At 50.9% G+C, this 243,949-nt stretch overlaps 81 protein-coding genes across 81 annotated transcripts; 41 read left to right on the forward strand and 40 right to left on the reverse strand.

Moving 5' to 3' along the window:
• Positions 1-852: 852 nt before the first annotated feature.
• Positions 853-1,574, reverse strand: TRIVIDRAFT_52434 (uncharacterized protein; the record flags this gene model as incomplete). Its single annotated transcript, XM_014105241.1, has 2 exons — positions 853-1,315; positions 1,369-1,574. 2 exons carry the CDS (start codon positions 1,572-1,574, stop codon positions 853-855), a joined length of 669 nt encoding a protein of 222 aa, XP_013960716.1.
• A 960-nt stretch (positions 1,575-2,534) lies between these two features.
• On the reverse strand, positions 2,535-7,495 carry TRIVIDRAFT_20223 (uncharacterized protein; the record flags this gene model as incomplete). Its single annotated transcript, XM_014104652.1, has 12 exons — positions 2,535-3,823; positions 3,884-3,948; positions 4,003-4,053; positions 4,104-4,175; positions 4,234-4,357; positions 4,421-4,693; positions 4,833-4,995; positions 5,045-5,784; positions 5,833-6,066; positions 6,127-6,412; positions 6,486-7,235; positions 7,307-7,495. Coding segments are annotated over 12 exons (4,236 nt in total), but the record flags the coding sequence as incomplete, so codon positions are not given.
• A 1,244-nt stretch (positions 7,496-8,739) lies between these two features.
• Positions 8,740-9,330, forward strand: TRIVIDRAFT_52424 (uncharacterized protein; the record flags this gene model as incomplete). Its single annotated transcript, XM_014105242.1, has 1 exon — positions 8,740-9,330. The coding sequence occupies one exon, from the start codon at positions 8,740-8,742 to the stop codon at positions 9,328-9,330; it is 591 nt and encodes a 196-aa protein (XP_013960717.1).
• A 363-nt stretch (positions 9,331-9,693) lies between these two features.
• On the forward strand, positions 9,694-10,098 carry TRIVIDRAFT_218668 (uncharacterized protein; the record flags this gene model as incomplete). Its single annotated transcript, XM_014105243.1, has 1 exon — positions 9,694-10,098. The coding sequence occupies one exon, from the start codon at positions 9,694-9,696 to the stop codon at positions 10,096-10,098; it is 405 nt and encodes a 134-aa protein (XP_013960718.1).
• Positions 10,099-11,512: 1,414 nt separating this feature from the next.
• On the reverse strand, positions 11,513-13,312 carry TRIVIDRAFT_218669 (uncharacterized protein; the record flags this gene model as incomplete). Its single annotated transcript, XM_014105244.1, has 5 exons — positions 11,513-11,882; positions 11,952-12,062; positions 12,131-12,149; positions 12,210-12,503; positions 12,568-13,312. 5 exons carry the CDS (start codon positions 13,310-13,312, stop codon positions 11,513-11,515), a joined length of 1,539 nt encoding a protein of 512 aa, XP_013960719.1.
• A 1,555-nt stretch (positions 13,313-14,867) lies between these two features.
• On the reverse strand, positions 14,868-18,239 carry TRIVIDRAFT_218670 (uncharacterized protein; the record flags this gene model as incomplete). The annotated part of the gene is made up of 5 exons (XM_014105245.1): positions 14,868-16,209; positions 16,271-16,540; positions 16,602-17,011; positions 17,061-17,688; positions 17,749-18,239. 5 exons carry the CDS (start codon positions 18,237-18,239, stop codon positions 14,868-14,870), a joined length of 3,141 nt encoding a protein of 1,046 aa, XP_013960720.1.
• A 1,502-nt stretch (positions 18,240-19,741) lies between these two features.
• Positions 19,742-20,491, forward strand: TRIVIDRAFT_111969 (uncharacterized protein; the record flags this gene model as incomplete). Its single annotated transcript, XM_014105246.1, has 2 exons — positions 19,742-19,906; positions 19,965-20,491. The coding sequence occupies one exon, from the start codon at positions 20,002-20,004 to the stop codon at positions 20,386-20,388; it is 387 nt and encodes a 128-aa protein (XP_013960721.1).
• A 135-nt stretch (positions 20,492-20,626) lies between these two features.
• On the reverse strand, positions 20,627-21,753 carry TRIVIDRAFT_59758 (uncharacterized protein; the record flags this gene model as incomplete). Its single annotated transcript, XM_014105247.1, has 2 exons — positions 20,627-21,466; positions 21,568-21,753. The coding sequence occupies 2 exons, from the start codon at positions 21,751-21,753 to the stop codon at positions 20,627-20,629; spliced, it is 1,026 nt and encodes a 341-aa protein (XP_013960722.1).
• A 296-nt stretch (positions 21,754-22,049) lies between these two features.
• TRIVIDRAFT_211749 (uncharacterized protein) lies at positions 22,050-24,284 on the reverse strand (the record flags this gene model as incomplete). Its single annotated transcript, XM_014105248.1, has 4 exons — positions 22,050-22,998; positions 23,066-23,215; positions 23,286-23,915; positions 24,225-24,284. The coding sequence occupies 4 exons, from the start codon at positions 24,282-24,284 to the stop codon at positions 22,267-22,269; spliced, it is 1,572 nt and encodes a 523-aa protein (XP_013960723.1).
• Positions 24,285-25,285: 1,001 nt separating this feature from the next.
• TRIVIDRAFT_59760 (uncharacterized protein) lies at positions 25,286-26,011 on the forward strand (the record flags this gene model as incomplete). The annotated part of the gene is made up of 1 exon (XM_014105249.1): positions 25,286-26,011. The coding sequence occupies one exon, from the start codon at positions 25,286-25,288 to the stop codon at positions 26,009-26,011; it is 726 nt and encodes a 241-aa protein (XP_013960724.1).
• Positions 26,012-26,795: 784 nt separating this feature from the next.
• TRIVIDRAFT_112672 (Hypothetical protein) lies at positions 26,796-30,562 on the reverse strand (the record flags this gene model as incomplete). The annotated part of the gene is made up of 2 exons (XM_014105250.2): positions 26,796-27,906; positions 27,972-30,562. Coding segments are annotated over 2 exons (3,702 nt in total), but the record flags the coding sequence as incomplete, so codon positions are not given.
• Positions 30,563-35,717: 5,155 nt separating this feature from the next.
• Positions 35,718-38,289, forward strand: TRIVIDRAFT_52484 (uncharacterized protein; the record flags this gene model as incomplete). Its single annotated transcript, XM_014105251.1, has 5 exons — positions 35,718-36,701; positions 36,758-36,893; positions 36,967-37,166; positions 37,233-37,373; positions 37,438-38,289. The coding sequence occupies 5 exons, from the start codon at positions 35,718-35,720 to the stop codon at positions 38,287-38,289; spliced, it is 2,313 nt and encodes a 770-aa protein (XP_013960726.1).
• Positions 38,290-39,033: 744 nt separating this feature from the next.
• On the forward strand, positions 39,034-41,238 carry TRIVIDRAFT_91213 (uncharacterized protein; the record flags this gene model as incomplete). Its single annotated transcript, XM_014105252.1, has 3 exons — positions 39,034-39,279; positions 39,347-39,454; positions 39,521-41,238. 3 exons carry the CDS (start codon positions 39,151-39,153, stop codon positions 41,012-41,014), a joined length of 1,731 nt encoding a protein of 576 aa, XP_013960727.1.
• A 338-nt stretch (positions 41,239-41,576) lies between these two features.
• TRIVIDRAFT_185676 (uncharacterized protein) lies at positions 41,577-41,879 on the reverse strand (the record flags this gene model as incomplete). Its single annotated transcript, XM_014105253.1, has 1 exon — positions 41,577-41,879. One exon carries the CDS (start codon positions 41,847-41,849, stop codon positions 41,610-41,612), a length of 240 nt encoding a protein of 79 aa, XP_013960728.1.
• Positions 41,880-43,939: 2,060 nt separating this feature from the next.
• On the forward strand, positions 43,940-45,211 carry TRIVIDRAFT_142610 (uncharacterized protein; the record flags this gene model as incomplete). Its single annotated transcript, XM_014105254.1, has 3 exons — positions 43,940-44,086; positions 44,165-44,614; positions 44,684-45,211. The coding sequence occupies 3 exons, from the start codon at positions 43,940-43,942 to the stop codon at positions 45,209-45,211; spliced, it is 1,125 nt and encodes a 374-aa protein (XP_013960729.1).
• A 692-nt stretch (positions 45,212-45,903) lies between these two features.
• TRIVIDRAFT_142407 (uncharacterized protein) lies at positions 45,904-47,103 on the reverse strand (the record flags this gene model as incomplete). Its single annotated transcript, XM_014105255.1, has 4 exons — positions 45,904-45,961; positions 46,028-46,787; positions 46,860-46,908; positions 46,972-47,103. The coding sequence occupies 4 exons, from the start codon at positions 47,101-47,103 to the stop codon at positions 45,904-45,906; spliced, it is 999 nt and encodes a 332-aa protein (XP_013960730.1).
• Positions 47,104-48,229: 1,126 nt separating this feature from the next.
• On the forward strand, positions 48,230-50,948 carry TRIVIDRAFT_142957 (uncharacterized protein; the record flags this gene model as incomplete). The annotated part of the gene is made up of 4 exons (XM_014105256.1): positions 48,230-49,045; positions 49,103-49,392; positions 49,462-50,059; positions 50,139-50,948. The coding sequence occupies 4 exons, from the start codon at positions 48,230-48,232 to the stop codon at positions 50,946-50,948; spliced, it is 2,514 nt and encodes an 837-aa protein (XP_013960731.1).
• A 638-nt stretch (positions 50,949-51,586) lies between these two features.
• On the reverse strand, positions 51,587-52,219 carry TRIVIDRAFT_142106 (uncharacterized protein; the record flags this gene model as incomplete). The annotated part of the gene is made up of 1 exon (XM_014105257.1): positions 51,587-52,219. The coding sequence occupies one exon, from the start codon at positions 52,217-52,219 to the stop codon at positions 51,587-51,589; it is 633 nt and encodes a 210-aa protein (XP_013960732.1).
• Positions 52,220-52,498: 279 nt separating this feature from the next.
• TRIVIDRAFT_215304 (uncharacterized protein) lies at positions 52,499-53,661 on the forward strand (the record flags this gene model as incomplete). The annotated part of the gene is made up of 2 exons (XM_014105258.1): positions 52,499-52,535; positions 52,605-53,661. The coding sequence occupies 2 exons, from the start codon at positions 52,533-52,535 to the stop codon at positions 53,382-53,384; spliced, it is 783 nt and encodes a 260-aa protein (XP_013960733.1).
• A 423-nt stretch (positions 53,662-54,084) lies between these two features.
• Positions 54,085-56,162, forward strand: TRIVIDRAFT_185678 (uncharacterized protein; the record flags this gene model as incomplete). Its single annotated transcript, XM_014105259.1, has 6 exons — positions 54,085-54,366; positions 54,500-54,513; positions 54,596-54,615; positions 54,787-54,896; positions 55,050-55,381; positions 55,450-56,162. The coding sequence occupies 6 exons, from the start codon at positions 54,284-54,286 to the stop codon at positions 55,926-55,928; spliced, it is 1,038 nt and encodes a 345-aa protein (XP_013960734.1).
• A 496-nt stretch (positions 56,163-56,658) lies between these two features.
• TRIVIDRAFT_143217 (uncharacterized protein) lies at positions 56,659-58,334 on the reverse strand (the record flags this gene model as incomplete). Its single annotated transcript, XM_014105260.1, has 2 exons — positions 56,659-57,519; positions 57,573-58,334. The coding sequence occupies 2 exons, from the start codon at positions 58,332-58,334 to the stop codon at positions 56,659-56,661; spliced, it is 1,623 nt and encodes a 540-aa protein (XP_013960735.1).
• A 1,604-nt stretch (positions 58,335-59,938) lies between these two features.
• Positions 59,939-61,696, forward strand: TRIVIDRAFT_176886 (uncharacterized protein; the record flags this gene model as incomplete). The annotated part of the gene is made up of 1 exon (XM_014105261.1): positions 59,939-61,696. The coding sequence occupies one exon, from the start codon at positions 59,939-59,941 to the stop codon at positions 61,694-61,696; it is 1,758 nt and encodes a 585-aa protein (XP_013960736.1).
• A 168-nt stretch (positions 61,697-61,864) lies between these two features.
• On the reverse strand, positions 61,865-62,495 carry TRIVIDRAFT_215306 (uncharacterized protein; the record flags this gene model as incomplete). The annotated part of the gene is made up of 1 exon (XM_014105262.1): positions 61,865-62,495. A coding segment is annotated over one exon (537 nt), but the record flags the coding sequence as incomplete, so codon positions are not given.
• A 644-nt stretch (positions 62,496-63,139) lies between these two features.
• On the forward strand, positions 63,140-64,428 carry TRIVIDRAFT_229410 (uncharacterized protein; the record flags this gene model as incomplete). The annotated part of the gene is made up of 1 exon (XM_014105263.1): positions 63,140-64,428. One exon carries the CDS (start codon positions 63,140-63,142, stop codon positions 64,280-64,282), a length of 1,143 nt encoding a protein of 380 aa, XP_013960738.1.
• Positions 64,429-64,716: 288 nt separating this feature from the next.
• TRIVIDRAFT_59774 (uncharacterized protein) lies at positions 64,717-65,524 on the reverse strand (the record flags this gene model as incomplete). The annotated part of the gene is made up of 2 exons (XM_014105264.1): positions 64,717-65,345; positions 65,458-65,524. The coding sequence occupies 2 exons, from the start codon at positions 65,522-65,524 to the stop codon at positions 64,717-64,719; spliced, it is 696 nt and encodes a 231-aa protein (XP_013960739.1).
• A 442-nt stretch (positions 65,525-65,966) lies between these two features.
• On the reverse strand, positions 65,967-66,772 carry TRIVIDRAFT_130473 (uncharacterized protein; the record flags this gene model as incomplete). Its single annotated transcript, XM_014105265.1, has 2 exons — positions 65,967-66,323; positions 66,401-66,772. Coding segments are annotated over 2 exons (729 nt in total), but the record flags the coding sequence as incomplete, so codon positions are not given.
• Positions 66,773-68,743: 1,971 nt separating this feature from the next.
• TRIVIDRAFT_59776 (carbohydrate-binding module family 48 protein) lies at positions 68,744-71,609 on the forward strand (the record flags this gene model as incomplete). The annotated part of the gene is made up of 4 exons (XM_014105266.1): positions 68,744-68,766; positions 68,963-69,098; positions 70,107-71,138; positions 71,280-71,609. The coding sequence occupies 4 exons, from the start codon at positions 68,744-68,746 to the stop codon at positions 71,607-71,609; spliced, it is 1,521 nt and encodes a 506-aa protein (XP_013960741.1).
• A 1,071-nt stretch (positions 71,610-72,680) lies between these two features.
• On the forward strand, positions 72,681-75,068 carry TRIVIDRAFT_78575 (uncharacterized protein; the record flags this gene model as incomplete). Its single annotated transcript, XM_014105267.1, has 1 exon — positions 72,681-75,068. The coding sequence occupies one exon, from the start codon at positions 72,881-72,883 to the stop codon at positions 74,849-74,851; it is 1,971 nt and encodes a 656-aa protein (XP_013960742.1).
• A 500-nt stretch (positions 75,069-75,568) lies between these two features.
• On the forward strand, positions 75,569-78,028 carry TRIVIDRAFT_176900 (uncharacterized protein; the record flags this gene model as incomplete). The annotated part of the gene is made up of 1 exon (XM_014105268.1): positions 75,569-78,028. One exon carries the CDS (start codon positions 75,569-75,571, stop codon positions 77,747-77,749), a length of 2,181 nt encoding a protein of 726 aa, XP_013960743.1.
• Positions 78,029-78,432: 404 nt separating this feature from the next.
• Positions 78,433-79,989, reverse strand: TRIVIDRAFT_116149 (uncharacterized protein; the record flags this gene model as incomplete). Its single annotated transcript, XM_014105269.1, has 4 exons — positions 78,433-78,705; positions 78,802-79,150; positions 79,231-79,484; positions 79,552-79,989. Coding segments are annotated over 4 exons (1,314 nt in total), but the record flags the coding sequence as incomplete, so codon positions are not given.
• Positions 79,990-81,056: 1,067 nt separating this feature from the next.
• TRIVIDRAFT_111973 (uncharacterized protein) lies at positions 81,057-81,937 on the forward strand (the record flags this gene model as incomplete). The annotated part of the gene is made up of 3 exons (XM_014105270.1): positions 81,057-81,178; positions 81,250-81,566; positions 81,678-81,937. 3 exons carry the CDS (start codon positions 81,161-81,163, stop codon positions 81,766-81,768), a joined length of 426 nt encoding a protein of 141 aa, XP_013960745.1.
• A 4,213-nt stretch (positions 81,938-86,150) lies between these two features.
• TRIVIDRAFT_52473 (uncharacterized protein) lies at positions 86,151-88,421 on the forward strand (the record flags this gene model as incomplete). The annotated part of the gene is made up of 2 exons (XM_014105271.1): positions 86,151-86,531; positions 86,655-88,421. 2 exons carry the CDS (start codon positions 86,151-86,153, stop codon positions 88,419-88,421), a joined length of 2,148 nt encoding a protein of 715 aa, XP_013960746.1.
• Positions 88,422-93,298: 4,877 nt separating this feature from the next.
• TRIVIDRAFT_142199 (uncharacterized protein) lies at positions 93,299-96,440 on the forward strand (the record flags this gene model as incomplete). Its single annotated transcript, XM_014105272.1, has 6 exons — positions 93,299-93,484; positions 93,548-93,614; positions 93,775-94,069; positions 94,129-94,296; positions 94,380-94,558; positions 94,627-96,440. The coding sequence occupies 6 exons, from the start codon at positions 93,299-93,301 to the stop codon at positions 96,438-96,440; spliced, it is 2,709 nt and encodes a 902-aa protein (XP_013960747.1).
• A 556-nt stretch (positions 96,441-96,996) lies between these two features.
• TRIVIDRAFT_52486 (uncharacterized protein) lies at positions 96,997-98,968 on the reverse strand (the record flags this gene model as incomplete). The annotated part of the gene is made up of 4 exons (XM_014105273.1): positions 96,997-97,917; positions 97,980-98,144; positions 98,214-98,632; positions 98,725-98,968. The coding sequence occupies 4 exons, from the start codon at positions 98,966-98,968 to the stop codon at positions 96,997-96,999; spliced, it is 1,749 nt and encodes a 582-aa protein (XP_013960748.1).
• A 2,289-nt stretch (positions 98,969-101,257) lies between these two features.
• TRIVIDRAFT_70526 (uncharacterized protein) lies at positions 101,258-101,973 on the reverse strand (the record flags this gene model as incomplete). Its single annotated transcript, XM_014105274.1, has 2 exons — positions 101,258-101,322; positions 101,634-101,973. 2 exons carry the CDS (start codon positions 101,971-101,973, stop codon positions 101,258-101,260), a joined length of 405 nt encoding a protein of 134 aa, XP_013960749.1.
• A 771-nt stretch (positions 101,974-102,744) lies between these two features.
• Positions 102,745-104,817, reverse strand: TRIVIDRAFT_70527 (uncharacterized protein; the record flags this gene model as incomplete). Its single annotated transcript, XM_014105275.1, has 7 exons — positions 102,745-102,876; positions 102,919-103,160; positions 103,505-103,655; positions 103,756-103,918; positions 104,043-104,402; positions 104,467-104,535; positions 104,612-104,817. The coding sequence occupies 7 exons, from the start codon at positions 104,815-104,817 to the stop codon at positions 102,745-102,747; spliced, it is 1,323 nt and encodes a 440-aa protein (XP_013960750.1).
• A 2,042-nt stretch (positions 104,818-106,859) lies between these two features.
• On the forward strand, positions 106,860-109,878 carry TRIVIDRAFT_142807 (uncharacterized protein; the record flags this gene model as incomplete). Its single annotated transcript, XM_014105444.1, has 4 exons — positions 106,860-107,171; positions 107,224-108,052; positions 108,125-109,049; positions 109,092-109,878. The coding sequence occupies 4 exons, from the start codon at positions 106,860-106,862 to the stop codon at positions 109,876-109,878; spliced, it is 2,853 nt and encodes a 950-aa protein (XP_013960919.1).
• Positions 109,879-110,292: 414 nt separating this feature from the next.
• Positions 110,293-111,354, reverse strand: TRIVIDRAFT_25017 (uncharacterized protein; the record flags this gene model as incomplete). Its single annotated transcript, XM_014104654.2, has 1 exon — positions 110,293-111,354. A coding segment is annotated over one exon (1,062 nt), but the record flags the coding sequence as incomplete, so codon positions are not given.
• Positions 111,355-112,726: 1,372 nt separating this feature from the next.
• Positions 112,727-114,678, reverse strand: TRIVIDRAFT_59784 (uncharacterized protein; the record flags this gene model as incomplete). The annotated part of the gene is made up of 4 exons (XM_014105276.1): positions 112,727-113,202; positions 113,260-114,137; positions 114,203-114,364; positions 114,497-114,678. 4 exons carry the CDS (start codon positions 114,676-114,678, stop codon positions 112,727-112,729), a joined length of 1,698 nt encoding a protein of 565 aa, XP_013960751.1.
• A 4,839-nt stretch (positions 114,679-119,517) lies between these two features.
• On the reverse strand, positions 119,518-120,221 carry TRIVIDRAFT_70531 (uncharacterized protein; the record flags this gene model as incomplete). The annotated part of the gene is made up of 2 exons (XM_014105277.1): positions 119,518-119,670; positions 119,811-120,221. 2 exons carry the CDS (start codon positions 120,219-120,221, stop codon positions 119,518-119,520), a joined length of 564 nt encoding a protein of 187 aa, XP_013960752.1.
• A 1,424-nt stretch (positions 120,222-121,645) lies between these two features.
• Positions 121,646-122,649, reverse strand: TRIVIDRAFT_128558 (uncharacterized protein; the record flags this gene model as incomplete). Its single annotated transcript, XM_014105278.1, has 4 exons — positions 121,646-121,801; positions 121,859-122,011; positions 122,094-122,219; positions 122,260-122,649. Coding segments are annotated over 4 exons (825 nt in total), but the record flags the coding sequence as incomplete, so codon positions are not given.
• A 749-nt stretch (positions 122,650-123,398) lies between these two features.
• Positions 123,399-125,337, forward strand: TRIVIDRAFT_52507 (uncharacterized protein; the record flags this gene model as incomplete). Its single annotated transcript, XM_014105279.1, has 5 exons — positions 123,399-123,491; positions 123,554-123,580; positions 123,637-124,002; positions 124,083-124,974; positions 125,066-125,337. 5 exons carry the CDS (start codon positions 123,399-123,401, stop codon positions 125,335-125,337), a joined length of 1,650 nt encoding a protein of 549 aa, XP_013960754.1.
• A 905-nt stretch (positions 125,338-126,242) lies between these two features.
• Positions 126,243-127,044, reverse strand: TRIVIDRAFT_197930 (uncharacterized protein; the record flags this gene model as incomplete). The annotated part of the gene is made up of 4 exons (XM_014105280.1): positions 126,243-126,268; positions 126,520-126,815; positions 126,863-126,967; positions 127,010-127,044. The coding sequence occupies 4 exons, from the start codon at positions 127,042-127,044 to the stop codon at positions 126,243-126,245; spliced, it is 462 nt and encodes a 153-aa protein (XP_013960755.1).
• A 999-nt stretch (positions 127,045-128,043) lies between these two features.
• TRIVIDRAFT_4199 (uncharacterized protein) lies at positions 128,044-129,391 on the reverse strand (the record flags this gene model as incomplete). Its single annotated transcript, XM_014104633.1, has 3 exons — positions 128,044-128,068; positions 128,131-129,087; positions 129,153-129,391. Coding segments are annotated over 3 exons (1,221 nt in total), but the record flags the coding sequence as incomplete, so codon positions are not given.
• Positions 129,392-130,455: 1,064 nt separating this feature from the next.
• On the forward strand, positions 130,456-132,458 carry TRIVIDRAFT_70535 (uncharacterized protein; the record flags this gene model as incomplete). The annotated part of the gene is made up of 2 exons (XM_014105281.1): positions 130,456-132,209; positions 132,356-132,458. The coding sequence occupies 2 exons, from the start codon at positions 130,456-130,458 to the stop codon at positions 132,456-132,458; spliced, it is 1,857 nt and encodes a 618-aa protein (XP_013960756.1).
• A 965-nt stretch (positions 132,459-133,423) lies between these two features.
• TRIVIDRAFT_218705 (uncharacterized protein) lies at positions 133,424-134,450 on the reverse strand (the record flags this gene model as incomplete). Its single annotated transcript, XM_014105282.1, has 3 exons — positions 133,424-133,555; positions 133,975-134,220; positions 134,352-134,450. The coding sequence occupies 3 exons, from the start codon at positions 134,448-134,450 to the stop codon at positions 133,424-133,426; spliced, it is 477 nt and encodes a 158-aa protein (XP_013960757.1).
• Positions 134,451-134,915: 465 nt separating this feature from the next.
• Positions 134,916-136,062, forward strand: TRIVIDRAFT_52462 (uncharacterized protein; the record flags this gene model as incomplete). The annotated part of the gene is made up of 2 exons (XM_014105283.1): positions 134,916-135,394; positions 135,447-136,062. The coding sequence occupies 2 exons, from the start codon at positions 134,916-134,918 to the stop codon at positions 136,060-136,062; spliced, it is 1,095 nt and encodes a 364-aa protein (XP_013960758.1).
• A 618-nt stretch (positions 136,063-136,680) lies between these two features.
• TRIVIDRAFT_141683 (uncharacterized protein) lies at positions 136,681-137,948 on the reverse strand (the record flags this gene model as incomplete). The annotated part of the gene is made up of 3 exons (XM_014105284.1): positions 136,681-136,944; positions 137,011-137,671; positions 137,737-137,948. The coding sequence occupies 3 exons, from the start codon at positions 137,946-137,948 to the stop codon at positions 136,681-136,683; spliced, it is 1,137 nt and encodes a 378-aa protein (XP_013960759.1).
• Positions 137,949-139,628: 1,680 nt separating this feature from the next.
• Positions 139,629-140,021, forward strand: TRIVIDRAFT_19490 (uncharacterized protein; the record flags this gene model as incomplete). The annotated part of the gene is made up of 1 exon (XM_014104649.1): positions 139,629-140,021. A coding segment is annotated over one exon (393 nt), but the record flags the coding sequence as incomplete, so codon positions are not given.
• Positions 140,022-140,887: 866 nt separating this feature from the next.
• On the reverse strand, positions 140,888-142,582 carry TRIVIDRAFT_52525 (uncharacterized protein; the record flags this gene model as incomplete). Its single annotated transcript, XM_014105285.1, has 1 exon — positions 140,888-142,582. The coding sequence occupies one exon, from the start codon at positions 142,580-142,582 to the stop codon at positions 140,888-140,890; it is 1,695 nt and encodes a 564-aa protein (XP_013960760.1).
• A 5,026-nt stretch (positions 142,583-147,608) lies between these two features.
• On the reverse strand, positions 147,609-148,776 carry TRIVIDRAFT_70539 (uncharacterized protein; the record flags this gene model as incomplete). The annotated part of the gene is made up of 3 exons (XM_014105286.1): positions 147,609-148,028; positions 148,089-148,263; positions 148,318-148,776. Coding segments are annotated over 3 exons (1,054 nt in total), but the record flags the coding sequence as incomplete, so codon positions are not given.
• A 2,431-nt stretch (positions 148,777-151,207) lies between these two features.
• On the forward strand, positions 151,208-152,869 carry TRIVIDRAFT_52511 (uncharacterized protein; the record flags this gene model as incomplete). The annotated part of the gene is made up of 1 exon (XM_014105287.1): positions 151,208-152,869. One exon carries the CDS (start codon positions 151,208-151,210, stop codon positions 152,867-152,869), a length of 1,662 nt encoding a protein of 553 aa, XP_013960762.1.
• A 420-nt stretch (positions 152,870-153,289) lies between these two features.
• On the forward strand, positions 153,290-154,377 carry TRIVIDRAFT_59787 (uncharacterized protein; the record flags this gene model as incomplete). The annotated part of the gene is made up of 2 exons (XM_014105288.1): positions 153,290-153,470; positions 153,545-154,377. The coding sequence occupies 2 exons, from the start codon at positions 153,290-153,292 to the stop codon at positions 154,375-154,377; spliced, it is 1,014 nt and encodes a 337-aa protein (XP_013960763.1).
• Positions 154,378-154,479: 102 nt separating this feature from the next.
• Positions 154,480-156,070, reverse strand: TRIVIDRAFT_215310 (uncharacterized protein; the record flags this gene model as incomplete). The annotated part of the gene is made up of 3 exons (XM_014105289.1): positions 154,480-155,055; positions 155,132-155,278; positions 156,000-156,070. A coding segment is annotated over one exon (405 nt), but the record flags the coding sequence as incomplete, so codon positions are not given.
• TRIVIDRAFT_93183 (uncharacterized protein) lies at positions 154,484-156,069 on the reverse strand (the record flags this gene model as incomplete). Its single annotated transcript, XM_014105290.1, has 3 exons — positions 154,484-155,055; positions 155,132-155,278; positions 156,000-156,069. The coding sequence occupies 2 exons, from the start codon at positions 155,247-155,249 to the stop codon at positions 154,982-154,984; spliced, it is 192 nt and encodes a 63-aa protein (XP_013960765.1).
• Positions 156,071-160,272: 4,202 nt separating the features above from the next.
• TRIVIDRAFT_70542 (uncharacterized protein) lies at positions 160,273-161,848 on the forward strand (the record flags this gene model as incomplete). The annotated part of the gene is made up of 2 exons (XM_014105291.1): positions 160,273-160,515; positions 160,958-161,848. 2 exons carry the CDS (start codon positions 160,273-160,275, stop codon positions 161,846-161,848), a joined length of 1,134 nt encoding a protein of 377 aa, XP_013960766.1.
• Positions 161,849-162,078: 230 nt separating this feature from the next.
• On the reverse strand, positions 162,079-162,597 carry TRIVIDRAFT_137532 (uncharacterized protein; the record flags this gene model as incomplete). The annotated part of the gene is made up of 1 exon (XM_014105292.1): positions 162,079-162,597. A coding segment is annotated over one exon (519 nt), but the record flags the coding sequence as incomplete, so codon positions are not given.
• A 1,681-nt stretch (positions 162,598-164,278) lies between these two features.
• On the forward strand, positions 164,279-167,974 carry TRIVIDRAFT_211762 (uncharacterized protein; the record flags this gene model as incomplete). The annotated part of the gene is made up of 2 exons (XM_014105293.1): positions 164,279-164,531; positions 164,577-167,974. 2 exons carry the CDS (start codon positions 164,279-164,281, stop codon positions 167,972-167,974), a joined length of 3,651 nt encoding a protein of 1,216 aa, XP_013960768.1.
• A 1,540-nt stretch (positions 167,975-169,514) lies between these two features.
• On the reverse strand, positions 169,515-172,584 carry TRIVIDRAFT_188839 (uncharacterized protein; the record flags this gene model as incomplete). Its single annotated transcript, XM_014105294.1, has 4 exons — positions 169,515-169,536; positions 169,722-172,233; positions 172,298-172,441; positions 172,521-172,584. 4 exons carry the CDS (start codon positions 172,582-172,584, stop codon positions 169,515-169,517), a joined length of 2,742 nt encoding a protein of 913 aa, XP_013960769.1.
• Positions 172,585-175,782: 3,198 nt separating this feature from the next.
• On the forward strand, positions 175,783-177,563 carry TRIVIDRAFT_70546 (uncharacterized protein; the record flags this gene model as incomplete). Its single annotated transcript, XM_014105295.1, has 3 exons — positions 175,783-176,042; positions 176,226-177,160; positions 177,237-177,563. Coding segments are annotated over 3 exons (1,522 nt in total), but the record flags the coding sequence as incomplete, so codon positions are not given.
• Positions 177,564-177,889: 326 nt separating this feature from the next.
• TRIVIDRAFT_218718 (uncharacterized protein) lies at positions 177,890-179,647 on the forward strand (the record flags this gene model as incomplete). Its single annotated transcript, XM_014105296.1, has 1 exon — positions 177,890-179,647. One exon carries the CDS (start codon positions 177,890-177,892, stop codon positions 179,645-179,647), a length of 1,758 nt encoding a protein of 585 aa, XP_013960771.1.
• A 907-nt stretch (positions 179,648-180,554) lies between these two features.
• Positions 180,555-182,552, forward strand: TRIVIDRAFT_69492 (uncharacterized protein; the record flags this gene model as incomplete). The annotated part of the gene is made up of 4 exons (XM_014105297.1): positions 180,555-180,557; positions 180,739-181,241; positions 181,292-181,516; positions 181,577-182,552. The coding sequence occupies 4 exons, from the start codon at positions 180,555-180,557 to the stop codon at positions 182,550-182,552; spliced, it is 1,707 nt and encodes a 568-aa protein (XP_013960772.1).
• Positions 182,553-182,682: 130 nt separating this feature from the next.
• On the reverse strand, positions 182,683-183,638 carry TRIVIDRAFT_50315 (uncharacterized protein; the record flags this gene model as incomplete). The annotated part of the gene is made up of 2 exons (XM_014105298.1): positions 182,683-183,483; positions 183,588-183,638. The coding sequence occupies 2 exons, from the start codon at positions 183,636-183,638 to the stop codon at positions 182,683-182,685; spliced, it is 852 nt and encodes a 283-aa protein (XP_013960773.1).
• A 361-nt stretch (positions 183,639-183,999) lies between these two features.
• Positions 184,000-185,374, forward strand: TRIVIDRAFT_77851 (uncharacterized protein; the record flags this gene model as incomplete). The annotated part of the gene is made up of 3 exons (XM_014105299.1): positions 184,000-184,081; positions 184,246-184,283; positions 184,372-185,374. 3 exons carry the CDS (start codon positions 184,079-184,081, stop codon positions 185,234-185,236), a joined length of 906 nt encoding a protein of 301 aa, XP_013960774.1.
• A 2,744-nt stretch (positions 185,375-188,118) lies between these two features.
• Positions 188,119-192,459, forward strand: TRIVIDRAFT_229421 (uncharacterized protein; the record flags this gene model as incomplete). Its single annotated transcript, XM_014105300.1, has 3 exons — positions 188,119-188,146; positions 188,310-190,437; positions 190,515-192,459. The coding sequence occupies 3 exons, from the start codon at positions 188,119-188,121 to the stop codon at positions 191,905-191,907; spliced, it is 3,549 nt and encodes a 1,182-aa protein (XP_013960775.1).
• A 1,429-nt stretch (positions 192,460-193,888) lies between these two features.
• Positions 193,889-194,840, forward strand: TRIVIDRAFT_215313 (uncharacterized protein; the record flags this gene model as incomplete). Its single annotated transcript, XM_014105301.1, has 1 exon — positions 193,889-194,840. The coding sequence occupies one exon, from the start codon at positions 194,506-194,508 to the stop codon at positions 194,776-194,778; it is 273 nt and encodes a 90-aa protein (XP_013960776.1).
• TRIVIDRAFT_77855 (uncharacterized protein) lies at positions 194,806-198,747 on the reverse strand (the record flags this gene model as incomplete). The annotated part of the gene is made up of 6 exons (XM_014105302.1): positions 194,806-195,256; positions 195,321-196,072; positions 196,137-197,730; positions 197,926-198,324; positions 198,493-198,537; positions 198,598-198,747. The coding sequence occupies 6 exons, from the start codon at positions 198,745-198,747 to the stop codon at positions 195,023-195,025; spliced, it is 3,174 nt and encodes a 1,057-aa protein (XP_013960777.1).
• A 2,845-nt stretch (positions 198,748-201,592) lies between these two features.
• TRIVIDRAFT_23720 (uncharacterized protein) lies at positions 201,593-203,027 on the forward strand (the record flags this gene model as incomplete). Its single annotated transcript, XM_014104653.1, has 4 exons — positions 201,593-202,077; positions 202,140-202,490; positions 202,548-202,887; positions 202,959-203,027. Coding segments are annotated over 4 exons (1,245 nt in total), but the record flags the coding sequence as incomplete, so codon positions are not given.
• Positions 203,028-206,168: 3,141 nt separating this feature from the next.
• TRIVIDRAFT_218725 (uncharacterized protein) lies at positions 206,169-206,668 on the reverse strand (the record flags this gene model as incomplete). Its single annotated transcript, XM_014105303.1, has 2 exons — positions 206,169-206,406; positions 206,535-206,668. The coding sequence occupies 2 exons, from the start codon at positions 206,666-206,668 to the stop codon at positions 206,169-206,171; spliced, it is 372 nt and encodes a 123-aa protein (XP_013960778.1).
• A 2,302-nt stretch (positions 206,669-208,970) lies between these two features.
• On the forward strand, positions 208,971-212,509 carry TRIVIDRAFT_59084 (uncharacterized protein; the record flags this gene model as incomplete). Its single annotated transcript, XM_014105304.1, has 4 exons — positions 208,971-209,408; positions 209,601-209,695; positions 209,761-210,883; positions 211,427-212,509. 4 exons carry the CDS (start codon positions 208,971-208,973, stop codon positions 212,507-212,509), a joined length of 2,739 nt encoding a protein of 912 aa, XP_013960779.1.
• Positions 212,510-213,425: 916 nt separating this feature from the next.
• Positions 213,426-216,559, reverse strand: TRIVIDRAFT_77860 (uncharacterized protein; the record flags this gene model as incomplete). The annotated part of the gene is made up of 5 exons (XM_014105305.1): positions 213,426-214,433; positions 214,470-214,663; positions 214,715-214,755; positions 215,972-216,262; positions 216,325-216,559. The coding sequence occupies 5 exons, from the start codon at positions 216,366-216,368 to the stop codon at positions 213,426-213,428; spliced, it is 1,578 nt and encodes a 525-aa protein (XP_013960780.1).
• A 723-nt stretch (positions 216,560-217,282) lies between these two features.
• On the forward strand, positions 217,283-219,633 carry TRIVIDRAFT_77864 (uncharacterized protein; the record flags this gene model as incomplete). Its single annotated transcript, XM_014105306.1, has 7 exons — positions 217,283-217,444; positions 217,515-217,536; positions 217,637-217,646; positions 217,718-217,858; positions 217,920-218,380; positions 218,436-219,307; positions 219,374-219,633. The coding sequence occupies 7 exons, from the start codon at positions 217,403-217,405 to the stop codon at positions 219,629-219,631; spliced, it is 1,806 nt and encodes a 601-aa protein (XP_013960781.1).
• A 316-nt stretch (positions 219,634-219,949) lies between these two features.
• TRIVIDRAFT_69501 (uncharacterized protein) lies at positions 219,950-221,876 on the forward strand (the record flags this gene model as incomplete). Its single annotated transcript, XM_014105307.1, has 2 exons — positions 219,950-221,035; positions 221,091-221,876. The coding sequence occupies 2 exons, from the start codon at positions 219,950-219,952 to the stop codon at positions 221,874-221,876; spliced, it is 1,872 nt and encodes a 623-aa protein (XP_013960782.1).
• A 2,436-nt stretch (positions 221,877-224,312) lies between these two features.
• Positions 224,313-226,293, forward strand: TRIVIDRAFT_50035 (uncharacterized protein; the record flags this gene model as incomplete). Its single annotated transcript, XM_014105308.1, has 4 exons — positions 224,313-224,384; positions 224,548-224,923; positions 225,080-225,288; positions 225,379-226,293. 4 exons carry the CDS (start codon positions 224,313-224,315, stop codon positions 226,291-226,293), a joined length of 1,572 nt encoding a protein of 523 aa, XP_013960783.1.
• Positions 226,294-227,268: 975 nt separating this feature from the next.
• On the reverse strand, positions 227,269-228,501 carry TRIVIDRAFT_50331 (uncharacterized protein; the record flags this gene model as incomplete). Its single annotated transcript, XM_014105309.1, has 4 exons — positions 227,269-227,489; positions 227,565-227,717; positions 227,806-228,210; positions 228,279-228,501. 4 exons carry the CDS (start codon positions 228,499-228,501, stop codon positions 227,269-227,271), a joined length of 1,002 nt encoding a protein of 333 aa, XP_013960784.1.
• Positions 228,502-228,583: 82 nt separating this feature from the next.
• TRIVIDRAFT_218732 (uncharacterized protein) lies at positions 228,584-229,303 on the reverse strand (the record flags this gene model as incomplete). Its single annotated transcript, XM_014105310.1, has 1 exon — positions 228,584-229,303. One exon carries the CDS (start codon positions 229,301-229,303, stop codon positions 228,584-228,586), a length of 720 nt encoding a protein of 239 aa, XP_013960785.1.
• Positions 229,304-230,651: 1,348 nt separating this feature from the next.
• Positions 230,652-231,760, reverse strand: TRIVIDRAFT_118387 (uncharacterized protein; the record flags this gene model as incomplete). The annotated part of the gene is made up of 2 exons (XM_014105311.1): positions 230,652-231,066; positions 231,129-231,760. Coding segments are annotated over 2 exons (1,047 nt in total), but the record flags the coding sequence as incomplete, so codon positions are not given.
• A 659-nt stretch (positions 231,761-232,419) lies between these two features.
• On the forward strand, positions 232,420-232,554 carry TRIVIDRAFT_50011 (uncharacterized protein; the record flags this gene model as incomplete). Its single annotated transcript, XM_014105445.1, has 1 exon — positions 232,420-232,554. The coding sequence occupies one exon, from the start codon at positions 232,420-232,422 to the stop codon at positions 232,552-232,554; it is 135 nt and encodes a 44-aa protein (XP_013960920.1).
• Positions 232,555-234,205: 1,651 nt separating this feature from the next.
• Positions 234,206-236,008, forward strand: TRIVIDRAFT_188853 (uncharacterized protein; the record flags this gene model as incomplete). The annotated part of the gene is made up of 6 exons (XM_014105312.1): positions 234,206-234,436; positions 234,493-234,522; positions 235,334-235,498; positions 235,558-235,631; positions 235,689-235,956; positions 236,006-236,008. 6 exons carry the CDS (start codon positions 234,206-234,208, stop codon positions 236,006-236,008), a joined length of 771 nt encoding a protein of 256 aa, XP_013960787.1.
• Positions 236,009-236,861: 853 nt separating this feature from the next.
• Positions 236,862-237,640, reverse strand: TRIVIDRAFT_120772 (uncharacterized protein; the record flags this gene model as incomplete). Its single annotated transcript, XM_014105313.1, has 2 exons — positions 236,862-237,010; positions 237,241-237,640. Coding segments are annotated over 2 exons (549 nt in total), but the record flags the coding sequence as incomplete, so codon positions are not given.
• Positions 237,641-238,840: 1,200 nt separating this feature from the next.
• Positions 238,841-240,306, forward strand: TRIVIDRAFT_90528 (uncharacterized protein; the record flags this gene model as incomplete). The annotated part of the gene is made up of 2 exons (XM_014105314.1): positions 238,841-239,010; positions 239,085-240,306. The coding sequence occupies 2 exons, from the start codon at positions 238,963-238,965 to the stop codon at positions 239,724-239,726; spliced, it is 690 nt and encodes a 229-aa protein (XP_013960789.1).
• Positions 240,307-243,949: the final 3,643 nt, after the last annotated feature.

Here is a 243,949-nt window from a genome sequence, read left to right on the forward strand (position 1 = left end):
CTTTATATGGTTGATACATTGAGCCCATCGAACACTTGACTATTCTCGGACTGGCTTGCGGATGTCTTGGCGGTATTTTATCGCTATTGAAAACATAGGATTGATGAACGCGATCTGATATGCTCGGATTCTGGAGAACATGGAAGATTCAAACATCTGCCGCCAGGTGTTAGCATGTTAGAGTCACGTGGGTCGGCCCTGCTCTTGAAACCTATTGCGGCATGCCTCGATATTGCTGTTTGGGTAAATACATTGCCTGGGCAACGTACATGTACCTAATATGGAAAGTACCGTTATGAAAGCTAGCTAGCGAGGCAGGAACTGTTGAGAGAATGTCGAATCACTGCTGTGGCTTATGAGTCGAAGTTATATTGTGGCCAAAGCAATGCTCATTAGAACTGCCAACCTACCCGCAGGCCAACTGTGTACAAAGGCGAAAGTATCGTAGAAATTCCTCCCGGTGCTGCAAAAGACGATGATTATCTTTATGTTTTACCCTGTACTGCCGATGCATCCCCTTTAATCCTTAGGTTTATGCCACCATGTTCGGAGCTCAGTTCATAGAAGAGTGAAAGGATGTAATCTGGATATCTAGCTAAGAAATGGTGACGAACAACCTCAGTGAGCGAGCATGTACAGTATGGCTGATGTATTACAGAGGATATTGCCGTTAGGCTAGGTTCTAATATCGCACAATCACGTACTGTGGAAGAGAGCGAGATATACTATAAAGTGCATAAGTACATGTAGGTAATGACCGAAGTGAGTTGAAGAAATAAGGTTGGAGATGTACTAATTCAGAAAAGTGACAAAACTTCTGCTTTCCACTCGTTCCGATCATATATCAGCAGATTATTGGCCTTGGCCTACTTCCCCAGCAGAATTTTTCTGCAAATCTTTCCGATCAAATGTTGGACACCCTTCAAATTCACCGGTCATGTGAGATCCTTTGCTCTGAAGCGAACCTTGTTGGCCAGTGAACTCGTCCAATGTTTGAGGAGGCAAGACCTTTGTTCCGTGATGCATAGGTGTAGCATGATGCGTTTCGTGGACAGGCACAGTTGTGTGAATAACTTCTGGGGCGATAGTTTCCTTCTGGATGATAGGCTGGACGTGCTCGTGAACGTGATGGTGGACTCGCTCACCCGCCACAATAGGCGCTTCAGTTGTGGTTTCGTGCGTGGCCTTTTGACGAACAGATGTATCTTTATATTTAGCGGCATCACGGTCAAGAACTGATTGCACATTCTTATCGCCACCGTGCTCGTAAGATCTGTGTTCAGTTGGTAACACCTTATGAGAATGCTTTTCAGGGCTAGATGTCCGCGTTAGATCGAAGATATCCATTTCGGACAAGAGGTAACAAACAGGGTTTCTCTGGTATTGACCGGCTGAACAGTTGTATGGTGGTGGTCTTGATGTATATCTTTATCCACTGCTGTGGTCACATTTTCGTGCTCCTGTGGGCGAACATGTTCGCTAGTAACAGGTTGCCGGACTTCCTCATCCACAGTAGTGGTATGCCTATCGTCCCGAGAAACGAGATTTCCAACGGCTTTCTTAACCTTTTCCATATTGGTTGCAGTATGTACCTAAAAAATTGATAAAGAATGTGCTAAGTGGTGCGAAGTTGAGTGCACATATGTAAATCCAGAAGGGTATATTCTCCTGTAAATTATATCATTTCGCATAAATACCTATCTGTATGGTACGTGTACGTCATTCCTTTGTCTCTATCCTCTGGCAAATGCCTCCTAGTACGAAAAGATGACTTTGATCCTAGCGTTACAACATTTTAGCTTTTATTAGAGGCAATTTTCTATGTGGGTGGGAGAGGCAAAGTGCACTCAGAGAGCATTCTTCAATCATGCTTATGCCTGATTAGCTACGACATGGCTTGTACATATGAGAATGGGCAAGGAAAATGCTCCGGAATTTAACTTTGAAGAGCGGTAGATACCGCCTTCTATGACACGAAGACTATTGGGCAGTAGTGTATCATGATATCAAACGCCTATTATTATAGAAGGGTCCAAAGTTGGATGATTCAAGGTTGGGCCTAAAATGTGAAGTTCGATTAGACTTAAAGTACAATAGAGTAGATCGCCCCAGCTACCTAGTAGAGCACGTCATACAACCCCGCCGTCGCCAAACATTCAGGTTTTACAGCACATGGCTGCTCAGCTAATGCTCGATATTGAAGCTCCTCGACCAATTACGCAGGTGTAATTGAGAATCTCGTAGTGCGGCCGTCATTTTAGATCAGGAGGCTTATAGCTTATAGCCGATTTGTGTTACTGCCGGGACATTTTCACCGCATCTCCACTCTCTTACCTATTCACTTCATCAATTTATCCCAACACTTCAATCCCTCTCAGGAGACACTTGGGCATAGGCACGAATGCTGTTGCGCAACACCGGGAGCTATGTAGACAGCGAAGCTTATTCATAATCACCGTCTCTCTTCCTCTATCTCACACACAAGTGTGCTATTTGCATCACAAATTTCTGCCGTTCTGAAATCTTTTCAGCTGCCCATTCTCAGCAATCAGCTGTCCTGGTAAACCCATCTCGATGATTTTTCCTTCATCAAGGACAACCAGTGTATCAAACTTCCGAACTGTATTCAGCCGATGGACGATGGAGACTATGGTGTGCTCAGTGAATTCGGCCTCAAGAGCTCGGATCATGAGTTCTTCTGTGTGGTGATCCACCGCGCTCATAGCCTCATCCAAGATAACGATTTTGCTTGTTTCTTTACGAACTATGGCCCGTGCCAAACAGAGAAGCTGTTTTTGGCCATAAGACAGAGCCAAGTCGCTCACATCGGTATCGAGAGAGCCGCTCTGGCAAACGGCGTCCCATACTTTTAATCTATTAAGTAAAGCGATAATGTCGTCATCCAAAAGAGTTTGTCCCTGTTGATCAGAATTATAGAGGAGATTTGAGCGCAATGATCCTGGAAACAGGACAGGATGCTGGGGCACCACGATTAAGCCAGACCGTAGAGCTTGTTTAGAGATATGAGAAATGTCTAGCCCATCAATCGTGATGGTTCCGGAATAATCCAACAGCCCAAACAATGTTGAAAGTAGGGATGACTTTCCACTTCCACTTCTCCCGCAGATTGCAACTTTCTGTCCTGGCTGTATTTGGAGCGAGATATTGTGAAGGACAGGATCCCCACCTCTCTCTTTTTTCGCATAATAAGCCTCGATATTTTGCCAGTCTATTTGACCTCTCGAAGGCCACGTAATTGAGGGCTGCAATAGTGTGTTCTGTGGTGGCTCAACTTCTTTTGGAGTGATTTGCATAAACTCTTTAAGGCGGGCAATAGCTCCAAGTGATGTTTCGAGCGATGTCCAAGAAGAGATGAAGTTAGCGAGTGATCCGCTAAATCCAAGGGCACTGTACATGGCAATGGCCATGTTTCCTGGAGTGGAAGTCGTAGTAGTGACTCCAAAAAGAACAAGAAGCACCGCTGCGACAGTTACCAGGAGATCAAGGACCAAATTTAACCAGCGTTGAATGGAGAGGAGCAGATAATGTGGGCGCTGAGAACGATCCAGCAAGCTGAGCGATGATTTGGTCATCGCAGATTGCCAATGGAATGCGCGTATGGTTGATAGCCCCTCAATGGTCTCTAAAAGCTGGGTATTCAATGGTGATTTGGCCTGAAGGTCAAGGACACGTAGTTGGCGTGATGTTCGGAGGTAGAATTTTTGCAAGGCATAGAGGACCAAGATTGCTACTGGCAATGTTGCCGCAAGGTACTTCGCACCAAGGATGATCAGAATGGCATCTCCAATGCATGATAAAAGGCCTGAAAAAAAAATGATGTCAGTATAACTCTTGTATTTGAAGACTCTCATGGTGGATATACCAAAAGTGGTCGTATAAACCGCTGTAGGCAGTTCTCGATCTACAAGGGACATGTCTTGACTGAATCTGGAAATTCATTTTAGCACACTCTATTTATTTCAAGAGATCTGGGTTACTAACCTGTTAATTAAGTCGCCAGTATCAACAGAATTGAAAAAAGCCATCGGTGCCCTGGCCCATGTTAGAGCGCTGCTATGCGGGGTGGTTTGTATTTTACTCACCTCATTGTGGCTTCCAACAGCTGCCAGTGAAGCCATTCCGCTGATCGTGGAATTAAAACGACAAACATGAACCTTTACCAAATAAAAGATGAGCTGAGATCAGATAAGTACATACAGGGTGAAGACGTACCAGCAGTCGACGCCGATGGCTGCAATTCCAAGGCAAAGGAACATGACATATACGCCATAATACATGCCTGTGCTGGCATCAGAGTGGCTCTCATTTGCCTCTGTCCACCATTTGAGCCATATTTCTATACTTCACATTAGTCAAGTATTCACTTGTCAATAGAATGCCACATAGAAAGTTCACTCACGAGCAAACTGTGCGAAAAACTGCTCGGTTGTAGAAAAGAACAAGGCACCCAGAGCCAATTTCCAGCCTATTGATTTGAAGTAATAAGCATAAAGAGATGTATCTCCCATTCGCTGAGTCAGGTTTTCAGTCTCTTCAGCCTCGGTTTCTTGTCTTCGCAAACTTGGCAACTTTTGCTCAATTTCGTCGGACAAATTCTCAGATGTTGAATCGTCATCTCTTCTTTGCTGACTCTTAAGTATTGCTACTGAGTCGCAAAGCTCGTTAAAAGTACCTTGGTGCGCAATCCGTCCATTCTCGAGAATGATAATATGATCAGCATCTTGAATGAATTCCACTGGTGGATTAAGAGCGGCGTCAGTCGGTAGTCAACCATTTTGATGTTCCCCGCCACCTAAGCAATATTCACTTACGCGTATGAGTCGCAAGTATCACGGTCGCTTTTTGGCGACGTAGTATTCCCAGTGGACCAAATACTTGGGTCCAAATGTGACGCCTGCTTTCGGGGTCCAGACCCGAAAAGATATCATCGGCAATAAGCACTTGCTTCCTTGAGTAGAGCGCTCGCGCAAGGGCCTGAACATATTTGTTAGGCATATCACAAAAATAACTGTGATGTACTTACAACGCGCTGCTTCTGACCACCACTGAGTGTAAGACCTTTACTTCCAACAATAGACTCATCACCGTCTCGAAGTTGTTGAAGATCCCTCTCTAATGCACACGCCCGTACCACGGTTTCGTACCATTCAGAGTCGAGTTCTTGGTCCTCCGGTCCGGTGATATTCCTCTTGATAGTGGTATTGACTAACCAAGTTGCTTGGGAACAGAACGCAATCCCGGATGAGGGAAGCTTCAAATTACCACTCTCATGAAGTTCTCCCATGAGGCCAAGCAGAAGCATTGACTTTCCTGATCCAATCTTCCCAGTCACTAACGTCAAAGTTGATGGCTGAATGCTAATATTCAGGCCTTGCAAGACGCAAGTTTCTCCACGCTTCACACTGAATGAGACATCATTAGCCACTATGATAGAAGATTCTCGCTTGCGGAGATGAGTTAGTTCAATATTAAAAGCCGAGTCGGTTTCAGTTTGGACTGATGTATCACAGTGGATGCTGTTTCCCCGCGACGGCGCATTTTGGCTCTCATCAACAAATGCCTCGATTCTTTCAAAGCTGCCAATGCAGCTCACAAAGGATGGGACAGATGAGAGAAGTTTCGCCAGCGGGTTTGTGATTAATGCGATGATTGATAGTGAGGTGAAGGCCGTTGAGATAGAGAGCTGATTTTGCACGCCATTGCGACTAACAGCAATGGCAATGCCAAACGTGAGAATCGGTGCCAGAGCCCAAGGCGTATTTCCTGGAATTCTGTCAGTGGTAGCGCATAATAATAAACAACATTACCCACCCAAGATGTTCATATACGTGATAAATTTACGGAATTTTTTCGAACGTTGAAGTTCCGCCACTCTAAGCAGCTGAATGCTATCTGTCCATGAGCTGGTTTTGCCTAGCATTTTGACTTCCTTTATCGAGCCAATTACACTGGATGTTGTCGTAATGCGTTGCTGAATTGCTTCGTTCCAGGCTTTCATAGCCGGCCCCATAAAATTGGAGAGTCTTGTCATAGCTACCGTGCAAACTAAGTTTCGCTGTTAATATATCTCAGGTCTTCATTTGCGGAGGGAAAAAGTCTACTCACCAATAACAGCAACAGCGGGCCCGATGCATCCCAGCCCGAGCTCCCTTGCCAAAAGCCATATGGCCAGGGCAATTTCTATGGGGTTTGCCCATATTTCATGAAAACTCTCAAAAGCTCTCGTAATGGACGCAACATCAGGGCCAGATAATGTGATAGCTGCGGAAGTGGAAACATCGGAAGACATGGCGCTCACTTCAAGAGTGCGGATGTAAACTAAGGAGGTCAAAGCACCCCGGATCATTGTGAGAGAGCGGAAGAGCTTGTGCTGATAGAATCCGTTGGAGATCTATACATCAAATATGAGCAATGTTACAGTAGGAGGTGGAGTTGGGGATACGTGCAGCAGAACCCAGGTAGACCAATCCAGTCGCTCCAACAAGCGCATACCCAATGTCTTTTCTCGCCCCATCGCTATCTCCTTTTTCCTGAATGTATGTAATAACTCGATTTATGAGAAAAGGCTGTGCAAACTTGAAGCCGATTAAACATAGACGGGGTAGTATTGCGACAGCAAGTGGTCTCCGAAGGGAATCGCACGTAGCGAGCAACAGACGATATCGATGGGGCGCCCGCGACTTAGACCATATCTGACGCGCATCTTGTAATTTATGGAAGAGTTTTTCTGACTTCATACTGTCGTCAATCTCGTAAAGTGTATCAGTAGACAAAGGTGTACGAAATCCGCGAAGCAAAAGGTCGTTGAGCCACCAGAAGAAGCTTCTATTTATGATACTGCTTGTCGTCTCTGGTGCCAGATTATTCCAAGGATGTAGAAGTATGTGGCGCTTCTCTCCAAGTTCAAGAAGAAAGACTAGGAGTTTGCATGCAAGTGTAGCTGTAGAAACTGAGGCCAAGACATTTGTTTTTAGAAGCCAGAGTGTTCGACACTGGACTGCATCAAAAGCGATAGAAAACACAAGATAGACCAGGATGATGGTTGAAGGGCGAATCGACCGGCGATGCTCCAAGTAGCTCAGAATACCCAGTGCCATTCCGTCGGCGAGGCCAAGCGTCGCAGCTGCCAGAGAGGCACGAGTGAGAGCCTCATGATGGGTAGACCAAATAATTAGTAGTGATAACTGCAGAGAAATGAGAGCGGCGTAAGCGACCTAAACGTTTTTGCATCAACGATTAATATAGCCTCAGGTAGCAGTGGGGGCCAGAGTTGAAGTGAATTCACCAATTTAGGTATACCTATTCGATTATGCAGAACCTTGGGCTTGCTACGAAAAAGATAGAGAGTTCGCGGTAGCGAAAAGATCAGAAGTAGCGCACACGGCGCAATATTCAAGATGGATTGTTCAAAGAGGAGAGTAAAGTCGAACCGAGGCGTCTCACAGCCGCTGACAGTTGGGCCGAAGGAATCGTCACAACTAGGGCTTGCGTCTGTGGTCCAATTGTTGGCAAGATCCATCATAACGGCATGTGCCGCTCTCTCAGCAGCGGCATTGAAGATCAAAAAATGAAAAACAGGACGAAGTTAGCTTTTATTAGCTCTGGGGGATGGAGATTTTAGTTACGAATGTTGCGAGTAGGTGAACCGCCAACCGCCCTTTCAAAAGTTCCCACCTACCGGATACAGCCGCCGCGATGTTCGGTGTGACTGATATTAGCAGATAGGAGGAATCAGCTTGGATCACTAAAAGCCCCGATTGGGGATAGAATGGCACATTGCGGGTATTTGGAGGTGATCTAAGCCAATGGGACGGTAGTTGTTGAAGCTATCTCAGTAATATGCAAATGCTAAATCCGGGGTGGACATGATAAGCATAATTGATGATTCTATTGTGACATTAATTCACCATACGACTCGAAAGGTTATCGTAATTGAAGACCAAATATGGATGTAAACCAGAAGGTAAGGTCGCTACTTAGATCTCAAAAGTATTCTGAGTTGGGCACATGCAGATTGGCTGAGTTGTGTCGCTTTCAAGAGGCTACACACTGTATGATTTCTAGTCAATACTACGGATTTCATGGATTCCACCTACGATCGCGTAACGCGATGCTAATGAAGCCGGCGGATCGAAGGATTATATGTGGCTGTTTCGGTGGGGGTTTGCGGGGTATGAAGAGAGGGAGCATGACAAAAATTAAACATATCCGACTGGGCAAACGACAGTACGAATTTCTCAAGGAAATTGGAACATCATAGACAGGTAGAGAATGATGAGATTCTGTTAAATTTCGTTGAATTTGAGTAATTTTTGGTAAGGAGCAGAACCCACGGCGAATGACTTGACAGGATCAGCAGAGCCAACAAGGGCAGTGACAAATGAAATGAATGGATACATTCAAAGTCTGGGAATCAACTCTAAACACCATTGATAGAGCATCTAATAAATCCCATCGATGGGAATATTTTATTTGGTACTAATAGCAGAGCATTGGACCTCATACCGATTTTGATACCCAGTAATATGCCATACCCAATTCATAGCGCCGGGTATAGCCTCGGTTTTGGGACAGAACAGCCACAACTGTGAGTCATCTATCCAAACGTCAAGTAATTCATCGAGAAATGTCATCTTGGTAGGCAATTATAAATAAGAGCTACCCCTCTATGCATTGCGCCGATGATGTATACAATCTCTATTACCATTGTTACACACGATGAAAACTGTGGGGCTGCCACCAGAAGAAGCTGTTGACGGTGAAATCCAGCTTCGCCGGTGGCGCAGCGACGATGTCGCTACATTACACGCCCTAGTCAACCGATCACTACCTGAGCTCTCGCCGTGGATGCCATGGGCAGCAAATGGCTATTCAAAGGAAGACGCAGTGGAGGCCATACGCTTGGGGAGCGAAGGCTGGGACGCTGGCGAGGAGTTTGAGTACGCAATCGTTGTCGACGGTCAGGTTCGCGGGTCCTGTAGAATTGTCAAGAGAGGCGGCCCAGGAGTTTTTGAGCTCGGATACTGGCTGGGGAGCGGCGAGACGGGTCGCGGATTGGCCACTCGGGCTTCAGCTCTCTTGGTTGGCATCGCTTTCGACCAGGGAGCAGATTGCGTAGAGGTCCGGAACGATGAAAGCAATGCTAGGAGTGGTTTAATTCCTCTTCGACTCGGATTCAATTGTTTGGGGCCCCGAGAAATACCTGCGTGGGAAAAACAGCTCTGGGATCAGCAAGCAGAATCGGCGAGCAGATCCGACATAATATGGCGGCTGAGTCAAAGTGATTATCGACAAAGAAAAGCACACTGATTCACAAAGTCTTATTAGCTTGTTGGGACAGCTGGCAAGAGTATATGAAGGGTTTTGAATGCAACTTGAATATTCCTATATATATGCAAGGCATTCCTCCTGGCATTAATAAGGCGCTTATGGGGTAAACTTGATCACAAAATGTCCTCTCTATTAACCTCTCTAGAGTCTCAGGTTGCCTTTCGCCTGAAGCCATGGAACACTTATGAGCATTTATCTATTGAACAATACCGATTCGCGACAAAGGACCGTCTATAGAGTTTATATAGCCTTATATAAAATACTATCGCGTTGACATAATAGCACACCGGCGCGCCGAAACGATGGGATGATACGACGCTGGTAGGCTGACACGCTGATACGATGTCGCCCAATATCCACAGCCCCTCATCATCACGACCCGATATAAATAGCCAATGGGAGTTCGGCAGCTCGGCAGGAAGCCTGTTCTCACGAAAGCTGCTTCAACAAGATGTCGCATACCTGTCTATTATTCCGTCAGAAACTCCTGCCTTGTCACCGCTAATCCAACCAACTATGTGTCGTATCCTTATAACCACTACGACCTATGCCGGATGCCCAGACACCTGCAATACGCACAGCGGTCCCGTCATCACCGAAAACTGCCAGAAATATACCGAAACTGGTGTTGAGTGCGCCGAAGCTGATTGCACGGTGGAATATGCTGGTCAATCAAAGAGCAAGGGCCAGTGTGAAAAACACAGAGATAAAGCTACCATGACAACAACGCTTGTTGAAGGAGCCTAAGGGCTGGGGGGTCAATTTTAGGTTGCTGCGATTGTGGCGGTGAAGGAACATGATCCTGTAAACTCCAACATGCTCTGCAGGACAATGGCTGTAATTGTTAAAATAAACATCACGTCTGTGATACCGGCAGTCTAAATTCACTCTTCTCGCATCGAAGCATAAACGCCAAAGCAATTAAACATCAACATGCTCAACTAAAGTCCCACCAGCATCAAATGCAAACCACTTCGATGCTCCCACTAGCTCCTATCATGTAAGAGCTCTCGAAAAAAAAAGGGGGGGGGAGAAAAGAAAAGAAAAATTGTTGAGCTTTCGAAGGTCCCTTTCTATCATCCATGAACGATATTTCACAAGCCAGCCCAGAGACATCAGGATCCAGAGAGCTAGATTTAATTATTATGACTGCTTTAATGAATCCGATGACTGTGTCGAAGATGTCTTCTAGATTCGGCATTTGCTGCAGTCGATATCCCACATTCTCTACCTGCTCTTGGTTTGCATCGTGAGAGGGTTTCCATGTGATAGCTTTGATAATAATTAGTTGCAAAGACTTCACCACTTTCTTAATTCCCCACGAATAGCTGTTCGAAGGAGTTCAAGACCTGCCACTAGCAAGCCAACAGCTTCTTTATACCTTCCACCCGTGATGCAGTTCTGATGCTCTTCCCACCTCTCAGCTATTAACTTTTCGCAGCTTCGTAAGCCGTACCCATAGGGCCGCTAGTCAACCTGATTCTTGCACCATTTTCCAGGAGCTTGGTAACTAAATTTTTGCTCCCGTAAGCTGCTGCTGTACGAAGAGCCGGTCCGTGATTTCCATGCTGATCGTTTATGTCCACTTTCTCGCGAATAAATTTACTGAATATTTTAACTTTGGAGAATTTTGGTGAGCACAGATGCACCAAACGAAGTCGTAACTAGGTTGCTTGCTTCCTCGCTCCTGGATTTTTGGAAATATCTATAAGTGGATACACAATAAAACTAAAACACAGCAACATCTTCGTCGAATTCGATCAAGTGTTTGCACAAGGAGACAACTTTCCCCGGATCTTCATTTAGTTTTGGGTGTAGCGCTAGATTTCCATTCTCGATATTCAGTGTGGCAACCATAAGTAAAATCTCTTTCTAAACAGACCCTGATATGTGTGTCAAAAGCGTCAAAGTTCTTTGAATTACCTCTATGCTCTCTTTTTCATGGCCGTTAACTCGAATTGATTGACGCACTTTTCATAACATTTATTCATGTCATCAGATAGTTGAGATTGTTAACTATAAGTAGCATCTTTTTCTATTTTCGCATTGATAAGTGCCTCTTTTGATAATACACCCATAGGAAGCTGTGTAATTGAAGCTACGCCTTAGTGATATGGCGAAAGGCCACATGGTGGAGGGGTATACTTGTTTTCCAATTCCATTAGCTATTAGCTTCTTTATAAACATTTCTCCAGGTTTGGGTCGGCTTTGAATAAAGGTGAACGATGTCCTTCAAGCATTTCAGCATATCTGGGGCTTTGTTATCGGGTTCAACTCGAAGATCAGAGAAGTTGTCAAAAATTTTCCAAATAATGTGGGAGCTGAGGTTCCGTGAGCTGATAGCTACGGCGAGGCGGCAAGGGTTACTCTCGCTCTTCAGTCTTTTGATAAGCTCGCAGAGACGGCTAATCAACCTATTACTGTGCTTAGGAAGAAGTTGATCCAGTGCACCAATAGAGATGTATATGTCGCGCTGTTCTCCAACTAAATGATCGATCAGGGCATCCAGGATGTCCTGATCCGTATTTTCGCTGTCTATATTAGTCAGTTGATGGTCCGACAAGGCTTGCCTCCAGAGAGTTAATCTTAAAGTTTTGTACCGGTTTTTCGTAGCAGCATCATCTCCATAGCCGACATAAAAATATAGGACATAGAAAGATTTGGGATCTCTCCCCACGTTCTTCTCATAAATATCTTCAATGACGCGGGACCTATATATAAACGAATTAGCTAATGTTGGCAGTGAGGACTACGAAAGGTAAAATGTACTTGCATTAACGTTGTCTTGCGACGTCCAGCTATTCTTTGGTCAGCACTCAAATTAAACAGCGTTCTCTGACTAAAATCCAATGACTCACAGTAGCCGCTTATCCAAAGAATAGAGTGTCGGCTTTTGTTGTTGAGCCAATCTTTGAATTCTTTCGTTTCCATTAACAATTCGCATGGTTTGAGCTCTTTCCAAGCCCATGCTGTGTCCTTGTGATTTTTCTTCGCCATCTCTGCAGGAGATCGTTGAATTGTGTCATAGGCGTGAATTGCAATATCTTGATAAGCAATGCCGTCAAAATTCTTTAGGTTTGTGTGATTGATACCTACATGCATGATGATTATTTTGGATATTTTGGGCGATTTGGGCGATTTGGGTGCTTCGGCTTGGGACGTTATTAATAATGCTGTTGTTGAATTCGCCTGCAACCTCACTGACTTCGTATCTACCATTGTTAACACCCATAGCGTTGCCAGTGATGTATAATTGTGTAGCATAATTGGCTCCGCCACGAGTCTTCGGTGCTCCATCCACCACATTCTCCAGTGATGGGTCACAGTTCTTGGCGATAACTTTCAGATCCACTAGATTAGGCTTGCTGATCCCTTCGCATTCGTCGTTGCTAAGTTCTAGAAGCTTCTGCTTATCATCTTCAGGAATAAGGCTCTCTAGTGCATCCGTAAGATAGGACATGTCCGCGATAAATCTGTTGAAGTGTTCCTTCTTGTAAAAGGCCCATTTTGGGCTGTTGACCACGTTTGTAGTTTGTGAAGTCCGGCTGCTGAGGAAGTCTTTAAAGCGATTATGCATTTCTCTATTATCAACGGGAATGCTTGTATCGACGTCTAGGGGCTGGCCTGCAGCAGTGTTGGTCTTCTTCTTCCTAGCATCTCGCTGAGCCTTGATAACGGTGGCCCGGATGTCAAGGAGGACTGCAAGGGTAGGATCCCTTGTTGGGTTCTCGGGGTCCTCAAACCCATCGGTAGGCGTTGGCTGACCCTCCCTTGCGATGGTGCCATTGCTGTTATTGTTGAGCCTAGAGACCTCACACCATCGCGAAAGGCGAAGCTGAATAATATCAAGTTTTAGTTGATCTATTTCGAACTCGCTTTCAAACTCCCGCCCCAGTTGGATTTGACTGAAGCAATTGAGCACAAATTGCAGAATAAAGATCGCGTTGCTAGTAGTGTCCATGGTTACCGCAGGAATACAGTTCGTTTGCTTCTCTTGATGGGGAACACGATGGCGTTGAGACAGGAGACAACGCTAAATAAGAGAAAAGGGGCGTAGATAAGAAAGCCGGAGACAGCGGGCATAATATAATGGAGCCGCCAATGACAGCACTGCCACTACTGCAGAGTATATTATACTTCAGGGCGCCATATGAATGCAAGAAAAATCGGTCTCATTTTGCCGCATCACTGGCGACGGTTTCAAACATTCATTGGACAACTCGCAGGATAACGCGTCCATTCTGAAGCGGCTGTCGGCCAATACCTGCTCTCACGAGGCCACCAAGATTGTCTACCGGCCAATCATATGCACATGTATGCGGCAGATTATCGAGGCTGTTTACAAAGCAGGCGGTGCCCAATGCAATAACGTATGTCTGCCTAAACATTCATGCGGATTATCTGACGTCCAAATGGTGAGGATGCAACGACGCTCACCGAAAGCTTGGGCGCAGCGATTTTGATTCTCATTATCACGCAACATGATTTGTAGATGTTAGCCATGGATTTTATTGGTGGCGTACCTAAACTCTAAAGCCATAGAATAGATGCCATTACTTTACCGGAAAGACTGGAAAGACTGGATTTGGTACATGTATGGGCAGCCTTGAACACAAGATGCTTGAATAAAGGTGATTTAATCGGTACGGGATCTCAAAGGCAGCATTTCCACTTCCCAAAGTCCTAACTTAAAAAAAAATCGCGAGTAGCCGCTTCTCAGCTGTATAAGCCAGCAATATAGTGCAAGAGAATCAGTTTGCTCAAGACTGAAGTTGAGTTAAGAAATATATGGTCAATTTGCCGCAATGGAAATACGGCGCTAAACGCGGGCCATCACACGCTAGAGTTCACGCCTCTACGTAACAGGCATTGATGTGCAGGAAATGTCATCATCATCTGACGCTTGGGGATAAAGAGCTATGTCTAAATGTACTTAAAGCCTGCATGGAATAGTAGGGAAAAATGAAAAACAGAACTAGAACTTGGTGGAGAAATTGTATGCTTAGGTCATTGCACAAGATCATCGCATGGATGTAAATATGTAATCTGCGGATAGGTACCTTGTATGGATGTGTATAATGACGATAGCTTCACAATGCAGTATAGGTATGTATCACTCGATAGACTTGTCTGAACCTACGCCAAATTGACACTTCGCATCTCAAACAAACATTATACACGTGTACGCAAATCTCAGCAACAAAAAAAAACTCTCCTCTTCCCACGTTCCCCAGCAAAACCAGAAGCAATATCGTCTTTCATGCGACTTTTCAACAAGCTTTCAGCGTCGTGGAGACATGGCCACCATTTTGACTACATATTGTTGCAAGATGCAGCAGGGTTTCTTATCAAAAGTTGCTTCAAATGATTGCTAGCTAATTGTTCAAGTAAATACCGAGATAATGTGTGAATAAAAATTATGGCGGAGCATCAAAAACATGATAGTTGAAATCACTCGGAAAGATGCGAGGACAATGCTGCCCTCTAATACCACTTCCTTTTACGGGATAGCCCACTCACTTCTCAGGCCTCGGAAGTCCTCGAAAGAACATGGTGGCTGACCTGGACCTGACGACTTCCACGCCTAGCCCAGTTCTCAGCTTCAACAAGGTCCGTATTTCCAAATTGTCGAACCCAATGCCTCCGAGATGAGCCATACTCATAAACGACATCCACTCTGTACCAAACGCAAACTCGAGCCCCGCTAGGCCAAACTTTGCCACTTGCTTGCTCGCGTGGTATCGTCTGTTTCCCCACTGCCTGCGAGCCCGTTCGAGGAGACGCTCAGCCTTGGTCACGACCAAAGTGATAGAATCAGCATCCTCTACCATGTTAGACTTGAAATCAACCTTGGCCCTAGCCATTTCATCTAAAAGATGCTGAACCCTGACCTTGTCTGCTTTAAATCGGCCACGTCTTAGCAATTTGTTATGTAAAAAGACATTTAGTCCTTTGCAATCCGGACACGAGCAATAGACTCCAGGCCGCGAAAGGCTTGGGCGCTCTGGGTAGCGTCCCACCCATGTGTTGACATATGCCTTAAGAATCGCTGATAAGAATTTTGAAATTAGCTGTGCTTTGTAATCTCCCAGTACTAGTTGGAGGCGCTTCATGAGTGGTATGAATTCCTTCACAAGGGGCATCCATAAAGCATCGAATTGAGTACGTCGTATATGTGGAGCAGCGTCAACGACTTTCGAGACAAGTAATTCGAGAACACCGTCAGATGGGTCCTCTGGATCGAGAATTTGGCACTCTGGATCGATGATCTGGTCGATGAAACAGAAAACACTCCTAAAGTGAACTCCTTTTCCTTTCATTCCGCGCTGGGAAGATGTCGAAGATTTGACGTTGCCATACTGCTTTTTATATCCCCTCTCACCAAGTTTGCGTAGGGAACCATCATCATCGTCATGATAGAGATAGGTACGGTAATCATCCACATAAACAAAATCTTCATCGTCGTACGCGTCGCACACGTCGTACAAGTCGCGTCCATCATATTCTTCCTCGATGTACTCTTCGTATTGATCCCCCTCATCTTGATCCTCCTCGTTGTGTTCCTCGTAATCATCGAGATCAAGGTCATCGTCATTATGAAGATCGTCACCCCCATGGTAGTTGCCGTTGTGCAGATTGCCGTTAGGTACAGCACTCCCGGGACTAACAAAATAACGACCATCGGGTATGCCACGCCATTGTACGAAGTCTGCCGAGGAAAGTAGAGATTTGGCTACCTCCCGACTAAACTTCAAACAATCCCCCTTGGGCAAATATCCAGATATGCCATAGTAGTCTATTTTATGGATAAGCCCGAGTATTGCCGCCAATTGGCGCTCCAGACCAATCTTATCGATGCTACTCGGTTCTCAGTCTCAATTTCCCACATAGATAGAGAAGGGACAACAAGACGACTTACGTCAGTGATAGAAACTCAAATGGATCGTCAAAATAAAGGGCAAATTCGGCTAATGCTTGCCCATCTTGCGCTTGCAGGCGTTTGTTTTTACAAGCCTCAATGCATGAATTCAGAACTCGGCGAGCAAAATGGAGGATACGTCCTGGGATTGCATTGAGTCTTCGCCTCGGTGTTCCGTCCTGCGTTCTTTCTTGCCGATAATGAATAGCTCCTTTGAGTGATTTAAGTTGTTTCACGGGCCCAGGATATGTGAGAATCACATACAAAAATCTGCGAGTCAATTGTCAGCACGCTGGATCTCTAGTAACGACACCAATTTTGAAATACATACGACTTCTCAATAGCTTCCAATCTTTCCTTATTGCCGTCATCTGTGATGGCAAACCAATTACGGAGCCGGGAAAGGAAATATCTGGGCAACTCCAAAGCGTTTTGAATATATTGGCTGAACCAAGAATAGAACTTGAGTACGAGCATGGCCTCTAGAACATCAATAAAATCCATGTCTATCGGTCTTGGCCTAGCCCAAAACTGCTCCGTCTGTTTAGGCATAGGAGCCATCATGAAGCTACAAATTTGTTTGAAAACGATTGCTGAGCTTGGGCGAGCGTCCTTCTTCAAACAGTCCCTAGCATAGGTAGCGAATAATGGCCAAGCGGCATCGCCGGAATGGGGGCGACCGTATTGATCGCAGCCGTAGAAGAAAGGTATGATTTTATCACGAGGTATGATAATAACACCCTATGCACGGTTAGTATGGAAGTAAGACAAAGATATAAAAAAGACCCACGGCACGAGCAGATCTAGTATCCAATGAGTCCAATGAGTTGAGAACTCCCTTGGTGATGACGCCGTCATTAGTGACTTCATTGCCTGCCAGGCTGAATATCTGTGCATTATACTTCTTAGATTGATCGAGAGATTCAGCATGACCATTCGGCCTCCTCCTAATAAATGCGAGAAAGACCTCAAATGGAAACTCGCCGGAGAGCCTCTTAAGATGCCGAACCAAAATATGATCTTGTGGCTTGAGGTGGTCCGAAATACGATATCGATGGTATTCGTCTTGGAATAGATAATAAGACGCGTCTGGGCTGCGCGACCCGCAATCTTTGTCAATCCATCGCCTCAACGCACGCCGGAGAGGCTGCAGCTCGCGTCTTGGCAACTCAAATTTCGTCGTGTCAAGTTTTTGCCAGTTGGTACTGGTACTGATGGAGAAAATTAGAACCAAGAGGTAGCCTGATTTGATTGGACGTGAGTTGATCTTGTAGTGCCAAGTTGTAAATGATTGCGCCGCTTGGCTTGGTGCAAAAACAACTTTTTTCGTCTTTCTATGATTGAACACTATCTCGCCGCCTTCATGTCTAGACGGCAGAAAAATGGCAAGACTACCTATGGCTTGGATCTCTGCAGTCCTGCATTGCTGGTGTCAGATAAGACAATGGTCTTGATGTTCCAGGAAGATTTTGACTGACAGAAAAGTTTCGCTATAATCGAATCCGCGCTTCATCAAGAGCATCCTAACGGGCTTCGCCCGGAGCGGTGTGGTCACACCGAGATTGCGGGAAGCCTGCTCCAAGAAGCCTTGAATCACATTCGACCATATGGCATCATCCAAGGTATATTCTTCCGGGTCAAGCTCTGTGAGATTATCGCTGTCATACTGGTCTTCTTCCTCACGAGCGTGGGCACTGATTTGCTGAGCTTGTGCCTCTTCAAGTGGCAGGGCAATATTTCCGACCCCTTTAACAGATACACCACCAAGAGAGTCAGGTAGCGTATGACAAGAAAGAAGGCGGCCCGTCTTCCCAAAGTGCCCCATGGCATCCCAAAGGTCGGCCTCGAGGTCTTCAGCGCGTTCATCCTTTCTCAGATCGCTCAACACGTTTTCTGCGTCATCTACATCCATGTCATCGTGCTGTGGGTCCAAGGCCGGAGCCACGGGTTCTGGAGGTTGGCCATCCATTGAATATAACAATCTGGTGAGTGTTGGGAGATGGGAGAAGGTGTCAGCAAGTGTAGAGCACTTGGCGGGGGAAGCTAGCTCTGGCCGATATGAAGCTACTGATTGGCTACCTGCACGCAACAATTCCATGGCTATGCAGTATATTCAGGGGGTTGGCGAACAAGACTTCAGCCGTAGCTCCACCTTGGTTAGCTGACGAGATAGCGACAGGGAGTTGTTCAGAAGAGGCAAAGTATTTGTTTAACTTCTATCACACGTATATAGACGTGGGCACTGTTAAATATGTTGCTTACGTACGGAGTACTCCATTCTTCGACTCCATAGCTACAGGCAATTGACCAAGATGAGCGCTTCAAAAAACAACCTTAATAGCCCACGATACGGAGCGCACGTCAAGGTAAATTACAGGCATTGGTTTCAATGCTTCCACACAAACTGAGGATTGCAGCCAACAAAATCCCACAAAATAAGTAACCAAGAATCACAGTCAGCCAATTCAATCAGCAAAACCTCTAAAAAAGGAACCTCGACTGGCCCTTCTGTGCTGCCAACTCCAAGGGAGATTGGCATCAGCGTCTAATCTCGCTCCGGGTTTGAATGGAGCGCCATCTTGTGCGCATGCTGATGGTTGCCGTTACATAGTTGGTAGATGGCTCGATAATCATCCGGGTACCGAGCGACTTCAGCACACGTATTCCTGCCAACTACGGTATGTTGGCTAATGAATTATGCTACCGGAGGTTTAGTTGAAGTTTTCACTCTTCTGCTACGACTGCCATGATCGCTCCGACCCCAGTTTAGTGCATGTAAGTCAGTGGTCGAAGCAATGCTAATTTTATTGATGAATGTATTGATGTATTTGAAAGTAGAAAGAAATAGAAATGTAACATATTATTTTCTTAACGCTTCAAATATAATATAGATGCTTCCGCGACGGCTGTCTTTGCCCCCCCGAAGTTCTATCACGCCGCTGCATGCGCATGCATTCGCTTACACCAGTCACTCTATACTTCGCCCTTCCCCATAGTAGAACATCGCATACCCTTGGGCAATCATCCATTACCTTTCACCTAATTATGTATTATACCTTATCTAATCTCCTTTTCTATCCTCCATCCCCCCCAAAACCTACATACTCTCGCCACGCGTCAGACGCCGCCCAAAACCGGCAACTGATCAGCAATGACGCCCTCAGCGTGTCATGAATGGTGGGGAACCCTTGGACAACTTGACCTTCTAAAGCCACTATTTCCAGGTTTTTTTAGGTACCAGCTCAGCCTCCGTGACTTTGCCTGCACGCCATTGATCCTGTCACAAGTAGTCAAGGACATGCCATCCATGTCGGCGAATCCTGAGTGGGAGGTCTGCTAATTTACATAATGCCAGAGCACATGCGAATAGTACCTCTAGCATGTACTTTAGTAGATGGCGGCTGAGATCAGTTAACAATGAGAGCATTACACGTCATTGTTCGGCGCCAGGCTCGTGACGTCATGAATGGCCTCTTACATGCACAGAGTTGATCATCATCGAGATGTCAATGAATGGGATATTATTTCGTGATGGCTTCTTTTTTCTCTCTCTCTCTCTCTTTTATCTACTTCTTCTGTCTGTGACTGACTGCTGCTAACCAACTGCTCTGGTAACATCCATCTCCATCAACCAAAGTGAGTCTCGTAGAACGCCTGCTCACAACACCACTAACACAACATCACCACCATCCAGCCGCCCACTCCCATAAGCACAAAAAAATTCCACCACAATGCCTGCAATGAACGACTGGCTTCGCGAGGACCTCCTCGGCAAAGAACACGACCTCTGCACCGCAATCACCTCGGCCAATCCCGCTCCCGCCGTGCTCAAGATGTGCGCTCCCGACGCAGCCCTCATGTTCCCCAAGATGGAAATCATCTCACCCGAGGACGAGGACGCCTTCATGGACGCCATGCAGCCGCCCTTCCACCGCTTCGACCACTTCGAGACTGAGGACATGCGCGCCCATTTCATCGGCCTCATGGGCGGTGTCGTCACGTACAAGATCCGCGCGACCAGGGGAAAGGAGAAGTATCGTGCCACGGCTTCGTCGACTTGGAACCAGGGCGCCGATGGGGAGTGGCTGCTGGTTGCGCATTCTGAGACTTTAATTTGAGGAAGGATAGTGAGATCAAATGTATCAGCCGGTTGTTCGGTGGCGCAATTGCTGTGCGTTATAAATTAATTTGGAACGAAATAATCTGATTACGACTTTTAACATACCTCGTCTGCTTCTTCAATTACATACATGCTCTCAGCGAGTCAAATACGAGAGTAGCTTAGTTTTTTCACATGTGGAAATATACACCTTTTATCAACTAAACCAAGATGAGTCTCTCTATTTGTGATTCTTTCTAATACAGAGCCTCCATCCGCATATTCACATACTCCATAGAGTTCACTGGCTCGTACTTCTTCGGTCTCCCAGGTCCCCAACAGACGGGCACACAATCCACCGTCTTCTCCACATCCGCGCACATAAAATACACAATCGAATACCTCGCCTTCGTCATCCTATCCTTTGGGATATCTCCCCCATCCCTCACCAACGGCGGAGCCTTGACCCGATGCATCGTCGACTTCAGCTCATCATTACTCCAGCGCATCAAAAAGTCCCCAATATTCACCACCGCTGTGCCGGGTATGTACGGCACAGGATTAAACCTCCCCTTCTCACTGACATCCTCTACCTCAAGCCCCCCAACATCATCCTGGAACAGCATCGACATCGTGCCGAAATCCGTATGCGCAGCTATCCTCTCCGCTTTGCCCTGCCGCAGAAGATGCTCTTCGATGGTCGGATAATGCAGCAGCCGAATCTGGTTATCCTTGTTCATATGATACTCCACGAAATACTCTTTATCAAGCCCCATCCCCAGCGCAACGAGCCTCAGCATCTCCACTTCAGCAGCATAGCAAACCTCATAGAATCTCTCGAGGAATTCCTGAAATCCAGGAAGGATTTCTCGTGGCGGCCATACATTCGCCATAGGCGCACCGTCGTCCCCACGCCCCATGTCAAATGATTCCTTCACATCGGGTACATTTCGTGCCGCCGCGAGCGACGCCTCGTCAAAGACCATCTGTGACAACTTTTCACGACCCACACTTGAGTAGCCGCGTTGGTGCCATGCCTCTTGTGGGTGAGGAGCTAGATCTTTGTCGCTCTGCGGGAGGCTGAAGAATTTGCGACTCTAGGTGACAACGATTAGTTGAGCTTCGATGTTATCTTGAACAGTCCTTGTGAGGTATAGGCACATTGTATTATGAGAATGAAGGAGATGACTTGACATACCCAATTAAATGCTTCATCGACAACATCCTGGGGCACACCATGGTTCTTCACATACGCAAAGCCAACATTTTTGAACGCCTCGTATAGTTCTTTGGCCACATTTTGGACATCCTTATCTGAACCAGAATGAGCTGGTGCGAGATCAATAATGGGGATACTCGAATGCTGGTCAATGTTATTTGACATTTTATCTTCTCGGGTGCTCTCTCAAATGTTAACAATCGGCTAAAGAGGCAATCTGGTCAACAAACTTGATAGATTAAGCCTTGATATTCTCGGAGATGACAGTTTGCATCATCGTCTCACGTCTCACGCTGCATTTGCCGGTATAACGCCGTGACGTAGATGTGCATACCGAAATGTGCACATCGATGAGGGGACGCCACGTGCCGATTTGACAGCCAAACATCATCCAACAGTCCTTATCATGGCCGAATAATATATTCCTCAGGCTGCACTCAAAAGATTCATAATATGCATGTGCCAACAGAAATCAGTTCTATTAATACAATATTCGAATATTTGCATTCTTGGTATCTAAGAGAAGTGGAAAGAGAAGAGCGGGAAACCAGGAATCCAACATACATGACCAATCCATGCCAAGTCATCGTTCCAGCGACAACAATATTGTGTCTACATGTCTCAAGCTCTTTCTTCCGCCACAAAAAAAAAAATCGCTAATGAAAGCAAGATTGTACATCATACTCCTAGAGACACTTCTCCTAGAGGCACTTTTGCCTCCTGCGGTATAGTCAACCCTTCTGGATATGTGTTCAATGCCTGTCGCACTCCCAATTCCCGACCAATGTAGAAGAGCAGGCCCTCTGCAGCGAGTCGCTGCTCCGCTCGGCAGATGGTCATCACATACACACAAATAAGCGGCCATATAACTCGCAAGGCATCAAAGACCATCTTTGGAGATTTTTCCTGTCCGCTGGAAAGGGGCCCGATTACACGGGGCACGCCCTCCAAAATCCCTTGCGCTGCGGTCTGAGCCGCATCGATGCTAAACTTTCGATCTTCATGAAGCTGCTCCAGAGGAATCGGGCAAGGAGGGTAATGTGTGAGAAAATTGATGAGAAGCTGCATAACATGGTATCCCTTGACGATAGCAGACTGGTACAGACTTATCGCGTAAATCTCCAAAACGTGATTTCCAATAGGGTTTGATTCGACCCAGTCTTCGAACTCCTGTTCCGCAGCTTTCATTTGAGCAAAGAGTTCAGGATATTCTTTAGACGCGGCGGGAAAGTCACGGCGTCGGAGGAGGTTGAATATCCGTGCCTGAACGGTGCATACTTTCATGATGAAATAAGAGATGGCTACTCCCAAGCCCTCTCCCGGATGTAGCGGCAGTGACCGTTCTATTGCTGCGAGCCATTCGTTGGATTCTGCAGGACACTCTGTATTACTAACAAGGGCCTGGATTTGCTGTGCACGAGTCGGGTCAGCACATGTGACAAGTGACAAGTCTTGTTATGGGATGAATGATACATACCACCATGCTATAGGCAGGCCAAAAAGCTGTGCGACCTTTACTTGTATATAGAGGGCCGGTACCCCTTGCCTTGAGGATGCTGTATAGCCCTCTGGCGTGTAGATGCCATGGACTGAGGACTTCGGTACGGGTCAGGGAGCCAACGAGCAACTATTGAATAGTGAGCTTTTGACATGGGGCATTGCTCCATTTGAATGCATGGTATCAGAGTCTTACATACCTCGTAATTAGTAAGAATCCATACCGTGGCGAGGATGTCGTCTCTTTGAGCACCCTCAGGCGTTTTGAGTGCCTCGCTCACTAAATTCAGCGTCTTGCCTAGGTAACCACCCAACTCGCGTTGAGTGTCAGCATAGGCATCCCTACTCAAGGCCGTTGAGTACTGCAGGTTGGTCACGTAGGTGCGCGAAAAGAGATGGGCGGCCCAGACGAGGGGTCCGTCATCTGTGTAGTCGCGATACATATTTTTGATGAAATCAAGATTTGAGTAGACATCGAGGAGGATGGGAATGGAATGAGACGTCCAGTGTTCAAACACCGGGCGAGTGAGTGGAAGCAGCGCATTGCAGTTGACGCCGTTGGCCAAGACGAGGTCCGTTGAAGAGGTGAAGACGAAATCTCCGTTTGGAGTAAGATTGGGTGCTGAAAACGTTCCCCCATCGGAGGATGAAGATGAAGACGATGAAGACTCGCTGCTGCTAGGGGACTGCGGCAGGGGCACGCGCTTCTTGCGCTTCTTGACAACCGTGGGGTCGGCATTGCGGAAGACCAGCTCCTGTTGATCCCGATAGCCTGGACACTGAGCGCCGTACTTGGTGCATCTCTGACAGGCGGGACGGGCAAGGTCGCACTACATGAGATGAAGGTGTAAGTAGGTAAAGTAGGCAAAGTAGGCAAAGTGAGTAATGTAATACGGCACGGCAGCTGATGGGACAAACCCCGAGCCGAGCCAAAGCAGGCCAAGCAAGCAAGCAAGCAAGCAAGCAGATTCAACCGCCAAGAGCCAGTCATGAGCCAACTGAGTGACACACATCGACAGCCTTGCAGAAAGGCCTCAAACTGCCGCAGACCCACTCGATCGATCCATCTACATATATCCCGGCTTCTCTCCCCTTGGTTCACGACGGATGCATCGTCCATACACGTATATAACACTGACCTTGACTCGCCGCTGGCGGCACAGGTGACAATCCCGGCTAGGTCTGCCTGTGTTGGGCATGGCGGCACAGCGTTGCTCGCTCTCTTCAGTCGCAGTCAAATCGCAGGAGAGGCCAGCGCGGTTTTAGGCATGTCGCCTGGGAGGCCTCGTCTGGAATTCTGGAATGTCTGCGATGCGCTGAGACAAAGAGGAAATGCCATTCGAGGTGGGGGGGCGTCGCATCTTGGCGCCGCTCTGCCGCAGCACGACGTGACGGGCCAATCAGCGGCGTCGGCGGACATGAGAAAGGCCGGCTCCGCTTGACGGAAGCACGTGAGAGGCTGTTCTGGGGGCTCAGCCTCTGGAGTTGACGTTTGTCACAACGTTGGAGAGGGTACGCTATCCTGCCTGGGGCTTAAGCTGGTTGCTGTGCTGTGTCATAGCGAGAGTGGCTCGTTACATGGCGCTGGGAAGAGGTTCTTGAAACACCAATACCATCGCTATACAAGGTGTTTACCCGCTGCATCTCGTTTTCGATGCTACCCATGTTTTGATATAACTCTATAACTGCTTCCTCTCAACCACGTACAACTGCCCATCATAACAGAACCCCCAGCCTCGGCAAACTCGCTCCCTCGGTAGAATAAACTTAGTGCTATTTGTTATTGTAATCATCGTCTACCAAACTTGGAGACTTAAAAATCTCCAACTTCTCACAAGTCCAAAAGTCTCGACGCTTCCCCATTCAGCCACACCCTAAAAGTCGTCACCCCCAAGCTTTTCTCCCCGCAACGGCAGTCGAAATATAACAGCCCCAGACCCTCCGCCATCAGAAAAGCCCCGATTCAGGCAGGCAACGACTCGTTCCTTGAATTGTCCTGATCCGCTATCAATTTCCTGATTCGGCCGTCCCCTCGCATCTGAATGGCTGCGAGCTACCCCACCTTGTTTACAAACCTCGGGTAGACAGACTCGTTCCCCCTCTTGTTCATTTTGCCTCTCTCCTACAGCACTTACACCTTTTCACGCCCACAATCCCATACATTGCAGTATTTCTCATCTTAAATCAAATCATCATCACCATGCCGCACTACGCAGACCGAAAGGACCTCTTCCCCATGCAAGGCGGCTGTCCCTGCGGCCACATCCGCTACCAAGTTAACCTCCCTCCCCTCATCGTCCAAACTTGCCACTGCACGCTCTGCCAGCGCCAGGTGGGCAGCGCCTTTGCCATCAACGCCATCATCGAATCCTCCGCCATCACCCTCCTCCCACCGGCGCCTCTCACCACTCCGCTCTGCAAAGCCGACGCGCAAGCATCGTCTCCGTCTTCCCCAGCCTCGGTCAAAGTATGCGGCGTCCTCCCCGCCTTTGCAGACTTCACCAACGCAGCAACCACAGCAACTGTATCCCAAACCGCTACTTCTACTTCCGCTACACCAAACAACCCCATCCTAGTGACAATCCCAACCCAATCAAAAGTCGGCCAAACCGTCGCCCAATGCCCCCAATGCCGCGGCAGCTTGTGGAACTACTACGCTGACGGCGGCCTCTTCATGACCTACCTCATCGCCAGTACCCTCGACCTCCCCTGGGAGCTCGAGCCCGACGTGCACATCTTCACCCGCAGTCGCAGGGATTTCGTCACCATCAACGACGGCAAGCCCCAGTTCGAGGGCCAGTACCCCGACAGGTCCGTCTTCTTCAGGCCTGACTCAAAGGCCAGGGTCGATGCCCTCTTGGAAAAGCAAGCCGCGTGGAGGAAGCAGCTCAAGGCCGCTTACAAAGCCCAATTTGCCAAGATTTAGACACATAGGATTGTCAGATATATGAAAGAAGCATTGCATGTACACGCAGAGAACCTTGCAGCTCATATTTGCTTATGATTTTATTATTTGAATTTAATCTTCATGCCCGCCACAACCTCAGTTTCAAATCAGGGGTATTTATCCATCATCCTCCACATTTCCGTGCTTCCCTTCTTTCTCGGCTCCTACATCGGTAGGGACCGCAAGCGAAATGAACATAAAATAATCCCAAACAAAGAAATACGCAAACATGAATAACAGGCCTCAAGCAACATAGTAAGGTGTCAAGTAGCTATGGCACCAGCGCCATTTCTCCCAGTAAGGGTATACCGGTAGTATCTTTGCTTTATCCAAATCGAACCTCTTTTTTGAATGATAATTATGATTGTTCCTGCTGTGGAGCAGATACGTGTAAAGCGTGCCAAAGTAACTTCTGCTATCTTTCTTTTTTCATATACCGTCTTGAAATTCGACCAAATAAACCAGTGCATAAATATTCCCGTATCCAAAAATCATGTTAATTACCGAAGAAGAAGAAAAAAACGCTTTATCGAAATGTCGGAACCTCGCCAACGCCAGTTGAGTTTAGGTCATATAGAAGGTAAATAGCACGCCATATATGCCGCTCGTGAAATCCAGATATGAAGAAGAGATGGGTGAAGAGAGTGAGAGAGAGTGTGAGAGAGAGATAAGATCGAAGGAAATTCTAGAGTTGCCTTACTCTAGCGTAATGATGGTTGAATTATGATTCTTTTTTTTTTCCCGGTTCGTAGATGTCGCTGGGCTAGCCACCCATCTTGCGGAATCCCTCGACGCCGAGCAACGGCACTTCAACTTCATGCAGCGTATCAACGCCCTCATCGCGGCGGCGCTCAACAAAGTTGTTGCACTCCGCTACCACAAGGCTCCACTCGGACAACGCACGTCCCGAATAAACCAAGTTCTTGACAAACGCTCCAGCGGGCTTTACAGCCTCTGCATTGGCCTCCCCTTGGCGTTCTTCGCTCAGTGTCAGCTGGACGATGGGAGACGGAAGAAGCCTGGATTCGCTGGGGGTAGATGCGCCACTATTTGTCTCGGAACCGCTTGTAATAGACGAAGACTCTTCTGGTATTACCCCGCCGCTTAGAGATAATTTTCGACGAGGCTCTGTGACTGGTGAACTAAGTGGGCTTGCATTCCTTGCTGCTTGCACCAAACCACCCTGTGAACTGCCAGAAAACTTTCTCGTGGGTATCAAGAGTGGGGGAAGGGTCGGGCCACCCCCACGTTTTGCCTGGAAGCCAAGTCTTGCTTGGGCTGGTGTAGGAAGTCTCGGGCACGCGAGAATGCGGTCTAGCGAGGGCACCTGTTGCTGAGGTTGCGGCCAGCCCAGAACAAACTTGAAAGTAAACTTGGGCTCTTCGAAGACTGGGTTCGAGCCATCAGAGTCCACGCTCTTGTCGGATTTGGCCGTCCTGGGTGGGCTGGATGGAGTGTTCTGCCGTGCCCGAGAGTTTGCAACCTCGCGCCGTGCATTCTGAAGTCCATCCTCTGAAGGTGATGAATCTGTCGCCGTTCGGGTGCTGGGGGAGGCGGCCGAGTTGAATGTTAGTAACTTGAGAATAGACCACTTTTTCTTGGGGTCATTCTTGGCTAGAAGGCTTGCATCAGCGCTGCTGTCGCTGGAGGGCGACACTATACTTGACGCCTTGGTGAACGAATCAAACGTCACAAATAGGCCCGGCTGAGGTACACTGATTTCCTGCCGAATGATGATGAACCGCTTTCCCAGAGTAGGCGACATTGGTGCTGTCGCGGGGCCGGGCTGGCCAGCTTCCTCGGCAGTCTGCTTAAGATATAGATAATGCGACCAAACGCTCTTGAGCCTCTTTGAAGCCAGTGCAAAAATTTCCCTACAAATACTGATTAGACCTTGTTCCGTTTCAGAGCGTTATGAGCAGGAATCTTTTTGACTTACATGTCTGTTTCATTCTGGCTACCCTTGTCGCGACAGATTCTCCAGCAAAGCAGACGCATGTAGTATGCTCGCACCATTGGGCACCAGTTGTTGAAAAATGAATTAAAGGTCTCTTCCGTCAACAGCCAGTCACGGCATATCATCATCTTATGCTCAGGATCCTTGGCAATAGCATCCCATACCGTGAAAATGAAAGAGATCATTCGAATTTCTGATAGAGTGTTCAACGAGGTCAAGGCCAGTTTGCAAACGTCAACCCAAAAAGGCCAGTCAATATAGCATGTTGGGTTTTCAGTCGTCTCAGCCCGATGGTAGATGAGGATAACCTCCTCCAATAGGTCACACAGTGTTGAGCATGCGGTACTGTTGTATCTCGGAGTCCTGCTCGCGGCAGCTTTCAACAGTGCAGAGAAAGCTTCGGCAAAGGTATGTCTTGCTCCCGAATTGAAAGAAGTGTCATCGGATAGAACATCTTTCAACAGCACCACCAGTCTATTCTCTGCCATGCTCTTCATCATGTTGTTCGACGGCATAGGCATCTGTAAAGCTGCTGCTTCAGCTCCCCGAGCCGAGGTAGCCAAAAGCGAGGCTTGAGGCTCAAAGGCAGCCTGGCGATGGATGGTGCCATCGAGGATCGACAAGAGCTGTGCATGAACAAGAATAAATGCAGGCGACTGTGCTTTCTCAGTCAAGGAGAGACCTTGCGGCATAAACTGGTTGGATAAAAGGTGAAAATATCGGCAAAAGATGAAGAGAAGGTCGGTATCACGACCCTTCCAACGCATAACCCAGGGTCCCGTCCACGGCACCCTCGCTACAAGCAGAGGCATCTTGGGGATACGTTTTAGAGTAGCCCACATGCCTCGAGGCGACGACCAGGCCAAGGGACTCAGCCTCGGCGGAAATGAGGCTGCAATTTCCCCATCGACTGGCACATTGCTATTGCTTCGGCCCAGGCCCATGCTTTCAGAGGCGCGGCGAATCAAGTCGGGAGTCAGACCCCAAAGCCTCACCAAGATATCAGACACACCAGGCGCGAAGAAGAAGGCGTATGCACACGTCTTGCCGGCGAACTCGATCAAGCTTGGGGGCACGTGGCGGAGGGACATCTTTTCAACAACAAAAGCCATCTGCCTCACCAAGTTGGACACAAACATGGTCCTGATGTTGTGTTCAGCCGACTCTGCCAGCATGGCGGATTGGTTTGAGCTCTGCGATGAGGTGGATGAGTTGGTGGATGACCTCGCCCGCATCCGGTCTTGAGGGGACCGCTCCGACAAGGGCATAAAGTAAGAGGTTGTCTGGCGCCACTCAAGTCGCATCATGATAGTAGTAGCCGTCTCGAAAAGTAGCTGTCGATCAAGACCCGGGACCGGCTGTTGGTGCTGTACCTCGAGCATGTCGAGGACGCCACCCCACCACTTGTTGAGGATCGAAGCCCGGCAGTCGACATCTTCGGGCCGCAGACCGCCAAGTGACTGCTGGCTGGTGCTGCTCTTCAGAAAAGGCAAAAACAGGGACTCGATCAGGGCGCATTGCTGGGCAACAGCCTTGGAGGCGAAACCGCGAAACTCGAGGTCTAAATTCTTGAACTGCGACCACAGAGGATCGGGCATGCGCGCTGGCATTTCGCTCGACGACTCATCTGTGGTGAGCGCCGTGGAGTTGGTCTCGGCAGAAGAGGTGGATTGCGAGACATGCGTGTCGATGCTACTAGAGCCCGGCTGAGCCAAGCTGGTGGCAGACGAGGCGCAGCTAAAATCGGAGCCAATGCTGTCACTTGTTTTAGACAACGTGGACGCGGGTTTTTGCTTGATCCTGGAGAAGTAGCTGGTGGCACGAGCGAATCCCTTCGTCGCGGGCTTAGCACCTGAGTCGACTAAGCGGGTTTGGCCCGTCTGATTGGCTGTAATTTCCTGGATGCTGGCCGTCACAGCCCGTTTCAGCTGGTAGCGGTTCGATTTCGCTTCTTGCTTCACGCTCGTCGCAGCTGGAGCGTCTGATTGGATTTTGGGCAGCGAGCGCGACGACGGGATCCACGACCTCTTGGTGAAGCTGGCAAAGCTTGCAGTTGTGGATTGAGAGCGGTCCCGGGCTGCTCGGCGGGCTGCCTCATCGCTGTCCATGGGGGCTTCGTTTGCTGTAGCTGGCCGCCGTGGTTCGTCCAGCGGAGGAGTTGCGGCCTCGTCGTCCTCGTACTGAGTATCTCGAATGGTCGTCAAGCTGCGCAGCCATGAGCGAGGCCCATCGTTGGACGAAGCTGCAGATTTTGTGCGTAGATGTTGCAAGGTTGTTGGTGGAGAAGGGGGTCTGGGGTCGGCATATTCAGAGGTAGTAGAAGGGGGCGCCTTGATCTCTAAATCAAGAGGAAGAGAGATGTCGAGATTGAAGTCTAAATCGGTATTGAAGGAGGGTATTTCAAACGCCGCGATCTCGGCCAAGTCCTTGATATCCAAGGCGGGCTGTTCGGTCGAGACGGGCTGGCCAAGCGAGGGCGACTTGGCTCGCGATGGCAGCGACGGAAGATCGGGAGAAGAATGGGATCGTCGAGAGAAGGAGAGGGAGGAGATTTCCACGGCCGGGGCCATGATTGCCGTTCCGCTCATTGCATGACCAGCACCTTGGCGGTTTCTGATTCGGGTGGTGATTCGGGTGGTGGTTCTTGTTGTGATGCTTGTCGCAAGATCCGACGAGTTCCGCAAGACGCTGTCGCCGTCCAAGGCGCCTGTATCAACCGTGAAGCTGTCCGAGTTAATTCAACATTCCTTTCAGCGAGTGTCTAGTCGGCAGCAGCGATTTGGGGCGCAGAATGGGAGCGAGTGCCAGACTCAAGGCCGCATGAGAAGCGAGGGGGGGCCTGCAGGGTTGTGATGCAACGAGATTGAAAGCCGGTACTAAAAAGAAGGAGGCGAAAAAAAATTCAATCACGATAACGATAGACAGACAAGGCTTCCGGGAACGGTCTGCGGCCGCATCGAGAGAATTGCCACGGCAGCCTGGCCGATGGGATAAAAGCCGTCGAGTCGATATACAAGGCCGAGCACAAAGGAGCTGCACAAATGGCCTGCCGATTGCGCCCAGGAGAGCGGAATGACGGAGATGGGCAGATTGGATGCGGCTGCCGGTGGCGTCGGCTAGTGAGCAATCCCTACAGCACCAATTGGGGGAGTTTTTTTGCTTTTGGCGAGATGCCCGGAGGTGGAATTGGATTAATTAATTTACAGCAGGTGTGCGAGCTCCATTCAGGGGATCGGGCCTTGCACTAGAGCCCATTCTGTCTCTTTCAGCGCCAGCACCAGCGCTAGGCTTCACGACTCTTGAATCAATAGATCGTGCCTGGCATCGGTCTTGAAATAACAGCCTAAGCGTTAGGCAGAGAAGCCATCGAGTTGCCTCGGGCGCTTACAGATCCAGACATGGAGCATTACGTAGGTGCTTAACCAAGCGCGCCACAAGCGAATCGATGCGTTCAAAGTGCAAAGTGCGCAGTGCTCAGTCTTGGCCGTTCGCGCCAATTCCGTGCTGCATTGACGACGAATCCGGGTGGACGAGCCGAGAGGCCAGGATTGATTCCTCTTGCTCCTGTCCCGCCCGTTCTTGATCAGCACGACAAGCGAAAAAAAAAGGAAAAAAGAAAAAAGGAAAAGAAGAAGAAGAAAGGGGGATTTCGGATTTCTACATCCATCCTCACGGCGTTCCAACCGCTGGCTTCGTCCATTAGCGTGGCTAGCTGCCGTCCGCCAAGTCTATCCAAGCCTTCAAATTTTAAGTCGCATCGCGAGTCACCGGCCGTTGCCCACCTTGGTAAGTATCGAGTACTAAGACACCGGGCGAGCCGTGGCGCCATGGACTGAGCTGGACAGTTGTCAAGATCCTATGTAAACAAAGCACAGGTACAGTACAGTCTCTAGTCTACAAACATACTAGGTAATCTCATGAGAGAAAAGAGAGGAAAAGAAAAGAGGCGATCCCGATGCGCCCTTGCATCGTCACAACTGCAGAAACCAGAGGATGGACAGCATCCACACCATGTCTGCTCTCGTCCGTGTCCTGAGACATCGACGGTGAACAACAACATCCAATATGCTCGTAGCATACTTCCCCGCAAAAAAAGTGGCGCGACGGCTACGAATCACCAGTTCTGTCCGCGATGCAAAGGCATCATACGGTTGTCCGACTCCGACGACTCACATCAAACGCCCTACTGTTGCATCCTGCTGTAGGTGTGCCGTCATCCAAGCATTAGCAATGCAGATCCCAACTCCGTGTCTCTCCGCAACTTCACGCGCCACTGCCCCTAAAGAAAGGCGCAGATCAATCCTGTCACCTTGAGTCGCCTAATTGGCGGTTGGTTGCCTCTACAAATCAATACTACTGCGTGCTACAACAGTACGCCGCAACTGCCGGGCATACAGCCAGGATGAAGAACAAGATACCTTCTCTCCAGGGAATAGGCTACCAGGAGGTGCCGAGTACATAGGTACTCGTAGTACTTGATACATGTACATGGACGTGACTCGCACAGGCATCAGTTTCGGCAGAAAGAAAGAAAAGATGGCAAAAGGTTCCACAGCTATCGTGCCATAATTAGGGATGATTGAGTGTAATTAAATGCCCCATTAAAGGTACATGCAGTGAGATGCGTGTATGCGCCGCCCTGCAGTCGTCATTATGCTGGATGAACTGTTTACAGGTCATAGAGCCCACGTGCATGTACCCATGGAACTAATTGAAGTGAACCATTTGATTTGATTTGCACATGCTCGTATGAGCGAGATTCAAAAGTCAACATCGGAGGTGCCCCTTTGCATAAACATGGAGCAGTTCTCTCGCACTCACACCACAGCATCACAGCTCTCTGAGCGGTGTGTGCGCCGTGCAACGCTTACTGGTATCAATCAAAATCAAGCCGCATGCAAGCCCGTTTCAGATCTCTACCGTCTCACAGCTCACCTCTCCTCTGAGTAGTTACTTATCGGCCATTGCTCCGAGGCACGCGAAGACAAAGAAAGATCATCAGGGCAGACACGGCTCATGCTGGACAACCTTACCGTACTTGACACTTCATGCTTGATACTACGGGTTAAAATAGTGTCTGGACAAACCAGCTGAACCGCACGAGGGGCCCGACTTGGAACCTGTGCGTCCGAGACTCCAGTCCGCGGAGCCCAAGCCCTTTTGCGATGGGGCTTGGTCACAGTAGCTGAGAGTAGCAGCTCTTGGCAAGCACGGGCGCCCTCTCTAAGGTCACTACCTAGGTACTAATGGTTGTTTCAATCCATAATGTACGAGTAGTATAAGGCCTCGTACGAGTACCCGTAGTAGCGATGGAGTGTGGCAAAGTGCAGACGCCGTGCCGCTTTGCGGTTGTTTTCAGCTTGGTGAAGACTTTGCAGGTCAAGCTGCAGTTGTACGGCTTTTCAAGAATATCGGCCTTGTTATCAGACATGCATCAGGTAGCACCCGAGAAAAACAGGCGTCTCAACATCATCAGAGTGTACAAAATATGCACCGAGTGACTCCATGGCGTCCATCAATCAATTATACTTGAGAAAACAAGTACGACAGACACGCTTGAAGGGAGAGCGGCGATCTCTATCCTTGGCAGTGGTTCTGCGGCCCTCGCACAATGCAACCAGCCGAAAGGGAAACCAACCCACAATGCAACCACTACGCCACAGCAAAGACAAAGACAAAAAAAAAAAAGGATAAAAAAGGATAAAAAGTTGTCTCCCTAACGTCATGCACCATGCCCTTGGGTTATCAAGACATCGGTGTTTGGTAATAGCAGGGAGAGAATTGATCTTGGCACGTTGAAAACTTCCTTCAGCAATTCGAGCACCTGAAAAGCTCGCTGCTGTACACACATATGCCGTCGTATTGTATCACAGATTTCATCTTGGACCTACCGTTGCTCCGCCAGGGCCATTTCAGTGCAGATTTGCATTGGGATTGGAAATCTTCATCCCTGAACAAGGTGTACAAGGCCCAGGCGGTAGACATCCATAACAAGGGTGTATCCATGGTAATAATGTGAGCCCCCTGATGAGGGGATTGCCAATTGCTGCGGGCGTAATCCGCTTTTGCTTTTCGCTTCCTCGAGACTCGAATGCATGTCGAGCTGAAAACAAAATGAGGTTTGGGCCAGCAAGAAAAAATTTCTTCTCGGGAGTTTATGGAGGGGCATCGTGATTACATAATGCACGGAGACCCGGCAATAGCGCGTGCGCGAGTACTGGATGCGGATGTGACAGGAAATATTCCCTATGTAGGTAAGACGAAGTGGCATTGATTTGTTATACAGGCACAGGTACGGAGTACAGTAATAAGCCTGCAGAGGTACGGTCGAAGGAGGATTTGTCTTGTTGCTCTGTTTTCCTCTTCTTTCATTTTTCCTTTGGCACACCATTAAAGCCTTGAAGTCTTATAGAGAAGCCTGTGTGCTGATCGGCACTACATATTTCCGGCGGCGTGGGCAGATCAGCTTCTGCAGACTCGATTTGCTCGATCTACAAACCATGGCGCCCCACCGCAATCTCACTGAAGCTCGACTTCATCGTCGACGTTTATCATGTGCTCGCATCGCCCGTCTCCGAGATTTCAATTGAATTGAATACGAATTGATCCGTTCAAATCGCCTTCAGGCCCCGAGTCTTGGCACCTGGTTTTTATTCAATAAGCCAATCAGCCAATCAGCTCGCCGTGCTATGGCGCGTTTCCTGTGCCCGCGCTACCCCTGATCACCAGATGCCGCAGTTGTTTCCTCGGGATGTGTGCGTGACTTGTGTGCGTGAGAAGCTGAGGTCACTCTGGCAACCCCGAAAGGAAGGGGGGCAAACCAGGCGCAGTTATTGCTTGGCAGGATCATGTCATCTCTGACGCTCCCTGAACTAATAGTACCTATGCCTACCTACCGTAGGTAGTAGATATCCATTACTATATTAGCAGGAAGGGGAGTGCAACACTACCTACAATAATAGATCATCTGGACAAAGAAAAGGCAAAGAGACGGGCGAAACGTGCTGTAGAAACAGCTTTTCATTGAGGCCCGTCGCGCAGCTAAAAGCATCAGCTACTGTAACACTTCAAGTCATCAGGCCACGATGGCCGCTGCATGTCTTCATGTACGGCATCCATGATCCCTCCACCCGCGAGGAATCTTCAAAAAGAAACAACCCGCCTGTCGTCATTGGCGACGCCGGTCCACACTAGCTGCCCCCCTTAGTCCCCTTTCCGGCCTGTTTACGCCTGTTTACGCCTGTGCAAACTGCTGAGATCCCTGCTCCCAGCCCAGTAAAGTTGCCAGATCCCCGTTCTAGCACTCGCTGTAGCGTCAACGTAGCTCCCCAAGCTCCCGCAGCTCCACTGGCCGAGCAACCTACTGTGCAGTCGCCGTTCGTGACCAAAGTTTTCCTTTGTTGCTGAAGCTCGACTCCCCAGAGCACAGGGCGCCGCTTTGAATTTGCATCCGTCAAGGACAATTCGGGAATCGCCGTTTGGAGCTGTTTCTGCGCGTCTAATCCGTCAAGGTGCGCGACCAGAGATTGACTGCCGGTAATACCTTCAAAAACGGGCGTCTTCGGTAAGCTGCAGGAATCGCAGAGGCCGCCAACTGGGGGACTTGGAGTCGCAATCCAAACAGCAATTTACCGCTGCCGACGAGCCTGGATTGCATTGTATTGCATTTCTCATCTGTTTGTTATCCATTCATCGCATATACCAGCACAATAGCACACCGGCACAAGCATGGCATCGCAGTACGACAACGAGCTGGGTGACATCGACGCTCAAAACCCATACGCGTCCAGCAGCAAATGGCGACATCAAGAGTCGACCAAATACGCCCGCCACGAGGCGCAACAACTCCAGGCGCGCGACGCTACCACAACTGGCACGACCGATGATCTAGCCGAGTATCTCAATTCCACTCGGATTGAGCCCCAGGGAGACGGGCATTCGTCGAGAAACCACCAGCCCATCCATCTGGCTGCCCACAATGGCGAAGAAACGGCCGTCGGCCAACACGATGAGGAGTCAGATGGTAAGGAAATCGTGTGCGGCCCTCTTCTCAACTATCGTCGAATGGAACATGGCTACTGGTTCGGTAGCGTCCTCATTGTAACCAAAGGCGGTGGCAAGGACGTACTCTACCAACCATCTCTGGTCTTGCGACGTGCTGGCGGACAAGGAGAGGCGTTCCAATCCCAGGGCGAGCGTCTGTATTCTGACAAACGAAACACCTTCTGGGCATTTGGCATTAGCGTACCGCTCGAGCCCAATGAGACAAAGTACGAATATGAAGTGCCAGGGCTGCGATTCTCCAGCAGCCACAAGCCACGAATCAACAGCTTCTTCATCCCCGCCATAAACGAGTCGATGCGCATAATGTTCTATTCTTGCAATGGCTTCAGTGTCGGCACCGACGAGGAGGCCTGGAGCGGTCCGGCCCTGTGGAACGATGTTATGCGGAAGCATGCAGCTACGCCTATCCATGTCATGGTTGGCGGCGGTGATCAGATCTACAACGACGGCATCCGAGTCCACGGTCCTTTGCGCACCTGGACGGACATTAGCAACCCCAAGAAGCGCCAAGAGTACCCCTTCCCGGAGAAGCTCCGTGCCGAATGCGATGATTATTATCTTCAAAACTACCTCCGATGGTACAATACGCCGCCCTTTTCCACGGCCAACGGCCAGATCGCCCAGATCAACATCTGGGATGACCATGATGTTTGTGCAGCCCCCAGTGCTCCAGTCTAGAGCCCCAAGGCTAATACTTTGTACAGATCATCGACGGCTTCGGCTCATACGTTGATAAGTTCATGCAATGCGACGTGTTTCGCGGCATTGGTGGCACTGCCCACAAGTACTACATGCTGTTCCAGCACCATCTCCCTCCTCCGCCATCCACATACACATCCGGTAAGCTTTGCTGCATGAACTAGAGATATGAGGGGGCGTATAAACTGGTGCTAATCAAACAATGCATGGACAGACTTTGCCGATAACGATACCGATGGCACTCAGGGCATTGATCCCAATCAGTTGATTGACACGTATGTCGCACCTGGAAAGACCGAACCGCAATACATTGTCGGAAACAAGCCTGGTCCCTATGTTGCGGAACATTCGTATAACATCTACACCCGATTGGGTGCACGTATTGCTCTGCTTGGCATCGATGCCCGAACTGAGGTAAACACTTACTTTTCGTACGGATTCTGCATTGTGTTGTGTGCAGATAGTTAACAATGCCTGCAGCGTACTCGACACCAAGTCAACTATCCTGAAACTTATGACCTGATTTTCCAAAGGGCACGGGATGAGCTGAGCGCCGCTGCCAGATCTGGCCAGCCTATCAGGCATTTGATTCTACTTCTCGGCATTCCCATTGCTTATCCAGTATGTCCACTCTGGCGTTATCCTTTGTGATGGGGGACAGGATTGCTAATAAAGTACGTCACAGCGCTTGACCTGGTTAGAGAACATTCTTCGAAGCCCTCTTATCGGCCCCGTCAAGCTCCTCAACCGACGATTTGGTGTCGGCGGTGGCTTCTTTAATCACTTTGACGGAAGCGTAGATTTACTCGATGACCTTGATGACCACTACACAGCCAAGACGCACAAGGTTGAGCGAGCCCAGCTGATTGTGGAACTTCAGAAGCTTTCGGCCGAGTTCTCGGTGCGAACTACTATTCTGGGAGGCGACGTTCATCTGGCTGCCTTGGGTCGCTTCTACTCCAATCCTAAGCTCAAGGTGCCTGTTGAAGAAGACAGCAGATACATGGTCAACGTTGTCTCGTCGGCCATTGTCAACAAGCCCCCGCCTCAAGCCGTGGCCAATCTCCTGGCGCGACGAAACAAGATTCATCACCTAAACTCCAAGACAGACGAGACTCTGCTGGATCTGTTTGACAAAGATCCTGGCAATTTCACAAAGACTGCCAGTCACAACAACTGCACGATGCCCAGCCGCAACTTTGCTATACTGACAGAAAACTCTCCTACAAACCAAACCAACGGTGTTGTGCCTGAGGTGAATGGCGAGTCGCAATCATTTGAGGGGGTTGACGGCCATTCGCAATTGCACAAGGGAGAGGTTGGTGCTGGTACGCAACACAAGGCAGCTTCTGATGACAGACACGGCCGAGGCCACGATGGCAGCCTGGACATTCGCATCAGCGTCGAGATTGACCAGCACAACCCCGAGGGCCTAACAGAAGGCTACGGCTTGACTGTGCCACTACTGACGTATCGCCCCAGGACCCAAGCGTCCTCGAGGGCAGTGTCTACTGCAACGAGCACTCCAAGCCAGTAGAGAGGACGGCCATAAGAGTTCGTTTTCTCGCCTTGGACATATGGCACGGATTTGCCATCACAACATGATACGATACCCCGGGGCTTTTTTGGTTGAAGGCAAGGGTCATGAGTTGGGACGTTATGATTGGCAGTCAAGAGTTGGGCATGACGGAGTGATGGAAGATACCATGTCTAGTTTCAAGGGAATGTATTCTTGCCTTCTTTTTCGATGTTGAGGGCCTGTATAGATACCTAATACCGTTCGTTGCAAGTGTACGCTAGTCATTCGCTAGGGATGAAGGACTTGAGCATGGTGTAAGTTAAGTTAGTATTAGTACGCAATTGCTTGATATTCTTTGAACCACGACTAAGCGTGCCTTGGTCTTTCATGTGAAGCTGCCAAATTCCACCTTAGTAGTCATTCACAGCTGCGTATGAGTCGTGCAACTCTTCCATCGTCCAATTCAAGAAAATCAACCCCCACATCCAGTCTAGCTCCGCAAAAATAGTTAAGCATGCCTCGTTTCTTTTTTCCTTCTTTTTCTTCGCAACGGCTCTCGACGGGATCCATTGGCCGACTTCGGTGCCCCAATTGTCCAATCCCCAGAACGCTCTATCGCGCCTCCTGGGGAATTCTGCGAGCCGCCTGCTCACGTCACAGTCGCCGCCCCCACTGCCCCTCATCTCCAATCGCCCTTTAACCCGCGATAAGCCGAGCTCCAAAGACGCGATAGCCAAAGATAAAAAGAAGTTGGGGAAGAGACGTCTCTTGATTTCCTTGTTTGCGGGGGAAACTCGACTTGAATCTTTCTTTATTTCTTCGTCTTGCTTTGGAATTATTTCTGCCTTGTCTAGGTTTTGCGAAAAGAAGAAGTCGTTCATGATGCAGTCTGCCGTGCTGAGACGAGCGGGCGCAAAGGGCCTGCGCAACTGCGGATGCAGAGTCCCAAGAGCTTCATTGGCGACGCTGGCGACATTTCGACCTCCCACAATCAAGAATGAGCCCAACGTGAGTAAACGGAAATGATAAAGGAATTGGGATAGATTCATTGATGCTAATGTAAATCGCCTGATAGCAACACTATGCCAAGGGCAGCCAGCAGCGAGAGGGGTTGACGGCGGCGGTAGAGAAGCTGCAGAGCAAGCTGCCTCTCGAAGTGCCAGTCGTTGTAGGAGGCCAGCAGGTGTGTCACATCCCTTTGGAAACAAAATATTTGGCATCAGCAAGCTAACTGAGTGAATCTCTTCAGATCAAAACCTCGTCCCTCTCCAGACAGCTCAATCCCTCGGACCACTCCAAGACGGTCGCCTCATACCATACCGCCACGCCCGCCGACGTCTCCAAGGCCATTGACGCCGCGTTGGCCGCAAAGCCGGCATGGGAGTCGCTCCCCTTTGCGGACCGCGCCGCCGTCTTCCTCAAGGCGGCCGACCTGGTGTCCGGCAAGTACCGCTACGACATCATGGCCGCCACGATGCTCGGCCAGGGCAAAAACGCCTGGCAGGCCGAGATCGACGCCGCCGCCGAGCTGGCAGACTTCTTCCGCTTCAACGTGCAGTACGCCCAGGAGCTGTACAGCCAGCAGCCCGAGCACCACTCGCCCGGCGTCTGGAACCGGCTCGAGTACCGCCCGCTCGAGGGCTTCGTCTATGCCGTCAGCCCCTTCAACTTCACGGCCATTGCCGGCAACCTGCCCGGTGCTCCGGCGCTCATGGGCAACGTGGTTGTCTGGAAGCCCAGTGACTTTGCCATTGCGTCCAACTGGCTCGTCTACAACATCCTCCTCGAGGCCGGCCTGCCCAAGGACGTGATCCAGTTTGTGCCCGGCAACCCCGTGGAGATTACCAAGACAGTCCTGGAGCACAAGGAGTTTGCGGCTCTGCACTACACTGGCAGCACCGCCGTGTTCCGGAAGCTCTACGGCGCCATTGGCGAGGGCGTTGCCGAGGGCAGATACAGGTCGTACCCCAGGATCGTGGGCGAGACCGGTGGCAAGAACTTCCACCTGATTCACCCATCTGCCGACATTGAAAATGCTGCGATCCAGACAGTCCGCGGTGCCTTTGAGTACCAGGGACAAAAGTGCAGCGCTACGTCTCGCATCTACGTTGCCAAGTCTGTCTGGCCTGAGTTCAAGGAGCGACTAGTCGCCGAGACCAAGAAGCTCACTCAGGGCGTGCCCTGGGACCACTCCAACTTCATGGGCCCCGTGATCCACGAGGCCTCTTTCAAGAAGCTCTCGGGCGCCATCGACGAGGCCAAGAGCGACAAGGATCTCGAGCTCGTCTTTGGCGGCACCTACGACTCGTCCAAGGGCTACTTTGTCCAGCCCACCATCTACCAGGCCATCAGCCCCTCTCACAAGTTCCTCTCCACCGAGTTCTTCGGCCCTATCCTCACTGCGCACGTCTACGACGATGCCGCGCCCGATGCCTTTGCCAAGGTCTGCGAGCTGGTCGATGGCACCTCCGAGTACGGCCTCACCGGATCCGTCTTTGCCAACGACCGCGAGGCCGTGCGGTTCGCGGAAGAGAAGCTGCGCAACGCGGCAGGCAACTTTTACATCAACTGCAAGAGCACCGGTGCCGTGGTCGGACAGCAGCCGTTTGGCGGTGCCAGGGCCAGTGGCACAGACGACAAAGCCGGCAGCCCGAACCTGCTGACGAGATTTGTCAACATTCGCTCAATCAAGGAGGAGTTTGCGGCCACGACACAGGTGTCGTATCCTAGCAACGAGGTTTAAGCCTGTCTGTCAACATTTGTATGATGGATTGGGGCACCGTATAAGAGGGATGTGAGCTTGATGTATGGCGTTGATATTTCTCTTTTTTTTCCCCTTCTATAATTCCTTTGCATCTAGGGTAGGATGCTGGCGTTGAGCGGCGAGAATCGTCGACATGCATAATCTCCTATGTAGGGAGAACCCCATCAAAACTACGTTGATAACATGAATTGAAACCAATTGAGAAATGATATGACGAAATGCATGCGTGCGTGCTGTATTACCTTCTCGGGTTATACCATGTAACTTACCTAGTCTTTGGCATGAATGTTGTTTACGCGCGACCCTGCCGTTGCATTACGACATAAAGACTAGCCACGGCAAATGGGATGAAGAGCCGCAAGCCAAAGGCAGCCGTTCAAAAAAAGACTCGATGCTAGTTGATGCAATGCGAAAGTTTATACACTCAGATCCTTGGCTGAAACCTTGGCATTGAATCAGCAACAAGACCCAGACAAATCAAGGTGGTGCCCATCCCCTTCGTATACACGAGGCAAGCTCCGAGCAGAGGACAACGCTATTACAAGGGGGTTCAGACAAAGGGCTGCACAAGTCTTTAGCCATCGGCTCTCATCTTGTTCTCGAATAGGCTTAAATGCACGCCCCGTGGGAACAAGGCAAGATCAACGGGCAGAGCGGGAATTGAGCGTTTGGGGGGCGCAGCTGCGTGGGAGTCGAACTGTGAGTGGACGCTCTCCTCTCCCACAATGCTTCCGGGGATCTTGAGCTTGCCGGATTGCCGTGTGGAGAGCGTTACGGTTGATATGCCGGTACCTGGACAGTAAGTAGATAACATGTGGTTAATCGGGTAGTTTATTTCCTGTTCTTTTCCTTTTTGCCTGATCAAGAGCCGTGCATCTGTACGGAGCACCAACACTCAGCTTTGTTGGGACGAGGGCGACGAGACACTTGCGTCTCATATTCAAGCGAGCATTTTTGGAGCAGCGAATTGCTGACCGGCAGCAGCTCCCGCGACTCCAATGGATAGCTCTTCAATTGCGAATCTTGCCCTTCTAGAAATGCCTATTTTCCCTCTCATCTCCTCGCTAGCGCTGCGCTGGTCTTGCGTGGCGCAACCCACTTTGCAGCCAGGCGATGAAGCGAGTAAGTGGTTTTTTCTTGGACATTGCCACAGGACACGCGAGCTTGTCCAACGTGGTTATCGAAAGTGAAAAACCCCCCGAGCCTGGAGGGGGTCCGTGCAGATGTCATCCGCAAAAAGAGGGCTTCGTATCGGAAAAGGGACCAGAGGCCCGTGTGCTTATGTGTGTACAAGTACAGTATTGCCTGGGCGAGAGGATCTTGTTTGTTTGGAGAGCGGAAGAAGGGAATGAATGTCGGAGCGCAATCTCAGTTGAATCCCACAGCTACATAACTAATAGATAACCAATGGATAAAGCCACATGATCATTATGAATAAACAACTCAATGAAGAGAGAAGAGTACAAAAAGAATAAAAAAAACATCGCAAACGGGCTTCCGGAGCTGTACTGTACCTCGCCTCGACCAAAGGTCCGCCTCGCTCTCACCAACTCCGTCCTCCCGCCCCCTGGTCCTCTGGCCTCTTCCGGCGTTTGGCGACTTGGCTCAGCGAGCACGAGAGCACGAGACTCGCCGGCGAGGTCTGAGAGGATGAGACGGACCGTGTCGACGGCAAGTGGAGGAGCAAAAGCTGGAGAGGCCAGAGAGCTTGCAGGCGTTCAAGGGTCGAGGCTCGCCACATGGGCTGGTCCGGGCTGCTGATTCGTCCACACGCCGGCGACACCATGGGGAGCACGCGACACTTTTCTCGATGATGCTTGGTCAATTGGCAGAGGCACGTTTTCGGCCTTCTTTTGCTGCCTTCAGTCGAAGTTCCTTTTGTCGCAAGCTGGGGGAGGAGAGAGGGGGCCGACCTTTTTTTCATGTGTGATTTTCCTGTCCAGCTTATCAGGAGACCCCAGGTACTTGTGCTGTACATAGTGAAATAGCTGAGGCCCTGCCATGGCACCGTCCTTCTCTCAAGCGCCTCACTCTCGACCTCTCCCCTTTTTTCCGATTTCTGTTTTTCCTTTTTCTACTTAATTCCTCAGAGAATCGCTCGCCCCCTCCGTCTTCCCAGGGTGCATAAGTGGTCTCGTGCCGCCCATTGCCTCTGCGATTCTGCCGTGATACCTGCCGCCTCTCACCGGCTCTGCAAACGGAGTTCTTCGCCATCCTCTCTCCCTTCCCCAACAGACGGCATCTGGGTTTAAACTTGTTATCTTGTTTTTTATCTTTCATTTATTCATCCCTCGTCAGACTCGAGATTTCAAAGGCCCTGCGTCCACAGCATAATCGATCGGAAAGCGGACTCCGTCTCAGCAGAAAAAGACACACACCAGCCGAGCCGCTGCAACACCAACAGAAGGTGGCCCAAAGCCATCTCCGAGCTTATCTCGGCCAACCACGAGTGGGAATCCCCAGCCACAAAACCCTTGCATCAGAACACCAAACGCTCGGTTAAAGCAGCATTTCCGTGGCCCGCAAAATTCATTCAGTCCACCTTTTTTTTTTCTCTGAATCGCGGCCGCAGAACAGTTCCCATCGCGGAGGGTAGTGCCGCTGTCGTCACCAATCTCTTGTTGCAACTTGCAAAAAGAACCCCTGCTGGCAAATAGGTTCGACTGCGCCCCACGACTTGCCGCGTACTCCCTGGACAAAGAAGGCAGTTTTTTATGCTAAGACGGCCCTGTTGGTGTGTTGCGTTGTGTTGCGAATAATCAACCTGCGGCTCGCGGATCGCGGAGCGTGGCCGAGACCTTAGACGCAGATCTGGTGCAGAGAGAGACACACCCCCCGTTTGCTTACAGAAAAGACTCGTCATCTATCTGGGGAAAAAAAAAGTTGCTCTAGTCCAAAGCGGCCATGCCTCGTCCTGCGCTGCCGCCGACTCCCGGGTCCTCGTCTGATATCAGGGGCAAGGATGGCATGCAGCAGCTTTCGTCTCTGCAACTCGCCTTTGAGCTGCCTCCGCCAGCCATCCACGATGCCGATGCGTCGCGCATTTCTCCAGTCGACTCTAAGCTCTCCCCCCTCTCCACAAGCTGTCCGCCGCCGTCGCTAGGCCTGGACATTGCCACGTCGCCAAAGACGGTCTATCCTATGCAGGCGGCCGAGACAGTCAAGTCCCGTAGACGATCGTCCGCCGCCACCAAGGAGCCCAAGGAAAACACCTTTGCCCTGCCGCCGCCGCCCACGCGCTCCAGGAAGATCATCCAGATGAAGCCACGAACACAGGACACAGCCGCAGCCTCGGCTTCCACCAAGGAGTCTGCGCGGGCCGCCGGAAAGGCTGCCGCCGCCAAGACCGCCGCTCCGGGGCCCGACGCCGGGGCCGGGGCCGGAGGTGCTTCGGCCAAGGGCGAGTCAAAGAAGAAGCAGCCCAGCGCAACTAGCGCTGCCGGCAGGAAAATCGCTCGCAAGACTGCCCACAGCTTGATTGAACGGCGGAGACGGAGCAAGATGAACGAGGAGTTTGCCCTGCTCAAGAGCATGATCCCGGCGTGCACGGGCGAGATGCACAAGCTGGCCATTCTACAGGTTTGTCCCACCTCCTTAACCCGCCACGCAAAATCCAGCCCTCATTAACACAAACTCTCCTTGGTCTAGGCTTCCATTGAATATGTCCGCTACCTGGAGGACTGCGTCGCCAAGCTCAAGGCCCAGCAAGAGCAATCTCAGAGCAGACCCGAGGCCTCACACAGCCCCCTGCCGCCCATCCGCGAATTCCACCCAACCTTCCGTGAAGACCCGGCAGACGTCGAAATGACGGATTCCGAGGCCGCATCCCCCGTCTTCGCGCCCCAGCGGCCGTCCGTCTCGCCCGCGCTGCACGCCGAGGACTCGCGCCATCGCCAGCACTCGTACTCGTCCGTCTCGACGGACCAGCGGCACTACAGCTATAGCGCCTCCACCACGACCTCGCCGGCCTTTGGGCCGCAGCTGTTTGCAAATAACGCCCCCTACACGCACAGCAGCACTTCGGCGTCTGGCTCGACATTGACGAGTCCTGCGCTGCTTCCACAGACGGATCTTGATCATGAGGCTACGGCGGCGCTGCTGATGCTCAACAGCGACAGGAGGGGCACGGCGAACAACCGCGGCGCCCTGTCTGTTCGTGATTTGCTGAGCTCATGATGGCGTTCCTCTACCTCCCTCATATACCCAAAGCTGCGATGATGCGACGATTTTTCAATTTCCAAAGTTTCTGTTTCAGTTTCTCTCTATTCCTCTTTGACATAAGGCTCTGTGTGGGCCCTGGGCAAAATACACGATGCTTTTTTATGCTCCATTTTTTTTTTCTCTTTTCTCGCGTCTTGAAACAATGATAATCCGAATTCAGAGGCAAAACCACCCGTGGACAGGAGAAAACACATGAAAAAATGGAGTCTGTAATGGGATTTGAGGAGTTCCGAGAGGTCATGGGTTCTGGCGACCAAAGGGGATCCCAGAAAAATATACATTTATCAAAATACCATTTTTTTCTCTTTTTCTCTTTTCTTTTCTTTTTCTTTTTTTAGTTTCAACTTGGCTGGGCAACAACTATCAACAATTGTGCGGACGGGAACAGGACCGCACTGGGATTGGCACTGGGGGGAAATACCATGGCAAAAGACGGCCTTGAGATGCGTGGCTACTGATTATAATACCACGAGGAGGAGTCGCCATCTCTGGAATATATTCTTCTTTCTATTTTTCATCTCAACGCTAGTAGTAGAATCAAATCAATGATAATTCTTCACATCCAACGCCGCTAAAGTGTTTTTATGTATACTCGTATGCATTATTTCGAATCCCCACATCTTTCTTGCTATGTTCGCTTTATTCCATTAGGCTTTTAATCTCTCGCTTCCAGCAATATCGTCATTTGCATCTTTGACCAGGAAGCTATTGAATTTCGTCAGTAAAGATCACAATTGCAACGAATCTCCTGCCATGCCTGCAGAAACTTACTTATACCACAGAACGGTCGGTCCAATTGTCATCAGGTGCCATAGGCTGTGGGCATCGATGCAGCCCAGCCAAGGCGGGAAGTCAAACAACTCCATGCTCATAGCAAACATGACCCAGGCCACAGCCAGACCAGGCCACATAGCCCAGACACGACGTGACTTGCGGTAGCGGTCGAAACTGAACCAACTCCACATGGCGTTCTGGATGACGCCGAGCACCACGTTGGCGGCCATGTTGTACGTATAGTCCCAGCTGACGCCCTTGAGATATCCGACGTGGCAGGCGTACAGCACAAAACAGAACAGCGTCCATGCCCGCAGGACTGAGCGTCTCCGTGGTGTCGGGCGGTCGAGACGGAAGATGCGAACATTGGTATAGTACATTCCGTACAGCACGCTGGCGCCAGCGGCGAAGTAGTCGAGCTGCTCGGTAACAGCGAAGTCGCGGGTGTGGAAGATGGAGCTAAACACCCACGAGGCGAGCCCAAAGTAGGAGAAGAACTCATAATAGGGCCGCAGTGAGTAATCGGCCGGGATGAGGGCGCGGACTTTCTTCAGGCCCTGCCAGTGCGCCCAGAAGTTGCCGATCGAGAAGAGCACGGAAAAGGGCTCCTGCATGCCCAAGAAGCGGTAAAAGGGCCATTTGCCGTGGAATTGCTCAACAGAGAGGTCGGAGGCGACGCGCTGGGTGGTGATGATGTGCTGGCAGGTGTAGTCGCATTCGGAGGCGCAGTTCCAGAGGAGGAGGCGGCGGGACAAAGCTGGCGATTCTCGTTAGTAGCTGATTTGCTCGATCATATTTGTTCTGTCTTCGAAGGGCGAGAGTGAGTTACGGATGGGAGTGGCAGTCTTGCCCGGAGCGCAGTTTTCGGCTTGGCAGATCTGCAACAAGGACATCTGTCAGTAACAATTGCGCTTAGCATTGGATCGCGAGAGAAGACGTACGTCAAGGCATTGTCGAAATTCGGGCAGCTGGTCGCCGGTAGAAGCAAGGCTGACACTTGCAAAGAATGCCACCGCCAGCAAGATCAGGGAGATGGCGCGAAAGCCTGGCTGCCCGCCATATGAAGCAGTCATGACGCCAGCATCGACGGAGGGGAAACTAATAGCCCAAGCTATTAACAAGAAGGAGGAGGAGAAAGGCTGAGAATTAAATATCAGAAATATCAAAGAGCTGCGCCGGGAAAGAGGGGACGTGGATCAAAAGGCCACGGTATAATTAATTACTAAGTGGTGGTTGAACCTGGATATGAGTGCGGATATGGATCTGCTGGGTCTCGGAGGTTTGGGGAATAAGATTGAGTGGCAGCCAAAGGTGCGGATTATGGGGCAGCAGCAGGCCGTTTGGGCGGGTAATTCGGGGCCATTCGGAGAGGCAATTGGGCATCAGGGTACAGGTACAAATTACGGAGTAAGAGCACTGCACTACACACAGGTACGAGTATAATATGAAGTCTTCCTGCTGCTTGTGGTGAGTATTTCTCTCCCAAAACAAATACTATTGTGGCTTTACATAAACTGAGACCTAGATGTGAGATTTTGTTTAATTGCAAACCTGCTATGGACGGCGCTTGTTTTGGCAACAAGGGAGACACACCTCTGTTAGTGTCTCTTGGTAACGATGAATGCGGTATTTCACAGAGACGTGCTTGTACCGGTACCTCCAAGGTCCACGTCACATGCAGTCCACCCAAGTCGTCGATGCTGTTCGCTACCCAGACTTACGAATCCGTCTCTCTGCATCATCACCACCGCCTGTTCAGCGCATTGATGCACTGCTAGCCTTTGCCGGGCAATTGCTTCTCTCCCGGCCTGTCCATGTCTTGCTGTGAACCAGCGCCATTTCAGTCTGTCGCACCCATTTCACTTGCTACCCTGCATAACATCAACTGGACCGCTAGCGCCGGTTCCAGCGCCGTGCCTGGATCGGTCGTTGCCCACGGCAACCGGAAGGGCGCTGATTGGCCGCTGTGTTAGCAAACACCACAGGGCAAAAATAATCCTGGGTCTAGCTCTCTCCGCTCTTCGTCCTCGATCATGCACCCCTTCGCGACGGAGCTCCCAGTTTCTTAATCGCCTGCTGCCCTCCGGATCACGGGGAGGCTGCACACGTAACATATTTTATTGATCTGACGACAACCAGCTGCCAATCGCTCGCCAGCCACGATCCGTTTTGCTTGACCGCCAACCCGCAATCACAAACATGGCGACGGCTGCTTCGCCGACCCCAATGGGAGCCGGTCCTACCCGTAGGGTTTCGCAGCGACAGCAAGCCTTGCGCCGGCCGCCCTCACGACCGGCCATGACCAGAAGCGAGAGCCAGCAGACTGCTGCGTTCCAAGCCCGAAACAACCCGAAACAATTCAACGACGACAGCTCCGAGGATGAGATCCCCGTGCCTATGAAGCTGAGCGCCCTCACCAAGGCGCTTCTCAACGACGGCGAGCCCGAGGCCTCTCAGCCAGCAGAACGACAGGCCTCACCACCGCGGACGCGAAGACGAATCAGCCAATTGAACGCATCGACATCGTCCGTTTCTGAGCGGGAGAGGCATCTGAGATCCAACAGCGGGCAGCCCGAGGGCAAAACGTCAAGGACCTCGAGTCCCGCCAGGGATCGTGGTGCAAGCCCCGTGACAAGGAAGAGGGTAGTGAGGCTCAGTAACACGCCGCAGAGCCTGAGCCAGATCCAGCCATCCAAGAGGCGCTCAAGCTCCTTCTCTCGATCAACACAGCGCCATCAACAGAACAGCCGGCCGTCCAGCAGAGAAAAGTCGGCCGATGAGAAGCAAGAACCACAGGCCGACATCAACACACCCGCTCACGGCAACCGCGTCGTAAGAATTTCCACAAACTCTTCTGGTAATCGCAGTAGAATGGGGTCGACGGGCATGTCGTCGGGGCGATCATTTGATCGCTCTGCTGTTGACAAGTCTGCCATTGACATGGATGACTATGAGCCAGAAGAGATTCCCCAAACTGTTGCACGAGATACAGCGCCAGCCGCCAGCTACGGCAGTGTCTCGCGATATAGCTCAGCAGCCAGAGGCCGACTGGAGGACAATGCCAATCCGCAGAGCTCGATGCGTATCAAGCGTGTTGGTAAGATCCCTGGAACGTTTCTTAGCGGACCGGCACGGCGTGGTAGGCGGAGACAAAGCGAAGAGGATGCTGAAGAAGAAGGAGAAATGGATCAGTACAACCCTCATCAAGAACAAGACAACAACATGGTGGACGATATGCCAGAAGTTGCGTATTATCCCGATGGAATTCGAGACTTCAATTCTGGAAGTCCTGTTAGTGGGAGTGCTTCGGCTAGGGCCCTTCATCATAGGAGACACCTCTCTAGCATGGACTCCCGGTCTGGGTCCGGACGTCCCTCACCGCGGGGGATTGAGCTTGAATCGGAACCCCAGCGATATCCGCCATTAGAGAGAGAGAATGACGATGCAGAAGAAGAGGAAATACCATATAGAAAATCGGTGCTGCGGGCCGAGATGCCTTCAGCTCATGACCAGGAAAACGATGCTCATCCCAGCTATAAGCGCTCAAAGTCTTCATATGATGATCGGATGGACAAGGCTCCGCCACGACCCATGAGCGTCGATCTTGCTCCCGCCAGGCCTACTTCACCAGAGCGAAAACCACTGGCGCCCGTTGCCAACAACACACCTCAACGGGCTGCTCCCCCGCCTCCTCCCAAGATGTCTGTCATGGAGGCTGCTACATCAACGACTGGTGCTGCAGCTGCAGCCACCTCAACTAAGCAGCGGAGGAACGTGTTGCGTGTTAATGGAAAGACTTATACGAGGCTTGATTGCCTTGGCCGCGGTGGTAGTGCCAAGGTGTATCGCGTAACTGCTGAGAATGGACAAATGTTTGCTCTGAAGCGCGTGGCTTTGGAAAACGCCGATGAACTCACCATCAAAGGGTACAAAGGCGAGATAGACCTCCTGGGGAGACTCGAAGGAGTTGATCGGGTTATTAACCTGTACGCCTACGAGATGAACACGGAGAAGCAGGTGCTCAGTTTGGTAAGTAGCGTCGCCATTGCTTTATGACAAGTTGGGTGCGAGTTGAATGTGGCTTGCTAACCGGTTGACAATGGTGTAGGTTATGGAAATGGGAGAACGAGATTTGAATGCTCTCCTTGCTAGTCGCCAGAGCCCTGAGGCTGCCAGGTTCGACCCCGTATTTGTTCGTTTCTACTGGAAGGAGATGCTCGAATGCCTGGCCGCCGTTCACCACCATGACATTGTTCACTCGGATCTGAAGCCCGCCAACTTTGTCCTCGTCAAGGGCAGACTCAAGCTGATTGATTTCGGCATTGCCAACGCCATCCAGACTGACGAGACTGTAAATGTCCATCGCGAAACCCAGGTCGGAACGCCCAACTACATGTCTCCCGAGTCCCTGCTAGACTCCAACAACCCGCGGGGTGGTCGTCTTCCGGGTCGCCCTAAGCTGATGAAGCTCGGTAAATCAAGCGATGTTTGGTCGCTGGGTTGTATCCTCTACCAGATGGTCTACGGTATGCCGCCCTTTGGCCACATTGCGAACCAGATGGCGAGATGCCAGGCTATCATAAACTGGGATCACCACATTGAGTTCCCCTCTCGTGGCATGGGCGGTGCTCCTGTTCCGCCTTCGCTTATTAGGACCCTGAGGCGATGCCTCAACCGAGACCACCACATGCGACCAACGTGCGAGGAACTCCTTCATGATAGCGATCCGTTCCTATACCCCGCAGAAATTAATAGCGACAAGGCTCTTCCTATTGACGAAGAACTCCTGGGGAGAATCATCCAGAGCGTTGTCTCAAGGTGCCGAGAGCGCATGCCAACAGAATCAGAGGGCGCAACCGTCTGGCCGCAGGCATACTGGAACAGCATAAGAAAATCAATGGCAAACAGACAGCAATAATATTAATGTCAAATAGACGAAATACGTCTATACGAGAACATGGGCAGGATAAAACAGGGCCAACAAAGTCATCAAGGAGCAGGCGTTTTTATTTTCGTTTTTGGCGATTTTTGTCTTTTTCACTCAAAGAAAGACTAGGGAAAAGGGAGAGGATAACCGGGAAAGACGGTTTTCATTACGACATTTCACGAAGGCCGCACCAGCTTGGTGTTGAGGAGTTTTATTATCTTTTTCTTCTTCTTGTCTTTCTCTTGCGTACATACATGCTGTCTTGTATTAGAGCGAATTATCTTTTTATGAATTGGGTGGGAAGGATGATAGGATAGAATAGTTGTTTTGGAGACATGGCCTTGCGATATGGCGGAAATGAATGGCACATATCATGACGGTTTTTGCATGATTCTCTTTTGGTCAAATATTGGATTCTAATTGGTGTGATCCGTGCCGTTGACTTTATTGTTTTTTATATCCTTTTCTCTTGGTATTGTACAGCCAGCTATATACGTATATGCTGGGCGCTAGATGATACACATTTTGCCTTGGACCGTCGTGACATTGTTCATCAAAACTTTCGCTTTGGCTTTTTCTCCTTTGCCTTGTTTCATTTTCATTCCCCAAAACCGTTACCCAACGAGACTTTATGAGGATGCCTCAATCTCATCCAGATTCTTAATGTTCAACTCAGAGATGCGCAAGATGGTATATCGGTGCTTGCTCTTTGCCTGACGCTTCCTCCTCTGCCTCCTCTTCGTCTTGACCTTGATCCGCAGCGGCTCCGATTCAGTCCCTAGGACAGTCGCACGGCACTCAAACACCCTCTCGTCAACGTTGGGAGCGCCCTTCATGGTGTAATCTCTGCTACCGATGACGCTGGCGCGGTTCAGGCGAAGCACGTCGCCGGGAAGGACACCAGGCATCTTGAACGGCAGACGAATCTGGTCGCCCTCCTGGACAAGATACGGGAAGCCGTGGATATGAATGGTGATGTAGTGGCCGGGCTGGGCGGCAAGGAGGGGCAGAAGGTTCTTGACGGAGTCGGCAATTGGCGTGGGAGGCTCGACGGGGTGGCTCTTTTTGAATGCCAGAGGCCGGACCTGATCGTCGGTGGGATTCGGGGCGTTGTTGACGTGAGGCTGCGCCACAGGCTCGACGATTGGCGCCGTGGTGTTGAAGCCTCGAGGCTGGATGTGACGAAATGGTGCGAATAGAGGGGCGATTCGCGAGCTGGGAGCCCTTAGCTCCAGCACGGAGCGAAGGAGTGCTCTGCTCATGCTGGGTAGATGTGAGGTATCAACCGCAATGCCTGGGTTTTGAGCGGTTGGCACTGTTTTCTCGCCGTGTAGGCTGATGGCATACAAAAACCGAGCGCCCGATATGGTGTTTTCAATGGCTCGATGAAGCTTTGCGATTTGCGGGCCGGATTAGTGTGGCGCCGGGGTCCGACGAAATCTTGGCGGGCCAAGTTGACGGGCCAATGTATTTTTTTTTTTTTTTTTTCAAGGCTGGGAATTTTGCACCGAAGCAGGTTCAGTCTCCACTGGGTTTTTATACATACAAGCAAAGTCCAGGAACAACACCGCCAACATGGTATGTTTTATTCTGTAGTCGAAATGACTTTGATTTGGAGGTGAAGATGGCTGTTCTAACTCCCTGCAGCCTCAGAACGAGTATATGGAACGGTGGCGCAAGCTGCACGGCCGCCGTCTCGATCATGAAGAACGAACCCGCAAACGCATTGCCCGTGAAGGCCACAAGGCCTCGCAAGACGCCCAGAACCTGCGCGGCCTGAGAGCCAAGCTGTACCAGAAGAAGCGTCACAATGAGAAGATCCAGATGAAGAAGGCCATCAAGGCCCACGAGGAGCGCAACGTCAAGACGGCCGACGAGAAGGAGCCCTCGCAGCCTCTGCCCTCGTACCTGCTCGACCGATCCAACCCCTCCACGGCCAAGGCCCTTAGCAGCGCCATCAAGAACAAGCGTGCGGAGAAGGCGGCCAAGTTCAGCGTGCCCCTGCCCAAGGTGCGAGGCATCAGCGAGGAGGAGATGTTCAAGGTGGTCAAGACGGGCAAGAAGACGCACAAGCGGGCGTGGAAGCGTGTCATTACGAAGCCGACGTTTGTGGGACCCGACTTTACGCGACGAAACCCCAAGTACGAGCGTTTCATCCGCCCCATGGGTCTGCGTTACAAGAAGGCCAACGTGACGCACCCCGAACTGGGCGTTACCGTGCAGCTTCCCATCATCAGCGTCAAGAAGAACCCCCAGAACCCGCTGTACACGCAGCTGGGTGTTTTGACCAAGGGTACGATTCTCGAGGTCAACGTCAGCGAACTGGGTCTGGTCACGGCCGGAGGAAAGGTTGTTTGGGGCCGATATGCGCAGGTCACCAACGAGCCGGAGAACGAGGGATGTGTGAACAGTGTGCTGCTGGTCTAAGGGTCGGAGACGAACAAGAGAGGTTTTTGGAATGGGGGATTATTTTTTTGACAATGGACCGTGGCTGTCAAGGTGCATGTATTGGCGTTTTGGGCGTTTGGTACATACGAGTGCTTGATGCGAGAAAAGGAGACACCAGTTAGAAGGGCAGATTAGGAAGCGTATAGAGTCTTCCGAGGATATCAGTGTACTCGTCCTCTGCGAGAAAAAGGTTAAAAACTTTGAGAGGATCCGCACATAGAAGCAAGCCAATAATACGAAGACGATTCTCAATGTTATATTTCTTTCTTTCTTTTTTTTTTTTTTCTTAATCGTGATAGTATTCCCATTGGCAGAATCCTGTATGTAAAGATTGACAGACAGCATTAACCTGTAATGTCCAGTTAACTCTGCCTGGCCTTCTTTTTACTACCCATTCTTTTGTCTAATTGGTAGCTACAATACCCGGTTATGAGAAATGCCAATATCCATCAGATTCACCCGAGATATGATATGGATCGTTATCAATCCATATCGTCTAGTTCCAACAGGCTCTGATTTTTCAGTGGCTCTTCCCGCCACCGACTAGCAAACGCAAAACTTCGTCCGCCAAAAGTGGATAGCGGGGACCCTGCCAAGGCGGTGACAGCGATAAATTAATTTTCTGCCCGACCGAAAGCCTGCGTTTCGCCGCTCCGACTCGAGTCCCTTCCCGCCAGCCAAAAAAAAAAACATCAACCAGAACAAACAAGGCACCTTCGTCCTTTTTTTTTCTTTCTTTTTTACTTCTTCCGTCTACTCGGATTAATTTTGTTTCTCTTGTCTCTGTTGTGCCACTCGAAAAGAAAGAGTAATAGACCTCGTGGTGAAATAGACGGGCCTTGTTTCGGTTTTCAATTTTTTCTTCTACTCCTCCCAAAATGAGCGGCGACAAGATGGAAGTTGAGTTGGCGGAGCAGAAGCTCAAGACGATGGAGCACAGCGAGCAGCACTACTTTAAGAGGTACGTTGATGAGCCTTGGGAGGAAAAGAGGACAACTACAATTTTCTTCTTCTTCTTCTTCTTCTTCTTCGTCTTAGTTGGGCGAGTTTGACAAGTCTGGAGAATCCTTGGCTGACTTATACCTTGCGTCCAGTTACGATCATCACGGTACGAATAAACGAAAATGAAAACAATATTGGTTTAATAGGAGAATGCATTGTCTAACATTTATTTCTTTCGACGTGCGCAGGAATCCACGAGGAGATGCTGGTGAGCACTTCTTCCCCTCCCCCTCCCCCTCCTTCTTCGCGGTTGCTGCTGCCCCTCTTCAGCTGAGAAATGGATGCGCCAGCACATGGCATTGCCATTTCCACAGGCGCGGGCCAGGCACAAAAACGCACATAAAAAAGTATGCCAACTGACATTTGATGGTGAAAATAGAAAGATGAAGTGCGCACGAGGTCGTACATGAACGCCATTGTTCAGAACAAGCATATTTTCAAGGACAAGGTTGTTCTCGATGTTGGATGTGGCACTGGTATCCTTTCCATGTATGTCCGTCCGCAAATACCCCCCATTCTCCCACGATTACGCTGCGTCACTCGGGCCTTTTTTGCGGCAATCCGTCGAAACAGCCTGACGCAAAGAGCCCAAAAATCCACAAGAAGAGAAAGAGGATGATGCTGATGTAGTTTCTGATTTAGGTTCGCTGCTAAGTCCGGCGCCAAGCATGTCATCGGTGTGGACATGTCCACCATCATCTTCAAGGCCCGAGAAATCGTCAAGGTCAACGGCCTGTCAGACAAAATCACCCTGATCCAGGGCAAGATGGAGGAGATCGAGCTGCCCTTCCCTCAGGTTGACATCATCATCTCCGAGTGGATGGGCTACTTCCTCCTCTACGAAAGCATGCTGGACACCGTCCTGTATGCGCGAGACAAGTACCTCGTCAAGGACGGCCTGATCTTCCCTGACAAGGCCACCATCTTCTTCGCCGGTATCGAGGATGGCGACTACAAGGAGGAGAAGATTGGATGTGAGTTATTCCTCAAAACGTTTCTCTTTCCTGCCATCCCTGGTCTGACCAAAGTCTGCAACAAATAGTCTGGGACAACGTGTACGGCTTTGACTACACTCCCCTCAAGGCCACTGCTCTGTCAGAGCCTCTGGTCGACACTGTTGACCTTAAGGCGGTTGTCACCGACCCCGTCCCCGTGCTCACCCTCGACCTCTACACCTGCACCACCGCCGACCTCGCCTTCAACACCCCCTTCACTCTCACCGCTAAGCGCGATGACTTTATCCACGCCCTCGTCTCCTGGTTCGACATCGACTTCACCGCTTGCCACAAGCCCATCCGCTTCTCCACCGGCCCTCACACCAAGTACACTCACTGGAAACAGACCGTCTTCTACATCGAGGACGTCCTCACCGTACAGAACGGAGAGGAGGTCCAGTGCAAGCTTGACGTCAAGCCCAACGACAAGAACCGCCGCGATCTGGACATTGAGATCGACTACGCCTTCCAGATCAACGACGAAACCAGAAACGCTTCCGGCCACAGCTCATACAAGATGTGCTAAGTGTATATTTCCACTCTGTTTTTGACTAGCAGCGCTTGGCGAAGGAGCAACAGATGAAGAAAGGGAAAGATGTAGCGGGATTTCCAAAGAGCTAGAATGTTATGGTGAAGAAAGATGACAAGGAGCTCTTGGCGGCGTATATATGTGACTTTTTTTTCGTGTGCAGGCTGAGGGATTAAAAAAGTAGATAGACCAACAGGGGCGAGTAATACGACTCGAATGAAAGAATCAATGAAAAGGATACCAGTATCTATTCAAACCAAAAAGTTTACATATCGGCCAACCTGCTTTAACTGTATGAAGGAGATTTTTACACGTCGACAAAGCCAAAAGTGAACTTGTTTTAGGCATGCTTTTTTTTATCATCAGCTGCTACTAAACTTTGGTATATATTTCTTCCCCTCGACACTGAGAACTAAATGGGCATCTATGTTGTTGAGTTGCGAATTTCTATATATCGCTTTTCATTTTGTAAAATTTGGACTTGTGATATTCCAGCATTTGCCGTCCCAGAGTTTTCATAACCATCATTCAAATTCGTCAACTCTTTTTTTTCTGCTTTTTATTTTTTTCCAATGTCGTCGCCAGTCATCAAATAAACTCAAGAACTGCGTGACTCGGGGGTCTCTCTCTCCTTCATTCTCTCTGTTCCCCTCTCTCACTAATTTTTTTTTCTTTTTCCGTCTTCATTTTTACTGTTTTTCATAGTCGAGGAAATAAATTCCTGCGATTAGACCGAGCCGTATTGCTTGATGATGCTGGCCACCTTGGTAGCCAGCTCATCAGCCTCGTGTCTTGTAGCAGCCTCAGCATACACACGGCAGGCATTCTCAGTACCGCTAGCACGGGCAAAGGAGCGAGCCGTCGTGTATTTCCTAACGCACTGATCGATCTCGTCCTGAGCGCCGGGAGGGTGGCTGAGGCGGCGCTCGGCATCGGTGGTCTCAAAGATGTCCTTGTTGCCCACTTCGACGCGGACGAGGCGGTTGGGCAGGTCGGTATAAGTAGTGGCCCAATCCTTAAGAGACCACCCCTTGTGAGCCAGAATCACCTCCACCATGAGCATGTCCGAGATGGCATCGCCGACGGTCTGGTTGATGAGGTCGCCAACGGCAGCCAGCGTCTCCAGAGCGTCCTTCTGGGCCGGAGACTGGGGCTTCTTTTCCCGGAAGACGCGCAGGGCCTCCTGGGAGAAGACGACGGTGCCGTGGCCGTTGGCCTCAAAGTAGACGCCAACGTCGAACTGACAGGCGGCGTGGTGCAGGTGCTTGACGCCGGTAGGAGTGAAGACGACGGGAAGCTGCAGGTTCTTCTCAATATAAGTGGTGCTGGCGCCGTTGGCGTAGGCGGTCTGGACGACTCCGATTCGAAGCTCATCCTCCAGGCCAGCAGAACGGACAAGGTCGCTGATGAAGGAGGCGTTGAGCGAGGAGATGCGGTCTCCGTCCAGCATGAAGAAGCCAGAGTCGGGATCGGCCCAGTAGTAGATCAGACGGTCGGCATCACCATCGAGCGAGCAGCATCGGGCTTCGGGGGTGGGCTTGAAGTTGGGAGGGGCTCGCTGCTTGGTCTTGACGAAGTCGGCACCGCACTGAAGACGCTGTGTTAGCTTGAATCCGGTAGACGGAACAAATTTCTACTTACATCAAGGTTGAGGACCTCGGGGCGCAGCACGTCGTCGTTGACAACCTTGACGTTGAATTCAGTCACATCCTTGGGGATGACCTTGAGAAGCTCGGTGAGCTTGGGGCCTCCAACACCGTTGGCGCAGTCGACAATCAGCTGGCCCTGGACCTTTCTGCCTCGCAGCGCGCGCACAAAGGCCTCGGAAAGCTTGTTGTAGTAGCCAGCCTCGCTGACCTCGCCGTACGCCTTAGGGGTGCCCTCGGTGTTGACGCAGCGAGTCAGGTAGTGCAGCTGGGGGGTGGTGAGGATCTTGTAGTCGGTGTGCTCGATGCCGGTGGCGTCCAGAGCATCAGCCAGGGCAGTAACCAGGCTGTGACCAGAGGGACGGGTATCGCGGCCGTAGACAACGCGGCCAGGGGTGTTGAGGTCGATCCTGAGCTGCGAGGCAAGCTTCTTGTACGTCTCGAGGAGCTCCTCGTGCGTGGGGGCGTTGACCAGGAGGGTTGCGTGGGCCTCCCAGTCCTGCTCGAGCATCTCGCCCATGGGGTCGACAATCTTGACGCCGTTGTCGGGAGCAGGGTTGTGGCTGGCGGTGATCATAACACCAATTGCCTGGCTGTTGAGCTTGCGGCTTCGCAGGCCAGCAATCAGACCAACGCGGAACGAGACGCCGGGCAGAAGGTCGGCCTTCATGCGGAAGCCGGCGGTGCCATACTTGTAGACATGGCCCTCGACGATGGGGTGTTTGGCGGACGCCTCGAGGAACTTGGAATCATCCATTCTGACGGTGAGGATGCGCCGAGGCGGGTTGTCTTTCCGTAGAGCTGCGTAGGGAGAAGAGCTGGGAGGGGGGGCAAGGCGGGCAGAAGAGTTTGAGACGAGAAGAGGAAGAGGGAGAAGGAAAGGGTCAAGGGCCCAGGAGAGAGAAGAAAAAAGAAAAGAAAAGAAAAAAAGGAGAAGAGCAGCACAGGATTGCACAGGCGCAGGTCTGGCAGGTCAGAGAAGGCGGTGCGAGGGCTTAGAGAGAGGCCTTTATTTAGACCTCGCGGGTGGAGTCAATTGTGGCAGACCCCGTGGCGGTTCCACGCCTTTGATTGCCTCGATGGCCTGTGGCTTGTTTTCTGTGACAGGCGTGATGGATGAATCGATGGAGAGAGCCGTCAGCCTTGATTCAGATTCAGGATGCGGTCAAGTCAATCCGGCCAATTCCTCCAGCCTCACCCAAGCCGCCTATATATACCTAATATAGTAGTGTTCCTCCAAGTAACAATGCAATGCAATTCATTCACCACTTTTGCATGTATAATCCCTCAGAAAAGCCCGCCTTGTCTCGTGTCATCGTCATCATTCTCAGCCGTCACAATCAATTCCAGGTCACGTTGCCCATCCTATGAGCTGTCACCCTCGCCCGTACCAATCAATCACATCAAATGCTGCTGCTGCTACTCTATCGCTCACCTCCTCTCCAGCTGCTTCTCAATAGTAGGGGGCCAGACGCAAGACCCCGCGTTGCTGCAACAGTCGCATAGATCCATGTCCCAAAACCCCACCCTCGCAGTGTGTATAGGGTGATTTCTGGATTGAGGCCGCCAGCAGTCAATTCGATTCTGGCATGTTGGTATTTCTCTCATATAGCTGGAGGCCTACTAGGTATTTGCCCTTCACCGTCTTTCCCACAATGGAGCTCGTGGCTGGGCGGCAGCAGAACACTTACAGATATTAAATGCCGTTCGAGATGGATGTGCAGGTACCTGCCCAGTAGTACATCTCGTACCGTCTAGGTGGTATAGGTATAGGTACAGGTACAGGTACAGGTACAGGTACAGGATCAAAGGGGCCAAAGTCCCGAGTCTGCAGCACTGCTAGCACCAACACGCTCCAACATGCAGGAGATCGGCCTCGCTAAGAGGCATTAATACCATTGGAAGTCTTCATCGCCTACTACTAGGTATACTAATCGCCTTGGGCATGAAGCACGGTACAAAAGTACTACTGTTGAGTACCTTAGGTTACTGGACATGCAAATACGAAGCCGTCTGTACCCCCATCGCAGGTACCCCTGTCCCTGTCATCGCTCCTGCACGTCTGCTGCACAATGATGCAAGCCCTTCACGTGACCTCGCGCCTGGAACGGGCTTCTGCTTTCTTTGCCTGACGCGTGAATGAAATCCGTTTGCTTGGACCAGCCTGTATTATCGTAGCAGAGCAACGAAACTCCCATTTTCTTCTTCCTTTTTCCCATCTTTCTGTTTTCTCTTTTAAACGCTTCTTCTCTGTTTATGACTTTTCGCTACGATGATTCTCTGATAAAACTCTGGGTTTGGCCGCGAAGAATGTCTCTTCTCACATAAATCTTCCTTATTATTCCCCTGCGATTGATCGGCATGGAGGACTCTGAATCTGCAAACCCCCAGTTTCTGGCATGGGTCAAGGAGTGGCTTGATGTTGCTAGAGAACGGAATTCCAAAGGCTTCACGGCGTATCGGAATGCTTATGAATCTCTCAAAGCGTGTCCCATTGCGTTTGAGCATCCCGCATCGCTTCAGCAGCTTAAAGGGTTTGGTCCCAAGCTCTGCGAACGCCTCGAGGATAAACTGAAGCATCACTGCCAACAAAATGGGCTACCCATGCCAGAGCATCCCCAAGTGAAAAAAGCCAATGAAAGAGCGCTCAATGAACAAGCAGGAAATGATGATGATGCAGGGACAAGGCCCAAGAAGAGAACAAGGCAGCCCAAGGCATATGTCCCTGCATTTCGATCGGGAGCCTACGCCCTGATACTAGGCCTTTCCAACCTTCCAGAGGATGTATCCTCTAGCTTGACCAAGGCAGAACTTATAGAAGCTTCCCAGCCGCACTGTGACGCTTCCTTCACTGCGCCGAGTGACCCGACAAAGTTTTACACTGCTTGGAGCTCAATGAAGACTTTGATTCAGAAGGAGCTTGTTTATGAGAGAGGGCGGCCTCTGCGTCGGTATGCATTGACAGATGAAGGGTGGGCCGTGGTGAAGAGAATCAAGGAGACGGCCCAGTGGCAGGAAGAAAATGGTGCCAACGAACAGCAAAACTCAACACGTCCACCACAACCGTCAGTCGCAGCAGCAGATCATGCCTTGACCCTGGATACAAGGGGCACCCAACCGACAGTTGACGAGCATTCATTCTATCAAAATGTTGTTTCAGATGGCCCTGTCGTTCTGGAGGATGACGATCTACCTAGCTTCACCCCGATTAGGATTCCACCAGGGTCCTTCACTGTTCACTTGGTGTTGGATGTCCGCGAGGTCCGGGCGAAAACAGATCGCGACTATATGCAGGAGGAATTGGTCAAACAAGGCGTAAAACCAATAATGAGAAGCCTAGAAATTGGCGATGTCCAGTGGATTGCCAAGTGCCACGACTCGACGCTGCTATCGAGACATGGCGCAGAAGGAGATGAGATTGTCCTAGACTGGATCGTTGAGAGAAAACGTCTAGATGACTTGATTGGAAGTATAAAAGACGGCCGGTTTCACGAGCAGAAATTCCGGCTGAACAGGGCTGGCGTGAGAAAAGTCGTCTATCTCATTGAAGAAATCTCGATGGATTCTGCCGCATACCAGCGTTATGAAGAAGCGGTGCAATCAGCCATTGCGTCGACGCAAGTAGTTAATGGCTATTTTGTGAAACGAACACAAAAGATGGACGACACCATCAAGTACCTGGCCAGGCTGACCACAATGCTCAAGCGCACTTATGAGAAAAATCACTTGAATGTTATCCCGACAAAGGTGATTACTGCGCAAAATTACTCGCGTCTAGTCCAACACCTCCGCGAGAAAGAACCCACGGTGGCATATCACGTTACATACCCGGCTTTTGCGTCCCTGGCTTCCAAATCAGAGACGATGACTCTCAGAGACGTCTTTCTCAAGATGCTCATGACCACCAAAGGACTCACAGGAGAGCGTGCACTTGAGATTCAACGCAAATGGAAGACGCCGTATGACTTTGTGAAAGCATTTGACGCCTGCGGCACAGATGAACAAGGCAAGAAGCGCAAGAGAGATCTCGTGGCCAACGAATTGAGCCACTTAGTTGGACGCAAAAAAATGTCCAAACCTCTGAGTCACAGAATCGCCGAGGTATGGGGCGGCGCCTAGAGTTGATTACACAAAGTTTGAATTCGCTCCAATAATGCTTAACCTGTCTATGGATAACCCTTTCTCGTATTGTCGCTGCATTATGGCTTTGTTCCCAGGCTTCTAGCGACTACACGCTCAACGATCTTCTCAAGGAGAGGAATGGAAGCAGCGGCTCCGTCGCCGCCAAGGATGCCGGCCAGAGACTTTTCAGCGTACTTGGCCATCATGTCCACCTCGATGTTGACGGTATCTCCCTTGACCTTCTTGGCCATGATTACCTTTTCCTGAGAATACGTAATCAGCATGATCTCCCACCAGCCTTCAGCGTCGTTGACCTGAGTAACGGTCAAGCTGGTTCCGTCAATGGCGATGAATCCCTTGTGCACAATGTAGCGCAGAAACTCGCGCTTCTTGGGCTGGAAGCGGAAAGTGAGAGCGTTGCCATCTGGCGTCACGGAGAGGATTTCGGCGGTTGTGTCGACGTGGCCCTGGACAAAGTGGCCGCCCATACGAGTCTCGGCACGGACAGCACGTTCCAAGTTGACTGTGCTCGACTCCACCAGGGTGCCGAGGTTGGTGACGCGCAGCGTCTCAGGTGCGACGCCAATCGTGAAGGCATCGTTGGTAAAAGAAGTCACAGTGAGGCAGCAGCCGTTGACAGCGATGGAGTCGCCCTCGTGGCAGTCTGTGAGGAGGTTGGATCCAGAGGGGATGGTGATTGTCATGACCGAGCTGTTGGTGGCGGCATCGTTCACGAGCCGGGAGATGACTCGTCAATGTTAGTTGCCATGTGCTGTAGGCTCACCAGCGTTATAGACTCACCTCCGACCTCTTCGACAATTCCAGTGAACATGATGGCTTGTTGTGACGGTAACTCCGAGTTCTGTTCTGTTAGAGATGTGATGAAGTGTTAAAGTGGACTAACTCACCGAAGCTGCTAGATAATGTCCGTGAATAAGCCGAGGATTCAATATGTGAGTGTAGTTGTGGATTAGGCGCTCTCTTATTCTTTCCACGGCAAGAATCGCGAGAAGAAAGGTGGACGGGGTTTTTTTTTTTGTTAGGGATGAAGTTGTGAAAAGGACAGAGAAGCGATTTATTCACTTTGCTTCACCAAAACTGCACAGCAATGAGTCCAGTCTTACCAATCCCTGGCTTGAGAAGTCGGGTTGATGCCAAAGCAGAGCCCCGCATCCATGGTGGGCGTTGATGCGCTTATCGATAACGGGCCCGCCGAAATTTCAAGTTTTCAGTTGAATCGGGATGCGGTGCGACTGAGCGGCCACAAGTTCAGCCAACGCTGCTGAGGTGAATCTCTCTATAGAATTCATTGACTCTGCGAGATCTCTCTTTTTTTCTTTCCATTTTTTAAAAAAATTCTAAGACTCCATAATCAGCATCCCTATTACTACTACTTCTACTCATCAACCTCACAAACTATTACACTCCAAAAATCTCAGAATGGCGCCTCGTGCTGGCGACAAGAAGGATGCACCAAATCTCACCAAGCTGCTTGCCGATGCAGAGACGCAGTATGAAGTGGGCAATCTAGACGAGGCCATTGCCCTCGCTTCAAAAGCTCTGGAACAGACGGGAGAGGGCGGCGATTTCGAACTCAAGGCCTTGAACTTGCTAGGAGTCTTGAATGTCGAGGATGGCGAAGTCGAGGAGGCGCGGGACTACTTCTTGCGAGCCATCAAGCTGGATGAAGAGGGTATCCTGGATGAGAAGATTGGTGGCGGGCCCGAAAAGTTCTTGTTTCTGGCTCAGTTGAGTGAGGAGGGCGGCCAGGACAGTGTTCAGTGGTTTGAGCGTGGTGCTTCTGCGCTGCGAAAACAGATTCAGAAATTGAACGACGTCGCTAATAGAACGCCGGAGCAGCAGGCTGCTCTTGAAGAAATGCAGAGCAAGCTTGGTGGCGTCTTGTGTGCCGTCGCCGAGGTGTACATGACGGATCTGTCTTGGGAGACGGACGCCGAGCAGCGATGCGAGGCTCTCGTCACCGAAGCCATGCTCATCGCGCCCAACTACCCCGAGACCTGGCAGACAGTGGCCAATGTGCGCATCTCACAGGAGAGGCTGGACGAGGCTCGCACCGCACTGAAGCGAAGCCTGGAGCTCTGGCAGGATTTGCCCCCGGAGCATCCCTCGGTGCCAGAATTCCCGACCAGAGTTAGCTTGGCGCGACTGCTCATGGAGACGGAGATGGAAGAGCAGGCCCTGAGCGTTCTGGAGCGCCTGGTCACGGACGACGACTCCAGCGTCGAGGTCTGGTATCTGGGAGGATGGTGCCTGTACGTTGCGGGTGAGAAGCTGCGCGAGGCGAAGCCCCAGCAGAACGGCACCGATGGTGGCAGCGAGGAATGGAAAGCGACGTGGGGATACGCGAGGAAGTGGCTCACTCAGTCTTTGAAGCTGTACGAGCTGCAAGAGTACGAGGACGACAGACTGGGTGAGCACGCGGTGGAGCTTTTGCAGAGCATCAACAAGGAGCTTGGCGAGCCTCCGGAAGGAGAGGACGAGGAGGAGTGGTCTGGCATTAGCGATGACGAAGATGAGGATGATGACGAGGAGATGCACGATCACGATCACGATCACGAATAAAAGTGGACAAAAATGGTTTGGTGACATTGAATGAATGGACGGCGTTGGATGGATGCAAATAAAAAGAAGACTTGGTTTTTCATTGTTGAGTTGTGGGTAATGGAAAGTAGTGCGTGAAAGCCTTTAGGGAATATACTAGATGTGACAATTTCGAGTCTGATGTCGATACTCATTATTTCGCTATGCCAATCTCAATATTTTACATCGTACAGACACTTCTATTCTCATCAGTCTGGCCCTGTCTCTTGTGAGATTCAATGGTTGGTTTGCAATGCGTTTTATTCCGCTTTTCGTCCCTCTTTTTGAAACCAATAAAAATGATACAAGATTCCCAAGATGTAGACATTCATAACTCCCACCGAAAAATAGCAAACAAAAAAAAAACTCCTATAGATGTTGTATCCCAAAAGATATATACGCTCGCTCGCCCCCGTCTAAACAGCCTCCACCTTGAGCTGCTCAACACCATCCGCCAACCCCTCTTCTTCCTCCTCTTCGTCACCCTTGCCAGCCAAGCCCTTCTCCCAGAGCTGTCTCCCCGTCATCTTGACAGGCTCCTTGACCTTTGCCTTCTTCAGCTCGGCCAGCCGCTCCTCCTCCTCACGCACGCGCTGCTCCTCCATCTCGCGCAGGAAGCCCTCGCGCCACTTGAGGAACGTCTCTGGCGTGACGGGCGTGCCGTGGAACTTCTTGTTCTCCTCGCGCTCGGCCGCAAGCTTCTCCTCCTCAATCACCTTTTCAGCCGCAGCCTTGCGGTCCTGGACGAGCTGCTCGGCGGCTTCCTTGAGCGTCGAGTACAGCGTGAAGACCATGGCCATGCCGAGGTTCTCCTGGATGGTGTCGGCGAGATCGGCGAGCAGCTGGTCGCGATCATCGCCTACGCTGAAGTGCAGGTGGGACGGGCAGTTGGGTGAGGCCAGGATATCGAGGTGAGGCGCCTCGTCGGGGTAGTCATCGGGGTAGCGGACGGAGAGGAGGAAGCTGGGAGGTTCTTCGTCTTCGGGGGTTTCTTCGTCGGGGATGTCAAGGACGACTTTTATCCGAAATTCCGTCTCGGAGATGTCTAGAATGAACGAACATGTTAACAGAAGCCTTTTTTTTTCTTCTTCTTCTTTTCTCTTCTTTGCGATCTTGGATCTCTCGAGATGCCGTAAGAGGAGCAGAAGCCAGCATACCTGTGATTTCTTCAGGGAAAATGGATTCGAGCACTTCGCGCTCTTCGACCTGCTCTTCGCGACCCATTGCGGCGACTGATGTGGTGGTTTTTGCTGTATGGAAAGCTGCGTTGATGTCGATGATGGAGCTTTTTTGGTCTGGTGGTTTACTTTCTTTAGGTGGGGTTGGAAGGAATTGAAGGCTGTAATATGGCGGGGTTCAATCGTGGGGACGTACGACCTCTTTTGGGACTGCGGATATTATGACACTGATTGAGGCGCAGATAATGATACAGATGAAACTAGGACATGGAAATCTTTTGGTCTATTTATTTATCTATTTTTTAAATACAATTTAATGGAGCTTATATATGAGGTTGGAGACTGGAGAGGCATCTTTCTATAGCAGGGCAGTATGTGCAAATATATACATATCAGTACGTGCATAACATAAAATGGCCGTCATGTAAATGCATCAACCCTTATGAACTCAATGCAGTGTCGTACCGCTTCCCATCGCAGTACTGCACAAACCCGTCCAGGTTCATCTTCTTCAGCACCGTACTGAAATTGCCAGACCCGGCCCCAATGCCTCGATGCGAGCAAAGATCGGCAGCCCGCGCAGCATCAACAGCAGGGGCGCCATTGGGATACTCGATGTGGAAGACGGGCTTACCAGCCGCGATAAAGGGGGCAAACGTCTCGCATTCCGAGAACTCGGCGCACTGCTCGTTGACGGAAAAGTTGATAAAGTCGAGCACCTTTGGGATGATGCCGCCGGCGTTTTTCAGACCAATGGCCATGTGGTACGAGCTGGCCTCTTGATGCAGGAACTGGAGGAAGTTGATTGAGTCTTGGGCCGTAAGATTGAGCCCATTGTCGTTTTGCTACCCATGGCGTGAATTAGCACAGCTTCCATGCTTAAGGTTCAAGGTTCTGTCACGTTGGGAAAAAGGAGGCTTACATAACCGTCGACGTTATCGGGGTCAATGGCATCGCAGCCCTTGGACGAGGCGAGCTTGATGCGGTCCCTCATGATGGCCCGAACATTGTCGCTGTTTAGGTCCAGCCAGCGCTCGTCAGGCCATCCGTCGAGGGGCTTGCCCAGATCCGACTCATTGAATCTGCCCTTATCCGGCCGGAAGTTCTCATACGAGCCGGCGCTGAAGTAGCAAATGACCTTCTTCCCGTTGCTCTGCAGGGCACGGAAAGTCGCTGCGTCGTTGGTGAAGAGGTCCAGGTCCCAGATGGCGACATCCGGGCTGGCGGATCCGTTGGTGAGTTTGATGGCGCTCTGGAGCACGATTTGCCACGTCGCGTTGACGCTGGGCTGCCATGTGCTTGTGCGATTGCGATTGTCTGAGTCGGGGTCTGAGTCTGAGTTGGCATTGTCTTGGTTGGAGGAGTCGTCGTGACCGCCTCTCTGCGTCAATCCGACGCCCAGGCCGACGCCGAGCCCGATGGCCACGACAAGAAGCGCGCCTAGGATGGCAAGTATTTTCCAGCGAGGCCGTGGTTGATTGGATTTACCGGCATGGTGCTGCTCTGGGCTGGAGTCGGAAGGCTTCATGTCCTCTCCAGCTTCAACTCAAGTGTACAGGTATGGCATTCAAACGTATGGAAAGATTCAGGTTGGTTACACATGTTTGTCCCCAATTACTGCTTGACAATTAAAAGCTAAGCATCGAAACAATCATGGCGCAGTCTCGGGCTTCTCCCGCGCAGCATCTTGGCTACCTACACAGGTATTCTGGTACTCGCACTCCGTACTCTCAGCGTCTTCGTGATACCATATGATACCATCAACCCACCAAAGGATCAATGCGGCGCAGCAAAGGGGCCAGAAGGGTCCCCAGTGTGGCTCAAAGGGAGGACCACCCAATTAGCTGAGCGCCACAGCGAGCTAGCACCCAATCCATTTGATTCCATCGCGTGCTAACAATAACAACGCCTTGAGCTTGAAATTTTGACAGCCCAGTACGGGCACTGTCTACATCCGCAGGTACTCCGTGAGGTACCCGTAAGCAACCCACGACCTAAAATAGAGAGAGATTGGCGGCACTTTTTGTGCGAGAACCGGGTCTCTGTAATTACGGGGGACGGCTCCGTAATATCGCAATGAGATTTCGACTCTGCGTCTATATACCTAGGTAGGTACGCACTGGTATGACGAGTACACACGAGTACCTGTACTTGTGCTCTGCCGTGGTCAGGATAAGGTACCTACTGGGTGTCCATATCCCATAAAGACGGCGATAACAAAGACGGCCAATTGTCGCATGCGCATGTGAAGCAAGCCCTCAACCGCATTTCCATGTGATTTGCTTACTGTACATACTCCGTACCTGCAAAGTACATGTATGTACCTACCCCTGCTGGGCTGCATCTGATATCTCAACAAATTGGCTGCGAAAATCCGGTGTGAGCCCCCTGTCGTTTGCCTCGGCAGGCACCGGACCAGCCTGCTTATGTATCTTCAGAAACGAATGGAATCCCAGCAAGGAAAAAAAGGCGAGTAAGGGAAAAAGAAAGAAAAAATTCAAGGCCTGGCCGGGCCAATCTGCTCGTGCCTTGATTATGCAAGGCCGCATGCGAGATAGTGCCATGCAATGCGACGCTGATGCAACGGTGCAGCGAGCAGGGGCCGTTAGTGGCCCTTCAGGGCTCGCAGCAGCTGCTTAGCGGCCTCTGTGGTGGTCCGACAGTCCACTGTGGGCACTGCGAGCAGCACGATAGGCTGCGGCGACCCGTATACCCAGCGTCCCAGGCATGCAGCTGCTATGGGTCCGATTGAAGCTGTGCAGCCTCGCGACATGGCACGATTGAGCTCGTCGATGGCTTCCAGCGCGTGTTGGAGCGTCTGCTTCCGGTCGGCGGGCTTTGCACTACTCGTATGTACTGCGTTGTACCGCGACTTTAGCACTGCTAGCAAAGCTAACAATTCGTCAATGTACTCTTTAAGTACAGCTCCCGGTACTGCCTGTGCTAAGCTGCCTGCCTGTGTGCTTATCTGCTTGCAGAGCAGCACAGCGCCCCCACCGCCTCGCCGGCCACATTTAATTTCGCACGATTTCAACACTAGCAACTCTTCGCACCTCAATACTCATACTGTCCTCGACGCCGCTGGTTCTTCCATCCCGGGCTGTGGCGACCCTCGAAGCTTCTTTCGTCGTCATCGTCGTCTTTCATCTCTTGATCCTCGTCTTTGTTTCAATACTCGCCATCTCCCTATTTTACTCTCCCCCTCCTCCCCTCCCTCGAGCTACGCCCACGACCTCATCAGCATCTCTAATTCCTAATCGCGACCATGGGCAGCTACACTTTCAAGTGGTGAGTTTTGCGCTTTCCCATGGCGAAGCTTTGCGCCCCAACCCCCCGTCCAAAAAGTCCGGCACTCGCGCCGCTACGAGTTTGCGAGACCACGAGGGCACAAAGGAGCCTCCACCCGCTTGGCGCAAAAAAATTCAATCCCAGCTGGAATCATATTAGCCTACGGAAGCTGACATTTGGGGGTTTTCCTCTCTAGGGAGCATCCCGCCGAAGAAGTGTTCGTCACGGGCACCTTTGACAACTGGACGAAGAGCGAGCAGTTGGCCAAGGAGGGTGACGTCTTCCAGAAGACGGTGGCCCTGAAAGATGCATCCCAGAAAATATACTTCAAGGTAGGTCGGGATCTTGCTATCGTGCTGCGGCTGTCTACCATCTGCCGCCTCTGTCGTTGGGTTTTGATGCTTTGCCATGCTCTCCTTTTCCCATCTCTCCCTTTGCATACGCCATTGGCCATGGCCCTGTTGGATACCGGCTTCAATGCGCCATTCAACCCATCTCTCGATATGATCTACCGGGGGGTTAGTGCCTCTTCCCATGTCATGTTCACCATGCAGCGAGCAGTAAAGGCCCGCCCAATCAAGCTGCACCATCTTGTCCACTCCTCACAATTCCGCGAGATGCAATTCCATCCTTAGCACGAACCATTTGAGGCGGATCGGCGAGGCAGAGCTCGGCTGAGTCAGATTGCGTCCTTCCATGGCCATCGATGGGAATCTCATTGCACGACTGGCTCAGCGTTGGCTTTGCACGGGTCGCTGAAACCCCCCACGGCGCTTCTGCTATCGTCCGCGCCGGGGGCTGTGACGCAAGCAACCCAACGCGACGCAATGCCCGCGGGGTTGGAATGTTGGTGCTGATAGCAGCGCTGGTCATCCGACTCACCATCCTTTTTCCCCCGCGAGTCCTCTAGCGCACCTCGAGTGTGGTGTAGCGGTGAGAACGAGAGAGCTTGCGCCACAGCCGCAAGAGATTGGTGATCTATCCAAGTTTGGTTTTCCGTCCCTGTTGGCGCTGCCATAATCCGCTGCTGTCAAGGGGCCTTAATCTACCTAATTCGACCTACCTAATTCATCTCAACCATGATTCCCGCTAGGCGACCACTTAATTGGGGGATACGGCCATACCCCCTTGTCGGCGTGCCAAAGCGGCCCCCGCACTGGCCTGGCCAACCCCCTTCCAAGGCTGTTGTCGTGCATATATCACGTCACACGCACCTGGATAGTGGATTCAGCCTGTTTCCCACTGCATCATAGTACATATATTTCGATCCTCCAGCGAGGGGTCTTCTTACTTTCTTGACAAGCCGTTGCTGACCTTTTTTTTTTCTTTGCCTCATATAGTACGTCGTCGACGGAAACTGGACGGTAAACGAGTCTGCCCCTAAGGAGGCCGATCACGAAGGCAACGTCAACAACTTCATTACTCCTGAGGACATTCTCAAGTCCGACCCCGCAGCTGCCTTTATCAGTACCGTTACTCCTCAGTCCACTACCGCTAAAATGGCGAGTGAGCAGCCCGTTGAGAAGTCCGAGGGTATTGCTACCCCCTCTGACGTTCCCGGCGGCTTCCCAGCGACCCCCAACACCGAGTTGGACAAGACGGTCACCATCAATCCTCTGCCCGCTGCTGCTGGTGCCATCAATCCCATCCAGCTCGCGCCTGGCGAGAAGGTTCCTGACGTTGGCATTGAGAGCACCAATGAGCACGTCAAGCTGGATCAGGAGTCTTATGAGAAGAGCGACGCCCTTCCCGGCGTCGTCGCCGCCGACCTGCCTCCTATCACCAGCAATCTGATTCCCGAGTCCAGCCTTCCCGTGACTGCCGCCACCGAGGACGTCCACATCAACACTGTTGGTACTGACGCCACCACCGTCGGCCTGGCTGCTCAAGTCCCACTGGAGGCCAAGGTTCCCGAGGTCGTCAAGGAGAGCCAAGAAAAGGCCAATGTCGAGCCTGAAGCCGCGGCCGTCCCCGAAGAAGTCGAGGCCAAGGCCAAGGTTGAGGAGGAGCTCAAGGAGAAGGTCACCGAAGCTCCAGTCACCTCTGAGGACAAGTCTGCCGTCGAAACTGGTGCCATTGCTACTGATGCCGCCACCACCGACATTGTCCAGCCGGAGCCCGTGGAGGAGACTGCCGCCAAGGAAGAGACCCCAGAGGTTTCTCCCGAAGTCCCCGCCGAGGTCAAGGAGTCCATCGTCGAGGCCGGCAAGAGCCCCGAGGCTGCCGCCAACACTGCTGCTGTCGAGGAGAAGAAGGAAGTCGAGGCCGAGCTACTGAAAGAGGTCAAGCCGGTCGAGGCTGTTGACGAGCCCAAGGCTGAGGAAACCAAGGCCCCAGTTGAGGTGCCCGTTACCTCTGCTACCATTACCGATGTGGCAGCAATTGATCACCCAGTGACTGAGGTCAGCAACGTCCAGGTAACCAAGACCGAGGTTCCCCTCGAGGAGGTCAAGGAGGCTGCCCCAGCAACCGAGGAGGTCAAGGAGGCTGCCCCAGCAACCGAGGAGCCCAAGGCCGTTGAGGAGTCCAAGACCACTGAGGAGCCCAAGGTCGAAGAGCCCCAGACTGAGGTGGCCAAGACCGAGGCCCCTGCCCCCGAAGTTGCCCCCATTGACACTACGGTTGCCTCAGAAGCTCCCAAGGCCGACGCCGTCGACACCCCTGTCACCGAGACTGACAAGACAGAGGTGCCTCCTGTTGACGCGCCTACTGAGGAGCCCGCCAAGGCCGATGCTGCCAACGGCACCAACGGCACTCACGACGATAAGGCTTCTGAGAAGAAAAAGAATCGTTTCAGCTCCTTCTTCAGCCGATTCAGGCACAGGTTCTCGGACAAGAACTAGGAGTCATGGTAGTGACAGGACAGAGCGTCATCATGTTGAGATGCCTGGTTTACGTTTTACAGTGTCGGTTTTTCTTGGGCTGCTGGAGTGGCTTTGTTTATATGTCTATGATTCCCCACTTTGGCAGAGAAGTGTGACTTGGGTCGAATAACGTCGGATACCTGGATCACCATTTCATATACCTAAATTCATTCCGTTTTTATTTTCTTTGCAGCTTTCTTTGCTTTCTTTGCTTTCTCTTCCCCCCAGTCTTGTCATGTGCCACTGCTTTCCTGATTTGATGCCTTGTCTTAGTTGGGTATGCCGCGAGTGCAATTGTTAGTCCCTGCGTGCGTGTGTGTTCTGAGAGAGAGGGGGGCCTGGCAAGTCTCCTAATTGTTTATCATGCGGCATGGAATGGCCCCCCCTCCCATGTAAATACATTTCGCCTAATTAATGTCTATCACTATACTTTATTACTCTTGCTGTCAGATCTGTGCGGTAGAAATCAGCAATCCGATGGAGAAAGGAAGACAGCCAGCTAGTCCAGACCTTGCCGATTCCTTTTGCGGGGATGGCTGGGTGCTTACGAGTTGTACACTGTGACTCATTTGCCGGGGATGATCTGCTCATTTCTGTGCAGGATTATTACAGGGAGTGTCTCTCTGTCTGATGCCAATGCAAATATGAAGCCATGGGTGTCTGTTGTCTGCATTCGGCGCAGAGCAAAAAGTCTCAATTATGTGCAACATGAATATCTTAGCTATCTACAGTAGTACCTAGAAATACATGTGAGACATTGATAAGGATAGAGGCAGCGTCAAACCGTCACATGCCGGATCACGTGGTGCCGGTATGGCCGTTGCAGCTCTCCGATCAACAGCCTCCATGATTCCCGTGCCATTTGCCCCGCCGCTGACTCGCCCATTTTACGTGCTGCCAGCATCCGGACCTAGACTCTGCTACTTTGCCTGCTCTATCCTCCACTGCCGGGGCCAACCGGGTCCCTTTTGGAGCTCCATCAGTCATCCTTTTCTTCCTCTCGTTGCATCATTCATTTCCTTTGTTCCTTTGTCTCTCCTCATTGTCCAGCATCTCCATCTCTTCCAAACCCTGGCCTGCCGTCCCACGATAGTCTAAGTCTTGACGGCAACACACGGGCTGCGACTGACGTGCAGTTCGTGGGCATGCTGGACTTGGCGCCACCCGCTTCCGACGACGTGGGCGGCTGAGCAGCCAATCTGCAACCCGTCGGCCCTGGCTGCTTCCATCATCCTCTCGGCCGTCGCATCATGAACCCTTCGAACCCGAGCGCGGGCAAGTCCCTTCAGATCCAGTCAAGCTACCCTGTGCCTGTCCAGCCGGCACCAGCGCTCCCGAGCTTCGAAACCTCTCGCCGCGCGAATCCAGCAGTCGGCGCCTCGTTGCCGCAGCCCACGCCTCGAAAGGGACAGAGCTCTCGGAAACAGCACCGGACGCAGCGCCGGCCCAGCATGGGACACCGGCCCGTTGACGAGTACGACGCCATGGCCGAGCTCAGAGCGCTCAGAAACCCGACGAGTCGGCGTGGACAGACTTCCATCACGCATCTGCTGAATTACTCAGCGCCGCTGTACCACCAAGACCATGGTCACCATCATCACTACACGAACCCCAGGTCATACCGGCGGAATCCAACCTGGGGCCCGGGTTCGGGATACCACGCGGTTGATAAATCCAGATATGTCCATGCCAACTATCGCTTCGTCGTCTCTCCCGAGGGAGACTACTCTAAGCATGCCGCAGATGCCGACCTCTTCTTAGACTGGTCCAATGTCATGCAGGTCATTGCTTCATCAGAATCACAGGCATCGTCGTGTCCCATCTGCTTGTCGGAGCCTGTTGCCCCCCGAATGGCAAAGTGCGGACACATTTTTTGCCTTACATGCTTGCTTCGCTTCATGAACTCGATACTGAGCGAGGACGAGGCGAAAGCAGGCAAGGCTGCCAAATGGAGGAAGTGCCCCATCTGCGAAGACAGCATCTATCTTCCCGAGGTGCGGCCAGTGCGGTTCTACGCCGGTCAGGAGAGCCCACTCCCCCGAGTTGGGGATGATGTTGTCCTGAGACTCATGGCGAGGAACGCAGACTCAACTCTTGCGCTGCCCCGGGCAAGCGGGGCGGAAGTTCTCAGCTCGGGGGATGGCATTCCGTGGCACTTTGCCGCCAACGTTTTGGATTACGCTCGTGTCATGAAAGGCACGGGAGAGTACATGGCCGCCCAGTTTGATGAAGAAATTGCGACCATGCTGCAACAGGCCATGGAAGATGAGGCCTTGTTTGGGCAAGATGGCGAATGGACTCAAAAGGCTGTCAAAGCTGTCAACGCCGCCAAAGAGAAGGTTGTTACCCTTGGCGGTGCTGATGAAGCAAGTACAAGCTCTCTACCTGGCTCAGCGAAGAAATCGTCCGAGTCCGACTTTTACTTTTATAGCGCCTTGCCTCACTTGTATCTTTCGCCTTTAGACATTCGGATTTTGAAAACCAAATACGGCTCCTTCTCGGAATTCCCATCTACGTTGCTACCAAGGGTTGAGCACATCTCCACGGGCCATGTCGTCGATGACGCATTACGGAAACGGGCAAAGTATCTAGGCCATCTTCCTTATGGTTGTGTCATTAGCTTTCTGGAGTGTGACTGGACAGACATCGTCCCTGCTGAGACGCTCGAGTCATTTGCTTCAGATATCGAGCGGAGACGGAAACGCAATCGCGAAAAGGCTGCGCAGGAAGAGCGGGAGCGCCTTCAGTCCGAGAGACTGGAGGCTGCTGCTCTCCGGGATCTCACCGGATCTCGACGGCCTCACTCCCCACCCGTTGAGGATGATTCCCCTCCATTCATGGATATGTCGGAGTTTCAGCCCCTGGCGGCGCCGTCCGGTACAACACCTCCCGATCCAAGACTGGGATTCTCCACGCTGGCTTCCATGTCCACAAGTCCCTCTGCTCAAAGGACCGTATGGGGCACTCCCGCCATTTCAACAACTCCCGGGATGGAAGACGTCCCAGTGCCCACCAATGTCGATGATGGGTGGCTCAAGGATGAGGATCTCTTCCTCAGCCCCAGTGAGCTCGCCAGGCAAATGGAGGCACTGAACGCCATTGATAAGGAAGAGAATGGACAGAGCAGCAGTGCCCGTGGCGGAGGGGGCGGGGGCGGTGGCAAGAAGAAGAAGAAGCAGAAGATTACCCTCATGAGCACTGGTGGGCGGCGTGGCATCTGACGAAGAGATTCGAAAGAGTCGCAAATGCCAACATAGACGATTGTGTGTCTTTTCACGGAGTTTCTATCTATATGCTTAATCCAGGATGGAGTCTTTTTTTGGGTTATGGAGGGAGTGATGTAATCATCTCAGCCATATAAATATATATAACAACTAAGCGACCTTGCAATGGAGGCGGCGGGGATGCTTTCCTATGGAGTCGTCGGTGTAAGAGAATTGCAAGTCCTTCTCTATACTGCTTAGATTACGTAGCATGACGCAAGCGCTGTTTTCAATGATATCTAACCACGTAAAAAGCTGCCATTGGTGTAGTATTCGCCTTGTAAGTCCAATTCGTGAGGCCATTCATTCAGGATGAAATTGAATCCTTATCGCGATAAGACGTGCTCAATTAGCAGCAGAATTACAGCGACTCAGCCACTTCTGCACAAGTATAGCGCAGCGCTGGCGGGGCCAGTCTTTGGCTGTGGGGTGATTACCTTAGTAGTTGGCTTTTATCGGACTGCAATCGATAGCCTAAAATTTTTTCCACTGCCAGCCGCGTTATCGCTCTAGCTTCTACTATCCAGAGCAACCAAAGAAAAAAAACCATTCTTGGGAGAAAATATCCCTTCATTTGCGGAAAAGAGCATGGCCGCCAACACATCGCCATCTCTGACAAACTCGTCACACACAATGACGGCCCTACCGCTCGTCGCGGTGCCACCAATTTCCTCCATGAGCATCAATGGCGAGAACAACAAGGTGCTGCTGGCTTTGCTAGAGAGCCTGCGGCCGGACAAGAGGCACGTCTTTTTGCAGCCGAACGATTCCCTGCCGACGGGATCTCTCAATGTGGTCAAGGAGACGCTGGAAGGATTTGCGGGCGAGGTTGGCGAGGAGCAGGAAGTCAGGCTGAAGGAGAGCCGGAAGAGGAAGAGGGAAGGGCGAGAGGAGATTGATGTGCTGAAGCTGAGGAGAGTGTATGTGGATGGCTTCGAGACGGAGCAGGTGTGGCAGCAGGCGAGGAGGATAATTGGCAGCGTGTTGAAGTTTTCTGGGGGGTTATTGGATGAATTGGAAGAAGAGGGTGAGGTGGTGGCCGGTGGGCAAATTGACGGCCCCGAGGATGAAGATGACGAAGAGGAAGATGACGAAGACGATGAAGAACTTAAGGGAGAAGAAGAAGAAGAAGACGATGAGGAAGAGCTCGATGTGGACCTAGATGAGGACCAGCTGGAGGATGGTCTGGAAGGCGAGGATGATGAGGATCTTGATGATCTGGAAAACGGCCTCGAAGATGAACTAAATGAGGATGAAGACGAGGAAGACGAAGATGAGCAAGATGGCGAAGAATATGTCGAAGATCCTGATGGCCTCAACGACGGCTTCTTTAACCTCGAAGAGTTCAACCGACAATCGCAATACTTTGAAGAACAAGACGCAAGGGGTGACCCCAACACCGACCGAGCCAGCGATGACGAAGACATAGATTGGGACGCGGATCCAATGGCAGAGCCCAAGGCTGGCTCCAAAAAGTCATCCAACCGCAAGTCACAAGATGATGACGAAGACCCTCTACAGGATGATGATGAGGAAGAGGACGACGACGAAGAGGATGGCCCAACATTCGGCGACATGGCTCTTGACGCACCAGAAGGCGAGAGCGACGATGAAGCCTTCAACGATGAGGCCGGGGATGACGAAGGCATGGATTTCAACGCAAACGACATTTACTACAAGGAATTCTTTGCACCGCCGCCCCGGAAGAGCAAAGGCGGCAAGCCAAAGAAGAGTGTCCGCTTCCAACCAGAGGAGCCTACTAAGGAGGATGTCGACAGAGCCATGGCCGATGTGCGCCGAGATCTCTTTGACGACGAGTCGGACAACGATGACTCTGAAGATGCCTTATCCGATGTCTCAGCTGGCGACCCCAAGTCACGCCGATCAGCTCACGAGCGAAGACAAGCCAAGCTGGCCGAGGAGATTCGCAAGCTGGAGGCCGCCTCCGTTGCCAAGCGCGAGTGGACTCTCTCTGGAGAAGCCGCTGCTGTCGATCGACCCGTCAACTCTCTTCTAGAGGAAGACCTTGACTTTGAGCACGTTGGCAAGCCCGTCCCCGTCATCACCCCGGAGGTGACAGAAGGCATCGAGGACATGATCAAGCGGCGAATCCTAGCCCAGCAGTTCGACGAGGTCCTGCGCCGGAGACCAGACGCCGAGGCCGTACCCAGCGGAACGCGCCGCGGCATGGTCGAGGTCGACGACAGCAAGTCTAGCAAGGGCCTTGCCGAGGTGTACGAAGAGGAGCACATCAAGAACGCCAACCCGGACACGTACGTCAGCCAATCGGACGAGAAGCTGCAGCGCGAGGAGAAGGAGATTGAGGCCATGTGGAAAGACGTGTCGGCCCGGCTCGACGCCCTCAGCAGCTGGAATTACAGACCCAAGCCCAGCGCGCCAACTGTCTCTGTTGTGGCCGACGTCGCCGCCGTCGCCATGGAAGACGCCCAGCCCACGACGGCTTCCGCCATCACCGGCGAGAGCAGCCGCCTGGCGCCCCAGGAGGTGTACAAGGCCGGCGCCGACAACGCCGCCCAGGGCGAGATCGTCACCAGCGGCGGCATGCCCCTCGCACGACAGGAGCTGTCGCGCGAAGACAAGGTGCGCCGCCGCCGCCGTGAAAAGGAGCGCGTGCGCAAGGCGGGCGCTGCGGACGCTGCGGGCGCGGCGACGGCGGGCGCTGGCGGTGCGAAGAAGACGCTCTCGGCAAAGGCCAAGATGCAGCGCGAGACGATTGCCGAGCTGAAGAAGGGAGGCGTCAAGGTGATTAACCGCAAGGGCGAGATTACCGACGTCGAGGGCAAGAAGACCAAGGTGGCGGCCAAGATTGTGTCGGGAGGAAGCTACAAGCTGTAAAGCCGCGGGCTATGGGGGCTATAGACAAAAGCTGAAGATGAGAGTTATTGTGAGTGTGTGTGTATATAGGTGTTGAGAAAAGAGAGGGTGGTTGGTTTCATTCGGCTTTTGGTTTTTGTGTGGGCGGGCTGTAATGAATGGGTTTGATTGACGTTGTATAAAAAGTCTTTCAAGACAAGCAGAGTATAGGGGGGGGAAACTAGAAAAGGGGATTGCATTTATATAGGGCGCGAGAGTTTTTTTTTCTTTTCTTTCTTCAAAATCATGCACGTTCTTCTCATATCTGCCCTTTTCTTTGAAAGACCAATAAAGGGGGTGCATCAACTGGCTCATTGATATTCCAAACCCATACAGATTAATTTCGTCATGTAACAAAAGCACAGGCACCGCACCCATCCATCCATCCGTGCCTTATCCAGCCTCCTCATAAGCTTCCTCCCACGCAAGAACCACACAGGGTGTGGTATGGTTTCAATATCAAGCTTGATTCATCCTCTCTCCCCTTTCCCATCCCTCCTAAGACGCCCCAAAACACCCAGTCCAGAGCAAATTAAAACAAAATGCAGCGTGCAGCGTCACTCCAAGAATCTCCTCTCATCGAAAACTCAAACCAGGTGGAATCAAGTAAAATTTAGGGGGGCCGATAGCAGGTTTTATTTATCAGCTTCGGCAGTCTGCTCCTCCTCCACCTTGGTCCTCTTCGTTTCGAGCTCAGAAGTTTCCTCATCGGCCTTGCGCTTGGCGTTGCCGTTGCCGTCGGCGGCATCTTCGCCCTTGGCCTTCTTCTTGCGAACAAGACTTGTCAGGTCGACAGCATTCTTAGAAGCCTCTTCGACGCGCGCCTGTACTTCAGCGGCGGATTGGCCAAAGGCAGCGCCGAGGATGCCGCCTAGAGGGTTGGCTCCATCGCCCAGCAGGTCAGCCGTGCTAAGAGGATCCTTTTGCAGGTCGACGAGCTGTGACTTGTCAGCAAAATGGGAGAAGAAGGGAAGAAAACGTGGTGTAAGCTAGTGGGGTGGAATAGAAAGGCTTCAGAATTAGAACCAACATACCCTTTGCTCCAACTCAGCAATAACCTCCTTCATCTCTTCGACAGCCTTGCGAGACAACTCATTGTCTTCTGGCGACGCTGAGCTGGCAATCTCGACCTCGATGGCCTGCATCTTGAGCTTAAAGCTCTTGATGGCAAGCTCCATCTCGGCAACAGCCTCGTCGCGCAGGCCCTGATCAATCTCCTCGCGCTTGGTGTTCTTGCCCTCTTCATCGGCAACCGTGAGAGAAGCAAACTCGAGCGCGAGCGAAAGCTTGTAGTGTGCCTCGGCAATTATTTCGGATTCTTCAGGGTAGAGCTCTACCTTGTAGTTGAGAGATGTGCGGCCGTCCTCGATCGCATTAGGATACCTGCGCACATACAAAGTCAATCGAGCTGCGTCTTGCTTCATCTCGGGGATGAAAGAAAAAGCAGTAAGCTTCAGGCGTACCGTTCGTTCTCGAGAGAGATTTCAGCAAGACAGTCGTGGGTCTCTGCAAGACGCTCTTTGATGTGTCTGACGGCCGAGGAGTCTTCCTTGGCGACCTCTTTGCCCTTGCCTTTGCTCTCGCCTTCGCTCTGCGCTTCCTCCTCATTCAGCTGATCCAGCTGCTTCTGGTAGCAAACGCGCGCGAGTTCGAGAATCTCAAAGGCAGTGGCAAGGTCGTCGTCTTCTTCCTCGTCTTGGTCTCCTTCTTCCTGGCCCTATTTGTTTTGTACGATGGGTAATTAGACAGCGAACTCAATCCGGTCAAGCTGGCATATTACCCACCTCATCTTCGTCAGACTCGTCAAAGTTCTCATCGCCCGTAAATTGGAAGAAGAGCTTCTTTCCTTCTGGAACATCACCCTTTTCCTCGCTCTTCTTGTCCTTTCCTTGTTCAGCCCCGCCCTCCTGAGCTGCCTCTTCGTCGTCCGTTTTGGCTGCCTTCTTGGAGGCCGCACCACCGTTTGCCTTTGTCTTCTTCTCCGCGGGAGCAGAGCCGCCTAGGACATCACTCTTGCTCTGGCCAACCTTGAACAAGCTGCGGCCGTAGTGGAACAGGATCTCGGCGTTCTCCGGTGCCAGCTCGCCATTGATTTCTGCTTGGAGGATGCTTGCTCTCGAGAAGATGTCGGCGGCTGCTTCGTACTTCTTGTGGGCATAGAGCGCGGTGCCCTTGGCGCTCAGATCGGCGAGGGTGACCTTTTTCGATTTGATGTCATCGTCAACCTCGGACCCTAGGTCGTGTTCAATCACTAATGCGGCATCTGTCTCTGCATCCGCCTCTGCCTCTGCCTTTGCTTCTGCCTTTGCTTCTGCCTCTGCCTCTTCAGCAACAGGGTTTTCGATGGTCTCGTCGGCGACCGTCTCCTCGACAGGCGCAGCCTCCTCGACTGGTCGCGTTTCGGCAATGGGTTCTGTCATTGTCAAGAGCTACAGACACACGCGACAGATGATGAGTGCCTGCCTGCTGGTGAGCGGTCGAATGGGGTACAAACAGAGGATAATCGGGCTGTTTTCGTCCAATTGCAGTTGGAGAAGCTCACCAGAGATGAATTGATGATGCCAGACTCGTCGGATTGAATAAAATGCAGAGGCAAAAGGGAGCTGCTGTGAAGCGAGCACAAACAGCTGATCTCTAGGACCTATTGGAAGGTTTGCTGCAGTCGTGACGTGCGTCTTGGTCTGGCGCGTCTGATTGGCGGAAGGGGAGCTTTTGTGGGGCGGTACTTGACACGGTGTGGCTGGGTGGGGTGGCTGAGTGGGGCTGGAGAAGAGAGAGCTGCCTTATGTAATATCTCCAAGACTCCAATTGATCAACAGCTTACCCTACGACTAATCATCCATTTGCCATTTTACACTTTGGCCATTGGATTGACATGCCTATGACGGAAAGCCTCGTTTTTCGCATCCTTCTTTGTTCCGCGGAATCAACTGGCGTCTGAGCGAGACCTCGGAAATGCTGCGTCCAGGCTCACTCTGTCCAACATGACCTAGTGCAAGCTAGCTGCACGCCGCTGATGAGGTCCAGCTAACGAGCTGAATCGGCTATGACAGTTCACGATACCCGTTATACCCGTTTGCATGGGCGATTCAGCTTCACGGTCACCGTGAAAAATCCCGACTCTGTGCCGTAGTTTTGCGCCACTTGGGCGTTCATTGGAAGAGGGGCGCTCATCATTGCCAGGCTCGTCACCAACTTGCCCATCACCCTCAAAACAGGAATTCGATTGCCGCCGATATAAATATGCGTGAGCCCATAAGGCCGCTTCCGTAAATCTCAACTTGTCCCACCACTACCTAGTAGATACTCGTACTAGGAAGTCTTGGCTCTGTATTCTGTAAACCTGTCTGATAACTTATCGCTGTCGCTGTCTACTACTGTTGCTTCCCAGCCATGTCGGCCTTTACCGAGGTAACCATGGACTATATTGCATCCGGCTATTATGTTAATCAAGGTCGTGAAACTCACCCATTCTACAATAGGAATGTTACGGCCAGATGTGCTGGCTCACTATCCCCGTCATAAACATTGACAGGGCCAAGGCCTTTTATGCCGAAGTCTTCTCCTGGGAGACCAACCCCCAAAGCGTTCCTCACGGGCGGCCCGGCGTCAAAGAGCTATTCTTTTTCAATCGTGGCAAAGCACTGAATGGCGCTTTCTACGTGATGGAGGATGGCTTTCACGTCATCAACCACGCGATAGGCGCTAGAGATTGCCTTTCTGTTCATCCGAGCTTCAACGTCGAGAACTGTAAGAAAACGCTTGAGCTGGTTGAGAAGCTCGGTGGCAAGACGCAACTGTAAGTTGGCCCCCTTTTGTGTCCATCTTCTTGGTGAAATATACGAGTAGAAAAGGAGACAGAAGAAAGCAGCAAGGGCGGAGAGAATATTCCAAGCTGACAGTCATCCAGGCATAAGACTGAGATTCCCGGGGACATGGGGTACTATGCTCGGTTCATCGACACTGAGGACAACTTGATCGGGATCTGGTCCAAAATCTGACACTCGGCTGGAATGACAGCCACTCCCTTAGTTTTTTGTTCATGAACTAGTCCACGAATAGTGGGCTGTTTCTGTTTCTCTTACTCTTGTATTACGCCGAGCAAAGCCATCACTATTCCTCGTTGATGGAAAAATAGTAGAAAAAGTACATATATATACCAACTATCCTAGCTTTTGTTTCCCAGCCTTGTTCGAATTATGCCCGTAATAGTCAATACTGTCCTCCACTCTTTGTCATTTCCCGTGGCGTAATTTATACCTGGTAATCAGCTATACTATGCTGTCTCCATCACGCCGGGTCCGGAGATCACGCCCCGTTGAAGCAGGGGCGGAGAAGATGACTAGAGGCGAACTCCATCTGCAGTTTGACAGCGGCCGCTACCATGGCACCAATTTCTCCAGCACTGAGATTCATCCCACGTTGCATCAAGGAGGAAAAATCATCCTGCGGGATGTCGAGCTTCATTGTAGCTGAGTCGTGTCTCGGGAGTCACTTGCCGCTAGGTCGTAGTTGGGTAGGTAGGTTGTCATTGATTCCAATGCTCGCCTCTGGTAAGCTATTATAAACCTATCCAAGCATATGCCCGATAAAGGTAGTTGTACTATACTATACTCTGACTTGCTCACGTTTGCATATGCTTAAAAGTCGCGGCTCTTGGCCAATCTTGAAGTCACACCCTTGCACATGTAGGCTGACAAAGCGGCTTCTATCGTGGTTTTAATGTCGACATCGGAGGCTCGTGCTTATTGGACATTGGTATTCCCACGCTCGGAAATATTTGTGCAATCAGGCGCAAGCGTTTTTCTTCAATACGGTGGTTGCCTATTCGTGGAATTTTATTCCATCCCATATCGCTGAGCTTGTGACGACTACAATGATAACGAAGCAAGTCCATGGGCTCGCGTGTTATCAAGCAACACCTCACCAGATCGCTTGGCTGCTTCAATACATGCACTGCAGAATGAGGAATTGAAACAGCGCATCTCTTACTGCATTTAGACAGCACATATTAGCAGGTGGCCGCGGGATATTGCCTTGATATTACCTATCTAGGTAGTACCTTGCCTTCTCAAGAGGCCCTCCCCCATGCATAATTGTTCCACGACATTGGGTCCTTTTCTCGGCGGTACAATGCATCCCGCGGGGGTCATGAGCGATGACCCACGATGCTAAATGGGTTTGCAGCCCCGGCTGGATGACCTAAGAAAGCGAACGTCTCACTCTATCCTTACTACCGCTCGGGCGAGCAGCACCCGTATGCTCCGTTTTCATGCTGCCTGTGGGCGTAAGGTTTCCCCCACAAGATCGGGAGTCGTTTCGGTCTTACTCTTCTTAGTCGGCTGCGGGGGCAAGTGATTTGTTCTCAATGCCTTGGCGGTGTTCGTCCTGAGTCGAAAACAGAGTCGTCTCCGCGCTCGAAGGATCAACTAGGTAGGTACATACATACCGTCTTACTGCTAGTCCAGATACCAGCAGACCAGAACCGCCTTGTTCCCGAGCTCCTCGAGGTACGTGTCATGGATGTAGCAATACGAAGAGTAGACAGACTCATGCCGCGCGGGCTGACACACCCCGGTGACCTTGATGACATTTATTGACCTCTTTCTACTCCGTACGGAGCATCCAAGGAGATTGTCATGGATACATGTATCCGCTGTCGGCCTCTGCTCCGGGTTTTGGCAGTTCCCAAAGATATCAGCTAGATACTACATAGATACATGCCCATCGGCTAGGCAAGGTACCATCGCGGGCATGAACTCGGCGTATCCAGGATTAGATCTTGTCCCTTTGGTTACAGACCGTTGGGCTACGAGTACTGGCCCTGCGAGTGACAAATTAAAACAGAGTATGAAGCGTCAATGCGCGCTAGTTTTGGAAAACTGAGGTGCCCAGAAAAAAAGAAAAGCACAAACCCCCGGCGTCTCTTTTTCCGCTGAACATGATAGGAAGGATTACTATTCTCCTGATGGAGCGCGAGCTTTTGCCGGTTCAGTGTTAAGGGGAGAGCCAGAGGCAAAGATTCTCCGCAAAAATGGTACTTGACATGTACTCGCCGGGAGACTCCGTGCGTCGCCATCGCTAGCAATTCCTCCGTCTTTGCAAAGGCCAAATTAGATGTACCTCGATTCCGGGAACGCACTCGGGTGGCAAGAACTGGTGCTTCTTTCTTTCTTTTTTCCGTTGGCTATTGCAGAAGCAGAAACAATAACAAACCAAAAACAAAACCAGCTTCTTGAACTGCTGGTGAACGCGAGAAAATGCGACACACACTCGGACTCGTACGAGCTCTCTTGTGCAAGTGCCCCATCAATAGCTCCAGAAGGAAGCACTTACCCCGTACTATTGTGCCTTAGCCTGAAGCCCAAGTACCGCCATCAAAGTACATGTACTCGTGCATGTACAGATACAGACAGCCAGAGTACTCCGGAAATACCAAACAGGGCAATTTCGGGTACATGTACGGAGTACTGCACGAATTCTCTGTAGGCATGGAGATTAAATCCAAGTCCATGCCGTCTGGTTCAAAGGATTCACAGGTCTCATTGGGGGGTTAATCTCTCGGTAGCAATGCGGGGCATGGCCCTGTGATTGGCGGAGAATTGTAGCCCCCAGCATCGCCGGCAAATAGGGAGAATTTGCGCACTGCACAGGCCTGCTTGCAGTGGGCCTAGCTAATCGCAACAGCAAGGCTGACTGGCTCTGCTCGCTAACTGAGCAATTACAGGTCCGACTCCGTAGCGCTAGCAGCTGTTCCAGCGAGCTCCAGCGGCTCCCGCGCCGGGGATTGCAGGGAGCACCAGCGCCTCCCCACCAAGCTGGCGCCGCTGCAGTGGAAAGCACTGAACCCCACGCTAGCAGGTCCTGGTACTTCTGTCATCGCCTATCCATGCCTGGATGCTACTAACCCGACAGGTCCTTTTTTTCAACATCAACAAATCATCCTCCCGATACTTGCGCTGCACACACAGCTGTCGTGCATTGGCTGCCAGCCTCTCTCGCGATTTCCTAAGCTACTCTACGGCCTGATATTGCCCCAGGGACTGCGCATCCCCTCAAGACCACCGCCAAGCAGCGCCAAGGCTCCTCAACACAGCTAGCCACCTCCATATCTCTTCGTATCGCATCCTCTCTCCATCACCAAAAAGACACCAGCCTCCAACCGAGCTTTGTTTTGTTTTGATTTCTCCGCCCTGCCTCTTCCGCCTCGTTTTCTCATCCGTCCACTCGGTGCTGCGCGCGGAAGGGATTTGGCGACTTTGACTGAGGTCCTGACTTGCGGCAATCCAATTTGAGACCGGAGCGAGATCCGCGGCAAAATAAAAAGAAGACGGAGAGGGAGAAAAACCGAAAACCGCCACAAGGTCTGGGAAGAATATGGTTTGGCCCTGATTCTGCTCTCACTCTTGCCTCGAGCCACCCACCGCTGAGCCAAGATTCTGGATTCCCTGGACCGACGACTAGAATCACACCCATCTGATACGCCCGCGGCTACCACGCATCTGCCTCTGCCGGCAAATTCCTCCAACGAACAACAGGCGTTTCTGACCTATAGGATTCGTATTAAATAATCGCCTCCGCTTCGTGTAAGTCTCTGGTGCCGGGGACCTAAGCTGCTTTTCAGGCAAAAAAAAAAAAAAAGAAGTGGAAAAGGGGATCTATTACCTGGCATCTATCCGCATACAAAACCATTTCTACTGGCCCTGTTGCGCAAACGGGAGAGCATCACCTGGCAGATCAACTCCGCTAGCTTTGGCCGCGGCGACTTTTGCGGTAACTTGGACGATTTTTCTCTCCCTCGACAATATATTTGTCTCTTGTATCACCGTCTTCGGAAGCTATCCGACTCAGCTGCCACTAACCGGCTTACGGGGGAAAGAGGAGCGAGAGTGTGCATAGGCCGCCGTCTCTCGATAATTGTGACCACCTTGTTGCATTGCGCTCCCTCCTCTCATTGCGACCTGCCCTAATTAGGTCTTCCCCAGGGGGTATCCGGGCACTTGTTTGTAGCTTGGAAGATACCTCTTGCGCCAGATCGCCTGCGACCTTACCCAAGCTTCGGGGTATTCGGCCACGCGAACTTGAGCTCACCGTACCCGATCACAGCTGGTGGGAGGTGCATTCGGCATCGTCAAGGCTGATCAGAATCCTTTCGCCAATCGTCGGCGCGACTTGGTTGAAGTGTTGGGCCCATCTATTTTCCGATTCCCACTTGGCATGCAGCGCCGAGTTGGTGGAGGTCCTACAAAGACACAGAGCCAACTTCCTGTATCCGGGCAGCGTCGCTTTTTGCCGACGCGGCTGCCTAAACGCTCAATCCTTCGGCCTCGACCTTCCAGTAGAGTGTGCTGTCTGAAACAAACTAACCTAGAACAATAATACGATGGCTGCTGTCCAGCAGTTGCTGGCAAGCCCGTCGCCGGCCCCAGCGCCAGTATCATCACACCACATCAACACCTCAGCCTCTGCCGACATGGAGCTTGACAGCGCCAGCAATGATCCGGTCATGATTGATAGCGGGCTGATGAAGGGCGCGCCACAAACGGGAGATTCTCGAATAGCTGTCATCGTGTATGGACAGGGACAGGAGCATGTTGTGTCCACATTCGCAGAGGTACTGGGCAAACCGGTTAAATTGAAGCGACAGTTCAAAGACGTCGACCACGAGGATGAGGGCTTTGTCATTGGCCTTGCTCTGCAGGAGGCCAAGAATGATGTGGAGGAGAGAGACCAGCAATTGCTCGTAGCTATCAATGCTCACTGCGTCAACCTAGGAATGCCTCCGGACCTGCATCTGTCGATCCACTGCGACTATGAGTTTCTCTACACCGAAACCCCCTTCTTCAGACGCGACCTTGCTCGATTTATCTCATTCACACTCGGCCAGATCAGCCCGCACAGCCAATTGATGGCCAAACCGAGGACGTTTTTCATTTCCACCACTTTTCCCGATGTCCATGCGGCTCTTCCTAACCTGGATATTCTTACTGTTGGAGCTGATGCGGTCGAGATTCGCGTGGACCTTCTGCGCGAGCCTAGGGGAGACGGGACCTTTTCTGACATCCCAAGCCTGAGTTACGTCGGACAGCAGGTCATGCTGCTGCGCCAGAGAACTGAGCTTCCCATCATCTTCACCACTAGATGCACAAAGGAGAATGGAAAATTTCCCATGGACAATCCCGATCTATACTATGAATATCTCTACCGAGCGGTCCAGTGGGGTGTAGAGTACATCGATGTCGAGCTGTGGCTGCCGGAGCACATTCGAAAGAAGCTGTACGAAAAGAGAGGCAATTCTCGCATCATGTCTGCATTCCACGACTTCTCGGGCACGTTCAAATGGCCGTCTCAATACGCACAAGATGTCTTTGTAAGGTCCAAGCAGTACGCCGATATCGTCAAGATGATTGCAATAATCAACGATCACAACGAAAATTTCGAGCTCGAGTACTTTCGTTCCAAGATACGAGCACAGTATCCAGATGCACCGCCGCTCTCAGCTGTCAATATGGGCGAGATTGGTCAGTTCTCACGAACGCTCAACACAGTCTTCTCGCCCATCACCCACCCTCTTTTGCCCATTATTGCTGCCCCTGGCCAGATGAGCACGGCCGAGATCAACGGCGCGTTGGCACTGCTGGGCCAGCTTCCAAAGAAATACTTTTACGGCATCAGCAGCGCTGCCGCTCGAAGCATCGCGCCGCGGGCTCCCTTTTACGAAAAGTGCTTCAACGAGCTAGGACTACCGCATCAGTTTGCCGTGGTAGAGCGCCAGCATAACAACCCATCAGGCATCCAATCGTGGTGCAACCAGAGGGATTTCGGAGGCGCATATCTTGACCCGGGGCTGTCGTACCAGACCATCATGAAGCATAACCCGTGGTTCTCGACTCTGCGCAACGGCCAAGGCCCGACACTGTCCGAGGCCGCTCAGGGGATCGGCATCATCGACACCATCGTTGTAAAGCCTGCAGGGTCATCGGGATCAGGATCAGAATCGACTTCGACGCCACCATCTCAGTATAGTGGCTCTATGCAACCCGGAGGACAGCCGGCCCTCGCCCCAAACACGTCACTGATCTTCGACAATGCTAGCTGGAGAGGCATCCTGTCAACACTGACTCGTGATCTAGCCCCCTCTGCCTATTTCGGCCGAACCGCGGTGGTGCTGGCTTTGACGGCCGACGACGCTGCGCCTGTCTTCTTCGCATTGAAGGCTCTCAAGATGTCAAAGATATACACAGTCGGCTTCAGGACGCCATCTGGGCTGGCCCGTAATGCCCCACCCATCGAACAGTTTATCAGCATGGAGAGTCTTCAACGGGCCCGATCTGTGACGGATAACAGAGCGCCTTTTGTCATCATTTCAGCACTCGGCCGAGGCAAGAGCAACATTGTCGGCATGATGCTGCGAGTCTTTGGAGCCGCTGGGCCCACGGGGTCATCGAACACGAAAAAGGTCTTCTTGAACCTTGCCGAAGCGGCGTCGCAGCAGAAGAACGACCCCATAGCAGTCGCGGAACAAAGCGGATTCACCGCATACGACGCTGCAGACGTTGCGGCTTTTACGACAGTCGAGAGCCTACGGCTGCTTGTCGGGCAAAATGTACCGTACAGCTTCGTACGGCTGGCAAGCGGACGAAATTTATTCTGAGAAGCTAATCTATTTTTACTTTGAAAGGATCCGGCTGATATAATAATACCCACTGCGAGCCTAGACCAATTCTCCTTTCCCGCTGGATCGATGCTGGCAAGGAGGGAGATTTCTTTTGGTCTATTGAGCTGCCTTTTTGCTTTTCGGCGCACCGATTTTGGAATACGGCCCCGGAATCCTGTTTCGTTTGTTTGCATCTGTGGCGTTGGAAGCGAGGCCAACACAGAGGGCATGCTTATTTTTACCCACGGCGCACTGTCTTGGTGACTTTTTCTTTTTCCCTTGTGTCTTGGTTTTCTATATATACATGTATATATAGGTATGTATATGAGGGGTTTATACACGCTGTATATAGTTATTGTCATTGGATGGGGGGGCGGTTAGGCTGTGGTTTGATTTGATTGGAAATATCACCCTCGGGCACGGAAACCAGAGGAGAGAATACGGAGATGTACGGCCAGATGAAAATAACACCACCATCACTGTTATCATTGCTGCAATGACGAAGTGCGTCGGACAATCGGCGACCTAGGTACTAGGTAGTTGTCGGCAATTACTTTCCCCCCCTTGCACTGTCCTAAGTGGTAAGCGAAACCGAGTCAGCTTACCTCTACATCACTGTACAGCCGGGCGGCAAGATTGGCTGGAAGTCGGGATCTGATGAGTGAGGGGTCTGCATTATGTACAGAGTACGAAGCGCAATACAATCAAAGGAATTGCTGACGAAGGAATCGCGTTGACGGATAGGAATTGCCTATTGAGGCTATTCTTTGCGCCCCTGCGATTGCATCTCTCGTATGTGAGCTCCATGCGCGATGCGAAGCAAACCCCCGAGTCATGACAGTGGTTGAGCAAACTATGCTCCTTGCTCCTTGCTCCTTGCTCGTACGAGTATAGCATCAGCGCATGCAAAATAGCAGCGTGGACTCGTATTAGGAGTGTTCAGTAATCGTATACTCGTACTCAATGATCAGCTGGACTAAGCTATTATCAATGAAGCTCTGTTTCCTTTGGTCGGCGTTATCCACATCTGTCTTGTTCATTAACCTTTTATGCTGCCCCCGGACTCGCTACTCTGGCTTACATGGGAGGTGCATGCCCTTTGCAGACGAGAATTTTCTAGCTGACAGGGGGGGAGCCCAATCTAGGGGCTCTCAACTCAGGTGCTACGTTTATCTAAAGGCAGCTGGTGCTAGCTTTTGTGGAATAGGGATAGGGCTTCTGGTGCGTCGCAAGGAGGCAAGGGAGAGAAAAGAAGCTCTCGAGATTGTTTGCCTCAAGCAATCGCCACGACTAACTAATCCAGAGTACTCGTACGAGATATGGCACTCGCACGCCGTACATGTAGATGTTGTTTAAAGCCCCTCCGCAATGATCTTCGCTGATGGCATAACCTTAATGGGAGTACTAATCCATTGTTAAAAATAATTGACTTGGCAGCAATACCGCATGCTCAGGCATTGAATTCTGGTCGAGGCGAGAAGGTTTTTCGAAGATTCGATTCCCCCCCCCCCCCCGTGCCGAGACGCGCCCAGACTTTGAGCGAGCCGAGCCACTTGCCATCATGAGACGATGACCAAGCAGAAGGCGGTATGAACATGATGGCCAATTCCGCCCTCAGCTCGGAGTCTCGACACTGATGAAACCCGGCCGCCAGTCTTTGAAGAGGGGGGAGGGGGGGAGCCAGCACGCCAAGTATCGCCGAGAAGGGCTCCAAGTGGAGGCGGCGCCCATCTAAGGCTGGCCCCTTGTTGTTTTCTGCCCTTTCGCAAATCCACAGCTTGGTCTTGAAGCCTCATGCGCGTCGTGCTCCTCGATCGATTAGATTTGATCCAATTCGTCCGACGCCGCTTTTTCTTTGTGTGTGTCTGCGTCGTCTGACCTTGGCTGCGTGTGGGGGATTCGGCTGAGGTTTCGGTTCGTCTATTTCTATTTGCGTCATGTGTCTTACTCTTCTTTTCGACTTCAAGTTGCGCTGCACCGTACTCGTACAGTAAGATTGTAAGGTCCATGCAAGCACGACTAGTCAACCTTGTGCCTGAGCTAGAAACGACCCCCTGAAAAGAGAGAGACAGAAAGAGAGAGAAAGAGGAAAAAAAGGGCAAAAAGAGTCAAACACAAGACAGAGCTAGCCTGCCGAGGGGAACTGGACTAATCGCCCTGGAAACGGGCCATACTGTACGGAGTATTGCAGAAGATTGCCATGCCGGGTTGTTGGACGCGGCACGAACCCCCGGCAACTCCCCACAAAATAGCCCAAACGTGAGAGGAGAGACGAAAAAGGGTAGTAGTGGCACAGGTACAGTAGCATTTTTCCCCTTTGCTGGATACCGGCTATGGGCTCACAAGGGGATGATGTGCAAGAGAGAGAGAAGCGGAATGTGGGTGAGAGTGAGGCACGCGCTTTGTCAGAAAGCCCGGCTCTCACATACGAGTACTGCATACATCACATCGATATACAGAACGAGCGGATTTTAGTGGTCCGTTGGGTCGCGGCATCGGCTTTTTGGCGGGCATATCACCACCATACCACCGCCCACTAGGCAGTACCTGTTCCTCGGCAGTTGGGGGCGTCATCAAAAAGGAGACGGAGAGACAGAGAGACAGAGAGGGCAGAAGCCAGCCAGCAGCTAGAGCTAGAGCCAGAGCGACCAGGCAATGCTTGAGCTGATTCGCTTCCGGCCACGCCTGACGGAAATCGGCGGATTCGCGCGTCTTCGCGGGATTCCCTGAGGCCTCGTGCCCGGTGCGACTCTGGCTGGGCAAAATTGAATTGGCGTGGAGAATTCAGGGAAGAAGAAGTGACATCGAAACCAAGCCGGAGGACCCCTGGTCCCTGACACTTTGACGCGAAAAAAATGATGTGGTAAGCAGCCACAGGGATTTTCGGGTACGTCTTTGACGATGAAGCATGTGGTCCGATGCGGGTTGCACATGGTACTCCGTACGAGGCGAGGATATACTGGGCTCGAGTGGAATCTTTACATTTACGCTGTTTGGAATAGTTTACGCTGTTTGGAATAGTTCATGCGGCTCTCGACGGGATAGCGAAGCCTAAAGCATACTGCAATGTACGAGTGCAGTATGATGGTTGAACGGGCTTGACTTGGACTCGGCAAGTTATCAGCGGGCTGCGTCTGACTGAGCTGAAGAGGCGAATATGCATACAGATAGAGCAGGTTCTTTCCTTTAGCTTACAGATAGGCTACTCGTCTGTGCCGGATCTCGGTGTGCAATCAAGCATGTCGTTGCCTCGGTCTTGTGATGATGTGGGATGGTCCGTTTCTCACTGCATGAGACAAGATGCTGAATTGCCACTGCTAGGTAGGTATTAGGTAGGAAGATATTTGGTATGGACGCCATGCGAAGGCCAGAGTGTGGATGTGGATTCCTCGGGAGGGTCGCTGTGCGCCCTCTCTCTCTCTGCTCTGTCTCTCTCCGAGGGAAATGTTCAAAGGTTCCTTTTTGGTACGATTCAGCGTCATCATCAAAGACTGCTGCAGCATCGACGCCTGTCCGTCCTCGTGGCCCATAGCCTTGATTTGCTCTCGTGCAGACGAGTCGAGCCCGGGGATGTGCTGCAGTGCCTTGGTCAGGTAGTATTACCCAGCACCACGGATACTACTCGTATATATACAGGTACATTGCAGGATAGTACCTATGGAACGCTCGCTAAATGGATGTACTAAACCTCGCTAGACAGGTATATACCAGGTACAGTATTGAACCTATTCGCGCTGGCAGTTCTGTTCTGGCCCGCGGGTGGGGGAAAGCGAATGGACAGGGCTCCAGGTGCTCCAATACTTGTACTCCAATATTAGCAAGGGAGCCGGTTGTGGTGCGAGCTCCAGCGCTCCCAAACTGCTCCAGTAGGGCTACCAGGCACTAACCGCTAGTGGCATTACATAGTACAAGTATGGATGTACTTGAATGAATGGGGTAGCTGCTAGCGCGCTGCCATGGCCGGATACTAATGCGACGAGTGCAGCTCTGGTTCCGCCCCAGCGCCAAAAAGACGGAATACGGGCAGCGGAAGCGGAGCAGCGTAGCAAACGGGCGATAGGCTAGGTACCTTAGTAGGCGTGAGCAGGTACGAGTAGTACCTGTGGGAGTACCTGTACGAGTACTTGTACCTGTGCGGCACGGAGGTCAGACGCTGCAGATTGATGGATGCTGCTTCCCCAAGCTGCACTAACTAGGCTAACTAGGAACTGCCCTCTTCATTTCCACCTCCAGCCTTGGGGGGTTCCAGGCATTTGCCGACTTCGCGACTCCAGCCAGCAGCAAAGCCAGACAGACGCTGGGTTGCGTGTGCTGCTGCTGCTGCTTTTTGCTTTGTTATCTTGCCGTCCACGTCCTTTATCTCTCTCTTCGCTTACTGGGCGCATGCCATCTACGACACGATACGATACGATCCTACGCAGTGATTTCCCTTGCTCGACGACGGTGACTCGGTGGGTCTGGCCGCCGCAATCAGTCCTCGAAACCTCCAGCTCCAACTTGCAGCAACCGCGACAACCAGCACGGCGTCCATCACCAGCGACAGGGCCCTCGGTCATGAATGCGCTGCAGATCAGCCCGCCATCTCGTATTCCATAATCACTAACGCCAAATTACCTGCGCGGCAAACCATCGCCCGGCTATCTCGTCTCTTGCGTCTCTCTTGCGCTTCCTCAGCAGCCACGGCACCTTTTCCCTTGCTTTGCCCTGTCTTGTCTTGTCTTGCCTCAATCTTGGCTTTGCTTGCGCCCTTTGCCTTCGACCTCTTTGGCGCCTGCTGGCGCCGGCTGGCTCTCCCGCATTGCTTGGCCGATTAGCCAACTCGCCGGAGTCATCGTCAACCTGGCGCCCGCACCTCCTCGGCCACCTCGTCCCATATGAACGCTCCGCATCGTCCTCCGGCCCAGCCTGTGGCCTTGCCGCCGCAGCGGCCGCAGGTTGGCATTGAGCGCTTGCCGACTCGCAATGTCACCACGGAGCCCCGCGAGTCCATGAACTGCAAGTCTTGCCGGAAGCGAAAGGTGAGTTTCTGCTTTTGCTGCCTCCTCGCGCCCAAGTTCTTTGTAGACCCCCTTGATGTGAATGCTATGCGCAGCCGCTGACCAATCTTTGCTTTGTTGAGTTAGATCAAGTGTAATCGCCTTCGCCCTTCTTGTGAGGCGTGCTTGGTGTTTCAATGCCCATGTGTATACGGTAAGCTCTGACGTACCCTAATGCCGTCTGGTGGTTTCCCGGAGTGGGAAGCCAAGGGCCTCGAACCTCGCCCGAGACAGCCACCCCTTGGATGTGTCACCACCACTACACCGTGACGGTAATTTTGTACCGGAAACATTCGTACTCACTGGTTGTATAGATGCCGTACCGAAGAAGCGTGGGCCAAAGACAGATGTCTTGGAGGCCCTCTTGAAGAGGGTGGATGGGTTGGAAGCCAAGCTCAAGGAGAAGAATGCCGAGGGCGAGCAGGCTTCCTCGTCATCAGCCACAACAAAACAAGAACCATCAACAGCTGGATCATCAACATCAGCAAAGAGGCAGCCGGCCGAGCGAGACATTGCGGAACCTGTTGCCAAGCGCAGGGCCACCGAAGAAAATACAACGCCCAATGTCACCGAGCTGCCGCTTTATTCTCCACAGACCTCAACAGCTGGGTAGGTTGTTTCCATATGCCGTTACTGCTAGAATCACTCGATACTCATACAAGCCGCAGGGACCCCGCCACCCCTTCTGTACAAACAGACGCTCTTCTTGATACATACTTTAATCGCTTCCACAATAAGCCGTTTCACATTTTCGACGAGTCGTTGATCCGAAAACGCATTAATCAAAACCAGCTCCCTCCTTTCCTCTTCGACGCCATTGCCGCAGTCGCCGCTAGGTATGTCTCACCCGTCTATTAAACCATCGAGTTTCTGTTTTATTTTGCCATGTGAGTGTTTGGTAGTCTCACCTCTTATGCAGGCACACACCGCATCCTCTTGGTTTCCGGGCGGCTGTCAAGCTAGGCGATGAATATGCCTCTCGTGCCAGGAGTGCCATTGACATCGATGAGCCTTCCATTGATAATCTCCAAGCCATTGTTCTGTTGGCGATTGCATTTACTGCCTCAGGCAAGGGTAGGAAGGCCTTTATGCTAATAAGTACGTGCATTCTCCCCCCTCGCGTTGTCTCCTCTACGGTGAGGAATAGTATCTGACTGGGTGTGCAGCAAATGCCATTGGCATGATCATGGCACTCGAATTGCATCGTGAGGTAGATCAACAAGCACAGGTAACCACGACGGAACGGGAAACGCGAAGGCAGCTCTTCTGGTCATGCTATCTCCTGGATCGCTTTTCGGCCTCCGGTTCCAAGCGCCCATCACTCATTAGTGACGACTCTATCGCATTGCGACTCCCATCATGGTATTCAGCGGCCTCTAATCTTCATATGGATGGTGATTTCTTCCTCTGCGGATCAAATCTGCAGTATTTTCAGGGCAGTGGCAAGAAGTCCCAGGGCACCTCAGGTATGCTTATCGACATAACGCGCATTCTCGGCGTGACCAATCGATATCTGGCTGCTGGAGGCGTCAAGGGTGATTCCCATTTTCCTTGGCACTCGCTATCAAATCTATCCAAAATAAGGCAGGATCTAGATGTGTGGGCATCCGGTACCGACGGCATATTCGCCTCGATGGAGGTTCTCTTTGGTCAACATGATTCGACTACTCTCGTCTTATGCAAGCTCATATATCATCTCATCCATTGCTTGATCTACCGACCCTTCCTCCCCATCAGCCTGGCCGAATTGGCGGGAAATGGGCAGCACCAGTCATGGCAGATCGAAGCGACCAACATGTGCTTCTTCCATGCGAATGCCATTACGGAGCTCGCCGAGGTTGGTAGACAGTTGCAGACTATTGAGTGGCCGTCGTTTGTCGGCTATTGCATCTGTACCGCCGGCACCGTTCACATCCACGGTGCGCACTACGGCAAGCAAGGCACCAGCGGCGAAATTAGTGTCTTCAGCTCTTCTTCGGATTTCTTGTCCCGAGAGATGCAGCTGTTGAGCGACCTGCGGTTCACATGGGCCATTGTTCAGCACCAACGGGATATGCTCCAGCGACTCTACGAAGCACACAGAGAGCTCGTAAAGACGATTACCGGCAGCGCAATGCGGTATACGCCCGGCTTCCAGCTCGAGGACTTTTTCGATAGATATTCCAACATTGGTGGGCCTGGTGGACCGACTTTCCATTTCGATACAGCGAATCTCAGCCTAGCGGACGAATTGGTTGACTACTCCAACGAACCGACTCCTTTGCCTGATATACAATCTCCTTGGCCTACCGAAAACAGGCCAAATCTCAAGCGGAAGACCACTTCACAGTCTTCCATCCAGGGTATACCTCTACCCCTCACACCTACGATGACAGTGACAAGCTATCCCCGCCAGTCCGTATCCATGCAGGCTGGCTTGATGCCGGCGCCGTCAACGCCCGGAGTTGGCGCCATGGCTGAGATGTTGCCCACTCACATGGAGACCCCGCGGCAGCAGCATCACATGGGTGCCATGCGCAGCACTGTAGATGTCACTACGGCCGCCCACCCTGCCATGGCTGGCTTTGGTCTTGGGCATCCTACCCACGCTGGCGCAGGAGGCATGGCTTCCATGGGCGGCATGGCATTCAACCCCGCCTTCAACTATAACCTTGGACCTTCACATGCAGCGGGCGGCGTCCCTCAACAGCAAGTCATCAACGACGCCAGCGGAGGCTTCGACGCCATGTTTGGAACGATCGGACCAAGCGCTTTTAACAGCCCAGCTCAATGGCAACCAGCGGTTGGCCAGGCGACACCGGGCGCCACGGCTCCCAGTCCCAGCACAAAGAGCAATACGGGTAGCACGGGCACGACGGGAGGTGAAGAAAAGGACCCCTTTATGAGCCTCTTGGAGCAGCTTGCCAACGATGAGCAGCGGCAGAATAGCGGGTTGAAGAGCGAGCTTGATTTCTTCTTGACGGGCAGCAGCACTTCATGACGTCCCTTTATTTTTTTCCCTCATTTTTTCTTGCGTTTCACTTTCCGCGTTGCGATTTCGATATATATATATATATATATAAATGGATGGGCGAGCTCTCCCTGTGCTGGATATGAAAATCACATAAAAAATCACAACGGCAGGGAGTGGCATGTATATGCTGACAAAAAATCTTACCAAAGAGTTTTTATTACTTACAATGGTGGACTTGTATAAAACCGGATGTAGGGAACTACTACATGTATGATATAACGAAACGAAGTGCGTGGAACATTGGCCGCTTTTCTTTTACATAGCGTGGGCATGAAGAGTCGAGGATGGAGGATGTGTGGCTTGGTAATACCAGGATTTTCAAGGTAACCTTTTCAAGTATTTAATGTTGAAATAATGAAAAAAAGAGAATATATTTTGCCAGCATAGCTTGAGATTAGAATGTGTGAACGGAGTTTTCTATGTGTAACACATCTCGGACAAGTGAATGCTCTTGGAAGGTCGATATAAACTAGATTGATGCTGGTGTATATACAGCAAGATTTACGCAATACATACGTGTTCTTCACTCTTCGTCTTCGTGGTGTCGCCTTTCTGCCTCCTCTCTGGGTGACGTCCATCCAGCCGCGGCCTGCGCCGCAATGACGAGCAATGCCAAGACGGCAGCGGCTTGCCACACGGCCTTGATGGCATCTGCATATCCGTCGACGGCAACGTGCCTCTCCCGTGGCGCCAGTACATCGCCGTGCCACACGAGATCGGGCGACCCGAGCAGCCGGTCGACGAGCTTCCGGCGGGCCGACCCGAGCTCGGGGGTGCCGTCGAGGGCCAGGAAGCCGTCGACCAGGCGGTCGCGCAGGACGCGGTAGAAGATGCCGCCACCGAGGGAGGTACCGAAACTGCCGCCGAAGCCGCGGAAGGTGGCGAGCAGGCTGGTGGTGACGTACTCTGTGCTGGGGTGGCTCAGGTGCAGGAGGTGGACGAGGGCGTAGTTGAGGGAGATGCCGGTGGCGATGCCGTTGAGGCAGACGATGGCGACGAAGATGAAGGACGGGGTGTTGGGACGAGAGATTGCGGCCAAGAAGGCGATTGTCAGGGTGACGGAGGCGAGGGAGAGCAGCTGGGCGGAGTAGTAGGAGCCGGCGCGGCGGATGTGCAGCCAGCCGATGGCGAGGCCGCCGAGGGAGAAGCCCAAGTTTGTGGCGATGAGGACGGAGCCGGCGGCGGCGGCCGGGGCGGCGCGGACGGCGAGCATGAAGACGGGGGTGTAGAAGAGGATGCTCCAGCGGGCGGTCAGGAGGCCGAGCTGGGCGATGCAGGAGAGCAGGACGCCGCGGGAGGAGAGGACGGATAGGGGGATGATGGGGTTAGATGCAAGGCGGAATTCTGCGATGACGAAGGCGAGGAGGGAGAATGCGGAGAGGATGAGGGGGACGGGGTGGATGTCGCCCGCAAGGGAGTAGAGGAAGAGGACGATGGTGAGGGTCTGGATGGGGATGAGTTTAGCTGTATGTCTTTCCTGCGTTGGTTGAAGATGGGGAGGCTTACGAGGAGGATGGCGCCTAGATAGTCTATGCTGGCGAGTTTTCGGCTCAGGGGGGTGGCTTTGCCGTCTTGGTCTGTTGAGGGCGACGACATGGAGTCTGGGAGGCTGAGATAGAGCCCAGTACCTGCGATGACGGCGAGGGGAGTTTGGAACCAGAAGAGTGGTCTCTGTATCAACGGTGGGGTGGTTAGAAGTAATACAAGATGTGAGGATTCGATTCACAACATTGAACTCACCCATCCAACAACGGGTTGCAACACGCCGTACACCGCCGCGCCCACAGACACGCCCATGGTAAAAGCAGCATTCACAAATCCAATCATGACGCCCCTCGACCTCTTACCCGTAAGCTCAATGACGAAAACCACCGCCATGACGACGATGCCCGCCGCCCCGGCGCCCATGACAATCCTGCCCATCAAGAAGGCGCCAAAGGAGCGCGCCTGGGAGGCGGAGAGGCTGCCGAGGGCGAAGAGGGCGATGCTGGGCAGGACGACGGCGCGCGGGGAGAAGATTGCGGCGAGGCGGCCGACGAGGGGCGTCAGGGAGGACATGGAGATGAGGTAGCTGGTGGTGAACCACATGGCGAGGGTCGGGGCGTTGAGGTCGTTTGCGAGGGGGCCTTGGATCATGGTGAGGCCGGACATGTTTGTTGCTTGGCAGGCGTGGTGTTAGTTGTTTAAGATGGAATTGGATATGATGAAGATGAGATGAGATGAGATGAGGGAGATGAAAAGATAAACGTACAGTGGATGAAGATGAGCACAAACAGGTTGAACCCAACGGCCACGCCGCGAGCAAAGCCGACCGCATGGTTCGGTCCATCCGGAGCTCTCGCTGCCGTCTGTCGCCATAAAGGTTCCCGTCCCTGCGCACCGGCGTCGTCCGTCCATGTGCCGGAGGAAGCCTCGCCGGGATGCGGCTCGTGGCCGGCGAGCAGCGCCGTGTGCTCCGGCAGCAGCTCGGCGCCGGTGCTGCGAGCCGTGGCCATGAACTGGGAGGCGCTGAGACGAAACTTTTTATGTAAGTGTGTGCGTGTGTCTATCTAGCTTGCCAGTGCGCGGGTCATTTAGATGATGGAAAGAGGGTGGTTTCTGTTGTTGTTTTGGTTTGTTCGATGACGTGATTGGAGTAAGGTTGTTTGGTGTTGTCTCGTGAGCAGTGGATAACGGTATGTGTGGGGGTGTTTGAGATCTGAGATGGAGCCTACATGTGCATCGAATATTGAGGTTTACAGCACTCAATTCTTTTTCAAAAAGAAAACTCTTCCATCCAGCTTTGGATCTGTAATTTGTTATTATTGTTTGATTTATTTATATTAGTTAGGATTGAAGCTGTGAAAAATGGAGGTCATTGCAATACGCAAGGCTACATCTATGTGGTCATCTTCTTCCTCCTCAGCTAAGGCGTTTCGCTGTGCCTAATTTGAGGTTATAGAAGGATCTGTAAATACGTCTATGTTTTCTCTTTTGGCTTCATCTTTTTTTCTGGTTCTAGTTGTACCTCATTACACTCCTGTTGTGATAGTCTCTTAGATACATCAACATGCATCGGCCCGCTACGGCCCAAGCTTCCCCGAGACAGTTATAAGACAACCGCAACATAGAGGCATGTATTGATCACTTAACAAAAGAGCCGGCATATGTTTTTCTGCAGCTTTATCTCATCTTTGAGGACGCCAGCTCAGCGGTATGACCTTATTGCATTCACCGTACTAATTGTGTGTAATCAGTCAGATGTTCCCAGATATCCATGCACGTGAAATCTTCAACGCTCTCAGCATGGCTTAGATTGCTACCACATGCATGAAAAGACGCGGCATCATACTTTTACATGTGGCTTTCCTGATCTGGTAGCACACGGGACCCTGCAGGAGATGTGCATACAGGTACAGTACAATCATGTAAGGAGCTAAAGCATGGCTTCACCTCGGTGGTATAAGGGAGGAGCTGGAGCAATGCTTAGCTCCCATCGAGAAACAGCAAAGAACGCGAATACGTCAAAGGGCCCTCGTCATATTACGGCCCTCCGCCGAAATGGCGTCCTTTTGCTTAGGTCGGATCGCCCATCTTGGGGAAGCTTCATCGGCTGCTCCGTCAACGCCACGTGTAAGCCAATGCTCAGTCTATTTTCAAAACATGTGCAGGCCTGTGACACAAGACAGGCGGAACAACTCCTTCCGCAAGCGGGCTAAACAAATCCAAACGCCTCCCCCATGTGAAAGACCGCTGCGGTGGCGCTTTTTAGACGCCGTCGACACGTGCGTTACGCCATCTTCAGCAGAGGCTGGGGGTGGTGAAACACAAGGGTCTGCTGTGTTGGAAAACAACACAAAAGGGTCCGTGGTGATCCTGTTCGCCTATTTGTCTGTATCTGGATTGGTGTTTTATTCTATGTGTTGCTGCTATTGTTTTGACTTTCGGTGGCATCTGTATTAGAACAGGAAACATATCGCGATGGAACACGATTTCAATAGAGCCGCAATTCAATCTCTTAATGCAATGTCAGCAGCTGTGCTACACTGGATGTATCAAGACAAGTCATGTACTCCTCCAAGACGAGACAATGTTGAATCATCAGAATATAAAATTAAAGTAAAACCAATGCATCACCATCTAACGTTACTCGTATTAATTTAAAAGGGTATTTCGTGTAGGGTACGTGCATGTTCCAGCGATCACGGGTCTCCCATGCCACTTACTGGAGCAAGCAGACAGCATTAAAAGCACCCTTCGCATCTTTATTTCAAAAAAGGGGACCATCGGAGCCGACGGCATTTGATCTCGGGAGAGCCACAAGACATAACGCCATTGGCATCTCATGACTTGTGCTCGCGAATTAAGACGCCGGTAGAGTAATATTTTAGGCTCAGTCTCTTGTCTCAGGAGAATATCGTGGCTCATTTCTGCCTCGCGCGGCTAGGTGGCACAAGAATCCACTTCGGGCGCCGATCCGATGTTGACGGTTTTGGTGGGAGGGAGAGGCAGAGAGTTGAGAGGCTAATAATATCACTATGGGGCACGTTTTCCGGTGGTCTCACAGCTGGTGGTGGGCATCTGATTCAGTGTCGATGCGAAGATCTATTGGGGGACGACGTTCGCCACAGACTAGGTTCATCACAGCTTTGCGGGGAATTGGGGGTTGCTGTTGGCAGTTTTGACGGACTTTTGCTAGCGGAGCGATGGATTCGACGCTGATTTTAATTTCAATCTCGCCGTGAATCACCTTTGAGTGGTGCCGGTCCGTAATACTGGGAAGAAGTAGTGCAAGATGGCGTGAATCAAGTGGCCCCAAATTTGGCGCAACCCTGTCCCGTCGCAAAGTGAATCACATCAATCTCTAAAGCTGTACATAGTAGAGTAGAGCAGGGGCAAAAGGTCAATGCGATGCTATTAGATCGATGCCGGACTAACCGCCAGACTAGTGGAAACTCCAGGTAACGCCCCGGATGCATGTCTCAAAGCTGGCATGAGACATCTGACGGGCTGGAGATTGAGGCGTGGGCATCAAGAATTTTTTTTTTTGGCCAGCTGTTGTTGGCCAGCTTCTGGTGCCTTTTAGCCAGTGCTCGTCTTACTGGCTCGGCTCTATTCCCGACTTTGCAGATGACGTTTTTGTACCGGTACTTGCATGCCGACTTACACGAATCAACTTACCACCAAGTAGGATACCAGTACCAATTCTCCGGAGAGCCTGACAGACATTCAAAGCATCTGAGTCCTTTGCGCTAGGAGCACCCTGCGCTCCGATATTTGGGTGTAGACGGAGTATTTGCCGGAACACTGGGGGCTGACAGTGATCCCAGCTTCGTTGACGTTTGGCTGATCCGAGTTCCGACTTCCTCCCCAGACCAGAGAGGGCCGTTTTCCGCATCCAGAAAGCAATTGAGAAAATGGCTTGACAAAGCGTCTCACAGGGACATGGGGGACTGATGCAGTTGCCGGAAAATATCGTCGGGCGCATCTCGAGGGTGCGCCTATGTCTAGGCAGCCGCATTACTGCTCTGGAAACGCATTAACCAGGTCGTCATTCTGCATCGCTGGTGGTGTGGTGGTTGGGAAAGGGGTCCAGCTTAAGCAAATCCTCTGCTGGATGCTGAATCAGGGAGCTGGGCCAGGGTCTGTTTATTGAATCAGTCGAACCCTTTGAAACCCTTTGTTGGCGATGGGCAGCCGACTGAAATCATGGCCAAGATCCGATACCCAGGCAGACCCGAAGCGGCGGAACCACGAATTCAATGGCGAAAATTATATGTGCTTGCTTGATTGAGCATGTCGTACCCTTACGAAATAGATCCACGTAGCCTTGAAGAGGATCCCAAGTCACAACGAGGCGGCGCTCTGATTTGAGTGCAACCCGCGAGGCTGTCAACCACGGAATCTGTGCTCCAGGCAAAGCCTTAAGAGGGGGCCCAGCCATCTCATACAAGCATCCTGCGTTATGCCTCTTTTCGCGACAGGCGCAGCTCTGGCCTGACGCCGACGCTTGGATCTGAGCCCGCCGTTGCACTTTTGGAGAGCAGACAAGGGCCACGATTGGTCCCAGGGCGATGGGATTGGGGGAGGGGGGTGTATCGCACTATGTACTATAATAACCCCAGGAGCAAGAGGTTGCGAATGCCGTATTTCGTATTCCGTCCAGGTACTCGACGCCGTTGAACGACAGCCGTACAGTACAAGTAAGAGACTCTCTCGCCTTTAATGAATCGCGAGCTTAGTCAACACAAGACCCGCCTCCATCCGGGCTGGGGGATCCGACCAGCACAATTTAAAGTCGGTGATGCAAGCGGGGCGCGGCAGCTTCAGCCGCGGGAGGGGCTCGTTGAAGAATGTGGGTTTGGAGGGTGATTTGAAATTGGATCGAGGGCAAAAGTACCGGCGCTGTACTCCGTAGTCGTACCTGTATTACTGTATACGAAGTACGGATTACACGTATACGTACAAGCATTCCAAATATGCACAGTATGAGCATGAGAGTTGTTGCAGTGGAATGGAAGGCGGCAGCCACAAGAGCGGGCGAATTCGTTGACCGTTTTTTCGAGCTGGTGCTTGCGGGTGGGCTCTGCGAGAAAAATTGCTGTTCGCAGATGGGGCAACCAAGCGTCGCATGTACCGGTACCACGGCGAAGCGTCCAATGTACATGGCCGAGTAACCTGTCACTTGCATAGTGGCCGTCACTTTTGCTGTAGTTCAAGACGCACGCACGAACAAGGCAATCTACCTATTCATTGCATTGCATTGTCCAGCGGCGAGGGAAAAAGGGATTTGAGAGACATGACAGAAGCGAGAAACCGTTCAGCCAGCCGGTGGGCCGCGACAAGAGGCTTGCCGTCGCTCCGGTGTTGCGCCACCTCGACACAGACTCGCATCTATAGGGTGCTAGGACGTTGGCCGAGGAGATGCTATTTCCTCGCCTCACTGTTTTGCCTTGGTGAATGACGAAGCGCTTCAGGCAGTGACATTGAATGGTGAAAGAGAATGTTCGGCAGTTCGTCTAGACGAACTCTCAATCAACCACCACACAAACCAGGGCTCCAAAGTATGCCTCTGAGGCTACCACCCCCCAAGAAAGCAAGGCTTCCCAGGTTGCCAGGGAACTCGGCAAAAACCGAAGACGATGGATGAAAATCGACAAGGGCGGTAACCTCTTTGCGTGCAGATCCCTGGCCTTTTCTCATCTCATAAAAAAAAAGTTGCATGTACGGAGACCCCATGTAACGTACGAGCACGGAGTACCGTACAGTAGTGGGCATGCAGCTCAATCTGCACAAAACTCACCGCCGAGATGCTGGGGCTCCAATGTTTCCTTGTCTCCCAAATAGATTTTCCCTTCTGGTTTGATACATACGGTGTAGATGCACGTTGGTTCACAAGTGCCTCATGCAGCATACAGAGGCATCCAATTTTTACGCCCAATTCATCGTCATGGCGCTTTACACGACTTTGGCACCCCAACACAACAGCCGCTATTCACTGCCGGCGCAAACGAGAAGAAGCAAAATAAACGAACCCGGCAAGCCAAGCTCTTCAGCTAATGTCTCTTGGCATCCGCCATTGGCACGCACAGTGAGCTGCTGGCATCCCCCTCGCACCGTTGAGGTGATTTTTCTGCTTCGTTGCATGTTGGTGGTGGGTGTCCAAGCAGAGGTACTATGTACAGGTACTTGCTCTTTGTGCGCGAGACGCCCACCATTTCGGCGCTCAACCCCCCTGTGAGACCTGTGCCACTGCCGCTGGTGTCTGAGAGCGCGGGACGAGCCCCCGTGCATGGGGTCGCCAATGGCGGTCCGAGATGCCGTCGATGCACGGGTACCGATACTTGTGCAGTTGAGTCCTCTCCTCTGGGAACAGCCCGTTTTGAGGGTTTCATCGGGGCAGACGAGTACGGAGTAGTAGTCCAATGTCTTCCCTTCTCAGCCTGAAAGCTGTCTTGTCGTGTCCATTCCGTCATCGCCTTTTCCCTCCTCTGCCTTAGTACGGAATACATACTTCTTCCACATCTGGCATGCAGACGGATACAACGTGCTCCAGTTCTCCATACCGGTTGCGTGCATACTCCTACACACCTAGTAGTGTCCATAACATAGATAGATGCCTTACCGTCCAAAAAAACATTCATCACAGAGCAACTAACCAACCAACCCCGGAATCAGGCACAATTGCTGCTAGGCCGGTGCTAACAACAGCCTCACCATCACCATCACCGTCACCCGTCACCACAAACGTCGTCGCCACATTCAGCCGTCGGTTCTGCCTCTTCTTCGAGTAGCCGGTGTAGGCACCTAATGGCTGGATTCTCGGCCCATTGACATGGCCGGAGTGTATGCGAGATGCTCCCATTTGCTCGCTTTGCGCGCCTTACTTGTTTTTAACACGAAGGCACAATGACGGCGAGTCAATCTGCATAACCCAGCCCAACAAGTGCCTACCGCCTTTCTCTGGTATACTTGTAATGCCACCAAGGCTGTACTGTGTTGTATCGTCTCTTGCTGGCCTGGCGGCTAACGATGCTTGTACGAGTACTGGATGCAATTCCATGTGTTTGCAGCCCTCCATTCGACACTTGTGCCCGTTGACCCCCGTCCGCCCGCTATTTCGCCAATGTCATGTGGCTCTCCGTGCTGGCTGAGCTGCCATGTCCATGTCCATGTCCAGCCCCATCCGTTACGCGAGAGATGCTCTCACGATGGCTTCAGGATGAATGAAACCTGGCGCCTGGATGCGCCTCGCAGGGGGATCCGCTCCCATACCGCCATCAAGCCCTTTGCAAGCCCCTCTTTGCTGCCGCCGCTCTTTTGCCCTATGTCTGCGCAGGATTGAGTGGCATATGTCGTTGAACTGGCGGAGGAGCTGTTAGTGCTCTGCATCCGGTCTGTTGTTAAAATTTTCCTTCCCCGTCTGCAGGATGGCGCATATTTGCACGTCCTATGTACCCATTCAACCATTCAAGCCTGTGCCTGTAGCAACGCATATGGGGTCGCACTTTGGCCATCAATGGCTGGATTGTGCGAGTATATGCAAGTCAAATGCCTGTGTGTGCCAGTAGCGTCATAAGGGCTCGGTGTCCAAACTGGATGCGGATGTGTGGTGATGTCGCTTTTCGGCAAAGGATTGGGGAGGAAAAAGCGCGAGTCTGTTGATCCTGCCCAGTAAGAACCAGCTGAAGAAACTACCGTGAAGCTTTTGCCTTAGCACCTCGTAGCAGCATTAGCACTAGATCTAATACTCATCGTCTTAGGCGAAGAGATGATGCAGAAAAACCCGTCTCCAATCCCAAAATGGCTCCAGACTGGAGCTTGCCCTGTGTGTGCATGGGAGTACTTGCTGCGGACTTGCTGCGAATTAGACCCATCCACCCTTCGCCAAAAAGGTTTGGGGTGGGTACTTGGGGGTACCTCTTTAAACACAGCTCAACACCGCCGTTGCCCGGGTGCCTTTTGGGTATCATCAGGGTACTGCCCAGCCGCTAGCCGGCCCATGTACTGTACAAGCCCTGGAGAACCAGCACCCCCCAGGTACTCTCCAGGTACCCTGCAGCACCCTGCAGGAAGCAGAGGCTTTCAGCGCAGACTCGAGGGCAAGCGCAGCTCAAATCCGCCACCTGCTCTGGCGCATCGTCTGTCTGTGCAGGTACCAGCGCTCCGTGGTAAGCGTCACTTTTTCTGGCTCTCGTCAAAGCCGGAGTCTCTTCTCTTCCTCGCATCGTCAGTGTGTCGTGGCCAAGATGCGATGCCCTCGTGTCTGACAAAGCAGCAGCGCAGCACACACGCCCCCAAACCCGTCACATCTCACTGCCTGCGCTATAATTATTCTCCTTATACTAGCCCTGGTCAGCAGCCTTGCGCTGCGGTCAAGCAGCTCGACGGCCCTGGCCGACTGCCTTTCGCGTATATCCTCGTGGAGCTCCCGGCTGCCGCACCGCTCAGTCTCCGTCTGGCTCGATTCTGCATATCACTTGCCACTGCTGCTCCATTCTTGTGCCTGCGCCTGTGCCTGTGTCTGTGCCGCTTCAGCTTGTGGTTCCGGTAGCAGTCAGATCCTGCACAAGTACGGCGCGAGCAGTCCCATATCAGGTCTGGAGCCCATCTCCAACCCAGACGACAGCCGAGATCTAGATTCAAATCCCTCCCCCCTGGGGCTCGAGGCAATGGCAGACTCCGCATCAGGACCAGATACCTAGCTTGACAAATCTTGCTCTCCTTTCTTGGGTCTTCCAGATGCTCGACTCTTATTAGCCTCTCTCATCTACAACCGCGAGGCGTCTCTCTTCCATCTCTCTCTTCTTTGCTCCACTGGGATTGGGCTCGGATTCTGACCAAACCTTTCACCTCACCGCGTTCATACTACCTTTGCTCAATGTCCATGTCCTCGAAACAGCTGCCATGGATTCCGATTCAGATATAGAACCCGGTGGCTCAGTTGCAAATCGTGGGCCCGCCGTCCTGGCCGTCACAACCGCAACTCTGGTCCTTGCCTCGGTTTTCGTCTTCGCGCGCATGATCTCTCGCTGTTTCATTGTCAAAAGAGTCACCTGGGACGATAGGATTATTCTCTTAGCGTGGCTCATCTCCTTCTTCTTGTCCTTTACAATCTGCTTCGGTGTTGCCAATGGACTCGGCAAGCATGACACCGACATCCCTCCATCGCAAATATCAACTCTTCGTCACTGCGAATATGTCTTCTCGATTCTTTATGTAAGCCACCCCTTCCTCCTTATTTGCGAGGCCGAGTTGCTAAGTATACCAGAATCCCGCCTTGATGGCTACCAAGACGAGCATCCTCATATTCTACTTACGCTTGGCTAGAAACACCCAAGTGGTCCTGCGCTTCGCTTCATGGCTCACACTCGTCATTGTCAATATTGCAGGGGTTGTCCTCACATTCATGAATATCTTTCAGTGTACGCCCGTACAAGCTGCTTGGAACGCGGACTATAAAGGCCCGACGAAATGCATCCCCCTCCTTACCGAATTCATCTGTGCCGCTCCCGTCAACATCGTTACCGACCTTGCTATTCTTGCGTTGCCGATCCCTGTTTTGACTGGCATGCGGCTACCCTCGCGGCAAAAGACCATTCTCGTCTTTACCTTTACTCTTGGTATCTTCGTTGCCGTCGTGGATGTCATCCGAATCTACTACCTTCAGCAGGCCATCGCCGATGTTCCCACTGGAATCACCACTGATCCTACCTCGAGATTTGGTGGCCAAGCCGACTTTGCCTACAATGCATCGCTGGCGCTCATGTGGAGCGCCGTCGAGGTCAATGTGGGCACAACCTGTGCCTGCATTCCCACCTTGAAACCTCTTGTTCTGCGCCTTCTACCCTCTATGCTCTACAACCCCAAGAACAAGAATGGGACGAGGGCCAGCCCGAGCACCACCAGCGATAAGACCCAGAGTCAGCAACCCTCTGAAAACCCATCGTTGACTAACAACATCGCATCGGGAGTGATCAAGCCAGAGCCCGTTGCCCACGGCGCCCTTGGGGGCCGACTACACGCCAGCCCTGGTCCAGATGCGCCTATGAGCGCCATGGAGTTCTTGACCACTCCCGATATGACCACCCTTGGGGACCGTCTGACCCCCCCAGCCAATACAGCCAATAATTCTGCCAATCGATCCCGCACCACCAATACGGTCTCGACAGACCATTCCTACGAGAATGGCATATACTTTGGGTTTGTCAACATGACCAAGCCCAAGAGCATGCTTCGCGCCAACAAGAAGGAATCCTGGAAGTACTGCACCATTGTGGCCATTCTTTTCTTGCTGTGGGGTATTTCGTACGGGTTGCTCAACACGCTCAACAATGCGATTGCTGCGGTGGACAATATGAGCACAGCTCAAACGATTGGACTGACGAGTGCTTATTTTGGTGGCGGCTACTTCTTTGGCCCTCTCCTCGTTGGCGAGTGGATTCTGCGACGAGACGAGCATAGCCGATCCAAGCGTCATCGGCAAAACGACGAAAACATTGGGGGCTACAAGGCGACCTTCATCACTGGCTTGTGCATATATGGCACTGGTACCATCATCTTCTGGCCTTCTTCCGTAACTAATTCCTTTGGTGGCTTCATGCTCAGCAACTTTGTCGTTGGTTTTGGGCTTTCGGTGCTTGAAGTTGCAGCCAACTCCTTCATGGTGCTCTGCGGGCCTCCACAATACGGCGAGACTCGCCTCATGCTGGCGCAAGCCGTACAGGGCGTTGGCAGCGTGCTCAGCGGGCTCTTGGCACAAAAGGTCTTCTTCAAGTCGCTGAGCCGTGCTGGGCCAAGCGGCAGTACTATGTTGATTAATGTGCAGTGGACATACCTCGGCATTACTCTGCTGTGCGTCGTGCTCGCCCTTTTCTTCTATTACATGCCGTTGCCAGAGGTAAGCGACAGCGAGCTTGAGGAGTCGACCAAGTCGCTGCCTGTTGATCCGTGTAAGAAGAGCATCGGCGGTCTGCAGCTGCGGACCATCAGTCTCATCCTGGCCGTCATGGCCCAGTACATGTATGTGGGTGGCCAAGAGAGCAACAGCACCTATTTCAATAGCCTGATCGTCTCCATCATACCTGGCCAGGCCAAGTCTGGTATGCTTGCTGCTGCCGGTACTGTCACCGGAGCCAGCGCGGCTGATCCGGATCAACCCCTGGGACTCACACTCTCTCTTGCGGATTACCTGACGGTTGGACACACCGTTTTCGCCATCTCTCGATTTGCCGCCGCTTACTTCATTTACTTGTCTGTCAAAAATCCCCGGCTGCCTCAGCCACGGACCGTTCTCAGCTTCAGCATTATTCTCTGTTTCGTATCTGCCCTCCTCTGTGTCTTCCTGCAGCCTTCAAACCCGAATCTATTATTTATTCCTGCTTGTTTGTTTTTCCTTGGCGAAGGCCCTATTTGGCCCCTTATTTTCGCCATTGGCATGCGCGGCCAGGGCAGGAGAACTAAGCGGGCAGCTGCCTTTATTACTATGGGTGCCTCCGGTCCTCTCTTCTTTCCCTTTATCATGTACGGTATCATCACACGGGGCGGCACCGTGCAGCATGCCTTTATCCTCGTCGTAGCGATGCAAGTGGCCATGATGGCTTTGCCAATTTTCCTCACCTTCGTCAAGGACGCCCGGCTAATGGTGGACCCGCGTCCATCACGCCGTGTGCTGCGGAACCAAGGGGAGCGTCCCATGGACGAGGTGCTTGCTGACGCGGTGGTTATCGAACCGGAGCCTCGCGGCACCGATTCTGCTACTATTACTACGGATTTTTTCAGAGAAACTGGCGTTGCGGAAAAATCATCCCATCGTGGATTTTTGAACATTGTTTCTAAAGGGCTAGGCGCAAAGCTAAACGGGTCTCGACGCAAGTCTTCGCCTACACTCGAGGTGGAACACAGCGAAGGCAGTGTCAATGCTTAGAGACGACTATAACGAGCACTCTACTTGTTTGCTCTTTTCCTTTTCCCATCCTTTCCTCCCTTGGATATATCACTTTTTTTGGTTGTATATATGATATGGCAACGATTATTGCCTAATGGCCGGAGTTTGGTGTTTGCTGATGGCATGGATGATTAAAATTATACCCAATAACTCAAACGGAGGCTGGTTCTGGATATCGTCTGTGGGAATACAGACTTGGTGGCTTATAAAAAACCCTGTACAATTTTATACAATAGCTTGGCGTGGGTATAGATGAAGATGGTGTAGATAGTGTTTACATTGTACACATAACCATCTACATGAAAATGAACCTGTTTATGTGATTGCGTGCATACTCTAGCTTTCGCTCTCGACATAGGGATTATCTAACTGTAACAACAACAACACTGCGCCCTACCAGGCAGAGTTAATGTCGCTCTCAATGGATGTAAAGACGCCAACTCCCTGTCTCCCCAAGGCCGTTGCGATTCCCACTGCCATGGCTCCCACACGGCGCATTCTCCTATACCCTTCACCATCATAGACTCCGCCCACTCCGATGATGTCCAGACGCGCCAGCCGTGGATCGGCATCAAACTTGCGCCGCAGCGTCGCCACGTTGCCCAGGGCGAGAGGATGCAGAGGCGGTCCAGCCATACCTCCAATGCCTCCTCCTGGGAGAAGTGCATCGTCTGAAGAAGACGCTGGGTCGAGGAGGAGGCATGAGCCGAGAGTGTTCGTAGCAGTGAGGAAGCTGAGCTTGGAGGCCGGCTGATGATTTGATTCGGAGCCGATAAGGGAGGACACGAGGTCATCGAATTGGCCGGCGTGAGTGTAGGGCGGGATCTTGATGCCGATAGGGATGGCGGATTCGGAGGGCAAGACGTCGAGGTAGGAGGATAGCGAGGAGGGGGAGTATGCTGGTGGCGGGAGATTGGGGATGTTGGGGCAGGAGAGGTTGATTTCCATGGCTAGGGGGAAGGGGAGTGAGGAAGAATGAGAGGATATGAGGGTGTGGCAGGCGAGGATCTCGGATGGGGAGCCTGTGACGCTGATGATGAATGTTTTAGGCGGGGTGGCTGAAGGTGAAAATGAAGATGCGAGGGATGAGATGATGGAGAGGTACTCCGATAGCGGGAGAGGGCTGTAGCCGAGCGTGTTGAGCGATGCAAGCGGAAGCTTATCAGTGTTCAGATCATCACGACCAGCCTCGTTATCGTTGGAGTCCTCCGGCGGGCCAGAAAAGGTGGCCGTTCCGATGCTGGGAGATGCAGCCCCGGTGGCGGGATCGAACAGGGCATAGCGGTGGCTGTCCGAATTGTGCGGGAAGCCGGCGATGAGGCTCGTGCGGGTGGTGACGGCGCCGACGGAGGGGCAGCGGAGGAGGGCGGCGAGATGGGCGTGGGAGGTTGCCCAGGGGGAGGCGGTGTTGAGGAGGGGCGGGTGGAAGGAGAGTTTGGGGGACATTTTTTGTTTATATGGATATATATATATATATATATAATTCTGTATGTGCGAGTGTATATGTGTGTATAAATATGGGATTACTGGGCTTGATATTATTTGTGTCGTGGTTAAAGGCTCGAATGGCTGTGTTACAGTGGTGGTGATATTGATACTGATAAAGCTGGTGGGGAATCAGATAAGATACAGAGATAGCATACATGTATACAGGTAGATATTACCCCACATTCAGGATCAAACAACGGTCCGTCCCGCTTAAGCGAAGCCGAGGTCGACCAGGAAAGGAGTCAAAGTATGTACATACTTGTAGTCCTTGGGGACAAAATAAAGTCGCCGGTAAAAAATTATAATAAAAATATGACAGCTGAAATTAGCGTACTGCCAGTAACCCCCTTACTTACAACTTGGCAACCCCAGATTCGCATAAATTACCCACATTTGCCAGGTTCTGGAAATGCAAGACACACACCTCACCTTCCCACTTGGCGTCCGTTTCCACACGCGACTTTTTTTTGTCGAAATGAGCCCACTGGCGGAGAGGAGGGGGGGCCAAATGTTGTAAGCATTTATAATCCCCTTGTGCTATTTGCTTCCCCAAGTTCCGCTTAGCAAAGACTTCCCCCCCCTTGCTTGCTTTTCCGTGATGTGGGAAGTGGGAGGGATCGGAAATCCGCTTAATATTGGTTTCCATATATCCGGCCATATATACTTGGGCAAATCTGCCCCCAAGTTTTTGTTTGCTGGTTTTGTTTCTTAGTTGGTGTTTACTGGGTGTACTTGCTTTTTCTTCGAAAAGGCTATTATTATTATTATTATTATTATTATTATTATTTTTGGTTGACCTCTGCATGCTTTATTATTTATGTGAAAATCCTGCTCAGCCCGGGTTGATTCTGGAATAGCATCAAATGGCCTGCTATCGACGAACCGCTGGGACGTCTTGATAGAGTGCTGACAGGTGCGGCAACTCAGCAAAGACAAAAGCGCACGATTCACGCGGCCAACGTTGTTTCACCTACTACTTCATCAACTACTTCACCACTACTTCAGAAAAGACATTATGTAAAAAGGCACAAGATGTTCATGGCGATATATACATGTTTCGCCTACGTACGAAAAGAGAAAAACTATATACAATATGCATAAAGCATGATCCATTTCCTCCAACGAGACGATATATCGAAAAAAGACATCAGTGGTATCCCTATCTCTTCCTCAAATGCAACAACATATGACCCAACTCCAGGAAGCTATGAGCAATATGAAACCGAAAATGCTGGTAAATGCGACGGAACAAATGCAATCAGAAAAAAACTTTTTTTTCTCAAACCCAAGAACGATGATGCAGCGGAAATGAAAAGGTTTCGATGTACCCATGGACTCATTACCAACCAAATTGCTCGCAGTGCAGTTCTACTCCCGGTCCGTCAGACCGGATGCATGCCGCCGTGGTATTGCGAACTTGTGTCATGAGCCCGTCAGGCCCGCATCCCAACACCAGCACGCGCTTCTCTACCGGCGTCTCGCCTATTATGGTCTGGATCAAAGCAGAAACGTCTGGTTTGCCGCGCTTGATGGAGCTGTTGTAGGCGTGTGGCTGCACTTCAACGGCGCTGCTGTTTGGCGTGGAATCTGTTTCCTCTGCAACGGACTCTCCAGAAGAGGATTCTAGAGGCTGAGCTGTCACATTGCCAACTGCCTTCTCAAGATCAGTATCAGAGGACGGTGTAATGGGCATCGATTCTGGGCGTTTCTCTTCATCTACTTGAGTTTCCGACGATCGTGTGATGTAAAGCTGGAGATCTACACGGGAGTCCTTTGCGAGAGTGTCGAGGTGAGAGGCAAACCAATTAAGATGACCTGTTGACATTTTTGTTAGCTCGCGGCATCATCTTCATAAGGCTGCGATTGACTTACTCTCATACTTGACCATCCAGATGAAGGTGATCTTCTTATCCAGCTGCGAGCTAGACACGTCCTTGAGCATGTTGAGCGCCATTCCGAACGTAAAGGTCGAACCGCTTCCACCCGCGACCAGAACGACTCTTTCATATTCGGAAGCATCAGGCAATGTACCATAGGAACCCTCAACCGAGGCTTTGACCGTTGCACCAGGATACTTCACGGCATATCGATGCAGGTCCCGCGTGAAGCCGTCATGGGAAGACACAACAAACTCCAGAGGATCCATGGATGCAATTGTAAACGGGTGTGTCTCACACGTCCGTATCGAGGGAATCCAAAGAAAGCAATGTTGCCCAGACACAGCGCCCAAAGGAGCCTTCTTAAGGGTCACTCGAGTGCCACCGTTTGGCAGGGGCGTAAGAACAGCAGAGTTGTTAGTGCTGTATATCAGGAGACGTGTCACACGGACCAGGCGGTCAAGCACCCAGATGCCAGCGGTGACAATCACAACGTAGACAATCTTTTCGCCAAAGCTGGGCTGGTGGAGGCCTACCATGACGATGGCAAGGATCCAGAAGCTGATGTGAATATAGTAGAAGAGCTCGTACCACCACCGACGGATGACCACTCCCGCGAAACCGACGATGAAGAAGGACAAGCCGGCAATCTCGCCATAGATAACGCTCTCTTCCCGGAGGATCGAGATCCTTCCTGCAAACCCAAAGTAGGAGGAGTAGCAGGAGGCGTGAATGATGACAAAGATGATGCACATGGAGCCGGCGATTTGATGTAGGATATTGAGGCGCTCATACGACCAAGCTGTGAGGAACGCCAAAGGAGTGTTCTTCAAAGCCAAGAAAATGAGAACAACGAGATTTGCGACTGCCATCCTATTCTATAATCAGCCTATTGGAACCAAGAAAAAAAGCCGGCTCGCGTCGGAGATATTACTTACCATGCTGCTCGTGCGGCCAAGTTGGAGTTCAGCGTGAAGACAGAGTTATCCATGTCTGTAAAGGTAACAATGATGTTGATGGCAATGTACAAGAAGACGAGGATGGCATGTCCTCGTGAAGGCAGACCGGGTGCTGTTCGGATAAGGACATTTCGTGGTTTCCTATTTTCCCCCTTGTCTTAGTTTCATTATTACAAAGCGGTGTGCCAACTTGTTCTTTCATTGCTAACAAGTGTTGTCACAGGTTGGAAGCGATGATGAATTAAGACATCCAGCTATAGTGTTCAGACTTACCGAGACAAAGAAGCCAAAGCTGAGACTCCCTTTTCCCCAACGTTCGACTTCTGCGCAATACGCCGTCCAAGATGGAAGAAGATGAAGATCGCCGCGAGTCCTACTATCGCACCGATAAATGCGTACATCTGCCGGTGGTTAAGCTCCTCACGGTGTGCGAATGCGGCGCTGCTGCCAGCCATGTTGGGCGACTGTGATATGAACTGTTTCGGTACAGGATAACGTCCACGTCAAAGCAAGCAGCTGTTGCCCAAAGGAAGTCTTGTGTCTTGACTCTTAAACCCCTGGAGCCAGCAGTGATTATGGGTAACAGTAAGATAGGGAAGAAGAAGAAGAAGAAGAAAAGAAGATGATATGTGACAAGCTAATGCTGAAGCTTGCTGTGAAGGAGAGTAGTGAGTAGGTGGGTACAAGTATGTCGTGCTCCAAGAGGGGGTATATGTCCTTTTGCAATAACTATCTATCTGTCAGCTATCATAAAAGGACACAAGATACCAACCCTGCTTCCATGCAATGTCCGTTGATGATTACATGCAAGTACAGAGGTGCCCGTCGAGGATGCTATATTTACCTTCGGAGTGGATGCCGAGATTGGCTCTGGACCAACCCGTGCAGCAACCCAGGCAGACTATTTGCCCTGATATCGATGCCCTTGCGAGAGAGGCGAAATCAGCAGCACCTGTTCAGGCAATGCCAGGTAGAGATTGCGAATTTTCGACCTGATATCGACGTTTCAAAGGGGAAGGTGAGGGCCGTCTCGATGCTCTGTTTACGGTGGTTCCTGCTTGATAATGCCTGTCAGACATGTGTTACCCCGGCCCCGACGGGACGGGCGAATAACCCATCTGTAAGTGAATACCTTTGTATGAGAATGAGCTTACGTGGTGTCTCAAGGAGTTTGTTATCAGTCCAGATTATATCTTGCTGATAAAGACTGGAGCAAGAGGGAGGCCTCGAGCCGAAGCAGATCGTCGAGGCTTCAGACTGAACCAAGACCTCAAACCTCAACACCAGGGGTTTTCTGTCGAATCGGAGATATTATGCAGGCATATGCTTTACGACACCAAACGAGTGGAATGCACAAATGTTTTGGCCATGAGACGAGAGATCATCCAGAGCATCAGGGCGTCTGTCTTTATGTTTCTTTGCCAAGCACCATCCTCCCACAGCTTTTCCTCGCAGCTTCCCTTTGCAACCACCATTTCCTAGACTCCAGGTTCCAGATTCGGCCCTTGATACATCATACATGAGCAACGGACGATTCGAATCCATGTCAACCGCGTGTAAAGAGCCCACGGTGTCTGTGCAGGGGTGCAATGTGCTAATCTTTCACTCTTTGGGGGGTCTCAACAGTTCGGTCCAGAGCCTGGTAGACTCAAAAGACATCCATCTGATACTGCAGCACACCTCCACTCCGAAGAGAGTATGATGGCATGAAAATATCGACATGGGAAAATCCCTCCCCCCTCGTCGCTAGCCTTTCTTGGCTGGCCATCGACGATGCAACGGTTGTGCCAATCTTCTCAGTTGAGTTTAATTTCTCTTCCTCCCTGTCCTAATGCCCTTTGAAGCCACATGGATGTCTCTGTTGGGTACTTATGCAGCGAGATCTTTGGGATATGATAATGCAATGGTAACATTGCGGGAACGGGCAGGAGCCTGCAGCGTAATATGGTGTATCACCAATGATTTTGTAAGACGGCAGCCCAAGACTTGACATGTTACACCACGAAACCCCTTGCTTACACCTTCTAATAATACCATAAGTGAAGAAATACACGCTCTCCAGAAAGGATCTCGTCGACAGACAGAGCCAAGCAGCCATGCATCTTGGATATCCCACAAGAAAAAGAATGCGGGGGAGAGATTCAGCTAACCAAGTTCTGTCTGTTGAGTTCGTGATTGCGTCCCCGGGGACGGGCCGACTACGAGATCGCCAGAATAGGGCCGTTCACGGGGACAGAGTACACACTAGGTATTCGTTCAGACAAGGTAACGGGGAACATGTTGAGACAAGACACCGCGGCCTTGATCCCCTTTGAGTAAGGGCAATTACCTTGTTCTTCCTCTAGCGAGGGTTATGTCAAGGTTCGGCTCAAGGTAAACAGGAAAAAAAAGTTTTAGACGTCGCATGAATTTTGCCCGTAGCTCTATCCTAAAGAGGCAGGCAAGTAGCATATTTTGCTAGCACGCAACCTTATGGAGGCAGGATATTGCCTTGACACCTGTATCTCAGAATGCCACAAAGAATTGTCGCAGTTCTAGCAGAGATTTGCGTTGATGTGCATTCGGACTGGTTAGCGCTTGATCATTTTGTCTCGCCAGGATGAAACTGCCGGGTGTTGATGTGAATTTAGCCACGGGCCGGCACGTTGCTTGTGTGCTACCACATCCATACTCCCTACTTGTTGAGAGAGTCGTCAGCAGCGGCAGAAGCAGGTGGCCGCCTTCCATGGCGGCTCTGCCGTAGAATCTGCCGTCGAATCCGCCCTGTCCACCGTTGTTGACCGTGGTGATGATTAATGATACACCCTGCGGAAGGAGTTTGCGCCGCCATCAGTCCACACCGGCATTAATACCTTGAAGGCGTCGGCTGAAACAAAAACGCCGATAACATCTACGAACTTGTCGTAGCTGGGGTCCTGGCTTGTGCTCATATGTTCTTGTACGGGTCGGCCTCGGCATTGCCAGATTGCGTGCTAAAGCGGGATTGCTTGCTTAAGATACGGCTATCCAAGTGCCGTGGCCTGTGGACCATGGACCACGGACCACGGACCACGGACTCCGTGTCTGGGTAGGCACCCGGTCCAGTGATTCATGACTCAAACAAGTAAAGGACAAGTAAAGGACATCTGCCGTTCTATTTCAAATGCCTTGGGCACCGATAGTCGAGATAGGATGAGTGATGGTTCGTCGGAGGAACTGAAACTCATTGTCGCCGGTCACAATGCCGCTTGGCGCTGACCGTGTGGACCCGGCTGTAGAGCGTACAGGGAAGGCCGGCAGGATTGGCTGTGGCGTCGAGAGAAACAAGCAAGTGGCCCGTCGGCAACAGATGCAGATCTGACAGGAACAGGGCTAGCCATGGCACCCATATATAGTACATAGATGGCGGTACCAAGCAATGCGGAATCTAGATTTCGTCTGACCGGCACGACCGTTGTTAGTCGGGACAATTATTCTGTCTGCCCTGCCAATCTCTCGATAGGGCAGTGGAGGATAGGAGCCATAGCCATGCTCACACAAGCGAAGATACAGTCTTGGAAGGGAAACGGACACCCGGACCCGTGTGCAAAATCTCCATGCCCCATGCGGGCACCAGAGGGCTGGCAAAGCACGGGCGAGCTCCCGCGAAGCAGGCAACCCCAACAGCTGCTACCCCTAGGCTGCAGCGCAGACGAAGCGCGCTGCTCGATGATGTCGTCTGCCACATGATAAACACGAGCATGAGAATACGTGAATGCCCGAACCTAGGACCCAGAGCATCAAGGAGCCAAGCTCAACGAGCGTTTTGACAGGCGTGCCTCGCCAATCAGACGGCCGCCCACAACCTGCGGGTTACATTGGATTCGGCCCTGTCGACGAAATGTGGGCCGCAGGAAGTTCGAGGCAGGGCTATGATGAGCGTGATGAGCGTGAGGAGCGTCGAGAAGGGGGGGAGGTTGCATAAGGCAGGCTTGTTTTGTTTACCCGTCAGATGAAGGCGGGCAAAGGCGGACAATTGCTGACTGAGCCGGTATCGGCAAAATGTGCTCCGGGCTTGGATAATACAAGTAAGGCCGTTTCCTCTGCTGGAATCTTGAGTCAGAGATGCAAGAGCAAATGGTTCGATTCTCTCTCGCTCCTGCCATGGACGCTTTCCTTCTCACTACCTACTTGTACGCTACGGAGTAATACGACCAGGCATGTAGCGTGCTAACCTTATGGAGTACATGCATGGACTTTTTATCCACCCAAGTTTTAGGTAGGCGCTAGGTAGTGGTGACCTACCTATTGAAGATAGCCCATGATTTCAGGATTTTCAACGTTACTGTGGTTGATATGCGGTTGATACGGTTGATACTACGCTGCCTGATCTGATAATGCAGCTCATGTTGATGTTGCAATTCTTGTTATCGGATCCCGTATGTTTTCCATCATGGTTGATCTAGTACCTAGAGGAGCACTAGCAGAAGTCCTAGCCCTAGACACGCATTCTAATCGCTTGTAATTTGCACCCGGTTCATAATAGAATATTTGCTCGTCTGGCACCACAAGCCCCCTTGGCCTAATGGTTAAGGCGCAAGACTTCTATTAGCGCTAATCTGCAAAAAGGTTGGCGTCTGCTAGAGCGTATCTTGAGATTGCCAGTTCGAGTCTGGCAGGGGGCTTAAACTTTTTTTAGCTCCCAATTTTTTATATTTTTTTGGCGATTTGGTGCAACGTCTCTTGATGCTTTGTATTAGTCCTGAAAGACAAAAAATCAGCAACGTCGCAATTCATTTTTGCATCTACGCTCAAAGCGCATGTACTTCCTGTGTTCTCTTTGGAGTTTATCACGACGAGGCGTATTATGACGTGGTGGAATTCCAGAGGAGAGAGCTTTGTTAACGTCATTGCTCCCTCTTTGAGCCAGCCCCAAAGCAAACTGACTTCTCTGTGAAGCACTCGAAATTTCTGTGCGTTAATGTTATGTCGAGCCCTACGCAGCTGTCGCCCACAGAACTCTGTTTGCATAGATGAAGATCATGATTGCCATAAGCTAAGCCCTGGAGTCGTAGGCTTCCTACCAAAGTGGCTCTCATATAATTCAGTAAGCTCCAGGGTATCTCATCAGGTACTGTGAAATGACCTTTGTATCTCACCAGGATAAATACAATTCCAACATGAATGACCGTCATGTTCCAGATCAGTCTTGTTGCATGCTACATGATGCATTTGGAAGATCGCTATTTCAATATTGCTCTTCGCTTTACATCAAGTATGCTTTTTCGCATATCTCACTTCAACCATTCATATTTGGTCTCGTCAATTAATTGCATTTATACTCGCATTGGACTGACTACCCTGCCTAACCACGTGGGAATTTTCTTTGAGCAGCCGCTTTTGTAAAGCTGCATCGAACTAAATCTCCCTTTGTACTCGAAGTATGTGGCCTGTGATGTCGTGCGAGTGGTAAAATCAGGAGACATTTTCTTGCCAATGTGGAAGGCATCTCATCTTACTCACATATATATCACCTCGCACTCTGGCCATCATGGATAGACCACGTCCTTGACTACCTTAGCTTCGTACTGTCACTATAAGCCGTGTGCAAATCGCCAGAGCCTCTTACCCGCCTGAGCTCGGGATTCCGCTGTCCCTCCAGCTTCTGCCTGCTGAACGCCTGCAGCCCCTGCAGCCAATATATATCCTGACTATCGACAGTGCTCGCCATGTAAAACTTGTGGGCTTGTTGCCACATACCCATGCCCCTGTAGCAGTGGGCTATGTAGAAGTTGATCTTGGACTCGATGTTGCCCATGCCCTCGGCAAATGCGATGATGGAGGCCTCTTCAGCTTCGCGCAGAGCTTCCCGCCACCGAGGCGGCCTTTCGCTGAGATAGGCTTTGCAGGCTGCTATATGGTCGCCAATGTGCCTTTTGATCCAGCCAACATCTTCCCTGTCGAGCTCGAACAGCCTGTCGAAAATCTCTGATTCTTTACCCAAGGTCTCTGAACTGATTGAATTTGATCCACTGGCCATTTTTGCGCGTAGCACTGGACTCTTTTTTTCTTCAATGAAAATTTGCAAGTTCACTTCAACTTCTCATAAAGGATTCCTGATTGCAAAGACCGCGGCTCATTCAAGAGTTTATAGGCTCAAGGGGTTAGTTTCTATTCAGAGGTATATATGCTTGACATCCATTCACCGCCATAGTACTTGCTCTGTGCTTCACCATCAGCAGCAGTTCAGCTGTTGAAAATGTTGAGATTGTCAAGTAACACAGCATGCGGCAGGCGGTTGATACGAAGACCAGGGGAAATTTTTTGAGAAGAATTACAAAACATAGTGTATAAATAGAGAAAATATCATTGTCAACTCTTCTTTTACTCATTTCTGGATCACATCGTAGTTGGTAGCAGGCCATCATCAAACAAAGCAGTGATTGTACGACAATGGTGACACTGGGCTGATCACTTGAGATGGTCACTCAACCAGCTCAAAAACCAGGTTGTGTTACCCGTATGCGATTTTTATTTCGAGCCCATACAGATGCATTATGAATGATCATCTTTATTGTGAGGCGAATTTTGAATCGCGTTTGAATCATCGACGTTGGCACGCGTTCATTTCCCCAAGCTGTTGTACCTTTCAGAATGTAATCTGACTTCAATCTTATTCATCGACTAACAAAAATATTGATATCCCTTTCGCCAAGTCAACAAGTCTAAGTGGAAGTTGTTCGTAGTAAAAAGGAAAGGTTGAAATGGAAGAAAAAAATAATCATCGGATAACGCATCTGGGGCATTTGCTCCCGGCAGGGCTTGAACCTGCGACCTTCGCATTACCAAGGCTAGACGGTGAAGTCCAGTATTAGTACGAAGCTCTAACCAACTGAGCTACGGAAGCGCATCCGATCCACTTATTAGTGGCTGTTGGATAGTAGCTTGCAAATTTGAGCCAAGTACCCTACGAGCTTGGAACCAATGAATGTTGTTCAATACTCGTTCACGCCCTAGAGATGCAGAAGAAATTTGTGATTCAGGTCACTATATTTGCATACGTCTTATAGCGGAAGCTGTTAAAGTTCCTCTCTCTTGTATATGTGCGCTATTATTCTTTTGCTATAAAGTTCTTTAATGCTCTCTCACCTCTAGTCATTTGACTTCCTGCGAGCTGTGGCGTGAATGAAAAGCAGGCAACTTGAAGAGGAGCTTCATGATAAAAATTGATCCAACGCGACGAGTGCCTCATTAGGAGTGCATTGTCTCATATTGATGCATTGGTGTCAGTTCAACTTGGCTTGATGACCTTGAGCTATCAAGAGGTGAAGAATAATTGAGATATGAGGCAAATGGCCCTCCCCGACAGGCTGTCCATATTGATGCGACAATATCAGATACATTTATTGCGCTGATGATGGCTTTGAAAATGTCTAGTAGATATTTTGGACGCGTAGAGGGTTGCAAGTAGTCTCTATTCGAATAAGACCAATGGAATATCACTGAAAAAATGAGGGCCTCAAGGGCTGTAAGTATCATTGGAATGCCGTAGTATATATCGTTATATGTCAGGGTGTTGTTGGCGTGGAATAGCTGCCCATTTAAGAATCCAAACAAAATCTTTTTTGGTACAATATATTAGCATTTTAGTTTGAAGCTGAATCTCAAATCTCTGACCTGTTGTAGGAATTGCAGAAGGACAATCCCCTTGAAGGTGATCAGTTTTCCAAAAGCACGATTTGTCCTTTTGAAGTCGCTTCTGCATCGCCTATATAGTTTGAACACTGCACTGAGAGCGCCGCCGATGATGAAGATGTCAATCAAGAGAAGCTTTTGAACAATATTAGTCCCCGAATAAGAAAATTTCGAAGAGGAGGGGAAAAACAGGAGAAACGTGACAAAAGAAGCCTACCCATAAGTGTGCATATTTTGGACTCAGAGAATTGATGCAATACACTCCTTCGGCCTGCGTCGCAATTTCTACAGCGGCAGATAGTGTCTTTGTGACAGGGAATTGGAAAACCATTATCCATGTTTTCTATCTCCTTATAAGCTCAGCAATCAAGGTAGATGGAGACACGGGTTGAGCCAACATTGATCCACCTGATGCCTCCATTTGGCAACGTATTTCCCTTCTTATCTTCAATCCTCAGGTTTTGGAAATATGCGAATCTGAGGTCCTCTTCGGGACATAAGTATTCAATGAATAATGAAAACAATGCCGTGACGCAAAACGCCTCGTACACCTGAGTTAATGGCTTGAGGTATATAGAGTCTTGATAAAGGCGGATAGACAAGAGTGAAATAATGCCGTATATAATGGGCAACACGGCTATGCGAATCTGCTGTCGTTGCTCTTTTGGCTTGGTATAGTGAGCCGCGTGCCGCAAAATTAGCACAAAGGAGCTGATTGTTGTTAGGCCGAGACAAACTAGAGTAATATAGAACAGTAGTTCCTGGACGGTGATGCCAATTGGTAGTAGATCGCCAACATCGTTAGTTTCTGGCCGGGCACAGGTTGTACTTGAGTTGGAGGACTTAAACAGATCACCTAAGAATCGCGGATCAAGGTGATGTGCCATTTTACTCACACTGGAGAAGGTGGAGCGAAGAATGAAATCAAAATGTAAATGCCTGATATGGAGTAAACTAATCGAAGCGGGTTCCGGATTCACTATAACATATATTTATATCTACGATTTACTGCCGAAACCCACAGAAATTATTTTAATATACGAGTCAATTTATGTTTGAAATGTCAAACTCCAGACGTCTATCCATGAAGAAATCAACATGACTCTAGTCCCTGAGTCGTGTCGGTGAAACGTTGCGTAAACTTTACCTAAAAGGGTAATTTGCCTCTATACCTGATTTCTGACCATTAATAGGAGTAAGTCAGCATCGTAAACGATACTATGTTAGACTAAGTGTCACGGCCAAGGGTGCTAGGCCTGGGGGCTGAGCATAGTCATCTTCCTAATCACCAGCGCAGACAGGCCTAATATAATGCGATATATGCATTATCATTACTGTGAAATATCACCTGGCATTTAATATTTGATGGCTAGAGGTATCATCTATACGTTATAAAGCGAGAGTTGTTTGCAATCATTTTCTCTTTCATTCCTTCTTTCTGCTCATATCAGCTGCGCACACTTGCTTTCTGTCAACCATTCCTCTTTACAGCGATCGATAGCCTGTTGTAGGAAAGTGAATTATGCTTTATTCTGTCATTTTGTCAGGCTTTTGTGCCGCCCTAGTTCTCGGAGACACTGCCACGCCTGATCTTCCCGTTGTTGACCTCGGATATGTAGGTGGTAACGAAAATGGAAACGTCAAATTGATGCAATGTGAGCTGACGTGGCAACATAGGAACTGCATCAAGCAATTTCATTCAATGTACGTCTCTTCTTTACGACGCATATACGTATGCTAACGGACTTCATTTAATATAGGAAGAACAAAGATTCTATAACTTTTCTAATATTCGATATGCCCAACCCCCCCTAGGGCAACTGCGCTTTACAGCCCCGAAGCCTGTTGAAGGACATAGCAGCAATGTCAATAACGGTTCCATTGGGGTAATCTGCCCGCAAGCAATAGCAGCCTGGAATAACGGATCAAACGCTTTTGTGAAGGCCTATACCAATGGTGTTCCTTTTGCCAAAGCAGCCATCCTTGGAGAAGAAGCACAGGAAAATGCCAAGGTTCCACCTTTAGATCCCCGAACAACTGAAGACTGCTTATTCCTAGACGTCTTTGTTCCCCAAAAAGTCTTTGAAGGCATGGGTAGCGGCATGAAGGCCCCAGTATACTTGTGGGTAAGTTCTCAATTTACATGCGTCGAAAAATGTGACGAGCAAACAGTTTTCCCCTCCGTCTCTAAACCTGGATTGAACAGATACATGGAGGCGGCTATACGAAGGGCGACAAAACGGGCGACAGCAATGTCCTCATAGAGCCCTCGGCGGTGCTTCAACAAAGCAATGACACTCTTATATTTGTGTCCATCAATTATCGTTTGGGTGCTTTCGGTTGGATCGCTGGTCCCTTATTCGAAAACAGTGGTGGACTCCCTAATATCGGGCTCTATGATCAGCGCCTGGCAATGGACTGGGTTCAGCAGTATATTCACCTTTTTGGCGGCGACAAGAATCGTGTTACTGTTGCGGGAGAGTCTGCTGGGGCCGGTTCTATCGTGCACCACCTGACAGCATTTGGGGGACAAGGCGATGCGCTTCCATTTACACAAGCAGTGACCCAATCGCCAGCCTTCTCAATCAATTCTAATCTTGATACACAAAACCAGAGATTTCAAGAATTTCTGAATCTACTGGGGGTTGGCTCCCTTGATGAGGCCCGCACTCTTCCTTCGGAGCAATTAATTATGGCAAATCAAATGCAAGCCTTCAACTCCTCCTATGGTGGTGGCACATATAGTGTCGCTGTTGATGGGACATATGTTCCTGCTCAGCCGGGTTTGCTATTCTTAAATGGTTCATTTCACCAAAATGTCAACATATATTCTGGTCATAATGTGGATGAAGGCCTTGTTTTTACGAATCCTCTGCTGATGCTCAACGGCACTTACCCTGAATTACTGCAGAGCCTCTTTAGCAATTTGACTGCTAGTGAAATGACTTTCATCGAAAACAGCCTCTACCCGCCTGTTTTTGATGGAAGTTATGGCTATGCGAACGAATTCGAACGAGCTTCTACTACAGTTGCGGATGTTTCCATAGTCTGCAATGTAGACTACATGGGTCGTGCTTATAATAATGCGACTTACTCCTGTTAGTCTCCTATCTGCTCCTTTCTCTATTTCTAATTTTTGTTTCCGTCCACAGAAATGATGGTTGATTTTACTAATAACTTGAGTAATAGATGAATTTTCTGTCTACCCAGGCATTCACGCGCAGGATTTGGCTTATGAATTTAACAGCACAAGTGTTGTCAATCAAACTGTTGCTAGCGCTTTTCAAGCGTACATTTCAAGTTTCGTGGATACCGGTATTCCCGTTGGCCACAATTTACCCCCAATCCCGCAATATGGACCTGACGCTCTGACAATGAATCTCACTACTACGGGAATTGAGATTGCGACACCAGCCAATATTGACCGTGAGCGTTGTGCTTATTGGCAAAATCTACTTTAGACGCAAGTATACTGACCTGCACGCGCCGCCAATTGGGCACTGTGGACTTCAACAGCCCTTTCTTTCATTTCAGGAACCTGTATATATTCTGTTACCCTAGCTGGCTTATATAGCCATTCTAATTCCTCTATTAACTCCTTCATAATGGAAAAAAACTTCCTTGCCAGTATCAAGGAAAAAAAAAAAAATCCATGTTCACTCCCGCGTAAATTGAGGGGCCTGGGAAGGAGTCTCTGGCATTATAGTCCTTACGCACGAGATCAAAGACATGTAGAATCAAAGATTAAAGACTCTTCTTCATCTTCATTTCTACTCCCACTTCTCGCATTGGCCACGCCAACAGCTGAGACCAAGGCATATCGTTCTGCAAACTGTCTTCCCTGGTGACCAACTCATCCACTACAGCAGCAACAATGTCTCTTCCAAGGCTGCCGGTCCACCAATATTGCCTGAGGGCATGTAGGCAGACGGCGTAATGGGCCAATATTATCAACGCTACTGGGTGCTGCTGTTCCAGTAGAGCTAAGAAACCGGTGTGTGTAATCGAAGCGAACCTGTACACGAAGCGAGCAATGCCGGGCCAAAGGTCATAACAGCGAATACTTGGCTTCAACTGGATGATTGTGGTTAAATATATGTCCTTGATATGATCCTCCCGCAAAATATCTTGACATGATTTTTGTTGCATGTCGGCTGCAACTCCTGGCAATGACATAGCGCACTGGATATACTCTGTGAGCATATCTAGGGAAGCCTCACCATCAGAAATGCCGCTCAATGTGGCTAGATGATGGTGGCCATGATTGCCTTCCCATCGTTGCCGCAAAAAATTAGAGAGGCCAATGCACCGCTGCCCGGTAGAGAAGGAACTTTCTTTCTTACTCTCATGTAACCTATTCAGCGCTCTAACGCCACGAATCAAGAACATGGCCTGTATGATGTCAAATATTGGATTTGTAGTAAGCTTTCTATTGGTCAAACGAGTCGAAGACCGGCTAGCTGATGCGGAAGAGAAAGCGCATAAAGACAGGATGCCTGAGAATGTTATGCAGGCTTCCAACAAGGAAGAGGACAAATCCCCATCTGATGAGAGAAGAACACGAAAATGAGCTATACCAGCATTCTGAAACTTCATGCCATTTGCGAGATGCGCCATTCTAGCTTCTGGTTCATCTGCCTTACATGCAAGGTGCAGCGATGATAATGCGCAGATACCATATTGGACAAACTCGAACATGGGCCAATGGTGCTGAACTGCCGAAGCCCATCCGTGGAAATTCTCCAGATGAGGTTGAGCGCTGGTAGCGCTTGGCGAGATCACTGTGAAGTAATGATGAGTGAGATGAAGACACTCATTGTGGCCGCCTAGGATAGGAGCACAATCCATCAAGGGTGATGGAAACAATCTTGGCTTTGATAATGACCCGAACTCGGCGTCATTCGGAGAGCAGGGGATGGCCTTGGTTTTTGCTTTTGTCCTAGCAGGAGATCTAAATACAGGATTCCCTTGCTTCACGGTGCTCACGCATGCCTGAAATGCGTTATATGAAGAGAGCAGATGGCGATATCGGCATCGGTGGTTTTTGGATTGGCACCGTCCGCACTCTGGTTGCTGCTCGTCACACTAGTGCTGGTTACTCTCGATTATGCAGTTGATGCCTATGTCTCATACCTTTTTGCGCGCATTTTTACACTGTTGACAGCCATGGTGAGAATTGTGATGTGATCGCCGTGATGACATAATTATGGCCTTGGAGCATTCCGCCTCCTCTTGTATCGATTCCTAATGTAGCCTTCTAGAAACTTCAGCAATGCCTAGCAAGATATAGTTTTATATCCTCTACTCTAAATGAGTTGCTTGGTGCACAAGAATGGCTACGGAGAAGATTTGCCGGCGCCAGAGCAAAAAGGGGCTGACCCCGAACGGGCTACGAATGACGCTTAGAAGGTTGAGTCAGGCTCTGCTGTGGCATTGCCGGCTTCCGATATTCTACGTGGCTGCCTTCCCCATAGCTTTAGCTTAGCATCGGATGGAGAAAAAAAGGGGCAAGCAGAAATTGCAAGGGCCAAGCAACCAAGCCTGAAAAGTGGGATTGGTTGATCAACTGGAGAGCGTAAACTATACCGCAATTGGTCTGGCATCAGTATTACTTGACCCTTAGTGACGCAGTCAGTAATACTATCCCTTACAAGTGACAAATACACAAGCTACTTAGTTCGTGTCAACTTGACAAATCTTCATGGAGTAAGTATAGAGAGGATTGATTGTGCATCTATCGAGTGCCGAGGTGATATTAAGATCTCTGATATGGTGGATGATAGAAACCAAGACTACAAAGCAGTGTCGCCTCACCGCGTTAAGGGTTAACATAAATGACACAACAGGATAGTATTTTCAAGATTGAATATTCATCTATTAACAAAAGAAAAGTATATTTATATATTCAACATCCCATGTAAAATGGTCTATCGAAGAAAGGAACGAATTCTATCAAACCAAGATAGAGCAGAAAGTAAAGACGTATTTCTATGCTGAGCAATTCACATGGTAATTGCAGGGATCTTGCTTACTTTCGGGTACGCCCACGATCCGTCTGTCAACGCCGAAGTTGGACCATATAAACGAACTATATGTTTCATTAGCTAAGTCTTTTACCAAAGTAGTTTGATACACCGCCTGTCTGACTTACGGACTGTAGAAAAGTTTCCATTACTGGGAGCAGGAAGCCAACTAGAAGATAACTGTTAGTTGAAGATCCTCAGAAATTTGGTCATGGAGAATTCAACACGAACTTGTTTGTCCAGTTTTGCGGAGGGGCAACATCAACCGCCTGAATGAGAATCTGGAATACGCGAGCATCATTCTCTGGCCCGGACGTTGGCCCATAAACAGGGGTTCCGTCAGGATATGTTAGATTACTCCGATCGCCAAGAGCATACACGTTGAGAGAATTGTCAATCAGAAAATGCTCGGCATCGTACATAGTGACACTCCAAAATCCTCCTGGTGACAGAGTTGGTGGTTTTCCTCCAACAAAGGTGTACAAAAGTGCTTCGTTATGCGCAATAGATGTATTGCCGTCTTTTTCTGTGAGCGAGAACGGATAAATTGCTTGGGATTCCTGCAGGTTCAGATATCCAATTTGTGCTAGCAGTGAGCGGGCGGCGAAGTTGTCTCCATACAGCCCTTGATGATTGTACCGGGCCCATTGATTACCTAGCAACTGACGACCGGTCTCGCTGTAGATTCCAATCTCGGCATCTGCCAAGGTATTGGCTTTTTCCAGGTCAATTCCTGCAGGCTGATGATATGTCCCGTTACGAATACCTGCAGCAAACAGTGTGGCATCAATAAATGCAGCATCAGTTACATTGAAAGGAGGGTTTGCAGCTTGTAAGCGAGCTGTCAGTTCAAGGGTTTGTAGTGGCGTGGACAAGCCTTTCAGGCCAGCAAATGTTGCTGGCGTTAAGGGGGGTAATTCTGGCAGAGAGTCGCCAGATTCACGAGGAATGGGAGATAGATTTGTTCCATTGAGATAACCCTCGACCACAGAAATGTCCGTATTGTTGTTCTTGACTTCAATTCTCGTGAGGAAAACACCATTGCCTGTGGGAGAGTCGATATAACCTTGGTAGTCCTTGTTATTTGACTGTTCAAATCCCCATGTCTTGCTGCCACGTCGTAGTAAATAGTTCCCCGGTGAGATTGGTACTGGCTCAGACCCAAGAGTAACGAAATTGGTACCGTATCTGTCATTAACATGTCAAGTGTTAAAATCGGCTCATAGTTGGTTAGAAGATGGGTGCTGTCTTACGGATCAAAGAAAGCAAAGCTATAGTAACGTTCGTTCTCCGGAATGGACGGAATAGTGACCACGATGTCATCCACGGCAAGATCAAAGACGGCGACGCCGTAAAGAGTGTCTACATTAGGGGTTACAACACTGGTTGTAGATGCGTTTGCCAACCCGGGTGATCGCTGAAGTTGATTCACTCCGCCGTTCTCGAAAGCTAATAGTGATACTTGGGCAAAACCAAGCAATGGAAAGCCGTACTAGAGAGATCAAAAAGTATAAGTATCACAAGAAATGATTATGACCGTCTGGGATAATTACCGTCAGAGCAAACGCAGTGGCGTTTTCAGGATCCGTTTTGACATTGCTGGCGAAAGCCACGTCAAGTATCATTGGCACTTGGAATAATAGAGATTTTAAGGACCACATTTTCTAGCAGTCTCTTGAGAGGGATTTATGTTATTAGATTGATTGGTTTGTTTCTCGAAATGTAATAAATGTGATTTGCAGTCCTTATATAGTTTATCCCAAGCAGAAACGCCAGCCTCCTCCCCTTTCTCTCTTTCTCTCTTCTCGACCCCTTACTGAGGTCGATTCAGGTGTCTGTGCGTTGCATTTCCGTAGAATTTGATGCAGCGTAAACTATGCTTGTTCTAGGATAGTTTATTTACTGAATCGTAAGCGGAGTGGCTAGTCTCTAGTACGAGAGGGACGAATCACTGAGTCCGCGTGCGCAGGTTTAGTTACCGGGCAGAATCGTGAGATTCAAACACAAGATAAATCCTTTAGCAAAATTTCGATACTTGTCTGAGAAGATTTAACTCATTAGTCTCTGAAAGAGGTTATAGGAACTAGCACGCTGCGATACTTGAACATGATCACCACTCTCTTTTGGCGAGTAAATTCTGTTGTCTAATCGCTTTGTGAATTAGTTTTGAGAGATCAAATCTCTAATAACACACTACTCTTTTAGGAACAAAAAGGACTATACTACTTACAGGTACTTATTATGACATCGCTTATTTTATAAGCTCTCCCCTGACGCAGTGCATATATCATCAAAACGCGTCAGCCGTATGGCGCAGTGTGCGACGATCAGTACAGACGTGGTAAAGTTTTCGACAGGAGAATAAAGCAGCCTAAATCTAGCAATGTGCAAATAATCTATCTCAACATAGTTGTACACGCCAGGCAAGCATAGGATGTAAGGCAAGTACATGTATATATATTTGGCCATTGAAGGACCTGTGAATTATTTTCTGCTCAATATCTCTACTTGACCATGAGCAACATTGTCAGCAACTTCTTTTAACACTTTTCCATAATGCGGTTCTCACGCCGACTGCCCTTCACTTTGACGATTTTTACTACATCATGGATCTGGCCTATAGCAGCAAGCTCGCCAAGCCCTTTGCCGGTGAATTTAGACGTCGTGCCATTCCCACCAACTGTTGCTGGCATCAGTACTGAGTCCTGTGTCTGGTCACGGGACGGCTCTGTCATTCTCTGTCCTTTTTTCGAAACTCAGAATCCTACGCAATCCCAGATTGGATACATTCGTGCCGATGGCTCGGGATATACTTGTCTCACTTGCCAATTGGATCCTCAAAATGGCATTGAATATCTGAATGCCCTCCCAGACCAAAAGTCCGTCTTCTTTGGAACTACGGTACAATCAAACGCTTCTGGGGTAGATGTGCCAGGAGCCAATATCGAGCCGCAACTTCTTTATTGCTCCCCTAGTGTGTTGGACTGCCAAGAAGCCAACATATATCCCATAGACATCCCACAGCTCAATAATAATAGTGATGTCATCGAGCTCCGCGAGCCTCGCGTTTCTCCAGATGGCAATCACTTCCTAGTGAGCATTGTTAGGAAAGACGGGTTTCTTATGTTACTCGGCGATTTAATACAGACGGTCAACGGAAACAGGCCCGTCGCATATACTGTCCAGAATCTGAGAGTGCTCAATCCATCCAACCACACTCCCCCCCAGACGAGCGCCGACTGGGCAAATCGCATGGCTTGGTATGAAGGCAAAGCATTTTTTAAGGGCAACACGGTACTATATGCTAGTACTCGTGCTCAAGGATTTAATTTCGATGACTGGTCGCTCGATCTCTCTACTGGGGAGTCTACACGAATCACAAAATGTCTTGAGTGGGATGAAGATATTGCTCTGGATCCTTCCGGAAAATACTATCTGTTTGGATCCGCAAGGCAGTTCCACAATCAGCTTCGTTCACTTAGCGCCATGGATTTACCCCCTTTTCTTGATTACACCCTCACTGGTCTCTCAGGTGATTCAGTCCTTGGTGCTCCTCTTGGACGTCTTCATCTTCTCGAAAAATGGCTCTTGCCTGCTGATGAATATGATAATGATAACTGTGACGCGGGGCAAATGCTTAATAACAAGACCGGCGGTTGGACTGCAGGGGCTGCCAAATTTCCCTGGCACCCCAACGGCACAATGGCCACTTGGGGAGAGCGTGGGCCTGGCAATTCTACGAGACTTATAACTGCTCGGTTTCCAACCCTATCTGCAATAGATCCGCCATACTGCGAGAACCCTGAACAGGACAGCCTATGCCAGACAATCACCCCAACATGGGCTCCTTTATTAGAAGACTATCCTCTTCTACAAGACGGCGTTTATATAATAGAGTCAGCAGTAGAGGGTGGTGGTAGAGCGTTGCTTACAACATCTGGAGTTCATGGGCTGCTAAACGAAGTCACTTATGACAATTTTACAACAGAATCAGGAGTCATCATCAAAGGACAAGGAACACAGACAATTGACATTACAAGTCTAAGCGTGAAGGCTTCTGTTAACGTTCGTCTATCTGGATCTTCAAATGGAGAAGGATCATATAGCATCAGTGCAAAGAAGCAATCGACATCTTCTTCGCTTGCAATCTGTGGCATTGCAAACAGTACTGTTGACGGCACGATTCGTATCACTCATCAAGGAGAGTGGAATCCGGCATGTGGGTTTGTGATGCCTGGTGCCTGTCCAAACGGCGCTGATGCTGATGCTACTCCGCGTGGTCAGGGAGGCAATTTCTCCCTTCCTGGAGCGTGTGAATAAATCTCTAGACTATTGCTAATCCCTTTTCATTACAGAATGAATAAGGCTATAATAGTGGCTATGGTCATTCTTTTGGTATTGTAGATAGTTAAATTTAGACAGTTTTACCATTCGTTAATACAAATGTCTATTTCAGCCGCTCTTTTATCTTCGGCCTGTTTGTGCACATGAAAAAGCACAAGACGCTTTATCATGATCGGCAGAGCTCTCTGGTTTTCGAACTTTATGGCTATGGTTAATGTTTTCATCAGTTCTGGGTCTTTTTCTGGCCTTTCTTGTATCTACAGTTCGTCCAATTGAAGAAGGTGTGTCGGGTATTAAAGATTAGATTAATGGCTACGCCCTCTAACCCTTGACGCTTTTGTCCACGATCGCTACAACTATCATCACTTATTTGAATTCTCTTTTCAACATAACACCTGACTCATTAATAAATGTTAACAGAGGAGCAAAAGTCCCTTTCTTGGGATTGATGCCTACATCAGCCTACCCAGGACATGCATATCAAAGCATGGGGTACCCATAGTGCAAATACTTACTCGGTAGATAAATTTAAAAGGCTTTGACCGCTTATCTTGCAGATAGGTAGATTCTTCTATTAATCAGCTTTTTTTCAGCTCCTTTCAGCTCCTTTCAGCTCTTTTTGACGTCTACACCACCGCCGCGATGTCGCGATTGCATAAACTGTCTTGGCGTCTACATAAACTTCTGTGTGGCAACGCCGGCGCAAATTTTCATTTTAGCTGACAGCCATGTTGAACTAATCACCCGAATAGACCACTCCAAAGCTAGCCTCGACTACCGGCTACGGGCTGGTTCGGGTGATTGACAAGCTAACGGCTACACGAGCTGATACAGTAGAGGAATGGTAATTCCTGGGAATTTTCTGATATTCATGGGATGTGCTTTTCGAGTTACGCCAACATCCTCACGCCACAACACTCGCCCTTTGGACTGTCCTCTTCTCCCCGGCTACCTCAACCAACCGAGGGCAAACACTCGGCTTGCATAACTACTCAACAATTTTCGAAACTTCAGTAATGCCATGTGAATGACCATTCATTCTACGCCATTAACAGGCATCATTATTCTTTCACTCTCTTCAGCCTGCCACGTCCTGGATCTATAGGTGGGGCCGGGCAACAAGGCAATGGTTGGGAAGGCGGCTCGACAGCTATTTGAGCGGCCCATTCTGCAAGGCCATCTACACCGCGGTCTTTCCATTTCCATACCGGGCCTTATCCTCCATCTCGGTATCCTTAACGACGAGCAGCCTCATAACGGCCTTGTCCCCGTCCTGCGCGACCAGGTGCAGCGGCGTCCGGCAACAGTAATCCTTAGCCTCCTTGTTAGCACTCTTCTCCGTAAGAACCAGCCCAGTGATAGCCTTGTGTGCCCGTGCTACGCGTCTGGGCGCGGCTGCGTCTGGCTAGAGCCTCGATCAAGCTGATTATACCACAGCCAGAAGTATATAAACCAATACATGAAGATGAAATATAGGATAATCCATCCAACCACCTCAGCATAAGCGACTATCACAAGGGATGTCATAATAAATGCTGCCAGCATAATAGTTGTAATAAGCAAGTTGCATGAGTGTAGGAGATTGTTGAACTTGGCATGAAATACAACTTTGTAAAACCCCTCTTCTGTGAAATACTTGTTCTCATGAAAAACTAAGAGGTAGAGTATCAAATTGCCGAACGCGATCACAAGTAAAAAAAGCAGGAAAGTGACGGCAAGAAAAGTTCTGACAGTACCCTCGTCGAATCGAGGGGAGGATTGTGTTCCATTGCTATCTTGTGTGCCGGGCTCGTTGCCGGGCTCGTTGCCGGTCCCGCTGGTGTGATTGCTGGTTTCGACGCTTGAAGCGTTGCTTGATGTGGTGAGAACGCCGAAGGTGATGGACGCCCCAAAAATGGAAACGCCGATAAGACCAGCTAGATACTGCAACCACCATCTATGCGTTAACTTCCAAGGTTTTTCTCGTTCGTCGTAGTCCTAACAGAGTTAATAAATCCTCTTAGCTGACTTGCTCGAGTGACATAACTAAGGAATATCCTCTCGTCCCGAGCTCCATCGAGAATGAAAGAGGCAGTGCATCACATTGCTTTAGGACTGTTGTGGCTCACCACTATTTGTGCCTGGAGCACCCGCTGGAGTAAACCGTTGAGGTAGGCCGGATCACCAGCCGGAAGATCAGCGCCCCCATTGGCAAGTAGAAGCTGCATGATGCTACTTGCTTCGTTCATGCGGGATATGACGAGATCGTTCAAGCACCATCTGTGTTAAGAGAAGTTTTCACCATAACTCAACGGTCTCTATCTTCTTGCATGCTAGGATGACCCGCCTTTATATATTTAAGCCTATATACCTAAAATTCTCGCAAGGCAAATGCTTAATTCTAGTTCAACCTTTCCAAGCGCTGCTTGCTCTCGTGGCTAATGGTAGGTATATATGGTGGCTTTGAACATTCCTTCAATTCCCCATCTCATTCGACGCCAAAGAGACCGGCTTATAAGATGCCAGTTAAGCCTTCAAAGTCTCCTCCAGCCACTTACGGCATGACAAAAAAAGGCATAGTTGTATCATATTAAGGTAGCATGACCCTGTCAACAATCCCATCAATCTCCCCATCCACGCAGATCGTCATTCCCGGCTCCACGACTCCGTACGAATGGGCGACAGTCTTCACAATGTCAACACGTTTGAGATTGCTCAGCCTTGATGGAGGCGGCGTTAAAGGCATCAGCACCTTACTTATCTTGGACCGTATTATGGAAGAAGTGAAGAACCTCAGAGGGCAGGGCGATGGCATGAAGCCCCTACCTAAGGATTACTTTGACCTTGCTGGAGGAACTAGTTCAGGTGGGCTCATTGCCCTGATGCTCTTTCGTCTCGGCATGAGCACCACAGTTGCAATCGAAAAATTCGAAACAATAGTCACGGACCTCTTCAGTCCTAGAATCTGGGGCCTGAATCTTCATGATTTTGATATGGCTGGCTACTGGGTTGGCAATGGCTTCCTCCAACTCAAGTCCCTATTCCAAAGCCGCTTTCCCAGAGAACCCCTCACCGCAGCTATCGACAAGGTGATGGAGGAGACCTCCACATACGAGGATGACGTTTCCAATAAAGGCAACAACAAGCTACTCAAGGAAGAATCTGGCCGAATGTAGGTGCTGTGTATGTCTGCTGCACTTTCACTAAGATCTAAGACTCGCTAGGTTTATGTGCGCCACCAGGATTGACAAAAGTGAGTCTGTGCTTTTTAAGTCCTACAAACCACCAGAAGATGCTGGATCGTCCGAATTCGAGAATGTCAGCATTGCCGATGCGGCTTGCGCCACCTCCGCGGCACCCACCTTTCTTCCCCATGTCGCAATCGATGGAGTCGATTTCTGGGATGGCGCTCTTATAAATAACAACCCCATCCATCAAGTCTGGGAAGCGCGTTACGACCTTGCTCCACCTCTGCCCTCGGATGAAGATCAAGTTGCGGAGGAGCCAACCGTGTCGTGCATTGTCAGTATTGGGACGGGATATCATACCGAGGCAGGAGAACTCCCAGAAAATATCCTCAATACTATTGCCACAGTTATGTCTTACAGTACGAACACCAGAGCTAAAGATCGAGACTTCCGCCGTGGTCTTGGGAGATTAAATCGGAGGAGGCCGAAAGATAAGCGAACCAAGTACTTCAGGTTTGATGCCTTTATTCGAGAAGAGGTGAACATTGACGACTGGCAGAAGATGAAAATCCTGAGGGAAGATACAGAAAAATGGATGGAGACCAAAGGCAAGGATGAGATCAAAGAGTGTGCCACACTGCTTTGTCAGTAAAAAATTGAGAACTCTACAGCAATAGCAATTTGATGCAAAATGTCACTTCATTATACTCATTCATATAGTTTAGAATAGCAGTTCATAACACAACGACCAGATTGAATCTACCTATAGCATTCTACTAGTTACGTGATAAGATTGCCTGAATACCCAACCTGACCTATCCGCCAACATAAATCCAAACAGCTCACTCTTTAGAGCCAGATCCTCCAACTGTTTGTCTCTAAGGGATGCGTAACATTGGAAATTACTAACTATTAGGTTCACGGCTCGTCACACTTATATATTTTAGCGTTATTAAAGATCAAGGGATGTATTTTGTTATTTGGCTTGCTCCCTCGACTCTTTTCGAAGTGCTGTTAACTGCACGTCTATTAGCAAAGCTGAGATGCTACGTAATAAAATCTTGCGCTACATTCTGGAAATGATTTCACGGCGTTGCTTTTCTTTCGAGGTGAAGCAACTAATATTCTCTCATCTACTTATTTCGGTTGGGCGCTTTGGAGATAGAAGAGACAATTCACGTAGATTTTGAAGATAGAAGAACGCAGATCAAGGGAACCAATTTCTTCTCATTGCAACAAATCTTTCTTTATCAATATGCAACACCTTTGGCTAGTTTTGCTTCCTAGTGACCCAGACCCTCCAGAGCCATTGACCTATTTCCGCATTCGTTACTTTGCTCTTGGCTGCGGCATCCTGGATTGTGTCAGCATCAAAAAGTTGCATAGTAGAAGGGCTATCGAAGCAGTGTAGCGCGTCAGGCACTAGGAGCAAACGCACGCCGCTCGCCTCGTCCTCCCAAGCGAAACGCTCACGATCCGCCTGAGTCCAGGCTTCCGCTGTGATACTTGGCGGCCCTCGCCCAGCTAGCACGTCCTCGACGGGGGCTGCACCAATGTTGCGCTCACTCCACGGCGCATTGCGGCCAGCCATGGCTCCAACATCAGGCACGGGACGTCCAGCCAGGCGACATGCCGTGCGCAACGTCTCGCCGGTGAGGTGATCAAGCTCGGCCTGGAGAAAGAAGACGTGAGGAGGCAAGGACTTGCGTGGCGCAAAGGCCGGGCTAAGTAGGGGATCTCGGAGGTCAATGCCATACGGTGCATAAAACCACTTGAATGCTGGATTAAGCTCATAGCCCATATCAGTGTCTTTGCCACGCATCCCTCCGAGCATGGGCTTATATGGTCGTGTTAAATCCATGGTGGGCGAGCGGGATGTGAAATCGATGCTACCGTGCTGCACGATAACAGCAGTAATGGGAAGAGCACGCATCTTTGGGCGTTGGCAGAGGCCAAGGGCCAGTTGGCCGCCGGTTGAGTAACCAGACACTGCCACGCTGGTGCGATCCAGCGGCAGCGTATCGTCATTAAGAGCTGCGAGAAGAAGCGCCTCGACATCCTCTACACCGCTGGGATGTCTGGCGAAGGGGTATTTGGTGTAGTTGAGAGCGACAACCGCCATGCAATGTTCTGAGGCCATAGTGTGGTTGGGCTCATCGTCGACCTTGGGATTCCCGGTAACGAAACCGCCGCCGTGGATAGTAAAGAGTACCGGGAAACGCTGGGGGGCATTCGGCGCAGAAGATTCGGGAACGAAAACACTACATGCGATGTTGATTGGTGACCAACTTCAGACAAGTCGCATCATCTGCTGCAATTATCTTACCGGATTGGAAGTGCCGGGCGGCACTTGTACCTCCTGATATAGCTGGGCTGGAATTTATTTCGGCGGGAGATGTGCTGGAACCAATTTACAGGAATGAAAATGAGACGCAGCAAGGTCAGGATAACGACATAACGCAACCTCTGCAGTATCGGTGGACGGGTATGCCTTGAACCTTCGTGATGGACATATTGTGTCTTCACTTCGTGATCCATTATTTTAATTAATGCATATGTTTGGTTTCGCGATATTATTGATTGCAGGACGAGCGGTGAGTTCTGTGAGAAGGTTGCAAAGAGTTGGTGGCAGTTGGATAAGATTTTAGTGCTGCATACATCTGTATATTTCTTGCCTTCTCTTCCACGTTACTGCGGGCCGAAACTAGACACCGTGCGGAAGAAGTCGAAGAGCAAGGTTGAGCACGTAAAAAGCCGAGACCATGTGAACTAAACTCACCGACAAGAGCAGGAATTGGAATAACTAGAGGTTAATTTGTAGAGTGCTCTGTCCCGAGGTTGTCTAACACCAAACTACATATGCTTCGACGCCGGCGCGATACAGGGTCAAGGAGCGTAGAGAGGAAATGATAAATTACAATGGCGTGTACAGCATCAATAAGATAGTAGCAATGAATAAAAATCGAAATCCTGGAAGCGTGCTTCCTACAATATATCCACTGTCGGTATTAGCCAAGTCAAGATCTGAAAGATATGAGAGGATACAGAGCCATGATTTTCTCAACACCTTGAATACAATAATTAAAGAAAAACTCTATTCTTCTTTTCCACAGGAATTATACTGCTTTCATACTCTTTCGGTTGATTTCCTTGTAAGATCTCTCCATGAGACCTCACAGACCCTATACCTTCCTCTTATATCTCTTGAAACTCTTTTGCGATTGACATGAGAACCTTTCAAGCGCGCTCTTTTGAAAATCTTGCAAAGAAACTAAACATATTCTAAATCGTTCAGATAATGAGGGGCATGTAAAAGTTCTCGATACACAGCCTACTTGGTAATTTTTGCCCTGCTGGTATATGATACAACTGTAAGACAAGGCGTAAGAGGTTATTGAGTCCGGAGCTCACAAGATTCTAGGCAGTTCCCAAAATAAGTTATCCATTTCCAACTGCCTTATATAGAAATACTCTCAATGCCAAAAGTTCGGCTCTGAAGATAACTTCCACTGGCTGCACTAAAGATATACAGGATGAACCTAAAGTAGAGCTATTCCCGTAGAGGTGACCAGTATAGAAGTAACCCACGGACAAGTATGATAAAAATTTAGCAGATATTTCGAAACAGAAAATACATATTCCTTTGAAACATACGGAATGCGGAATAGACAGACCATGTATAGAAGTGCGCGACTCAGCTGCATGCGTCAGTAACGGAGAACGGCCCACCAGATTCTGCATTCCAGTCCCCTGCCGAAGACGAACAGGTATGCGGTTGAAGCGATTTGGGTGTATCAAAGTGGCTTGAATTCAATTCCCAGCGGCACTTTTAGTATACGCTTTGGTATTCGCTCCGGCAATACGATCACATTGGAGCCGAATCAATCTGCTTTAATAGGTCCGGATTAAGTAGAAAGCCACATCAATGGCTGCATACACATTAACAAGTATTAAGTTTTATATTGATACCCGTCATATAAGATGGCCGGAAAGTATTTTAAATCCACTCACCTATGATTTCACCAGTATTCAATCTCTGCCATACCTTCATCCTTACCCCATCACCCGCATACCCTTTTTACTAGCTTATATACATCATTCATCATGAGCGACAATCCGTGTGACGCTACCTCAACGATTTCTTCTATAATATACACCCCGAGGGGCGATTCGATCGCCATAGGGGATCTCTCACTCCGAGATGACCCCTCGGATGTGGTTCCTTGGCCTGGCAATACGTATACTATTCAAGTCAAAGGCTCTGGGGAAGTAATCGCCACTTGGGTCGGGCAGGTGTATGTTAGAGGCCCTGCTGGTATTATGAAGGAGACCACTCATTGGCTTTGTGTCGAGGCCAATGGCTATTTCGGATTCTTCAATAAGTACACCAACAAATATCTAAGCTTTCAGGATGACCTCGTGCCGACAGATCGCATGCAGGCAACATCTACATTCGGTTCTAGTCAATTATTTTTACCAAGAAGACATCCCGAGGGAGGATATCAGCTTCTAGTACCAGCCAGCAACAATACTTTAAAACAGGTAGCAACTCTCAACGATGGTGAAACACTTATAACGAGGCTGCATGCTGGGGTCATTTGGGAATTTATTCGAGTACCGGAATAGAAATGAGGCAACATATCAATGATCTTTACGATATGAGTGGATTCATCATATTTAATAGGAACGGGGAAAATAAATATCTATTTTGGAGGTTTTACTTAAATAAGCCGTTCATTTCACCTATCGAAAGAGTTGAACCTCATGTTGCGTCCCTATATATATTCTACAGCATCCATCTTCACCTCCTCCCTACATGTACCTTAGCTATCTTCCAAGGTTGAAGACCCTTGTCAAGCAAAACGCTCCATAGTTGAGCTCCAAAGTCGTCTGATATGTTGGATGCTGTCGCCAATTGCCGACTTTCACCATGGTTAGTACACTGGCCAGATTTGAATGCATCAAATACCTTACTCACAACGGAAGCATGCACGACCATGAATCATCGCCATACGAGCTACTAAACACGAGCCCACTTCGTAGTCCCCGATGTTTTCAATATGATGATTACTACACCTATTACTACATCCCAAGATTAGCTAGTCCACCCTATTTCCTAATGGGCAGTATCAAGTATGTGTTGCAATAGCCTGGCACCCCAGACTCAGCAGCTCTTCTAGGCTACAGTAACAATCTGAATGCGAAGAGCCAAACTCCCAAGACAAGCGTGATATCAACACCATTTTCTCTCACCTGTGCATTGCAGTGATTTGGATGTGTATGGGAATTGCCAGCAATCATGCGATGGCAAGAACCCGCTTGTCTTTTGCTCAAAGCCACTGCCATACCTATAATTTCATCGAAAAATTAATAGTTTAAATATTTTTTTTTAAAGAAAATTGTATTCAATTTAATTAATGCTATAAAACTTTTTCCTTAACCTTTTTTTTTTTTTAGGCATATCCTTAAGTAAGCTATCAGTCTTTAGCAGAGACACGGGAGTTAGCCGCCGCAACAAAATGTCCCCAAGTAATCAGCTCTCTACTGCAGTCATCTGGATGGATGTTACACTCGATAAGCGTTGGTCCATCTTTGTGTGCCATAGCTCTCTCGAGCGCTCCAGAAATCTCCTCCGCGGTATGAGCCTCAAGACCAAGAGCACGTCCTCCTTCCTCTTTAGAACTGAATGCCTGGACTAGAAGCGCATAATCCCAATTTTGAATACGATTATACAGGCCATCATGAATTTCCACCTCAATTGTGTAGCCTCTGTTGTTTAATAAAAGAATAATAATGGGAATGCGGTATCGTACCATCTGCGAAACTTCCTGGGCAGTCATCTGGAACGCACCATCCCCCACCATGACAATGGTTCTCCTCTCTGGTTTTGCAAGAGCGTAACCAAATGAAGCTGGGATAGTCCATCCAATATGGCCCCATTGCATCTCAATCTCAAACTCGGCTCCACGTGGAAGGCATAGTTGAATTCCATTAAACCATGAATCGCCAGTGTCAGTGAACACCGTCGTCTCTGGAGTCAAGAGCAATTGCGTCTGTCGAGCGACCTCCTTTCTAGTTAACTTCTCCTGTCCGCGAGAAGCGTGTCCTAGGGAAGGGTCAGGACGAAGTCGGGTATACTCAGTCATCGTGCTGCTATTCCAGCTGGCTGCTTCAGCTAGCCTGGACAGAAAATCGTGCAACTGAACACGACTGAAATATATATTTGGATGAGCCAGGGTCACGCTGTCTATATCCGCGACTAATTGCGGAACATTGGGCAAAGCTGTCCAGCCAACTGTACTGTAATCTGTAAACACAGTGCCGATGCAGATGAGGACATCAGCCCAATTGACAATAGTGTCGGCTGCGAGCGTGCTGACCTGGCCCCAAAAGATTCCTGCGAACTGGGGGTGGTCCTCGGGGAAAGAGCCCTTTGCTGCTGGTTGAAGAACCACGGCGCATCCGATGGCTTCTGCTAGCCGGAGCAGAGCCTTCTGCGCGCCGGCTCTTCGCACTTTTGGCCCGACAAGAATAACTTGCTTCTGCTTCGCACAGAGGAACTCAGAGGCGGCAATAACAGCAGAGTCAAGAGCTGGCCCATCACTCAGATTCGGCTCAGCAATAGCACTGGCAGGTCCAGGCCGAGCACATGCCTCTCTGGATAAGTTCGTCGGCACTTCGATATACGCTGGCTTCCGTTTCAAAAGCGCGGTTCGGATAGCTCGATCGATCAACTCCGGGGCTTGGGCAGCCCGACGGATGGCTACGGCGCAGCAAGTGACCCTCTTAGCCATCTCAAACTGGTAGCTAAAGTCATGATCCCCGAGCGTATGGTGTAGTAGATGTTGATCCATATCATTCGTGTTAGGTGCACCACTGACTAAGATAACAGGGAGGTTCTCTGCATACGCGCTGCCGATTCCATTGAGGGCTGAGAAGGCGCCTACACTGTAGGTAACAACGCAAACACCAACACCACAAGCGCGTGCATAGCCTTCAGCAGCCAGAGAGCAATTTAGTTCGTTTGTGCAACCAATCTCGGTTAATGCTGGATGCGCCTCGAGTTTATCGAGCAGGACGAGATTGTAGTCACCTGGGACGATGAAATGATGGCGAATCCCAATTTGGGAGAGCCTTTCGGCAAGATAATCTCCCACCGTGAACAAGACCATATTGCGGGATGTGAAGCCAATTGAGAGCCGATATCTATAGATTCAAGTTCAAGTACCACATATATAAGATTGGACCGTCAAATCTATGCGAAGATGTATATATATGAACGAGGCAAACCAAAGTATATAATATAATGAACACACTTAAGCGTTTGTGTCTGTCTTGAGTTAGTGAGCTTAGGTGTCGGACAGGTTTAAAGACTCTCAAAAATTATCGAGATGATGACATGAACTTATTTAGTGAATAATAATTCCAGTTCTAATTTTGACGTAATTTACTGGTTAGTTGAATTGTAGGTAAATTGACTTTTACGTTCACATAGTGGTATGATGTCTCTGTAGTGTTCATATCATCGACCCGGCTATGAAATTATCACCATCGTAATTATTGGCCCACCAAAGCATAACCGCTCCATTTCATATCCCCCGGAAGCTTTATAGTTTCAGTGGTTGAAATATTTTGGCCACCATCGTTCCCTAAACCTTCCCGGAGACTCAGGATTGGGTGGCTTCTCATGGTGGCTTCACATGGTGGCGTATCGTGACATGCTGAAAGATTCTGCTATATTGCAGTGGCTGCTCCTCTTTTTCTGAGACCCATATCCAGGATAGCGCGCAGAGCAAAGTCCGTGGTCGCCCTGTAAGAGGGCTCTGAATATTGCTTCAGGATGATCTGGTGTTTGATGGTTAACAGGGACGCCCTTAGCTAGGAGTGCCGGGGTGGAGGTGATGACGCACATCGAACGACTTTGCGCTCAAAATCCGATGTTTGTTGAACTCTATCACGATTAATACCCTGTGCGTATTTGGTTCAAATGGATTAATTGCTAAAATTACATGTAACGTTAGTCGTCGAACCCCGCATACAGTAGCATAGGAAAGTAACAGTATGGGAATAATATAACGTTACAGAATAATGACAATCGGTAAGGCAAAGTTATTCTGGATTCAGTAGGTTGCATGAGAAGTCAATAGTACAAGAATAATAAATTGGGGTGGGCAATAAGAATGCTACAAGTCGGACAAGGAGCGACATACCTAAAGCATAAATAAGGTTTATTTATCTCTTAAGCATGAAATTCAGTTCTATGTGCTGCTACTATGCCTATTTCTTAATTTACATCATTACTTTTGCTCCTCATCCTTGTGCATGATACCCTAAAAGGAAGTCGTCGCAACTTAAGGTGATCGAGCTTACTATCGCGACCCAACGCTATAAGAAGCACAATGATACCAGAAGGACGGACCGATAAGCCAATCAGAGACAGAATTACAATAGAAAGCAAGCTATCCCAGTTGGATCATATGAGCCACCCTTAGAGAATCACAGCCACGGGAGGAGCCTCCATCATATAGCTCATATACATATATTCAATTTTCTACACGCCCTAGATCTTAGCTTGTCGAAAACACCGATATGAAGATTGAATACAAGTACGATACTTCAATTCACTTCAATTCCATTTATAGACAATGTAACCATACCTGCTCAAAGCTACCACTTATTCTGTCTGCTAATATATACAATCATTCATTCATATCATTTTTTGGAGTATGGTAATGGCATCAATAAGGCGCTTTTGCCAACTTGTAAAATATCCTTCAAATTTTCTCTCTGATGATAGAGATGCTAATATACTATTATTTTACTAAACAAGGGTTCCCATCTTGTCCACCGTAATAGATTGATCCTAGATAGTTGATCTGCCAGATTGAATGCTGAATACCAGATCAATCACCCAATTTGAATCTCAGTAGCGCGTTTGAACTAGCAAATTCGTTCGGAACAAAGATCTTATAAAATCTCAATCCGGTATATACTGAGATTTGCATAAAGGACAGGTATAATGATGCCTTTTGTACCACGGGGTAATACAAACCGAATGAAAAACATGCCCACATGATAAACGACGGACGTAATCACTATCATCCAAAGATTCCAGGCAGATAGCGCTAATAGAGTAGAAGTAGTAATTAGCTGAAGATAATATACCTACAGACTATTAAGAGATTCTGAAACTTACCAGATACTGAACGAGTTAAGCCAGGCTAAATGTTCCTCCATATTCTTGAGCTTCATGTCCATTTTCGCCTCTTTGTATGTTTTTTGAGGAGCTGCCAAATCTAAATTTGTTGGATAGCCACTCTCGGAGCTTGTGATGCTTGATGATTCTGCATATTCGAGATCTCTAAAAGCCGCAGGCAGAATATTTCTGGTAATTCTAACTATATATCTTTTGAATTTTAGATCTGGAGAAGTCTTATATTTTATTCATTTTGGGGTAATACATGAAACATATGAGGGATAGGAGAATAATGGACCCAAGCAAAACGCCATATTGGGAATCCATCCCTCATCCAGGTGTATTAAGAAAAAATAACCGAAGACGTGGCTTGTTAGTGACTTAATAGATAACAATGTGAATATTCTGAAATACCCTTTGGAATTCTGTTTCTATGCCTTTATTATTGTATGTTGATGTATGTCATTGATAAATAGGGGATAGAGGAATAATAATAATAATTTCATCTAATCCCTTCCAATTGCTTGATTAGGATAAGCGTTTAGTATCATAAGTTTACAGTATTTAATTGCTAACGTCAGCTCCCTCAGTCTTAATCTATCAGAAGCTTGTCTGAGCAACAGGGCAATTACGCCCAGTTACGTCAAATTCAGATAATACAATCCGATAGCTAATTTTGTCGTATGGAAAATGAGTATGGTAAAGTCAATTCCAGGCTAACCAGAATCCAGATGGTGAGCTGGATAGCCGTGTTGTCTAAACTAAAGTAACAGGGTGTTGAGATTTACAGATTAGTTCAAGATAAGTTTACTCACTTAAACACTCGCAATTCTTATTATTTATCATTGGTTTATTGGCTCCAATGCTAAGAAGCGCCATGTTATTAAGTTTGACAGCGCTTCGGTGTAGTCATACATCATGCCATTTATTAACGCCACTTATCGGTTATGGCGTGAGATAGGCCTCATAAAGTTTCGTCGGCATAATTGCTACAATTGTGGTTATTGTAATTTTTTACGTTACAGGGTTTAAGTTATAACGGGCTGTCGCCGATTATTGCATTAGGCAGGACGCATGTTTTAGCCCTTGGAGTTCCAATTGCGCTCGTTAACATAACAAGCACTAGCATAGCATCAAGTTTACTATTACAATTATTAAATCCATACAATGTTATGAAACCAAGTAAAATTTAAACCCGAGCAAATAAGCACTCTATAAGAACAAAATATTTATGTTATTACATTGCCACAGCTACTTATAAAATGGGATGAGGCGAGTTGCTATTCCGCGTATTCGACCTTTCTCCCACGTACTTCAGCCCCGAACTTAAGTCAATCATCTCTACGCGCTGCTTCAAATATTCTCTATGATACAGTGCATAAATTACGACTGTTAGGCGAATGATCGCCTTACAGTATCCACGATCGGAATAATCCATATTTGTCTTAGGGATAACGTATAGTTGCCGTGTGCACTTTGTCGCCGCGTATTGCGTGATGATGGACCATGAAGAAATAAGACTCAAATCAGATATAAACCAACTCTCTCAAGCTTCAGCATACCTGTGAATTCTCCATTCATAGTATCGTTCTTAATTGTCCATTCACTAACCTAATACAACAATTTCGCTCTCAGAGTGGTTACTGTCTGCAACCCCTGCTGGTTTCGCGAGCCACGAGCCGGGCTGCCGGAGATTGATGTCGTACATCATCCAGAACGTGTATATCATGTTGGTCCCGCCGCTGTTCCTGATGAAATCACTAGGACAGCTTTGCCCTCATGTGAGTTTGATGCCATCACACACGCAGCTATCCAAGCATATGGTAGTGATGATGTTGTGATCGATGGTGTAGTATCTGATCCAGTTATTCGACAGAGAAAGCAGATTTTACAGCTGAAAGTGCTGCTAAAGTAAGTTGAAATGGTCCAAATATTATGCTATTTCAACAGTTGCAATTGTGAACGATGAGAGCGCTGCGTCTCTGCATCGTCCACATGTATCCAAGGTATGTACTACCATAGACGCCCCAAGAGGATGCGTGTTAATCGCCATACTTGCGCATATTGCATCCCGCCGACACCACTCGGACTTCAATAGTAGCTAATCATGCTGTATTGGCAATGATGGCAGGCCACATCCGGCAAATTGACTAGAACGCCTAATTATCGCCTGATGTCGATGTTGAGATGTGTTTCCTCACACTTTGTGCCTCCCCCCCCCGGTCAAGCAACTCGTCTACTCCCATTGCGCCAATTTTCGAAAGCACATTAGCCGCTCGTATAAATTACAAACCCCCGTCATGGATCTCCAAGCTCCGTCTCCATAAAGACGCGGCTCCAAAATGCCCTCGCATGCATATGCTATAGCCCTGCAGGGATGTGATGCCCTGCTGGTGCTAAGCGGCGGTTAATCGACGAATCAACACCACAGCCGCAGTGTGATGAAGTCCTCAAGGCGCATATCACATCACAACCGCACACGCAGCATGCGTCCATTTGAGAAAAACGCGCATAGGATCCAGCATTTCCGCGAGAAGCGACCTTCATTGCCGAGGAAGAGAGAGTTGTTCCTTATCCGCGACCTCCGGGAAAAGTGAGCTTGAGCTGCGGTAAGCGAACTAGGCGCGCCTTCATGTACAAGTCCCGATGCGTAAAGAGGCCCAGTAACGGCTCATCGTTCCTGGCTACCGCGTTCATCTCATAGGTTCGTTTGTGCTTTTACAGGGACTTTGGTCTCTTTCGACCCATAGATGGCACTTGAGGTGCAGGGCTAAATGGAGCTCATTCTGTCTCCATATACGAGAAAACTTTTCTTCAAGGTATCATTTTATTACTGCTTACTTGCTTGGGCAATCTGCAGTCTCGTTTATGCTGTCTACTACTTGGATATTCTGCTGGCCCTGGTCACCACAGTATGTCACTATCTACCAAGTCTGTCGGTGCTGCCCACCTCTCCGATCGCTCACTTAGTCTCTGTGCGCTCACGGTTCGGACCGATATTGGCGACAAGATAATCGGGCTCAGTGGCCTGTTTACTGGTCTCGGAGATGATGGTAAACCGTAGGAACCGTACGTAGGTGGGGGTTTAGCCTCTCGAAGCGGCCTTTGAGTGGAAGGAGAAAATTGTTGCCGAATGTTGGGATCGTAGCGATGATGGACAGCATGGCTAAATGATGTTTGTAGTGGTGGTAGAGGAAGGCCACGGCGCTTTCGGTGTCGAGGAGACGTCGAAGCCCATGATGGCCCAAAAGCGGCGCCTGGATGTGCAGTCGTTAAGAGGAGGCAGGCGAGGAATGGGATCAGTCCGTTCATGATCATGAAAGCGAGTTCGTTCTGGAATAGAGTGCCGTTCAAACCACCAATCATCTCGAAAATCCGATATATGGTTTGTCCAAAGAGAAGAACAGACGCTGCCTCCATACCTATGACACGTAAATATATATTTCAACCTGGCCCAAAAGAATGAAGTGAGCAGCACTTACAGCGAAGAAATCGGGAAAATCGTGTAGAATGATAGATATCCGCATATGTCGGATCCGGAGCTTCATCACTAAGAAACAAGCCGGTAGTGAAAGACACATACATGCCCATTATGGCAAGCAACAGGAGGGCTTGTGCACCCAGCCCTCCAGCAACTATATCGGCGCTCCTATCACGCTTCCCATCTCATTAGCTGGTAGCCTCGTCATAATCAAGGGGTCCAGTACATACGCTCACGCCTCCATATCCGTAGGCAACAAACACAGTACCAACTATGTCCAGTATAAGGCTCACGACGAAGAGACCACACAAGAAGGATGTGGTAAGAATGGATTGGCATCTGGCATGTCCCTGCCCATGAATGGCAAGTAGATGTGGCAATACACTCGACATGGCACCAGACATGAATGTTGGTCCTAGGATGTTCCCCAAGAGCGTAAGAGCAAAGTAACCTTGGTGATCCCGAGCTTCGTGCAAAAGAATTCTTCCAAGAAAGCCAAAGACTTCGCAAGATAATCCGGTTGCCATTAAGGCAGAAAATCCTGGGGTGCGGAAGCGGTATCCCAGGTAGAAGGTGGCGGGGGTCAAGAAGGCAAAGGCAGCGAGGAGGACGGCACTGCCTCCAAGATTGAGATCATTTGTAAAGAAGCCGTTCTCAGTAGGACATGTTGAGCCACAATTATTTGCCATGATGAAGAAGAATGGTCTGGTGTGGTCACATCGAATACTCTATGCCCATGGGAGGGAAATCTCCTGAATGGGGGAAAAGGCTGGGCAACCTGTGTTTATTAAATAGTGAATACATGTTGGCAGCAGATGCCTGGGAGGCGGGTTGTGGATCGGGCGATTGCAGCCCGGCGGAGTAGCCCCAATGCCATTCCGCTTGATAGAAGGTCTATAAGTTGTGGCTTGCCTGCAGTGTTACTCGAACAGGGGACATGATGGCTTCCACTCCACCGTCTAGTCTAGTTCGAGGGCGGAAGAGCATCTCGAGAGCAAGATGGGGGCCCAGTGTCAGAGCCCGTTCAGGTAAACTGCCGAGCCATGCGATACCACCAAGGCAATTTGCTGTTGGTCACCATCCATGTACTACACTAACCGATTTGCCCTTGAGCTTTGGGTTAGGATGTACCAGCAGAACTGTACAGATCAAGCGACAACCCATGTAGCAGAAAGGCGAGAGCACCAGATCCGGCAGTCTGGTTCGGCCGTGGCCCCTGATGACAAGGAAACTGGCGTCGGGCCAGTCATGGGGGCCAAATCTGCCTGCCAACAGCTAACCACTGGTCAAAAGCCGTGAGGCATGCACACCATCTCTAAAAGAGCGTAGGAGTGTGACGTTGACCATGTTCGCCTGTACGAGCTGCATGCATATACAACTTCCTGATTGCGACTGGCGACTTACCAGCCCGTTGCCTGTTGATAGGCTTTCCGTCATGTGATCCTGGGGGAGGAGAATATTCAATAGCTGCTTTGAGCGTATCTCCAGGCCATCTTACATGTTCTGTACTCGAGTGGTTGGGCCACATCAAAAAGGGTACAACCATGAATCCTTCTGAACGCGGGGCTATCAGAATCAGGACCGTGAAGGATGTCCTAGATCATAAATCAGTGGTAGTTAGAGAAGAGCCCCCATTGCCTTGTCCAAGGCACAGCCCGGTGATTCAACAATCCAGCTTGTCAGGACGTTGCAGCGAGAAGCGGGCGACAACCAACAGCGGATCCACAGCACACGAACGAGGAGCAAGGCTGTTGGAGAATCTGGACTCTGAAAATGGCGCCATGACCGAGGTGAAATATGCAGCTCGAGTGTTGGAACCAACAACTGCAACGGCTCGACCCCTGTCTTTTCACTCTAGCGGCACTAGAGCAAAGCGGGCGATGCAGCTCCAGGGACTGTCATGTTAGCAGTGATTACATCAAATGTATTTGCCACAATGTCAGAAGCTACTAGCCCACTTACTAGGTTCGTGAAGTTAATCCAACAGCCGTTTCTACTAATAGGTACGTGTAGGTATTCATCACTCAGGCTCCAATGCTGCCGTGTTGCAGGGCCTGAAGTGAAAAGAGGCGAGGAGGGCAAGTCAGGCGACAAGAGGGCAGTGTGTGGTGTTGCAGCGAGTCCAGCCTCAATGCAACTGCAACGACGGCTAGCTGCCCCTGTTATTCCACCTGGCTGCCGATTATGTTGCCCGGCAATGCAAGCTGCTGATTGGTCATGGGTGGTCGTTTCGGGTGAGCGATGGGATGCAGGGCGAAGATCAAGATGATTTTCTGGTACCCTGGCTAACATACGATGACCAAGGGAAGTGTGCGTGTTCTCTTGGGTGTTTTTAGGTTCCATTGGTAAGTGTAAGTGCTAATAGCTAGAATATAGGGGCGACTATAGAAGGCCCCAGCTTCGATGTCGACGATAATATGCGGGTACCTCATCCAGCATCTAGCGTTAACCTGAACCATGCCTAGATATATACAGATTTAGATAAAGAAAGTGCGTACCCTTGGTAGCAAGAATTATAATTATATCACCCACAATATATTCCAAACCATCTTACCGAAGGGGCTCCAATCAATGCCCATTTCATGCGCTTCTGACATGACCCTCAAATAGTGTCGGATCCGGCGGGCTTTGCGCCTCAGCACTTCGTCAGCGCCTCGCGGCAAGCCACACTGCAGGCGGTGGATCGGCCAGTTGTAGTCTAGGCGGCAGATTGACAATGACATCAATCCAATCGCCGAACCTCCCCCAATTCCACACCCACGAGCTCGAGGCTGCGCCCCCATCGCCAAATGACTTGACGCGTGTGCTCGCCTTCAGCTCTCGACTGCGCTCCCTATTTGTGTCTCAATCAACCTCGTCCTGGCCCGCGTGATTTCGCTGCCGCAGCCTCGCAAGCAATGACAGCGTGCCGGATTGGGCTTTGTTCTGATCAATTGCCGAGCCTGCTGCCAAGGGGTCAAAAGCCCTTTGTCTCCCCATACCCAACTGCGGAGACCTAACAAACAAAGCCCTTTGTTTTTTTTCCTTTCCTTTTTCCCCATTCGTTTTTCTTCTTCTCTCATTTTCCCTTCCTTTCCTTGTCATTGTAACCATAGCCGCGCAAGCAGCCCGTCGTTGATCATGTCCATCAAAATTGCGCTGGATAACCAGCCCGAGTTCTACACAAACCTCGACGTCGTCTCAGGCAAGGTATTTCTGACTTTGCCCAAAAGCGAGCAGATTGGCAGCATTGTCGTCAAACTTGAAGGAGAGTCCGGCACAGCTCTACAGGTCCCAAGAAACTACGGCTACGAACCGGCCACAGCTCGAGCTGGTCCGCCACCGGGGCCTCCGGGCAGCATCGTGGGCGAAAACCACAAGATCCTGTACAAACTAGTAAAGGTTTTCCCAACCGATTACTACGAAAGCTCATCCAGTCCGTATGGATCGTATCCCCTCGAACCCGGCCAGCACCAGTTCCCCTTCACGTTCAAGCTGCCCATCAACAATGCCTGCAGTAATCCCGAAGCTATGGCCAGGATTGGCGGCCTAGGTGGTGTTGGAGGCTATGGATCAGGCGGCGGCCTCTTTGGGCTGGGCGGAGTCCGTGTCATGGACGGTTCGAAGCAGCTGTTTCTGCGACATGTTACCGCGACTCTTCCTCCATCCCTGACGGGCTTTCCTATGCAAGCAGAGATTCGATACTATATCAAGGTCACAATTCAGCGGCCTGGACTCCTAAAGGAAAACTGGCGCTACCACATCGGATTCAAATTTCTACCCATCGAACCGCCGCGACCCCCCATCACTGGTCAGGAAGCTTTTGCTCGACGGCCGTTTTCCTTTACGCCAAGGATCAAGGGACAAAAGAAGAAGAGCTCGCTATTCAGCAGCAAAAAGGCCAATGAAGCTTTGGCCGCTGCTGAAGGTGATTCTCCCACGCCACCATCAGTAGAGATTTCAGCCCGTCTGCCACATCCTTCAATTCTCACGTGCAATAAGCCTGTTCCCCTCCGGCTCATCGCAAAGAAGCTCGTAGACAGCAGTGAACAAGTCCACCTAATATCGCTCCAGATGGACCTGATTGGCGTGACGGAAATTCGTGCGCATGGACTGTTCCATCAAAAAGTCAACCGCTGGGTTGTCGTCTCCTACACAGACATCAACATCCCAGTATGCGCTCCGGGGGATGAAGTTGGCAAAGAAGTAACGCTTCCAGACGATCTCTGGAGAAGCAGGCCGCTTCCCAACACCGTTGCTCCTTCTTTCAACACTTGCAACCTTACTCGAAAATACGAAATAGAACTCAAGATAGGTGTGAGCTGGGGTGATCCAAAGGCGGGCTCCATGACGAGAGACGCCTTTTCGCTGCCCCAGACCATCTTTCTACCTCTTCATTTCGCAAACGTCGAAGTCTTTTCTGGCATCACACCTCCTCCTGAGCTTTTGAAAGCTGCTCGAAATACACGACCGGGTGAAGTAACCATGTCTCGACCTCCTCGTCTACCTCCCCGGCTTCCTGTTTCCGAGGCCAACGGTCCCAACGCCGCTGCCAGACCTCCTCAACGACGGCCGAGCCAGCCGAGCCAGCCATCTATGCCCCCCCGACCTCCTCAAGATCCTCTATACCCTCCACAACTACCACCTGGCGACATTCCGGCTTACGAGGACGTACCACCACCAAGCTATGACGAAGCCATGGCAGAGAACTTATCAGGGCCGTTTGACGGCTTGCGGCCCCGACCAGCTTATAGCGGCGTAACAAATGAGAATGCGCCTAGTCAGATGCCAGAAAAGAGCTAGCCTTTTCTTTGTATGTTTGGTTATTGCATAGGAGAAAATACGGATGGGGTCGGGCGAGAAGGGTGGGATGGTGTTACAAAAGGGATTGGGCAAAATAGATGGTGGATTCTAATGCGCACAAAATACGGTCGGTCCATGTACATAGATACCTATATTGAAAAATGAGCAAGCATATAATTTGGCATTGAATAGAGCGGTATGATTAAGTAATTAAGCCATCAAAGCGTTTTGCGACATTGATATCAAGTTTCTATCGCTGCAGTGACGTCAGCAGGCGTCTAAACACTAGGTACACAGCACTTCTTAACATCAAGCTGTGCTACAACATCACTCCGTCTCCCTACACCGTTGCAAAAAAATACTCACCTCACCTCACCTTTCCCTACACAAGAGTATGCTGTAGCCAAACCTCAAAGAGCCATGAAGCAATGGCGTCATTGGCGTCGCTCTCGTCTTCGGGTCTCCTTGCCGAACCTACGGTCTTCTCCGTCCCGAGTCTTGAGCACAGCAAGGCCGCTCCTCAGCTCTGGTCACGATCCTCGCATTCGCGATCTTGGGCGGCGTATACACGATGACTATGCTACTATCCGCGAGACTTACGGTACGCCTCCCTCTCTCCCTCTCGTGCTTTGAGCAGGGACCAACTTTATCTAACGTCTTGAGCAAAAACTTCAGCAACGCCAAAGTACCCCATAGTTCTGGCTCACGGCCTATTCGGCTTCTCCGAGCTCAGGGTCTCGCCTCTTCTCCCAACCATCGAATACTGGAACGGCATCAAGCAAGCCCTCACAGCGAACAACTGCACCGTCATCACCGCCTCCGTCCCACCATCCGGCTCAATCGAGGAGCGCGCCGCCAAGCTCGCCGCCGACATCCTCGCGCAAACCACAGCCTCCCTCTCCAGCGCCCACGATGGCCAGCCGCCCGCCGTCAACATCATCGCCCACAGCATGGGCGGCCTGGACGCGCGCTACATGATCTCCCTGCTGCGCCCGTCCGGCATCAGGATCGCGTCGCTCGTCACCATTGCCACGCCGCATCGCGGGAGCGCCTTTGCGGACTACCTGGTCGAGCGCGGCGCCGGGCCGCTCCACCTGCCGCGGCTGTACGGCGTGATCCGGCGCGCTGGCCTGGGGACCTCTGCGTTTGGGCAGCTGACGACGCGGTACATGCGGGACGAATTCAACCCGCGGGTGCGCGACGACGAGGCTGTGAGGTACTTTTCGTACGGCGCGGCCATCGACGAGCCGTCGCTGTTGGGGGCCTTTCGGCTGCCGCACAATGTCGTGGACAGGAGGGAGGGCGAGAATGACGGGCTAGTCAGCGTCGAGAGCAGTCGCTGGGGGATGTACAAGGGGACACTGATGGGAGTAAGTCACTTGGATCTCATCAATTGGTCGAATCGTGCGCGGTGGACGGTGCGTGAGTGGATGGGCATGAGGAGGACGTTCAATGCTGTAGCGTTTTACCTAGACGTGGTTGACATGTTAGCCAAGGAGGGCTTGTGAAGGGGGGGTTGTCGTCTGATATATGTAACATTAGCCATCGGTATTATAGACCGGGAGGGATTCACTAGACAAAAGTTGCGCGCGCAAGACAGGAGAGTAGTTGTTTGAACAATAGGAAAAGCTTTATATAATTTATAATATGGTTTAATAAAACTAGATTGTTGTATGAGGTATCAGGAGTATTAGAATATAGAGAACATAGCATCCTGTGGCCACGAGCACGAGCGCGCCTTTCCATAAATCTCCGACACCAATAACGCTCCTCACACGACCCATCGAGCGGCGGTGAGTGAGAGTGTGTGCGCGACGTGAGCCAGTATGCATGCGTATATGTACATGGCCATGCGAGCTCCAATACATCGCGCATGTGTGTTGACAAAAGCTTGACGACGAGATGACGACTGGTTGGTGTTGGCTCGTGGCCAGGTGAAAACATTATCCTTTGGGCGGCTGCGTGACGCGACGTGTCGCTGTTTATAACCACGCTTGAAATGTCGCGCAACACCATTTCGCCGTTTTAACAATCACGGTCCATTACTGCGTCCCCTCTCCCGTTCAACATCCCCTAGTCCAACCCCCTCTTCCCCAAGCCTCAGGTCGTCGCCTAGATCTGAGACTTGGATGCCCGTCTCTTGGCGCACTGCTTGTGGATGAACAGACCAATGAGACCAACAGCAACTAGAATTGGGACAGCCATGTTAGAGAAATGTCATGTTGGACCAGTCATGCTATACCATGTTGAGATTGTACTTACCGACGAAGACGATGCAGAAGACGACAATGACACCGGGCTCTCTGGCGGCCCAGTTCTTGCGCTTGACCAACTCGCTCACGGCGCGAGTGGCAATGAGTTGCTTGCTGATGGCGGCCATTGTGTCTTGAGCGGAGAGTTTGGATTTGTCTACAGAAGGAAGTCGAGTTAGTCTCAGGGTGTCTCAAAGCCTTTATATAGATGATGTCTCAATTGATGAAAGCGTGTTATCCGGGGCAAGGCGCCAGGCGCCAGGGGGCCCTGAGAGAGAAAGCGGTAAAGGCACAGGGGCAAAGGGATATTGTGGAAACCACATCAAATGCCTCAAAAAATACGCAGTTCCAATTGATGCCATTGAATCCCAGTAAGAATCATCGCGAGCCGAGCCCGACGCGACGATTTTAAGCTTCGCCCGGTTGCCGGTTGCACAGGATGCGGTACCCCCGGATGAAGCTTAAAATTTGCGACAGCTGAGACAGCGCTCGGCTTGGCGACGACGTGAGATGATCCGGCATCTGGGGGAAAAGGCATTCGAGCGCATTCCGCGGATTGGTTTGGAGAGTGCAATTGTGTAATCGGATGAGGGAGGGAAAGCGAATTGGGAGCGGGTTACCTCTTGGGTTGAAGGCGTGAGGAAGAGAGAGGATGAAGGCAAAAGTCTGGAAAAGGTCGCGTAAGTGGATTGCGCTGAGGTTTTGTTTCACGGCAGCTCTGGAGAAGAACCAGCCGGTAGGGGCAAAAAGCGGGGCGCGCACGTCACGGACCACTCGCTGGGCGAACTGGGAAAAAAGATGGCGAGGCGAGGCGAGAGAAAAAAAAAGCGAGGCCAGGCCCAGGGACTGGAATTGGGGTAAAAAAAGAGCGCTCTGACCTTTTTTTTGCTTGTCTTGTTGTAACTATGGGTTGGCGAGGTGCAAAAGACGGGGGTTTTTAGCCGGATTGTCGATTGACGATTGGCGAAGCGGCGCGGAAATTGCTGAGACGGAAACGAACCAAGGCGACGAGAGGGTTGGAAGAGAAGAGAAGAGAGGAATCAAGAAAACCGAGAGCAAGAAAGAAAAAAAAATCGAGCGGGAAAGTCGAAGCAGAAAAAGGATTCCGGGCTGGGCCGGGGGGCGTGTGTCAATGGGCAAAATGGTCACGGCATGGCCATCGCGACATTTCGAGTCGAGGCGTGTCACGGCCATTGTCTGGAGCGAAAAGGGACGGTACTCGCTTCCCGCGGCGAGCTGTGCGCGAACAGGCTTGTACAGGTACACAGGTACAGCTGCTCCGTAGTTTTCTGATCGGAACACGGCATGCGCTGGACCCTGGCCGCTTTAGCGCCTCGGCCGGTACGTGCGGCGGTTCTTGGTCGCCAAGGTTTTCATCTTTGCAGTCCTCTTTTTTTTTTTTTTTTTTTTTTCCTTGAGTCGAGGTCGTTTTTTCCCTTTTCCTCTTAGCTCTTCCACTCTCTCTCACTCTATCCGTTATTCCCTCTCCCAGCCTTCGCCCAGGTTACCCGGGCGCCCCATGTGGGGAACTGGGACGGCGGCCACAGTAAGTGCAGTGGGTTCAAGTCTCTTTTTTTTCGCCTGCGCGAATTTTGCATCGCCGGCGCCTGTCCCTGTAAAAGCTAAGCACGAGTACCGTGAACCTTGATACTCCAAGTAGACCCCCCCGACCGAAAGTCGACATCTCCGTGAGAGCCATTTGCACGTATCTCTACTTGTACTTGTACTCTTTTCGCCTGCACGATCACGGACCACGAAGCGGCAGGAGCGCCTGCGCTGCAGTCTTCAGCGGCATTGACATCTGCCAGCCGTGTGACGCACCGGCCAGGAGGCAATCCGCTGTCGTGGTCATGCTTCTCCGTCCGAGATGTACAAGTACGAGTACTTGTACAGGCCGTGCTGCTGCAAGTACCCCGTACTTATCCCGGCCAGCCATCCATAATAACGGGGCACACCTCTCTCTCACGCCGGCCTTGCGCGCGTATCAAGATGCGTGGGTGGCTTGATTGAGTGATATTCTGGAAACCGGCGATTGGCAATTAGCTAGGAGCGGCAGCTCCTCCAAGAATTCCAGGTGCGACACTACCTACACTACCAGTAAGCCGCGGCTTCGGCTGCAACGGATATCGCTGCGTTCGTTCAATCAGAAGGCGACAATAATGCCTAGCTGCGGTACCATCACCGTAGTGCCGTCCTGACTTATGCTCCAGTCCTTCTGCGTGTACATCATCCGGCGCCGGCTGCCTTGACCGAAATATGCCGCTGCCAATTTTTTTTTTTAAATTTTCTTTCTCTATGCTTTGTTTTTTATCAAGCACGCCTAGCTTAGCAACTAAATGCTAGCTGAGGACGTAGCATTGTTCTCGTCGCTGGTATTATCTGTCACACCATGAAAGCATTCAAAGTGGAAGGATATTATTTGTGGCTCTCCATATCGGTACATAATACCCCATATAGACCCTTTCATTATTACCAAGATAACCACAAGATGCGTGCTTCTTTGTACTCCCGTACTTCTCTTACCGATCCTGTCAGCTGCCTGTAACGGCATCCCACGTATGGGGACGGGTTCCATGCACTGACAGCCAGCAGCAAGGCGCGGCCCTACTATCTCGCCGGCCGGTGAAGAGCAGATAACAAGAGTCAGTCGGCCATACGAATACACACAGCACTACTTTGCGTGTACGAGCCGCTACACGGGTCCTGCCATTCAATTGGGCATCGACCAAAGTCACAGCAGCAACACAAACAGGTAATGCGCAGGTACTCGGCACTGACGTCTGCGAGTCGGCATAGCAAGACGCCCCCAGTCATTCCCATCCATCCATCAGCGTCATTCCTCGTTGTCGCCGTCGCCGCTCACATCCAATTCCAAGCACCAACACACCGCCAGCGGCGGCAAACGGCAGAGCATATCCAGCCAAACCCAGCCTAGCCCGCAGCCGCAAATCCTGTTCAGCAAGTGACAACCAACTCTGCCCTTTTCTGTTTCCGGCCACCGCATCCAGCGAGCGTCTGGCTGCTCCACCCATCGCTGTCGCGACCCGGCAAGCCCGACAACGCAAACTCCCCCGGCAGAAAAATAAAAGCCGCTCCGTGGACTCCGGACAAAGCTCGCTGTCGGCGGGGCCGGCAAAAGCTCGGGAGTCGACGCCCTTCCTATTTCGGCCTGTTCCCTCGACTCAGTTCGCTGTAAGAGGGAAATAAGACAAAAAGAAAAGAAAAAATGAACTATGGAAGCCAAGAAAAAAAAAGTGCGAAAAAGCGATTCCGCCGCCGATTCCTTTCGCCCCAGCGGGCGATCCCCACGCACCCCCTTGCAATGATCAGCTACGCACTGATTGGACATGTCGTGTGCTTCTAGATTGTCTGCTGGCGTCGCCCTTTCGCGTCAAAACGGGGGAACTGGCGCTGCACTCGGCCAATGACCTCATGCTGCTTCTGGTACCCCGGCCTTGGCACCGAGCACCACAAGTAGCGGCATCATTAGCCTGTACCGTACATGTACGAGCTGCAGCTTCTCCGTAGCAAGTCGGTACGAAGTTTGTGGTTCTCCGTACTTGAGGCTACTAAACTTCAATGCAGTCTCCATCGCATTGGGTCGCCTCATATTAAACACCAGTCAGGTCGCGCATCTGGAGCCTTTGGCCGTCGAAATCGGGCATAGACTCTTGCCATGCGTCCTCCATCGCCGTACATGTACTCCAGCTAGACCCCGTCAGATGGACCTCTAGAAGCCAACCTTAATCGAATCCGCCCCCTTCCAAAAGGATTCAAGAAACGAGAGAGAGGCAAAAAGGCCTTGTCCTCTCGGAGAAGCACCGCAAATCCCCCAGGCGGTCAGCCCTTCTCCACGACTTCTAGACTTTTTCATTCACCGCGGGCGGGTATCGTGGAGAAGACCGGATATCGATTTCCGCGCATCGGAGAAAACTGATGCAGGTACTTCGTCCGCGCTGCTGCTAGCACCTGGTACTAGTACTTGTTATTGCTGCGTCTTTTCCATGGACCGCGCCAAATCCGGTACAGTCGGTTCCTCCGGTAATGAGCTCTCCTGCCTAAAAGTACGGGGCCGATGTTTAATAATAATTGGGTGGCCCAGCTGGAGAGCGATTTTTGGGCCTGATATCTCGGTGGAATTCCGTTTGATATGACAATTTGAAGGACGTCTTATTTTTGGCTCTGCTGAGTTGGCGAATGGTACTAATAAGCTGACGAGAAGCATTGCATCTTGCCCTCTTGGCCCCCCCTTTCTCGGTTGCTCATTTTGAGAAGCTGTTATCAGGATCTAGGCCTGCGAGTTCAGACGACCCCTTTGCGACATTTCTGCCGTCGAGATGCAGACGCAACTCTGCAGTTGCATTCCATTCCCTCGCTGCCCAAACCGAACGGTTCCGTCTTACAAGTCACGTGATACGACATTATCGCGCGGCCCTGTCAGCTGCGCCCTGTTCCGAGCTGTCTTCAGCCGATGATACGCAGCTGGGTGCCTTGGACAGGGAATAATACCTCATGAAATAAGGCGTACGAGTACAGCGCATCGAAGCCTGCGGCAACGGCGCGAGAATGGCTCGGAAATTTAATACAGGCTGATTCGATCCCTTGGAATGGCCTGGGACAAGCTTCAGCTAATGGCCCGTACCGATGCTATAAGTGCTGGGTGCTAAGCTCGCGGGAGACCGACGCTCATGCGACACGACACAAGCTCCCCTCCCTGGAAGTCGTCAAAGCCGGGCTTTTCGTCGTCCAGCCCAGAACGCGCATCTAGAGAGGACCAGTAGATTTTTGACATGTCTTACCCATCTGTTTCTGTGTCACCCATCAAAAAAAGCTCTCCAATAGACGCGCGGAGATGCGTGATGCCGTCCCGGAGATGCACCACGTGAGTGAGACAGCTATCGATCCGCCGACGTAATGCATCCACGTGAGTCCGCTCTTGGACGCCCAAGCCAGCTCTCCAAGGTTGAACTCTACGATGTTTAAAACAAACCTTCAAAAAAAGCCTACAAAACATGCATATTGGTGTCCTGCATTGAGGAAACCAAAATCTTCAGTATATGGCTTCTCTGCCCTAGTGATTCCGCCCTAATATCGTATTATCCCCCTCCATCAAAGTCGGCTGAGCCCGTCGCCTCCATCGTCATCCCGAACATGGCGAGTGCCTGGCTGGCCCGCGTGCGGCGCCTCAACGCCCATAACCTGACGACATTTCGAGATGCGCCCCTGGCCGAGATATCCGGCTCTCTGGGCGATTTGGGCACCCTGCTTCCCCTGATGATCGCCCTCGCGGCCAAGGGGTACATCGACCTAGGCTCGACGCTCGTCTTTTCCGGCGCCTTCAACGTCCTCACCGGCGTCATCTTTGGCATCCCCTTGCCCGTGCAGCCCATGAAGGTATGTGATATCCAACTATTACAGTAGCTTGCTGTACTCGTACGAATGTGTATGTTGTGTGGAGCACTTTTTGCCCCCTATCTTTTGACCTCGGTACTTTGTAACGATACGATATGTACTCCTTATACATACATACATACATACATACATACCTCACATACATGGCCTTCGTCTTATCTGCTCAAAGAGACCAGTTGCTAATCCTCTTCCCGCCTCATGCGGGAGCTAGGCCATCGCCGCGGCCGCCATCTCGGCGCGCGAGAATCCGTCCATGGGCGTCGTCGTCGCGGCTGGGCAATGGGTCGGCGCAGCAGTGCTCATCATGAGCGTGACGGGGCTGTTGCGAGCTGCTGTGGCCGTGGTGCCCATCCCCGTGGTCAAGGGGATCCAGCTCGGGGCGGGCCTCTCTCTCATCATCGGCGCTGGCTCGTCGCTGCTGCAGCCCCTTGACTGGATCTATCCCGTGTTGGACAACCGCATCTGGGCATTGGTGGCATTCCTCGTTCTCGTTTTTACGCAGAACATGCCTCGCTTCCCTTACGCCCTGAGCTTCTTCGTTCTGGCTCTTGTGTTGGCCCTTATCCAGGTGCTCACCTCCCACCAAAGCTTACCTTGGTTCCAGGTGTGGCACCCGCACTTTGTGCTTCCCTCCTGGGTTGGCAACGGAGATGCTCCAGCCTTGTGGATGGCCATAGGGCAGCTTCCCTTGACGACTCTCAACTCCATCATCGCGGTGAGTGCGCTGGCTGCTGACCTGCTCCCGGACCTGCCAACTCCGTCCGTCACCTCCATAGGCCTGAGTGTGGCGCTCATGAACCTCACCGGCACGTGGTTTGGAGCCATGCCAGTCTGTCACGGTGCTGGAGGGCTGGCTGCCCAGTTTCGCTTCGGCGCACGCAGCGGAGCCAGCGTGATCCTGTTGGGCCTCTTGAAGATCTTTCTGGGGCTGTTGTTTGGAAAGACGCTTGTCAATCTGTTGACGCAATATCCAAAGAGCTTACTGGGCGTCATGGTGGTGGCTGCTGGGTTGGAGCTGGCCAAGGTTGGTCACACCTTGAACCAAGGTGCTCCTGATCTCTGGCATGTGTCTGCTAGTCAAGGGGACCACGCTGCAGGCTTGAGGCAGCATCGACATCTCTCGGACGAAGAACGCCTCGAGAGATGGACAGTCATGCTGGTAACGACGGCCGGTCTCCTCGCATTCAGGAATGATGCGGTTGGCTTCTTGGCCGGCATGCTCTGCCACAGCTCATACAGGCTCTCAGAGCGGTTTATGGGCTGGAAAAGCCGTCGGTCGATCATCTCAAGCGAGCGGGCGCCATTATTACGATGAAGCCGGTATAAACGGGAACTGGGAAAGGGCTGTCTAAATTGAGTAATTAATTAATGATTAATGTCTATCACATCCCGTCCTATCCTGTCCCATCCCAAATTTCATATCTCATCCTTCGCCAGCGAAGTATATTCTCCATTCAGATTCCAATCGTCATTTGGTATAAAGGATCATGTTGGCTTATCCTGGAACAGCTGTTTTGAAAACCTGTGCCCCGGCCAGCCTTTGTAGTGTTCTTCATGACTTTCTTTGACCTTGTTCAAGAGAGCCAGCCGGCAAAAGAGGAAAAGTCCGCCACACACAAAGAGTGAACCTCCTTCAGCAATGGCAGTAATCCGGGCCGTGATGCTCCATGTGCCGTGTTGTTGAGTGTACACGCCAATGAGTGTTGACACCAATCCAGCCAGGGAGTTGGTCATACCCGGCAGGAATAGCTTGTTCACGATCCAGACGTAGTTTTTCGCGTGGAGGATGGTAAGGGTGAGCATGCCGATGGCGGAGATGCCACACATTACGGCGGCAATGACAAGGAGCGGTACATTTTTGATGCTCTTTACCAGGAGCTTGGCGGCTTGGTCTGAAAATGTGTGATCGTCATCGCCCTGCTTCGCAACCGAGTTTTGGAGACTGGTGAATGTTCCGGGGAAAACAAGGAATCCTGCCAGCAGGAGCCAGACGAATACGGAGGCGAGAATGTTGTGCAGCAAAGGAATGTCATCTTGCTGGAGGAGCATCTGGACATAACGAGAGTGCTCGGAGTTGGCATGCTTGAGGCTGGGTTTCTGGGTGTTGGAGGTTTGGGAGCTGGAGTTCTGGAGATGAAAGGGCCGGGGATATCGACCCGGGCGGTGGATCTGAATCTCAAATCTCGGCATCTTGATTTCTTGTTTCGGGTTCTGGGTTATAGAGAATGAATGTGGAGTTGATAAAAGAAAGGCAACACCAGTACCGCTACAGAAAGAAAGGGGGAAATGGAAAGGAAAGCAAACACCACACTGCAGAACCAGCCGGCGGCAAGGCCTCGAATTTATGATATGCCTACCCTCGAGTACAAACGGAGGCCTGGCCAAGCCTCACCTTATGTTCACTTTTGTGTTGGGGCATTTCACGGCGCCATTGGCAATCAGCGATTCACATTTGCAACAGTGTTCAGCCCCTTGTTCGTGGCGCCAACTCTATCATGTCTGAGGGCGTATCTTCAATGTTGTGTTACTGCATAGCACGAGTCTTTGAGTGGATGTGGTGATGCCAATGCTGTTACAGTAGCCGCTCGTGAACCACTTTTAGCAACTGAGGTGGGTGAGACAGCGAATCAGACGGCGAGATTAAAATAGCCGGCCAATAGATGGACGGCCAGATTTTTCTGAGGAGCGAGGGACAAGAGGCGGAAAGCTTGAACAAGTGAGTTTGAACTGACGGAGCTGCAAGAATACCTAACAATATGAGCCGTGTACTGCCTGTTGATCTCATTGTTCAACCAGGTACCTGTGGCTGTTCGAATGTCACAAGGGCCGAGCAAACAGGTACCGCCGAGGCAGGTACAAGCAGCAGCACTAAAACGGATAGCTCGGAGAAGTGTCAGGCATGTACCGCCGCAGCAAGTACATTTGCCGTGCATTAGATCGGGCATCGTCATTCATTTTGCATGCGACTACCCTCAAGGTACGAAGTCAACGGATGGGCAAAGTATTATAGTACCTTAGTATTAAGATACTTAGATAAGCATATTCCCTTTCGTCATCCATGACTCGGCATTTTATTCTTCTTGAGAACGGGATGGAAAGAACACGATGATGCATCTTGAAGAATGTGCTGGAGTACCTTCATATACATTTGAAGCAACATATCTGCTCATTCTCTTGCAGGTGCGGTGGTGATACAGCCTGCCAAAACTACCCTCTTGGATGCGCACCGCTAGAATGAGTCATCAGCTGTGCCTAAAAACCAAACCAAATCAAATCGAACCAAAACAAAACAAAACAACGGCAGGATCAACGGCCCAACTGGAACCACCTAATCCTGCTGCGGACGCAGCAAACAAACAACAACGCGGGGAACCGACAAACGCCTTAGCAGAAAGCCCAAAGTTTTTTGCTGGGCCTCTTTTTTTTCCCGGGCTGCTCTTAGCGGCTAGAGCGACCCGGAACTGGTGAGGAGGCTCCAGAAGGCTCGCCGCCGGCCAATCAGCGGGCCGGATCGCGCCTGTGACCCTCCCCGGCAATCGCGCCAGAAAGTTCAAAGTGAAGAAGAGGCTGCAAAAGGATCGCAGCTTCAGTCCTGGACGCCGCTCGAGCTCGACCGCCGGCAAGACGAGCAGCAATCGGCAGACAAGAACGCCCTCGCCCAGAGAGGCCTTCTCTCGGTTTCTCTCGGTCGACAAGCAGCGATTCGCAGCCCTGGCGAATGAGCTGTTGCAGCCAGCGAGCAGCGATGACTTCGTCCAGCGCCCTCAGCCTCGACGGCCATCACGATGCCAATCCCGACGCCCAAGCCGCAGCTTCCACGACTCCAGCGCCTTCGCTAGCTGCTGCCACGGAGCGACTGCCCGACGACCCAAAGCCCGAGGCTACTTCGCCGCTGTCCAGAGCCGTGCAAGAGCCGGCGCAAGAGCCTACACGGGATCCCGAGCTTAAGCCCGGATCCACGATGGAAGCCTCAACCAGCGACAAGACGCCATCATCCGGTCCTCGGCCTGGCTCTCAAGGCGGAGGCAGACCATCAACTGCAGATACAACGCCGGCAGCACCACCACCAGCTGCCGTACCTGTAGCATCAACATCGACGTCATCAGCGCCCCCGACAAATTCCGCTTCTGCTGCGCCCCTACAGCAGACGCCTTCATCAGCAGATATTCCGGCAGCCTCATCCTCTGCAGCCTCCATCACAAACCGAGTGACGACTTCGCCGCAGCCGCCTCCAACGTTTGACGCTGGTGCCAAGACCGACAGCGGCATGGAGCCACCCGTTACACCAACACCAAATACCTCTGCAACCACTGGCTCTGGCGGGCCGAAAGATAAAATTTCTTCTCTGGGAAATGGGAGTGAGGACGTTACAATGGTGGATGCTCCTGTTGCCAACGCGACTCCTACAGCTGCTGCTGAGGTACCGCCATCTACATCTACACCGCAGACTACTCCGGTGGCTACGACAGAGCAATTACAGTCTTCAACGTCCTACACACAACAGGCCGCCACCATAGACCATCGCCATGCATACATGATGATGGCTTTGGCCTCCATGTCTGCAGCACCGCCCGCCATGTCGCCGCCGCCTACCGTGACTCCCTCCCAGATGACGCTGCCAAATCTCATGGGAGAAGGGTACTTTGGTACGGGCTCCGCTACTAACCTACGCCAGGCTGGCCCCGACATGGGCCTCGAGTCCTTTGCTCGTGTAGAGTTCGCCGACAGCGTCTTTCAGATGACCACCTACGCCGTCATTATCGGCCGTGACCAGCGAGCTCTGGAACAAGCCAGGCGCGATGGGAAGCGTGCTGACGAGTATCAACGGCGGGTCGAGGAGAATGCCAGCAAGGGGCTTCCACCGCCATCTCCAATGGCTCATGATCGCCACAAGTTTAGTAAATCGTATGTCAGTGAGGAGGGTGGCATGCTTGGCCCAGAATCTGATAGCGAAGAAAACGGCCGCCCGGCAAAGCGGCGCAAGACGAGCACGACAGGATCGTCTCAACAAAACGAAACTGAAAACCCCCAGGACAACATCATATCAAACCGTCAATACGTCTCCCATACCCCCGGAGCAGCAGCCGTCGACTTGGCCTCATTGAGACCGTCCCCTTGGCATGTTCCGTTTATTGGTATTCACTCTCCCGGCCCAAACATCGCAAGCAAAACCAAAGCCATATCTCGAGAGCATCTAAAAATCGCCTACAATCCAGACGAGGGCGTGTTTGAGGCAATACCACTGCATAAGAACGGATTTTTCTGCGAGGATGTGCATTACAAGAGCGAAAAAGTTGTTTTGAAGTGCGGTGACCGCCTGCAGATAAAAGATGTTGGCTTTAGATTCATCATCAACGGCGTGGAGAGAGGGCGAACCGGCGCAGAAGAGTATCAGGAGGAAGACGCTAAAAAGAAACGGCATGCTCATGGCGGAAAGAGTATGAGTTTCGACTTTGAGCAATCACATGGCAACGGCCAGATTCAAGATACAAGTGATGAGTTGTCAGATGTGGATGTCAGCCCGGCAGAATTGTCCGACTTTGGAGGGGACGATGAGGAGGAGGGAGAGGAAGAGAGGGCTGAGGAGGAGGGAGAGGAGGAAGACGAGGAAGAGGGCGACGAGGACGATGAAGAAGGGGACGCAGATGTGCCTGAAGCATCCATTGAGGGCGATTCTGAAATCAAAGATGAAGGAGAAGCTAATAACGACCTCTCGATGCCACAGATACCGAGGAAGAGGGGCCCTGGCAGGCCACCCAAGAACGGTATCATGTCAAAGAGGGAGCAGCGCTTGCTCAAGAAGCAGCAACAAGAAATGGCCAAGAAGACACTGCCTCAGGCGCCACCAGTTGAGCCGCCCATTAAGCGCAAAGTCGGCCGACCAAGGAAACACCCATTGCCCGAAGACGGAGTCGACCGCCCAGAGAAGCGCAAGTACAAGCCTCGGAAGCCGAAGAATGAGGACGGCGCCGAAGGGTCTGATGCGGAGAGACGGGCGAGAGAAAAGAAGGAGAAGAAGGCGCGGCCCAAATCGCCCCCCTTGGAGCTCAAGATTGAAGATTACACAGAGGAGCAGCTCCAGAAACCTAACAAGAACTATGGTGTTCTTATTGATGAAACATTAACGGCGGCAGGCCCTGATGGTCTCACATTGAAGCAAATCTACAAGAGAATATGCCAAAGATACCCGTGGTTTTATTTCCACACCGAGACAAAGGGTTGGGAGAGTAGCGTTCGCCATAATTTGATTGGGAACGAAGCGTTTAAGAAGGACGAGATGACGAATCTGTGGTCTCGAGTACCTGGTGTTGAGTTAGATGCTGGCAAGAAACGAAAGGCGACCTCTCCGGATCGAGGACTGGCGGCTGCGCAGGCCTATGGGCATTATTCGTATCCTTACGCCGCACAACACATGGCTCCTGGTGCGCATCCTGGTTATCCCCCCAGCCAAGCACAAGCTCCGGGATATCAAGCACCTGCGTATGCAGCACAGCCGAGCCACGCGGCGCGCCCAGTGCAGTATGGCGCGTCACAGTCACCCCCTGGACACCAACCAGTTCAGCCAGCCGTGGGCGCTCCGCCTCCAGCTCCGATCCAGTTGCCAGGATATGGTCCTCCAGCAGCCCCGGCTCGCCCTCAGCTGGGTGTGCCTCAACCTGGAGCATACAGCTCGCCGTATGCCTCAAGACCTCCTCCTTTGGCAAGCCCGGCAGTTAAAGCTGAGGACGGTGGCGTTAGTGTGCCGGCCGCCGTCGCAACGCCTGGCCAGCAGCCACCCCGAGCAATCGTTCCGGCGGCTACCGCTGAATCGAAGGCGGCCGTTCCAGGTGCTGTACCGGCATCTCAACAGACGACGGTGCAAGCTGCCGCCCACCCACCTCAAGCTCGACCACCAGCAGCACCTGCTCGGCCGATCATTGAGCCTCGCCTCCTCACCGCGGTTGTCGGCCTCAAGAATGGTCTTGTGGAAAACCTCAAGAAAGCTGGCAACCCCAAGGCCGAGGCCATCGTCATGTCGGCTTTGAATAGATGCATTGGACTCAAGAAAGAAGCCACTGAAAACGACAAGATGGAAGCGATCTGCATTAAAGGAATCCGTCAGGTCATCGATGGCTTCACCAAAGGTAAAAGCCCCACGCCCGGCAGCTCCACCGCGTTGCCGACAGATACACCACCTGTTTTCGAGCCCAAAGTGTTGGCTGCGTTGAACGGTCTGAAGGATGCTTCTGTCAATGCAATCAAGGCAGGTTTAGGTGAGGCCAAGGCCGAGGCTGTGACTCTGTCTGCTATCGACCGTGTCATTGGCCTTGCAGATGCGAGCATAATGCCCAAAGCTGCAGAGGGCGAGCCGGTGAGCAATTTTGAGGGGGTTGAGCAGCATCTCATGAAATCGATCCGGCAGCTGCTCCAAGGCATGAACCAAAAACTGCAAGGTGATTGATTTATGGATCATTTGTGGATGTCAAGATTTGTTTGGGAGAGGCAAGGGGGTTTAATGACTAGCGGCGGACTGGTGTGAGATTTTGATGAATGAGCATGAGCTGAACATATTTACAATGGCTGTGCTGTGCGTTGCAGGGGGTGGGAGTTTTGTGAGGCAAAAAAATGAACTGCTGGGGGCGTTTCGGCCACTAGATGAAAAGGACTGACACGGGTATACAATTTTTTGCTGTCCTTGTCCGGGGGCCACGGTTTGATACAAGCCCCTATATAATATGGTAGCGTCTTATTATTTTTTTCATCTCCGCCTTTCTGTTAACGAATATGAGTATGAGTGAGAGCCGTAACTGCATTTCCGCTTTGTGTCAGTGTGATTGCCCTGTTGATACTGATGATATTAATAAATACTAAGTATGGCTCATGATGAATCTTGTTCCTGATTTGAAACAAGGTACAAGACGTATACGTTTTTGTAAATGAATGGCCAGCCAGTGCCCCAACTGCTATTCAGAGGAACGAAATAATATTGGAAGATATCACATCATACCTTGCTATAATATTTCTGCCAGTCTCTGTGATTGCGTAGTATTAGTTCCTGCTACTACCTATTTCTAGTATCTCTAGTACCTCTAGTACCTCTAGTATCCCTAGTATCTCTGCCCATTTCTGGTACTTAAAATATACATCTCTATAGGTAGATAACTCGTGTCTATATAGGTACGCATGGTACCAAGTTTGTCTAGACATAACATATTCATAGCTCCCTCCCTGCCATAATGAATAGCCACACAGGTAGAATACTGCTGCCAAGCAGCCACTTCTTAGAAAAAAAGGAAAAGACATCAGAAAGAATCTCATCAATTAGTGTTTCGTACTAGAAAGAGAGAGAAACAAAAATCTTCCATAGATAAGCACCAGAACAACACGGGAAAACCCCCCTCTCCCTCAGCCAGCCCTCCTCATTCATTCATCCATATAAAAACAACCCTCCCTCACTTTGCGGGACTTTTGTATTCTTTTCCCCCTTCAGTCTCCTCTCTCGTTTTGCCCAGCACTTTCTCTCCACACAGCGCCAAATTTGAACAACAGTGAAAAGGGGGAAGCAAACAACATAAAAAAAAAAAAAACATAAAAAGAAACTCTGTCCCAAGCACACTACTCCCTTTTCCAACTTTCTACTCCTTCTCGTCGAGCGGGGGCGAAGCAACAAAAAAGGGGGAGGAATCGAGCTAGAGGAATATGTTGAAAATAGACATGGCAGCAGTCTGGTCTCGCCAAGACGGCGATTGTAACAGCAATTAGCATATATTAGCTGACTTTTTTGTGCCAGAAAGGGACGAGTCTTGACGCATGCGAAAGAAAAGCAAAGAATCAATAGATGGATATATAGACACGCTTCCCCCCTTTCAAGCAAGAAATAAGTCGAGAGAAAAATAGAAAGAGCAGAGACAGCCCGGTCGTCCCCCAGAAAGGGAGACGAAGAAACAGAACAAATTATTAAAATGGCAAGAGAGGAAAAAAAAAAGTGATCAAAGGTCTCATCATCGAGTCTTTCTCATTTGGCTGTCAAAGCCATTCTCATGTCAAATTTCCGAGTGTTAAAAAATATTTCCTTCTGGCGCATAGCCAGCCCTTCATGATACGTTGAGATCTCATTTCCCTCTTTTCAAGCCCTCCTCCACCGTAGCGCGCTCTATGCACTCAAGGGGGAGAAAGTACCGTCCTTGTCACCAAAGTTGACGTCCAACCGAGCGCCGTCAATCTTGAGAGGTGCCAACTTGTCTACGCCGGATACACCACTATCCGCTTCGCCGACATCTGCCGGCTGAGGATCTTCAAAGCCCGGGGGGCGATGGCGCATCTGTTTCGCCTTGGCAAGAGATATTGTCTTTTGCTGATAAGTCGTCGTGATTGGCTGGGTGTCATCTCGTTCGATTGTCGACTTCATCAAGGCAGCCATCCACAGACGGCCCTGCTTGAGGTTTGGCACGGCGAAATAATGAACCGTCGGCTTGGTGAAGCTAACGCCCTTGGACAGACCCGCTCGCGGTGGGACTAATTTGAAGATGAACATGGTATCGTCGCCTTTGTCCACACCTGCATCATCGCCCGCGGGTGCGCTGTGACTACCCGGCATGCTTGGCCCGCCAGCCGCACCAGTCAGGGTGGCATGCAGTCCCGTCAGCCTCTCGTTGTCAGCTGGAAGCACACGGTGGAATGAGATATCGATGAGACCCTTTTCTTGGTCGTCGTCCTCAGAGTAGTAATAGGCAAGTCGGCGTCCCTTGAGAACAAAGAATCGGGGCTTCCACGTTGTCATCAGATTGGAGCTCTTCTTCTTCATCCAGCCGTAATAATCTGCGTCCTTCATGGCCACCTGAGGCGATATTTTTAATAAACCCTGAGTATAAGCACTCGTTTCCTTCTTGCCCTTCTTTCCACCCTTCTTGTTGGAGGGAGCCGTCGCCGTGACGGGACTCTTGAGGGCTTCATGAGAATCGAGGTCGAGGCTTTGCCCAGCCGAGGCGGTGCTGGATCCTGTTCGCACCGGAGAAGGTAGAGGCGGCTCATTAGTTGATAGATCAGCTGATCCCCCAGCCTTGGATCTCTCAAAAGTAAGCTTATCCGAGATGGCTCGCATGGCTGGTCGAGTGGCTTTGCCGACTGGCTTGGTCACTGATGAGAGCCAGTCGGCGCTGAGGCCCTGGGCTCTACCGACAATTGGCGATGACTCCGCCTGCGCAGGACTGACGACAGTGTCCAACTTGGTGACGGCCGGGGCAGGCCCGTCCTTGGCTGGGGGCGGCGGGCGAGCTGAATCGGTCGTATTCGTGGAGGCATTTCGTTTGTGGGGAGTCGGTTGGATGCCATAGTATTTCTGGGCAGCAGATGGCGCTCCGTCCCGGAAAGAGTCGACGCTACCGTATCTTGAATGTCGGGAGAGGGCGGTTGCACTGCGTACCCTCTGCTCGTCCGCGTAACTCTGCTGCGTCCCGTAGTTAGCGCTATCACGTTTTCGCAAGAAGTTGCGCTTCCTCCCATCTACCTCAGTGCCGGAAAAGTAGCCTCGGTCCAGCTCGACGGCCGAGTCCTGCAAGTCCGTTTCGGATGCGCCTAGCATTTCTTGCAATCCCGTGGAGGAGAGCGGTCTTTGAGAAGTCTGAGAGACAGCGCCGCCCAGGGTCCAGTTTCGATCAAAGGAAGGTTGTTTCTTATGCACGCCATCACCGGCAGAGAGGTTCGCGTTTGCCGATACCTTGGGCACCGTCGCATTGGAGCCTGGAAGGCGGAATTCGGTCGATGAGTGTCGTCGTGAGTGGTTCAGGTCCCGAATGGACGCTGCTGACGGGCGCTTGAGGTGCGTACGTGATGGGCTCTCCTGAGTGCCATTTGTTGGGGTCATATGAGCGGTTGGAGAGGCCTTGTTAGATGACTGAGCCAGGGACAGGCGCCTAGCCTGGACGGAGGTGGGTCGTGATATTGAATTCCCTGTCAGGGTGCTCGTTCGACTTCTCGTCCGTTTCGCGTCCTCGGATCCGCCATCGCTGCCGCGCGTATGTGTAGCGCGCCTCGAATCTGGTTCGTCGACACTAACCTCATCTTGGAGAGCCTTAATCTTCTGCCACGTTTTAAGGCGCCGGCCGACGGAGCCTAGGTCGAAATCCTTGATAAACAGGGAGCTCTGATCCATGCTCAATAAAACTTCACCGGAAATTTCCTGGTCTCTAAACACTTCGCAGTGGTGCTTCTCCACGCCCTCAGTGAAGAGATATTCGGCCACGTCGTCCGGAGACCAGGCCTCCACCTCGGCGCGACTATGCACTGCCTCTTCCTCTTCGTCCGTCTCTTCTCCTTGAATATACGACATTCGGTGGTCAATCGCAACGCTGTACTCACTGCCAGAGTCTGTAGCGGCAGCGTTGCCATGACTGGTGCCAGGCGGTGACTGCAAGTGAGTGATGTGCTCGTTGATAACGTTCAATGTCTCGCTGAGAAACTCGTCCTGTCCCGTATTGTCAAGGCCGGAAATGGGTGAGCCTGTGCCACCCAGGCCAGACGTTGGAGCTGATTCAGCTTTGGTCAAATGCGCTGGCAGGGCAGATGGCGTCGCGCTTGTACTGGCCGATGCAAGAGCATTTGCGTTGCCTTGGAGGGCGGTTTCTTGCGTGACTTCCACCAAGGGCGACAGCGGCTGTGAAGCAACGAAGACAGGAGTTGAGGTTGGGTTTGAAACGGCTCTTGGGGTCGGTCGGGTGTAGACTAGCGAATTTAGCCAGTTAGCAGAAGATAATCGATCAAGGGAGGGAAACGAAGGGTTGCACACCTTCGGGGAAGAGGCCAGTATTGTTGTTCGCGACATGGCGCCCCAGGAACCATCCATCACCAAACTCATCGTCTCGTTCTAGTAATTCGACTCGGTCTCCCTTCTTGAGACTCAGCTCATCCGAGCTGCGGGCAATAAAGTCATCTACATGAAGAAACAGGCTTGGTTAGAATCTCGGCGCAATAGTTGTTGGAGGGGGCAAAAATCAACGTCGAAGACGTACGGATCACCATCAAAACGTCACCCACATCGGGCCGGGTAGGCCCATCGTTTGCTCGCGAAGCCATGGTCTTAGATGGAGGGGCTGAGGCGATTCGATTCGACAGAGACAGAGACAGAGATGGGGACGGAGACGGAGACAGACGGAGCAGAGTCGAGGCGCTCGGAGAGTCTGTCGTTGCCCGGCTCAACACCCCTTTGAAGCCGCTTGGGCCTCTTCAAGCTTCCGGGGACGGAGGAGGCGAGGGCTGGCGGGTTCGCCTTGTGCGCCGTATCCAGCGACCAAGAGCAAGAGGGCTGTGCCGACAGGATTGAAGCTCGGCCAGGGGATGATTGGACGGCCTGGTGGTTGAAGTCGGGTTGCAAGAGAAGGACTTTAGCGTGCTGTGGTACGATTGGGCGGGCTTCTTAGTGGGCGGGAGGCACGCGGCGAATCGCAGGGGCGAGCAAGATCTGGTAGGCTCGTGCCAGTGCCTGTAGCACCGAGTACGGAGTACCTGGCTGTGCCGCCTCCCCCTCGGCGGCTAGCTGGTACCTTGTACCTGGGCGACGCACAGTGCGAAACTATGCAGACGACACGGAGCATGAGGATATTAATAGAGGCGGGCTCTCTTCGTATGTGCCGGTCCACACGGGGGCTCGTATGTGCCCTGGCAAAGGCATTGATGGAGTGCATTGCAGGTGCTCCATTACGTGGTCGTACGAAGTGGGTTGAAGCGTCTTATGGCGATCTACAAAGAGATGCTCCTCGGCTGCTTGTACTTGGCCAAGGAAGGTAATTGAGATGCCGGTGCCTGGTATCTAGTTTCTCTACTAGAAGAGCGTAACGATAGTAGCAGGAATTAGACGCTATTAACGGGCATTTATTATGATGGAGATAGCAGCAGGTGATGGCCGAAAGAGGAGCTACCATCGCTACTAGCTGGTAGTAGCAGACAATTAGTAGTTGTAACCTGGCAGATAAACACAGTAGATGTGTACCTGTAGCAGCAGCAGTGGGAAATACCTCGAGCTACTCAATTTACATACATCTTCCTTTACCTTCTTTACCTGCGTAAGTCGAATCACTAGAACGAGACGACGAATTTGGTGATGAATGGTTCCTAGAACGCCACGTCGCGAACAACAATACTGGCCTCTCCCCATGCCCGGCCGTCTCAACCCAAACCTCAGCTCCTGTCTCTGTCGCCTCTCAGCCGCTGTCGCCCTTGGTAAGGCCTCCTCCTCTATTCTGTTTTACCACGACATGTACGAGTACTCGTACTAGTAGGACTATCGTACCAGGTAGCCACTCCCTTGCATGTATGCGCATGTACGACTCCGCAATGAGGCCAGCCCTGATAGTCGCACAAAGGTCTGACTGAAAGCTAACAGGCTGAACACCAACTCCAGCACAGTGTACGGGATGCTCATATCCCGTACCAAACACGCGGCGGCTCTCTTTCCCCCTCTTCTCAGTGCCATTTCCCTCCACCTGACTTGTGTTCTCAATTAACCGACTGCTGATATACGTATACGCGGACAGCGTTGCAGCAACTTCATTGCGAAAACGGGCCTACTGCACTCCGTGCGGGGCACGGTGCCCAAACCTCCTCAGCCGTCTGGTTAGCGGCATGCAGTAGCTTAAGCCACTTGAAAAAGCAAAAAGTGGTTTGAGGCCGCTGACAGCAAACGGCTAGCCAGCAGTGGAAACGGGGGAGTTCCAATGTTGTTTTAGTTTTGAGGCTGCTTGGAAGGTGGCGGATCATGACTACCGTACCTAGTAGGTAAGTTCACCTGATTGTCAAACGTCAACTGAGAAAGGCGGAAATTCATGCTTGATATTGACACCGGCGAGAGACACACATAAATGTCCAGTGCGTGCTGCATGTGCTAAGACATCGAGATGTGGTGGAGTTGGGCATGAGGAGCACATGGATGTACATGTACATATGTACGGAGTATGTGGTGTTAATTAACATGGATCAGCTACTTACATGTATGTACCTACAGTAGACAACCAATATGAACCCTGGTTACTACCACTACATGTACAGAGTACAAACCTATAGCTGGTAGTAGTAATATGCGCTGCTACCTAGCAAGTATTATTCATGTCTGATATAAGGCGAGGCTGTATGGACTGGACTGATAACACCAGCAAGGGATGCTCCCTCTTGTTTGCTTCGCTCGTAGGATCATTAGCGGGCTCCAAGGCAAATGGGAAAACGAGACGACCAAGACACCATCCCTGCCATTGAGACGCCACCATGCATCTTGCTCGACCTCTTCATTTTAGAGGGCGGCCTCTGTGTAACGTCGCCTACCGACATACATGGACTTGTACATAGGTGGTCGTTTGTGCGGGAGCTGGCTGGGAGCATTGGTCCGTTGCACAAGAGCTTTCGACAGACATGTACCTGCACAATACAGATTGCCACTCGCAAGTACCTGTATTCTCTACCTGGGTGTCGTATCGCGGCATCCGGCTTCAAGCAGCCAGGAAACGTGCGTGGAAGCCTCTAGAAAGCCTCTCATTCCCAACGACACGGTGACAAACTGCATGCTGCCCTCACCGCTCAACTCTCACCAGAGCCCGGATGTTTGTCCGCTGCAAGGCTTGCAGTGGCTGCATGGAAAAAGCAAAAAGAGGGAGTGTGACAAACAGCGCATGGACAGAGATCCCTGCACCGTCACCCTCAGCTCTGTCGCTGCGAGCAGGCTGGCACAGGCATTTCGCCCAGAGCGGCATTCATGTCCCGTCAAAAGCTCCGTAGTGGCGCTCGCTCCATTAGCTATTGTCCCGTACATGTGCGGACATACGTGGTTAGTATGATGCAAGACGATCTCATCTGAGACATGTTAACTGCTGCCATGTAGTTCATCACTTACTAGAAGTGTGTAGGTAGATACGTAAGGCACATGTAGCTGCTGAGGTATAAATACTTGGGATGCTGGTACTCTGGTGCTCATTGTTTTGTTGTTTCTCTCTCTCTCTCTCTCTCTCTCTCTCTCTCTCTCTCTCTCTTCTATCCTCATCCGTACACTTTGTTCCATGTATTTGCTCCTGACTTGAATGTAGCAGTCTCTTTTTGTCTACTTGGGCCCTTCTTATCCCTTCCTGCTTCTTACATCTTATACCGATCCAACTCACGACCATTAGTGTTGCTGCAAGGATCCATCTACTAGGTAATACAGTCAGTCCTACATATCTGTCTATTCCCAGAATCCATACTTGCGGGACCCAACTAACAGTCGCTTCCCGCCAACAGACATAACCAACCGTCATGCCTCCGAAGCCTCGGGCCAAACAGAATCGCAAGCCAGCACAACGGAAGCCCAAGCCAGGCATCAATGGTTTGCCGTTGGCAGTTGATCCAAGCGTTGTATATACGGCTACTGCCGCTAATAATGCAGCCACCTCTGCCATGCCTCCGCCATTGCACGCTCCCGTCCCTGGCTCCATGTCGGTGCCAGTCTCAGATACACAAATGGCACATGAGCATGTAGACCTGCATACTACATTGCCCCTTACTTCTTCTCATGGGTATGACTCAAGTTTTTATTGTTTAGTTCTTTCTCATTCCCTTGTCTTCCTTTCTCTTCTTTGTCAATAGAATCTTCCATCGCTCTTGGCCTTTTCCTTTGTTCTCTAGCGCGCAAACAAAGATCATGTCCTTTGAATACTCGGATCTATGTCTGCTAACGAGTATATATGTGTGGTAAATAGCGCGTCGTCTGGACTGCCCTCTCCATCTCTCACAGATGAAGCAAGTTCAGCAACCACTCATGCTCAAGCCGTATCATACTGCCAACTCGCAGAAGCAGCAATGGCGTTTCACCCAGTTCATGAAAACACGACCAATCAGGCCATGAGTGGTCAAAACGGCCCTGCCATTTGGCAGAGACCAGTTCAAGAATCGAACCAGCCAACGACAGAAGCAACTCATCTGCACGAGGCCATGTTGCAGGCCATTTCAGTGCTACGACAGCGAGTCGCTGAATTCAGTGGTGAAAATCCATGTCCAGTCAACAACTCCGAGAGGGATCGATATGGCAATCTGGTCGCCGCCAGTAACGAATACGACGTCTTTTTTCTCATTCTTCACCAGCAGTACTGTTGTTGGTTGATAGACAAGAAGATATCATATGAGAATTTGCAGCCCGTTCCCCCCGAGCTCGTGGACGTAACCTTTAATGAGTTCGGATTCTATGCCGTGTTCGGCGATGATAGACACATCACTTACCCTCATTGGCTATGGTACTCCAAATTCCCTGGGTTTGTTAATGTTAATGTCGGCCTTGACCGGGAGTTTAAGCAGGTCAGGGACTTCGTCACCGCGTTTGGCATGAACTGGCCGGAAATGAAAAAAGGCCTTTTGTCTCAGATGGTGCCGCTGATGGCGTATCAAATCCGTGATGGCCTCAGATGTGCGTCCAATTTCATTGCCGTTACACTGTTTACGCGCATCCGTAGAGCAATCGGAGTTGTGGATTGTCCACTGACAGCCCGATTTAACTTGATCTTTAACATGGACATGAAGCAGGAAGCCTCCTTTGAACAGCATAACGCCTCCCCAATGGAGAAGAACATAGCTCGCAGTGCCGTTATGGCGAGCTACATGGAGCTCGTGCAACAGATTCGAGAGGGGGCCCGTCGGCCAGGTGAGTCAAGGCCCTCAACTATTTTAGGACAAGATGAATCGGCGAGGCTGACTGATGCGTGATCATGTGTGTGTAGTATCGGCTGCGCCAGCTGCCAATCCATCGGCCGGGATGCTGGCACCTGGGCTTCCTGTAGCCAACCACGCCAGCGTCAACAGAGACCAAAGCACAAACACAAACAGGCCAGACATGCCGCCTCGTCAGCAGCAGCAGCAGCAGCAGCAGAATCTTTCTCAACTTCCACAAGGCCCTCCTCAAAGCCAAGCGCATGCTGCCATGAGCCATCAACCTCATGCCCCCCCTCCACAGCCCTTTCAACGCCGACGCCGGCCACTTGACAACCCTCAGCCTATCCTTTTACCTGCGATTCAACCGCCGGCTCAGCCCACGGCAAGTTTCCAAAGTCAGCTTCAACCTCAACATCAACCTCAACCTCAACATCAACCTCAACATCAACCTCAACATCAACATCAACCTCAACCTCAACATCAGCCCCAACTTCAGCCTCAACATCAACCTCAACCTCAACTTCAGCCTCAACTCCAGCCTCAACTTCAACCTCAGCAGTTTGGTTTGCGCTATCCACTTGGTGTGGCCCAACACCAACAACCTCCTTCACAGCCTTTCATGGTTCAAAGACCACCAGGGCAGCCCGTCCCAGAGCATCCAAACTCGCTTCCTCCAATAATCTCGCCGCAACATGACATGGAATCGATACCACCTACAGCCATGCCACAGCAACAACCGAGTCACAACCACTGCCATCCTCATCCTCACCCTCACCCTCACCCTCATCCTGATCCTCATCTTCCTCCCTCTCCTATTCATCCTCCTCATCACCAACCCCTTCAGAGTCCAAATCTCCATCATCCAGCTCACAGTCACAGTCAGAGTGTCGATGCTCAGCCAATGCAGCATCCCATTCAGACCACTCAGGGTCCTCTACCAACCCCATGGCTTCGAGAGCAGCAAGTCCAGAGACAGGGTGATAGCAGCCACCAACATCGGACACCGTCTCTGCCTTCGAACGGTCCATTTCCATTCCTGCCTCATCACCATCACTCTATGCCACCAAACCAAATTCAGCAGGGTCCCTCGACAGCCCAGGTGCTTCAGGCTCCTTGGGCACATCAGCCTCCTCCAGCAACTCTGGCTTCTCCGATCCTTATGTCTCCTCAGCTTCATCAGAGTCACCACGCCCCAGCACAGATGATGCAGACTCCCGTTTTGCACCATACACAGCCGCAAATACACCCTCAAAGCCAACATTCACCATCCGTATCATCCCCCGCCTCAACACGAAGCCAGTCTCGCCACTTCACTACTCATGCTCTCTCCCCGGCCGAGCGTCCCCACACCCCGCATCATTGGACATCAGTAGCAACGGGCCTTCACTTGACTCATTTACGCAGCCCTCAAAGGGTTTCGTCAAGTCTGAGTCCGAGTCCCGGTACGGAGAGGACTCGTTACTACCAATTTTTCTCAAAGTTCATCTTGGAGCCAAGAGAAATTCAGCCCCGCATGGAAGTAACAAACTTGGAATTCGATATTACCCAGGACGATTTGAACAATCTCTCCATCACCACCAAACCATCCGACCCGGCCGCTAACGAACCCGTGCATGAGATACCCGTCAGCAGGTATTATAACAATTCTCATCGATACCGTGTCCGACTCTGCGAAAGCCGCAAGCAGGAGGGACGAACGACTTTCGATTCAGCTACTTGGTCTCGAATTCCAACTCACTGGCCGCCGCACTTCTTCACCTCATTTAATGAACAAATACTCGAAGTTCGTCGCAAGCAACATTTTCATCATGACTTGCCTGTCGAACTCACCGATTATTTGATCGAAGGCAAGAATACGATCAAAGTGAGCTTGCCATGCTTCGCTCAAAATGTAAAGACAGGCGTGAATTACTTCATGGCTGTGGAGCTCATAACTACACTAAACCATGAATCTGTCTGGAATTTGGTGACGTCTAGGCCTCATGCCAGTGTAGACGACACAAAAAACAAGATAATAGGGCGGCTGCAGAGACTGGAGACTGATGAAATTGCCATTAAAAGTAACACTTTGACGGTCACGGTCGCAGACATTTTTAATTCCAAACTCGTTGACATGCCCGTCCGAGGCCTTCAGTGTCTACACCTCGAGTGTATTGATTTGCAAAATTGGTTGAATTCGCGTCCAGCCAAGTGGCCGCAGGAAGAGGGCGAACCATCAATGGTAGACACTTGGGGTTGCCCCATATGTGGTATGGATGCCCGGCCTTGCAACCTTGTAGTGGACGACTACTTCATCCAAATAAGAGACCAGCTGTCGGAGAGCGGTTTAAGTAACGTCAAGAACATTGAGGTGTATGAGAATGGCACCTGGACTCCAATAGAAGAGGCCGATGACAAGGGATCATCAGATAATGACGGCGCTCCGCAGAATTCATCAGGTCAAGAGGCACAAGAAGGGATGCAAATTGATGCAAATTGATGCAAATGATATGATGCATCATTAATACTGCCATATATCACCAACATCATTGGAAAAGGTATGAAGCTATACAGGCATGGACGAACAACTTGACTGAGCCACAATGGGATCAAGGCATTTTGAGTCATTTATACGGCGACAAACTGAAGCATGGGCGGTCGATTTTTCACGGAAGTTCATTGAATACAGCTTTTGAGTCAATTCCAATCGGCAGTCGCCGGATGGCAGTTCTCAAGCTCACCTATACTATACGCATGTTTGAAGTCTCTGTGGATAGGTACATGTATGTAAAGACGGGAATGGGACGTCTTTCGTGTGAATAGCAAAGCTGGGCAGTTTATTGAATGAGCATCTATGTTGGTTAGTCATATGATGATGTTATTATTTACAGAATGAGATTCAGGCAAGCAATACAGAATGAAGAAAATAATGATTTTTGTTTAAACAAATATGGGTGGCTTTAATTTGTAGAGACTGAAGGTCCGGTGAGAGACTGACATTGGACACAATTATGGGCACTTAGTTTGACGTATGTTGCTGACATGCTGAGTGAGATCCGCTGAAACTCATCTCTAATTCAGCGCTTCCACTCGACCAACCCCGCCAGGATCTCATCCGTCGGTAACGACTGGAGGCTCTCATTGAGCCTTCCAAGACACAAAAGAACACGAAGCAAACCATAGCTCTCTTTGATTCAAGCATGATGTAGCCAGTAACCGCTTTGTCCAAAGGTTGAGCGGGAGTATGAGCGGATTTATAGAGACGCCGAGGTCGCAGAGCCCTCCGCGACGGCGCCGGGCATGCGAACAATGCTCCAAAGCCAAAGCAAGGTGCCATTTTCAAGCATCGGATTCATCTTGTGAAAGGTGTGTGTGCCAATCAAATGATTGTTTTCTATATACTTACCATGGTCAACTGGTAGATGCAGCAAGATGGCAATCAGCTGCGTAGAACAAACAAGTCGGAGTTTGAGAAAGCCGAGGCAAATCAGATTTCACGATAGGTCAGTTTTCTCCTAAGACACGGCCAGCTGGTATTAGCTAATATGGTAGGTGTTGTCAAGAATATACAATACTGTTTCTGGGAAACAGCAGACGGCCATCTCGCCTTCGAGAAACCTGGATGGGGATCAGTTACCAAACCAAAGTGATGGCGTATCTGACTCAAATCCTGGCAACTCGCCGCTCGTAGCAGCCCCGTCTACATGTGCTACAGAGATGTCTATATCTATTTCAGCTTCAGATATGGAGGTAGAAGAAGCAGCAGATCTCGAAAGCCCTTCGCCGCAGAATACCCAGGGAACACAGCTATTTAATATTCCCTGGTCAGAGGCAGACGAAATTCTCCATGTATTCCGGCAGAAATATGTGCATCATTTCCCATTTGTCGTCTTAGAGAACGGAATATTTGCCCGCCAGCTAGAACAGCAGCAGCCATTTACTTTCAAGGCAATCTTGTTAATTGCCGCTCCGTTGTCGCCGCTGGTGACTGCAGCAATGAAGGAGGACCTCTTTGCTCTTCTCGGTCAACGTCTGTTCACTGAGAAGGAATTTGACTTGGATCTCCTACAATGCGTCTTAGTTTGTATTGCTTGGTATATATGAATGATTGTATTGGTGACAACCATCGAACTGACAAACTTAGGGCTGATATATGCAATCTGAATAATCACCAAATCACAAATCTCACATACACCGCGCTTGGGTATGCCCATAATCTGGCAGCTTCCGGGAGGTCATTCAATGCTTCTCGGCGTGAAAGTAACCCCTTCAGCAATATCACCTCAACTGAAAGCCCGGCAATACACCTCAAACTCGGCGATATCGATGCCCATAGAGCGTTCTTGGGTTGTGTCAGTGTGCTTTCAGTGTAAGCTACACAATATTGGCTGCCAAAATCGAGCATCCTTTATTAACTCTGACGGTGTAGAGATTCGGCCCGTTTTGGTCGGCAGAATCCCCTCAGCGGCCCATACGTTGACCTATGTCGCAGCTTGCTTAGGCAACATCCTGAATGTCCCTCAGATTTTGTTCTGGAGCGATATGTGCGGATGATGCAGCTGAACGATAAGATATCTGAGAGTTTTCACGCCAATACGATCCATAATGGAAGGGAATCCTATCTTTCTCTCATCGAGGAGTCTGCTCTGCGGCTTCGTCCCGAGCTGGATAGCGCAATAGAGTCGCTGGGTTTCGATCAACAGCAATTTCGCTGGCCTTCCATTGGAAATGTTGGCAGCCATGAGAAATCCTTTAGGCTGATCTACAACTACTTAATAGTACGGCTCTACGAACCAGCCACACGCTTTGAACAGGCTACAATAGAAATGGAAGATGCCTCGCTCGATTTGTGGCGGCGATGTTTGACAAACAGCCTATCTGCCACCAAGGCATATTTTGAGAATCTACTTGCAGCCCGTCCTGATGGTTGGTACACCTATCAATCTACAATTGTTATGAAGCCGATCATATTTGTGATGATCATCGCTGTCCGCCTCCTTTTAATCAACGTTCCTGGCTGGAATGCCCAGCTGGTATATCCCGAATTCGACCTTTCCTCCATAATAGATCAATTTGTTTCTCAGTTAGAGGGAGCTGAAGAGGCTCTGAAACAAGATAATGAGAAATTTGCGCACAGCGTAAATCTGGACAAGAAACCGGAGGGGATGGTGAAGTCGAGGAGATTGGCGGATATGGCAAGGAAGGCGAAAAGTATAAGGGAGTGGTATGAAGCAAGGAGGGGCGGAGTGGTAACAAGTGAACGCTTTGGTGATGAAACGGGAGGCCCAACTATCGTAACCGAGGGTGAGAAGCCGGCCACAGAAATTTGGTGGTCTCGTCAGCCACGGTGGTTCAGTGGGCTGTATGAGAATTTTGCTTGGAACTTTGACGACATGGAGGGCTGATAGGCTAAAATAGTAGCAGCGTGGCCAACGAGAAGAAAGAAGAATCATCTAGTATTGGCATCTATTTACATAAAAAGGGTCAAAAAATATTGCTGCTCTTTATATCGCTCTGGTGACATTATCATCAACATCATATCTTGGCCCGCGGCCCATAATTTGGCTTGATGGGGATCTTTGGGTGCGACCCCTCAAGCGCCAGCCCTGTAATCTTCTCCAGCTCTTCAACCGCCTCGTATGTTCTCCCAAGCGGAACCTTGATTGTGTTGAATCCTTGTTTGCGCGCTTCTTTCAAGTTCTCGCCAATATCGTCCAGGAAAACAATATCCTTTGGCGAAATGCCAGCCTCCCACCCTTTCTCTTGATATCGTGGGTCATGTGCGTTCTCCTTAGCAAAGGTATTGAGCTTTTCCAGGGCGAGCTGGTACATTTTTGGATCTGGCTTGCGGATGCCAACATGGGCTGACGATATGAATATGTCGAATATCTGGCGAACCGGCTCGTCAAAGAAGTCTTCCCGGTACATCTTGTGTCCGGGTGGGAATATAACTGTGTTGCTCAGAGCTGCCAGGATATACTTTCCGCTGGCTCTAAGATTTTGCAGGGCTGGATACATCCATGGGTCGTGCGCATCTGAACCACACATCATCTCGTTGAATAGCCACTTGCCATCAATCGTTGGCAGCGGGGGGGTTTCTTTAGCTAGGCGAGGGTCTTTTGCCTGTTGCGTCTTGTAGAATTCCTCCCATAATTCCTGTACATGGAGGTCCTTGGTAAACCCTTCGAAGAAGGCATCATCCATAGGAATCTGCCCTCGTTCAATCTTTTGCCAGAATCCCGTAGGGCCAGATTTAGAGATGGAGTAGTTCACCCAGCCGGGCGGGATTCCCAAACCAAGTTCATAGTCTAGGATGACTTGAAATGGCGATTTGACCTAAAATTGTCAGTAATATAGAAAGAGTACTCATGCACATATTCACTTGTAAGAGAGAGAACGCGATAGAGCCTGTTTGCCAAGGCAAGGGATACGCAACTTACACAAACACCGCCAATGTCAAACAAAAGAACTTTGGGCTTTAAATCTCCCATTTCGGCGTCAACTGCTTCCAAGATTTGATCAACAGAATAACTCTCGGGGTCCATTGCAAGAATACAAAAACAAAGAGCGGAGTCACTGCTGCTTTCAAGTCGAAATGGCGGCTCTCAGCATCCCCATCTTCAAACAAGTTGCCGGTACCTCGGTCCGCGCTCCACACGCGCCGACTGCGATAAGATAAGAGCGATGCACTCCATATTCTGAAGTGCTTACATAAGCCACGCTTCTTTCTTTCTTAGCTTGAGTCCAGGGGTCGTGTCAGGTGATTCGTCCCCAACCCGGCTTCCCACAGTGTGGAACTAGGCGAAGCGGTAGCGCACGAGAAATTTTAGGGCTTCAAAAATTAGCCCACCAAGATTTCAACCTCTATCCTCATCATCAAATTTTCAAAGTTTGAGGAGCAAGCCAGCCATCGCCAGGCACCACCGTCAAAATGGTAAGTTGGGCCTATCGTTGAAATCTCGACAATCGAGATGCTTCAACTGCAAAATGTGGCAGAAATGCCGCCAATTGCTCGTGATCGAGAGTCGTCGCAAGTTGCTTCGGAAGGAAGACGAGCATTCTGAAGCGCAAATTGCTGACTCGGGGATTTTGTGACAGCCTTTCCAAAAGCTCGCCAAGAACAGCGCGTACTACAGGTGAGTTTTCTTTGCATTGAACCCCATCTCCAAATTTCCTCTGGGGCAGGATCCGATGGAACAATGTGGCTAACGTTTTTCGCTACAGCCGCTACCAGACCAAGTACAAGCGCAGACGTGAGGGCAAGACCGACTACTATGCCCGTAAGCGCCTCATCACCCAGGCCAAGAACAAGTACAATGCTCCCAAGTACCGCCTGGTCGTCCGCTTCACCAACAAGGACATCGTCATGCAGATCGTCAGCTCTGAGATCTCTGGTGACAAGGTCCTGGTCGCTGCCTACGCCCACGAGCTGAAGGCTTACGGCATCAGCCACGGTCTGACCAACTGGTCTGCCGCCTATGCCACTGGTCTCCTGATCGCCCGCCGTGTCCTCACCAAGCTCGGCCTCGACAAGGACTTCGTCGGTGTTGAGGAGGCTGATGGTGAGTTCACCCTCACCGAGGCCGCTGAGACCGACGATGGCGAGCGCCGTCCCTTCAAGGCCTTCCTCGACGTTGGTCTTGCCCGTACCTCCACCGGTGCCCGTGTCTTCGGTGCCCTCAAGGGTGCCTCCGACGGTGGTATCTTCGTCCCCCACTCCGAGAAGCGATTCCCTGGTTACGACATGGAGAGCAAGGAGCTGGACAGCGAGGTCCTCCGCAAGTACATCTACGGTGGCCACGTCGCCGAGTACATGGAGACTCTGGCCGACGACGATGAGGAGCGCTACAACAGCCAGTTCTCCAAGTACATTGAGGACGATATCGAGGCCGACGGTCTCGAGGACCTCTACACTGAGGCCCACAAGGCCATCCGTGAGGACCCCTTCAAGAAGGTTGAGGGTGAGGGCAAGAAGACCAAGGAGGAGTGGAAGGCCATTTCTCTGAAGCACAAGACTGTCAGACTCTCCAAGGCCGAGAAGGCTGCCAACGTGCAGGCCAAGATCCAGAAGATCCTGGCTGAGGAGTAAAAAGGGGAATTTGGGCAGGTTGCAATTTGATTCTCGATATATTGGGTCTGGAGTTACAGGAATGAAAGGGTCGGTCCTCATGGTCAAAATGAATGAAAAGATACCTTCCAATCCGGATCATAGATCCATTGTTTCGTGCATTACCTTGTCCGAATTTTAGTGCAAGTGAGGTCTTGTCGTTTCGACGTGATGTCCAGTTGGCGTAAAATATTTCTTGGTACCTAAAAGTGCAGTGTGGCAGTCCACTCGCTTTCTCTGGCTTATGCGACAGTCTGTTACAAGGCTGTTTGCTGTTTTGAATGCATCAGAGGGCACTAAGATGTACACATTTTCTCTCCCTGCGCATACCTACCTAGTAGGTAATATTGATTCTATGAATAATAGCCCAACAGCACGAAGCCACGGTACTACCGCTTTACGAGTAATTGACGACTTAGTACCTATTTGTGCATATCTTACCTAGGTATAGGAGGAGAGTGCCGAGGTGAAAATTTCGCGACCCTGTTACCCTAGAGCGCGAACTTTTTTTCTTGGTCTCAGCGTGGATATGGTAGTCATGCCTATATCTTCCAGTCTTTGAATGGATAGGCACGCACCAGTGCATATCTCTTGTATTTTCAAGTACTTTTCCTCGGAAGCTGTAAACATATACCAACTTGCTGTTTGTCGCTTTAATGCTCCGCAGTCCCATATATTAATAGGCTATCTTTTCTGCAGGTGCTTACTCTCATCTCAACGAGTCCCACATCGCACTTACACCTCGTATGAATGTCATCTTTACCTGGCAGCTTGAGAAGCTAGACGACCTAGCTCTTGGGTTTTCTAAAACAACACGAAGGGCGATGGCCAAAACTTTGCGGACCATCTCGGCGAAGAACCTAGAGTAGCCGCTTGAACAGTTACATAAGCTTGGATAAACACATTTGCTTATTAAGGAGGCGGAAAGCGATCAGTCAATGCCATGGGCCCGAGGTTATGAAGCAATTTCCATCGTCCACGGAGCGCGGAAGACGAACAGGCAAAAATGGCGCTTCCGTTGACCCTTTTATTCAAACGTGGGACACATGCGCGGTTAATACATACATCTTCTTCATGCCTTGCATGAGGTTTTATCGGCGTTCCCCATAGCAAGGGTGGACCAGCCTGCCCCTTTCTGGCACGCGATGTCGGTGGTTTTTTCCATGGAAAGTTCCGATCTCAAGGGACGTTGACCATACTGGGGGTTTATCCCGTGTTAGTGTACGAATCACGGAATACTTGGCACCGTCATGATCACGGAACCAAACTGCTTCGGTTGCGTTCCACAGGTGGGCGAGGCCAAAGCATCGAACTGGATTTACGTGCATGAGGAATATGATGCGAGGAGTGGCCTACCTACCAGGCTAATTGGAGGTATAAGCCTGTACAGTACGACAACGATTTGCCACGTATTACTATATGTAGTATTTGCTGGCTGTCTCTCTCTTCTCGAGGTGTATGGCTCACTAGAATGTCTTGGATAATATTACTAAAGTACCTACTTCCAAGCAGGTACCTGAGGGTAGCACGGCACAGCGGCAGATACTCGTAAAATGACGTAGAATGCACTGGATGCCAGGAAAAGTAAATCGAAAGGGATCTTCATTTCATCTTACTGAGTCGGTCCCTTGCGTTAGGCGCGGATAGCAATTCACGTGCAGCGGCATCATCGTGGTGAGCATGCTCTTGTGACTTTGCATCCAATACGTCAGGGGGGCTAGATGTGCATGACCATAAGTTTCTAGCCGGAAAAGGGCCATTCCATCGGCCCATGGACGAGGCTGGAAGGCCTGATTGAGCCATTATTTTCCGTTTGGAGCTCAGGAGAACGGAAATACGTGTACATGTTTAAAGAAACATTTACGCTTGGTTCCGGTGATCGCTCGGCTCGTCCGGAGGTTTTGGGTGAAGCAAGTACCTAAAGGAGCATGTATCTCGGTAGCTGAATACGGCCGCGCCCACTGGATTCCAGGCTAGCACTCTAAACTATGGAGGTGGTTCATCCTTGCACAAGCGCATTTGCTGCATGGAGAAGTTCTACTAAGAGCAGATGGAGCAGACTATGCAGAATCGGTACTTGTCCTACGAGACTCAGGGACCCGTCAGCGCTGGCTGGCAACTAGGCGGCAAGTGCTTAGAAACCGGGGCCCGTTGAGAGGATTCCAGCGCAGAGAAAATTTTCAAGCTTTTGCGCGTGTAAATAAAGTCTGGGCTGTGGCTTGCAACCAGACACAGTCAGCTGCAGAGCTTCAGCGCAAAGAGAGCCCGGCCAGCGGAGTTCGCCTCCTTGCGTTCCCTGTTTGTCCAGAGATGCTCAGCGCAGGGAATCCTGTGGCGAAAACCACCATCCCCCGTCAAATCAACCAATTGGACGGGTCTCACTGCGACACAGAAAAGCACTCACAGGGGCTCGTGATTGAGACGTGCCGGGAGCTAGCCCGCGTTGAAGCGTCCCGCATTGCTGCTCCAAAGAGGCATTGACCTTGACCTTGCCTTGGCTGACTCGCCCGGGCTGGGAGGCGACAGCTTACTGTGCTAGCAGAAGGCCCGGCTAGGGCACCTGAGCGTGTGCACAGCGCTGGGATCAGGGACTTGATCTACCCCGCTATTGGCTTGCCAGGCTCCCCTTACAGTGGGCTTTAGTTGACGTCTTGTCGCTCTCCTCCCCATATTTTTCGCCTTACCCCAGCCTAGATCGCACGCAGCTGGAGCCACCAGCGTCCGTCAAAGGCGGGCGGATATTGTAATCAACCCTCCTTTCGCTCGGCCATTTCTTGCTCTCTTCTCCTTTCCACAACACAGCAACAGTCTCGCAGTCGCCATTCTCCCATAACAGCGCGCGAGCGTCGCGGAATCCCTCCAACATGGAACAAGTCCATGGCGTCGACGTCAGTTGGATGACGCAGGGCTCACCCAAAGGCATGCTGCTTTGCCACTTCCACCGCTTTGTCTGCCATGCCGTTCGATGATGGCTACATGTACAAGTCCATCGGCGCCATGGCAGCTGCTTGCCGGATAATCGTTATAGGGAATTGAAAACTAACAATCCGTGTAGACAAATTCAACAAGGCCGGGTTTGCGCCCATCAAGACTCCCGTTGCTACTGTACAGCCACGAAGTGTCCCTACCGATTCCCCGCTCAAGCTGAGCCCCCAATCAACTGCTGAAAAGACTGAGGTCAAGACCGAGCCCAAGGTCGAGACCAACGGGAAGCCAAATGGCCGCACGGAACCAATTCCTGTGAATGGCTCAAACAACGCCAGGCGCCTCTCACGGTCGGGCTCCGTGGATAAGCAAAATAGCCCCAGTGCGACACCACCTCACCGTCGCAACTCATGGTTCTCCAACATCTCAGCCAAATTTTCGGGCTCAGTCCCTCAAGCAAATGGACAGCCCCAGCAGCCCAGCAATCAGCAGCAGCCACCTTCACAACAGCAGCCACAACAGCCTCCAGCAAACTCAGAGCCTATTGTCCCAAAGATTACGCCGACCAAGAATGCCGTTCTCCAGCATGGGCTGAAACCAGAGGGCGATGAGCCTTACACGCCGGCTCCTCCGAGATCGGGCCAAGCTGGTCTGCTTGGCGTTTTTCGGCGCCTGTCTTCCTCAGGAGGAGGTAACAGCGGTCCTCTCGGTCCCGCCGGTAAGCTCAACCACGGACTGGTCGAACGCCGGATATTGAACGTGGATCGGGACCGAGAGAGGTGTCCAATCACGGAACTCAAGGATAACAAACTGAGGCGCGTATCGTTTTTCGTCGATGTCGAGATTGCCCCCATGCCAAAGTATGCAGAAACTGAGTCAGAAACGAACTCGGTCGACCACGCCCAAAAGAAGAAAATGAGCGAGAAGGGCGAGGGCGAAGCATTGAAGAACGCCAAGGTTGCCGAAGCACAAAAAGAAGCTTCCTCTTCATCAACCGAGAGCGTCGGCGTCAATGAGGCCAAGCCCCGTGAGGCCGAGGCAAAGCAGGCCACACCAACGCAGAATGGCGTAAAGAGAGCGGATAGTCCAGACGATTCAAAAGCAGCACCAAAGGACATGACGAGAAAGAAGGAAAAGAAGAAGCGAAGTGAAGAGGAGCGCAAGGCTAGGAAAGAAAAGAGACGCCGGATCGCCGAAGAGAGCGGAGCCATCCCTATAGAGATTCACTACGATAGCAGCGATTCCGCCGAGCTCAATGGCAACGGAACCCCAAAGACGAGCACCTCTCCCACGATAAACCCGGTTAGAATCTATCGAAGATGCTGCCAGCTTCGCGAAACGCCCATCTTGAAGAAGATTACCGAGCAGCTGAGCGACCCGAGCAATGCTGCGGCCAATGGATTAGTCAACAAGATAGATTTGACGGGCTATTTCATGCAGCTGCAGGATCTCATCACCTTGGGAGATTACCTTGCCATCGTGCCTGTGAGGGAGATTATTTTGCAAAACAGCGGGCTTAGCGATGAAGGCGTTAGAGTCATTCTGGCGGGCCTATTAGCAGCGAAGCACTCCGAAATGGCCAGGCGCAGGAAGGCCAAGCATGTCCACGAGGAATCAGGCGGAGTGGTGGAGAGAGTCGTGTTGAAAGAAAATAAGCTGGGTCCGGACGGCTGGAAGCACATTTCGCTTTTCATCTACAAGTGCCGATCGCTTAAGTACCTAGATCTCTCTAGTATTCCGTTTCCGCGCCAAGCGTCCACAAACACCAACGGCGGTCTTCAAAATGGTGTACATATTCCCCTCACTATAGCCGATATCTTCGCTAAGGCGCTCGCGGACCGCCCAGCGGGACCTGCGCTCGAGATGCTCAGTATCAGCGAGACCGAGCCGAGCATGGAGCAACTGGGTAAAATCATCGACGGAGTCGTCAAATGCGGCATAAAACGACTCAGCACTGCTCGAAACCCACTCGACAATGATGGCGTTCAGCACGTGGTGAAATACCTCGAGTGTGGGAAATGCGAAGGACTTGATTTGGGCGGCATCGATCTCAGGGAGCATATGGACACCATTGCCGCCGCCATCAAGGAGACTGATCCGCTATGGGCACTGAGTATATCCGATTGCAACTTGACCCCTTCGTCTCTTTGCAAGATGCTTCCTATTCTGGCCAAGCTGCAAAACTTCGTCTTCATCGACCTTTCGCACAATCATGATCTTTTCCAGTCAACGCCAAGCGCCGTTGGTCTACTTCGAAGGTATGAGATGAATCCATGAATTCACAAAACGGCATATGAGAGAGAGAAATGCTAACATATCTGTGTGACACGATTAGATATCTACCCAAAATGCAAACCCTCAAGAGGTTGCATCTTTCGGATGTTAACATGACATCTGAGCAAGCCATTGCGATAGTCGAAGTCGTGCCAGAGGCTCAGCATCTCTGCCATCTTAGCCTGCTTGGAAATGCGGACATCGTGGCGCTGGCCAGCGCCAAGACCGAAGAAGCCCAGGAAGAAGCCTGCGCTCTGTATGCATCTCTGATGGCTGCCACTAGGCTATCCAAGAGCATGATATGTGTGGATATTGAAGTTCCCCACGAGGAGGCTGGCGAAATTGTCAAAGCAATGGCAAAGCAGGTTGTGGCTTACTGCCTACAGAACATTGAGCACATGCATGATGCGGAGATCAACAAGGCAGTGGCTACGGCCCTCGCCGAAGCCAAGGGAGAGACTGTCGACGGCAAAACCCCAGGTTATCCTGATGTGCTGGCACATCTCGTCGGTCATGATGTCCTTCAGCACGATGACTACGATGACGACGACTCAGGGCCAGACGAGGACTACGTCATCGGTGGTACAGGTGTGGTCAAGGCGCTTGCGTGCTGTCTCAAGAACCGTGGCGATGAATCCCGCCGGGCATCTGGGGAATTCTTCCGGGAGCTGGGCGCGGGAGAGGAAGAGCCTTTCATCGGACCCAGACTGTCCACTGGTGGCAAGGCTAAGGATTTGTCGAAGCACTTGTTAGCTGGTGCTCGCAAGATCAGACTTCGTCTCCAGCCAGCACTGAACAAGGCCAGGGCAAATCCAAACGACGAGGTCAACTTGCGAAAGCTCAACTTCCTGGACGATACGCTGCAGGGTATCATCAAACGATTCGAGGACGAGTATCCCGATACTCGCGAGCATACAGAAGATGTAGTGACTAAGGCGCCGGCATCCCAGGCGGAGGCGGAAATACTCTCAACATCGCCGCCAACTGCAGAGGATGCCGTGGCAGCCGGATCCGATGCTGAAGACGACGGCGAGCTTGTGCCACATACCCTCTCACGATCCAACTCGATATTGGGCAAGAAGCTGGCGGAAGAAGAAGGACGTGTGCACCGTGCTGGGCACAGGTTCCGATCTGGATTTACTGAACATCTTGATCTGCTGACCACCCTCGCCGACGTGGAGAACGACCCCAAGCACGTACATGTGTTTGGAGAGCTTGCCGAAGATGTTGGTGGCGAGTTTTTGGAGTTGGCAAAGAAGAAGGGTGCTGTTCAAGCCTTTAAGGAGGACAAGGAGATGTTGTTCTCAGCGTTGAAGGAGAGTGACCCTGAATACTGGGAACGCTTTGTCGAAGCGCAGGGCAAGGCTCGTGCCAATATCAACCTGCCTGCCGCTGAGAAGAATGAAGAGAAACTGCAGCAAGCTCAGGCAGATGAGAGCGCCATTGCCGACTAAGCCGGTGTATGGCCCTTCTACTTCTTTCCTATTGGCAGTTCCCCTTTTTTCTTTTCCTTTCTTGGTGACTATTATTTCCGGGAGAATTTTTGGGTTTCTATCCTTTTTTTTCCCCCTTTCTATTTTCTTGATTTATCTGACGTCTGTCTTTACCTCGAGGTGGATGGACTTTTTTCTTTTTTCTTTTTGGATATTGCTATCAGCGATGAAATTGCATGGCAACGGCGCTCGTTTTCATCCCTCTGCGAAGGGTTTAGTGGATCACTTATTGGGCATCACTGGGATTTTGGCGTGTGTATCCGGCAAGGGGGAATCTATATTGGATAAGAGCTGTTGTTATTTCACCGAGCATTTGCCTGTTCTGTTCGTATGTCGAGGCAGTTTCGGTTCCGTCTCGGCCTTATAAAAGTTGGCATTGTTTCCCCCTTTTCCGTGTGGTTTGCCGCAGAACGGTTGGGATAGGATTACTTGATGGTTTTTAAGTGATTCGAATAAATACTACGATCGTGTACGAGTAGTCAGTCGTTGAGAATAATAGGCATATACCAGTGGATCCGATGTTGGATCGTGGATGATTTGCCATTCCCCAGATGAGACTATGATTTTGCGTAAAGTGCGTATATCTACTCCGTACGTGTCTAGCTGCTAGATGGTGTCACCTGCCCTGCTTCTTCTGCACCTACCTAGTACATGTAGGTAGCTATCACGAGTCAAAGCTTGTATAAGCTGCTTTCATGGAAAGCTGTCTGAAATCTTTGGATTACCAAGCCACCAGCGACTTGCGCCGACGGCTCTACACCCAATCCAGGCAAAGGCATGCGACATCCGACGATTTCGCCATCGAAGTCGCTGATGGACAATTCGCAAAGTGCTGGATACGGTAATGGCAGCTGGGGAAAAGGCTTTATCCCCGACGAGTCAGCGGAATTCGGGGGGCGGTGATTGGACGGCGGGCTCGCGATGGGCCGGGGGGCGTTGCATCATTCTGTGAGTGTGTGTGTACTACAAGTATGTGCCTTTTTAGGTTCGAATTCATTGGGTTTTAGTGTCTAATCTTTATCTTTGCTTCTTTTGTTTTTGTTTTATTTCTTTTTGTTCTTTTTTGGGGGAGAGAGTGAATTGGTCTTGTTGGTGATGAATAACAAGCGGCTGGTTGATGAATAAGGCAATGCCCATCTATTTCGCATCAGCCCCCTTTCCCGAGTACGAATACTACCTACACCGTTCTTTAAGCGAACGAAACCCCAATCTTAGCAATAGTACCCTTCTTTGCTCTAGGTGGCCCAAGTTCCATACTGTATTAACTGTATTACTCGTAGTTACTCCAAAAAGAATAGGAAAAATAGGATTAGCTGGCCATCAGGCGTTACTCCCAAACCAGTACTAAACTGCCCGTCCCGACATACCCCCTGGCGCCACCTGATTGGCTGCCGTCCCTTTCGAGGCCCCAAGAGGTGGAACGACTTTTAACGCAACCATGATGTGATGTCCAGAAAGCTTGTGTGGCTATGGCTCGTGTGCTCTCTTTTTTTTTTTTTCCCCCCGGTTTTGTTTGTCGATTACTACCTGGATGGTACCCAGAAATACGTGTACTTTTGGGTTGACCGGCTGCATATTGAGGCTGTGATTTGATGTACCCTTTTGTATCATCCGCTGGTACTGTTGAATCACTGAATGATGCCTGCTAGGCACCAAAGAATCAAAGAACAGGTAACACTATCTGAATCTGTATAATATGTAACATACCAAAAGAAAAATAAATAAAACAGCCAATAAAATAAAAGGGATCCGAAAAAAGGGGGGGAAAAGGTTTATCAAAGCATGACTATGTTGCGTTTTTGTCCCCAGAAAAATCGGCAACGGCGTACTCCGTGCCCAAAACAATTGGGAAAACTGGACTGACACTTTAAGCACTAATTAATAATAAGGCGGCCTTCCTTACCTGATGCTCATCCAACTCACCACACAAATGAGCTCCCGATAAAAACAACTTCCCATTTCTTCCCCCTCCTAGCCCGTTTTTTCGTGTTTCTTGTTCTCTTTCTTTTTCTTTCCCATTTCTTCTCCTTTCTGGGATCTTGCAAAACTCTGCTCTTCTCCATCTCGGACTTGCACTCTCCAAACACTCCTCTCAATACAACAACATCAGACGCTACAGTATACATAACTCACTCGTCGTATCAAAACACACACACTGCTCCAAGCAAAAGACAAAAAAGACCCAACAAAACCTCACAATAATGTCTCCCACATACACAATGTCCGCACACCTGTGCCGCCAATTCTACACATCATGGCACCAATCCCGCCGCCAAAACCCAACACCCTCATCATCACCAACCACCTCAACAACACCAACAATAGCCCTCCCGTCCCGCTCCCCCTCTCCTGAGAAAATCCACGAGCGGAGAGGAAGCATGTCGTCAAACTCATCCCTATCGTCCTCACCGTCAAGTCGTTAAAAAAAAAAAAAAAAATACCGACACGACTTTAAAAGGGAAAACACCTTTTTTTCTTTTCTTCATTTCTTATGTTCATGAGCTGGAGAGAGAGGCGGATATTCCAAGTGCTTTGCTCAAGTGTTTTGCCGGACGGTTCATGGGGGGGTTTAGGATCACATCATCGGCTTCATCTCATATTAATCAATATACCCGACGCCCATACCAAACAAGGAAAAAACAAGGGAAAAAAAAAAAAAAGAAACAAAAATACATTCAAAGCCCCAAACTATGTTCGTTCTCCTGGTTGTATACACTTTTATTCCGACTTGCAACATCAATACCTTTGCGGGACGTGACACAGTCACATCTCATTTCAAACCCGGCACTTCCATCTTCGTCTCATCTGATTTGGTTCTCTTTGGGGAGATAGCACCCCCTTTGGCTAGGAGTTTTACATCGAGTAATAAATCATTTGTTCATTGCTTCTTCTTCAAATACATATGCTGTTGAGGCTCCGCGATGTAATCTGCTAGTAAACATGCTAATCTCCCATAACTATGATTTCCATGCAAGTGTATCCAATGACAGCAAGGCGCGCAATTCCAGCGTGCGTACTGTGGCTCTTCATACTATGACTAGGCGCTTGACCATCATTCATCTTCCCCCTCTCCCATTTACAAAGATGATGCTGCCAGCGTGTTGACAGTTGGGGGAAGCGATGATCTCTTGGTTCCTCGGTTCTCATCCCCGCTGTCCCCGGGCGACTCTTCCTCCAGTGCAGCGCTGCCTTGGATTCGTCTCTTTGCCTCCTGCTTATCAGCTTCCGTAATGTCCTGCTCATTCTTGCGCATGTCTGGGGTCCACTGTGATTGAGAGGGCGAATGTCCAATCGACATGCCGACGCGAATCTACCATCAAATTAGCAACACACTCTCCCACCCTGCAAAAAAAAAAAAAGAGGCCAAGACTTACCAAGGTCTCGAGGGCTCCGTTAGAGTTATCCACTAGATCGTCATCAAATCGCATCTTGCCGGGCTCAAACAGTAAAAGTATCGTGCTACCGCCAAACGCAAAGTAGCCAAGTTCTTCGGCACGGCTCACGCGCTCGCCTTCCTTGCGCGTAATCACCGTGCTGCCCACCATCATGGCTCCGACGCAGATGACCATGACCCGTCCGTGGACTTCGCTGTCAATGGGCACCAGCACTCTCACGTTCTCGCCGTACACATCCAACGCCGAACGAATCGCCATTGGGTTGACTGTATAATACTCGCCAGCAATGGTGATGGGCTTGCCCATGACACCGTCGACGGGGATGTGGAATCTGTGGTAGTCTTGAGGGGCCAGTCGGAAGATGCCCAGAGCGCCGTTCTCGAACCGCGAGACGTCGTCTGGATAGGCATCTCCGAGGAGCCTCTTCATGTTGAATTCACGACCCTTGACCCAGATCTTGGTCGCCTGCGTGATTTGGTTAAAGACCACGCTTCGGCAATCGGCTGGCGAGACAATGATACGAGGGTTGTCCGGCGCCGAACACGGCCTGGCCCCAGGCTTGAGCGCACGGTAGAAGAATTCGTTAAAGTTTTTGAACTCTTCAATCGGCAGCAAGACTTCTGACATATCCAATCGATGAAAGTCGATGAACTTTTCAATCTCGTCTCGCGAAGCAGGGTCGTCAAATTTCTTGCCCTGTTTGATGCTCAAATTCTTCAGCATTCTCCGGACTAGGTTCATTGTCAGTGTCAAAAATCCTGTTGGAGTTCTTTTGTAGCACACAGCACCACTTACTTCGCTTATTCTCCATGTCCTTCGACTTCAGTCCCTTGTAGAGGAGTCGGATGCCCAAGCGCACATAGACGCTCATCTTCTCCTCGTTAATCTGTCCTGTGAGACGATCCTGAACGAGAATGTTTGCCGAGTTGGCACCGAGCTTGTATCCGCCGTATGAGATTTTAGTAATCACCTTGGAGTACCATTTTCTTTGCGCCTGGCTGGCCGTCACAAATCCGCCCACGAGGACTGTGTTGACCTGGCGCCAGTCCTGGCTAGCACAGGTCGCAATGTGCGTAATGATATCACCGTCGCTGCGCTTGTTCAGGCGAGGCTGATGACAGATGGGACACTCTCGAATCTCCACCACATGTTCTTCCTTGGAGTCTTCTCGATCAAAATACCCCTCCTCTCCCTCATCGTTTGGCGTGCTGATCTCGGGTATGGGCGTCGTCGCCTCTGCTGGCGGCTCCACCATAATCTGGGGTGTCGAGTTCCCTGAGCCTTCTGAGCTTGGCTGTCCGGCCGAGTCCCCAGATGACTTACCAGAGAGGCTGAGGCTCTTCATATCTAAAATGGGAGTCTTGCTTCCAGATCGGCTCCTGGCCTGCAGCTGATCTTCCAGACACAGCACGGCTTCGTCAAAGGTCAGCTCCCACGATTCCTCATTATCGGCAGCCTTGTGAGGGAAGCGCTGAAAGAAGCTGTCGATTGTAGAATCCTTCAATGTTGAGCCAAGAGTATCCAGCATTGTACTGAGCTCGATCCTGCTGATAAGGCCACTCTCGTCTGTATCATACTGCTTCAACAGCGCTCGCCAAAATTGCTGGCGGAGGGCTGGGTATGGTACATACTTGGCCCTCAGGTAGATGATGGGGTTGTGCTTGCTTTCCCATTTATCCAAGTTCTTCATCTTCAGCGGTAGAGCGTACTCTGTGAAATCGGGATCATCCGTCTCCGCAGCGGGCTCTGGAGTCTCAGCGCCGGTGCCAGCAAGAGCATCTGCAGGTGCCAAGGACGTGTTGCTAGACTGCGGACCGCTTCCATCGCCAAGCGCTGTAAGTGAAGAGGAGCCGTTTGAAGGAGTAGACCTAGGGGCCTGCGAGCGCATCATCTTGCTTAGACTTTGCGTCGATGAGGAACGGGAAACCCCCAGCCTCTGGAGACGAGATTTCGCGACAACTGGTGCTGGCAGCGGTTCTGGTTCGGGGGTACGGACTTCGTACAGTCCGGTCTCTGGGTTTGCCTGAGGCGCCTTTTCTATGAGCGACTGAACGGGCAGGTTACACGAAGCGATGAAGTCGTTGCCGGAGTACTTGTCATGGTCGATGACAGTAAATCCAAACGAGTACTGCTGCTCGTGGTACTGCACCGGGAAGATCATCTTCTCATTGAACACTGGGTTGAGGTTGTGCCGGACTCGCCTGGTGCGGTATGTCTTCTTGCCCAGTGATGCCACGACAAACGGATCCATATCAAAGCCAGTCCGTGTCAAGTTTGACTCGGGTGGAAGGTCTGTGATCCTGGAAACCTCCAGGTAAATTATACCGACAACGTCGGAGTCACCATTGGTAAAAGCGTAGGGATCCTGCCGTCTCTTTTTCTTGAGACCCTTGATGCGGAGTCGCCGCCGGCGCTTCTCAGCGGTCTCTGGCTTTGAGGGATCCTCAACATCGTCGCCAATGTCTTCCTCGAGCTCAGTAAGGTCGTCCTCGTCGTCTTCATCAGCAATACCGTCTCCAGACGACGAGACACCCAAGTGCGTTGCCGCGCTCGGGGTTAGCAGTGGAGTTTCGGTAGGTGTAACGTTTCGGGACGAGCCAACGGGGACTGTGCCAACAAGGGCATAGAACTTTTCAAACAGCTGCTGGTGAGGGAGAAAAGGGTTTGCGGTGTCAAGCAGGGTGAATTGGAGCTGGACCTCGCCGGAAACGATGCTGGTCTTCTTGCCAGGACGCTTGCTCTTCAGGGGATACCACCGCGGCTCTTGTTCGGCGGCTTCGGTCTGGAAGATCTCTTCGAGCGCCAGGTCGAACTCTCCGAGATAATCCTTGCCAAAACGATCCTTGTCCCAGCATATGACGCCCACTACCAGGCTTTGTACAGAGCTTATGGGCAGCTCCTCGATGACGTTCCATTCGGGGTTGAGCGTTTTGGGGACGGAGTGGGTGACGATTCGCGCGTCGCCAAGCGTAACCACGAGATACTAGACAGACAGGATTTGCTTGTAAGCTGCGGGCTCATGACGAGAATCTGCGTTGTCTGTAGCGGTAAAGGGGGGGACGTTGCGGTGATAACGAAGACGATGCGTGTTCATTGGGACTCGTGACATGGCGTTCGATGATGCGTGATGGTGCTGCTTCTTTCAACTCACCGGATCCGAAGTTCCACTACGGTCTTTGGCCGCCAGATTTCTTGCCTATATGCCTCGCCTCTTAGCACACAATCCTGTCGTCGAAGCCGAGAGACTGGTCCATACCCGCATGATGACCACCCTGAGGGTCAGGCCAGCTGCTGGCCCCCCTCCAAGGCCAAAGGAGTCGGTTTTTGGTCGCATTGGGCTCTCACTTCTTGAATTCGCACCTTGAGATGGAGATGAAGAGAGCAGCCGGTTCGGGAGGATACGCATGGCAAAGACGGAGCTTGTGCAAGCTCGGGTGGGCAGAGCTACGCACGTCCAAGTCGCTGTGTCGGTTGTTAGGGAGGGCCGCCGAAGCAAGCGCTATGCTCGTGCTGCCACGACTGTGCTACGGCTCTGCTACGGCGCTTGCGCTGCTGTGATCTGCGCAGTGCTATGGCAATGTGGTATGGCTGAGACGATGGGCAACAGTAGCGGCGCACTGTGCTGCGGCTGAGGCGACCTGGGCTCTATTTAAGGGTGTCGAGGCAGCATGGAGGTGCACAAGCGGGTGGTGTTTATTCCCCTTGGATCCGGTCAAGTCGATCGAAAAGATTGAGGTGCAGGTTCACCTTGACCTTTTGATGGATGAGGTCTCCGTTTATTATGCCTCCACTTTATTAAGAAGCGAGACGGTCATGCAGCGCTGCATGCTGGGCTGGCAGAAGCCAAAATAATCGCTGTCAACCTTGTACCTGTACCTAAAGCGGCTCAAGGCCCGGGCCTCGGTACGAGTATTACTCTGGCTTAGTCCTCCCAAGATGCGACCCCGGTGACAGCGTTGTCTGAAGCTTGTATTTTGGCCTTCCAATCAAGAGCAATCGTAATATTCGCAAGTTCGAGGCCTCAGACGACCGCTGCGAGGGCGGTTCGGTTTCATATCTACGTCATTGTGTATGTGCGCCACAGTGCTTATTGGCATCGGACGAAACTGTCGGGGCTTACGCACTTGATTCTGTACTGTTCTGACGTTATGTGGCATCGAGAAGCGCCAGACAGCTTAAACGGAGCGCATGTCGAACTGCTGTGGAGAGATGTCACTCCTCCGTTAGGGAATTATTACCTATGTATGTCCTCCGTAAACACCGTTACTGTTACAGCTGTCTCGTGCGTGTTATATCTTAGTACTGACCACCTACATGGACAGCTTCAGTAGCGCTGTTCCGTGCATTCACAAGACTCTGTGATGCGCATCGCTAGCACTCCACGCAGCCAATAATACACTGACCTGCAGCAGCGCCAAATGGCACGAGAACGCCCTGTTTCACCACGCTCGCAATATATCTCTCACTCAGTGCAGCCACTCAGACCGCGTCGTTTGCGTGAAGCCAGATTCCTTCCCGCACATGCCTGTATATGCAGCCCAACAAAAATGAAGAAAAGAAGAAGCCAACTGCTTCTGGATGCGGGGCAGTCCTTGACATGTGCAACGTTTAAGACTCGTCCCGCCTTGACTTCGTGGCCCTATTATGCTGCACTGGCCGTTGGCTTGAACCTCAGGTAGGCAGGTGGTGTTGCCCACTACTAGCCAACGTACCTCGTGTAAACATCACAGAATTTAGACTACTCCGTGTAGTAAGATGGAAGCGGTAACAGGTACGCATAAAAGTTTAAAAAAAAAAAAGAAGCCTGACAGCTCGCAAACGACAGGCCACCCTCTGCATGCTCTCGCTGGCCTCTATGCAGGTCGGATGGCTTAGTCAGCGGCACATGCGCCATTTGAAGCCCCCGGTTTGCTGGCGAATGCTGCAGCCACTGAGAGACACCAGTCAGATGCAAATGGAATGATTTGCACACGTCGAATCTGCAACAGCTGCTGCATACTACATACAGTAGTGCCGTTCGCTCCAAACACAAATATATGACGTAGCGCTACTGGCATCACAGCAGAAACCAACTCTATTGGGCAGCCAATCTTTAGGTTTCCCGGCTTCTCTCGATACCTGTCTTGCTGTCTCATCTCACCCCCGAGTGATGCTTGGATTCCAGCAAGGCCCTACGGAGTACGGTGAGCCGATCGCCACAGCCTTATGACGCTCCTGTTCGAAGCATGGAGCTCAAGGCAGAGTAGGGGCAATGCTATGGATGTACCTTTCAACGCTGGACATGTGAAGAGATACAAGGCGATCCGCTACCCCTTATTAGAGAACAGCTAGCAGCTTAACTAGCACTTAGCTGATGGAGACGGCGAAATGACGACCGCCAATGTGTTGGGGCAAGACAGACAAGCATTGACGCGACTTGACTAGGAGGAGGATCAAGATCTTTGTGCGACTGGCACGTGATGACTGTGTGCCAGCGTCATCAATTCGTCGTTGCCGGTGAATCAAGGAGAGGGACTGAGCACGGAAATTTCCCCAATTTTCGCCTTCTAATCACGCATGGACATCCCAATCACATACTACTGTATGTAGGGCATCCACGGATCTTGAAGTAAGGAGAAGCAGCGAGGACTGTCCTGTCTCTGCCCCCCAACGGGCTGAGCTAGGAAACTGGGTCTCCATTCCAGACCCAGAACAGCGGGAGAAGAATCAAAAAGGACCATGCCATCGTACGGAGTATGGGTAGTGCTTTATGCCATTGATCAGGCTGTACTTTTGGGCAGGTTGGCAGGGTTATTTAGAAAATACCACATAAATATGAGAAATTAACTCTGACCCGAATACGGCGTATACCTACTCAGGCATTAATTTATGGCCCCTTTTCAGCATGGTCACGCCACCTGTCTTTTTGGAGTGCAGGTAGCTTGCTAGGCTGTGGGAAATTTGATTTGAATTTTGTTGGCGACCTCAAGGTGGGTAAAATCACAAGCTCCCCGGCCAGAATTCTAAACCTTCAGCAACCCCCGGAGCGCCTCTCCACACATTGCGCACGCGAGCGTCACGAGCCAAGCCCAGCGCCAGTGTCTTCTGCTCCCCAAGCCCATTGATGTCTATCCAAGATAGATAGCTGATACAGCTGGAGCGGCTATCGGGAACTCGCCAGAAGCGAGAGACAGAAACGCACAACCAGAGAGAGACGTCAGTCGGGCTGCATTGGGCCTGAGCTAGCACTTGCTTTTTCTTTCTTTGCCACCATGTCATCACCAGCATCCTCCCACAGCGGCAAACGCAAGAGAAACACTGCCAACGCTGCCGACAGCACATGTAACTTGCCGGACAGCGCTTTGCAGACATCCTCGCGCGATGCCTCGGGCGAAGAAGGCGACACCACCGCACCAGAGTCGTCGCGACAGACCAGACGGACCGCCAATGGCACCAACTTGAACCCTAATAAGAGACAGCGAGCCAATTCAGACCGAGTTGTCGAGAATGGCGACAATGTCCTCGATCCTGGTGAGCCCAGTGACACCACCGAAGCCAGTGTCGACATTGCTGAGAGAGTCACTCGGAAAGGACGGAAGAGTGTGTCCAAAGACGTCGAGGAAGAGAAGAAGAAGGCCATGCCTCCGCCTCCAATTGGCAAGCTCACGCACCCTGTGGGCTACAAGACCAATCCCCCGCCAGTTGGCCGCAATGTGAGGGTATACGCCGACGGAGTCTTCGACCTGTTCCATCTCGGGTGAGTACTGTCTGTACCTGGCGAGAAACCATCGAATGGCCACGCGCTGACCATATCAACAGGCACATGCGCCAACTTGAACAGGCGAAAAAGGCCTTCCCCAACACGACCCTCGTCGTAGGCGTCACCGGCGACAACGATACCCACATGCGCAAGGGGTTGACTGTCATGTCTGCCAAGGAGCGCGCCGAGTCTGTGCGACACTGCAAGTGGGTGGACGAAGTCATCGAAGACTGCCCTTGGATTGTCACTCCAGAGTTTCTCGAATTGCATCGCCTTGACTATGTTGCACACGACGATATTCCATATGGCGCGGACGAGGGAGACGACATCTATCAACCCATAAAGGAGGCTGGCAAGTTCCTCGTGACCCAGCGCACTGAGGGTGTCAGCACAACCGGCATCATTACAAGGTGAGTAATTTATTCTTCTATTGCTGTTGAACCCTGCCCCTGACTTGCGTCACATAGAGTCGTCCGCGACTACGAAAAGTACATCACCAGGCAATTCAAGCGTGGTACCTCTCGCCAGGAGCTCAACGTCAGCTGGCTTAAAAAGAATGAGATAGACCTCAAGCGTCACGTGCAAGACCTCCGTGACAACATCACCAACAACTGGACCACGACTGGCCAGGAGCTCAGCCGGGAGCTGAAACAATTCTGGCCTACCAGCCGACCACAGAGCCCAGCCCGGGTTAACAGCTCATCAAGCGACATTGCGCGATCTCCCACAATGCCTGGAGGATCAGGGAACTCGAAGGAGTTCATCACTGGCTATGCGCTTGGGCTGGTTGGTGGTGTGCGATCATGGGTTCGTTGATCTCCCCCATCCTCCTCCTCTTCCGTTCCCAAGCTGACTCGATCGCCCTTTCTTTTTTTCAGATGACCAAGAACCGCAGGACGGTGACAGACAGCCACCCTGCCAGCGATGACGACTCTGAAGAGAGCGACAGCAACGGGAGGCCGGCACCGGCAGAGAACAACCACGCAGTGGCTACCTCAAGCCGCGCGTAGATTTAGCATCAAGGAAGTGCTCCGAGTATCAGAGGAATTGAACGCGGCCATATGGCTTCCAACCGAGACAACTTTGCGATGAAGGAGCGATAACACGTGACAAAAGGATTGACTGTTAATATGTGGAAATAGATGGATTTGATGGTGTCTCATTGGCGTGTTGGGTTCTGTTTTAGGGTTACAAAAAAAATGATGACTGCTTTGCTCCAATCTTGGTTACTCCCTTACTCTGCAGAGCGTTATAACAGCCTTGCGTTCTGTGACTTTTAAGCATGATGCAAGTTATTTTTGTCAACGACGAAGCCATTGTTTCATGGCTTCGTATATGCAGGGTTCTATTGTCTCAAGACACACAAAGACTTTGGTGGCGTTCTAACTCTTGGGCTCTTTTCGTCTTAGCAAACACGTGCATACACGAAAAGACACAAGCAGGAGATTCTTGGGGATGGATGCAATGCACATGACAAGGCTACCATGGGAGTTTGCAACCCTGTGCGATGACCAACAGCAAGGAAGATCAGCCTTACCAACGAACACGGGGATTAATAGCATGCCGATACAACTACCGCCATGCAGCCTTATCCGCAAGGCCTTGTCACTGCCCCCCTTTCCTGAATCTTCTTTCTCCGGCATGGGGGTTGACGATTCGATATCTGCCGGCGGTTACTAATATTAGAATTCTGAACACAGTGTATTCTATTCTCCTCACGATCAAAGATCCGGCCACCCGAGTCTTGAACACCTCTGTTTCTCGCGGCTATCGGGCGTGAGGGTGTGAAGTTGACGGCGGCTAACAGCCGATGTCATGAGATGGCTGCGTTACATTGCGAAGACATGGCACGAGGACAAAAGGGCAGTGGGCAGATGCGTTCCTGGGGATCGGGGCTGGGTTGGATACACTTCTGCCAGCTGAGAGGCGAGACCAAGTGCGTCTAGACGGGATGCAACACTAAACACTCGCCGTGCCACTCGGAGGCGGTTGTTCATGGCGATGCCCATCCCTCCCGCTCGCCGAGATCCACCGCCCGGGTTTGCTGGAGTACGAGTACAGGCAGGACAAGAGGCGGCGCATAAACGACGAATAGAAGCAGATGAAGCGTTGCACCGATGGCTGTGCTGCTGTCGTTGGACGGCGACAAGCGCGTCTACGTGTCCGGATGGCTGGGAATCTGATAGCCTATGCAAGATGTTTCCGTTTATTCTTGCAACGTAGACTAATATGCTTCTGCTTGCGGTGCCGCAATAGTGTGCAGATAGTGCAATGTGATGGGTGGCTGAATCTCTAAAAATACCTAAAAATACCTGGGCATCTGTCAGGCTAAACTCGGGCGGTTGGTCGTCTTAGTCGCTTAGTGGTTTTTCTGCGTATAAGCGCCGAGATGGAAGCAGAGAGTACGGAGTAGCATGGCGCGGAATAATTCCTGTGCGTGCTATTCCCAAGTCTATCTAGTAAGTCCTTTTTGTTATCTTCATTTCTATTTGAAGAAAAGAAAAAGGGAGAGACAAAGGCTAATAGCATGCAGGCCGTAAAGACCTCTGTCGTGCAATTCTCATTCTCAGATCTACATCGACGATCGTCCGTTTGCTTCGCCACACTCTGGCGCCAATCAAGAGCCCTGCAGCAAATGCGGTTATTACCCTCATATGCATATGTATCTACTAGACTACTCTGTATGCTGGCAGTGAGATAAGCGCCGGCGGGCAACATGTCGTTGAGACCTGCAGCAACGTGAGCTGAATGCTGCGGCTGCTACAATCAAGGGATTGTTGTTTCACCCAGCCAGGCCCTGGGCGAAGCTGTCTTAGACACTGAGGTTGGCAGTGGCAGAAATGCCTTGTGGCACTTATTAGAGTTTACCGTCGTATCCCAGTTGCCCAGGTAAAAGATACGAGCTATTTCCTAACTGGTTGCTTTTTGGTGCTAGAATCTGCTGTGCATCCCAAAAAAGTGAAACAAGTTGCGTTGATCCCACATCCTTCGCCGAAGCCCCTGTGAGGTGACTGTCAGAGATCGCAGGTACATGTCCATTTTGGGATTGACGGATAGGAACAGAATGGCAGCCTAATAGAAAATGGAATACATCATGTGTGCAAACAGACAGACTGAGGTGGCGCATCTCTTTGCTGCAATGAGCACAAGTCCTTCTCTTTACAGCGGGTGCTGACCAGGTTGGTTGGTTGGTACATACCAGGTAGGTAGGGACGCAAGGACGGTGCATGCACCCTTAACGTGAACTGGCGCCCGTACTCGGTACTTTGGCTGCATGTACTCTCATTCCCTGCTGCGGGAAGAGGGCAAGGGGAGCTGACTAGGTAGCTCTTGCCCGCGGTAGCTCACCAACTTTAGCTAATCTGGCCCCCAATCCACCCACTAGCCCCCAAATCTTCAGCGACCAGCTCTTTGCTGTTCATCTCAAGTCGTCAACGGGCGAAAAAAAAAAAAGAAAGGAAACCAAAAAAAAAAACCGGATTTGCTGCGATGAAGGATGGTTCTTCTCAAATGATCGAGATCAGATAGATTTCAGCAAAGCCAGACCTACAGGGGTGGTATCAAGCTGTTCCGGTTCGTGGCTACACACAGACGAGGCGCTGGCAGAGACAGGATGCGAGACACAAGATGGACGTTCCTGACGATAGCCGAATCACCGGCTACTCGTTTCTCTTCCTCACCGGTCGGATCCACAGGACGAGGTGGGAATTGGTCTGCAAGAGAACGATTTCGAAATGACTAGTAGAGGCACTATTAGTCGTGACCGCCTCTGCCTTCTCTCCATCGGAATCTCCTCCGCGGCCACTTGTACCAGACAGTACAGCTCCTATCCGCGCAGCTTCACCAGCGCTCAAGTCCACCATAGGCGAAGCTAGCTGGCACTTACAGAGCACGAGGACGGGCGCCTTCGGGCTGCACGGAGCGGGCCATGGCCTCGTGGACGCGGAGGCTACCATGCCTCTCCCTTGGGACAGCACTAAAGGGAATGGAGTGCGCGTGTTAAACCAACCCCTGGCCCACCGGGACGTCAGCTCTGCGCAAGATGGAGACGAGAAAGACGGGGAACTTTTTCAGCTCTGGCCCATCCTTCAATCTTCATTTGCAAGCCGGGTCAGAGAGGTGGCCGCCACTGCGTCGTTAGCAGCGCTCGTGCCCATGCCGGAACCGCAGCCAGGCCATGATTCGTTCGTTGCAACACCAGCAAAGCAGGGAGCAGGCACATCGCAGTTTTCACCGGTTTCCCAAGTTTTGCAAACTGTTGGCTGAAAGGTTGCGCCGGGCATCGGCTCTCCTGCTTGACTTGGGCGGAGGCGGCCGAATGTATTGCTGAGGCCATGTCAGCCTGTTCGCCCCTTTGGAACCAAGAAGCAATTGGCTGTGCGGTACGGGAGCCATGGGGGAACTTGCATAACGCATGCGCATTAGCATGTATGTATCATGTACGAAGCTCATACATCATCGCCTGCAAGTCGAGGTCGCCCTGAAGCCATGGTGTCAGTATTCCGACGGGATCCTTTCTAGAAAGGAGGCTTGGAACAGCGGAATGCTCTGCACCAAGGTACTGCTGGGATCCTTCCAGCCAAGCCATTGGAGAAAATGCTTGCTTAGCACAGACTCCGGTGGGCTGGGAACACCAAGCTTTTGCTCAAGGACACGTTACGGGGAAAAACCTTCTTCTTCCACCCTTGTTTCCCCCAGATGTAGTTGCCGATGCGCCAAAGCGAGCCTCTACGTACAAGTGTACCGAGTACCCTGGCCAAGCTGATGATCTTCCAAGTTAGTTGGGTGATGCCGCGCTGCCATCAACTCGCGGCGCACGGCCCGTCTGCCTTTCCAATCACGTCCAACACGATTGTCGCTCTCCCTGTCTACGGATATGTTCCTCCGGTGGCGAAAAAAAAAATGAGAGGGAAAAAAAGGCAATCTGTTCTCGTGAGCCATAGCTGCTTCCTTTACAACTCGGATTCTTTCGCACGATGTCCGTACGGCCAACCAGATGCTCCAGGACCGGCTACGCATCTTTTTGTGGCTGCTGGTCTTCCGGCGAGAAATCGAGCCAGCCCCACCACCGTCGGATTCTGCTCCAACAGAGCAGACGAGTACATACCCAGTACTCGCTCTCGGTAATGCGTACGAGTACAAAGGAATCAGGTACTCCTTACACGTACTAACAACGTTGCTAGCAGTTTTCGTTTGCCCCTGCAACTCGTCGCCAAGCGCGCACAGTTCTCATGAGCCCACACACATCAGGACGCCGTGTCTCACAACTGCTCATGCAGGTGTTGATCCTCAACAACGGGGAGGGCAAAGGCAAAAGAAACAGGTACAGTACTGTACTCATACAGGCGTAAGGCAGTCCGCGGTATGGAACGGGAGACACTCATTTCCCCTCTATGAACCCTGCTGGGAGCCGCCGGACTGGGACGTTGACGCCATACCCGCGCCGCTCTCGTGGACCCCCCTTGTTGGTCTTGTTTTAGGGCCTTGGTTCTTTTTCCGCCGGCAGCGATGCACTGCCCTTTGTGGTGCTTGTGCTTTTCCATTGCCACATTCCACGATATGATGTGCACAGCCGGGTGAGAAAATCGGGACGGTCGTGTTCGTTCACGTAGCCGGCGCGCATGTTGGAACCCAAAGAGGAGATCAGCAAGCCGTCACATTAGCCTGCATGCTGATAAGAAGCTGGGGTTCTAATTATATCCTCCGTCACCCATCGCAACCAGGTTTAGCCAAGCTCTTGCTCTACGACGGGTACGACTCGCATGTGTACTATGTATGGGGATATGTATGGCATGGCATGGAGCGAATCCTTGTGTGCCCAACATTGGCGCGGCCGTTGGCAGTGACTGAGCGAGGCAGCAACACCCTTTGATCACGGCTCTGCTTATGACAGGCGGATATTTCTTACCCCTCCACCACTCGCCGCCACCCTCTCCTTCGCTGCGCCCAATCAAGGGTACCGCTCCAGCAGTCGACTCGCAGTGCTCATCTGGACGGAGCTTTTTAGTGTCTACCCCAGTCCTGGCCCGTTCGCTCCCGCGGGCAGGGCTGGCTCAACCACGCGGCGGCGTATCCACTGTGTATCCTCCTCCCGACATGGTTCTGTCAGCCTCGGGCTGCTAAGAGTTGGGTCGGGGGTGTGCCAGAGAGATTGGCCATTCCCTGTTGCGTCGTGCTGCTTCGTACCCAGTACGAACGGCGCGGGAGAGCTGATGGCTTCGACACCGCTTCGGGGAGACAACAACCCAGACCATGCCGTTTTACCTAGTTTTACATGCACCCCATAGCTCAGCTGCCAGCCCACGGCTCGTCATGGAACTAGGATCATGTTTCCAGGGCCGCTTCAGATGATGGAGTTCGGCTGTGTTGGTCGCCGGGGGTCGTGCTGCCCACGCGCTCGCTCCCACATCAACATACATGTAGACTACTTTGCGCGCTCTCTCTTTGCCGCTACTGTCACCACTGCCATCTCCCGCTGCACGACGGTAATGCCTTGTCCTCTTCCTATATTTGTCTCTCGAAAGGCATTCTGAGGTCGCATCGTTACTGGGGACATTATCTGAACCCGGCGAGGCTGAGGCTAGGTTGTCGCCGACTCTGCTCCCACCCCATTCGGCTACTACACTGGTCTACCTCTAGTCGACCAGTTCCGTCTCTCCTACACCATCTACATACCCTTGTTCTCTCTTGCCGTGCTTTTGGAGATTCCGACCCTATAATCCATAATCTCTACAACTTCACTTCACGTCACAGCACTAGCAACATCTTCTCGCAGCCTTCCGGGCTGTGTATACTAAGATAGACTTTTTGTGCTCCACGACCTCCCCGGCACCTGCTTCCTTCAACTCTATTTATCTACCTTCTCATCTGTTCATCTGTTGTATTCCACAATGGGGAGCCTCAGGAACATTATGAATGTCGATGACGACCACGTCGACTCGCACTCCATAAGAAGGGACCGGAGGCCGACTTCGAGAACTTCTATTGATCAAGATCTCTCCGTCCCCATGCCCAGATATAATATCCCGGTGGATCTATCAAGGCAAACATCACCTCCTCACATCCTCCACCCTGCAGCGCCACCCCTGGGATATAACAGCCACCCTGGCGGTCGCCGACGCAGCAACACTAGCACCGATTCCATGGACTCCTCCTACGGACAGAGCCAGAACCATACATCATACTACACAGGAACAGCAATGAGGCCCATCATGTCAGGAGCCAGCTCAGGAGATCACCCTGTCAAGCTGACGCCCATTACTGGACGAGTCAGTCGGGCCAAGAAGGGTGTTCCAGTTCATACTTGTGATGTCTGCCGGCCTCCAAAGGTATTTACAACTTCTCTTCTCTTTGCTCTTGTACCATACTAGACATAAGCTAACATGTGTCTTTCTCTCTTCGTCTGTAAGACCTTCACAAGAGCTGAGCATCTAAGGTATGTCGTTATTCATTACTTCTCTCCCCTCCTTTCAACTTTGTCGAATATCTGGCTTACGGTATAACCCCTCAGACGACATCAGCTGAGCCATCAACCACCCGAATTATCCTGCACGGTTTCCGGTTGTAAGAAGGTCTTTTACCGAAAAGACCTATTAGATCGACACCTACAGAGACAGTAAGCTTCTCTCATTCATCTCCAACATCATACCCAAGGGGGGGCGAGTACTTAATAGAAGTTAGTGGCGAACACGAGGGCAAGTTGAACAGAGATTCGTCACGACGGCGACGCTCCGGCAGCAGCCCAACTCGACCGTATAGCAGCTCGCCACCGGCACCGACAAGGCAAACGACCTCTCCCTATGGCGTTGGAGCTGCCACTACACCGGCCCCCAGCGTAGCAATCGTCTCAGGTCACTGGTCATCCGTCAACAAATCAACGCCGCAAGGGAACGCAATGCAATCACCACACATGCGAGACACACAGAGTGCATATCAGATGGCAGATATGAGCGTGGTCGACCCAGTTACTGCCGTACAGATCCCAAACTCCCGAGTGGTCCCTACCTACGACGAGTCCCGTTCTACTGGCTTGGGTGTGCTGAACCCCCAAGTTCCAGAGCTCTGTATGCCCGAAACGACCCCTCCAAACATTCCCTGGACGGATAGCTCAGGCATTCCATCGACGGCTTCCGGGAGCGCCTACTCGACGCCGGCATCCGGTAGCTCCAAGTTCCAACAGTCGTCAGCTCGGGCTCATACTGCAGAGTGGAGCGGACAGATGCCGTCTTATACCACATCCCCAAGCCCCGTCATTACTGACAACGGTTATCCCATGTCATTCACTTATGCAGCTACCCCTCCACAGCTCTATTCTTCAGTATATGGAGATAGTTTGGGGGCTCCATTTCCTGGCTACGAACACGGCGCGAACCTCTACAGCCCACAACAAATGCTCGACACAACAGTCCGTAGCATGTCTCCGCCACAGCTGATTGTAGGTCAGTCCGCGGAGACCATGATTGCGGCGCCGTCTGCGTTGCCTGTGGATCGTATGATGTACCCTCGCACTTGTAGCCGCGAGCCTGTAGATGCTCTTGGCCTGTATACCCTAATGCCGACAGCTCTAAGCCATGGAATTCGGAGCATGATTCCGACTTACATCGAGGTATACTGGGATAAGGTTCATTCCATGTACCCCATCATCCACAAGCCAACGTTTGAAAACCCGACGAATATGCCTGAGGAGCATCTGGAGATTCTTCAGTGTTCTATGGCAGCCATCGCCACTCAATTCCTCGAGCACGAGGAGCACCGCGCCAATGGACATCAACTGCATACCTATGCTATGGACAAGGCGAAGATTGTAAGAGAAAGATGAAACCATGCTACTCGCGGCCGGCAGGCAACAGCTAACATACCCTTTACTAGTATACCAACGCTGGCACCCCGGAATGGCCATTGCCGATCATGCAGGCCACACTTCTATGCGAATACTATGCTCGATTCCGGGGAAGGAACAAGAAGGCATATCAGCCGTCGCCTCGCTTTGAGGCATTGTATCAAATGGTTAGTTCCCGCTAGATTTCATTAGATTTCTTTGTGTGGACGTCTGTTCTCATGTTTTCTTTTCTTTTCATGTTTTTCATGTGTTCCGTATTTCTTTTCCTCTCTCTTCTAACGGCTTCTTTCTTTTCTTTTCTTTTCTTTTCTTTTCTTTCTCCTTTTCTTTCTTCTTAATTTATCACATGTGCAACTGTGACAGGCCTCTATTTCTCTTCAATCCCCTTTACTTTTCTATTTTTCTAATCCTCTCTCCAATACGGCTCACCTCTACGTTTCATGGTGTTTCTGTATTTGAGAGGGGATATTTCATTTTATCTCTTGCTCATTCATACCTTAAATGCAGGTCATCCACGCACAATCCACTTTCCCGTCGACCCTCGGGCCATGCGACGCCTCTCAGCAATGGAGGATTTGGGTTCATATGGAATCAAGGAGGCGTCTCTTGTCTGCCTGCTTCTTGCTTGATGTCCATGCAATGTCCTTCCTGGAACAGCCCCGTGCTGCGACTCTGGGTCTGGATTATTCCGACCCCGCGACACTCCCGATCCCCTTGTCAATGGGCACACTGATGCAATGGGACGCGCAGAATTACCAAGAATGGAGCAGCATTGCCCAACCAGCCATGCCAGCGACTGTTGGGGCTACGATTCTTGAAACCATTTCTGCCGCGGATATTGCTTCGATTCCGGCCTTTGACGCCTCGTTGTTTTTGGTCGCACATGTGCTGCAACTCCCCCAGCGACAATCTCTCACCAAGATTAACCTCTTGGATGATGCATCGAGTATCAGCATGAACCACTTCAGGATCATGAATTTGTTCCCATACTCGCCCATTGCAATGTCGCATCTTGCTCTCCATTACACCCCATTGCACACACTGTTGTCGGTGTCTGGAGACAGTTGGGTTTTCAACAAAAAGGTGCTGCAAGCCACCGATTTCATGGAACATCAGAGACAGCTGGAGAAGTGGCGAGACTCTGGTAGCGCCGCTGTTGCTGCCGCCTTTGCCGCCCGGGCTCTTAAGCTCTTCCTCGGTCTACAGAGGTGTGTGAACAAGGACGGAAGCGCCTCGATTCCGCCTCAGTTCCAGCGCACGCAGCAGAAAGAGATTTCTGACTTTTGGGGGATTTATGTGTGCTCTCTTATCTGCTGGGCTTTTGGGCATGTCGGTAACGGCAACAGCCGCACTGAAGCTAAGGCGCCGACTCGGAGGGCCGCGATCCAGTGGATCTTGAAGGTGTCGGACATGGAACCCGGCCGCATCCAGCAAATGTCCGAGCAAGAGAAGCAGGTTGGCTCTGGCGCCGTCAATCTCGCTCGCGCATCGCTCGAGAAGGATTGTCTGGGCGGAAGAAACATCCTGCTGGCCGATGCCGTCGGCGTTTTGAAGAAGCTAGAGGAGGGCGATAACTATAGACGATTTTAAGGGGAATGGTGTTTTGTTCCGTTTTTCGTTTTCTTTGTTCTTTTTTCTGGTTTTCAAAATGTTTCTCTTTTGGTTCTTCTATGATATACATGACCTTGGTTTATAATGGCTAGCATAAGGAGTTTCAGTTTAGCGCAAGAGCAGGATGCATGAAGGATTTTTTGGCGCATGAAAGCATTTTATGGGCGAACAATGATCGAACGTTTTAAGCTCATTGGTATGAATACCTCGGGAAGCAAGGCGTGGCGACATAATTACTGGTGGGAAGGAAGCATATAGGTTCGGGAAACAGGGATGGAAATGGTATACTGGTGTCGATAGCTTGAGTTGATATTGAATGTTTTTTTTTTTCACTACGTTTAATTCTATTCACTTATTCATGTGAGATGATGAGGCAGCGTTATATAAATGAAAATATCCATTTTAAGTTCATATATTATGTCTGACTGATAGTAAAAGAAAAATCTGGCCTAATTTTTTTCTCTTGTTCCCGATCCACAATGAATCCTATTTTCAAATGATAAAAAGATAAAAAAGTAACATAACCCATTCCCCCCCCCCTTGAGCAGCTAAACAAAACCCTTCGATGCGCAAGCAAATTAGTAAAGAGAAAACTCCCCTCCCCCCTTTTCCCCGTGTGGATGTCGCTGCCTCTCTCTCTCTCTCTCTCCCCCTCTCTCCCCCAGGGATCAATTTCTCAGCCTCATAGATCTTCCCGGGCCCTCATCTGTGTGTTGAGTAGTAATACAAGTTGTTCCGTCATCTAGTAAAAAGAGTGACGACGAAAAGATCCGTTTAGCTGAACCATGGCAAACTCGAGCTCTCCTCATCCCCTCTGACTGCCGTTGACCCAGCAGTTTCAACTATCAGGCGGGAAAGCTCATTGATTAGCCATCAAGCCGTGTTGCCTGTCAGTTCATCGGGCATAGGGGTGGAAGCCTCTGTTTCCGCCACGTCCTCCGCCGCGGTAATTTGCACCAGGCTTTCCGGCATTCTTGGGCCCTGTTGGAGCATTGGCTGGGGGTGAGTGCTGAGCATCCGGCGTGCCTCCCTGGCCAACACTTCCGCCGCGCCGAGATGATCCTTGGCTGGCATTAGGCTGCGGCACATCGTCGTACATGCCCTCCCAAGATGTGGGAGCTCCTCCACCTCCACCCATGCCATAGCCGCCGCCTCCATAGCCCCCACGACCGCCTCGCCGGCCGCCATGAGCACCTTGGGGGCCTTGCTGTTGGTACTGGTCATAGCCGTTATAGCCGTCCCCGCCCTGGCCGCCTCCCTGTTGCTGCTGCTGCATCATCTGTTGCTGCATCTGCTGCATCTGCTGCATCATCTGAGGATTCATCTGGCCCATCATGTTCTGTCCAGGGCCACCGCCCCGACCCATCATCTGCTGCATTTGTTGCATTTGTTGCATCTGCTGCCACATAGCCGGGTTCATGGGCATGCCTCGCGACATGGCCATCTGCGACTGCATCATGGCAAAGTATTGCTGCATGCGCTGGAAATATTGAGCCATGAGCTGTGGCGTCATGGCCGAATTGTTGCTCCCCATCTGTTGACCCATTCCACCTTGAACAGACTGTTCTTCACCTTTTCGGAACTTTCCACGCTTGGCTGCCTCTTCTTCTTCTCGTAGGTTACCCCTTGGCTGTGCTTTCTTAACTTCGATAGGCTTTCCATGTATTTCAAGCGGCACATTGATGCAAGCATCCACGCCTGCTTCACTCTCAAAGGTGACAAACCCAAAACCTCGGGGTCTACCGGTATCCTTGTCCATCATCAACGTGGCATCGACTACTCGGCCAAACTGAGCGAAGTATTCTCTGAATTCCTGGTCTGTCGTATCCTGGCTGACTCCACCGACGAAAATCTTGCTCGTCTTCTCTTGCTCGTCACGAGGAATAGCCCGCTTGGGGTCGATCTAGATGTCCGGGTTAGCGAAAGGCTGCTTTCAAACACAAGGATTATGGCAGGGGAGCAAACTCACGATTTTGCCATCTAGAAAATGCTCCTTGACCATGACAATGTTGACAGTCTTGGGATCCTTGAAAGTTAAGAAACCAAACCCTCGAGACCGTCCGGAGCTGCTATCTCTCATCACGGTGCACTCGACGACTTCACCAAACTGGGAGAAGTAATCTCGTAGGGATTCTGTAGACTATTAGCATCTTCGAAGCTCGCCTTGCATAAGCCAGGACGTACGGTCTGTTGTCTCCCAGTTCAATCCACCAATGAACATTTTTCTATTTCAGCAAATGGTTAGCAACTAACATAGACAGAACATTATTGCCTTTTCGTAAATAACACATTCTAAAAAAACAACATCTCTCGGCAGCAGCAGTGTATGGGGTTGAGCATGAGGGGTTTCAGCGGTACGGTGAGAGGAAAGATGTAGCAACTGCCGAATGAATGGGAAGCCATGGTCAAATCCATCGAATACGTTGTTGCCGTCATCAGTTCGGATGGCTTGGAGAGGGCAGCCAGCTGAGGACGCACGCAAATATCCGCCAGGCTATGTGCTTGCCCCTGTCGCCTTGTCGTAAGAAGGAATGGTTTAAGAGTGTGCGCATAGCCTCAAGAGCCACATGACAGGCTGCCAACCCCTCCGGAATATCTGACGCGATACGGGTCCAGCATTGCCTCTTACTTGGCGGGATAGTGAAGTTGAGATTATATCAAGAGTTGTCAATGATGGCGGTTAATGGGCCCCACTGCGACGCGATGCTTGATGAGATATCCAATGGCATGACAGCGATTGCAGAGGGAGGTAAGGTGCCAGACAAGTGTCGAATTTTGTTTCCTTTCTTTTTTTTTTCTGTCTTTTTCGTCTTTGTGCTATCGTTTTGACTCTGTCTCTGACTGTCTGTTGCTAGGTACGAGTTGACCCTAAGCGCTACCCGCTGTCAATCTTGCTACAGCCTCCCGAGAAGTGCGTACATGCTCTCGTCGGGCTATTTTAAGACCTCTGTGACCGAGAGCTATAAAGACAAGAAGAGTTCCCATATTGGAATTGGATAAAAAGTCGTCGGTAGGTCATCTTGCTCTCAACTTTATCAAAGCTTGAAACCCCCAGTTTCTTGATGGGCAAAAGGCCATCGCTTCCTTTTCTCCATTTCCCCAGGAAAGTTTTTCACTTGGGAGTGGCGTTTCAAATGTATTCTTCCAGGCGACTTTCAGGATACCACAAATGAACTCTCATGTCTGTTGACACTTTGCTCTCCGGTAGACCAGGGCCTTCCCACCGCTGAACCTGATTGGTCTCTCATCTAATCAAGCCAGCCACTTTGCCCTAAGCAAATGTATAGCCCCTATGTGGTTGCAGGATGCAGGATTACGCGCTGGCTGGTAGCCTCTTATCATCATATTGCAACATTGCTGGCGACACTTGTCGCAGGTAATGTGGGAAAGGAAAAATTCATGCACCAAGTGTTATAGCTTCACAGAACAAGGGAAACTCACCCATCTTCCTTGGCACTGGCTTTATGAACGGTCCCATATGGAGGGGTTGCCGGCATGTCATCTTGCGGCATCAAATTGGTGCTGCTTGAAGCGTTTCCTCCTCCCAGGTTAAAGTCAACATCATCTTCGTCGTCGTCCGCATCTTGGTTCATCGCATCGTAACCGGCACTCTCTTCATCACCAGCGGGAGCTGGGGCGGCAGCCGGTTCGTGCTGTTCGGGAGCCTTGGTGTCAGCATTTTGGACCGCACTCGTGACCGGCGCGGTAGGCTTTGCATCAGTATCCTCGTAGCTAAGAATCATCAGGTCAGCATGGTGGTAGGCAGGAACTCCAGAAGGTTTACATGGACTCACAGGTCGGCGAAAAGATCGTCTTCGAAGTTCTCCGCTTCCGTCATGATGGAGATGATGTGGTAGAAGATGAATTCGGGATTGGCGTGAGGTGAGTAGACCTGACACCGCGATTCTGGGTGTCTAGTAGCCCCAAGGTGTGGAAATCGGGGGCCGTAGAAGTAATCTGGTTAGGAAAATCTCTTCCCTACCCCTAGATGATAAATAACGGATGATTTTGATGCCAAATCGGGGGATGGAAGTCGGAGAGGTTGTTGGGGTCGTGGTGTAGCAATTGTAGATGTAAGGTTGAGAACGAAGCTGCTCCTTAGGAAAGCTCGACTGATGAAGGCCTTGTGCCTTGCTACCTTACGCAGCTGCTGACTAAGGTTGGCTCGGAGCATCCGTTGATGGTACCTAGGTAGGTAGGTAGTCTTGCGACAGAGGCTCTGCTTCTCACCAGGAATGCGGCGACGGTTTAAAAAAAAATTGCTGTTCAATAAAAGGCAATTCTGGGAAGAACTGAGGTTTTGAAAAGCCCTTGTGTGCTTTGATGCACCCTGTTTTCTGCCCCTTGCGTGAAGCAAGGCTGGGTCTTATACCATCGCACGTTACAAAGTTACTTATCAGTACTGGAGATATAACTTCTACATATATGCAAAGCCACAACATTATGTTAGTGCAAGCGTATCTCCAAGTAGAGTACCGGCCAAAGTCTCCCGCAGGTACCCAGCAGTGGCAGCCTCGCCACGCAGGCGAAATGCACAGCCTTTAGCGCATATGGCCGCCATTTCAGCGGCCTTACAGGGCCTTTACCCCGCCTCAGTACCGGCGCCTCAGCGCGCTGTCTCCTGTGCCAGCAGATCCATCCCACCGACTGGGATGGAACTTAGCATGGATGGCTACGAGTCTTGGAGTACTTGTACGGAGTACCCGACCAGGCCACTCAGCCCAAATGGAGCTTGGCTGAGACAAGACTCGAACGAGGATCATCACCGAGTTCTTCCAGCTTGTTTCGCACAGTCACCGGCTTTGTATCTGTTAACCCAACACCCCGCATAATGACGCCTCACCTTTGCGCTTTCGACGACCATTCGTGAACATGTGGTCGTCCTCTGGGAGCGGCAAGAAGCCGGTCAATGCAGTAAGTAGATGCCGCCTCGGCCTTGTGTCGCAACTGGCGACGAGTGGTGATGCTAACCGCCGCCCCCCAGCCGCAGGAGATGGTACAGGTCGGTACGTTGCTCGAAATCCTCCCGTCGCGCTGGGCAATGCGCCTTGAAAGCAGAGCAATGGAACTTGTTACTGACCGAAGCCCAATTGCTCTACGTGTTAGATCGGTCTGAGTATGCTTCATCACTCACCCAATCCGTCCCCAGCCCTTTGCGCGTTTCGCTAATGCCACTCCTTGGTACAGATCAGTCTCACCGTTCTGGAGACCGCCGCTACGAGATGGCACTTCCAAGAGGAGCGTTACTAACCCGGCCGGCCGAGATGGCTCTAATCTGGTCGTTGGGGCCGCGTATTCTCATGCGGATGTTCTCAAGTTTGATTCATTGTACGCTACTACCGCAAACTGGTCCGTCATCTCGGTTCCGCATCGCTGACTTTAGATCAAGAAACCTCTCCAGTTCTTCTTCGCCTCGTCCTAGAACCCCCCCTTCGACATCATCCTCGAGAAATCGCATGGCTGAGAGCACTCCACCACCACAACGTGGCTCAATGGGCTCCACTTCGCCGCCGTTCAAGAGTTATATCAACTTCCTGTCGAATACCAATGATGATTGGAAGGCGGACGAAGATGAAATGCTGGGATATGAAGATGACGATGGAGACGACTTTGGGCTCCCTAGCCTCTCAAACATGAAGAGGAGGTCGAAGCGAATAGCTACTCAGAACAAGTCGGGTCTAAACCAAGAGTCTCTGTCCCCCGCGGATGATGGCCCCTTTGGCAGAATTCAAGCCAGACGGTATTCAAACAGCGCAGATATCGCAGCTGAGCGCCCAGCATCAACTTATCCCATGCCCAAGAAAAGCGAGGGCAAGATCCTCCGGCCACAGTATAAAGACATATTAAAGGGTGAGGCCGAAACCTTACCCAATTGAGCTGCAAGACTTACTAACTCGTCGAAAAGATCCAGCAAATGCTCTTCATTTGATCAATTACCCTTCTATTCCTAGCAATGCGCCACAGAAAGAAGCCGACGCCATCAATTCGCGTATAACGCGTATAAATAAATTCAAACGACTACTACAAGCATCGTCAATATCGCTTCCTGACCTTCGCACTCTAGCATGGTCGGGCGTACCGCACGAAGTCCGTGCCATGACCTGGCAACTCCTTCTGAGTTATCTCCCTACGAATAGCGAGCGGCGTGTTGCGACCTTGGAGAGAAAGAGAAAGGAGTATCTGGACGGAGTCAAACAAGCATTTGAAAGAGGAGGAACAACAAACAGCAGCTCCTCTGCCGGAAAAGCAAGGGGCTTAGACGAAGCTGTCTGGCATCAGATCAGCATCGACATACCCAGGACGAATCCCCACATTGAGCTTTATAGTTATGAGGCGACACAGAGGTCGCTGGAACGCATCCTCTATGTCTGGGCTGTTAGGCATCCTGCCAGCGGATATGTGCAGGGCATCAACGATCTAGTAACACCATTTTGGGAAGTTTTCCTGGGGCTCTACATCACAGACCCCGATATCGAGACTGGCATGGATCCCGGTCAACTGCCCAAGTCAGTTCTGGACGCTGTGGAAGCTGACTCATTCTGGTGCCTCACCAAACTTCTTGATGGCATTCAAGATCATTATATTGTCGCCCAACCAGGCATCCAAAGGCAGGTAGCAGCTTTGCGAGACCTAACCGCCAGGATCGATTCCAACTTGTCAAAGCACCTTGAGCAGGAGGGTGTTGAGTTCATACAGTTTAGCTTTCGGTGGATGAACTGTCTCCTTATGCGCGAGATCAGCGTCAAGAACACGATTCGTATGTGGGACACGTACCTCGTAAGTCAGAGTTTATACCTATCCGCACTTTTCAATCAACAGCCCAGCTAATGACAAGGTAACTAGGCCGAAGAACAAGGCTTCTCAGAATTCCACCTCTATGTTTGCGCCGCACTTCTTGTAAAGTGGTCCGATAAACTAGTGAAGATGGATTTCCAGGAAGTCATGATGTTTCTACAGAGCCTCCCTACGAAGGCGTGGACGGAAAAGGACATTGAGTTGCTCTTGAGCGAAGCCTTCATCTGGCAGAGCCTTTACAAAGGTTCCGCAGCGCATCTGAAGGGCCAGCCGCAGCGTCCCTTACTCGGGAATTTACAATTATAGCGTGAAACGGCGCACTTCAAGCTGGTACAGCGATAAGCATTAATAAACAAGCCATTTGATTAGTAGAATCTTTATTTCTTACTCGTACACTTGGCATGCCATCTACTAGGTTCCATTCCATTTAAGGGATATTGAGATACGAGCTCTGCAATAAAGAGGTCACGTGGTCGCGCGTTAGAGTGGACGTCAGACCCGCGTTACGCCAACTACCACTGCAGCCTTTGTTATAGAATTTAAGTAAAACACGCGGCGATTTGCAGTCAGGTGGTGGTGGATTGTATTTCTTTTCCGTTCCATTTCTGCCTCTTGGCTATCAGCATGAGCCCTGTGGTCATTGCTGATTCTGATGACGAAAGTGACTCAAACGAGCACGCCGCCGCCGCCCCAGCGGTAACGGCCCCCAAGGCGCAAACACGATCATTTGAGCATGGAAGCCTTGCAACTGCGTCAACGGATTCGATTTTCTTCCGGCAAGTCTTCAATGAGCAGAATGGAGCCGCTTGCGAGAGAGCCCAGCAGCTACAGCGAGACCTCGACGATGCGCCGCATCAGAGCTCAGCCATGACCATCCCTGATGTTCCCTTCCAGCGGACCACCAGAGGCTTCTACCATTCATCTGTCACATCGGCCACAGAACCTCACACGGATAGGCTTCCAAATACCCAGATTGGAAAGCCTTCGTCCGATTGGGCTCAGATTCCCTCTCCAAAGCAGAAGCAAGATGAAGCTCGGAAGGCGGACCTTTGGGAAGTACCAAGCAGTCCAGAAGCCCCCGAATCTTTGCAAGGGCAATCGAAGGGGTATAGTCACACGATGCTGGATCAATCGCATAGGAGAGATGAATCACCTACTGAGAAGGATGCACTTTCAGATGGCCATTGGGATGACCAAGAGCTTACTGGGAGACGAGGCAAGAAGCGGAGACGGCTAGACGAATCTGGCAGTACACATTCGACGGCTGACGATGTTAATTTGATTATTTTTCCTTCTAGCAGCAAGGATATCGCCAACGATGAACTGGAGATGGGAGCAGCATCGAGTGTACCTCTCCCTACAATGCCTATTGACGCCAATTCAGCATTCTATCTCAGACACCCGTCCCCGACAGAACGCCAACAGTCATCTCATTTTGAGATGGCCTTAGAATCCAACGATGTTCCAAAATACAACAATCTACTCTTGAAGCAGCAGACACAGTATGCTGTTGGCTCAAGCGGAACGGCTACCAATGTCAACACGCCGCGAAGCCAAATGTTCTCGAGCAATAATTTTAGCATTATGGCTCCTGGAGAGCAAAGCAGGGAAGTATCTACGAAGAAAGTAGAGTACCGAAGCTATAGCACACGAAGGAACTCGTCTCCTGACATAATTTCTACGCTGACACCCCGTTTGAATAAGGTTACTGTGAGTGGGCTACCATCCAGGGCATCACATAATGAGGGCTAATCAAACTCTGCAGTCCGAGCCGGAGTATTCACCTGGTCTAAATCCTGAGTCCAAGCCCGATCAGGAATGCTGTGACGAAAGAGATTCTTCAGCTCATCAGCCCCCACCACAAGAGTTGCAGTCGGGGGAGAGTGATGCCGAATTCGTGGCACATCGTACGCCAATGGCCAAGTCTAAGAAGAAGAGGGGTCGTCCAAAGAAGCCTCCAGAAACTGACGAGCCCCTGCCAGTGAAACAGGCTGCAGGTCCTGTATCGGCGGCGGCTGATGGAACACCAGCTGCAGCAGTGCAGAAGAAGAAACGAGGGAGACCTAAGAAACAGTCGACTGATACAGCGGTAGATGGTGCCCCGCCTCCCGCCGCCACTCCCGTCTCTGCCCTTGATTCTAGCAAAAATACGAGAGCCACCTTGGGCCTAGAAAAGGCTTCAGATAGGAGTGATGGGGACAATATCCAAGCAGCCACAAAGCAAAGTTCAGTGGAGATGCCAAGTGGGCAGGGAGCTACCGTAGGCGCCTCGTCCGCGGCAGAGGAGACGGAGTGTGTTAAGGATCAGGCAACCCCAGGCAGCCAGGAGAAACCGAAGGATCATTCCGCTAGCCGGAATATTCCTAATAGGCCACGAGACGAAGACGAATCCAAAGAGCCAAGGCAGCCTGCTGCACGAACGAGAGAAGAGAAATCGGGGGGTGACAAGAAGGGATCTTCGGCACAAGGGATGACCAAACCCCTGTACAGGGTTGGGCTGAGCAAGCGATTTAAGATTGCCCCGCTGCTCAAGTCGGTACGCAAACCATGACGGAAAGCAGGCGACAGGAACGAGAAAGAAACGTAGTGTCTGAAGATGCTGCGAATGGATATGTCACCTCTATGTTTAAACCCAATCGAAATAACTGACACAGCTCAGCGGCTACTCCCTGGATCAAGAGCCTCTTTCTCAAAAAAGTGCGGTGGTTGGTGCGACCCGCCAAGACTATGACGAACGAATCATCCCCAGAAGTAGAGTTTTTCGGAATTTCCACGCCATGTACATACATTGTTGGGTAGAGATGGGGACGAGATGCCTGCACATGGGGGACAAGGTTACGGCTCTGGTGTGCAGTGGCTGAAAGCGACACCTTCACACAGACGACTTGCTCCAGGGAGTCGATGAGCCAATGGCCGCAAAGGCGGATAAGCCTCTATTGGAGATAGCTTAGGTGCCTAGTAGGCATTTGGGCATGACCAACGTCACTGTGCCTAATTGGCGCCGAATGCAAGAGGCCAGTCCTTCTCCGTACTCAGGCCCATCTCGGATATGCAGAGCCTGCATGGCTACAGAAGACTGGTGAGCAAGCGCCACTTTTTTCACGTCATTCTCAGACATGGGTTGCGGACGCGGTCGCGCAAAAGCGAAATCAACAGAGTTCAGGGTAACAAATTAGACATGGTCTAGTCGAGGTCCAAACTGTGCTCTCCCGTTAGAGCCGATGCAAAAAACCAAGTGGCCAGTCGGACAGTGGGGAAATTCATATGATGTGACGCGGTAGGAACAACTGTGACCGGCGAAAACCAAACGGATGTCGGTCGTGGGAAAGGCCCTCTGGCCGTCCATTTTACGTACAACAAAAGCTCTTCCAATGGGCTGGAAGCATGCGTCCGCTACCGCCGGCCTGCATGCTCTTTGTTCGCGCAACCCAAATACGTACAGTACCTATGTTTGAAATACCCTTGTCTGGCATCGTGCGACTACCTTGAGTTGAATCAGTCGCATAGACTCCCGAGTGATGAACCGGCCGATGGATTTGGGGAGCTTGGCTAGCCCCAAGCCATGGAAAGTCGATTACACTGCAGCACTAGTTCAAACTATTCAAAGTTTGCCCCGAGAAACATGGCTCGACTTGGATGAGCTGCAAACAATAAGCCTTAGCAGCAGTCCCAACTGTCCCGATAAACTAGACATGTGGACATTCCTTCAAGCTCTCGGGGGCTATCTGGACTATTGTTGCGGGTCTTTGGCTAGTTTCTAAAACCTCAATCGACACGGCCAATGGTATGGACAGTCCGAGCCACAAACTCGCCCAACAGCCTAACGCAGTCCATGTAAGACCGGTGTGAGCCTGGTAGCAGACCTGCCTCTGTAGGATAAGAGAGAAGAGGCATGAGAGGTGCTCATGCGACAGATCACCGAGCAGCTTTTCGACGTTTCTTTCCTTGGGTCTACCAGCTACCATTTGAAACTCGAAGGAAATGTTGAAACTGCGCCGCCACCTAACCGAACTGTTAGCAGCCCGCGGGTCCCATTTCTACCACAACCATCAGCCGCGGGCAGTGCCAGTGAAAGTGAAAGTGAAAGAACCCTAGAGGCATTGATTTGACCGCGAGCCAGGATCCGCATACTATTGGGTTCTTTTTTTGGGCTGGCCACCTTGCCATGGGACGGCCAAGTTGACCAGGGGCTTGTTGGAAGCGCGCGCAACCCTCTGGCATCGTGTCATCACAGGAATCCGGATATGCATACATTCACTCACAGCAGGCACGCGTTAGGCTTTTCTCAACTCTCCGCCGAAATACCGACTCAAGCTGGGCCCCCGAGAGGTTGCATGGTTACATACCAGTACGAGGCAGAGAGGCACAAGGCACATGCAGCCGCTGACTGTCACCGACACAAAGGAAACGAAGAGAAGGCCACCCCGCACTAAGCACAAAGGGGATGCGGGAGGGGCTGCCACTGGTCAGAAGAGAGATGGCGTCGAAAGGTTTTTGCCCCACGCCCAAGCCGACCGTCCTTGTGTGTACTGGAACCTTGTGGACGGGTGAAATGACGCCTCTGACGATGGCCAGCGACTACCCTTGCCGGTATTGGGTACGAGCCCCTGGACTGCGTCTCCCGTGCCATGTAGGAGTGCCTGCCAGGTAGCCGCGACTTGTCTGGGGCCCATGGCGCCGAACTGGTACTACTGGTCATACGCCAAGTTGATCGATATCTCTCTGCTAGTCCGTTGTTAGTGGCCCTGCTTCGACTTACAGACAGCCCTCTTTGTCTCTACTCCTCAGCAGCTTCTCCCAGATAGTCGCGCCCTCTTTTCTCACCTCAAGCTTAGTAAAATTTCCTCTTCTTTTGATTTTGCCTGTTCCCCCCTGCCAGTATCGCTGCTCGACCAACGTCCCCCTCGACCGCGCTGCTTCATCTCTTTGCCCCTTGCGTCTTGGAGTTTCAAACCGCCGCCGTGCTTCGGGAGCTACCTAGGTAGCCATGGCGCCAAACGGCACGGCGGATGAGAATGCGTCGTATCGTTACCTGAGCACTCGCGGACAGGATAGTGGTGTATGAAGACACTTCCCTAGGTCTCTTCTTCCCCAAGCTGTCCTTCGGCGCGGATTATTATTTTTTTTATTCGCTGCCATCCACCGTCTATACGTCCTGCCCAATGCAAAAGCTGAGAACTCCGGCAACATCCTAGCAGCTAACGATTGCGTCTCCATGCCAGTTCTCATTTGAGGAAGTCGTCCTGAACAGCGTTGCCCCTGATGGTGGTTTATACATTCCTGAAGAGATTCCGCGTGCTACATCGTGGGAGTCGTGGGGAGATCTTAGCTTTCCAGAGCTTGCCTTCGAGATCATGTCACTTTACATTTCCCCTTCCGAAATCCCTCCTGCCGACCTGAAAGCCATCATTGCGCGCAGCTACTCCTCCTTTCGATCCCCAGATGTTACACCCTTAGTCCAACTCAGGGAGAATCACCACCTGCTCGAGCTGTTCCACGGCCCTACATTTGCCTCCAAGGATATCGCCTCGCAGTTCTTGGGCAACCTGCTTGAGTATTTCCTTGCGAAAAAAAACCAAGGCAAAACAAGCACCGCAGGTACGCCATCCATATCTCCCCACGTGCCACCCGTTGATGTCATCCCCTAGGGGGTCACGTATATGTATACCAGTATTACGTGGTGAGACAAAGGCGGGCATGGGACTCACTATAGGCATAGAGACTCGCTTATCCTTTATCGTGAATTCTTCCTAGCAGACCGACATCGTCTTACCTTTGTTGGTGCCACCAGAGGTGACGCAGGCTCTGCTGCTATTCACGGCTTGAGGGGGAAAGAGGACATATCCGTATTCGTCATGTTTCCCCAAGGACAGGTTGCCCCTTTTCAAGAGGCCCAGATCACTACAGTGCCAGACGAGAATGTATGCAGCTTAGCCGTCGCCGGCACCTTTGACGATTGTCAGGTAGGTTGCCAACATGTGGCCCTCTCGATATACCCTTCGATACATTTGTCCCCTTGATTTGATTTTCTTTTCTAAACTCGAGGCATCTAGAACCTCCTGCGCCGCCTGCATGCTGATAGGCAAGCCAACGAAGACTTTGACCTTGTCAGCTCGAGGAATTGGGCTCATATTCTGGCCCAGATCGTGCTTTACTTTTACTCATACTTTTCTCTCGTCAAGAAGTCGGCATCTCTCAAGATAGGCGATAAAGTCCGGTTTGTTATCCCAACTGGCAAATTCGGCAGCATCCTCGCCGGGTACTTCGCCTTACACATGGGCCTCCCCGTCGATAAACTCGTCATCGCCACCAACGAAAATGACATCCTTGATCGTTTCTGGAGGACGGGGCGATATGAGAAGCAGCGTGCTGGCCGTGGCGGGCCTGGGTCAGGCATTAAGAAGACTCTCAGCCCCGCAATGGACATTCTTACTTCCCACAACTTTGAGCGTCTGTTATGGTTTCTTGCCTGCGAGTTTGCTTCAAGCGCAGGTATGGACCAGCTCTGGAACCAGAGGCAAGCAAGTCAAGAAGTCTCTCAGTGGTTCCAGGAACTCGACGGGAAAGGATTCTTTGGCCCTGTATATCGCGACGTTATCAGAAGCGCTAGACGCGACTTTGAGAGCGAGCGAATCACAGATCACCAAACTATCGAAACCATCAGAGCTGTCTATCGAAGATGCGGGTACATACTGGATCCTCATTCTGCCGTTGGCGCTGCAGCAACACAAAGATCAATGCACCGTACCCATGCGAGCATTCCGCACATCTCCTTCTCAACAGCACACCCAGCCAAGTTCTCTGAGACGGTGGTGAAGGCTCTTCGAGGCGAAAATGGGTTTAGTGTGGAAACAACGTTGATGCCAACAGAACTCGCCGACCTTGAGAAAAGAGAGAAGAGGGTAACCCCGGTAGAGAACGACTGGCAGAAAGTTCGTGAGATCATCAAGGCTCGAAATGGCAATTGAGTTATAGCATAATATGGTTTGCGTCAATGTCTTGATGCGGAGCGACTTGCTAGATGCTCAGCTGAGCGGCAGTTACATCTGTGCGCTACAAGGGTAGAGATGGCTCGTCGGTATTAGACAGCATTGGTTCCTGTGATTGGATAGGATACGGAAAGGGAAATCGGGGGAAAGGGAAAACGGCTACACTTTTGCTCAAGGAGGATGTATACTGCGAAGGGTTTCGATGGCAGGTAATTCTAGCTAGAGTCTTTTTTATCTGTACAATTGAGTATTCCTATCTAAATAGCTTTGGCCTATGCCATAGCCTAATTTTACTCTCAATGCTGTCTATTCATTATAAATTGGCGCTGAAATACATTATAGCTGTATTTGTAGTCAATGGCTAGATGCGGCCACGCAGGTCACCCAGTTTTGGTTAAAGACATAATGAAACGTGCCATAGTCCGACAGTTAAATAGCAAACACTCTTCAATCATTATACGAAGTAAGAGCTTGAATAGATATGCATTTCATGGTATTTATTTAGTTTTTTTCCCTTCGTCCGTATTCATCAAGCCTACATGACAAACCCTTGTACCAAACAACTCTTCCCTTTGAGACTTTCCTCTCCTTTGGCCGCTAACGAATATTACTCTGTCATAATAAAAAGAGCTCGTGATATGAGATACCAATTACTTCGGACACGCTTGAGTCGTCGGCAATGGCTTTTTTAAGATAAAAGGGGGTAGGAGCTCAGAAGAAGATAAGACAGAGAAGAAACGGGAGAAAGAAAGAAAAAATATGACAAGAGAACCGCAAACGCCACAGGCAACTATGAAGCCTCCCTCTCAGGCCATGAGATAGAAAGAAAAAACAAAGGGAGAAGACGAAGAAAAAGAAAAAGAAAAGGGGACAGCCGTACGCCTTCTTTGGCCAATACTTTGGCTTGTACACGTAAAATATCACCAACTGTTCCCCCCCGGCTTTGTTATTTCATCAAGGCGTTTCATCGTCAAGGCTCTTGATGCGCTTCTTAATGATTTCAAATGATGAGAAGAAAATGGCGTTGACGGCGCAGGATCGGATCATGGAGACGCCCAGGCCGCGGTACATGTGACGCTTGAAGAATTCAATTTTTGGTGCCGGTTCGACTTTTTCTCCGCGTGAGTAAAGAAGGGCGTTTCTCTGGTAGATGCTCTTTGCCGAGTCGATTGGATCTGCAGTGGATGCTTCATTTAGCTGAGGGGCTCAAATAACTGCTTTGGTAGTATATGATTACGGGCGATACTCACAAATCATGGCCCATGATACCAATCCGCACAGGCCACCGGCGGCAACGACGGCTAGCTTGTTGCTATTCGGGCTATCGCCAGCAAATGTGGTTCCGAGCTGCTTTCCGCTCTCATACACCATGAAGTAAATGGCGGTACCCAAAGTATCACGCACTGCCCCAGCGGTATGAATTAGCAAGGATAAAGTCAAAGAGTGAAACAACCACATATGCTAGTCATTGCTGCCTCGGAGAGTGCTTACGAAGATGCAATTGGAAGCCGGTATAGAGCCCCAATATCCCCCGATGTTTGATAATGTTGGCCATAGTTTTCAACGTCCCCTTATTCTGGTAGCTCTTGGCTACCTCGCGACTTCGTTTGCAATCCGTAGAGCGCTCCGCCAGCAGCACTGAAACCTGAGCGCTGAGTTTTGTGAGTTCAAACGGACAGGCCAAAAAGGTAATTGCGGATCCTGCTGTTGCGCCAGCGGCACCGAAGCAGGCCACTGAATAGAGATTAGGGTATGTTCCAGGAGTGTTGACGTGGCGGTGGATGTCGAATCCAGATTTTTGTTTGATCCAGCCAGAGTAGACGTGTTTTGCTCTGCGGTATATCGAGAAAGAGACGGTACGGACAAGCGTGATGCTCGCCATGGGAGCGGTGACACCTGCAATAGGAGGTCAGATGACGCTGTCTTGATAACATAAATATATCCTGGCGGGGGGCAAAACTCACCTCGAAAGAAACCCGCCAGAGCCTCGGTGCGGTATGTGTGCTTGACGCAATCCAGGAAGCCCCGATATTGGTACGTTTGCATGCGTGTCTTGACGCTGTCGAGAGGGAAGGCGGCGAGGGTAGAGAAGACGCTGGATGTGCTGGCAGCGACCTCGATGCGGTAGCGTTTTATGAGCGCGTTGGGCCATTCCCGCTCTCGATCTCGTCCCCCAGGATGAGGCATGACGGCTGCTGCGGAGCGACCTGTGACATCTTGGTAACCACGCTTGACCTCCGCACTCATGCTTCTGGCAATTGGCGTCCGGTCACAGCGCGTTCAGACAGCGGTCTCGTATGAGGCCAGAGTCTGGAGCGCGGATCGCAGCACGGCCAGCAGCCAGCAGCCTCTTGTCCATCAAGAGCCTCGAACGCAGCGTCCGGGATGTTTGTCGTCGCACGACAATTGGAACGATGAGTCGGGCGTGGTGAAGGACGTAGTAGACGTAGTAGGGAGTGGGATCGGAGAGGCGAGGTCGGCCGGCTATTCGAAAGAAAACGAAACCGAGTTTAGTTTCAGGAGCGTAGCGAGAAGGGGGGCGGAGCTGATCCGGGCTGAACTGAGGTGAATTCGGAACCACGAGGTGAGAGGGCCAGATGGAGATGCCAGAGTCGAGATTGGAATGGGATTGGGCCAACCAAGGCGTCTCTGGCGATGATTCAGATGCACGACTGCCGATGCAAGAGCCGGTGCCGGTTCCGCCGCCTGTTGAGTTGTCGTGGAGCTTTGCCGCGGCGTGAAGCGCAGCTTGTTGCGCCAATGGCGATGGGCGATGGTCACGGATGATGGCGATGGCGGCAATGAGGCAAACCCGAGCAGCCCACGACGCTGGAGCGATTCCCAAGCACAGTCGACCTGGTGAGGGGGGAACTAAGCACTCGAACTGAGCCCATCGTTGGAGTTGATCAGATGCCGACGGGCAGCCGCTGTGGGGAAGCTGTGCTGCGCTGCTAGGGCATGAGGTCACTGCGCTGTGCTGAGCCGCCATCCGACCCCGCAATGCAGACCCCTCGGGCTACCTGGCCTGCTATCCTCAATGCTATCCCGCTATCCCGCTATCTCGCTATCTCGCTATCCTGCTGCTGCTGCTACTGCTGCTACTACCCTATCGACGCTATAGACTGCACTGCCGTTGTACGTTATAGATACTGTAGGTGACATGTCTTTTGGCGTCACATGCCACCTTTTCTGTCTGTCTTACCGTCTTTAGCCCCCCCAACAGATGGCGAAAGGATGCCGGTATCCCAGATACGAAGCCATTCGAACGCACAGAGCATCAAGTAGAGCTGCAACCTGCTGCAACCTGCTGCAACACACGTCCAGCAGCCCATATCCAGCTCAATTGGCTTCGATGGCGGCCCGTGGTGGTGGCTGCGCCGTGGGACACTGCCATGTGTTTGGCCGCTGCTCAAGGACGTCATCAGGCTTATCATTCATGGGCCTTGGTTGGACCAGCACAAAACTGAAACCTTGCCAAAACATGGCCACGGCCACTTACAAGCGCTGTTGCATCTGCATCTCAATGCAACGGCGCTGCGTCATCAGTGGTTGATATCAATCTTGCCATTTTCCGACAGCTCAGGCTGGCAGTGTTATCTTTTGTATTTTTTTTCTTTTCTTTTATTTTCTTTCTTCCTTTCAGGCACACACGAAGCCAGCAACGTGGACAAACCAAGACGACTGCTTCACAAGCATTTGTTTCAGCACCTAATCATTTGCCCGCACTGCAGCGTCCAATGCCAATTGAAGGCTGCCATGGCAAAATGTCTTTGTTTATATCATTTTCATAGAGTAATTTGCAAGGTAAACAGCTCATCGAGTGCTCCATACACTCTTGGCATGTCTTTTTTGTTCTAGCTGCATTTTTTGCTTGCTTCCTTGGGAAGACCTTTACGGCCTCGGGGAAGAAAAGCTGGGCCGCAATATCCTCCATATCTCCCTTTAATCCTCCAAGGCCCTTCTCATCAATGTCATTTCCAATGCGGAACTGATGCGGTACTATTCTATAAGGGGCAAAGTAGACTAGTAGTATGAGGTACGTGTACGACTGCCGCCGCAGCCACCCACATATCCAAGGCAACGAGCTTTCTGTGACGAATAGCAAGCCACCACGGCCCTCCTGGCGACCATTGGTCTTTGTGGTCCCAGAAGGTGCTCGGAATTCCCTCTCGCAGCATTTCGTAGAGATGGGGAGCTTGAAGACGCCTCGGCTCTGAGTATTGTTCCGCGGCCGTTCAAGACGCCGGTACTTCTTGACCCGTCTGTGCGACCGTGGGTTCTTCTGCATCTCCAACAACGCCATCACTGCTCTCAGCATTCCCAACTTCTTCTTCTTCCTCCTCCTCTTCTGGTACAGCCACCGGGACAGTTCCACCATGGATAGCTGCGAGTCGATCCTCTTCCTTCTTCTGTCGGAGAGCCTCGGTCTCGCGACGCAACTTCTCAAGGTTCCAAGTATCGTCGTCTTCATCCTCGCTGTCCGCTTCAGAATCATCATCCCTCCACTTGCCGCTCTCGAAGAGAGCACGACCAGTGTTGTCCTTGGCCTTGCGAGCCTGTTCCTCAGCTGCCTTCTTGTCCAAGCGTTCCTTCTTCCATTTGGCAAAGGTCTCTGGGGTGACTGGTGTCAGGGTTCCTGTAAGTTTGTGGCGCTCCGATTCCAGGAAATCTTCAAGAGTCAGAGTCTTGAGCGGCGATTTATCAAGCAATGCCTTCTCCGCTGCTCTCTGCTCCTTTGTCTTGAGAACAAATCTAGAAACCACCAAGTTAGTAATCTACGGCGATTGTGAGACTGTAGAATCCAATTGACGTACCCAGGTGGGAGGGCGTGCTTGTACATGCACTTGTCACCACCATTTGGACATATCCAAAACCAACCATACTTGCCATCCTCGATGGCCTGGATGAAGAACTTGCACACTTTGTCCGTTGTGGTCTTCTGGTTGCCCTTCTTCGACAGGACAACCTTCATCAACTGCTCTTCGGTCCAGTCTGCAGAAGTCTCCTGCTTCTTTTTCTCTTCCTCCTCTTGCCTACCATCCGTGTATAAGTTCTTCTTCTCCGTCTTTCGTTCGACGCTCAAGTCGTGAGCAAACTTGCACTTCTTTCCCTTTTCGCAGTCGCCCTTTTTGTAGAATATGCAGACGACCGTTTTGGGATCCACGCCGAAAGGCACCTTTTGGATCTGGGCTGGCTTGTTCAGCAGAGCTGCTGTCTCTCTCTTGGCATCTTCTGCTGCCTTCTTCTCCTTCTCACGCTGGGCCTTCTCGGCGGCCTTCTTCCTCTCTTCGGCACTACCACTGCCCTTCAGGTTGGCCGTCATCTGCTGGATTTGTTTCTGGGCCTGTGCTCCTTTTTTGTTCTTCATGCCAAAGGTCCTATCTTCTACCAACTTGGCGGCAGATGGCTTCTTGCCGCCGGCTGGCTTCTCCTTCTTCGGCGGCATGATGGGCGATCGATGGACAGTGGACGGTGGTCGCTTCTAGTGGGGGGGAGAAAAGGCAATGGTATACGGTAAAATGCAAAAAGTAGATGCGCCGAAAGAACCAATCTAGAATGAGTATTTGATATCCCTGACGCCCCTCTCTTCCTATCCCTGAAAATGTCCTGTCAAAGGAGGGTCAAAGAAATAGGAAACTTTTTTTTAAGCTGTGGCGGCGATTCTTCGCGGGACACAAGTTGGGTCTAAGTTTGGTGGGTTGTTAAAGTCCAGTGGGCGGATGAAGTCACTGTGGTCACGTGGGAGGCCCGCATTTTCCCACCGCTTGAGGCAGGTCGCTGCCTCAGCAGGTACAAAGTACATTGATCTCTCTCATCAGACAGGCTAGGCCGCATCTGGAGTCGAGAACTGGCCAATGCAACACGTCGTCAGCCCGAGCTATACAGATACAGGTGTCCTTCTAGCAGCGTTGCGCCGACGGCTGTCAAATCTAGAGCTTGTCATCACGACCATACCAGCGTCCTAGGTGAGTATGGGATATCCAAGCTGGCCTGCTGCGCATTACCTCTGGATCGCAACTGACCAATTGGCGCTTCTTCAGCCATTAGATTGCGGTATTCCGTATAGCTCAACTTAGATCAAGCTCCAGCTCCAGCGCCTTCACCATGATTTCCGACGACGAGCTCTACAAGCTTGCCATCTTCCTGGGCTCTATTTCCATGGTGCTCATTGTGGTATACCACTTCCTGGAAGTGAACTCACAAGACAAGTCAGCCGCCGCGGTAAAGAAGGCATCATGAGGGTAGCGAGGGGCATCGAGAGGAAACAAGTGCAATAATACGCCACTGGCGCATCGAAGTCATGCAGCATAGAATCGAACGGACGAATGAATTGCACGACAGAATCAACATGTATCTGAAAGGACAAAATTTAGCGGGATGGCGGAGCAAGAACCAGGCAGCGTTTTCGAGTTGGTGGCAGGACATTGAGGACAAGGAATGCCAGCTTTTGATACCATTTAAAAGGCAGAGAGCAGGAGAGGCTACGCGGGCAATCGGCATAGAATAACCACGTCCAAAACATCTCAATCGATCTTTGGAATTTCTCAATGATCCCAATAGCTGACCAACACATGCTTCAAGGATACACCTGGCGGACTCTATGTCTATCAATCCAATCGCCAAGCGCCGCCATGTCTGTGCCGGCGTGCTTGCTCTTCCCACTGCAGGTCAGCCTGCAGTTGCCCAGGAAGCAGTTTCAAATAATATCAGCCATGCATCGTATGGACAATCATGTACTCGTATGACATGTAGAGTATTAGTAGCGCCCCCTCTGTCGTCCCTCCACACCAGCACCATGCGCATGGAAGGATCCAGTGAATTGCGTATTCCATCTGTCCGTTACGAGCTCATCTATAAGAGCAATTTCATATTCTATATACCAATGATTAATACTCCCAGAGACGAGGCTGCTAAACAAATCCCGACTCTACCTACTAGGTAGTAGTAATAAGCCAAGCCAGGGAGGCTCGAGATAGTAAGACCCCCGTACAAGGCCCGCCTCATTACTGTCATATTCCCCAAGAGATCGGTGGCGAAAACATGTCTGCCAACGGGGTCTATGCACATACCGCCGCCCGCGATACCCACCGCCGGCAGCACGCGCAGATGGGCATCGTGGCTTATGCCAGGCCTGGAATTGCTTATTGCATTAGCGGCCTGGGCTGACTTGTCTCACCAAATTCGACTGCAAGTTATTACTATAAGTCGAGCTGGCTGACTGATTCGACGACTTTCTGCCGTGGGAACGGGAAAAACAGGCGGCCGAAAGGTACAAGCGCTTTGGCAGTGTGCTGTGGCTGGCGCCAAGTACCTCCACGTGCGGCGCATTAGAAGGGTTCAACAGAAGGGAGGCCCCCTGTTTCCAATGCGCTAGCAGCCAGCAGCAGCGCTGAGCCTCTCTCTCCCAGGCACGCGTTCCTGCGCCCGCGTTGGTACGGTTATTTATCCATCGCTCGCACTCCCCTCTTCTCAACCTCGCCTTTTCCTCTCGCATCTCCATTCCAAAGCCCAATTCTGTGTCTTCGCCAGCCGCAAGCACACCAAACCCGCTCTTCATCTCCGACCTCTACACCTTGCTGGACTGCAGCTGGTTTTTTTCTCTCTCTGGCCGAAACTTCCAGCCCGTTTGACAACTGAAAAACGCGCCCTTGCCGAAGCTTCCTTGCCTCGCACTCTCTTTGTGATCTGAGCCACCGTCGACGAACCCTCGCGCATTCCTTTGTTAAGCTTGATTGGAGCCGCTACTCGCGATTCTTCATCCTTGACCATCTATTCCTGATTGACTGTTTCTTTTGTCAATCCTGACCAGCCGCTGTCGACACCGCTCTTCGACAGTTTTTTCTTCCGCCTACATTTCTCACAGCTTCCATCGACTTCCAAACTCTTCATCATGTCTACCAAGCTTGACAAGCCTCTTGACGAGATCGTCAGCGCCAAGCGCCGCGACTCTGTTCGCCGCCGCTCCCTGCGACGAACAACCACCGGTCGCCCTACTCCTACCGCCCCTGCCGGCGGTATTCAGAAGACGACTGCTAAGCCTGCTCGTGGCTCTGCCGCAAAGGCTACACCCATCAAGGCTGCTCTTCCTAGCGGCGACAGCAAAGTCATCGTCAGCAATTTGGTAAGTCGCCCAACTCCTGCTCGACTAAGAAAGAGGCACCCGCTAATGCCGCCTAGCCCAAGGACGTGACGGAGAAGCAGATCAAGGTATGTTTCCGTTGAGACCTATTTCGTCTCCGGACTTTGTTCGACGTTTTCTTCCTCGCCGTACTTGATTCATCGAGACGGCCATCCCTCTGAGAGGCTTTCATATTGCCTTTGTGGCTTAAGCCATTGTACTGCTCAAGTCTCCTTCCTTTGACAGCGCTCGTTTCACAACGGCACGCGCAGCATTGGCAAGTCGAGACCATCCTCGTTGTCGCATCGCACAGAATGCTTCCAAATACCTGGTCAGTATTGATCGAAGCATGCGATTACTCCATGAGGCTGTGGCAACTCTCTACTACAAAACGCGGAAGCGTAGTGGCGATGAGAAACTGCCTTTGAGCATGAGAAATATTACTGGCATCAGCCGGTCGGTCGGTCGAGCGAGCAATGCAGTGGGCACGTATATCCAGGAATCCCATATTTTCATGTCAAGGGCCTATCTACTTTGAGCGCAGTTGCACTTGAGGGGGCTGGTTCAAATGAATGTCGGTGCATGGGCGTCATTTCGAATTTTCATTTCGTCACTTGTGCATCCATCAAGCCTAGTTCTCGGGTCACACATTCGGAATCTTTTGACACCCTTGTTCTTTTTGTGTTCCGTTTTCTTCCTGGGGGAATTACTGCTCTACGCTCTTTTTGTGCTGCATCCTGGTTTGCTGCTCACTGCTATGCTCGCTGGGTCTTCTTACATTTTCTATTCCATCGAAGTGGTGCGATGTTCTGGGACTGGATCGGCGAAACACTCGAAGTCGGAGACAGCATGCTTGTACAACCCTTCGCTTCCGATTAACTGACACTACTTGCTCCCTAGGAATACTTTGTTCAATCTGTCGGCCCCATCAAGAAGGTTGAACTGTCCTACGGCCCCAACTCCCAGAGCCGAGGTATTGCCAATGTCACCTTCAGCAAGCCTGAGGGTGCCTCTAAGGCGCTTCAGACCCTGAACGGACTGTTGGTGGACGGCCGTCCGATCAAGGTAAATTATTTCTGCCAAACAGGAATTGGGGTGATGTAAGCTTACCGTGGAATACACAGATTGAAATCATTGTCGGAGCCGCCCAGGCCGACAAAGTCATTCCCCCGATCAAGACTCTTGCTGAGCGCACAACGTTTGTCTCACCGACTCAGTTTCCGCAACAACGAACATAGGCTGACATTTAACATAGTCAACCCAAGGCCCAGCCCAAATCTGCCGCTGGCAAGAAGCAGAACAACACTGCCGCCAAGGCCGGCGGTGCTAAGGGAGCTGCCGCGAATGCTAACAAGAAGCGCCGCGGTCGCAATGCCCGCCCTGCCAAGAAGACTGCTGAAGAGCTCGATTCGGAGATGGCAGACTACTTCGTTGGTGCCAATAACAACGAGGCCGCCGGTGCCGCTCCGGCTGCTGCCCCTGCTCCTACCAACGGCGACGCTCCCATGGAGGATGAGATTATGGTATGTTTGAATTCTTCCAGCAACGAGGACACGGCTAATTACGATACAGTAATGACGGTACTTTACATATTTTCCTATAATGGGTGTGATGGCAGGCGTTCCATGGACTCGTGGTTTAGATATCAATGCATAAACAAGAAAAAAAAAAGTTGAAACTGGCTCAGCACGCGCTAGGGTATAATGCGCCATTCGAAGTCGCTCACGGAGATGGTGTTGCTACTATAACAGAATGTTTAGGGTGGTTAGGAAGCTTTGGAGTATATACTCCTTTCGACGCCGGTTGTTTGCTTTTTTTTTGGTCTTTTTTTTCAGCTTTGTTCCTCCCACTGGAGTGAAGCGTGCAGTCGGGTGCTGTCAAGTATGATAAATACTAGTCTAATAATAAGCGAAATACCTGACAATATGAAGCGGCTCGAAATGATGATGTGTAAATGAAAGAAACTGCCCTGGAGGTGAGTGAAATGTTTTCCAAGGAGCAACACACCCATCCCGTTAGGTGTTGATAATTAAAGATGGGGGAATGGCCGTTAATTAAAGACACACGCGGGGTTTTGAACCTCAACAGGTCATGAGTTGAGATAGTAGTTACTAAGGTAGTCAAGGGCAAATAACTACCTAGGGCAACATGCACGCAGTAGATTGATACAGACGGTGCCGCTACTCAAGGCCCCCTTCCAACTCTTAAAGAGTTCCTTTGCACGAGACACCGGAAAAAGGACAAATGAAAAAAGACAAAAACACTTTGGAACAATCGAGGTGATGTAGTTTAAAAAGATTTTTTAAATTTAAGAATCCGTACTCCCAAGTACTTGCCGTCGGTCATAAAAAATGAGGCACTCGCCAAGATCCGTTTCCAGTGTATCTCATTAAAATGGCCCAGTTTACGCCTTTGGTGCGGCCTCGCCCTCGGCCTTCTTTTCCTCCTCGCCCTCAAGCCCGGGCATGTCCTCGTCGTCTTCCTCGTCAGAGTCGTCCTCGGGGTTTCCGGAGCTGCTGTACTCGGGCATGCCCTCCAGACCCATGCCGCTCATGTCGGGCATGCCGCCAGCGCCGCCTCCCAGCTTGGAGAAGTCGATACCGCCGAAGTCGCCGCCTGGGGAGCAAGAATAGTTAGCCTTTTGAACGATTAAAGAAATGGAGAATAGAGAGCGTAGAGCGGTGGGGGTTGGATGTTTCATTGTCACGTACCCATTCCGGGCATGCCGCCTATTTCACCACAATGTTAGAAAACGATCGTCTCTATATATAGCCAGGCACCTTGGTGCAGCACGGAGCTTTACGTACCCATGTCTCCGAACTTGGACATGTCGTCATCAGCAGCCTCGTTCTGCTCATCCTCGTCAACCCACTTGTCGAAGTCGGTCTTGAGGAAGTGAAGTCTCTTGGAATCCTTGAGCAACCGCGGCCAGTACTCCTCCTTGAGCTCCTTCTTCTGCAGCTTCATCTCAATGTTCTTGGCAGTGTGGTTAACACGGCTCTCAGCAGGGTCGATCTCGGCGTACAGCTCAAGCCCGACATGGTACTTCTTCTTAAGGGTAGCTGAGGTGCCGGTGAAGGTCACGCCGGTGGGCTTCAGATCCAGCTGAATATCTTCTTTGGAGACGTCGGGGACGGAGATGGTCAGGTAGATGAAGTTCTTGGCAGGGTCGGCCACAGAGGAGCGCTGGGCCCAGAGAACTAGAGGTTTGGAGACAACAGCGTCAGCTTTGGATTCCAGTGTAAATGACGCCGCTCTAGCAATTCGAGGCAACCGGAGCATCGTAGAAGCGACGCGGCTGCTAGAAGCACGAGGGCGTCATGGGAGGGAAGCATGCGTGTCCAGGGCAGCAGACAAACGCGGCCGGGCAGAGGAACACACCTTCGGGAGTCAACGTCTCAGCCATGGCGTGTGTGTGCGGGGGTTGCTATTAAGAGTCGAGGTTGGTTGAAGGCAAGAGATTGGCAAGGCCAGCGAGGTTTGGGCGTAGAGGGCGGGTGGATTGGGATGGAGGAAGTTGCTTAGGCGGAAGCAAGAGAGTAAGGCTGGGAGCAGTTTGAGTGAAACGATCCAAGGTTGGTTATGGAAAGCGTCAGAAGGCAAAAGATTTGGCGGCAGGGCTGATGAGGGGCACGATGCGGCGGTACCCCTCCCCAGCGCGGCGGCAGATGCGAACATCAGGTACCGCGCTAACGCCTGCATTTGCCATAGCGTGTTCGCATCTGCGCCACACCAGTTCTTTGTTACGGGCAGACACAAATGATTACATGAAGCTCGTCAGCATGGATCAGCTCTAGGTCAATGGTTGGTTGGGGAGTTGGGGAGGTAGGCTCCAGGGCACTCCAGCGGACCATATCAGAGGTTGAGACTCTCAATCCTCTCAATGCTATACCGTCAACTAATTGAATTAGCCTAGTATTGTTGATATCATCTCCCTTTCGCCATGGCCCATTCCTATGAGGAGTAGCTCGGTGCCTATTCAGCATTCCAAGTTGGCTACCTATTCAAGATCCTAGAGACTACGTGGAGTTCAAGTGCCGTAACAAGACGATGAGTAAATCTTCCTAGGTCCTAGAACATATACCCAATTCCATATGTTTCTACAATCAACACATTCCTCTAGTCTCTCATCATCACAACCTTTTGGATTTGAGACTCAGGATGCTGAATAACCACGGGCTCCCATTCTCTTCTGCCTGCTTTGCTGAGATATTTCCCTTCTCGGCGACATTCAGCAGCCGCCAGACCTTGCGGCGGGGTAATGCTCGGACTGGCCTGAGTCAAGCCACACTGTGGCTGCCACCAGCCTCGACACAGTGACGAGTCCGTCTTCCCCAAGGCTGCCGCCCTGAACCTTCTCACCGAGATAAGAGGAAGAGATCCTCGTCACCACGCATATCCGGCCAAAGCCTCGGCTCCACCGCCGCCGTCTTTGCGCTTCTGCCCTGCGGATGAGATAGACCGCCAGCCTGCGTCTTGTTTAGCATTGGGCTTCGAGCCCGCGCACGCAGCATCCTCCCGCCATCGCCATGGAGACGTTTAAATCCCTATTCGCAAAGCCAGATCCCCAGCAGCAGGTACGGCGCTTTGTTCCCTCACCGATTTTTTACAAGTTAGCCCGTCGGCCATGGACTTACCAGAAACCCAACAGATGCGAAAATGCAACGCTCTGCTCAGGGCCAACATCCGAAAACTCGATCGCGACATCACTCAGGTCAAGCAGGTCGAGATCAAGACCAAGAACCTCATCCTACAAGCAGACAAGCGCGCTCAGCGAGATCCCACGCGGGCCAAGCAAGCGCAGAAGGAAGTCCGAGACTTTGCGCGCGAGCTGGTCCGGGCCCGGAAGACGTCGGCGCGGCTAGTGACGTCAAAGGCCCAGCTCAACTCGGTGCAGATGCAAGTCAACGAAGCCTTTGCAGTTCGCAAGATTGAGGGCTCTATCCGAGCCAGCGTCGGCATCATGAAGGACGTCAATACCCTCATCCGACTGCCCGAGTTATCCGGCACGATGCGGGAACTGAGCGTCGAGCTGATGAAGGCGGGCATCATCGAGGAGATGATCGATGAGACGCTGCCTGAGGACGTGGACATGCTCGGAGAAGATGAAGAGGCCGAGGGTGAGATTGAAAAGATCCTGGGCGAGGTCCTCAAGGACAGGAAAGAGCCGTCCCTTCCCGCCGCGCCGCTCCCCGAGCCGGAGAAACTGGTGGCGGAAGAAGAGGAGGACGAGGAGGACGCCGAGGCAATGATGGACCAGATGAGAAATCGATTAGATGCCCTGCGCAGTTAGAGCGGGCACAAAGCCGTTTTACGTCCCGCAACTTGGATCATAGGCAGCGGTGTTTGGCGTCTGGTTTTCTTGGGGGGTGGCTTTGACAGATATACAAGTACATACATAGGTAATACTGTCCCCGGGGGCAACTTTGCCCTATTTTCATACACATCGTCCAAGCGACACGGGAGCGGGCTCCCGCTCACCACCTGCCTGAAGAGCCCATGTGACTACTCTGTGTTGCATAATCGAGATGCCCTTGGTCCCGATTTGGTGCCCCTTGTGCCTGGCGCCATCCGGCACGGGAGAGCCATGCCATGCTCTCTTATGGATCTGCGTATGACTGTCCCCATACGGATGCCGGCACTGGTCTGGCAGCAGAAGCATGGACTGACGAGAGCCGGCGCACGGCCAGTGGAGTTGTTACTTGGCTGAGTGATCCATGCTGGAGCCGTGACGGCGTCCAAGTCGGCAACGAAAAGTGGATGCCGAGAGAGATCTGGACGGGGAGCTCGGTGAGGGAGCGGAAGAGGTCCCTTTATTGGATATTATGCTATATAGACCATGGAATCCAGAGAGATTACGATGTTACAATGGTAATTACAAAGACAATTCCTCGCGTGTCAGAGAAGAAAAGCAAAGATATCTCATCGCTTTACATCGATTTTATCCCGGGTAGGCGAGCTATCACGACTTTGTATCAATCAACTTTCACAGACCAGTTGATTCCGTATCATCTGTAAACCACACCTATATACAGTTCAGCATTATCAATCACTAACTATTCAAAGACTGGACCAAAAAAATATATATATGTCTGCGTTGTGACGAGAATCAAAAAAATGCGTCATCCGGAACTCGAATCCGGGCCTCAACTTTTCAATGGTTAAATGGAAGAGTTGAATCCTAACCCCTAGACCAATGACGCCTTTTGTTTCCAATTGGGAAAAAGCACGCCAAAAAATGACTAAGAAGAGCTCCCCTTTTTCCTGCCCTTCCCCGCATATATTTCTCCTCCCCTTCCCTCTTAATACTCCGTGCAGGCCCTCTCTCCCTTCTCTGCATGCTTACATATGCAGGAAATTTCCTGCGTGTAATCCGGATTTCTCGCCCCCGGTTTCCCCGGGCCTGCTTCCGCGGCCCAGCGCCACGCGGTTGCAAAAACCCAAGTACTCGGGCCAACTGTGGGGACCTCACTTTAATCACCAGGGGAGGGGGGCCCGCGTTATTTCAGAGGAGCAAGAGTGGACAATTTAGCAACCCATGGCAGGGCAAAAAATAGGTCCTCGGTGAGAAGAAACAGCGCCGAGGGAATCGCACTCGGGACCCAGAATCGCGGGACGGTAAAAATTTTTAGAGGGCGTGTGTGGAAGAGAAAAACCCCTGGAGATGCAACGTGCGGACCGAGCTTTGGGAGAGTGAAATCTTGGGCTCCCACGTTTTGAAATAGCTTCTTCCAATTTCGCGTCGTGATGGATACACTTCGCCTCTTTCTCCCCTTCCCGTCTCTCTCTCTCTCTCCCGTCCCAAGGAACCGGTTTCATGGCTCGTTAACGCCGTGCTCCGCGCAGCTGGGACGTATTTCTGCTGCACGACATGTCGCTTCAGGGGCGAAGAGAGAATCTGAGTTGTGATATTGATCAAGCCAGCTTTTTCAGCTGTCGTAGGCGAAATACCAAAAGTACGGCAACAAGACTAAAAAGTTACCGTATATGGGCACTCGTAAGAAGGAAAAAGAAAAGAGAGTCAAGCAAGACCAGAACTAACCACCGGAAGCGATCCGGCGGCCGGGATTGGACAGAGGAGGCAGCTTTCAGATGCTACATGCAGGGGCCGACTCGCGACGTTCCATGGCGTTGGGAACTAATCAACCCCCCCCCCCCCCCCCCCTTGAAAGAAAAAAGAAAGGAAATACTTAGGGAATCGGGCTCCAAAAAGGCGTTCGTCTTCTCTCTGGCGCATTCCTAAAGCGGAAAAACCCACGATCCATGTCGGGGGATGTGAATTTGTCTTTTGGGAAGCAGGGGCTCGCGGCCGGGGAAGCGATCCGAGAAATTGAACGGAGCTCAGACGCGACGCCGATGCGCCACACGTGGACATGTGAGGATGGATTACCCAACGTAGCATTTGCAAACCGAAATACTAACCGTGGCCAAGCCACATTTGGTTTCATTGTCCATGTGGCTTGGGCTGGCTGTCAAATTTCCTGGGGAGAGCTGAATAAGCTAGGGGCGTGCCGCGCTTTAGCAGCATTGTCCCAGCCCCAAGTCTTCGAAACCGACTAGGACAGCGTTCATTACTCATTACTCGGGACTTGAGTCGTAGCGTAGAGTAGCAACACACCCCTCCCCTTCTCTCTCTCCTCCCCCTTCATCTTGACGCCATTTGCTCTTTAATATTAGTTTACCCGAGCGAAACCCGAACTTTGCTCCCTGCCCGGGCTAAACTTGGGATCCGGCCTAATTCCCAAGAAGCCGGAGAAGCTCATTTACCGGCCTCGGGGATCAGAGAGGTGAGAGCCCAAAGCCGCGGTCCGCCAAACCCTCGTGGCTCTTACCGTCACTGCTAGGGCGAGCGGATGCCAAGGTCGAAATATCGGTGCCTGGCCGTCGGCTGGCTGGAACCATTCATCCGACGCCAGAACCGAGATCTCTTCTTCACGAGTGTCATCAAGGGCATGTGTTCTGGGATTTCACGCTCATCACCGTTTAACCTTTTCAAGATTGAGCGAAGCTTTCTGCTCTCTCTGGTGACGCGCAATGAGCCGCGCGTTGGAAGGGCGCTGTACGAGTAAGAAAAAAGGCTGTTGGGCATTGATTTGCTGCTCCGGACAAAAGCTCACAACTTTCTGCGAAACTCACATCAGCAGGCAGCAAAAAGAAGCCATCGCGAGCACCGAGCCCCGAGACACCCAGACGCCACTGACCAGGCGTTGAAACAGAAAACCAAATGATGGCTTTTCTCGGTTTGTCGCCGCATTCGGTGGTGGCGCCTTTCTTTTTCCACGCGGCGAGTTGCCATTTAGCCGTGGAAGTGTCAAAACCACGAGAGAAAAGCCGAAGCTCGTTGCCGGTTGGACGGGAAATTGGCCCCACCCTTTAGAATGTTCGAAATCCGCAAAATGTTTCCACGAGACGGACCGGCTCTCGCTGCCATGACTCCGGACACCTGCTAGTAGCTGACAGCTGGCTACAACCTCTCGGTGGAGTCGAAAAACGGACCGTAGTCTAGGTATGTGACAACGACTAGTGTCCGTCCTAGCAATCGTAGGAGCCTTTATTCCTAGTCCCAAGGGGTCCTCCTTCACCTTTGATCCCGTTCGAGGTGCTAGACAAGGGCCGCCACGAAGCAAAGCAGCAGAAACCCACACGATGGAGTCACATGTGTGTCGCTGATCGTCCCTCCCCCATCTCCGAGAGATGAAAATCCCACTCCAAGTGGATTGGGTTGGTGCCCAAAATCTGTTGGAAATCGGGCTCCACGAGGCGTAGCGTATGCACATGTAGCAGCGCAATGTTCACCTGATCGTGTCAATTCGGTAAAGCAATTGGCATCTACCGATTGATTGCCATTGCTCGTGCTCAAAGAGCTAGGAAGACAAAATTGCAAAAAACTAATCCTCCGGAAAATAACTTACCTTCTAGTTATCTCGGCTGTCGCTCAAAAGTCCAATAGTAATCCATAGATAGGCTGCTTACCTCTGTGTGACGGAGAAATTTCTTCCGTTGGTGGGAGAAGCAAAGGAAAAAATTTTTCGCTCTTCTCCCGTGTGCCATTTACCTAGGTAGGTAAACTTGCCTACCCGTACTAGACTTGGAAACGGCAGCTGTCATGCCGTTGGCTTGGTTAGGCTAGGCCACGGGGGAAAAAAAGAGAGATCAATCCATGCTCTAGCTTTAGCATTGCTGTAATCCTCCACCGGGGCACGGTATCGATGGTTCCGCTGCATGGGAGAAGCAGCAAGAGCAAGGATGGTCATCAACATCCTGGATCAACCATAAGATTGCACTGATCTGAAACGAAAAGCACCGAAGGATCTTTGGAACAATGCGTAGACGGGGGTTCTTCTCTTACAAGAGCGCTGTTTTGGTCCGAGTGGAGAGCCGGGGATTCCGTCTCCAGGGTCCAGCAACAAAACGAGAGAGTGCGAGAGAGAGTGAGAGAGAGCAAAAACTAGGGACCCGGGCCGGCCCTGGCCAGTGGGGATTCTGCTCTATGGACGACTTCCGCGTGCCAACCTA

Source organism: Trichoderma virens, assembly GCF_000170995.1.
Source record: "Trichoderma virens Gv29-8 chromosome Unknown TRIVIscaffold_2, whole genome shotgun sequence".
NCBI classification, from domain to species: domain Eukaryota; kingdom Fungi; phylum Ascomycota; class Sordariomycetes; order Hypocreales; family Hypocreaceae; genus Trichoderma; species Trichoderma virens.